Source organism: Symphalangus syndactylus, chromosome 16 (assembly GCF_028878055.3).
Source record: "Symphalangus syndactylus isolate Jambi chromosome 16, NHGRI_mSymSyn1-v2.1_pri, whole genome shotgun sequence".
NCBI lineage: Eukaryota > Metazoa > Chordata > Mammalia > Primates > Hylobatidae > Symphalangus > Symphalangus syndactylus.
This window is the reverse complement of record NC_072438.2, coordinates 30437495-30725852: the sequence shown is the minus strand read 5'-3', so window position 1 is coordinate 30725852 and position 288358 is coordinate 30437495. Positions and strand designations below refer to the sequence as shown.

Below are 288358 nucleotides of genomic sequence, written 5' to 3'. Positions count from 1 at the left end.
GAACATAGAGTTGGTAAAGCCAGACAATGAATCTCTGTGGTTTCAGAAAAGGACACAGTAAAAACCATTTTGTTAGATGGATCTGCTACCAGACTGAGAACTGGGCTTCTGGGGTTCAGACCCTTGCATTGTTACAGTGCTGTGTGTGATTTCAGTTTGGTGTGTGTGTGTGTTTGGAGGTGGGGGGTAATCACTGCTATGTTCTCACTTTAGTTATGTATAAAAGTGTGTTGGTAATATTGGGCTGACTTGCCTCACAGAGGTGTTAAGGTCCAAATAAGATAATGCATGTGAAGGAGTTCCCCAAATGTACACAATGAGCCACTGACATCTATGAGGGTTATATTTCAAGTGAGAGTTTCTTGATCCCAAATTGTGAACACCACTGTAGCATATATTTTCTTCATAAAATGCATTCAATTACAACTATAAATTTTAAGTTTCTTCTTTAAAACCTTAATTAAAATTACTGGGCGTGCAACAATAAAAAGAAAACAACAAAGCTGCCTTGAGCTGTGATTAATGGATAGTCCATCAGGTTCACTCACAAACTGGTCCCCGCCATCTAAAGTGTGCTCTAAGGACCAACATCATCAGCACCCCTAGAGAAAAATGCACAATCTTAGCCCCTGTCCAGACTTAATGAGTCAGCATGTTAATTTCAGTAAGGTCCTTCAGTGGGCTGTGTGCTCAGGAAATGGGAAACACTGCCCTAAATGCCTCCACTACCCTACACATTTGCCCTCAGTTACAGTTGATTCAAATTTAGACCTGAAAAAAAAAACGAGCTATTACTACATGTCAGGGATGTTCACGGTCTCACCCAAAATGTCAAATCTTAAATCCCAGGAATCCCAAAGTCTGCAGCTAATGGACTATATGCCTAAAATATGCGGTTAGTTCCAATAACTGGGGCTATTCAAGTACCCTTTCTACCAAGGGGTGATACATGATAATGGGTGCCATTCTTAGGTTCAAAGATTTTTTTTTAAATTGCACTCTCCTTGGAATAACTCGTCTACCAGCATGAAGAGGCATGTAAGGAAGAAGAAACAATTAGCTAATGAATATGGAACGCTTAGGTGGCCAATTTTCTCTTTGAAAAAAGCTGTTTCTCTAATGAAAAAAGCCGTGGAGTATCTTGGTGAGTTACTATCTACCACGTCCATGGGGGCTCAGCTTGCACACATCAATGACCTTTGGGGATATTGTTCACACCTGTGCAGTTTGAGTGAGTTAACGAAGCAAATACACATCTTCAGTCCACTAAATAACTCACAAATTTTGAGACACAATTATTGTCAACTACCTCCTAATTCCTACGTAATTCTGGAGCAGATAGGCCTATTACCATTTCACCAAAGTAGAAATTCTATTTCTTTCATATAGACCACAGAGAAACATAGCAAGGACCAAAAAATAACTTAAAATATTCTGCTTCATATTCAAATCTCCAAATTTACTTTTTTTTTTTTTTTCAAAAGATTGTTTATATGGGGTCCCAATGGGTGTTTTGGCTGGTCAAGTCCACAGAAGCAATGAAATAGAGTGCAGAGTCAATTATCCACATAATTTGGGATCATTTCATTCCACCCGAATTATAATCGAGACAAAAACAGGAAGGAGAGTTCCATGCAGACATGGATTTTTGTCTGCGTTGTTCATCAATATATTGCAAGGTGCTGAAAACATGGATTTTGTTCAGTTATGTTATGCCCAAAGCTCCCAAAAGCTGGCTCACAGGGGGTGCTTAATGAATGTTGCCTGAATAAATGAATTCCAAAGTTCCTTGAATTTCTAATTTTATGGGACAAATGAGTATCTGGAGATATAGTACCTCACAAGATATTCAAAAGCCAGGAATGCAGGCAATGAATTGATTTTTCTGTGAACTGACCATTTACGATTGTCTTTTTATTTCATTAGATTTTCTGATTATTAGACTGAATCTATTCCATCTATCAAGAGTTTAATACCGTGAGAGACAATATGAAATAGGTGAAAGATTACAGATGCTGAAATTAGTCAGATCTTCACATAAATTCTAACTCTGACACAAACTGCAAAACCTTGGGCAAGTTAACCACTCTCTATTTTTCCAATCTTTAAAAAATAGGGACAATAATATCTTTTTTGAAAGTATGAAGAACTTCAGTGTGATAACAACTGAAAGCACTTAGCCATGCAATTAAACATATCAGTTATTTTTATTGTTAGTGCTAAAAGTTATTTGTATAACAAATAAGTGCAGTGAGAGTGAATTTTGCAGCAAGTATCCCTAGTCAGAATATGATACAAGTTAGAAAGGATTAGAAGTGAGGAAAGGCATTGAAAATTATTCAAGATAGGCAAGAAGAAAGGATCTTGCTTAAAGTGGTAAGATTTGCCTCTTCACCTAAGAATCAATTAACACAGTCTTACAAGGAACTTATAAGGTTATTAGATGTAAAATATTCTAATCATTCTGAAAGTCTTGCTCTGATCCCCTCTCCTTGCCCACCTTGACTAATTTTCACTGCCTTTTATTTCTAATTTCATTTCTGGCATTTTGACACACATACAGATTTGGGGGATGAATCAATCTCAGGAGAAGGGCTTTATAATACTAAACTTTTCTACAGAATTCTACTAAATGAAGGCTATTTGCATGTGAAATAAAAAATCACAGGTATGCCTGGACCTTAACCTTTCTGGCATGTTTAATATTATCACTAACTGGGTGAAACTGAAGACTCTCTATAACCATCAGACATTTAGCAAAATGTGAATTTATTCACCCATTGATTCATTTATTCATCCAACACACACTAAGCATTTACCATGTGCCTAGTTGTCTGATGAGTGCTGGAGAGATTATTACTAAGATTTCCTCCCCTTTTCAAAAAGCTGGCTAGACAACTAACCTATCTCAAACACAGTTGTTTGTTTGTTTGTTTGTTTGTTTGTTTTAATACTAGAGGTAAGCATAGGCACCTGTGAAAACACAAAGGAAAGTCCTTTAAACCAGAATGAATCTGTCCCAACTGCAAATATTGGGAATGTGATAGTAGTTTTTGAATGTGATATTTCTAATTTATGTTTAAGAAGAACAATCTTAACACCTCAAGTGATCAGTAAGGAAGAGTGATTTGAAAAGAAGCTAGTTTCAGAGGATCACAATGCTGAACAGGGACTTGGGGTGCTAACCAAAAGACATGAAGGAGATGACTCCACCAATTAAGTTAACACAGGCCAGGGGTTCCTGTCCCTCTATCCACAACTCTCCTTGTCATGCTTCTATGCATCCCTCATGAAAGGGAACCTCGAGTCCTCAAGCACCAATTCCCCTTCATTTCTAGTGGAAAAAAAAATAAAACTTTAGTAATTAAGGGAGTGGTTAAGGTCACAGAACCATTCAGTGGCAGAAAAGGGGTTAGAAGTCCTTGAGATCAAAAACTCTAGAAGAAACCCTAGGTAATACCATTCAGGACATAGGCATGGACAAAGACTTCATGACTAAAACATCAAAAGCAATGGCAACAAAAGCAAAAATTGACAAATGGGATCTAATTAAACTAAAGAGCTTCTGCACAGCAGAAGAAACTATCATCAGAGTGAACAGGTAACCTCCAGAATGGGAGAAAATCTTTGCAATCTAACCATTTGGCAAAGGGCTAATATCCAGAATCTACAAAGAACTTAAACAAATTTACAAGAAAAAAACAAACAATCCCATCAAAAAGTGGATGAAGGATATGAGCAGACACTTCTCAAAAGAAGACATTTATGCAGCCAACAAACATGAAAAAAAGCTGGTCATCACTGGTCATTAGAATGCAAATCAAAACCTCAATGAGATACCATCTCAGGCCAGTTAGAATGGCGATCATTAAAAAGTCAGGAAATAACAGATACTGGAGAGGATGTAGAGAAATAGGAATGCTTTTACACTGTCGGTGGGAGTGTAAATTAGTTCAACCATTGTGGAAGACAGTGTGGCGATTCCTCAAGGATCTAGAACTATAAATACCATTTGACCCAGCAATCCCATTACTGGGTATATACCCAGAGGATTATAAATCATTCTACTATAAAGACACATGCACATGTATGTTTATTGAGGCACCTGTTCACAATAACAAAGACTTGGAACCAACCCAAATGCCCATGAATGATAGACTGGATAAAGAAAATGTGGCACATATTTACCATGGAATACTATGCAGCCATAAAAAAAGGATGATCTCATGTCCTTTGCAGGGACATGGATGAAGCTGGAAATCATCATTCTCAGCAAACTAACACAAGAACAGAAAACAAAACACCATATGTTCTCACTCGTAAGTGGGAGCTGAACAATAAGAACACATGGACACAGGGAGGGGAACATCACACACTGGGGCCTGTCAGAGGGTGGGGGATTGGAGGAGGGATAGTATTAGGAGAAATACCTAATGTAGATGACGCATTGATGGGTGTAGCAAATCACCATGGCACGTGTATACCTGTGTAACAAACCTGCACGTTCTGCACATGTACCCCAGAACATAAAGTATAATAATAATAATGAAAGAAAGAAAGAAAGAAAGAAAGAAAGAAAGAAAGAAAGAGACAGAGAGAGAGAGAAAGAAGTCCCTGAGATCTCTGAGGTGTCTGCTAAATATCTATTTCTTGGCTTATGGAATTCATGACCCCACTTTTCTGACTTACTTAGAACCCTGCAGAGAGAAGGGTGACTTCTTGTCACTCTAGGACCTACAGCAAACACATGACCTTCTCCCACCAATCTGGATACATTCGTGGTTCTCACATTTTGTCTGCATCCCTATATTATACCAAGAGCAGAGCACTATAGTTAATGTATTACATAGACCCACTTCTACCAAACCATACCCTTTGAGAGGAGTACACATTGTCTCTTATTCTTCTTTTTGCCTCTCCAGTGTTCAGTGTTTGCTGAAAGAATCGAATGTTCCATCTGATTTGATTACCAATTCCTGCAGTTCCCTGAATTCAGCCCACATTGTGCAGCACCCTAAAAAATTCTAGAACAATCCCTTCCCCCAAATTTTACACAACTTGGTTTGAACTCCCTCTGCTGGTGAATCCAGTAAAATCCCCGCGACTACGGATCTAGTTTACAACATTCGCTGAGAGAGAAGGCTATCAAGCAGAAAAAAAGTCTAAAATAGACAGCATTTCCTGAGGGAGCATTAAACTTCATCTTTAAGAGATCATTGCTTTGTGCAAGAAACACTATAAAAAAGAGTGAACCTTATCATCAGTTTCACTGTGTAGTTGAGCCTAGGAGTAAAGTGCAGAGATTGAGAAATCTCCTGGGCCGAGATAGGAGGATAACTAATGAACTAGAAGATATCTGGGGTGTGTGATCCTTAATTGTACATTTCATTGCTTTTACTATTTTCTATTACTACTTTATAGCTGGCTAACCGTATTTTTCAAGAGCCAATGCTTGGCAGTAAGAATTTGTTTAAAAAATAAAAAGAACCTCTTAACTTCTTTAGAAACTTTTTTCTCTTTAATAGATTTTCTCTTTTCTCCCCTGAAGCAGTGATTCTTTCAAAAACAAGAACACTAAATTTATTTCCAAAATGAATAGGGAACTTTTTAATATCTCACACTCATTTTCCCCTTACTTTCCTAAGCATTTTTCTTCCTTATAATTTAATATAAGGCAATATCATGAGTCATAAGATTGATACCTAATTATTACAAGTGAAATAATTGCAAGTAATAGAGATGTATTTCACTTTCGGAGTGTTGAATAAATTCAAGCATTTTATATTATGAATGATTATTGGCTTTGAACAGTGCAGAGTTTGGTGGTTCCTCATTCCACTCAAGAAGTTTTCACATGAGGCCAGTTAAAGCACATAAGCTCTTAAAGATCAAATAAACTCATATAAACTTAAGTGAAAATGGAAATAAAAAGGAAGGGCATTAGCATTTATTTAGTTCTTAATATGTACAAGAGATTCACATAAATGTATTTCATATGTATGTCCACTTATCTTTACAGAAACCCTGTGAAGTAAGTATTATACCTTTGTTTTACAAAAGGGAGGATAAATTTAGAGAGTCTAAGTAATTTGCTTAAAGTCACATGGCCAATGAATAACAGGGTCAGGATGAGAATTCAGGCTTGTTGGACTCGAACACCTCTCGATAGTGATTAAAGAAATATTTAGCGTGAAATATTTGAGATGGAATAAACTCTAGACATCTCCTCTTTTTCAGCCCCTTCAATGATAGAAACACTGAAGTCCAGAATATCTTAAACCTTCTTGATTCATTTCAGATCTGCAGGAGATCTATCCTGATAAATTCTTTGTTGAAAATATAGATGACCCTTTGCTTTACTTATGCAATATTTCAGATGAAGTCTTTGAGGACCTAAACTGTATCAGTGAGTTATTCAATTTTGTGTTGGCTACCACCAGCTGTGTTTGACTCTGGGTAATTGGACTGAACTAAGACTTTACATAGAGTCAAGTTGGTGATCAGAACTACCCAAAAGAGTCCTGAGTTGCACTATCACACCATGCCCCCTCCTACTAAGGATTGTTGCACATGTGGTATTTTCCATTTGGGAAACACTCACCTTCCCTATCTTCTCTTGGACATAAATAAATAAATACCTACTGTTCCTTCAGATCTCAGATCTATGGTGGTTTTTTTCAGAAAAGTCTTTTTATGGTCCTCAAGTTAGGTCAAATCTCACTTCTATAATCTCTCCTGGAACCATAAATGTCTTCTTCTTAGCATTTCTCATGATTATAATTTTACATTTCTATTTGTGTGATTTATAGGTTAATGCCAGCCTCCACTGGATCATAATATGCATAAAGGTAGAGACTATAGTTGGCCCACCCTATTTCTCCAGTGCCTAAAATATAATATCTGGAATCTACAAGATGTCTATAAATACATGTTCAATGAATGCATAGACACATAAGCCCAGAGAGTAGGATGAAGATAAATATGTGTATCCTAGAATCAAATATAGAGATAATTAGGACATTTTAAATTGTCCGATATGTTGAAGCTTGCCTGAATGGATGCAGTGAGATATTTTATTTTATTTGCTGCTGTTTATGTGTGGTTGTTACTGTTATTTTGGTATCATTTCAGTTGTTGTTTGGGCTTGTTTATTCTTGGGAGCCTGAGATGAGATTAAGAAAGAGCTTGAGATAAGAAGAGAAAGAAATAAATAGGGAAATTATTTGATTTAATGCTTCTACTTTCCACCCTAATAAATCAATCGTTGAGTTGTCAATACAATGAAGCATTATTTAACAAATGCATTTCTTACCATTTCCTGAGAACAAAACATCCAAACAAAGCATATTTCCAGTTTACTCTTTGAATCCTTTAAATAGCATAGGATTTTTAACTTTGAATTTCTACAATCCAATTCACTTTCATCATCATGCCCTGTACTCAGTTTTTAAACATTTCATTCATAATGCTGTTGTATTTCAGTTCACAACAGAAATGTTTAATTCCCCCAAACACCCGTTTTTGCTCCAACAAAACAAAAGCCATCAATACAGTTCAAGTTTGGTAAATCCTATCTACAATCCCCATTATTTTCATTGGGAAATAATAACAATTCCTGAACCTGAGAATTGAATACTCCATTTCACTTCTGAAAAGATTTTCATCAGCAAAACCCACAGCACTCAAGTATACCATGATGAGATTAGAGTCTGCTGAAACTACTGTATTGTTTGAGCTATCAGATATTGCTCATTTGACAATCTCTGTGTTCCAAAACCTAATGAAGTTATGACCAGTGTATATGTACATTAAATTCTGTTAAGAAAAAAATCCATTGTTCACATCATTGGAAGCCCTCTTATGGAAATGGATTATTTCTGTGACTTGGGATAGCTAATTATTGCTGAAAACAAGAGGAGTGGTATTGAAAGTAAGTGGAGGGGGAGAAAATGGACACCTGGAAAAAAGCAGAGTCAACAAAGATAAAAGGGGGCACTTGACTGCTGAGATGGAGAGACAGAGAACCCAAAATCGCCCCAGCTTATCTCCAAGCTGTAAAATCAGCCCAAGATCAGATGAAAAACATCATTAATTTCAATGTAATTAAATATCATTAGTAAGATGCTCTGGAGTGTGTGCTGCTTAAAGATAATGGAAATCCCTGGGCATAACCTATGGGGAGGCCGCATCTCAGAAACACACTGCCTCCAGGCTCCCACACAGAGCTGGGAAAGTAAAAGTTGTGCACTTAGTTAACTTTGTTTATTGACTCCACAGTTCTTTCAACGACACCACCACCTCCAATAAAAAAGATCAGAAAAGATGGTGCATGGCAGCCACAAAATTTATCTTCGTTGAATCAATAGAAAAGATTGTATTTCCTAAAGTCAATTCAGGAAACTAGTTCTCCTTAACAAAAACTTTGATGGATAAGTACATAGTAGGAATGCCTTTATAAGTGGAAGAACATCGTGGAGGAATGTCATTGCTATACTTAGCATATACAATCACATGTCATCAAAACAGCTCTAGGTCACACTGGCTTGGTGAGATACTCACACACACCTGAGAAGTATTGATGATTGTGAGGCCCCATGAGTGTGAGACTCAACTATAATCCCCTTGGGCTGGGTAGATGGGCACAGCATAGAAGCATAGCCTAGAAGAGCAGGCAAAATCACCCTTAATGTTGAATTGTGTTCTCTTTATCTCTAATTTTCTAACTCACCCTCTTGCCCTCACACCCCTTCTGTCTCTCTCCACAAATATATGAAGTCAGAAAAATGGAATGTGTATTTAATGCTGTTACATTGTACTCTTCCCTTTGCCTAGAAGATCATTTCTCTTATCTCTATTCTAAAATCTCACTCCCTTCATCTTCCACTTTAAGACTCCACTCAAGTCAATCCCCATGTCTCATTTCACTGCTCCTCTTCTAGGTTGTCTTGGAATTCCGTGTGACCCTCTATGCAATCATTTATCATGCCTAGATTAATAATTGGCTTGCATCACTGCCACTGCACTAGACTGGGAGTTTAGTGGTCTATGTCATGTGTCTTTTTGCATCATTAGCACTGAAAACAAAGCATGGCATCTGGGTGCTATTTATAAATAAAGGAAGAAGGGTATGAGAGAGAAAGAAAGAGTAGGAAGAAAGAACAAGATATCTGTGTGACTTGAGCAAGGTTTTTCTCCCATGGGCCTCAATTTCCTCATTTGGAAAGTGATGGGGTGGCTACTTCCAATTTTGGAGAGTAACATTCTGTTATCCTAGACTTGGAACAACCTCACTGAGACCTAGCATCAGTCCAAAAAGAAGCAATTAAAGGAAATACTTTAAATAAGAGATAGGCTTTAAAAATAATCCAATCAGCAGAATGCATCTCAAAATATGTGCACAGCTCTGAGCCACTATCTTGAACAGTTGGGAAGTAGCATGTTCAGCAGTGAAAGAATCTCTAGGGACTCGGCCAATATGAACTCACAGATGTTTCTGTTGAAGTCAGGTGATAAGTTTCCAACATAACCATGTTTAACCAGAGTCCTCAGTTCACCTCCAGGGCACAGCCCACTGAGCCCCAGCACCCTTGGCTTATACAAGAAAGAGATAGATAGAGAAAGAAGAGATTTCCTAACACTGAGAATATAACCTATATCTAAGTGTTCCAAGAATTGCTGACCTTTCTCTTTCTAGAAGAAAAAAAAAGTCATCATTTGATATAATAGTAATATATTTGCTCATCATTTTATAGTTTCTCTTCACTTATCATTCTTGTCTCCATGCCAGAAAAGCCCTACTGCCATCCCCAGGCAGTGGATGTAGAGATCGGAAAGGGCATGGGTTTTCTTTCAAGATTGTATGTATATATTATATATATAAATACATTATATTTTAGTCTATATTATATGTATATTATATTATACTATATATTATATATGATACATATATGTATAATATAGACTAAAATATATTTATATATAATATATACATGTATAATATATACTAAATTATATATATACTAATTACATATGTATAATATATACTAAAATATAATATATTTATATGTATATGTATATTTTTAATTGCAGTTAGGGAGGTTGGGAGGATGTGAAGAAGAAATAAATAATCTGTTAAGAGTTGATGCTGCAGCGAAAGCTTTGTACATAGTATATCTAATTTTAAGCTTGACAAGATCCCTTGTAGGATCCTGCAGGTAACATTTTACGTAAAGGAGGAAATGGAAGCAAAAGGAATTTGAAATAACTTGCTTTAGTCATCCAATAAGTAAGTGATAGAACAAGAACTTGAGCCTAAGCCTCGAGTTGTGAAAAGCCACCAAACTTCCTCTTGCTCTGTGTTTTAGCTGCTCAACCAAGGCTTTCCTAATTTCTTCAGAACTTCCCAACTGGATTGCTAAGGGGTTTAAATGGGCAGAGTAATGCACTCAGGTCTCAGGGCAGCCTAGGAGGGCTTGGGGAAGCCAAGCCACATCTCAGGTCATTTTCCATACTCAGTTGACCTGCCGTATTGTCACTACCTAACCACCTTCCCTCCCTCCAATCAGCCCCATCTCCATGAGTCCCTGGACCCATGGCTTCCAGTCACAAGTGGCTTTATCTGTGCAACCTAGTGCTCCAAACAAAGAGGATATTTTCATTTTCTGTATGTGCTATGCCATGAAAAGTTTGGGAAACACTGTTTTAGGCTTGTCTTCTATCACCCTATACAAGTTCCAGTTGCACAGAGTTACATAATAAACAACATATGAATTTACGCTATTCTTTTATGCCTGTGTGGATTTAATGATGTACATGCCCTATGCAGAATGCCTTCCCCTTTTCTCTACATGGTAAGTTTCTACCTACTTCAAGAAAAATTAAAATTTAATATCAAAAGAAGAAAGTCCCATGTTCTTGTGTTTTTCTAGCACTTGAATACTACAGTTAGGGTCCTCATCATATTACACTGTGAGTCACAGGTTTGTATATCTGTCTCACCAACTTAAAGCTCATAGCAGGTTTTCAGTAAAGTCGAATGAATAAATGTATCAAACATGAAGGGCAAAAAACTGCACTTTTACCATTTAGCATCACCAGAAGCTAGCTGAGGAGTAAACAAACTACTACTCTAGGCCAAATATGGCCTGTGGCCTGTTTTTTTCTTTTTTCTTTTTTTCCCACCCGAAAGCTCATAATGGTCTTTACATTTTTAAAGAGTTGTTTAAAAAAAAAAAAAAACTAACAAGAACGTGACATAGACCATATGTGGCCAGCAAGGCCTAAAATATTTACTGTGTTTGGCCCCTTACAGAAAATAGCTAAATCAATCAATTAAGATTACTTGATTGAATTCATAAATATATCATATAAAAATGATTTTTCTTCTCAACCCTAATTCTCTTGTTTTTCAACCTATTCCTCTCTCTGGCCTCAATTGTACCATTTTCCCTATTGTTCCTCTCGTCAGTGTTTCTTAACTTTAGTGTTGAAGTATAATACACAAACAGACAAAAATCATAACTCTAGAACTCAGTGATTTATCACTCAGTGAGCACATGCATGTGGCTACCACCCAGATGAAGAAAGAGTAGATTCCAACACGTCAGAAGCCACCATATCCCTTCCCAACCATTAATCTCTTCTTCTTCCTTAAAAGTAACCATATCTATAATTTCTTACCTCATAGATTAGTTTTACATTTATATAGTTTTTTAATCTTTATGCAAATGGAATAATAGAGTATCATGAGCCTAATATTGAGCAAAATTTGTGTCTCAATTTTTTGCTCAATATTTAGGTTTGTGATGCTTTTTTACATGGTTGTTGACAGCAGTAGCCTGTTAATTTTCATTGTTAAACAGCACTTCACTGTCATTCTTTAAATTAACTTTACTGCTGACAGGCATGGCATTTTTAAAAATCCGGACTTATTTTGAATAATGCCCTGCTTAGAACATTCTTACAAACGCATTTTGAAGACATCACTGGACACTTTCCACACTCAGTTGATCTGCCATATTATCACTACCTGACCACCTTCCCACCCTCCCATCAGCCCCATCTCTACACTTATAGATCCTATGGCCATCTCAGGGAGCAGCACAGTGAGAAGCTAAGAGCATAGACTCTGAAACTAGACCCCCTGGGTTTAAGTCTTGGATTCCCCCATTACTATCTAAGTAATCTTTAACAAATTACTTATCCTTTCTTTGTTTTTTGTTTCATATCTGTAAAATTAGGATAATAGAATTTGTTAATTTTTGTAAACCTCTTAGAGCAATATTTGACGCTTACTATGTTGAAACAATTGGTCTGCATTTAGAAAGATATCTTCAGCTTGAACTGTTCACATGACATAGGTTGATTTTTTTTTCTTTTTTTTTTTTTCAGATGGAATCTCGCTCTGTTGCCCAGGCTGGAGTGCAATGGCGTGATCTCGGCTCACCGCAACCTCCGCCTCCTGGGTTCAAGTGATTCTCCTGCCTCAGCCTCCTGAGTAGCTGGGATTACAGGCATCCACCACTGCGCCAGGCTAATTTTTGTATTGTTAGTACAGACAGGGTTTTGCCAGGTTGGCCAGGCTGGTTTTGAACTCCTGACCTCAGATGACCCTCCCATCTCGGCCTCCCAAAGTGCTGGGGTTACAGACGCGAGCCACTGTTCCTGGCCAGTTGATTATTTTCTTCTATTTTGGGGATATTTTAAAAAATCCAACTTCTTAGAAATTTGAAATCAGAATTAAACTTTCAGAAAATTACCATAGCCTCAAGGTTTTGATTAGAGATATATTTTTATTTACTCTATCCTCAATACAAAATTTTAAAACCAGATACCTTTTAGGTGCTCAATACAAATGTATTAAATAAATGAATAAATTAAATAAATATCACGTAAAAAAGAATCAAAAATTCTCATTATTGTGGTGTCAAAATTAAAATCAATTCATCTCTAAGGAAATACTTCTACATATGAAATGGTCAAAGAATGTATGATGAGAGCTACTCAGATACTAAGGCTGGGCTGTTTTTGTTCCCCAACAAAAACAGAATGCCTTTTTGGACCCTCTCTCTCAGAACTGGACAAGCTGAAACACTACCCTAGAACTTCATTTTAATTAGATACATGTTCTACATGGATAAAATTCAATGTTTAAATCAAACAATACTATAGGTTGATTTGGGGGCATGCTTATAAAATAAAACTTTTCATTTTCTTTAGATGTTTTCCCTAAGAGAATGAAAAATTCCTATTACTCTTAAGTGTGATGCAAAGCCAGCCTATTTAATGAGATTCTACAGAAAATACCAGGTGAAAAGAAGGAAATAGAGTATAGGCAGTTCTATGCTGGTAATTGTTTAACAACTAGCTCTTTGAAGAAAAGGTTCTGATTTGTACCATTTGCCTACTTCCGTGGTGTTGATACATCCAGCATGGCCACTTTCAAACCCCTAGGGAGGTGTTACCGAAGACAGAGTTGGAAACAAATGTTTACCATCGGCTCTCATGAGCCACTGTAGCGTGGTTCCAATGCACCCTTGAGTGCAGAGTAGTAAAGCTTCAATCTTCCTTTGAAGAACTGTCCATCTTCCGTTGCGTGGTGGACCTAACAATGAAGTTCTCCCACTTTTGTCTGAAAAGGAGTAATCATAAGAAACGGAGATTGGTCAAATAGATTCTTTCTCCCAAGAATCTGAATCTGGAGTAGGGCACAAATAAAAAACAAATGATTGGAGGAGAAAACCCCTAACAGTTCTTGCTATCCAGACTTAACACCCACCCCATCCCTGAGCTGTAATCTACCTCCTTAATGAAACCTGCATCTTCCATTTTTTCCCCATGGTTATATAAACTTTCTTAAATCCTTCCAGTGAATTATTTTTTCCTTTAACATTCCTAGAATTAGTCTCTGACTTAAGGAGTGAAGCAACAGATTTGCTATTATTTAGTTTTTGACTATGTGTATTTAAATAGTTGCTCCCCAATACTCTTTTCCCAAACTCATTTTGAGTCTTATGGAGCTAGAGAGACTGCAGTAGAAGGAGTCAAATGTAATTTATTTACAAAGGCACAAGGTGACACACCTTCTTTCCCAACTTTTCTCATTATGCCAACTAATTAATATTAACAGAGAGTGTTTGGGGAGGTGGAAAAGTATCATATTCATCATAGTAAGGTAAAAGCTAAGCTTCTGTAACAAAGGAACTTAGAGCATTATGGAGGCTTAAAAGAAAATGGACTTTTTCTGTCACATAACAGTTCCAATGTGTGCCATGTGGGGCCCTGAGCTGCTCTGCTCCACTTGGCCATTCCAACACTCAGGCTCCTTCCATCTTATTGCTCCACCTTTCCTTAGACACGATGTCATCTGTATGGCTGAAGCTGAGTTCATACCGTATCCAGTTGCCAGCCAACAGGAAGCAGATGGAGAACAGAGAAGAGGTGTGCTCACATTCCAAGGGCAAGAACTTTGCCACAAGAAAAAATATAATTCTGTTATCCCAGCACTTTGGGAATCCGAGGTGGGGCAGATAACCTGAGGTCAGGAGTTCGAGACCAGCCTGGGCAACATGGTGAAACTCCATCTCTACTAAAAATACAAAAATTAGCCAGGCATGGCGGCGGGTGCCTGTAGTCCCAGCTACTCAGGAGGCTGAGGCAGGAGAATTGCTTGAACCCAGGAGGCGGCGGTTGCAGTGAGCCAAGATGGCACCACTGCACTCCAGCCTGGGTGACAGAGTGAGACTCCGTCTCAAAAAAAAAAAAAAAAGAAAAGAAAAAGAAAAAAATGAAAAAATATAATTTACTGATCATATCCATACCCAGCTAAAATGGTGTTACAATGAAAAAGACAAAGAAAGTATTATGTAGAAAACTAGCCATCTCCCCAACAAAAGCCTTTTAGAACCATTTGCTATTACTATTTTTTAAAAAAGAGCACAAGCACAGATCATAAAGATGAAACATGTTCCAAAAAATTAAAATAGAAATAGTTCTGCATTCTATATGTTTTCTGTGTAATGAGTTTACATAGGTCAGCAGTTCTAAACCAGAGCAGAATAAAGTGCTGAAACATCCTAAACATTTGTGAAATATATCATAAAAAATTTGCTAGTAATAATCATCAAAGTAAAAGTTGAAAATAATTTTTTTTGAAAACTTAGGGTCAATTCAAGATTTTTCCTACAACAGTGTTTCCTGAACTTCCACCATCAGGTAGCACTGTCAGAATATTTTCCTATCTGTATAATTATTATAGCATATCTGCATTATTATGTACTATGGGACGTATCTTTACTATTATTTCCTTAAATTTTTTTTTTTTTGAGATGGAGTCTCGCTCTGTTGCCCAGGCTGGAGTGCAGTGGCACGATCTCGGCTCACTGCAAGCCCCGCCTCCTAGATTCATGCCATTCTCCTGCCTCAGCCTCCTAAGTAGGTGGACTACAGGCACCCACCACCACACCTGGCTAATTTTTTGTATTTTTGGTAGAGACGGGGTTTCACTGTGTTAGACAGGATGGCTCGATCTCCTGACCTCGTGATCTGCCCACCTCGGCCTCCCAAAGTGCCAGGATTACAGGCATGAACCACTGCGCCTGGCCTATTATTTCCTTAAATATTTTTATTTAAATGAACTCAATTATTGACTTAAATAAATGCATTAAGGAAACTTTATATCATTACTATAAATGGAAATCCAGTATCACTTGCCAAAATAGAAGATAAATTTAAAAATATATAACATTACCAGACAATGTTGTTAAATTGTAGCTAGATACTGTTGCTAGCTGAGAATTCTGAGTCAGAGCTGGCCTTTGCTCTGTTCAAGAGGGAGAGAGATAGTTGAGAGGTTTTAAGGAAATACTAGCAACAAACTGAGTCTTTCTTCTCTATGTAATCTAAAGAATTAAAAGAGAATTTAAATAGGACAAAGTGACTATGTGTGTCAATGTGATTTGATTCCTGTATATGAACTATCTAAAACCACTCTTTATAGAGCCCTAAAGAAAATGCCCTATGGAAAATGTCCTACGCCTTATGGCCTTAAGAAAAATGCCAGCCTTAGCTCATTTGCACATGGATATGCTCTTTTGAGTGAGAGAGAAAGGGGTTAGGTTGCGGTTAACACTAAAGAAATTCTAATAATCTTGTCAATGCCATTGTCTTTGAACATCATAACTCATGTGTTTCCAGGTGGTAGAGGGCAAGGAAATGCTGTCCTAAATCTAGCAATTGCCTCAGAGTCATGAACCGGAAAAAAAGCATCCTAAAAAGTTAGTCATCCATACACATGGGCATTACGTCTGAACCATCTTTCCCTCTCTGGTGCCGTTTATTTGGATGGAGTTGGCTTCCTGGCTTCAGAGAGCTGTTTTTTGGTACCAGATCTCTTTGACATGCTCTCTGGAATGTTTGTATCAGATGCTGCCTCCAATGTTTTAATCAACCAGACACTCCTCCAATGAAAGGAAGATGATTTGAATATCTGGTCTACAAACCTAACCTATAATTATGCTGAGTATCTGACTGCCTTTGATATTCCTAAACTTACATTGCACTCCAAGAAAACATTTCCCTTTCAGAAGCACACAGTCATGATGCATTAAAATAGTTGTGCCAGCCAGTCAGACCCTTTAAGTGGCATCCAGCTATGGCGAAATTCATCATGGCAACAGAGAAGAAAGACATCGATCTCCATAGAAGTATAGCAATGGAACTCTATGGTCAAGGACTCCAAATGCATAGACTAGACTTTTCTTAGTATTAGAGATCCAGGTTTAACCTAAATATCTGATTATCATAGTGAAACATAAATTTAAATATGCATTAACAAGAAGAAGCATTCAGAGATATCTATGGAAATAGAGTTAATGGCTGGGATAAAGGAATAATACCATTTACTGTGTACCCTACTCTGTTCTAGTCATTGTGCTATGTACATTATGAAAGTTAGCTCATTTATTTCTCCTACCTCTGAAAACTTGTAGATGATGAATATGTCTTATTTGACTTTTATTCCCTAGTTATAAGCCAATGGCACACTCAAGGTCACCATATTCTACGGGCTTCAGGGACCATCCTAATTTCAAACCTCTATCATTTCCCACCATGCTCTGTAGGTTTGGGGGACCATCTCAATTTGAAACGTCTATCATTTTCCCCCTAAATCATTCACTCTCAACTTGGAGGTGAGGGAGGTCACATGGGGCTATAACACACTCTCAAGTTTCTGATGTCCTCTAGTGTTTCCCCTCCCCGCTTTTGAGAATCATTGTCTTAGTAAATTGCTGTTATTTAGAGTCGTTTAAAATATCCCTCCTTAAGTTTTGCAGGTATGTTGAGAACTACTTCAATACCCGAATCCGTGAACTGACCCTGAAGCTTTAATACTTCAGAGCCCTGGCTACCTATCTAAGACTGCTCCTCACATTCAGACATGGTAGAGAAAGCTTTCAGACCATTTTTTTGATATACTCTCCACCTTTCCCTCAATAGAGCCCAAGCCTCCAAATTTTATGTGTCTCTCTAGTCCATCTAAAGTAATTTCCTTGGGGTCCCAGGAACATGTACTAGAGGACATCTCAACATGTCTTCCACCTTTAGAATTCTATGATCCCATAATATAATCAGGATAAGAAACTGTCATTAATATGTACCAGGTAACAGAATCCACATATTTTAAAATTTAAAAGAATCCTATCATAGCTTTTCCAGTTCTTCTCAAATGAGAATAAATAACCTTATCTGGAGAATTATTTCAGCTTCAATTTGTAGCCAATATAAACTAGGCTCAAAAACCAGAGCAGTTGTATAAAGATCCTTAATTGACATTTAGAAAAATATATTTAAATCTGCTTACACATGTGTATGTTTTTATTGTGTATAACTAAATTGCCTGATAACAGAAGGCTTGAAGAATGCTAGCAGTGGGGAAGAGTTGTAAGTGGGAAAATGTTGCATTAGTCTGGTTCTTTAATTACAAGCTGTTGGCACTGTGGGTTGCGTATCGATGTATTTTTGCTTGTGTATATACAGGTTGATCCTAGATATTTTCAAATAAACATATGAATAGGAATAATAAGGACAGTTTCATTATTCCTCCTGGAGGGAGTCTTGTGATTTGATTCTTATTCTAAAATCACAGAGACGTAAAATTTCAGGGTTAGAGGAAGGTTATGTAGTCCAATTACTCACTCAATTATTGAATCTTGCCTACAATGTGTTTGACAAATAGCCACTCAACCCCCATCTGAGTGCCTTCAGTCAAAGGGAATTTCTGGAACAGTCTATGCATTTGCAGTAGATGACAAATAGCTCTGCATATTGCATTCCCTCTTCTTCTGAAGGAGGAGCTTTGATTTTCTTTGGGGAATTGTTCTTTCCCATTATATGCTGTCTTAATGGGACCATCAGTTGAGGTGTCTGTCCCCTTCTCCGTTAGCCAAAAAGTGCTCACATGATCCAAGCTATGACAATCCAAATGTAACTCTCAGAGCTTTAAATTCTGAGTATAAGGAGGTAAAAAGGAAAAATGCTGGAACAAATGTATCCCAATGGCAGTACCTTGAAAATTCTGGTTTCCTGAAAGGCCAGATTCTTCAACTTAAATTTCAGATCTGTGAGCACCTGACACTTTTATAAATTTGAGTGTTGCCTAAAATTAAGTTAAGTCAATTAATATTAATTGCAATCAAAAGTTCTAACACCCCACATATCTTGTATTTATGCCTCTGGGGAAATTTAGACAGGCATAATTCCTGCTTAATATTATAGTCTTTTATATGTGTAAAAATGTAGCACATCCTTCTTCAAATCATTCCTCATTTCCTGATATGACTTTTTAAGAGGCCAACGCATCTTTCACAATTTCTGCTGACTGTCAAATGTTTTTTCTCCCGTTATTGCCTTTTTCCTCCCTCACAGTCAGCTATTCCTAAGAATACAGTCCCCTACCACATAACAATGCTTCAGTCAACTACAGATTGCATACTACAGTGGTCCCATAAAATTATAATACCATACTTGTACTGTTCCTTGTCTATGTTTAGATATGTTTAGAGACACAAATACTTCCCACTGTGTTACAATTGCCTGCAGTATTCAGTACAGTAACATGCTGTACAGGTTTTTAGCCCAGAAGCAATAGGCTGTGCCATATAGCCTACATTTGCAATAGGCCATATCATCTGGGTTTATGTACACTCTATGATATTTACACAATGACAAAACTGTCTAATAACGCTTTTTTCAGAATGTATCCCTGTTGTTAAGCAAAGCATGACTGTATCTGAAATACAGTATAGGAAACGCTTGTTCGATTTTTATTCTAGCACTTTTATATAACGGTTTGTAAAGGTTGTGCAGAAGGAACTGTATACAAGAACCAATATGTTGACACATGGCAAGTAGAAGCTGGAATTCCCCATGCCACAAAATTTAACTCTTCTGCACATCCTTTTGCTCCTGTTGACTGAGATATCTCAAGCCTTCTTGACTTGGCTTACACCTTAACTTCTGTTGCTTACGATATGGTGTTTCTGGCGTCCATCATCCTTGGGACCTCAGTAATTGGCATTACTTTCTGAGATCCACAGAAAATGCTTCCATTTCTGGCATAAATCCAGTCATGTGTTTGGCTGCCTGAATTCCTTTGAAAATATATGGACACATTTTGCTAAATAAAGGGGAAGAAGAAAGAAAATTCGTTAAGTCCTTTCTTTGCATGACACAATCGTTTTCTCCCTTTGCATATAACTCTCTTGTTCTTGCTTCTGGGACATGGTAGAGTCACTTCTGCCTTCCTTTAGAGTGTCTCTTTTCAATCACTCTGCAGACCTTTCCTGTGGTTCTTCCTATGGGAGGATGAGCCCCTCCCCATCAGCTGGGAAAACACCTGCTACTACTCAACTCGCTAACTGAAGCATGACCTGATTCCAGATGGGCTTCAATATTTTAGGTTCTTCCACCTTTCTACTTGATCTCAAAACAAGCTCCAGCTAGCCTATTCTACTTAATTCCATAAATATCTACCGAGCACCTACTAGGTGCCAAGCCCTATGGGTACAAAATCTGATTGGACATGGACCCTGCACTCCAGGGCAGATGGTTATGTAAGGAATATGGCAATGCAAAGTGATGAACATACTAGTATAATTGAGCCCAGAAGAGATGGCAATGATTAAATCTGCCTGATGAATACAAGGTCAGGGAAGGTGTTAAGAGGTGAGCTTGAGCTAGCTTTGGAAAAATGACTAGAGATACACCAGGAAGACAAAGGGGTATTCCAGGCACTTAAAAATGAATATGTAACTCCCAGTGTGCAGAGAAAGGGTAATGATCATTTTGTTCTATTCTCAATAATTGGAACCTATGATCATATTAGTCTTTTTGGCAGTCACAACACACATCTGTCTCACAGAGAACTAAAACTACTATCTTTCTTGCATTGTTTTGCCACATTGACCCTCATTGTTCATGCCAGCAATAAATTATTCTTTATCAGGGAAACAAAAGCAAGCTCTCAACTCCTTCATCTGTCCCTCCTTGATCACTGCTCCTTGGTTCTGGACAAGGCAGCACTCAGCCTTATCACTTTCTACACCCAGTGTGGGAACCCATTCATTCCCCGCAACTTTCTCTTCTCTGTCCCTCACACATCTCCTTCTGAGATGGTGTGTTCCAAGCTTTGCAGGAGGCAGAAAACATCTTTTGATAAGTTTCACAGAGGGTTAGACGCAGTTTCCACCCAGCTATTGTCCAGTGTTCTCTGAGATCAATCAAAAGAAAAGAAACCAAAACATGTTTGCAAAAATCAAATTAAAGCTGAGCTCTGATGAAGTTGCAGCTATCTCACCCATACAGGCTGCCCGCCAAGAATGTTTTTAATATTATAATCGCTCATCCATAGACCCATAATTGATGTTTGCAATTCGATAATGCTTTTTCACAATTTTTTGTTTCCCTACTTCCCTCCTCACCTTATCCAACCCAACAACGCCCTGTGTCAGCACATTCAAGGCTCTTAATGACCCTCTCAGCCGCTACAGATCAAAGTCAAATTTTAATTACAATTCTAATTTTAGAAGTTTGCTTCCTTTTAATCTGAACTTTCAGAAAGGAGTCAAGTGTGTGCTTACAACAGCTCACAGGAAACATGTGAAGCTCTAGGATTATTTAATTAGGTGAGTTCAACTAGTTTTGAGCTTTATGCTTCCTACAAGCTCGTACCAGGTGATTACACTTATAGAGGGTAGAAGGTAAAGTATAATATATCACCAAGAGCTGTAGTCTGGCCTGAAAGATGAACAAAGTAAAAATGAGACACAATTGCGTGATAACAAAACTTTGCTCTCAACATTTTATGATGGCTACTTTTTCTTTAATACTCTAGTCTCTCCAGTTTGATCTGAGCCCACTTCAAGTCTTTTTTAAGTACCTTTGCGTTAATTCCATTTTCCCTGCAAGAATATCTTCAGTCTTTGGTAACCCTACCCATTCTTACAAGACCATCTCGAAAATGTTATCTTCCCTACAACCTTTCCTTATATTTTTAGATAAAAAATAACCCACCTCCAAAAAAACTTACACCACTGGTCATCATCATTAATATTAATCATCATTCATCATCACAATAATAACTAGCATTCATTAAATATACACCATGTTGCTGAATAAGAAACATCTTACTTTATTCTCCCCCAAATCCTATTGTATACTCTTATTTTCCCTATTTTATAAATGAGGAAACAGTCTCGTAAAGGTTAAAATATGCTCTGAGTCAATTAGCTATTTAGGGGTAAAGTGAGAATTTGAACCAGTTTATCACAGCAAACCACAAGGTTTATATTCCTCCTACATACACAAACATAATGGCAATTAGAATGTAAGCCTGTTGAAGAAACTATCTTATACATCTTTGAATCTCCTAGTGTTTACAAAGTTGTTATTTAATAAATATTTTTGGATTGAATGACTCCCTCTTAGAATGCATGTAAATATATTTAGAAACTTGCTCATGAGGAGAAATAAGTAACTTTTTGAAAATTATTTCCCAGCCTTTCAACAACTTCTTTAGAAACTTGGCACTTCAAAAGCTCAAGTTTTGATATCTCTGTAGCACCACAAACTTTTAATGGAAACCAAAAAATACAGACTTATACATCAATAAATAGTATTAGCATTATTATACATCAACAGTATTAATAATAATGGTTATTATTAACCAGCATTTATGAAGTTCCTTACATGTGGGAAGTAACACGCTTGGTGCTGCGGAGCACATGAGATGAAAATAATTGCCCTTGCTATCAAAATAGCTAACAATCCAGGTTAGGGGTACAATGAGAAACAAGTATTTGCACTCACTAATCCTGATTGTCTTCTGATAAGGTTAAATAAAGGTAATAGCAGAGCTTTTGTTCTAGAGAGCTTTGGGTGAATAAGTCTGTACACATTTGCAGTAATAGCCAGAGGGAGAATTCAATTGTTTTGTGTAACCTAGGAAGAAGAACTTCAGATAGACTCTAGAATTAGAAGAGAAGAAGGCAAGAAAGATAAACTGTCAGTGACATTTTAGAAGGAAAAATAAAAAACATGTGCTATGAATTTTAAATTGTTTGCTGTGGAGTACAATGTACAAATCCCTCCTCTATAATATCTTCAGTAAAGTCTACATTGCTCACTGATAATTCTATGTAAGTGGACACATTTGGGAAACAAAATCATGCTTAACTTTACATCTGTGTCCATGCAATGAAGGCCAGGGAAAGCAAGAAAATCTTGTAGGGGATCCAATATATTCATCACGGGATCTATACCTAATCCCTACCCACCCCTTAATGTGGAAATGTTTACACTTGCTCTCTTCTCCTTGGCTTTGGTTTCCTGTTTTTCTGTGACAGGTCCAATACCCTGAACCTGGACTCCAATTCCTTTAATGGAATTCTCTTCTAGCTTCTTGGACCCTGTACTGGGTTGAAGAGTATCTTCCAAAAATTCACATCTACCCGGAACATCAGAATATGAACTTTTTTTGAAATATGTTTTTGCAGATGTAATCAAATAAAAATGAGATAATACCAGATTAGGGTAGGCCCTTATCCAATTACAAAAAGAGGGAAACTTGGACATGCACATTCTGGGAGAACCTCCATGTGATGGTGAACACTAAGACTGGAGTGACATGTCTACAAGCCAAGAACTGCCGGGATTTCCAGCAGGCACCAGAAGCTAGTAGAGAGGCATGGAACAGATTGTCCATCCGAACCTTCAGAAGGAACCAAGCCTGCAGATGCCTTAATTTCAGACTTCTGATGTTCAGAACTACAAAAGAATAAATTCCTGTTGCTTTTAGCCTCCCAGTTTCTGGCAATCTATTGCAGCAGTTGTAGGAAGCTAATACAGACCCTTATTTTTCTAACTCAGGTTCTGACATCCCCTGATCTCAGTGAGATAATCTTTCTCTGCTCCAGGCCTCAGGACCCAATTCTAGCCATACCTACAACAGGAAGTAGGAGAATTTGGTGGAGATCCCTATAGAACACACTTAGTTTTTCCTAAGACCCTGAGAAGGAAAATAATAAAGCATCGTTTTCCCATCACAACCCTCTCTATTTCTCTATATAATAGCACACGACTCCAGAGGTTAGGGCTTCTGAGTGATAGAACCCTACAGAAACCCAATAAACCCATGTTGATCCAGCATGTACAACATGACAAACTTTTTTTATACTTGAAAACACATATGGTAGGATTGTCCCTATCCACAAACTCTTAGTTGTGTTTACTCTATATTCTGCAGAGAGAATAAATATACACCTGCCTAAAGTTAGGATGTGCTCTGCGTCATGGACATTTCTTTAAAATGACGTGGTCCAAAAATGGTTACATGAGATGTGCTCAGAATGAGTACTATGCAGCTCTGATAAATGACCCTTCATTCATTCATTCAACAAATATTTATTGAGTTTCTGTAATGGGCTACTATACTTGGGACTTTATTACTTTAAAAAAGACATGGGGCTCAAGATATGATTAAAGAGAAAAAGATACAACCACTCACTGAAGATACAGAGAGATAAATGCTATGGCATGGATCCCCAGGAAGTCCGACTTAACTGAAGTTTCACGTATTCAGAAATGAGCTGAATGCCTTTCTTACACAAATCTGTATTGCTCAGTTCAGTTGCTAGCTAACTGCCCAACATCAGCATCTCAACATGGGTTTGTTGTTCTCTATTCATCTTCTGTACACAGTTACTCTAGTGAGTGACAAAACCTTTGTTTCTTTGAGAGAAACGATCCTCAAGTGAGATATAAAACTTTAGTGTGAGATGAAAAAGCCAGATAACTTGCCTTGTGCTTCTAAACACAAGAAAATACCAACAGGCCTGGAATTTAAGAGAAAACAAGTCATCTTTTCAAATATTGACATTGTAGAAACTATGTATATTTTAGAAGATGCCATCACAGGTCACAGATAAATGGCAAAGGCCTACATTAGTAAAAAATAGATGAAGAGAAACAGAAAACACAGAGAGAGAGAGAGCTCTTTGAGCACAAGAAAGTAATGACGGACTAATTGTTCCTTTGTTTTGGAGTGAAAAGTTTGTAAAAGGATCGAAAGGACCTCCTTCTTCCCATTTTTGTATTTCCATGGAAATAATTGGCCTCTGCTCCCCATTTTTATAGTTCCTCCTGAAGAAGGAGAGGAAAAACAGGAGATTCTAAAACCTTTCTAAAGAAACTAAGCAAGTGTGACTTAGCCCTTTCTGTCCTCTGTTTTCCAGAACCATCTCTCTTCAGAATGCATCTCTGCTTCTCCATAAGAAACCTAATCCCCATAAGGGCAGAACAGAACAGAAGAGCACGACAGAAACAGAGACAGCAACAGCTGCCTTTGCCTTCAACCTAGAGGAGATGTTTAATTCTGTAAACGCAAGTCTTACGGAATTCAGTAGAGGAACAGACACTCATGCTGCACTTTTTTTTTTTTTGAGATGAAGTTTTGCTCTTGTCACCCAGGCTGGAGTGTAACAGCACCATCTTGGCTTACTGCAACCTCCTCCTCCTGGGTTCAAGTCATTCTCCTGACTCAGCCTCCATAGTAGCTAGGATTAAAGATGCCTGCCACCATGCCCCGCTAATTTTTGTATTTTTAGTAGAGACGGGGGTTTCACCATGTTGACCAGGCTGGTCTCGAACTCCTGACCTTAGGTGATCCACCCATGTCAGCCTCCCAAAATGCTGGGATTACAGGCGTGAGCCATTGCGCCCAACCCCACGCTGCACTTTCAATCAGCTTTATTACTAACAAAGCTTATCCTTGTTCCCCATTTACCTAACTCCTGCATCTACTTCTCAGTTGGCTCCAAGCTTAGGAAGGTAAACATCAGGTGTTATTCATTAGCCACACAGTCCTTTTTTGCAGATTCCTTTCTGCAGCATTCATCAAGACTGTTTCACATTGCTTTATATTTGCTTAACTCTGAAATTCTCCCTGCCAAGTTTCCATTATGAAATTACTTTAGGCTGTTCTAAATGCCAGGAAATTGTGTCCAACCACATGGGCTTTCTTCCTTCAGCGGGTGTCCACGACATCTCATAAATGTGACTCTGTATCAGACTTCATTTCTCCTTAAGTTACAGTTACTTGAGTATTTGTTTGATTTGCCATGCTAAACTCCACCCTCACATCACTGAGCCACCTGCTCCAGCTTCTTCCCCTCTTCCACACGACTGAACTTGCAGCTCTGCAGTAACAGGACTTAATCTTGTTTGCAGATCCTGCAATGTCTGGTGGAGTGTCAGGTACACAACCTAACAAAAGGAAGTCACCAGCTTCTCCTGCTTTACTTCAAGGTACAAACACCATCATAATTCCAAACAACTATTGACATATCTCTACGCTTATATTAGCAGTAAATCTGTTGTCTCCTCTACTACTTGGTTCAGTTTAGAAGGATGTATTTATCTAAACGGGTCCAGTTCTCTTTGAGGACTTGGGGAAAAGGGTGGGAAGGTGGTGAGGGTAAAAGACTACAAATTAGGTACAGTGTATACTTCTCAGGTGATGGGTGCACCAAAATCTCACAAATCACCGCTAAAGAACTTACTCATGTAGCCAAACACCACCTGTTCCCTAAAAACCTATGGAAATAAAAATAAAATACAATACAATATGATGCAACAAATGGGTCCAGTTCTGCTTCCAAATGTCAGCAAAAGAGAGAAATGGAGGGTCTGGCCAGTGATCCCACCATGACATCTAGGCTGCAATGATTTCTGTCACTCATGTATTCTCTTTCCTTATGGAAAAGCTACTCTCTTTAGGGACTTCTGGGATTTTCCTACCAATCAGTTGGGACCATCTCAATCCATCAAAGAGATTCTAGTTGCATCCTATTCTTCTAGGTGACACTTTGCCTTCTATGCAAAATTTCCTGTCCCTACAGTTATCTGATCAACTATAAGCCAAGTGGCTTTGGAGGGAGAAGATTTGATCAAGGTTCAAAACGTTCTGCTCCACACTCACGCACATACACTCATTGTGCCATCATGAAATTGAGTAACTCTTCCCTGAAAATAGAATGATGCTCTAAACTTACCAGCCGGGTCCACCTAAAAAAGCAATTGACAGCCTCTACTGCTAAAATGTAAAATAAAATAAATTTCACCTCACTAGGCACCTCACTAAAATAACTTATGCCCAGAAAATATGTGTGTATGTGTCTGTTTGCCAAGACACAGTTTCAAATATTTTTTAAAATATAAATGCTTTTAGGAAGGACATAGACAGTCCAATTCCCCATAGCATCTACCAAAACATGGAAACTTCACATATTCTCTCTCGGCCTGGCCTCTGTAGACATTTGAGTTTGAGCATTCGGCATTACAGGTCCACATGATTAACTGCACTCCTGGGGCTGTGGGGATAAAACACACACACAAGGCCACATGAGCCGAGAGAAAGCATAACCTTGACAATATCTGTGTGTTTCTGTTATTGATCCTGGGGCTCTTTTTAGCATCTTGTCCTCTGAATAACCACAGGTAGAGAGATGGAAATTGGAGGCTCGTCTGCAGAAGGAAAGACAACACCACAATCACCCACAAGACTGAGACTTTTCCCAAGTCATGCATGTTAGTTTGATGGTCAGAATGTCTGTTGAATTGTTAAAACATCTACTCCACGGGATGCATTGAAGTAGGTGGGTCACTGTCCTGTGGGTGGCCACAGGGGCCATCTGCAAGAGATGGGGTGAGTCGAGGGGTGATAAAGAAGTGGAGCCAGATACTCCCTCAACTATGAAAACTCTGCTTTAATCTGTTTTGCATACTGCTGGTTCCACTAGAAGAAAAGAAAGCAGGTGAGAAAACCACTGGGATATGTTACAATAATTTTTAAAAAGTACTCTCTTTATAGAATACCACACTTCATTTCTTTTGCTTAAGAGTATCTGAAAAGTAGTGGTCCTCAACCTTGGATTTGCATTAGAATCATCCGGGGGAGATTTTTTAAAATACTGATGCCAGAGCTCTCAACTCCCACAGATTCTGATTTACAATGTATCTGGGACTTGACCTAAGCATGGAAGTTCTTTAAAGCTCTTGGCTGATTCTGATGTGCAACCAGGGTTGAGAATCTCTGCTGGAGAGGGTAAAGGATAGATTTTAGAGTCAGGGAGATGGGGTAGATTCCTGACTCATCTCTAACTACCCATAATGTAAGCTAATTACATAAACTCTCAGAGTTTACATTTTATGCACTTATATGTGTGAGTGGATTTGTGTGGGTATGTGTGTATGCGTGTTATTTTCCACTTATCACCTTTTTCTTTTCATAATAGTTTCAGGTACCTTGAAGAAATGCATGTAGGGCCAGGCGCGGTGGCTCACACCTGTAATCCCAGAACTTTGGGAGGCCAAGGTGGGCTAATCACCTAAGATTAGGAGCTCGAGACCAGCCTGACCAACGTGGCAAAACCTGTCTCTACTAAAAAGTACAAAAATTAGCAGGGCATGGTGGTACACACCTGTAATACCAGCTACTCGGGAGGCTGAGGCATGAGAATGGCTTGAACCCATGAGGAAGAGGTTGCGGTGAGCCAAGAATGCACGACTGCACTCCAGCCTGGGCAAGAGAACAAGACTCTGTCTCAAAAAAAAACGCATGTAGGATAGCAGGGAAATTTTGGAAAAGAAAAAGTCATAGTAGAATATTCTCCAATGGTTGGCATACACAGACCTCCTCACTTTCTAGGACTTCTTAGCAGTGGGTGTAAGTAAAGACAGATACAAAACTATCTGCACCATCTACAGCTTCAACAAGCTGCTGACTACCCCAAGAATCACTACCAAGAGGGTTTTGTTCTGCACGTCCTCCAAAAGAAGGCACTGTGATATGCTAAATCAAATCTTCAAAAGCCACAGTAAAACCAATATGTAAAACCTCTAGGGGGCTGAGCCTGTTTCCTACATCTGTAAAATGAAGAAGATGACAGAGACTACTGGTACCCACTCGATAACCAGTTTCTTCCTCCTTAATGATAGAACCATGTTTTTGTTAGGAGTGACAACGTGACCAGGCGAGAAAAATGAGGAGGAGGAGGAGGAGAAAAGGGAGGAGGAGGAAAAAGAGAAGCCCTCTATCCTTTCCATTTGCAAATGAGTGTAGCCAACTGGATACGAGTAAAAGTTCTTTAAAAACTGGTTTTCAAGGAAACCTCCTTAAAGGGGACTGCCCCAGGTGGGAAAAGTGCTCTTCTGTTCTTTTTTCTTCCTAATTTATATCAAGAGTGTGCTAGCAGGAACTGCAGCAACCACCTTAGGACCATACTGAAAAACAAAGAATTTCAGAGACCTTGGTTCTGAACAATGAACCACTAAACTATAGCCATTGAAACTTAGACTCCTCATTACATTAGTTTATAAAAATAAGCTTTTTTTGTTTACATTGTTAAAGTCTCAACTCACAGCCAACCTCAGTTCTTAACTAACACAGAGACAACTATGTTTTACATATTGTGAGAGTTAAGTTAATAAACATAGGCAGAATTTCTGGCATTTCCTAGTGCTAATTTTTTTAATCACCCATTCCATTAGTATTTATGAAATGCCTACTGTGTGCCCATTCTCTATTCTAGAGAACACAGTCTTGCCCTCATGAAGATTACATTTTAATAAACACTACCACTCTTTGCTCAAAAGTTTTTTTTTAAATTTTCATCTCTACATATGTCTTGTAAAACATATTGGGTTATTCAAAAACTGGATTCACATATCACTACTTTATGTGACACATTTGAAGCACTAAATCCATACATCTATCTATTGGTTAATAGCATTTGCTTGTTTGTATGTGTGTGTGTTTGCTTTGTAAGTATTAAATATATCTAAAACACAGTCTTTGCTCTCAAGAATCATAAATTTCTACTAGGAGAGATAAGACTAGAATGGACAAAAAACAAGACCAGACAGTCAATAATGTTAATAGCTAACATCTACCAACCCAGCATATTATGTGTCTTGCATTTTCCAAGCGTGTCTCAGGAAGTATCTGATTTATTCCTCACATCAGTCTCTTGAGATACTGAATAATATTATCTTTATTTGTACCCAAAGTAAATTGCCTAAAATCATACAGAGCCTAAGTGGTAATGCCAACATCCAAACCCAGTTAGTCCAATACCAGAACCTGCGTACTCCATTAGTGCTCTAAACAAACTCCAGGTTATCCAAGTATGCCAAGAAGAGAGAATGGCAGCCAGCAATGAGAAGTTTGTTGAAAACCTCTTCATGGAGCTCCTCCTTCTGTATGCCAGGCATTGTTTGGGATACAAATATCTATTTAAGGGAACAAACAAATAAGCAAAAATAGAAAGGTAGCAAGGAAAACTGCCCACCAGAATGGCCAGAAAGTATATTGTCATGGTAGAAGTCATTACTTCGGCTGAAACAAAGGTTTTATGCTGGGGACAAAGGGAGATAGATGTTTTTTAGTATTTTAAACATCTGCAGACAAGGAAATTACAACATGTTCCTCAGTAATCCATACCAGTCCCTGAGACAGCGCACTATCAGTGACTCTATCCCCCTCTCTCTTCCAAATTGCTTGTGGACTAATTAAGCCTGTGTTCTCTTTTCTTCCCTCACTGAGGGCCCAAGGGATGACTGTTATTTTTAATCTAGTATTTTCTTTTCCCTTTTTCCTTCCTCTTTCCTGTAAAAAAAAAAAAAAAAAAAAAGCCAGGCGCGGTGGCTCACACCTGTAATCCCAGCACTTTGGGAGGCCAAGGCAGATGGATCACGAGGTCAGGAGATCGAGACAATCATGGCTAACACAGTGAAACCCCATCTCTAATAAAAATACAAAAAATTAGCCAGGCGAGGTGGCGGGCACCTGTAGTCCCAGCTACTGAGGAGGCTGAGGCAGGAGAATGGCGTGAACCCCGGGGGGCGGAGCCTTCAGTGAGCCGAGATCGCGCCACTGCACTCCAGCCTGGGCGACAGGGAGACTCTGTCTCAAACAAAAAAAAAAAAAAAAAAGAGGAAAGAAAGAAAAATAAAGGTATCAAAGTGAGAGTCTGTAAGAGCCTGACCAAATTTGGTGAGATGTGAAAGGTGGTGACCAGCATTACAAACTGGAAATCGTATTTCAAGGACAGCTCTGCTAGGAGGCAGTTGTCCGCAGGAAGTGTGGTCACTAGTGAGAGAACGGCCACAAAGTCATCCTTGTTAGAAACCCATTGTCTTAAGCTGTGATTATGCTTTTAATCCTGTCCCAAGGGCTCTTTGCATTCTCAGACCACAGTGAGCCAAAGTGAAGTGTGGTCCATTTCTCTGTAAGAGTAAACAGTCTTGGCCAGGCGTGGTGGCTCCACACTCTGGGAAACCGAGTCAGGTGGATTACCTGAGGTCAGGAGTTTGAGAGCAGCCTGGCCATCTTGGTGAAACCCTGTCTCTACTAAAAATACAAAAATTAGCAGGGCGTGGTGGTGTGTGCCTGTAGTCCCAGCTACTTGGGAGGCTGAGGCAGAAAAATTGCTTGAACCCGGGAGGTGGAGGTTGCAGTGAGCCGTGATCACACCATTGCCCTCCTGCCTGGGTGTCAGAGTGAGATTCCGTCTCAAAAAAACAAAAACCAACAACAACCAAAAAAGGTAGACATAACCCAAATTTCCATCAGTGGATGAGCGGATAAACAAAATGTGGTCTATCCTTACAATGGGATATTATTCACCAATAAAAAGGGACGAAGTACTGACATATGCTATAATATGGATGAACTTCAAAAATATTATGCTAAGCTGAAGAAGCTAGATACAAAGCATTGTATATTGTGTGATTACATGTACATGAACTTTCAAAATATGTGAATCCATAAAGATAGAATGTACATTAGTGTTGTCACATTCTGTTTTTATGGATTCACATTTTGAGGTACAAGGTCTCCCTTGAGGGTGATGAAAACGTCTTGGAACTAGATAGAGGTGATGGTTGCACAACATTGTAAGTATATGAAATTCCTCAAAGTATGCATTTTAAAATGATTAATGATTAATTTTGGTATATAAATTTTACCTCAATTTTAAAGATAATTTTAAATTATACATTTCAAATGGCTTAGAATCATGCTGACCATGACGTGCACTGCTTTTATTTTCCTCTAAGAGGATCTGCTACAAGTAGTTGGCTGACAGCTTCCAGCTGCTAAGCTCTCAGGTTCCCCAAATTCTTGTGGATATTTACGCCTCAAACCCATGGTTTCCCTGGTTGCTCCCAGCCAGTGACTGAGCACAGCAGGGGCCCTAGAGCCCACTCCTGCCCAGTGCAGGATTCATCTGAAGGTCATCTTCGCTTAGAGCTGCACCACAATCTGAGGTTCCTTCTACTCAATTCTATTTCCTTCCCTCTCTTCTTTCACAAATGTCAGGCTCACATTTGCTCCCCTGCCTCCTCCTGCTCCTTACCACTTTATTAATCAAAGGCAATTCCCTCAAATAAATCTCTAGCATACATCTAATCTCATCCTGGGGAGCCTAAACTGATATGCAGTCAAATAAATTGCCCAAAAAAACACAGCCAATAGGTGGCAAAGCCAAAACTCAGTATCTATATTACTAACCGTCACCAACTGAACATGGATACAAAACTGCATTTATTTGATAATGAGAACTATCTAAATAGAGTTTCTATGTATTCCCTGGTGGAGTGGTTCTGACCCTCTCACTAAATAGCATGATTTTTTATCTTATTCTACTACCATATTTATGTCAGTCAATACCAGAAGCCCCATCTCCTAGGTCATCTTTTATCACCATAAAATTCTTTACATCTTCTAATCTGACCCCATCTCCCATTCCTCCTCACAAGTCTTGTAGAACTCACAGTCCATCTTCAGCAACTTCCCCCACCTGTTATCTTCATTCTCTTCCATTTCTCTTACACTAACTGAAACCTTACTCTATGCTGAAGACATTGTTTTTCTCATAGCTTTCTTAAGCAGTGGCCCCTTTCTCTCTCACTTCTCTTATACCAATGAACCAAGAAGTAGGGTGTCATCCTTGCACCTCCTAGCCACTTCTAGACCATTACTCTTTCCTCTCACTGAAACTCCCAGTTTCAAATTGAATTCTATTAGTCTATACTACTACTACTACCTTCCATTATAATCTGATCTTTAGTCACCTACTACCTTCCATTATAATCTGATCTTCAGTCACTCTTTCTCACTTTTTGACAATTTTAATACCATGCTTCTTATTAGTCTCTGGTATTACTGAGTTTTGTGACTTCCACGCTTACTACTTGAGACTGTCACTATGACGGTTATTACTGTTACTACTTGAGACCATTACGACAGTTATTACTGTTACGACTTGAGACCATTATTACAGGACTAAATGAATGAGGACAAATGCAGAAATGAGAACTTAAGACAAAACAAACTGTTTTAAAGGAAGGATCCAGGGAAAGAAGAAGAGAGCTTCCCGCTTCTAGTGAGCAAAGGCAGCCCTCGAACTTCCATAGCCCTTTGTATTTTTTGGGTAGAATGAGCAGGAGAGGAGGAGGTAATGATTGGTCAGCTGCTTGATTGATCACAGGTTCACGTTATTGCTAACAGGCTTCAGATTTGCCTAATTACAAGAAACATTGCGCTTGGGGTGTGACTACCCTCAGTATCCCTTCTGAGTGGCAGACGCAGTTTGTCAGTCTGCCAACATTCTGCATTTATGAGAAACAATTTGCTGCTTACTCATATAGCCTCCAGTGATATACTGAGTTGATCATGACCCTCTTTCAGCATCCAACAATTTTTGGTGGCTTTCAATATCCAAATAGTTCTTTTATTGCTTTTATTGCTCTAGCTTATAGGTCAGAGATTTCCTGACCTCTTTTTTTAATGATGTTGTCCACCCAACTTTAGGCACTCAATTCTCAAGATATTTCCCAGACTTTGTCATTGCTATAATCTTCATTTTAAGTATCCTCTCCTCATCCCCCATTCCTCTTTGTATAACTCACTCACTCTTGTGTGAGTCAAGCAAATAATAAACCCCACAGGGGACAGTCAACCACTGATCCTAGCATTCACTCTTCTCTCGTCCTTATTCCCTTTTATATCCAACTTAGATTCCACAGTTCCTTGCAAACAGGTCGAAGTCCCTTCCCCTCTCTTCCTCCTTCATGATCCCCTGGGCAAACCCCAACTCTGAATAAATTTAATTCTCCACTTTCTGTGTACCTGCACCAAGATAATTCAACTGACCTACAGAAACACACACATGCTCATTCATGTCATTCTATAATCATTACCACAGCTCTCAAGAAGGTCTCCAAAGCTGGGCTGGCAATCCTACTACAAGTCCCAATTCTGTTTTCTCTCCCATGATTCTAGGTGACAATTTTATTCCTTCCCTTTAAAACTCCAAAAGCCCCTGCCTCCTCCTTACCCGCTTCCATGCTGTCACTTCCAAGTGCTCTGAGAAAATAGAAGCAATCAGAAGTTCCTTCTGCTCCCTCCACCACATTTACTCCCTCCTTTCTCCCTTCTTCTTATGCTCCTGTTTTTTACTAGCACTTAGTAATCCCACATCACACCTGTTACTTATGCAATCCTTTATTAATTTGCCATCTATTTTCCCCTGTAGAATCAAATTCCCAAGAAAGCAGAGATTTGTCTTCGTCTTCTACTACACTCTCGGCATCAGAACAGTGTCTGGCATGTAGTAACATTCAGTGAATATTTGCTAGTTATGTAGCCATTATGATGGAAAGGAGTAAGAAACTCAGCTGAAATAAGCAAGTGTGATGCTTTCGTCCCTCTATCCTTCTATCACTAGGGTTCTCACCTGCAGTTCCTTTGACAGGATGAATGTGTCTCTATTTCAGCTGATTTTCTTACTCCTTCAGTTTCTAGGAATCCAGTAGTACCTCCACTTTTCTCTACTATGATCTGCTCACCTCTTTTGCACAAGATTTAAGATCCCTCCATGAAAATCTGTCTTCTGTGTAGCCACATGGATTCATAGAACATATTCACCACCCCCTTGCCCTGACAAACTCATAAGTGCCTGTTTTCTAAAGCAGGAAACTTGGCTTAGTTCTACCAGTTCAGCATCCAGGCAGCCAGCCAGCCCACCCATGCTGCATGTTGACAGCAAACCTGAATCTCCAAACAATCATATCATAGTAACAAGCAATTTGATATTTAATATGTGCCAGTGGCATTTGAAGTGCTTTACATATATTAATTTATTTAATCCTTAAACAGCCATTAGACGTAGATACTATAATCATTTCCATCTTACAAATACGGAACTGACGTGTCTCCTTTGTGGTGGGTGTTAGCTCCACACTTTGGGACAGTTTCTATTATCACAAACTAGTAATTTGACAGTAGATGCTTTCTAAGGTTCTTTCCCACATTATAATTCAAAAATCTTAAATAATATCATTGCGCCATCCATTCATGGTAAGGAAAAGGAAAGAGTTTGACTTGTGGTTGTGGTGGTGGTGGCAGTGGTGGCCAAGGAATGGAATGGAGTTTGCCTGGCCTAGATTCACAACCCCCCAAGTGATTCTAGCTGTGACTTTGTAGTTGAGCAGAAGACAAGCACAACGTGGATGGTATGTACACATGGAACTGTGGAGTTATAACACTTCCCTGGTCCTATTAACAGATGTTTAATCGTCCATTCCAATTTGCACCAAACTGCATACAGCAAATGAGAGCATAGTGCCAGAAAGACTGGACATGAGAGCCTGCTTTTTTTCTCTTTAAGTATATACCTAAAAACTAAACACCTGGAGGCTGAGGTGGGTGGATCATGAGATCAGGAGTTCAAGATTAGCCTGGCCAAGATGGTGAAACCCCATCCCTACTAAAAATACAAAAATTAGCCGGGCGCAGTGGCAGGCACCTGTAATCCCAGATACTGGGGAGGCTGAGGCAGGAGAATCACTTGAACCCAGGGGGCAGATGAGTTGCAGTGAGCCAAGATCTTGCCATTGCACTCCAACCTGGGCAACAGAGTGAGACTTCATCTCAAAACAAACAAACAAAAACCACGCAACTGTTTATACATCTGTTTATATATCTCTGTTCCCATACAATTCCAACATTCATCTTATTGAAAAGATCTCAGAAGAGTAGGAGGCAAAATTAACTCCACAGTAACCTGTTGGAGGTTTTCTGTTACAGAAACAAGAGGCAATACACATGAATTTCATAAGAACATTTTGATATTCCATGCTGGGGCATCTCCTGCCTGCAAGAGAAGGAGCTGAGGGAATCATTTATGAATTCAGAAGGATATTTGAAGCAGCTTTCTGATCTATGCTCTGTGATGACCACAAAGTTTGGTACCACTTGTTAATGTCTAGCAGAAGAACATCGCCATGATGCAGGAATAAGAAAAGCCAGGGAATATGAAAAGTTGGAAGGCTCCTGTGCCTTGCATTCTGGATTTTGAAGGCTCTGCAGTTAGTGCACCTGCAGAGCAAGAGTCTCCTATCTGCCAGTCTGCAGCTGTGACTGGAGAGGCATCTGTGAACCCAGAATTAAGAGCTGAGGAGAATCCATAACAGTGAGCACATAATAACGAGGTGTGTCCAAAGAAAATGAGACCAGATCCTTACCTCCCTCTCCCCACTGCCATTGTCCAAGTTCAGTAACCCCTTACTCCATGCCATTGTGGTTATCTCTTAACTCCTTTCTCTGCTTTCAGCCTTCTGTACTCCCATCAAAACTCAACTTCACAGCCACAGTCATATTTCTAAAATGCAAATCTCATCATGTCACTTCTCTGCTCAAAAACTGTTGCTCCCCGCTGCCTACAGGCTTGAGTCCAAGCTCATTAAAATGGAAGTCAATGCCCTTGAAAAGTTGGCAGTGACCCACCTTCTGGCCTTATTTCTCAATGAAATATTTCCAAACTCATCACGCTCCCTCCTATCTCTCTGCAAGCCTTTGTACATGCAGCCCTCCTATAGAACTCTCTGCCATTTGAAGGGGGTCAGTTGTGAGTAACAAAAACTCAGCTCAAGTGGACTTCCACAGTGAAGCATATGTATTGGCTCATGGATTGGAAAGTTGAGGTTCACAGGATTCATATCTGGTTGAACCAGTGGCTTCTTAGCATTATCAAGGGCCCGCTTTCTTGCCATCATCTTTCTCCTTTGCCTTTTGTAATTTCAGTATCTGGGGGGCTCATCTGGAGGTGACAAGATGAATGTCAGTAGCAACCAAGTCTACATGAGATGGAGTATACACACCTGGAGGAAAAGGTGTTTCTCCAGAGAAAAATCTGGATCCTGATAGAAATCTTTCAGTCTAAATAATCCTTAGACATGTTTCAACTCAAGTGTTCCATTGACCGTGAGGAACATTCCCCACTCCTTAGGCAAAGTTAATAATTTCTTCCTTTATTCTCACCTAACACTTTATACATAGCTATTTCATTAACATTCCTATAACTCACATAAGTTTTCAGATTGACCTACTATGTGTAGCCTATTTCATATATATTAAATATTTAAAACTTTGAAATAGATATTGGTATCTGTGTTTTACTTATAAGAAAACTGTGGTTTGGAAAGATCAAATAACTCTTCCAAAGTGACACAATGAATAAAACTGTAACTTCTGAATTCATATCCCTTGCTCTATACTATGTAAGTGAAAGCACATCACAAAATATCTACCATATAGAGGTCACCAGCAAGAGATGTTGAATAGATCATAGCACTTATCACACTGTCTTATGTTTATGGGCCTCTCTTCTATGCCAACTGTAAAACCCTTATAAAAAGGAATTCCAGAAGAGAGCCCCACAATCTTATGAGTAAAATCATGGGCTCTAGAGACAAATTGGCTGAGTTAATACCAGAGTTCTTTCATTTCTTGTGAGATTTTTAGCAAATTTCTCAATCTCTCTGTGCCTCACTTTCCTCATCTGTAATACAGGGATAATAATACTACTTACATCATAGAGTTGCTGAGAGAATTGAATAAGATCCAGAAAACGCAAAGAACTACGCCTGTCACATTGGAAAACCTCAATACATATTACCTAAAAGGTATTACTTATTATATTTTATCCTCTTAGGATAGTGCCTGATACAATGCAAAAAGTCAATAAATATGATCAGAGTCATGAGTAAGATCCTCAGCCTGCAGATAACTTGACATTTCCCCAAATTTTTTCCATAACCTTTTAACACTACAGAAATATTTTAGAAATATTTCCAAATTTTTTTTAATCTGCAAATAAACTAGAACTTGATTAGCACCAATGACCTTTGGGTGCCCTGGATCAGACGTGATGGGGGAGGGGGAAAAATCATGTTATAGTAAAATGAAAATGAAACATGGTCTAAGAATCAGGAGATTTGGTTCCTAGTGCTGCGACTTTTAACTGTGTGAGGCATTGATGTAAAATCAATAGAATTTGATGACTGTCTGAACGCAGGGATTGAGAAAGAAAGAGAAATTAAGGATCATTCCCAGTTACGTGACCTTGGCCAAACCTGTTCATGCAACAGTCCTTGCTTTTCCCATCTATAAAACAGAATAGCATTGTCAGCTTTCTCTCTGGGTTGTTCTTAACATCATTTCAAGAATAGCACCTGCCGGGAAGGACGCAACATCACCATTTAAATTGAAGAAGCAGCAACAGATATTGCAGTGACCAAGAAGTCAGGGCCTTTTATTTCATTTTGAGGACCTGGGACTTTATCCTAATGTGATAGGAAAGCACTCCAGGGCCAAATATAAGACAGTGGCACTCTGTTTGCATATTAGAAATATTTCTTTGATTGTAGTGTGGATAAAGTTTGTGGAAAAGCAAAAGCATTAATAGTAAAATCAGTGAGTGGTTCATTGCAGAGATCTAGGCAAGAAATAACAAGAGATTGGACTGGGGTTTTAGCCTTGGAAAGAATACATGAATATGAAGCATACTTGGGAGGTAAAATCAATAGAACTTGGTGACCGACTTAATGTGGGGATTGATAATAAAGAGGAATTGAGGATAATTATGTTATTCTGATTTATCCAACTGGGTGAAGGTAGTAGCACATTTAAGGTGGAAAAACTAGAAGAAAATTGAAGTTAAAAATAATTGTTCTTTTCAGAAATTGAAACAACACAGAGGAGACTCTAAGATGTTTATATATTATCATGTGGATTCACAGATTTTATTATAAGGCAGACATATGACTTTATAGAAATCATTATGGGATCTAATCTAGAAAATTAATGTGTAAAACTATAATCAATGAAATAAACAGCAAAGGAAGAATTTATCAAGTCCTTGTGGTCATTCATGTAAGACGTACTATTGCAGGCCTCTGTGCTACAACGGTGAAGAAGAGAAAAAGGTCCTTGTCCTTAGGAAGCTAATATTCTCAGGGAAAAAATATAATAAACAAACATAAGACATAAATAAACAAACAAGAAAAATGAAGATAATGATAAGAACTCTTTGGAGCATTCTGATAAATTGATATGTCAGAAAGGAAAAGGGTGAGTCCTTTAGAGGCAGTAGAAAGAGAAGGCCTCTCTGATAGAGATGTGAGCTGAGACCTAAATAACAACAGGAGCTGGTGACCTTTACTGAACAAGAGAGAGAACATTCTAGGTAGAGGAAACAGCCAGTTCAAAGGCCCTGTGGCAGGAACAAGCTTATCTTATTTAGCTAACCAAAGTGACTGACAAAAAGAATGGGGCAAGGAAAAGCAGGAGAGGTAGACAGGGCTAGTTCATACATGGCTTGTAAAATGGGGCTTGGAGCTGAATTTTCTTGTTAAGTGTGAAAGGAGGCTATAGAAGGGCTTACCCCTGTTTGCATGTTTAAAAGTACCCTGGTTGCTATGGATAATGGATTTTAAGGTGCCACAAAGAAAACATGGTTTTAAAACCAGCCCAATTTTCCAGCAATGTAGATGCCCATAAAACTGATGCTTGAGAAACTTACATGAGATGCACCTGCTGCATGTTGACAAATTCCTCCTCTTTACCAATTCCTAATTCCCGTTTTCCTGCACGTGGTTACAATGAGACCCCCCCCTTCATTCAATCACCTGCCATCTGTTGATGAACTCCTCTTCTTTGTGCCTCCTGTTTTTCCTCCCAGCTATGTAAACCCCTGGCCTTAATCTGGAGTGGGGGATGGATTTGAGGTTTGGCTCTTGTCTCTCTGGCTGATGTCACCCGTAAAATAATAAAGGCTTCTTCCCTGACAATGCTCGTTGTTTCAGTGATTGGCTTTCTCTTAGGTGAGCAATGGGACCTAGACTCAACTCCTGCTGTTCCGTAACAGTTCAAGTGAGAAATGTTTGGGGCTTCATGATCAAAAATCTGCATTCTTTTTTTTTCTGCAAAGGGCTAGAAAATATAACCCTTGATATAACAAAGAAAGAGTTTCTTCCAGAAGAAAGTTACAAGAAAAGAAAGAACACACAGTGCAGGGGTGGGAGAGATGAAGCTCCACAGCGAAAGGACATCCACAGGAATTGAAGAAGGGCCCCTGGGGGATAAATGGAGAGAGGGCCAGGTTCTCCACTAAGCAGAAGGCAGTAACAGAAACAGCAATCACAGGAGGAAAGAACAAGAGAGTTTGAAAATCTACAAAAAAGGGAAGGATATATTTATATTTGGTATCATTTTGCAATATAGTTTGATTTGTTAATAAGTCTTGTTAATAAGGCTTTTATTTTAAATTATATGCACCCAGGGCTAGGTATTGGAACACCAAGATCTTAACATTGTCAACCAATTCTTGGAAACTGTGGCTTTAAGCAACATGACATATCATGAAAACAATTTTGCTACAGGTTAATTGACAAAAATAACAGGTTCCTATAGCATGTTTCTGGTCACAAAAAATCACCAAATTCGAAATAAAGATCAAAACACTTCTAATATTAAGCATTAAACAAATGTGACCTATACATACATTTAAGAAACATTAATAAAAACAGGTAAGGTAATTATTTACCCCGTTATTCCAGTTTAGGGTCTCAGATGGCTGAAGTCTGTGCAGACTGATTAGGGCACAAGGCAGGAACCAGCTCGGGACAGGACACTGTCCCATCACAGGACACACACACACCGCCACACTCACCCTGACTGGGACAATGTGGACATGCGAAGTCATCCAATGTGCACATCTTTGGGATGTGGGAAGAAACTCATGCAAACATGGAGAGAAGGTGCAAGCTCCACACAGCGTGGCCTCAGCAAGGAACTGATTTTTTTTTTCTTTTCTCTCATCAACGTTATAATGCAAGGACATTGAACAAAATGACGTTCTTTGAAGACCTGATGTACTGTAAAGTCTCTGAAGGTCTTAATTTATCTCTGAAGAGTGAATGCAGCAAGACTTCGTGCGAGATGAAGAAAGAAAGAAAAAGATGCATTATAGGCTTTGTTGAGAAATGGAGCACAGAGGGGGGATGCTTAGAAGAAAGGGGTGAAAGATGCACAAAGGAGAAATATGCCGGCTTTTTAACAATGAAGTAGACAGAAGACACAGGCCTTGGAAAGCCAATGTTATGCAAAATGCCCAGAAAAGGAAAAGAATATATTTTTTACTCTATTTTATTAAGTTTCAGGATACATGTGCAGGACATGCAGGTTTGTAACATAGGTAAATGTGTACCATGGTGGTTTTCTGCACCTATCAACCCATCACCTAGGTGTTAAACCCAGCATGCATTAGCTATTTATCCTGATGCTCTCCCTCCCCCAACCCCATCCCCACTCTGACAGGCCCCAGTGTGTGTCGTTCCCCTCCCTGTGTCCATGTGTTCTCATTGTTCAGCTCTCTCTTATAAGTGAGGACATGTGGTATTTGGTTTTCTGTTCCTGCATTAGTTTGCTGAGGATAATGGCTAAGCAAAGGAAGCATTAATTAGGAGGGTCATTCTGAGAAAGGGCTAACAATATTTAGTTTCTTTAAAAAAAAAAAAAAAAACCTAAATGCAGAAGAAATGATACACTCAGAGACAAATCGCCAAAGACTCAAGATCATGGGAAAAGAAAGAGTCTGAGGAACTGAAAGCAGAGAAGTGTCACTGGATTCTGGAGTGCAAAGGCAGCTATGAATGCAGATTCTGCTTCTTTTTCACTGTGTGAGGAAAAGCTCCTTTTCCTTTTTTAAGCTTCAATTTCTTTAGCTGTAGTTTGGGATGATGGGAAGAGAAAATGACAATATGTATATGAGAAGATTTTACAAACTCTAAGAAATAACAAGTAGAGGACCAAATTATTCAAAAGAACATTTGAGTAACTGAAAGGTTTGCACACACATATACATACATACATGTACACACACAGAGACACATTTTAAAGATCACTCCAACTGCTGGGTGGAAAATGGTTTGAAGAAGAAATGAGTAGAACTAGGGAGACCAGTGAAAAGGCTGCTAAAACCAGTGGAGCAGATTAGACAGCCTAGACTCAGATCCATTGCATATATGAAAATCTGATAAATGACTGAGTAGATGTTGTATACCAGTGAGAAAAAGAGGAACTATTCAATAAGTGGTGCTGGGACAATTCGTTATTTCTATGGAGAAAAAAGTGTGTACCTCAATGTACAAAAATTGACCTGAGAGGCAACATTTAAAACTTCAAAAGTTATATAGAAAAGAATTCTCATTTTTCAGAAAGGCTTTTTAAATGATTCACAATGTAAGAATCTCTGGAAAAAAGAAATGATAAATTGACTATTCAAAATATAAATGTTAATTCATCAAAAGAACCCTCAAAGAGAGAGAAAGACAAATCACAAACTTGGATAAGATACACACAAGCGCTCTTGATCTACCAGCCCTCCAAAAATGACTTATCTTGTAATCCGTTAATTATTCCTTGCTTTTCCTTATAGTGGAATCACATATTTTTGCATCTTTACATAACGTATTATAGTTTTGCTTGATTTGAAATGTGAACAAATGGAGTCCTAATATGCTCTTTCGGGCTATTAAAATCATAGTATTATGGTTTGGCTGGATTCATGTTTATTTAGGTAACTACTTCATTTTCACAGATGTATTGTATTTCATTGACATACTACAACGTAGTTATATTTCTCCCGTTGATCACCATTTGAGTGGTTTCAAGGTTTATGCTCTTAAAACCAATGTTATTGTGAACATTCTTGTACATGCCTCCAAGTGTTCATGGGCAAGATTTCTTTACAGCAGGGGTTGGCAAACATTTTCTGTAAAGAGACAGATTTGACTATTTCTGGTTTTGCAGGCAATGTGGTGTTTGTTACAGTTATCCAACTCTGCTATTGTAGCATGAAAGCAGCTATAGACAATATGTTACAATAAAACTTTATTTATATAAACAGACTGGATTTGATTTGGCTCATGGGCTGTAGTTTGCTAACCCCTGTTATACATAGGAATTATAAAAAATATTAATACAATCATGCACTGCATAGCAACATTTCGGTCAATGACAGACCACGTATAAAACAGTGGTTCTATAAGATTATAATGGAGCTGAAAAATTCCTATCATCCAGTGATTTGTGTTCTAATTACCTACAGTATTCGATACAGGCACACATTTTACAGGTTTGTAGCCTACGAGCAATAGGCTATACCACCTAGCCTGGGGTGTCGTGAGCTATACCATCCAGGTTTGTGTAAGTACTGTATACTCTATGATGTTCACACGATGAGAAAATAGCCTAATGGCACATTTCTCAGAATGTATCCCCATTATTAAATGACATATGACTGTACTGAGGAAAGAGCAAGCTATGACATTATGCATTACATTAACATTAAACATAATTGTGATTGCATTTTGAAATGTTTATATTTCAAAACCATGTAAAACTATAACATATTATAACATGATGTAGAGATACAAGCATGCATGGTAGAACTGCAGAGAAAGCAAGGGAATAATTAGCAAAATGCAGTATAATGTGGTGATTTTTCAGGGGGAGCGGCAGGGGGCAGATGAAATAAAAGACTCTTCAAATATAATGGTAATGTTCTAAACCTTAAACTTGTTGATGGATAAAGGGATGTAATTTTATTATCCTTCTTTAAACAATACATCTAAGTTCTCTACCTAGATTCTTCTATTATATATAACAGATTATGTATATGAGTGTAATTTTTATTTTATTTCACAATAATTTTGTTTTTTGTTCATCACCTGGTCCAGATGATGGTGGCTTGGTCTAAGCTAATGGATACTAAGACATGGGGTCATATTTGTAATTTATTTTGAGGACAGAAGTGGCAGGTCTTAGTGATTATTTGCATGTGGGTTTTGTGTGGGGGTGGAGGAGGTGTCAAGGATGACTCCCATGTATTTGGTGTCAGTACTGGGTAGACACAGCATTCTCTTTTGTGATAGAAGGATTTGGGTAAGGTGAGGTGAGATGAGAGAGTTTAATCTTGAGTAAAGTTATGGTGCCCAGGAGATACCTGAGAGGAAACGGCTTTAGGTAGCTGAGTTAGGCTGGAGAATTCAGTAGGGAATTGTCAGCATGTAGATGGTATTCTATGCCATGGGAGTGAGATAAGCTGGCACTGAGCATAGGAGGAAGGCAGTACTGTATTAGTCCGTTCCCATGCTACTAATAAAAACAAACCTGAGACTGGGTAATTTATAAAGGAAAGGGTTTTAATGAACTCACAGTTCCACATGGCTGGGGAGGCCTCACAATCATGGCAGAAGATGAAGGAAGAGCAAAGGGACATCTTACATGGCGACAGGCAAGAGAGGGCATGTGCAGGGGAACTTCTCTTTATTAAACCATTAGATCTCGTGAGACTTACTCATTATCACAAGAACAGCATGGGAAAGACCCACCTCCATGATTCAGTTACCTCCCACTGGGTCCCTCCCGTGACATGTGTGTATTATGGGAGCTACAGTTGAAGATGAGATGTGGGTGGGGACACAGAAAAACCATATCAAGTAGACCTAGGGGGAGAGTGCTTAGGCCTCAGAGTCAAATCCATACTCTGCCCTCTACCTGCCAAAATGACTTGGGAAAGTTAACAAATCCTCTCTCACTTAAGTCCTTCATTATATGAAGACAATCCAAGTAAGGTACATTGCATGATTTTAGCACATAGTGGGTGATTGATAAAAGGTAGCTTTTAGCCCAAAGTATTATATCATCAAGGTCTCAGAAAATGGCCCAGTGAAGGAGCTGGGAGACACAAGAAAGGTTTGCTATTTCACACCCTCATTCAATCCTGCCCTTTTCATTCATCCTGAGGAGAAATATCCACCTTCTGCCCAAAACTCTGTCTTTTATTCCCAACCCCAGCCAAGGCGAGGGCAGTGGCAAGAGATCAAGGAGGGAGGAAGAAGGGAGGGAACACTGGCTCACCAGATGATACTGCATTTTAACACAACATAAATCTCACTGAACTCGTTTCCTGCCCATTAGCATCACATCCTGCTCTCTAAGTAGTTTGCCTGAGTCCCTAAATGTATCTGGACCATGCATAAACTTCATTTTCCTTCCTCTTTTCTTTGCTTTTCATTGAGCTCATCCACCCACGGCATTTTCCCCCGAAGAAAGCTACCATACTCATCTAGAAAGACATTAAGCTCTCAGTTCTGTCTGTCACTGGGAAACATTTTCAGATATTTGGTATGAAGATTGATGAAGAAAAACAAATTGTGTTCTCTCCTACCTGCCAGAGAGGCTGCTACTACACCAAATTTAATGAAAGATTGCCATCAGGTGTCTAAATACTTAAGCTACCCAAAGGTCGAGGCTGCCTCATCCACTGTTACACAACCTAACACACATCACAGACTCACAGAGCCAAAGAACATAGTTTAAATAACACATACTGTCTCATGCAGATTTTTATGCATTTTTTAAAGTTGTATATGGTTTAAATTATTTTCTATTAGAAAACGTGAAGTCAAAAACTCACCTTTTTTTGTAATTCACTGCTATGTGTTGTTATGGCCTCCAAAATTTAAATAGTTTTTCTAAAACTTATTGATAGAAATAATATATTTAATTGCAAATATATTAACCAAAAATATTCCTTTGGTATGAAAGTGAAATAATATAAAACATTAAAGCCATTTTGATTTTTAAAAAATTGCAAAAATATACTTGTTTCAAACATACTACTCCATTCATTTATTTAGCCACTATCTGATGAGCATCTGTTACGTACTAGAGACTATCCTAGACTCCAGAAAGAAGCAGTTGAAGGAGGTAGACACAGTCCCCCACTCTTGGAGTTTGCGTTATAGATGGGGGCTCGGAGTTGAAGGAGAACGGCTGACAGCAAACAAAAAAAAATAAAATGACACAGTTACAGAGCATGAGACGTGCTTTGAAGGAAAATCGACAAGGTAGAGATTGAAAGGACCTAGGTGGCAGAGTGTTGGGGAAATGCAGCAACCCCTCTGAAAAAAGTGATATGGGCACTAATGCCAGAAGGATGGAAATAAGCCTTCAAGGGATGATCTGGAAAGAAGCGTCTTCCAGGGAGTAGGGTTTACAAACGCAAAAGGGCTGGCTGGTAAAAGCTTGCCATGTTTATAAATCACAAAGGAAGCCAGTCACTATCTCAAAGAGATATCTGCATCCCCATGTTCATTGCAGCATTACGCACAATAACCGAAATAGAGAAACATGCTCAGTGTCTGTCAGCAGATTAACGGATAAAGAAAATGTGGCACACACACACACAATGGAATAGTATTCAGCCTTTAAAAAGAAGGGAAATCCTGCCATTTGTGACAACATGGATGAATCGTAAGGTTATTATACTAAGTGAAGTAAGTTAGGCAGAGAAAGACAAATGCTGTGTGATCTCACAAACAGACATTTCCCAAAAGAAGACATACATGCAGACAACAATCATATAAAAAAAGCTCAACATCACTAATCATTAGAAAAACACAAATCAAAAGCACAGTGAGATAGCATCTCACCCCAGTCAAAATTGCTATTATTAAAAAGTCAAGAAATAACAGATGTTGGCAAGGTTGGGGAGAAAAGCGAATGCTTATACAGTGTTGGTGGGAGTGTAAATTAGTTCAACCATTGTGAAAGGCAGTGTGGTGATTCTTCAAAGACCTGAAGACAGAACCACCATTTGACCCAGCAATCTCATTACTGGGCATATAACCAAAGGAATACAAATCATTATATTATAAAGACACATGTGGCCAGTCATGGTGGCTCACACCTGTAATCCCAGCACTTTGGGAGGCCAAAGTGGGTGAATCAACTAAGGTCATCAGTTCAAGACCAGCCTGGCCAACATGGTGAAACCCCATCTCTACTAAAATACAAAAGTCAGCCAGACATGGTGGTGCATGCCTGTAATCCCAGCTACTTGGGAGGCTGAGGCAGGAGAATAGCTTGAACCTGGGAGGCAGAGATTGCAGTGAGATGAGATCGCACCACTGCACTCCAGCCTCGGTGACAGAGAGAGACTCCGTCTCAAAAAAAGAAAAAGAAAAAAAAAAGACAGGTGCATGCTATGTTCATGGCAGCACTATTCACAACAGCAAAGACATAGTATCAATGATAGACTGGATAAAGAAAATGTGGTACCTATATATCATGGAATACTATGTAGCCTTAAAAGAACCTGAGATCATGTCCTTTGCAGGGACACGAGAGGAGCTGGAAGCCATTACCCTTAGCAAACTAACATACGAACAGAAAAACAAACACCGCATGTTCTCACCTATAAGTGGGACCTAAATGATGAGAACACACGGACACATAGAGGGGAACAACAAACACTGGGGCATAGTGGAGGGCAGAGGGTGGGAGGAGGGGGAGGATCAGGAAAAATAACTAATGGACACTAGGCTTAATAGCTGGGTGATGAAATAATCTGTACGACAAACTCCGTGACACAGTTTACCTATATAACAAACCTGCGCATGTACCCCTGAAATAAAAATAAAAGTTAAAAAAAAAATGAACTCACAGAGAGAGAGTAAAATGGTGGTTGCCAGAGGCTGTGACTTGGGGGGAATGTGGAGATGTTGGTCAAAATATACAAACTTGTAATTATAAGATGAAGAAGTTCTGGAGACCTCATGTACAGCATGGTGACTGTAGTTAATAATAATGCACTATATACTTAAGATTTGCTAAGAGAGTAAATATTACTGATTCTCAACACACACGCACACACACACACACACACACAGGTATCTATGTGAGGTGATGGATATGTTAATTCTACAGCTGAAAAAATGGCCTAACCCACTTGTGTTTTTGTACAAATGTGATTACAACTAGACATGACATGTGGTGCATTAATTAGTTGGGGGGCATGTTTACCTCCTCCATAAAAGGGTGGTGAGCTATCACATGCTCTGCATGTAACAGACAGTCATTAAATGCTTGCAGACCACACTGCATGGCATTGCTTTCTCTTCTAGTCAGTCGGTTTTCTTTTCAGAAATATTTTTGTTGGAAATCTTCGACAAAGACAAATGGCATTATCAAAATCATGATGAAGACAATGTGATGGATCATGTTGTCAAACTCTGCAGTTTCTTTTATATATGAAGTATTGACCAGCTGTGTGATTGTAGAAAAATAGAAGTATTATCCATTGGACAAGTGCTTGGGCTTGAAAACCTTTATGCTCTCTTCCACCCCTGACACATCATGACACAATTTTTTGTTGAATTTGTATAGTTGCTTAATTGTTAATCCTTTTCATCCCTCACCCTATAAACAATACTTTATTACACAATTCTTAAAAGTCCATTGCAATGAATAATGATCCAAAGAGTTAGCCCATGAATAAAGGTGTCTAACGGTCAAATGAGTTTAACTAAAGCTAAATTCCAAATTTCTCCTTTGAAGATGACAATGATGTCAACATGTTAACAGCTCTGAAATATCTAGTAGCAAAGAAGCCTTTTTAAATGTGTTTTGACATTTCTCCCATTTTATTACAGAAACTTTCTATATATAAATATATATGCACACATAATTGAAGTATAAATTTATAAAATATGTTTGCATATAAATGTACACACATATATTTACACATATCATCAAACACATGTTTTGTAAATACAGATAAATAGATAGATGAGTATTGCAAACAGGCATTTCATCTCAAGAAACTAGTGTTCTGTGGAACCCACTTTAGGAAAGGCTGACTACTGCATTCAGTGAGTCTAATAAAAGGAATATGTTTTATTAGAAGTAACAATTTATATTTCTTTTGTACCACTATATACTTGTATTTTTCCCCCTCCACACACACATGGATTAGAGGGAGCAATATAAAACTAATTTCTCCCCCTAATTCCTCCCTTAAGACATAACAGCAGCAAGAGTATTGAATCTTTGAAGACATGGTAAGACTAGTAATTGTATTTTCGAGGTGAAATTGTTAGCAGTTTAGGTAACAGATTCTCACAATATTTGCTCACCAGATATTGTCTGTAATTTTGAGGGAGCTCTATATTCAATCTCTGATTCATGAGGATTTTGAAAATAATGATTGTGATGGGCAGTTTTTTGGGTCAATTTGGCTAGGCTGTAGCCCCTAGTTATTCAATCAAACACTAATCTGGGTGTTGCTATGAAAATATTTTGTAGATGGGATGAAACTTCATGATAAATTGACTTTAAGTAAGAGAATTGATCCTAGATAATCTAGGTGAGCATGATTCAATCCGCTGAAAGGTCTTCAGAGCAGCTGAGGCTCCCCTGATGAAGAAGAAATCTCATCTGTGAACAGCAGTTTCCACTTGAGTCCATGAACTTCAGCCAGCCCTTCCTGACAACCTGCCCTATAGCTATGAGACTTGCCTCTATATTCCTCACAATCGTGTAGGCCAATTCCTTAATAAATCTCTTTATATGTGTCTCGCAGCGGTTCTGCTTCTGTGGTTGAACCCTGACTGATGCAATGATGATATGTTCACTGTGACAACCACTCTGCACTTCCCCCTAACCCCCTTTGATCAGGAGCCTCTTGAGGGCAGGGAAGAAATCTCATTCATCTCGATGGCCCCAGTACCCACAGGGCTTGGCAGAGTTGAGCTCAGTAAATGTGAACTGAAAGAAGTAATTGATCAATACAGGCTGAACCTATGGCAATGACACATTTAAATTAGCTCTTTTGTGCTTCAGTGTAACAGAAGCACCCACTGAGGTCATACTTTTTGTGGTTTCATTGATAAAAGAGAAGAATTTTATTTTTTCTCTATCATTCTACAGAGTAAAAGTATAAAAGTATTATAAACATAAGATTTGGCTAATTATTAGGGAAATTACGTGAAGCAAACACTGCAAACAAAATCATTTCAAGGGTAATAACACTATGGTGTTTTATATAATCATAGAATTTTATAACAAAAAGGTTTCTTCCCAGTCTTATGATACAGACTCATAAGTTTGCAAATGAGGAGACTGATGTTTTCTTAGGGTAATTTTATCACACTCTAAAACGCAGGTATATCATAAGGCAAAACTTAGAGTTCCAAGGGGGCTGTATTGGTAAGGAAAAAAAATAAGCATAATTTTCATTGAGTGTATATATGATAGATGTTGCACTGAATCGTTAGCATTCCCAACAAAACATGTTCCTCTCTCAAAATAGGTCAAGTGATTACGATGAAGTGAAATAAGCACGATGAATGTGCACAGAATGTGTATGCATGGGAGTGGAAGGGGGAGATAAATAAATGCCACGTGTTCAAGAGAAGAGAAATGAGGAAAATAACTCACAGTTGAGTTCTACTATATGCCAGGCTAGGTGATACAGAGAGATAATGAAGTAAGTTATATATATATCTTATCTCATTTAATCTTTACAACCCTGTGAGATAGGTTTTGTGTGCTGGATATTTTACAGAGGAGGCTCAGGTAGGCTAAGTAATTGGGTCAATAACTAATTAATCAAGAAACTAGGATTTGAATCCAGAGCCAACTTCAGGCTTGATGCTGTTTCTCGCTATATAAATGCTTCCGTTGCATTTTTATCATGCTTTACACTGGATAAGCTCTTTAACATATGTTTGGGTTTAGGATGGTGAACAATCACACCTGTCTTCTACACATATCTCTTGAGAAATCGGCAGAAACATTAGATAGAAGGCAAAGTATCCCCCTTATTATAGGTAAAAGTAAAAGAGAAAAGCTGGCTTCAAGGTGCAGGCATATTACAGCTTTCTAATACTTACTACTCCCAAAGGTACACTCTGGGAAGACCCATTTGAAGGAGATCAGACACCATTACTCAGAACCTTTGAGCCACGTGTTATTTTTTTCTCTATTAGCATAAAAAGCCCAAATTTCTGCCTAATTTTAGAAACCAAGGTTAGATACTGACCCACATGTGCTAACTATATGGAAGACCAAAGCAGAAAATCTATGCTGCAGGCAGCTAGATCCAAAGGAAAAACTGAAATGGATTTAGCCATGCATGTTCAGTATTCTCTTTTCAATCGCATCAATTAGAAAAGCACATTTTTCCAGAGGAAGAGAAGTGAGCGAGTGCTGGAAAATTATCAAAAGTATATCTTCCAAAATTTCTACCCTGGAAGGCGTAGTGGAACCCACCCCTAGCACACCCTCGTGAACCCAGCTAATTACAGAAATTTATAGAGTGAAAAGTGGGGCCTTTTCTAATATTTTTCAGCTAGGTCAACCAGAATGTAGATACCTTGCTGAATAGAGTTAGGGGAGGAGTGAAATATTAGCATTTTATTGGGGCACTCTTACTCCTACTTGCATGTAGTGGTTCTCTCATCCCACTGCCTCTTTGGAAGAGCTGGAGGGCAGCTGAGCTTTTCCCTAAGGAAGCCTCTGAAATGGATCAAGATAGAGCCAAAGCCATGTTCTAGGCAAGGTTGCAAATTCATCTCCTAGTCTATTTCCTATCCAAAATTTTCTCCACTAAAGTATCCTACATGGCTTACCAGAGAAGTACAAATGTATGTATTTCCGAGGGATACCATTACAAATTACCTCAAACTGCTGGCTTAACACAACAGAAATTTATTGTCTAGAGGATAGGAATCTGAAATTAAGGTGTTGTCAGGGCCATGCTCCCTGTGAAACCTATAGAGAAGAATCCTTTCTCGCTTCTCACTTCTGGCGTTTGCCGGCAATCCTTGAGGTTTCTTGCTTATTGAGGCATCACTCCAGTCTGCTCCATAGTCACATGGATGTCTTTTCCCTTCATGTGCCCGTGTCTGTGTCTGCATCTGCGTTTACATCTGTGTCTGTGTCTTCAAATGGTGATGTCTTGTCTATAGTCACTCTTTCTTATTTTCTTGTTCTTTTAAGGACACCAGTCATATTAGGGTAAGGGCCAACCCTACTACATACTGACTTCCTCTTAGCTTAACTAATTACCTCTGCAATAACTATTTCCAAATTAGGTCACATTCTCAGATAAGAACTGAGAGAAAATGTATTCAACATCCGTTTCGGGGGTGGGGGGGACACAATTCAACCCATAACACAAAGTCTGTGTGTTTAACCTATAACACAACCCATAACTACACAAAGGTACTAAAACAATACAACATTAGTATCTAAATTTATGCTCCAGATTTATAAACTTAAACAATTAAACCTTTACATTCCTAGATAAAAATTTAAGTCCAAAGATGAAATCCTCATTTCTTTTTAAGTTAGTGTTCAATGACATTACAGTCTAAACTAATTCTGAAATTAAGGTTCTAAATTTATTCTTTCCAGTGTTTCATTCTTCTGCATCTCAGCCAGATGCATTTATCTCTAATGCTTTCCTCCAGGAACTGAACACTCTGGAATGGAGGTGATTGCTTCAGGAATTAGTTCAGTACAAATTCTCCTTTGTACCCCTTTTTCTCAGATGTCCAAAGAGTCAATAGGATATATAGATTATTATAGCAATACTTCCACAGCCACAAAATATAGACAACAGGCCAGTCCCCTGTCCCAAAAGCAAAATTATACTCCCCTAACCCAGCACTTAGTGCAATCCAGACTCAGTGATATCCAAGGGAATGAGAAATGCTCGTGAGATGGTAAGCTGGTTACTTCTAGTTCTGATGTTTACCAACAAGCCCACCCTAACATTGTAGGGCCTGGGACAACAGTATAAATGGAGCCCCTCATACCATTGTCCAAACATTTAAAGGATCACTTGAGGCCAGGCCTTCAAGATCAGCCTGGGCAACATAGCGAGACCCATCTCTACAAAAAAGTTAAAAAAATTAGCTATGTGTGGTGGTATGCACCCATAGTCCTAGCGGCTCCAAAGGCTGAGGCCACTGGATCTGTTGAGCCCAGAAATTTGGGGTTACAGTGAACTATGATTCTGCTACTGCACTCTAGCCTGAATGGCAGAGTAAGACTCTGTCTCTTAAAAATGTATGTGTATTGCACACGTATGTTTATTGCGGCACTATTCACAATAGCAAAGAGTTGGAACCAACCCAAATGTCCAACAACGATAGACTGGATTAAGAAAATGTGGCACATATACACCATGGAATACTATGCAGCCATAAAAAACGATGAGTTCGTGTCCTTTGTAGGGACATGGATGAAACTGGAAAACATCATTCTCAGTAAACTATCGCAAGGACAAAAAACCAAACACCGCATGTTCTCACTCATAGGTGGGAATTGAACAATGAGAACTCATGGACACAGGAAGGGGAACATCACGCTCCGGGGACTGTTGTGGGGTGGGGGGAGGGGGGAGGGACAGCATTAGGAGATACACCTAATGCTAAATGACGAGTTAATGGGTGCAGGAAATCAACATGGCACATGGATACATATGTAACAAACCTGCACATTGTGCACATGTACCCTAAAACCCTAAAGTATAATAAAAAAAAAAAAAAAGAAAAAAAAAAAATGTATGTGTATGTGCTCTAAACACCATAATTTTAGGAAAAAAATGTCAGGTTTGCTTTTAAAAAGCAAAAATTGACTATATTCTATCTATAATAAACTTGTTATATAGATACATGAGAAGTAAGCTGATGGATAAAGATATACCATATAAACAATATGCACAAGAAAGCTGGAATAGTTATACTAATATCAGACAAAGAAGACTTTTGAAAAGGACTATCACAGGGAATGAACAGGCACATTGCATAATGATTAAGGGTCAATTTGAAAACTTCCTCCTTCCCCTTGTTTTTGCTATTGTTTTCCTATATTTAACTTCCATGTACGTTATAAACTTCACAATACATTTTTTTCATGTATCTAGGTTTTCTTATATGTAAAATATGGCAGAGTAACCAAATAATACATCAGGAGATGCATTTTTTTTTTTTTTTTTTTTTTTGAGACAGAGTCTCGCTGTCGCCCAGGCTGGAGTGCAGTGGCGCGATCTCGGCTCACTGCAGGCTCCGCCCCCCGGGGTTCACGCCATTCTCCTGCCTCAGCCTCCCGAGTAGCTGGGACTACAGGCGCCCGCCACCTCACCCGGCAGGAGATGCATTTTTAACAAAGTATTTTAACTTAATAAGTAAAAAAAAAAAGAATAAAATGTGAAAAAACAAAAAACTTTACAGACTGAGAAATAAAATATGTTCTATTTTCCTACCTAGATAGGAATACAATCTGGAAGTCAAGTTAGAATTCAGAATTCTTGAATTCTTCTGTGTTCTTTTTCTCATGACATTTTTAAGAGCAATTACACCTGTAGTGCCCCTTTTTCTCCCGTAAGCTGTGATCATAGAGCTCTTCTCAACTGTACTCTCTGCTTATTTTTACTTTTTTTTAATTCTACCTCAGCTTTCTGCTGCTGTTCCTAGAACTAAACCCATTTCCTGAGTTCTGGTCTTACGTTCATCTGAAATATCTTGAATTTTGTTTGTCTGCTCTGTCAGGTCTATGCACTAATGCCATGATCACTTGATTTCTGAGAGAAGGCATTCAGGTACAAGCTATACTTGGTAAATTTTTGGCCTGTGAGTTTGTGATAATCTCATGCAACTTCTTCTCCTCCGTTATTCAAAGAGGCTTTTCCAACATATCTAGAACACTATCAGTCTCTGTTTATTAATAAAACCCACAACTCTTTCATGATTAAAGCCAGTGTCCAGGCATTCGAAATATAAAACCATTGCCAGAAACGCTATAATCAAAAAATCAAAAAACAAAGTGAAGCAGGAGGATAAAGGAGGAGAATTTGAATTAATGACTCCAGATTCCTGTTGTTAACCCTCTCTATATGTGGTTCCTCAAAAATGGAAAGGGAGGGGGAAGGAGAGAAAGGGGAGGGAGGAAAGAAAGGACAGACAGAAAGTGGAAGGAGAGGAATAATGATAGTAATAATAATAATTCAGGGGCAGCCAATCTATTGTTCTTTAAAACTAGAAGACAACTTAATGTTTCACATCTAAAATACTAGTTTTTCTGTGTCCCAGTGGAACTTACTCGCCCTCTGAATTTTCAAGTTCTATTCTGAAGTCTTAGGTGAAAACACAATAAAAGCAAACAACAATAAAGATATTATTACACATATTGACAGTTTAGAAACTCCGAAATTTGCAGCTCTGCTTACTTTGAAACAAGGCTTAACTGGAAATAAAAATACTCCTTTTCTTATAATCTAGCTGCTGTCTCAATTAAGCTGATGAGATCAAAGTCAGCTTTTGAAGTCCATTCATTCAATTCCACGTTGATGAGGCTCTGAACAGCCCATGTGAGTTTAAACAACAAAACAACAATTATAAAGCTACACAATGAAAAACCTTTGCTTATTGTTCTCTCTGGTTCCTACTGTCACTGAAAAGGGTGAAATCCTTTCAAAAGATTTAAGATAAGTTGAAGGAAGGGTTAATGTTGTCCACCTACAAGATAGCATTATTATCTTTATTTCACAAGTGAGAAAACCACAGGACTTTACCTCCTATGCTCAACACACATGGATTATACCTAGGATGAGCAAAGCCCTACCATGGTACCTTGGGCTATAAAAAAGGGATTATTTCTGCCCTCAAAGATTACATTATTATCTTTTGGGAGGGAGAACAGTTCTAAATGATGGTCCATTTGGTCCTTCTTTATTCTGTGCATCTATGAGTCTATAAGTTAGCAATTTCTATGAACCAAGACAATCAAAAGTAGGTTACACAGGAAAGTTACATAGAGTAAGAGAAAACATTCAAGTGCAGCAATGGAAAAGGTTTCAGGGAGGAAGTGACATTTGCATTATGGCAGGGATAGGTTGAAGTTTACACACTTTGACTCATGTAACTATTTTTGCATAAAAATACTTGAGTTGAGCAGTTCAACTCAAATTGTTCATGAGCTTTAATTCGTACCTTTCAGGGGTCAACAGACTCAATTATGCCATTTCAAGATTGTTCCACCATTTTTTATTTAAACTTAATCTCTTACAGTTTTTCTATTTTTTTGTCTGAACATATTTCCAGCGTGTTTTGTTTTGTTGTTTGTTGTTTTCTTTGTTTTCAGCATCTCTGCCCACTCTTTTTTTTTTTATTTCTCCCCTTAAACCTGATCTGAAGTCCCAAGGGGATCCTGCCTACCCCCTGGTATTAGCAGGGGGAGCAGTTGTCAGGTCTGTTTTCCCCTCAGGCCTCCCTGGACTCCATTATGGTCTATTTCACCAGGTCATGGGATGTCTTGCACCAGAGTCCTCTTGGCTGTGGCAAGATATGCCTGGATCCCCTGGGTATGGCACCAACATGCACCACTGTGGCCTGTGGCCCCTTCTGTGGCTGATACTCAGAATGCCCACCCTGTGGTGTCCTCATCCCCAGCCCAAGCCCTTCCTAATCAATAGGTCTTCTCAGCATTTCCCAACAACCTAAGGGGGCCTGGGAATTGCATATTGCGTCTCCAGATCTCACTGAAATTTGAGGGGCTGTGTGAGGCTGCCTTAATTCCTACCCCATATACCTTTTCCTAAGCCACAAACATGGTACTAGCCCTAAGCAGGGAGCCAAAACACACATTGGGAACTCATGTATGCAGTCCTCTTTCTTTGTCTCCACCCCCACCAACTTTATTTCTTTCTCTCCCTTTTATCCTCTCTCCACTTCCTCCCCTCCTCTCTGCCCTTCCTCCTCTCCTCTCTCCCCTTCCTCCCCTTCCTTCTCTCTCCTCCTCTCCCCACCATCTTTGTCTCTCCTGTCTTTCCTCAGCCCCTCTTCCTCTCTTGTTCTTCCTCTTTCTCTCTGGTCTGAACAACCTTGAAGCTTAGAGGGCTTTACTGTTCTTCCTAGCTAACAAAAACTTCCCCTGGGTCATCTGTTACAGCCTGCCTTCTGTACAATCTACAGCTTCCCTGACGTTTGACAGACGGCCTTGCCTCATTATATGGTAAAACCTATCTTTGGAAACAGAAGCAAAAGTCATTTTCTCTCTCAGTATAGCCAGGCTTCTGGAAATATTGACCCTCATTGGTGGCAGGAAGGACCAGAAGAACAAATAAAGTTATTATAGTTGTATGGCTGTTTGGGGATGCGCAGAGTTTAGGGAGCCTGGAATTATGTGGGCTTCCATGGACGACTGAACTAACAGGCTCAGCTGAGGCGAGATTAGTTGTACAAAAAATGCATTTTCATTCCAGGTAAGGCTCATCTCAAAGTGGGCAGAGCTTCAGTGTGTTGACTTTTTGAACACTGGTAAATGGATAGTCACCTTTATTGTGCTTCTTGGACACTACTTATGGCCAGGACTTTAAAATGTAAAGGATATAAATCCCATTCAACCCGGCAATCTCATTACTGGGTATATCCCTAAAGGAATATAAATCACTCTATTATAACGACACATGCATGCATACATTCATTGCAGCACTATTCACATTAGTAAAGACATAGAATCAACCTAAATGCCCATCAATGATAGACTGGATAAAGAAAATGTAGTACATATACACCATGGAATACTATGCAGCCATAAAAAAGAATGAGATCATGTCCTTTGCGGGACACGGGTGGAGCTTGAGGCTAATATCCTTAGCAAACTAACACAGGAACAGAAAACCAAATACTGCATGTTCTTACTTATAAGTGGGAGCTAGGTGATGAGAACACATGGACACATAGAGGGAAACAATACACACTGGGATCTTTCAGAGGATGGAGGGTGGGAGGAGAGAGATGATTGGGAAGAACAACTGATGGGTACTAGGATTAATACCCAGGTGATGAAATAATCGGTACAACAAACCCCCATGACACAAGTTTACTTGTGTGAAAAATTTGCACTTGTATCCCGAACTTAAAATAAGTGTTAAAACGAAAGTTCCACCGGGCTATAGACCACAGGCATTTGAGGTTTAAGTCTTTAACTGTTAGTTATAGGCATAAGAAATTGATGTTGCACCCAGACACGATGGCTCACACCTGTAATTCCAGCACTTTGGGAGGCGGAGGTGGGCAGATCACCTGAGCTCAGGAGTTCAAGACCAGCGTGACCAACATGGTGAAACCCCATCTCTACAAAAAATGCAGAATTAGCCAGGCGTGGTGGTGCATCCCTGTAATCTCAGCTACTCTGGATGCTGAGGCAGGAAAATCGCATGAACCTGGGAGGCGGAGGTTGCAGTGAGCCGAGATCACGCCATTGTACTCCAGCCTGGGCAACAAGAAAGAAATTCGGTCTCAACAACAACAACAAAAAAGAAATTGGTGTTGCATTTGCTGCCTAAATCTTTAGAACTCTCCACCTCTTTTGAGCTACCTGTACATAGAGTCAATGAGATGACGATGAAGGGGCTACTTGCTCCTTCCATGAAGCTTCTGTATAGGCTCTGAAAGTCACCAGTCCCCTCCCCTCCTGTTCCCAATCACCACATGCTTCAAGTTGGCTCTGGACTGGTCTTTCAAAATGTCTTCAAGTCAGACCATACCATTAAAGGACTTATTCGAGGCAAAAAGAACAAGAGCAACATCATTAGGTACACAGTATATGGGGTGGAAGAGAAAGGATAGCAAATTCTAGAGTTGGATTTAAGTTTAAGCTTAGACCATACTATGAAAAGCCTTGATTGTAGAGTCTTTTCAACGGACAAGGAGAAACCATTAAGGCATTTAAGTTTGTGAATAAATGTCAGTGAACCAAGGCTAGGAAAAAAAAAGCAACGACCTGAAACTATCCTTTGTAGGAGTTCAGAATAGATGTGACTTTGGGAGAAAAAAAATAATAATTTACAGATGCAATATGTAAACAAAGGGGCACTTCATCCTAGAAAAATGCCTCTTTTGCAAAACCAGAAGCAGTAACTTTTACCCAAAGACCATAGAACTCTCTCTAGTAAAAATGGTTATTTATATCATTAGACCATAGACATAGTCTTGGAAAGTACAAAACACATAAAACAAATTTTTAAAAGGCTATTAGAGACAGGTCACTCAAAAATTCCCCCTAGCTGATTACATAAAAATATATTCAAGTTAGGCTCCAATGAGTTACAGTGTGCCAACCTGGTTTGACTTCTGAATGGTCACAACTAAGATGTGCTTTAAAAATAGATTTTTACAACAGATGCTGGAGAGGATGTGGAGAAATAGGAATGCTTTTACACTGTTGGTGGGAGTGTAAATTAGTTCAACCATTGTGGAAGACAGTGTGGTGATTCCTCAAGGATCTAGAACCAGAAACACCATTTTACCCAGCAATATCATTACTGGGTATGTACTCAAAGAATTATAAATCATTCCAATATAAAGACACACGCACACATATGTTTATTGCAGCACTGTTCACAATAGCGAAGACTTGGAACCAACCCAAATGCCCATCAATGATAGACTGGATAAAGAAAATGTGGCACATATACACCATGGAATTCTATGCAGCCATAAAAAAGGATGAGTTCATGTCCTTTGCAGGGACATAGATGACGCTGGAAACCATCATTCTCAGCAAACTAACACAAGAACAGAAAACCAAACACCGCATGTTCTCACTGATAAGTGGGAGTTGAACAATGAGAACACATGGACATGGGGAGGGAAACATCACACACTGGGGCTCTCGGGGAGTGGAGGGCTAAGGGAGGGATAGCATTAGGAGAAATACCTAATGTAGGTGATGGGTTGATGGGTGCAGCAAACCACCATGGCACATGTATAGCTATGTAACAAACTTGCACGTTCTGCACGTGTGTGTGTGTGTGTGTGTATATATATATATACATAGGTATATATAGGATATATATTTCATATCCTAGAACTTAAAGCATAATAAATTTTTAAAAGATAGGTTTTTAAAAATTGGATGCCAAATCAAATAAAATCTCATTAGATACATAACTATAGTGCTGCTAATCTTAAAATGATATATTTTTAAATAAACTAATAAATGGTGGGTGCTTGCATAGTTCATGCTCTGTATGGCACAGATGGTATCACACTTTTCAGTTGCCACCTGCCCAAATGCAGGTAGATGCTCCTGTTACCATTACTGAAGAAGGAACAACTGGAAGGGCCACATCAGATGCAGGTGTGGATCCTAATAAAACAAACAGATCCCTGGTGATCCTCTTCTGAGAGAGCCGAACACCCTGTAGATATCCCAATGTGGTTTACAACATGAACACATTCTACATCTTTTCTACCAACTCATTAACCAGTAGGAACATACTAAGCAACTCCCCCAACACACACTTATTTTTACTCATTATTCAAGGCCCAACTCAACTGTTAGTCTTTGGCCTGTTTCCCAAAGCTGCAGTGACTAATTAGCTTTCCAGAACAATCATGCCATGGTCCTTTGACCTTTATTATCAAAATTGCTCTAGCTATAGACTCTGTCCTTGTTTTCAAAGTGTGGTACTCAAGCCAGCCATGTGGATATCACCAGGGAGGCTATTAGAAATGCGGAATCTCAGGCCCCACCCAGACCTACTGAGTTAGAATCTGCAGTGTGACAAGATTGAGCTGTTATGCATACATTCAAGTTTGAGATGCAGTGCATATTGTCTTGTTCTTAGGAGAGTACCTGGTGAAGATCAAATGCTCACATATTTGTAAATAAACATACTTGAAAAAAATTGTTTTGTTTTGGTTCAGTTGGATTGTTGTTGTTTCTGAGAAAGGGTCTCACTCTGCCTCCCTGCATGGATTGCAGTGATGTAATCGTAGCTCACCGTAGCCTCAAACTCCTGGGCTCAAGCAATCCTCCTGCGTCAGCTTCCCAAGTAGCTAGGATGGCAGGTGTGCCCCACCATCCCCAGCTAATATTTTATTTTTGTAGAGACAGCATCTTGTGATGTTGCCAAGGCTTGTCTAGAGTTCTTGGACTCAAGCAATGCCCTCATCTCAACTCCCAAAAGTGCTGGGATTACAGGTGTCAGCCACTGAGTCAGGCCTAAACAGTTTTAAAATTTTGAAATATTAGCAATGTAATATAAAAAATTATGCAAATGTTTTTATATGGAGGAACACCTTTGCCTCTGAGTGGTAAAGACAAATGAGATAATTATATACAAAGCATTTATCCTAAGCAATAATATTTAAGCATCTGGAGTGGCTATCATGTAGTCAGTTAATTAATGTTCGTTAATATTGTTATCTAGATCACTATGCCAACATGTTTCTTTACCTGTATAGTTATGATCTCTGTGTTTTGGTCAATGTATTCCAGTTTAATTTGGTAGAATTTAGCTTTCACTGTAGGGCAGAGAAATGAAACAATATCATGGAGACATTATTTTAAAAAACAGTAAGAACATGATGCAGAAAGTGAGCTTTTTCTCCTGCAGCAAAATGACTGTGAGCCTTATTGTGAGGAATACAATTATTACGGCCATTATATAGAATATTTCCTAAGTAGCTACTGGGTATTTGGGAAAATTCAGAGCCCACTGAAAACATATGTTCTATTCATCATAGTGCTATGAGAATAAAATTGTTTTGCTGTTTTGTTTTAAGATCTTCCTTTAGCCAAAGCAAATTTCAATTTTCAGCCATTTCCTTGTAATCTTACTTTTAAAAATCTCTTTAAAAGAAGATATTCCATAAAAGGAAAAAAAAATCCTTTGTGTTGTAAAAAGTATTCACTTCCAATTTTTGAACTGATACTTGAAGTAAGGACCTATGAAAAGATGGAGTACATAGTTTAATTGTCCTTTTATCAGATTGGGGGTGAGGGCATATGATAAGATTCCCTTTAGCAGCCTGTTGACTCTTTCAACCTTGCCTCTTGAAACCTTTCTGAACATAGGAGCTGATACTGCAGGTTTTATATTTATAATGATTAATTAATTCTGCACTAAGCAATGTTCTTGACTGCAAGAACAAAATCCACTTTAGAAAGCCTAAATGACAGCTTGCCTAAAATAATTAACACCCATACTGATAGAATTGAAATGTTCTTACTTGACTTTACACAGGCAGATTTCAGCAATTTAATTACTACTATTTCTAATTGTTCTAGAATTATAATAAAAATAAAGAGAGTTTGATAAAGCAATAGTGTAGATGAAAAAAAGTCAAGCAAGGGATATAAAATAAGGAACTAACCTATACAAGTGTAAACACCTAAGATTGTTACATACAATTCAGGCACAAACATGTATTTTGGTTGCTTGACCTATGAACATAAAAACGGAGCTGGTTACTGTTCAGGTTTTTTGGAAGGTGCTGTTAGGTAACCACTGCTGCTCTCTGGAACTATTAAACATTTGAGCAAAGTATTACATAAGTGTGGCTTCTGAGTGACAGATGTTTAGCATTTTCTTGAAACTCTTTAGTCCTTACTGTCAACTTTAACTATTATCTAGTTCATCATGGGACTTAAAAATCTCCAAATTTAAGAGTTCTCACATCTGATTCTAGTGACCAGTAAATAAAAGAGGAAGAAGCATGTGATATAGTCTTTTGCCTTTTCTCATGAATTTCTGAGTTGAGTTCATAAAAATCACCTTATAAGTGGAAGCTCTCAACCAAAGCAAACTCAACGTAGTGCCTGTCAGATTACGTCTCTATAAATAGTGACAGCTTTGCTGATAAAAGGCTTTGATGACATCCTCACAATTCTCATTCTGCCATCTCCCTATTTTGTATTCCCTAAATATCCGGTAAATGAATTCTAAATATTTACTTCTGTTCCACATGAAATCCTACATTTTTAAAAAAATGTAGTTACAAAAATAAAAAAAGAACCAAAGTCCTGTCCTGAGTGAATAAAACACTTTTTTTTTCTTTAAGGGCAAAATAAGTTAGCAAGTGCAGTTCAAAATTTCATTGACTGGATTAATTCGTGAAATCTTTGATCACATTTTTCCTTTTTGTTATACTATGACAATCTTGCTGTGGCTTCCAACTTCAGTGCCTTCCATAGGCTAGAGAAGCATCGAAATTGACAAAGCAATTGTCTAAAGCTACCCAATCCAACATGGTGCCACTGTCCACGTGTGAACTGTGAGCACTTGAAATGTGGCTAGTCTAGACTGACACACGCTGTAAGTGTAAAACACACACTGAATTTCAAGGACTAAGCACAAGAAAATAAGGAATGTAAAGTATCTCGTGAGTCATTTTTATATTGAACATATATTTAAGTGAAAATACTTTGGCTGTATTGAGTTAAGTAAAATACATTATTAAAAGTAATTTCACTAGTTTCTTTTTACTTTTTCAATATGGCTACTAGAAAATTTTAAATCACATACACAGCTCCTTTTGGGCTGACATTATATTTCCATTAAATAATACTGGTCTGCAGAGGGTTATATACTTAATAGTTTATGTAATACTCATGCCTATGTGGAGAGGACGCACTGAAATCTCAGAATTATGGATAGATCATTGATATGGTTTGAATCTGTATCCCTGCCCAAATCTCATATGGCATTGTAATACCCAATGTAGGAGGTGGGGCCTGGTGGGAGGTGATTGGATCATGGAGGTGGGTTACCCCCTTGGTACAGTGAGAGCTGATTGTTTAAAAGTGTGTAGCACCTCCCTCCACCGTATCTCATGCCTGCTTCCCTTTCACCTTCCATCATGATTGTAAGTTTCCTAGGGCCTCCCCAGAAGCCAACCAGATGCCAGCACCTTCCTTCCTGTACAGTATGTGCAATCGTGAGCCCATGAAACCTCTTTTCTTTATAAATTACCCAGTCTCAGGTATTTCTTTATAGCAATGTGAGAACAGACTAATACAATCATCCTTCTGGGATGTTCTATAGAAGAAAAGCAGAATACTCACCTCACAAGGTTATTATAGACTATAAATAAATAAACTATTAAATATTGATGAGCCAAAGGTGGTACCTGGCAATGTTGCAGGAAAAAGAACATTCACATGTCTAGCTACACAGAATAACATCTTTGAACACATACTTTCCCAGCAGTACGGTTGTGGGTCGGTTAACTTTTACGCCTCAGTTTTTTTCACCATAAAGTGGATGTCATAATCCAACCTTGCCAGGTTGTAGTGCTTAATAAATAGAGGTCATTATTAACACATTATCAATCAATGTTTTTTGCTACCATTTTCTGCTTACCAGGTGCCAGAAATTGCTTAAGAATTTCAGATTCATTTTGCATTTAATCCTCACAACAACAACAGCAATTCTAATAACAGCTAAAGCCTGAAGAGATGTGACCAGGCTCTTAGTGAAGTGCTTATTTGTGTCATCTTATAACATTGCAATGAGGTAAGAAAATAGACACAAGGTATTATTAGACACACTTTATGAACGAGAAAACTCAGGCTCAGAGAAAAAAGAAACTGCCCAAAGTCACACAATTAGGAGTATATCACGACAGAGCTGAGCATCAAATTCATTGATTCAAAAGCCATTCATTCTCTTAGTCACAACAAAGTCCATCTGCACCCTCCTTCCCTTCATGGCTTTGTTCCTTCCCATTCTCTTTCCACCCTATTCTCTCTCCCTTTATGTTTCCTTTTCTTTTACTCTCTCTTCTCTCCAGCCACTTTTAAGATGCCAGTGTATATATGCTAATATGATTTTTTTCTCCCAGCAATGTCTACTTTGATGCGTTAACCGACTGTTTTTTTAACTGTTGTTTGTTTTTCTAAGGATCTCAACCATAATTGTCTCTGCCTGTGATGTTGTATTTGCACTTTCAGCTGTGAATTAAAGTCCAGTGTGTTCCTTTTCTAGTACTGCTCCTCTAGTATATTAATCAGTGGATCAGTACTGCCATGTAGATACTTCTTGTGAGTTACATTTGAGGAATGTCAGATGTCCAGGCAAAACAGTCATAATAGCACTTCTGGTGAATTCCTAACTGACAAATATATATATATCCCACATTATAAATCATAGAATTCAGTACTAAACAGAACCTTGGAGATGGTCTAGTCTAGCTCTCTACATTTTACAAAGAAGGATATTTTATCCCAGAGATACTTTGACTTGATTTTGTTTTTCACACTGCTATCTGTCCATTAAAGTCTAGATCCAATGAAATGTAATTTTTACCATACTATTCTCGACCCCAGACTTACTTATTTTTAGTAAATTGCTCAAACTATGTTAAATACAAAGCCCCATTTAAAAAAAAAAGAAAATCAGGAACAGCAAAGCAATATTAAAATTTGTATGGTAAAATTCTATTATTACTATTTTACAATCTGTTTAAGTCTCTTGGCTGTGTATTATCTGTACTTATGTTCCCATAGTCAAGCTTAATTGGAACAGAACTTCAGTATAGAAAAAAGCAACTTGCCTTCTTCCTCATGCTTGACTGTTCAGCAGCCAATGCAAGAATAAATGCTTAGTATCAGAGTTGCAAACCCAGCCTGCCTAATGTTGTACAACTCAAAACAACAAAGATACTATCTTAGTCTTTTCAGGCTGCTATATAACAGAACACCATAGACTGGGTGACTTACAAACAACAAAAGTTTATTTCTCATAGTTCTGGGGGCTGGAAGTTCAAGATCGAAGGGCCAGCAGAATCAGTGTCTGGTGAAGGCCTGCTGCCTGGTTCACAGACAGCTGTCTTCTCACTGGTCTTCACACAGCAGAAGGCAGGAGGAAGCTTTCTACAGTCCCTTTTATAAGAAGGACACTAATCCCATTTAATTCCTAAGGCCCTATCCCCTAACACCATTACCTTGTGGGTTAAGAGTTAACACGTGAATTTGAGGGGGACACAAACATTTAGTCTATTGCAGATGCCGAGTTGTTTGGCTCACTTCTCAGATGTACTTGTCTACTCGCCCAGATGTAAGTCCTCAGTACATGTTAGGTATTATTTATACTTAAGGCCTCGAGTTTTATTGTTTTAAAAATTGTTATGGGAAATTTTTGCTCTGGGAAGGCTCAATGAAACTACCAGCATTTCTCATCCAACCTTACTAATAATTCCACGTATACCTGTATTAAAGCTTTTCAAACATGGGGGCATCATTTCCAGTTTATCTACCCTCCATAGCAGTGAGCCATTGTATCACACCAGGGACTGATGAATATTTGGAAGCAACTTCACAGGTAAAGTTTTCTCAATCTGATAGAATATTCACAAACCCTCACTGTAGCAGCTAACTCCTATCATGTTTTATACAATCCTGCCGCATCTTTGTCACATTCCAGAACCAATTGTTGTTCTGGAAAGGGGACTGAAAGAAGGGGAGAGAAATTAGTGTTTGCTGCCCTACATCTTTAGTATGCCAATGAAACATTGACTATAAATTTATTAATCTTGACCAGACTAGAATAAATTCGATAGAAATAACATTACTTTGTGGCAACCAAGTACATGTTGACATCCCTCTACCCTCTGAAGCTGGTTACGTGTCCTTCTGATCCATGTCTCTAGCAGAGGAATCTCAGTCTTTCCCATCTCATAGGGTCATTTGTTCTTGGGAGAGTTAGATATATTTTCCAAATGTACTCTCTAGTGAGTGACTGGAAGAAATCACTGGCCTCGTTATCTTCAAAGAATATCAACAGAGCATCCATCTACAACCTGCAGGATTCTGGGCATCATATAAAACCAGATAGGCAGATGCTGACCTGTCCTCACTCTTGGAGGTAACACAGATGCCCATACTGAGGATATGTACAGGTTCCAAGCATATGCCTCTGTTTCTAAATGATGGATACACCAGTCAGTTAAATAACTAAAATATTGATTTTTAATAACATTGATTTTTGTTCTTTATTTATATAGTAAATCCCACAGAACAGCACCAGGAACTCTCCTAAGAGAATATGTTTTCAAAATCTGTGTTTACTACTATTTTGTGTAAAGATTGAGCCATAAATTCAACTTGAATTACAACTTGGTATCTGTCTATAGCTTCCACCTCTCAAATCAATCAAACTTTGGTGCAAGAAGACAGATTTCTGAGGGATATGAGGTGGACGTCCCAGGGAATAAATACTATACAATATATCAGGCATATCCCTTTCATAAAATAGAGAGAATAGCTTAATTGGAAGGAAATAGATCCATATTTCTCCTATTACCCAAGGCCTAATAGCCTGTTTAAATGTGTTCCCTTTGAGGGCAGTCACTCTTGGATGCCTGTTGATCTCACCCACATGTTAACAGTCTCCTGGTTTCCCAATTCTAAATTCTCTATTTCTAGCAGTCCCCAGGGTGGGCCACATGTTCTCATAAAGGGTTTTCTTGTTTCCCTTCAGCATGCTGGTTGAAATCCTATTCCTTTAAACAGCTTCTGCACATTGTTGCCTCCAGAGTTCTCAGTGAGAACAAAGATATCCACCCGGGGGCTCAAGGTGGAACCTAGTTCCATCCTCCCCAAACTGTGAGCTGAGGGGCTTGGGGGTGCCAAGACAGCACTGTGATCCTCTCAGGCCTCACGGAAGTGGAGCAACAATGGTATGTTTTACACAAAAATAGGAAGCCTCAGTTTCCTCGGGCTGGCCATACAAGTGGACTCTGAAATAGTACTGCTCATATCCCAAATATTCCAGAATCCTCTCATAAAGCAAGACAAACCAGTCATGAAGCTGCACCTACCAAGCATTGGTTGGTTTCTCCTCTGCCAGACTTCACCCCCTCCCTACATCCTCTTACACAAAGTGAGATGATGAAAAATAGATGCCTGACTGTTGAACCACCAACTACAGCTAGGCAGCGATTACCCAGGAAATTGCAGAATAATGTCTAATGTGTGCTGAATACCTAAGTTAAACCAGGCACTAAGTAGCTGATGGGCTTGAATCCTGGCTCTGCCACATCTAGCTGTGCGACCTTAGCAAGTTTCTAACTCCTCTATGCCCCCTTTTCTTCAGCTGTAAGATAGAGATAATAATAATAACAGTGATCCCTGTTTCACAGGGTTGATGTGAGGACTAAAGGATTCAGATATAAAGCACTTAAAATAATGTCTGATATGTAATAAGCATGATGTTTTCAGCTGTTATTGCTTCTCTCAATAACCCTCTAAGGACTAATATTATTTTCAATTTAGAGATGAGAAAACTAAGGTATAGAGAAGTAATGTAACTTATCCAAGGTAACCCAACTAGTTGATAATAGAGCTGGGAGTCAAATGCAAAGATTCCAGCACTAGAGTCCAAGCTTTTCACCACCACCCTCTTGCCCTGTTATGTTCTCCCGCCCTCCACCTCCACCGAAAATCAATTCTATCAAAAGTTTTACATAATTCCCAGTTGAATTTTCTACGTGATTCTCTTCAGTTTCCTCTAGTGGGGCAGAGAAAGAACAAGAAATAGTAAATAAGCTGGGCACAGTGGCTCACGCCTGTAATCCCAGCACTTTGGGAGGTCGAGGCGGGTGGATCACGAGGTCAGGAGATTGAGACTATCCTGGCCAACATGGTGAAACCCCATCTCTGCTAAAAATACGAAAATTAGCTGGGCATGGTGGTGGGTGCCTGTAGTCCCAGCTACTGGGGAGGCTGAGGCAGGAGAATCACTTGAACCCGGGAGGTGGAGATTGCAGTGAGGTGAGATTGCGCCACTGCACTCCAGCCTGGCAACAGAGCGAGACTCCATCTCAAAAAAATAAAATAAAATAAACAAACAACAACAAAAAAGAAATAGTAAATAAAGAGTCCCCACTCACCAAAGCTTCTAGCAGTACCCTTTGCAAAGATGTCTTCTCTCAAGGGCGTTTATTATCCATTTTTAAACAACCAATGCTACGTTTCTAACACCTGTAATCACCAGTGACCATTCCTCTAATTTTTTGTCCTGTGTCATTTTATTTATTTAATGTCCAGCACTAACACTGCCTTCCCCTCTGGCTTCCCCACTGTGGCTGGGTGGCTGTCCTTAACTTTGTTCTTTTGGACTTCATTCCATCAGGTAAGCTGTAACCAAAGCTCTGAACCATAAAACTTGGGCAGCCCTCCCCCTAGTGGTGATACAGAGAATATCAAAAAATTTCGTGGTTTACAAAAGATTCACCATCAAAACCTACCTATTCCTTTGAAAGTCATTACAGAAAGAAGCAGCAGACGAGTGGGGAATACCAAGTGACAAGGATGGAATAGGTTTTGATGCCCCCTAAAAGCTTAGGCACTTCAGTCACCTGGAGGATGAATAAAAAACAAGATTGAAGAGGGAGGGGGGAAAAAGCTCAAGTTTACAAGGGAGGTACATGTCATACATACAAAGCTCTTAAGTCAAGAGGGAGCAAGTTGTGTTAGGAAGTCGGATGAGAAATAAAGGAAGGCCACTGAGACTGGAATGCAGACAAGAGAGAATTAGGCCAAGCCAGCACATGCAAGCTCTTCTTGGCAAAGTTTCGGATTGGAGTCTCATGCCTAAAAGCAGTAGGAAGCAAGTAAAGGTCTCTTTAATCAAGGAAGCTACACGACCAGACTAGAATTTTTTGCAGATTCCTAAAATCATATCTAATCATGCTGAGGTAGAAGTAAGAGTCATTTCTAATCCAGTGATTTTGTTTTCCTCATTATCTTCATTTTATATTTCAGGGCACAGGCAAGACTAAACCAACAGCAGTAGAGACCTGCTGTCTTAGCAGAGACAGAAAGAGAAATTCTTTTACTGGGAAGCAAGGGATATTTCTAACTCAGCATTCCCTACTAGGTAGCTGTCAGCTCCGTCTGGAAATGGTGAAAGTTACTGATCAGAGTAACAAGTAATAATTTCTTGGTAATCTTCCCTTCTGTGAAGGGAAGAACGATAAGTGCTTCTCTGTAGTTACAACACATTTATTTATCCATTTACTTATCCAAATGGCTTGGGAGTCTCAGAGGAGCCTGACATTTGACGGTGCCAAAGCTCTCTATCCATCCTTAGCCCCTTCTCCATGAAACCTTCCCAGCTGTGATCTGCCTCTTTTTTCTCTGCTCTCCTATAGTAACTGATATCACTGCTTTGAGTCTAACAGTCAAATCTTATTTAAAATGACCAACAGAGAAACTGTGAGTTCCCCTCCCCACTCAACCTGCTCACATAGGAACAGCACCAGGTAGAGATGAAGGCAGAAATGGGGCGATGCATCTACAAGCCAAGGGTGGGCATGGATTTCCAGCAACCACCAGAACCTAGGAAAGAGGCAGTGTCCTAGTCCACTTGCGCTGCTGTAACAGAATACGAGTCTCAGTAATTTATGAAGAACAGAAATCTATTTCTCACCATTCTGGAGGCTGGGAAGTCCAAGATCAAGGAACCAGCAGGTTCAATCATCTGGTGAGGGCAGCTCCTCCGGAGGGGAGGAGTGCTGTGTGCTCATGTGGCAGAAGTTGCATGGGACTGAATGCTGTGTGAAGCCTCTACCATAAGGGACTTAATTGCATTCACAAGAGAGGAGCCCTCAGGGCCTCATCAGCTCTTAAAAGCCTCACCTCTTAATACTGTCACATTGGTGGCCGGGCGCGGTGGCTCACACCTGTAATCCCAGCACTTTGGGAGGCTGAGGCAGGTGGATCACAAGGTCTGGAGATAGAGACCATCCTGGCTAACACGGTGAAACCTCGTCTTTAATAAAAATCCAAAAAATTAGGCTGAGGCGAGGGAATGACGTGAACTCGGGAGGCAGAGCTTGCAGTGAGCCGATATTGTACCACTGCACTCCAGCCTGGGTGACAAAGCGAGACTCCATCTCAAAAAAAAAAAAAAAAAAAACAAGTAAATAAATAAATACCATCACATTGGCAGCCCCTCAATTTTGGAAAGGATCCATTCAAACCATAGCAGGCATGAAGCAGATTCTCTCTCACAGCCCTCAGAGGGCATCAGTCCTAGCAACAGACAGCTAGATCTCAGACTTCTAACCTCCAGAATTATGAGAATAAATTCTGTTGTTTAAGCCACATAGTTTGTGCTACTTTGTTAATATAGCTCTAGAAAGCTAGTACAGACTTTTGTCCCAGCCTCCCACATCTAAGGAAATGTCACCACTCTGTCCAAAAAAACAAGGTCAGAAAGTTAACAGTCATCCTTGACTTGCCAGTTCCCTTACACACACACACACACACACACACACAGCTCCCCACAACCAAACCATTAATAAGTAGCCCATCAATGAGTAACATTGACGCTTTCCTTCCATTTCCATCCCTACCCCTTAGTTTAAGCCTCTATCACATTTTTCCTGAACTACTACAAAAGATTGTGTTAGTTTCCTGACTTCCTGTTTAAAACCTTCCAGTGGTTTTCATCACATTTAAAATAAAATCCATACTCATCCTAATGGCCTGCTAGGCCACACGTAACATTGTCCTGTTCATTTCTTTGGCTTTATCTCTTATCCTCCGAACTCCCCACCCTTCAGGACACTAACTCTTTTCTTTTTGGCTAAAGACCATCAAGCCTATTTTCACCTCAGGGCCTTCGCACTAGCTGTTCATTTGAGTCTGGGGTGTTATTTATCCAGATATTTGCATGGTTGTCTTCTTCTAGTCCTTCAGACCTTGGTTGAAATGCCAGTCTGTTCAGTGAGGCTCTCCCTGATTACCTAATCCGAAGTAATTCATCAGTCCCCCTGTGTCACATCATCATTTCACTTTCTACTCGGTACTTTCTGTTACTTGCTATTTTATTTTTGGTCAATTGAAAGTATTGATCAAGCTCCTGCTCTGTGCTGAAAGCTCTTTCAGGCACTTGGGCATATAATGCCGAAAAGACGAACACCAACTTTGTTCTCAAGTTTACATTCCAATAAGAGAAAACACATAAATCACTTTTCCCTCTGTTTTTCTGGTTTATTCACTTTTTAATTGTCTGCCCATTCCTCTTCCACTAGAATATAAACCAGAAGACATCAGGGTCCTTTTCTGCCTTGTTCATCTCTGTGTCTCCAAGACCTTAATTAGGTCCTGGAACATGGTTATTCCTCAGTAAATATCTATTGAATAAATTAAAGCAAAAAAAAAGAATGGATGATATGGTACTTGCAACATGGCATTGCAAACTTAGATCTCAACAGTACCATTGAGCAAACCAGTTTGCATACCAGAATCTCAGTTAGCTTATATGCACATTTGGGAATAACACCTAAGGTTAAGGTTACCATGTGAATAAAAGAAGATTCTGTTTGTAATATTTCGCATGGTGTGCCGCACATGGAGAGTGGGGATAGGGCATAGTAAGTAATTAATGAATTACAATTTATGAAAGTAATAAGGAAGACTTTTTTTTGAAACCTAAAAATTATGACTAGTTTCTTAGGTAAATGTTTAGTTTTACCTAGTGTCTTAATTTCCCAGACATCTTTCCTTTCTCTGCACTGCTATACAGGACTTCTTCCAGGACTTGTGATTTTTCTAGTTTAAATCGTAGGTATTCCAAAACATGCCCCATCTGTAATAAGAAACCCCTTGAGGGTAAGATCCACTTTTTTTAATAAAGAATTACATACAGCCTTATATTAACTATTTCTCTTGGTTATTGACTATCTCCTCAACCCCATTGCAATCTCCTTGCAGAGAAAATAACTCTCGGCCATCTTTCAGCAGCCATACAGCCAACTCATCACTGCCACACAAAAATCTCCTTATCAATTCTAGGTACATAATTGGTCCTCAGTCATCAAATACTTGTTAACTGAGTGGGACTGACTTTGGTAGGCAGCTTCTCAGATAGCTCTCAATACTCCCCACTGCTTGATATTCCCGACTTTTGTTATCTTCTCCTATTGAATGTGGGCCTGGACCTAGTAACTTGCTTCTAAAAAATGGAATGGGGAAGAAGTGATGTTATGTCACTTCCAATATTAGTTTACAACAAAACCCTGTGACTCCTATCTTCTGCATTCTCCCTCTCCACCCTTCCTCTAGGGAAGGCAAGCTGCTATGTTGGGCAGCCCTCAGGAGAGGCCCACATGACATGGGACTGAGGTCTCCAATCAATATCCAGCTAGGCCTCAGGCCTTATGTCAAGAGAACATGATCCTCCCTGACTTGAACCTTGAGAAGACTGCAGCTCTGAAGGACACCTTGATGGCAGTCATGTGAGAGGCACTGAGCCATGCATGCCTAGTGAATACATTCCTAGATTCTGAGATAATGAACTTCTCTTAAGCCCCTAAGTTTGGAGATAATTTCTTACATAGCAACAGATAAGTGATGTAGAGCATTGAGTAGTTGCTCAGTAAATATTCTTAGCGTGATCAAATAAATATCTTCCGGTTCGTTACAGATAATTAAGATGTATAAATTTAGAAACTTAGCAAAGTACCTTCTTCGATTTTATTTTGCAATCTAAAACTACAGAAACATAAATATAGAAGTCAGTGATATTTTAGTCAAATAACTTTTTGTGATGACAGTATGTGTCAGGAAATGAATGTGATAGTGTCCAACTCCAAAATGGAGCTTCCAATCTAGAAGACACATACTCAATTTTCTTTTTTCATGGTTGTCTCCATATGACTCATGTTGCCTGTATCAAGTTCAGGGTAAAAGAAAACTTAATATAAACCTGATAATTATTTTTAAAAGAGGATCAAGCCAGAAAAACCTGTATATAAGTCCTGGCTGTCTACTGACAAAGAGACCCAAGGGAGTGGGTAAATCTCTTCAAGTCCTTAATTTCTTCAACAGGAAAATAGGCGTCATGATACTGACTTTGTTAAGGATTTCTATCCCAGCTTGCAAATTACTAATCCAAAGAAACTAAGTAATATTTATGGTCTCATTTACCATGCCTCCAAAAACGGAATCATCAAATAGGAAAACGCAGGTAAGGTCAACTATGAGGATCCCACAGAAAAGTAAGTAACTTGGGGTAGAAGAACGGAAGTCTACGGGCAGGAATTCCTGGCTGAGCATGACTATAACCAAACCTATAAAATGAATTCCAATATGCATAGGTCACAGACTTTTTCTCCGTATCCCCTAAACACATATGGAAATAAGAATCATTTATAGTTTGAGAAACGTAAACTTAAAACACTAATTAATTCATAAAACAGATAATAAACATAAGAAACTCGTAAACCTGAGAAACGGTACGGAATGAAATGAAAATATAGAAATATATAACTGAAGGGGGCTTTAAAAATCCGAAGCTTATCTGAAAACCTTTTTTAAAAAACTCCAGCAAAAGGCAAAATCAGTGTTACAAAGTTTATTCATCAAAACTTGTATGTTTCAGTCTTTTGGTGCCCATGTACCTTCAGTTTACACATGATTCTAACAAAGATGGGAATTTGATTTTCCAGTCCTCTCTTGTTTAGGCTCAAACAGCCACACAGTCAGACAAGCTGAAAGTAAAGAGAAGCAATAATCCAACAGAAAAAACATAATTGGCAAAAGCCTTCAAAAGTAGCAATCGGAGGCCATTAGATAAAGAGAAAAGAAGACCTGTATTTCCCAATAGCATCAATGTATGCATCACCATTTTATAGAAGTGGGTAAGTATTCTTATTAAACTAAATGTTTCCAAAAATGCTAAAATTATGTTTTGCATTTTATTTCCCTAAACTTGGAAATGTTCCATAACTTTTAAAAAATGTTCTTATTTGGCCTTGAGAAATATATATGATGTCACATTTCAGTCATCTATTGAATTCAAATATCAATTCTTCTAACTTGGTGGCAGCAGACAAATAAAATATTAAATAAATGCGTATAAAGGGATTACAGACACCTAATGAGTCACCGTGGGACACCAGGCTGTGTAAAGTAGGCCCTAACCTTTGATGCTGACATCGAGAAAGATGAGCATGGCTGTCCTCAGCAGGCCCCTTGGGACTCTCAGGCAGAAGGTTCTGCAGTTGGACACATAACCACCTGAGAAAGTAGTTTCAAGCTGCCAGCATCCAGATTTTTCTTTCTAGGTGTGTTGAGAGGAAAGAGAGGGATACATCATGGATTATTTTTCTGCAATATCACACTGTACTTTCCTAGTATAGACGGAGTTCTCAATCAATTTGACCTATGTTGTCAATTGTCCTATTTGCAAGTCTGTTAACCAAGAGATACTTTCCTACCTAATCATTTTCTCCCAGTGGTTTGTTAAGGGACTCACACTGCACGGAAACAATCTGAAGGACATTCTCCACTGGCTTCTAGAGATCTACTCTCTACTCTGCTCTGGGCTCTGAAAGGCTGATCTTAAAAGCCTGCCTTAAAACACATCTGGCTTCCAGGTGGGATAGCCATGAGAGATAGAAGCAACAGAATAGAGGGCAGGAGGGAAGGACACTGGCATCTTGTACCTCTGGTTTTTATTTTCTGAACTACTTGTTGGAGGTGGCTTCTTAATTGTTATTAACTAATCTATTTGCATGCAGTAAAATCCATTTTACTCGTACCATTTGATGACTTTTGACAAAAATGTACCCCTGTGTAACCACTGCCACAATCAAGAAAGAAAGCTTTCTATTACCATAAAATGTTTTCTACTTCTTTCTTGCCACAAGTCCCTATCTCCCCAGCCCCAGGCAACAACTGATCTGATTTCTGTCATTATGGATTAGTTTTACCTTCATTAGAATTTAATATAAATGGAATCATAGAGTATGAACTCTTTGGTTCAACATAATTATTTTGATATGTATCTGTGTTGTTGAGTCTATCAATAGTTCATTACATTTTATTGCTTTGCAGTATTCCATTTGGCCTATCACATCAAAGACTGTGACTACTGTCATTAGGTCTTCTCCTACAACTAGCATTCTCCCCACTTCCACCATCCTTGTTGATTGCCCTTCAGTCTGACACCACCTTTGTAAATAGGACCTATACTGAACTCTTCTCTATGATATGTTCTGTCTGTCTTCTGCTGGGTCTTTAACTGACCCACAATCACTTAGGAAATACAGTATTAGAAGAGTATATAAACTTTATTCTCTAAGGAAATAAAAGCTTTTATAGGCATTGTCTTAGTCTATTTGGTGCTGCTATAATGAAATACCACAGACTGGGGAATTTGTAGAGAGCAAAAATGTTTCCTTATAGTTCAGGAGGCTGGGAAGTCCAAAATCAAAGTACTGGCATTTTGTGAGGACCTTCTTGTTGTGTCCTCACATGATGGAATGCAGAAGGGCAAGAGATAGCTGATTGCTACAGGAAGCCTCTTTTATAAGGACCTTAATCCCATTAACAAGAGAAGAGCCCTCATGGACTAATCACCTCTTAAAGGCCCTACCTCTTAAGAGCATCACAATGGCAACACCTGACTCTCAGAGACAACACATTCAAACCACAGCAGGCATGATCCTGACATCTTTTGTTATGTCCCACTCTGGCAAAGAAGTAGGTATCAGCCTTTTTTTTAACCACAAAAAGAAGAGAAATGTGGCGATATCCTGCTCCTTGCCTGTGATAGTTGGAGGTAAAATGGTCTAAAACCTTAAATGTCTAATCCTTTAATGTTCTTCTAATCATTTAAAAATAGTTTACTTCTTCAGACTATAAAAGATATGTGTGTTAAATGAATATTTTTGATACTTGGAAAATGTAGAAAAGTATAAAGAAAAAATAAAAATCATCCATAAACTCATGATCCTGTAATAAACATAGAATATTTGTTTTAAATCTATTTTTATTTAATGATGATCCATATGCACCTATTTTAAATAAAATTAGATTCCCAGGGTAGTTTTGTATCCTGCCCTTTTCCAACTAAATATATATTGCCAGCATTTTCATTATCATTAAATATTATTTCAGAGCATTATTTTTAATGGCCATATAAATCTTACATTGTCTAACATATGTGCTCGATTACTTTCCTATTGTTTGTAATTTACTGCTTCTAACAGGGATCTAAATTTTGTAGAAAGCAAACCAAGATTCAGTTCACTCTTTGGCCATTATGATGGTGTTCTTTGACATTTGGGGCCAGCCTAGTTCCTAAATAGAATTTAAAATCAAGGGATTTAACAATTGAGAGAAAGGTGCTTGACAGCTAATCGAGGTGAACAGTCATTTGGGGAATATTCACTGGGCCTAACAAGGAAAATCATGGGGTTCTCAGTCTCCACCTCCAGATAACTTCTAAAGCCTGCCCTGATAAGGTTCAATTAAGATGAGAAAGATCAGGTAACTTTGCAGGAAGACCATAATTCCTGCAATACCAAATGTCAAATGTTGCCATTTTAGCTGTTCTGAGTGACTGCCTTGTTATTTCTGAGGGTTTTAAGGGTGGTATTTGTCAATGGCAGCATCACTGACTTTTCAAAGTAATTAACTTTGTACCCAAAAATAAACTTAATTGTTTAACCACTGGTGTATTAAGCACCACGGGAAGGATGTACCATTTTCTTTGGAAATAAATCTGATTTCTTCAGTCTCCCGAGTTATTTCTCCAGGAACCATGTTATTGTCCTGTAAAATGGTCCACTCATTTTCTCCTAAGTAGCAGTTAGCTGGGGAGAAAACAGTTATATTGATATACGAAGTTGGAGGCAGATGCCAAGCTAATTGATCTGAGTAGGTTAAATGGGAGGAAATACTTCCAAGAATCAATAGAGGTGCTAATTCGACTAATTGTTGGATAGTGTTTCTTTTTTAAGTGAGCGATTTTCCCAATTACTGTTTATCATGTTGATTTTTTTTTTTTGCCCTGAATTTATCAGTTTTAACTTCACTAAACCTTCTATAATATTGGCTTCCAATGTGTCTTTACCCCTAAAGTTTTAATTGGCCACTTGGTGACAGATTGTTTTCCTGGATGTGCTGATCTACGGTACAAAAACTAGGCCTGGCCTGTTACCAAGATGACTCCAGCAGAGAAAATTTTCTACCAATGGAATTGAAAACAAAAATGAGAGTTCTCATTTTATTAGAGTTGAAGGACCAAGGAATAGAAGCTTAAGCATACTATTTAAAGTTACAAGGACAACCGATAGACAAATTAAAGATGAACCCCTTATTGATTTACAAACTAGGAAGAGGAATGTAGAAGGGGTGGATAGTAAACTATTTCCATAACTTTCCAGAGGTGTGTGTATGGGTGGCATCAATAGATATTGCTTATGACTGATGATTCAGAACACGGTCAACAATGGATGCAAGGAGTGGAAGTGAGAAGGAAAGAGGGAGAAAAGGAGAGAGATTTTTATTTTTATTTTTTTAACTCCACTATGTAATTGTATTAGTCTATTTCCATGCTGCTGATAAAAACATACTCAAGACTGGGTAATTTATAAAGAAAAAAATGGTTTAATGGACTCACAGTTCCACCTGACTGGGGAGGCCTCATAATCATGATGGAAGGCAAAAGGCACGTCTTACATGGTGGCAGACCAGAGAGAATGAGAATCTAGCAAGAGAGGAAACCTCCTATAAAACCATCAGATCTCATGAGAATTATTCACTATCATAAGAATAGTATGGGGGAAACTGCCCCCATGATTCAACTACCTCCCACCAGGTCCCTCCCACAACATGTGGGAATTATGGAAGCTACAAATTAAGATGAGATTTGGGTGGGGACACAGCCAAACCATATCAGTAATAATTTTAAAATAATAATAACATAAACAAAGGTGTTGGGGGTTTAGAAAGAACGGTGAGGAAATAAGAGCAAATGGGGAATCCTAGAGTCTTATAACATAAGGGCTGAAAGAGGCCTACAAGAACAAAGTTCCATTCTCTCCCTTTACAGATAACGGACTAAGAGACAGATAGTTGAATAATAGAGAATATTAGAAACATCAAAACTCAAAAAAGACGAAAGAGAGTATATTCTACTCATATGCATGATATTTTCTTGGAATAATACTTGGAAAGTTCTTCTTGCTAACCCCCACCTCCCAAGAGTCTAAAGCCTGCTCACTAATGCCTGAAATTCTCTTAAGAAGGGACTAAGCTTTTCATTCCAAAATGAAGGACACCCTAGGGAAAAATTTACACATTAACTCAGGGTTCTGCTTGAGTGATTTTGACCTAAATTGGAACAACAGTTTAAATGTCTTACATTAGAAGAGTACAAAGCTCTGGACACTGAGATAGAGGAAACTCTGTCAATATGAGCTTTAAAAGGGATGGCCAAAAGCACCAGATACAAATATTTTGCATCCTAACTGTTTCCTGCTGTGTTTCCTGCTGTCCACTCTCTTTCTTCGGCCTTCTTGTTTCTATCTGTGAATTGGTCCCTGATGTAGTTGTTTCATGGTTAAAATCAGCATTGGAATTGGATTTTCAAATAGCTACTGTTCAATTTTGACTGGAATCATTGGCAGATCTTCCTACTGGAGTTTTTACTGTCATATCAGGGTGGTAACTTGAATCAACACACTGGCTGGTGGCTAACTGGAAAGAGAGATGTTTTCAAAGCCTTCCCCCAGGAAATTCATTGGTTAAAAGAATCCACAAAAACATCAGGGCATGAATAAATGTATCCCTGCCAGTAATGTGTCAATATTGTCATCATCATCATCATTGTCACTACATTTGGGTTGTCATGGAATCTAGAACAACTTCTTTCACTTCTCTGAAGATCAGCCAGATCCTCTATAAAATGGGGAGACTGAATATTTCTCTGCCCACCTAGTAGAGTTAGGAGGCACAAATATGGGAAAAAAAGTGAGGCAAAGATGCACAGAAAAGCCATTAGAAAGCAACAAGCAAATATGAACATAATCAGAAATGACTCCACGGTCATGAGCTCTTTGAGGTCAGCTGTCCCACAGAGTATAGCATAAAGTGCTGCTCATCATGGACATTCAAATGTGCTTTATGTATGTGTAGCAGAGAAAACAGGGCAAAAATAAACAAAAATGGAAATTGACAATGTAACAGATTCCATAAGGCAGCATACGACTAGCCAGGGGTATGTATAGACAGTGCTATAATTTCAGAGGACACTGAGACCTCCAGAGGGACTCTGGAGTAATGTTGTGAAGGAGAAACTTCTGCTGGGTCTTGAAGGACAGAGTGGGTTTAACTAGATACTAAAAAAGAGAGAAGTCAATAGAAGATAAGAGCCCAATATAATTGGCAAATTTATCAAGTGTTTACAATGCATCCAGATATGATTGTCTGGTAGCCCTTTACGTGTAATTTTTAGTCTTCCCAAGAACTTTCTGAGGCATAGGTATAAATCATGTAGATGAGGCCTGCCAGAGAAACTCTCAACATGGTTTTTAAAGCTAAGCAATAGCTTTCAGGATGTGTCACTGACAGGCTTAAGGCCTCGAATGGGAGAAAAGAGAAAAAAGAGGCTGATAGACAATGGTGGTGAAAGAAACAAAATGGAAGAAAGTGAAAAATAAAATTAGCAACTGGATGGAATAGAAAAAGCAAAATGGGTAGATGGAAGATGGGATAGAAAGGAGGTGAAGTGATGTATGAGCCTGAGCATGGTAAAGGGGAACAATGATGCCAAAGGCATCATGCCAAAGGCTCCATGAGGTTACCATTCCCACATGGGCTGGGCCAAGCTCAAGGTTAATTATTAGAAAACAAGAGCTCTGACTCTGGGTTCACTACTAATTAGTCAAGAAGCCTTGAGCAATCTGACCAACCTGCAATTGACCTCCTCACTTTATCTGTTTCTTATTCTGGTATGTCACCTCTCCTAAGCACTGCATTAAATGATTGGGAGAGGAAAATGAGCATATATTATGTGAAAACATTTGGAATTAAAAATGCATCAAGCAGAATATTTCATTGTACTTCAAGAAAGCATTGAACATCAACCAAGATCCATATTAGGTTTTAAAGATTAGAGATACGCAATACCTAGCCTCTACCTTCAAAGACCTCACAGACCACCGATGGAGACAAGATGTATTAACAAATGTATTGCAAAAACAGTATGAAGAGTGTAATAAGAAAAACACATTCCAGGAGTACAGAATGGTTAACTCTATCAGGGGAGGTCAGGGAAAGCTCAGGGAAAGTGTCATAGGAAGAAAATGTGGATGTCAGTATTTGTTTTATGGGAAAAAAATAAAAGGAAGGTAACGAAGGGAAAGATAAGAAGTAAATAAAATGTCCTATTTTAAACCTACCTAATTCAGTATCAAATGAACAATGTATTTGTTAATGCCCAACTTTCTTTCTCTGCGATTTTAATCAAGTCCAAAACGATACTTGGGAGATTAAATTACCACCCACAAGACCTTGATTTATCCAGGGAAAAATGGACTGTTTGAGCCTCTATCCCCTGAACAGAACAGACAAGCCAATTTTGCCTTGAAAAAATCAACAGGTAGAGGCATAACAAAGGTCATATATTATGAGGCTGCAGATGGAAATTCTGCAGCAGTTACATTGACACAGTTATTACTGTTATTACAGCTAAACATCCTCATTCCGCTGACATTATTAACCAAGACAAACGTGGCCCTGCAGTTTTATTTCATGGGGCAGATCACCTGTTAAACCAAGAACAATATCATTGTCTTTTGCAGCACTTCCAAAATTGTTCCCTGCCTCTAAGAGGTTTCCTGGGCTTTTTTCCCTTACCATCAAAATAGACACCATCCATCTCCTATATGCTGTTATATGGCCAAGTTCTGTTTTGCATTTCCCAGTTTATTCCCACAATAGTCACTCAGGTAAGAGGCGTGCAACAGTTGTAAAATGAAATCATTATGAAATCATCAACATGCTCTCTAGCAATCTCATTTAGATACGTACAGAGTCAATCAGTCCCTTAAGAAGCCCAAAATTTATCAGGCTATTTTTTCCCTCTGCCCAAAAATGCAGGCGTCAGGATCCATTAGTGAAATTTATCACAGAACTTGAGAGTGCTCCCTTAATCTGGAGAAAGAGACAAACTCTCAGAGAGGATGAGTGATCTAACAAAGATTATGTGAATATATGTGACTGGACAAAGACTAAAACTGAGGTATCTAAACATATTTTCACCTGTTTATCTAGAGGAAATGGCTACTCTTTTTGAAACAAGAATGCAGATCATTATTTGCTATGTGGATGATGAACCAAAATTCAAACACCTTTATTGAGCTTATGAGTTGGGCTGATTTTTGCATGACAATTTTCCTCATTTAATTATACCTTTCTTACCTCAACTAATTTACTGAGTAAATGTAAATATCATTTCCACACTCCATGTGCCTTGGATTTATTTCAATCTGATAATTTTCCCTTCTTGTCAAAAGGGGAACAAATCCCCGGTGAGCATTGATGCCCCTAGAACTGACATTAGTGACGATTTTTTTATGGAGTCTTAGAAGCATTGTGTAATTATAAACTCAGACAGAAATAATTATGGTAATCATTCAACAGCATCCTCTGTTCTCTTGTGAATGGTAACCTCAAGAGTCAGGGTCCAACAAGAAGTTCGGGACAATGTAATCCTTAAGAAAAAAGAAATAGCTTTTAGGTTTTGTAAAACTCCAAATAATCAAGTCTGTCCAAGGAGATTTGCCATATGGTTTGGGCTTTTGCATGCCTTTTCTTGAAATTTCTTATCTAATAAAATACACTGACGTGTTGCTGTTGAACAACAACAAAATAGCAGGACTCAATGATCCAATGGCATCAAGGTCAAGAGCCTGACCTGCGAGGGCCTCTGTGGTCTGTCTCTCCCGTGGCCTCCACTCTCGCGGCCAACCTGGCCGATGGCAAAAGAGATGAGTGGAGGCAGAACCCTGTTGTTTCGGTGGTTTCTCTGGTCTGTGGGCAGTCGGACTGATCCAGGGCCAGACCCGGCTCCCCAGCTCTTTGCCTTTTGGCGACCAGCCACCTGGAGTCTGTTCAAATGAACAAGCTGCCTTTTCTTCCTACATATTGGTTTCTCCTCCATTTGAAAACAAAACTCTTCCCCATCTGCTTGCTTCTGGGATCACCATAATTGCATGGAGGATAATTGGCGGCAACTCAATCTGAGGAAAACCCTGTTGATTCGAAGCACAGTCTCAATAAACGTTTGTGTTTCATCGTTTAGCTAAATGGAGCCTGCGTCCCAGCCAGCTCTGCTAATGCAAAAGTGGAAATTAATAGGAGGCATATGAGAAGGAGGGGAAGCATTGAACAATGCTCTGCCATGACCCCTTTGTTTCTAAGGAGCCTCTATTATCAGGGGATCCATTGATTTGTCTGGATCATGTCCCCAAAACCCATAAAACACCAAAGTAAATGATGCACCCCTAAAACCAATGGGACTGCCAAGAGTAGGGCCATTTTCCTGACTCTGTGTACTAAGCTATGGCTCTGGATCTGAGAACTGAGCCAGTCAACCCCCACAAAAAGGAAAAGAGCATTGCTTCGATACCTAACATTTGCCTTGAAGAATGGTCATTGCCTGCCATGAAAGAAGCCACTAGCGTTTGTGCACAATCTATGAGCAGAGAGCATTGAAGCAAGAGAACAAACTTGTCATTCACATACCTGGGTTCGAGTCCTGCCTCTGATACTTATTAGTTATGTAACCTTGGGCGTATCCTTCAATCAATCTCAGCTTTAGTGTCTCATCTCTGACACGAGGATAAAGAATCATTTCTAACTCATAGGGTTGCTGCAAATAAGATTATTCATGTAAGGATTAGATCAGTACCTGATGCACAGTCAGCTCTGGAAAACTCGGCTATCACTTATAAAGTTGGTGTTTATTCACCCAGCCTTTACTGAGCATTTACTATCTAGCAGACACTTAATTATATGCTGGAAAATCACAAAGAAAAATATGGACAAGGTTTTTGCCCTCACAATCTTAGAGAGTTATAAAGGAGACAGGCAATAAACAAACAAACAAAAAAACCAAATTGTAAGCAACATAATTTGAAATAGTAACAGTTTCTATGATGAAAATAAAACCAAGTAGATTGGGTAGAGAGAGGCTGTGGTGATGCTACTACTTCAGATAGGTTATTCATGGAAGGCTTTTCTAAGGAAGAACTTTCTAAGCTGCCACCCGAATGCTTAAGCGTAGAAAAAACTAGTACAAAGGCCCAGTGATGGACGTGGTCTTGCCATATTCAAGGGAAAAAAAAAAAAAAGAAAACCAGGGAGGTTGTAACATAGTGGACAAAGGGTAAATGAGACATGAGATGAAGTCAGAGGGATTGCAGGACTTTGTGGTTCAAGGTACACATTTTTTTGTGTGCAATTGAAGGCTCTGAAAGGAACTGTTGTCATGTGATTTACATGTTTAAATGTTCAGTCAGGCTGCTTTGCCAACCAACTGGCAAGGGTAAGAGCAGAAGCACCCACAGGAGTTGGCGCAGTGGGTTCAGTGAAAGATGATGGTGACTTTGACTAGGGTGGTAGCAGCGGAGATGAAGAGAGGTGGGCAGCATTCAAGCCATACACCATTTTGGCTATGTAAGTCAGCTCGGCACATGTTTACTTTCACTGATGTGATTAAGTTTTTGTGTCAAACCCAGAGTTCACCTGTACAGCAACACACAGGGTTAAAATGAGTTATCTTCCAAGGACTTCTTTTCACTCTGCCAGGCTGGCAGGGTGGGGTAGTGGAAAGTTCCCTGAACTTTTAGTCAAAAGAACTGAGAATGAGCTGGGCTCTGCCATCCACCAGCTGTGTCATTTTGATCAGGTCACTCAACACGCAGCCTCAGTTACCTCATCTGTAAAATACAGGGGTTCTTACTAAACTCATAGAATCGTGAAGATAATATACATGAAAACCGTTCTGTGAACTTCAACATTATATTGGAATGTAAGGAAGTATTTCTAAACAGAGAGCTAGAACAGATGCTTCTGTTCTTAATGTCCCCAGCCCAACCATAAGGGCCAACCGGGCTGCATCCTGTTTGAGTTTCTATATCAGTTTCCTATAGCCATGGTAACAAATTTCACAATTCTCTCACAGTTCTGGAAGCTATAATCCCAATATTGAGATGTGAACAAACCAAGCTCCTTCCAAAGCCTCTAGGGAAGAATCCTGCCTTGCCTCTTGGAGTTTCCATTAGTCCCAGGTGTTCCCTGGCTTTCAGTAGCATGACTCCAGCATTGCCTCCATCTTCCCATGGCCACCTTCCTCTGTGTCTGTGTGTCTCTGTAGTTTCACCTGACATTCCTCTTTCTGTTTCTCTGGTTTCTTTTCTTATAAAGACATCAGTTATATTGGATTAGGGCCCACCCTAATTGTGGATGATCTCTTCTTCACTTGATTACATCTGCAAAGATCCTATTTCTAAATAAGGGTACCAAATACCAAAAGTAAGGATTTTGGCCAGGCACATTGGCTCATGCCTGTAATCTCAGCCCTTTGGGAGGCCAAGGCAGGCAGATCACTTGAGTCCAGGAGTTCGAGACCAGACTGGGCAACATGGCAAAACCCATCTCTACAAAAAATTCAAAATTTAGCCAGGCATGGTGGCATGCACCTGTAGTCCTAGCTACCTGGGAAGCTGAGGTTGCAGTGAGCAAACAGCGTGCCACTACACTCCAGCTAGGGCGACAGAGTGAGACCCTGTCTCAAAAAAAAAAGAACTTTAACATTTCTCTTTGGGCAGGACACACACCAAAAGAAATATTCAGATCTAGACTGCCCTGGTGTCTTGCTAAACAGAAGAGCAATAACCAGTTTTAAGTTTCAGGAGGTGTCTTGGCAAGAGGGCAAAATCAAGAATCCAAAGGATAGAATCATAAGGAGATGGGATGAGATGAGCTAAGCATTATGTTAAAACCAAAAATTAAGCTGGAGCCATCTGGTGGCCCCAGGCAGGGAGGTTCAAGGTGGAAGAAATGTGGAAAAGAGAGAATAAGTCGGCATTGTTATCAGGAAAGAAAGCATTAAACTGGTACAACTGGAAATTAAGCTGGTACAACTGGGAGCAGTGAGGGCAGTTGTAGAGTTGTTGGCACACACAATGGATACTGCCTGGGCATTTCATTTGCCCGGCAAAGAGTAGGTTGCCCAACAAGAAACAAAGAAAATGATTCAAAAAAAGCAGGTTTCATGTTCTGCAGGTCCTTAATTGAGCACAGGTGGAAGCCCTAAAGAAATTAGGCTGTAAGTCACTGCAAATCGTATATGTGTTTGACAGTGGCTCAGGCTGGCAGGTAGCCATGTTCCTAGGCAGACAAATTGAAGAATTAAAAATATCTTCTTTTGTTGGGTTCCTTTTTTGTTTGTTTTAATAAAACTTCAATTTAAAACTTTCATTAATATATACTCAATTTTACAAAACAGAGATAGTAAGTAATAATTCCAACATCTTAACACTTTTCTTCCTTAGCTAGGGGAGGGACTCTAATCCTGGGATTAATCAGGTACATTAAAAAAAAATACTCAAATGGAGCTTTGTGGGATGTCATCTGAAAGAAATTAATTCAAAGAATGTTGAATTTTATGTAGAAAGGAAATAATCAGAATATTCTCTTTCCACAAGAAATCATAGTGGCTTCCAGGGATCAAAGCAGTGGGCAAATCATTATCCTAGACTTGGTGAAGTAAAATGTGGACTTTGAATCCATAAAGTGGAACTGACAGTGCTTCTTCCGTGGCATCAAGTACTGCCATGTGAATTTTACTATATACTATTTCACTGACGTATGTCATATAAAACCACATTAGCACACATTTATTAGCGTCAACACTGTGCTACACTCTTAGAGATATATGAATATGTTAATGTAGTTGTGTGTCTCTGAGTTTATATATTTACTCATCTAGCACTCACACTAGACTGAAAGCCCCCCCCAAAATCAGGAGCTGTCTTTCATCTCCATATCTGTGGACCATCGTGTAATCATAGCCCCCAAAAATACATGTATCTAAGATACAAATAGCTCACTTTTCCTTAAATCTATGAAGAAAAACTCTCCTGGTGAGTGACATTTGAACCGAGGCTTGACAGAAGAATAGAAGGACATTCTAAGCAGAGAAAATGAAAGCATGAAAGTAGGGAGTCATTCAGAAAAAAATTAGAAAATGGCAATTTTGATGTTAAGTTCAAAAAGTTAGCTGGTGCCATATGGTGACCCCAAGAGAGTGATCCAAACCCTGCTTTCCAGAACTCAGTGTCAGTTAGGGTTTAATCTAGAAAGAGAAATAACACCAGGTATTTCCGTCGGGAAGATATTTAATATAGGTAATTGGGAGCTTAGAGAATTTCAAGAGCTGCTGGAAGAGATGGTTCCAGGCTGATCCTCCAGGAACAGCTGGATCAGCATAGAATTGAGCCACCAGGAGAGCTACTGCATTGGAGAGCACTGGGGCTGTGCCAGGATCAAGAATCCACTTGTATCTATTATCCCACAATAACGGCCTCCAGATGCCCAGGAAGCTGAGAGTGGACAGTGAATGCAGCTGCAGAAACATCTACCTATCCACGCCCTTGGTCCAAGAGGAAGGGCAGAAAGATGCCCTCCACTTCACTGGCACCTCCCAGATATTGCACAGAACCACTCATTGGTGGAAGCTAATTCAAATCCAGAGCCCTATCTAGAAAGAATTCGAAGAAACGCAGTTTAAGATAGTTTTCACCTTTTTAATGTCTCCAACAAGAAAGAAGGTGGAGATTTAAATTATTCAAACCAAAATATCCACAAAACTATATTACAGTATTAAAGCGAAGATGATAAATGTGATGGTTTGGGAATTTTTGCCTGACTGCCATATGCACGAGGAACTAACCAGAGTCTGAAACAGGGAAACCAATGTAAACAAATAAAAAAGTTTTTAATTTATATTGTCAATAAATATTAATCAGATATTTTATTAGTTACCAAAAATGTTGTTTTAATATTTTTCCTGCTTTGGAGAGTGTGTGTGTGTGTGTGTGTGTGTGTGTGTGTGTGTGTTTTAAGAAAACTGCTTTATGACTGATAAGGGCATTTATCAGTAGGGAACAATGAAATACTGATAAGGAAAAAGCACCTCTGGGCTCAGAAGGGCTGCCCACAGTTGTCATCTTACACTGTGCCTTGCTGAATCCTGGAGCCATCCACGGGATTTCTTGAATTAGTTTGGCCTTTTAAATATTAGCTGCAGTTTTAGGTCAAGGAATGGTTTACATTTCTATGGGGTTTGTTCAATATGGTGCCTTAGGTTTGGGTATTTGTGAACTGTCATTGTAATTGTGCATCTAATTTGATGTGACTTCAGTATGGACCTTACACTAAAACCACCCAAGCAGCTTTCAGAATCCCTTATTATTTTAGGGAAAAAAAATTCTCCATTTAAAGAAATAAAAATGGCCACATTAGCAGTAAGGCTTTCAAGATTTGTGACTGTGAGAAAACAAAGTCTCAATCACTTTATGGCTACTAACTAAGCTTCTCTCTAATGCACCATTAAAGCAGCAAGGATGTATGTATTCAAACGGAGCCGGATCCCAGTTCTGTTCCTTATGAGCTGTGTGACCTTGGGCTAGTTACAACAGCTCTAAATCTCAGTCTCCTTGTCTGTGAAATGGACACTTGATAAAGTGGTTGAAGAACTTCATAAGATATATAATTTCTGGGTCCAGGCACAGTAGCTTATGCCTGTAATCCCAGAACCTTGGAAGGCTGAGGCAGGGGGATTACTTGAGCCCAAGACCAGCCTGTGCAACATAGCAAGACCCTGTCTCTAAAAAAAATTAAAATTAAAAAAGATATAATTTCAGGCATATGGTACGGTTCTAATAGATGTTAATAGATGTTACTTCTCTCTCTATCTCTCTCTCCCTCTCTCCTCTCTCTCTTTCACATTTTCTACTCAAGGGTATGTTTAAGGAGCATACCTTGTGTCTCCTTGTTCCTTGTACCTATGTGTTTACCTGGCACATAGTAGGTTCTCAATAATATTTTGAATAACTAATTAATGCCAGGATGGGTCGATGAATTGATGGATGCGTGGATTGTTCATAACAGCCACTCTTACTGTGATCTATTGCTGGATGATCACCTGGGCTGTGCTTACATCTCTGTAATGCCGTGGTGAGGTTACACTGCACACACTAGCCGATGCTGTGCAATAGAAGCCACAGTCATTTTCATTCCTGACTAAAACCGAACAGGACCCTCCCTCTCACTGCCAAGGGAGACTTGACTTGCATTTGAGGACCCAGGAGTAATTGTCCTTTCCAAGGGGCTTATTTCACAGTCGATTATGCAGTGGCAGCCCTAGACATACCATTTTAAACATGGATAGCATGTCCTTGAATTGCCCAATTGCTCTGACAAGATGCAGTCACTCAAAATATTAAATATCACTCAATCTTCAAAACAACTTATCATTTCAGCTCGTCCCTCCTGTGGCAGGATTTGCCATTGTCACAACAGAAAATAAAATAAAAATAGCCTGACTTAAAATTTAGGCTTGGAGATGCAATCAGTCAATTACTGAGCCACAGTATCCACAGTGCCAGATACTACCAAGGAAACACCACTTGGTGAAAGGCTCAGACACAGCTGTTTGGCTGGCAACAGCCAAGTAAGTACTCTAAACCAAGTGAATGTAGGGCTCCAGTTTTCTGCAATCTTGAAGGACTTCAGTGTGCCACCCCATCCCTCTAGTGGAAGTCCTATGGCTCACTCTCATCTCTCAGTGCCTCCAAGTAGTATTTTTACCTTGGCTGCCTAAGCCACCGCTGGTATCACTACTGACTGCAGAAAGAAACACCAGGTCCTCTTCCTTGCTTCCAACTCACTATGGACAATAGAGGCAGGGTGGTTTGAATAACTCCTGGAAAGCAGGCTGCTAGCAGAGGCTTTCTCTCCCCTTGAAAAGTGAAATTATATGAGCCTTTGATCTCACTTTTATGTTCCTTCTCTGAAGTGAATTTTATGCCTGTGGAAAGTGCCAGAATAGGGGGCCAGGAAAATGAAAGATTGTACTTGCCAATCAGAGAGGTCAGAGAGCAAAAAGAATCCCGCCCTTAACGGTCAATTTTGTCCTCCCATGTTTAGAGGGTTTAGGAGAAAGCAGTCTAGTTTGAAAGCTTAGTCAACTTCCTTGTTCTGCCTTGGTCTTCCCTTCTGTTGAGTGGGCACCGCCATGAGTGTCCTTTTCCTTCCTCAGATAGAGATTTGAGAGTAAAGGTGTCTGCAGGTCTGTAACGCTTCTGAGCTTACCAGAGCCCAAGCATGATTCAATCAACTCAATCAACTGAGAACCAAAGCAACTTCTGGGCAATGATGAATATGCAAGTGCTCACAAAGTTTCCACTGTGCCCTCCAGACTGTGCCCACCTCTGTGTGAAGCAGACAGAGAAGCAGAATGGGATCCTGCCCTCACCCAAGCATTACCTATGCAGTTTCTTGATTTCTCTAGGAATGAAAACACAGAACTATTCAGGAAAACAAAAACAAGCCAACATACAATTGAGTTTTTTTAAAAAAAGTGTAAAACTGACCATGGCCACTTATGCCTTCTAAAGGAGTTGAGAGTGTGGAGAAGTTTAGTATAACTCAATGACTGTAAAGTATTATGGAACTAGCAATTGCATCAAGGGGCTACCGCCGCTAGGACTGGGAAAACTAAGGGGGAAAGTTGGCATCAAAACAGTGAAAGATCCAGGGAAGCTGAAACTCAGACTTTTGAGGAGGGGGCGCTACTTGGCTGGAACTGGTGTCCCTGAAGGTACATAATGAGGGTGTTCTTGCAAGTTTTGGAAAAACTTCAACATGCATTCAGCTGCTAGGGTGAGGAAGCATCCCCTGAGTGATACTGACATGAACTGAAAGTTGAATAAGCAAAGAGGAAAGAAACAGGAAGAAGCGAATCCCTTCTCCCCTCCAGCATGGCTCATTATCTCTCTCTAGCACCTCCTCTTGGCAGAACTTAGGGAGCAGCGGGCAAAGCCAAAGGTGGTGGCTGAGTCCAGCTTTAGCCCTGCATCACAGAAAGGAATAGAGAAGGGTCAATTTGGAGTGGAGAGACAATTACTTAATAACTGGCACAGGGGGTAGGGAGGATAATCAAGGAGAGATAAAGGTGTGTACCACGTTGGAGCTAGTGCTATAAAGATACAGGGTAGAGAATAAAACTCAAGGGAAGCAGAAAACTGGAATGAGAAGTAAGTAGTTAAAAAAAAAAATGTAAGCCCTTGGAATTTACAAGCAAAATTTGAAATGAGATTAAACATAACACAGACCACAAAATCAGGGTGAGGCAGTTGGGGTGCTGGGGGCAGGTGCTAGTGAGCCAGCCAGCCAGCCTGGTGGCAGAGCAAGACTCCATCTAAAAAAAAAAAAAAAAGGAGGATAGACTTTGACTTAAATACAAGTTTCACTAATTACTCAATGTATGACCTTGGGCAACTAGCTTAAACTCTTTTTTTTTTCTTTTTTTTTTTTTTTTTTTGAGATGGAGTTTCGCTCTTTTTGCCCAGGCTAGAGTGCAATGGCACGATCTCAGCTCACTGCAACCTCCACCTTCCGGGTGCAAGCAATTCTCCTGCCTCAGCCTCCCGAGTACCTGGGGTAACAGGCATGCATCACCATGCCCAGCTAATTTTTTGTATTTTTGGTAGTGATGGGGTTTCACCATGTTGGCTAGGCTGGTCTCGAATTCCTGACTTCAGGTGATCCACCCGCCTTGGCCTCTGAAAGTGCTGGGATTACAGGCGTGAGCCACCGTGCCTGGCCAACTTGCTTGAACTCTAGGCTTCATTCCACATCTGCAAAGTGGGAATTATAATGCTGTCTCTGTCATAAGGTTATTGTGATGACTGATTGAGAAAATTTTGTAAAAGAGCACAGTGAAACACCTGCATAAAACAAGTACTAAATTTTTAAAATCTTTTCAAGTCTATTTATATGTATTATTCATACTTATTAATGATGCTATGGCAGAAACTTATTTGCTCCCCAATATCTGCTTTTTCTTTCAAGCACAATAGTGGAACTTTTAGCTGGGCATATGGCTGCAGAGTAAAGACTTTATTTCCCAGCTATCTTTGTTCTTATAGCCAGGTGACTAAGTTGTGACCAATAAGATATTAAGCCAAGTGATGCATTCAACTTCTGGGTGGTACCTTTAAAAGGAAGGTGCCTCCTTTGCTTCTCCCTCCTCTTTTCTGCTGTCTGGGATGCAGACACTGTGGGGAGCCATCTTGTACTTTATAGATGAGGACAGCACCCCATGGATGGCAGAGCAACGTGATAAAAGGAATCTATTCACATGACAAGAGCACAGAGCCATTATAGCAGCCCAGACTGTGTGTAAAAATGAAAAAAAATTTTCATCATGTTGAAGTCACTGTAATTTGGAGTGACATAGACTTGATCTCTGCCCTCATGGAGCTTATATTCTAAAAAAAGTGTAACTTTTAAAAAGGTGTATCTGATAGAATGTTTTTGGTTTCAAGAAACATCTTAACAAAAAATGAAGAGGCTTTGAGATAAAGGTTTGCTTGCTCACATAAAAAGGAGTCTGGGTGGCTACAGGGTTCATTCAACAGTTCAGTAATACCAAGGCTCTACATCAGCTTCTCTGTGATGCTCTTGGATCCTCATCCTCATGGTCTAATGATTGCTGCCATAACTCTAAGCATCACATCCTCTGATATGGTTTGGCTCTGCATCCCCACCTCAATCTCATGTTGAGTTGTAATCCCCAATACTGGGGCAAGGACCTGGTGGGAGGTGATTAGATCATGGGAGCATGTTAATTAGTCGGGATTTTCTAGAGGGACAAAAATAATAGGATATATGTATATATGAAAGGGAGTTTATTAAGGAGGATTGACTCATATGATCACAAGGTGAAGTCCCACAGTAAGCCATGTGCAAGTTGAGGAGCAAGAAAATCAGTGGTGGATCAGTCTGAGTCCCAAAACCTCAAAAGTCGAGAAGCCAACAGTGCAGCCTTCACTCTGTGGCCAAAGGCCCGAGAGCCTCTGACAAACCACTGGTGTAAGTCCAAGCTGAAGAACTTGGGGAGTCTGATTTTCAAGGGCAGGAAGCATCCAGCACAGGAGAAAGATGGAGGCCAGAAGACTCAGCAAGTCTAGTCCTTCCATGTTCTCCCGCCTGCTTTATTCTAGCCATGCCGGCAGCTGATTAGAGGGTGCCCACCCATATTGAGGGTGGATCTGCCTCTCCCAGTCCACTGACTCAAATGTGAATCTCCTCTGACAACACCCTCACAGACACATCCAGGAACAATACTTTGCATCCTTCAATCTAATCAAGTTGACACTCAACATTAACTATCACAGGGCGGATGTCCCTTATGCTGTTCTTGTGATAGTGAGTGAGTTCTCACGAGAACTGATGGTTTAAAAGTGTGTGGCAGTGCCCCTTCACTCTCTCTCCTGCTACCATGAGAGACGTGTTTTGCTTACCACCATGCCATGCCTCGCCTTCTGCCATAATTGTAGATTTCTTGAGGCCTCCCCAGCCATGCTTCTTGTACAGCCTGCAGAACCATCAGCCAATTAAAATTCTTCATAAATTATCCAGTCTTGGGTAGTTCTTTATCACAATGTGAGAACAGCCTAATACACCCTCAGACACATATAAAAAGCAGGGAAAATGGGGAAAGGTGTGTTACCTGTTTGTCTTTCTCTTATATTAGGGCGGAAAGTCTTTGACAACATCCTCAGCTGGTTTGGTCTTAGGTCCTATTGGTCAGGATTGGAACCCAAGCCAATGCCCTGGCAGCAAGGGAGGCCAGGCAAGCAAGGAACCGGCTTTTTAGCCTCTGTAGGCCTTGGAAGGGTGGCTCCACAACATAGGAAGGAGGCTGGTGATGCTGTTGGGTAGGCATCAGTCTTTCCAGTAATTTTTTTTTTTTTTTTTTTTTTTAGATGGAGTCTTGCTCTGTCACCCAGGCTGGAGTGCAGTGGTACGATCTTGGCTCACTGCAGGCTCTGCCCCCTGGGGTTTATGCCATTCTCCTGCCTCAGCCTCCCAAGTAGCTGGGACTACAGGCGCCCGCCACCTCACCCAGCTAATTTTTTGTATTTTTAGTAGAGATGGGGTTTCACTGTGTTAGCCAGGATGGTCTCGATCTCCTGACCTCATGATCCGCCCGCCTCGGCCTCCCAAAGTGCTGGGATTACAGGCATAAGCCACCATGCCTGGCCACTTTCTGTAATTTTTATGTGGTCAGGTTAGTGCTGAAGTTTTTCTCGAAGTATACATATTTAACTCCTGACTTCCCATTGAATTGTCACTTTGTATTACAGAGGAAATAGGGTAAGATTAATTAATTTTTAGAAAACATATTTGTAACTATTTAATTCAATTCTACCAAGTGTCAGGTTCTGTGTTGAGTACTTGATACACATTATACTATTTAATAAAGCATGGTTTCTGAAAACTGCAGGTCATCTTCTTGTTACCTTCCAAAGCACTGCATTTTAGTATGAATAAAAATAAAAGCTGGATGATAGAAAGCACTGTGAATCAATTTTCAATATGCTCAAGAATCAACATTACAGAAAGCAGACATCTTATTATCTTGGCCAAACTACATAAAGTGTTGGCTTAGCTTTTAGCTATGGCTTCAAATCGATGCTGATAATGGTGACAGAAAACACAATGGAAAACTGAAACATAACTGGCATTTTCCTGTCAAATGAAGCAAACACTCCTTGGGAAATGAAACATTGGTCAAGAATTTAGATAAATTCACCAGGACTACTCCAGGACTTATCAAAATCTCTGCAACTCCTTCTAATTTACTTAAATATTTGCTGCAGAAGTAGCGCACTCTGCCAGTTATTTGTAATGCATAAATTGCTGTACATTCTACTTTGGAACATAGGCTTGCCTGTAAATCTGCTGAGCTTAAAGAATTAATGTTTGGAAACTATATTAAAACTGTCACAATCACATTCCATCACTCTCAAGCAAATGGCCAGACTACAGATATAATAGAAGCTACTACGGATGTAGTAAAGAAAGTTATTGAAGGAATTGTCCAATGAAACTAGACAGATGCCACATCACACACATGGCCAAAGATGGAGTCAGGTCTGTTCTTTAACCAATTGTGCAGGACTTCTCAATACTTGGCTATATCTATACTTCTCGATGTATAGGCTCAATAGATTTCAGCATCCTTTGTTATCAAACTTGGGTGGCCAATGAATAACATAAGGAACATGTGAAAAACAGATTCTTGTAACTTTTTTCAAAATGTCTATTCAAATGTCTATTCAGTATTCAGTAGATCTGTGTTAAAGTAAATTAATCTGACTTTTTTTTTTTTTTTTGAGACAGAGTCTCGCTCTGTCGCCCAGGCTGGAGTGCAGTGGCACAATCTCGGCTCACTGCAAGCTCTGCCTCCCGGGTTCAAGCCATTCTCCTGCCTCAGCCTCCCGAGTAGCTGGGACTACAGGCACGTGCCACCATGCCCGGCCAATTTTTTTTTTTTTTTTTTTTGTATTTTTAGTAGAGATGGGGTTTCACTGTGTTAGCCATGATGGTCTCGATCTCCTGACCTCGTGATCCACCCGCCTCGCCTCCCAAAGTGCTGGGATTACAGGTGTGAGCCACCATGCCTGGCCATGAATCTGCATTTTTAACACATGCTCCACGTAGTTTTGATGTAGATAGACCACAAACCACAATTTAAGGAACACTGGTCTAGCTGCTGCTTGCTTGACATTTGCTTTGCAATTTTAAGTTATAAAATGTCTTTGCAAGTAACTACGAATTTGGCCTAAAAGAGGACTCCTTTAAAACTGAGAGTACAGAGGCTAAGCTATACAATAGTTAGATATCAGATAAACGAAGGTGACATTACCATGTTGACCAGCATGAGGTTTGTACATGCAAGCAAATATACACATACACACACACCAGCCAAGTGACTTAACAGAGGCAGAGGCTTTGTATCTATCCATATTCACGCTGCTAATAAAGACATACTTTAGACTGGGAAGAAAAAGAGGTTTAATTGGACTTACAGTTCCTCATGGCTGGAGAGGCCTCAGAATCAGAGTGGGAGGCAAAAGCCCCTTCTTACATGTTGGCAGCAAGAGAAAATGAAGAAGCAAAAGCAGAAACCACTGATAAACCTATCAGATCTCGTGAGACTTACTTGCTATCACGAGACTAGCATGGGAAAGACTGGCCTCCATGATTCAATTACCTCTTCCTGGATCCCTCCCACAACACGTGGGAATTCTGGGAGATACAATTCAAGTTGAGATTTGGGTGGGGACACAGCCAAACCATAACAGGCTTTAAGAAAAATCTCATCTTCATCACTTAGCAAATGAATTATCCAGTGTAACAGAGACATAATTTAAAGAAAATTATAACTATCTTAATACCATCCCAAATTTCTGTAATCAAGCCACCTAATAGTTCTTTACCATGGTATAGCAAAGATAAACCAAAGGCACCCTCTTCCAGAACATTTTATATTAATGTTAGGGTAAATGTTGAATAGCCAAGGACTTAAGAATGCTTATACATTGCCCTGAAAAATATCCCTATTTCCCAATACAGTTTCCAAGAAAGATAAGTGCAAAATATAGGAGCAGGTGTTTAGAATAAAAGAACCACTAAGTGAATGGCACCATGAGATCCTCATTCCATTTCGCTCTGTTTCATGACAGAATTGGAACAAGTAAGCTTTTGTCTGGAGAGCTAAACTGGACCTGAAACTTTCTTCCTATAAATTGAAATGTTGAGACAATTATACTTGTTAAATACATAGGAGGAGGGAGGGAGGAAGAGATGCAAGACAGAGAGGAGGGTACAGAGAAGACAGAAAATGAATGAGTGGTAAAAATGGAGAGCAGGCCCTGATCTGAAATACTTGCCATATTCTAAGGGAAATTGAAAAATAAGGAACCTAATTATTTAGGATAACAGGCTCCTCCTATAATAAATCTACTTATTATATAAAGAGAAATCACAGGGGAGAGGGGCAGATGCTATTTCCACCTTTAAGGACTTTAGCCATGCCATAACAACAGTGTGGCCCAAGCAGCACTTTAGAATCTGAGCAGTCTTACTAGCACCTGCTTATTGGCAGCAAGTACGAAAGAGATGGAAAGTAGAAGAGAAGTGCAAGTTTGTTCCTGTTATGGTTTCCTTGATCATTGGTTTTGACACTGAGATGGAATATCCCATCTCTTTCTTCACCTCTATCCACCTTTCTAAAGCTTACCCATCATTAAGGGTTCAGCTCAAACCCCCTCTCCTGCCTGACATCTGTTCACACACTTTTTTCCAGTCTGATCTATGCCATTCATTTGCCAGCTCACCACTGGACAGATTTTGAGTATTACACTTCAGTGAAAGTAATCTAACCCTTGTATAAATTCACAGAATAATCAGAAGGGGATCTTAGAAGTGTGATTATGTCTTGTCTTTTAACTGAATTCTCTATTTCTTAAACACAGCAACTGTGCTTTGAATATTTTTGTCATCTTTGTATCTCCCATAATGTATAATTCAGACGTTTCCTTTCTTATGAACACTCAATTTACAAACTTTCATAGTCAGAAAGGTTCTCATGAAAAGTGAAGCAATTTGCCAACCAACCATAGCTCTCTGGGTGTGGTCTCCTGAGATGTGACCATCAAGTCCCTTATTAAATAATAGCATATCTAAAGTATGATCACACTGCAACTTACTAGTGATTTCTAAAAATCAAAAAGAAGGAATATTTAGAAAATGTTTTAGAAGGCTAAAAAAATCAGAAATTTCAAATAGTCACAGTTCTTCTACAAAACTTACTTTTATATAAATCGGCTCATAAAGATTGCTTGTAAAGTATTCCAAAACTTTTTATTTTTATTTTATTTTTTAAAATTTTTATTTACTTTTTGAGACAGTCTCTGTCTGTCGCCCAGGCTGGAGTGCAGTGGCACAATCTATGTTCCCTGCAACCTCTGCCTCTCGGATTCAAGCGATTCTCATGCCACAGTCCTCCAAGTAGCTGGGGCTGCAGGCACGTGCCACCATGCTCGGGTAATTTTTGTCTTTTTAGTAGAGATAGGGTTTTGCCATGTTGGCCAGACTGATCTTGAACTCCTGGCCTCAAGAGATCCACCTGCCTCAGCCTCCCAAAGTGTTGGGATCACAGGCGTGAGCCACCACCCCCAACCTCAGTAATCCAGGACTTTTAAATAAATAAACTAATAACCAGCCTTTTGGATCCTGATTTGATAAAAAGTTAATGAATATTTGGTACCCTGTACTCCATACAATAATTACTCAGTACATTTGATGTGATTTTAACTGCTTTGACTCTACAACTACATTTTAATATTTTCAAAGCTGAGCACCACATTCCCTGTTTCTTTTACAAATCCCTCAAAAGACCAACCCCTGTGCTAAACAGCATTGTCAGCCATGGACAGAGAACCAGTTAACAAATCAGCATCAAAACAAGTCCACAGCACATACATGTGTGTATGACTCTACATGCGAATGCAGACATTCAGATTGGTACTTAATGCATTTCAACAGACCAGAAAATTCAGATTGGTACTTAACACAATTCAAAAGTCCAAGTGCTGCAAACAGCCACCACCTTTTGGGGCCATTTGGAGACCCTGAGTATCAAGCAGATGGCAAGCGGCAGAGTCCCTTATAGATTTGTGTTTCTGGCAACACTTTGTAATAAGGAACAGGAAAGGAATGTTGAATCGCCAATACTTCCTAGAAAGCATTCTGGGACAAGAAAGGAAGGAAAGAACCTTGTGAAGATCCTCAGGCACTCGAATACAGCAAAGTGTGCAAGTTCAGGTCCAACAACCCGTTTTATTCAGCTAGAGTCACCCAGGAAGTGTATCACCTTGGGTATGTACCCTAGACTTTCTGTGTCTCAGTTTACTCTACTATGAAATGGGGCTGACAAGAATAGCAATACCTATCTCATACAGACACTCTGAGGCTTAAAATTGTTTGTGCGTGCAAAATGTTTAGAGCTTCTGCCTGTCACCTAGCAAATGCTCAGCTACTGTTTTCGTGGTGTTAGGTCTAGACTTTAGTCCTGGTTCTGCTGCTATGTTGCCTTGTGACGTATTTTACCTCACCTGAGAAATTAAAATATTTAAACGAGATGAGCTCTAGTGCTAATTCTAACTTGGGTTATTAAAAAAAGAGAATGCATATGGTATTTGGGAGAAGAATACAGATAAGAAAAAAAACAGAGCAGAATAAATTAATTGACAGAAATGATTCTGCCCCCCTTTCCATAGCCAAAATACACAGCAACTAAGAGAGGAAGTAGGATATAGGAAGAGTTAGTGACAATATAAAAAGAAAGAAGAGGCCATATTTCATTTAGGGCTCTATTACTTTTATTAACTGGGATATAAATTCACTCACAACTTTTAATTCTTCAAATAACAAGAGCATCATAAACACCATTATCTGTTTGCTTGTGCCTGTAGCATTTACTGTAATTCCTTAGATTAAAACCACAGCCCCTAATGTTACAGGACAAAGATGGAGTGAGAAAGGCTTAATGCAATTCAAGATATTCAAAGGTAAAAAGCTGCAAATGAAAATTATCACAATGAGCAAGAATAAAATTATTATAAAACTGTCACATTTCTAATATTTCATATCACTTCTGACCACAAGCTCTGCAGCTATAAAAGCAATATCTTTTACTCCCCAGTGTGCAGTAGTGATGGTTTGCATTCTTCAAGGCTTATGATGTTAAAATGCCTTTAATTATGTTCTGGATAGCTATTTGTAAGGCATTCTTAAACCTCTCCAAGGTCAGTGTCTTTCTTCTCACTGATTCTCAGATCATCACTCTATGATTCTAGCTTCACTGACACAATATTCATTTTATCCCTGGGAAAGACACAATTGCTGGATTGGTCACACTGGCATTCGGGACAGGAGCAACTATTGTCCCGAAAGGTTGCTTTGCTGAGCACTTGATGTCTGCATTGGTCTCCTCTGTCATTCTTTAGAGGTCAGCCAAATAGAAAATTCAGATTGGTACTTAATGTAATTCAAAAGTCCGAGCGCTGCAGACAGCCACCACCTTTTGGGGCCATTTGGAGACCCTGAGTATCAAGCAGATGGTAAGCAGCAGAGTCCCTTAAAGATTTGTGTTTCTGGCGACACCTTGTAATAGGGAACAGGAAAGCAATGTTGAGTTGCCAATCACAGTACTAGGTAGGCACCTTGAAAACTGAAAATGTAAGTCTATCCATAGTTTATTCTGAATTTAAACAATTGCTGGCTATGCTGCATACAGTAATAGACTTTACTCTCAAACCATTAATTTAAATGTTCCGGCACCAAAACCCAAAAAAGAATCAACTTCATGGATCACTGGCCTTGTTAGCAAGTAGAAAATGGGATAAGTTATATTTCAGAAGCACTGGCTCATGAAGTTCTGTGTTAAGGGCACAGCAACATTGGAAATGTCCCTGTTTTCAGGGATTTTCTTTTTATTCACACACACACACACACACACACACACACAAACCAGACATCTGTTTTCCCTGTGTGAAATTTCTGAAAGGCTGTGAAAAGCTCAAAGCCACACAGAAAGAAGACCAAGTACAGAGTGGGGTATAGATACATTTCCAGGGGGCTACCCAGGTAGTGATGAATGACTTTTCTTTTAATAATTTTTAATAATAATTGTATTGTGATTTTTCTGATTATTAAGAAAAGTTTATGCTGACTATAGGAAATTTAGAAAATATATAAATATTATGAAATAAGTTCTACTGGTCAGAAACTACCACTGATAACATTCTGTTGTATCTTTAATGAGTCGTTTTTCTAAGTGTTGCTGCATTGTTAATTTGTTTTGCACCTGTTCACTTCTAGCCTAGCTCTAATCATAACCTTTAATTACTTTGCATATTTACTTGTTTATTGTCTGTTACCCAGCCCTGTCCCAAAACCCTCTTCCTGCACTAGAATGTATGCTCCCAAGAGGAAAAGAGTTTTGTCCTATTCTTTGATTTCACAGAACCAGGGACATATCTGTCACTCAATAGATTACTGAATGTATGAATCAATTGAGATACTATTGAGCACATAACTTTAGCTCCTAATTTTCTCTCACAACATTATAACAATACAATGAGTGCATCTTGGAGTTAATGGAGAATCTATACCAATCCACTATCCCCTCAATCTCACCACTAACTCCAAGCACTGCAAGAGTGGCAAGTTCCATGCAGGCTTTGATGGGCTTCAGGCAGGCACAGTTGGAGGGGGTCTCATGCAGACTTTTGCTTCTAGCCTGAAGGTTTCTCTGATTCTACAAACAGGGGCACTCGTGGGGACCCTATGTACAAACCGGAGTTTTGTGCATGAGGCCGCTCTTGACCAAAGAGAGGCAGGATCTCCCCATTTTGTTACTAAGGAAGATAGTTCTGACCTCTGTTTGACAAGACACCTCTGAAGGTCCTGGTGGGTTTGAACTCCAGTCAGCCATGAACAACACAAAAATACATCCTTATTTTGGCTCTTTCTATGCCACTCTCTTGTGTTCTGCATACTTGCACCATGGAATCTCATCCCAAAGACAAAAAAAAAAGACCTGCACACAAGCCTTCACCTCAGATTCTCCTTCCTAAAGGACCAGCCTAAGAAAAACAGAATTTTATACATTATTATAAGCTATTCTAAACATAATTTAAATGGATGTATAGTACTATACTAATATGAATTACTATAGCCTATGTAATCATATTTTAATATTTCTGGACATTTAGGTGGTGGATGGCTTCTTAAAAATAAAGCTGTGATGAGAATTTTCACATGTAAAGCCTTTTCCCTCATTTAGGAAATTAAGTCGACAGTAAGAATGCTTTTTGAGCTTTTGATCACATTGACAAATTATTTTTGAACAAAGGTTGTACCACTTTATGGTCTCAGTAGCAAAAATGAGCCTGTTCCTTTTATTGCACTCTTGCCAGTACCGAGTATTATCTTAGTTTTATTTTTGATAATTTGAGAGGGAGAAATAATTTTTATTTTCATTTTTATTGCTTTTATTTATATTATTTTCTCTCTTGGTAATTCTGTTCTCTTCTCAAAGAACAATACTTTTGGAATTTTGTGAGACTCTGAGTTACACATACTCAATGACTTGAGCCAAGTCACCTGGGAGATGACCATCAGAGTAAATGAGGGTTGGAGAGGAAATCTAAGGGAAGTTGTAAGTTGCAACAAAAAGGAGAAAAGAACTCTTCAATTTAATAAATATGGATGCCTACTACATGCTGGGCATATTGGGAGATATTAGAGATCCACAGATGAAAAATGCACAGAACTGTCATTTTGAAGCTAATAGTCTAATGATCATGCTGAAGAGAGAACTGAATGTCTGAACTGAAATCATTTTAGAGGAAAATTACAGAGAAACTTTCATTATGTTTGGTTTGACTGGATAGGGGAAAAACTAGTCCCAAATCCGCCTCCACACCCCCACCATAGTAGATTAGAAAAAGTGGATTGTTCAGTTTCCATTTAGTTTAGCATTGAAAGAAATTAGATAATGCTGGTGGTTTAGAGCTGGATACAGCTGAGGCTCAAGTGATACCAAAAAGGGTAGAAGGCAATGTGATATTATGATAAGAAAGCCTGAGCATAGGAGATCAGGATTCAGGCAATTCTGGTTTCAAGACTAAATTTAACCACTTCTAGCTTAGGGCCTTGGGCAAGTTAACTTCTCTAGTCTTCTATTTTCTTATCTGTAAAGTGAAACTTATAATACCTTCCTGCTAAGGTTGTTATGAGGCTTTAAATAAGATAGTATGTGGAAGAGATTGGCAAATTTATAATGGCACAAAATAACCAATAGAAGTCATTAAGAAAACAGTTAATTTTCAAAATCAAAGACAAAAAATTCCTCCTAAGGATAAGAACTGCCTTTGTTATACAAAATAGATCAATATCACAATATCAATGTTATACAAAATATATCAATATTTATTTGGGTATTAAAAAATAGACCTAAATCCAGAGGCTAAAAACTGGGGGAAAGACTGCAGAAGACAGAAACAATGAAGAAGGTAAGAAGCAGGAACAAAGAATTAAAAAGGATTGACTAAAGAGAAATCACCCCACAACTTTTCAAGAATGAAGGACGTAAAACAGCCACTTAAAAGTTGTTTGCTGGGCAATGCTGAGATATAACCCTACCTTCTTATCCCAAACTACAACAAAATTAACACCTCCAAGAAATATTCTATACACATAGTCTACTACAAGTTAACTAAAATGTACATATAGAGCGAAGGTTATTAGAAGATCTCTTTCTTGTAATTATAAAAGTGATGCATACATACCTAAGATATTAGTAGCTACAAATCTTTGGATGTGAATCCAATGTCTTCTCTTCAAATTAAGTTTCTCAAGTTGACTTCCTTGTCATCTTTCTTACATAAACGATACCAGTAATGCAGCATTAATTTCCATTTTGGTTTCCTTAAAGTGCTTATAGAAAGTTAAAACCCAAGCATTGTTTTAAATCTTAGAAGCATATTTTTTTTAATCCAGGTTCGTATTTTCTTTGCCAATAAAGCTTTCCTATAAATTTAATAAACTTCTGATTTATTTGCTTCCAGTCATTTACATGTGCCAATAATGATATCATAAGTGCTCTTAGAAACTTTGTTTTTAGATATAATTTACTTCTTTGTTTTCTTGTCCCCCACATTTCTCTCTCTCTCTCTCTCTCTCTCTCCCTCCCTCCCTCTCTTTCAGTTTAATGGTAGATATTTTAATATTATCTGGAACAATGAATGTGGTAGCCACACCATTAATGTGATTTTATCCTCAGTCATTTTATCCATTGACAGGCTTTGCTAGTTGCTGCTTTCAGATCTTTTGGCTTTCCCAATTCTGCAAGATTATGAGTTTCTAGAGCCTCTATATTCCCTTTTAGTGTGCTTTGAAAGTAATCCTATCTCTCTTGAACAAATCGTATCTTTTAAAATATTGTTGTAGGCCTCTGCATACCTAGAGAAGACCTGGGCCCTACGAAGAAGAATGAGCTCTGGCAGTTAACTGCCCCACTCGAGCCCTTCTTATTTTCTTTAAAACTCTCAACATGCCCTCCTCCCTGACATCACCTTATTAAAATATAATAATAAGTGCTTTTTGTATGGCATTGGTAAAACATTAAGTTTCAAGAAAGAGGGATAGGAGATTAAGATGGTGGATAGGAGATTAAGATGGTGGATAGGAGATTAAGATGGCAGATAGGAGATTAAGATGGTGGATAGGAGGCAGGACTTGCAGCTCCTGCTCTGACAGACATAGTAAACTTCTGCTTTAAGTGAACACACATAGTGAACTTCTGTTTTAAGAATCACCTCAGGAAATACCAGGAAAGCTGAGAGAACCCACAAACCCTTTGAAGGAACTGAATTAGTGCTGCAGGCTTGCTGAGGTGTTGAAAAACTAAGTTGGCTTGCTTTGTCAATGGGGAGGCTCATAGTCTGGAGCAAGTTCTCAATCCCAGTCAACAGCTCCCTGGAAACAGACTTGGTGCTGTTGGCGAGCCACAGTGGGAGTGAGACCAGCCTTTGGGACTGCGGGCTGCATGGAAGTGGGGTGAGGTCTGAGACTGCAAGCTTTCCCCAACTTCCCTGGCAACCTCTATGGCTCAGCAGAAGCAGACATAGTACCCCTGGGAATATAATGCCATTGGACTGGGAACCGCATCCCTATTCTCCACAGCAGCCACAGCAAGCCCTGCTCAAGGAGTGGCTGAGCTCAGACACGCCTATCCCTGCCCCCACCTGGTGGTCTTTCTCTACCTGCCCTGATAGCAGAAGACAAAGGTCACAATCTCTTGGGAGCTCTATGGCCCTGCCCACCACCTGAGAAACCTGAACACTTACCCAGATGTCCCTAGGGTAAGTTTGCATCCTCCCTATAGGATCACAGCTGATGAACTCCTGAAAGCACCACCCCCTGACTAGAGGCCAACCCACACAAAACAGGTGCACTAAACAAAAACACAACCAAAGACCATTACAGAGTCCACTTCACTTCCCTATTACCTCCACTGGAGCAGGTGCTGATATCCATGGCTGCAAGACCTGAAGATGGATCACATCACAGGACTCTTTGCAGACACTCCCCAGTACCAGCCCAGAGCCTCGTAGCTCCTCTGGGTTGCTAGACCCAGAAGAGCAAAAACAACCACTACAGTTCGGCTCCTAGGAATCCCTATTCCTAGAGGAAGGGGGAGAACACCACATCAAGGGAGCACCCCATAGGACAAAAGAATCTGAAGAGCAGCCCTTGAACTCAGATCTTCCCTCTATCAAATGAGAAGGAACCAGAAAAATAATTCTGGTAATATGACAAAACAAGTTTCTTTAATACCCCCAAAAGATTATACCAGTGCACCAGCAATGAATCCAAACCAAGATGAAATCACTGAATTGCTAGAAGAAGAATTCAGATGGTCAATTATTAAGCTAATCAAGGAGGCATCACAGAAAGGTGAAGTGCAACTTAAAGAAATCAAAAACATGATACCAGATATAAAAGGAAAATTCTTCAGTGAAATAGATAGCATAAATAAAAAACAATCACAACTTCTGAAAATCAAGGACACACTTAGAGAAATGCACAATGTACTAGAAAGTCTCAGCAATAAATTCAAATAAGCCGAAGAAAAAACTTCAGATCTTGAAGACAAGGTGACCCAATCTATCAAAGACAAAGAAAAAAACAATTTTTAATGAACAAAGCCTCCAAGAAATTTGGGGCTATGTTCAACATCCAAACCTAAGAATAATTGGTGTTCCTAAGGAAGAAGAGAAATCTAAAAGTTTGGAAAACATATCTGAGGGAATAAACAAGGAAAACTTCCCTGGCCTTGCTAGAGATCTAGACATCTAAATACAAGTGGCTCAAAGAACACCTGAGAAATTTATCACAAAAAGGTCATCACCTAAGCACATACTCATCAGGTTATCTAAAGTCAAGAAGAAGGAAAGAATCTTTAAGAGTTGTAAGGCAAAAGAATCAGGTAACCTGTAAAGGAAAACCTACCAGATTAACAGCAGATTTCTCAGCAGAAACCCTACAGCTAGAAGGGACTGGGGTCCCTTTTTAGCCTCCTTAAGCAAACAATTATCAGCCAATAATTTTGTATCCAATGAAACTAAGATTCACAAATGAAGGAAAGATACAGTCTTTTCCAGACAAGTGCTGAGAGAATTCACCACTACCAAGCCAGCACTACAAAAACTGCTAAAAGGAGCTCTAAATCTTGAAACAAATCCTGGAAACACGTCAAAACAGAGCCTCCTTAAAGCATAAATCTCATAGGACCTATATAACAATAACACAACGAAAAAAAAAACCAAGGTATTCAGACAACAAATAGCATGATAAATAGAATAGTACCTCACATCTCAATACTAACATTGAATGTAAATGGCCTAAATGCTCCACTTAAAAGATACAGAATGACAGAATGAATAAGAATTCACCAACCAACTTTCTTCTGTCTTCAGGAGACTAACCTAAAACACAAGGACTCACATAAACTTAAGGTAGAGGGGTGGAAAAAGGTATTCCATGCAAATGGACACCCAAAGCAAGCAAGAATAGCTATTCTCATATCAGACAAAACAGACTTTAAAGCAACAGCAGTTAAAAAAGACAAAGAGGGACATTATATAATGACAAAAGAACTAGTCCAACAGGAAAATATCACAATTCTAAATATATATGCACCTAACACTGGAGCTCCCAAATTTATAAAACAATTACTACTAGACCTAAGAAATGAGATAGATGGCAACACAGTAATAGTCAGAGACTTTAATACTCCACTGACAGCACTAGATAGGTCATTAAGACAAAGTGAACAAAGAAATGGACCTAAACTATATCCTACAACAAATGGACTTAAGAAATATTTACAGAACATTCTACCCAACAACTGCAGAATATACATTCTTTTCATCAGCACATGGAACATTCTCCAAGACAGACCATATGATAGGCCACAAAACAAGTCCCAGTAAATTTAAGAAAATCAAAACCATCATTCTCAGCAAACTGTCGCAAGGACAAAAAACCAAACACCGCATGTTCTCACTAATAGGTGGGAATTGAACAATGAGAACACATGGACACAGGAAGGGGAACATCACACACCGGGGCCTGTTGTGGGGTAGGGGGAGGGGGGAGGGATAGCATTAGGAGATACACCTAATGTTAAATGATGAGTTAATGGGTACAGCACACCAACATGGCACATGTATACATATGTAACTAACCTGCACGTTGTGCACACGTACCCTAGAACTTAAAGTATAATAAAAAAAAGAAAAAAAATCGAAATTACATCAAGTACTCTCTCAGACCACAGTGGAATTAATTGGAAATAAAAACCTCTCCAAAGGAGACAATCAGATATGCATTTATCTCAGAGAGCAGAGGGATGACTTTGAATAGAATGGGAGGCAGGTTGGCCATAAACAGTTCCTAGCTTGACTTTTCCCTTTAGCTTTGTGGGGAGCCCCAAGATTTATTTTCCTTTCACGGTATATACATCTATTTGGATGTGTTCTCTCTGAGGCAGAGAGGAGAGGAGAGAAGACCTAGTAGAATTGAGTGCTCCTGGTTTGATTTATTGTAGGCTGCTCTGGATCTTGGATACGGATTTGTCTGACAGCAATGCCTGCATTGTTAAGACAGTGTGTTAACTCCCTTAGTACTTGTGAGCATAAAAAATTTCATTCTTTATGGGCTATATCTCTTCCCATACAGCACTTTTCCACCATGAAAAGCAAAGCAACAGGTTACTGTTTAATAAAAAGATGACAGTTAATAAGGCTTGTATTTATTTTAAAGTTGCCTGAATAGTGTCTGCTCAGCCCCTGAAGAAAGTAGGATAAAATAATGGTATACAGTTTAATAAAATATGCAAGGAGTTTGAGCATTAAAATTGTTATTATCAGTATTACCATTATCAGTAGGGAAGTTGTATACCTAATTCTCCATACATTATGTAAAAAAAAAAAGCATTATGTATAATACAATGCCAAAGACAATGTTAATACAAAAATTAACTACAGGAAATTGTTAAAGGGAAAGAATGGAATTTTACAAGGACAGATCTGAAAGATGGTAGCAAGAAGATATTGTCAGCTTCTAGAATTAATACAGAGAGTTCTCTACTATAGAGATGTGAAAAATTTCATTCATGGAAATTCTATCTATAGTCATTTGCATTTTCATAAGTGATGTGTACAAAGACTAGTTGTTAAAATGGAATATTGACTTTAGGTTGACGACAAATCAACAACTAAGAGATGCCCAAGAACATATTCATGCAAACTATCATAACTTGCCAGACATTTTACTTTGCCAAAGAGAAATACAAGAACAACATGATCAGGATTCCTGCCCAGCTGGATGAGTGAAGAAAACAAGTAAAGAGGTTCCATGTTTGCATAGTGAGTCCCTGTCTGTCAGTTCTGTCTCGTATTACTTGCATAATGAAATTTTAGTTGAATGATGACTATGAGGTTGGTTGGGTCAAAGTATTTTTTTAAATACCAAGGAGTAAGTAATATTTGAGCTAAATCTTGAAGGAAAAATGAGGGCATTTCCAAGTGAAGAAATATTTATCTAGCAGGGATGAATGAAGAGAAAGATTGTTTTCTCCACTCAAAGTTTAAGGTAATACACAAGTGATGAATATGTAAATCCTGAGAAGTTTTGAGTGCTTTCATTGAGGGTAGAGATGAGACTTGGAGGTAGATTGAAACATATTATGAAAGATATCTATTCCAAAATGAAGAGCTTGCACTTTCTCCTACAGAAGATCCTGAGCCTTCAGGGGGTTTTTTGCAGGGAAGTGTTGGATGCAGGTTTGGTTCTATCAGGAGGAGAGCTCATGGAACAGCATGGAGGATGGATTGGGAGAAGGGTACCACATCCTAGGCCCTGTGTTTGTAGCCACACCAAGAAGAAGACACTGTCACTACCTTCTAGGTACTTACAGCCTAGTGGAAGAAGAAGGTAAAATCAGAGGACAAAATTTGGTTATACAAAGTCTAGTAAGTGTTATGATAAAGGTAAGCACAGTAGTGCTTTGGAACTACAGATAAGAAACACCTACCTTCTAATGGAGACGTTGTAGAGGGTTTCCAGGAGAAAATGTCAACTAAACTGCCTCTTGGAACTTAAATAAAGGCATATATACTGAACTTTAATTTACTACTCTGGCCATATCACAGGGTTAAGAGATCATAACTGAATTGTATTCAACTGCATGTATTTCTTTTGGAACATAGCAGGGTAAAACTACAAGGATAATTAATTTAATACATCATTAAAGTCACAAGAACAGTATTTAATCTTGTTAAACACAGGAATGTTTAATTGTTAATCATGCACAGAAAGTGCTTATCAAGGTCCAGACACCAAAGAAACTTCAAGAGAATTAGCAGAAGTGCCTGAACTGTGGCCGGTGGAATTCCCACATTGGGAAAATTGTTAGAATGGGTGATATACATCTCTAAGCCCCTTTGAGTGCTGATACCTTCCAACTCAAGAAGCTTATAGCCTAATTGGTGAAGCAGATTTCATGCCAGAAAAAATAAAGGGCTATAGCAAGGCTCAAAAACAGCAGGAATAGCTGGGTTGGTACAAACTGAAACTTACATGAAGGTTCTGAGAAACAAACCTAGAAATATAAGCCAAAGGGTTTTGGGCAAAGAGAACAGTCTGCACTGAAGATGTTGAAACAAACAAAAGTATGGTTTCTCCTTTTCTCCCTCCTTTTATTCCTTCCTTCCTTCCAACTGATATTCACTGAGCTTAGAATTTTTTTTTAAAAATTGAAATCATATTTCTTCTCTGGAAGTGCTTGCAGTTGAGTGAAAGAACACCAGAAGGAAAACCCTCCCCCTCCTAAGCTTCATTCTACCTTCTGGAGACAGGAACAGGGGTCGATCAGGGAGTACATCCCAAAAGAGGTAATGCCCAAGCTAAATCCTGAAGGAGCTTAGAAAGTATTCCAAACAGAAAAATAGCTCATGCCCAAGCAGGATACAGAGTGTGGTGTCTTCAAGGAACTGCAAGGATTTGCCTATAGAAGAAACTTGGAGTGTGTTGGAGAGGGATGAGGGGTAACATCAGAGGGGCAGTTTAATGATAACTTCCAAGACAGGAGAGTGACCTGGCTTGTAGTAGGGAACAGTAGGAAATCAGATTGAGTAGGTCATTTAAGGTCCTGCCAGCTAGAGGACAGCAGATGGACTTTACATAAAAATGGTTCCTGATAGTCCTTCAGAACTGTGTTTGCTAGGCAGTTTTGCACACTTGAAAGCAATCTGGGTACATTTAAGCCTTCCAACTATAGTTTGTGTTACCTGTAATTATTATTAATTAAGGCAGAGGCTTGTGTATATGAAAGGAGTCTGAAAATCTACAGGGTTCATTTTCGTATTTGTCAACTTTTATTTGAAAACAGCAGGTGAAATTCTGATTTGAGCAACGTTTAGCCTCAAACTATCATGCAGATTGTTTTGGTAACTATGTAATTGCAAAAGACTGCTTTGGTCGAAGCTCCTGAACACTTTTTATTGCTAATTTTGGCAATAAACCTGTTAATTAGTTAATTGTAAAACATTAGTGAATCAAGCAAAAAGAATCCATCTGTTTATAAAATTTCAAAGATCTCTTCTGGGCATAACATTTAAAAACAAGAGCTGGCTTGCCCTGTATTCCCTGCTAACTACAAACCATCGCTTTTGAATATTTGCACAGTCTCCTCCTAGGGATAAAAGGTGATATTTTAATGCAATCATTTGCTGTACTTTAAGGTAATTTTGTAGGCTCATGGTTCTGCATACAATTTGTTTGGGGACTGTTGGAAACTGAAAAATTGGTAAGAGATATACAACTTCATCTATTTCCCAAGCTGAAACTAGAAATAATTAGCCAAGCAGAAAGGAAGCAGGAGGGGATTCAACATAGAGAAGAACAATTTTAAAAGGAAGGAGAAAAAATGGTCAAAGAACTGTACAAATTCCTAAGCAAACAGTATGTACACCTAGGAGAAGGGCAAGAGAGAAGACAAGTGAACCTGGCAGGAACCAGACTGCGAAAAAGTGGAATTTCCATACTTAGGGACCTTTCTGCAATTGTGCCATCAAAGTTACGGGAATCCATTGAAAAATCTTCCATCTAGAAAGCATGATTAAGAAAAAATTTGGGGGGCTGGGCACCGTGGCTCACACCTGTAATCCCAGCACTTTGGGAGGCCAAGGCGGGCGGATCACCTGAGGTCAGGAGTTTGAGACCAGCCTGGCCAACAAGGTGAAACCCCGTATCTACTAAAAATACAAAAAATTAGCCAGGCATGGTGGTGCATGCCTGTAATCCCAGCTACTTGGGAGGCTGAGGCAGGAGAATCGCTTGAACCTGGGAGGTGGAGGGAGGCAGAGGTTGAGCTGAGATGGCGCCACTGCACTCCAGCCTGGGCGAGAAGAGCGAAACTCCGTCTCAAAAAAAAAAAAAAAAAAAAAATTTAAGGAAACCCTGGTGTCAGGCCAATCACCCATTTGGAAAACTGGGAAAAGTTCTAAGGTCTCTTCTTAGTGCCCAAAGGAAAGTATAGTAAAGCTATCCAGGAAAAATCCAAGAATGAAGGAAGGTAAAAAGCCACCTAAATAGAAGCTGGAGATTTGGGTTCTAGTCTTAGCCCTACTGCTAACTAGCTGATGAACAAAGCCACATAACTTATCTGCCCTGGGTCTCTGCTTTTCTTTATAAATTGAAAAGTCTTTGGGGGGCACAATTAGTCTGAGGTTAGAGGGATAGATTTAGTATCTCTATTCACAGTCACTTCTATTGATAGTTAAGTTACTGATAGCTGTCTAGATATATAAATGGCTTTAAGGAACTCCCGCCACCTAAAGCACCGACTAATCTGACTTTATGACATAAAAGGTACAGGTCCAAGGGTCACATGGCAACATGAGCTGAGACACCCATAACTGAAAGTGTGTAGGCATTAGAAAATAAACAGGGTTTGAAATGTCAGAAACCAGAAGCTAGTCTGTTAAGAATTCTTCCAGTCATCAAACATACAAAATCATAAACAGCAGATTTAATTTTCATGGATGCCTAATCATAATGGAAGTTATTGCATGTGTTATAATCTGAATTTTTTGTGACATTTGCTTCTCAATATCAGAATATTTCTATTGATTCCTTTTATTGCTGATTTTCATGGCTTTTGTTTTGCATTCCATGATCTGCTTTTTTTCTCAGATCTTTAAAAATGAATTTTAAAATAACAGACAGTACCCTTTAGATGCATCTAAATACAAAAACTTGTTTTTGCTTATTTAAACATTCCAAAACATCTAAATATCTTTGTAAAGGCAATTAAAATAAATATAGATTAGACTTCTGAACAGGAGCATCCAAGGATTGAAAACCTTTAAACATCCCACCTCTTATTCCTGCTTTCCCTTTCTGTGGACCTTTTCTGTCTTAACGCCACCACTCATGTCAACACCATGGAGGACTTAGTCACCACTATCTTGCACGCTCATATCTCTGACTTTACTATAGCAGACCTACCTACAAGTTGTGGGTCAAAATTACATTTATTTCATTACTTTAAGGTCTTCTTTGCTTTAATATTCCTACCGGGGTTCCTAATGGGCATCTGTTACTAAGAACTGTGATCTGTTCACAAAGTTCTCACTTAACTATTCAGGAAAACTTAAACAAGAAGAGGCACCACAATGTGATGAGTTGGAAAGAGCACTGAGCTGGGAGTCAGGAAATCTAGACTCTAGCAAGTATTGAGAGCCATGTAGCTTTTAATTTTATTTGATCTCTTTAAGTCCTAGTATGTTCAACTCTAAAAACAGACAGCTGGGCCAGATATCATTTTAGGTTCCTTCCAGTTAAAATATTCTGGATTTTATTTCCCAGGTTGCTTTGCGGGGCATCATTTGCTTCCAACCCAGGCAAGCAGGGGCCAATGCTATTATGACTTGACAGCTGGAGCAATAGACAAAGAATTAAAGCTTCCCTAAGTGCTCTTGATCCTCCTTTTTTTCGTAAATAGATGAAAAGACTTCATTTTCCAAAGCAAATCCTAAGTTGCAGATATCATTTTTTTCTTCATGGGGAGGTTAAAAAAATAGCATTTAAAAATATGTCAGCATGTAACATTTCATTTGTTTCCATACTGTCTGATTTAAGGATAAAGATCTTATTTCAACACTGAAAGCAAAACCTCCTAAATTCATCTAGCTCACAGGATCATTTACATATACAATGAAACATTTACTTTATCTGACCAGAAATGAAGATGATACAACATTCTTGGCGGAGATTAAAAATATATAAGGATGGAATATTGATGGCAATACACAATATAGAGAAGAACAGCCCAGATGATGCACTGTGGATGCTGATAAGAATGAAATGCTTCCTAGCTAAAGTGAAATGATAACCTCAAAAGATATAGATTAATGACAGTAGTCTCCAAGATTGAAAAAGGAGAGGCGAGGATAAAAGAGGAATAAATTTAAGCATTTCAACAAAGGATGGAGAAATTTAAAGGATAATGTTAATTGAATTATGTGTTGTAACCAGATAATACTCTATTATACAAAGATGAAAGCCACAGTCATATCAAACCATCTAGTGGAAAGACGTCAACTTGAATCTGCAAGGGTTATTTTTAAAGTGGCAGACTCTAATATAAATCTGAATTTCAGAAGCACAATTCTAGTTTAATCTTCTTCATTTATAATGGTGATAAACTTAGTTTGATTGCTCAGGAACATATATCTAGATTTATGGCCACATTGGGAAAACTGATTGCATTGTTACTTTTCATCCAGAATTCATTGATTCACTCTGTCTCTCTCTTCATATATATTTGGGATTATAAACACAGAGGGGAATTTTCTCTCCCCACGAGACAGAGAGAGAGAGAGAGAGAGAGAGAGAGACAGAGACAGAATTCTTCTCTGTGTCTATAATCCCAAATGGTTCAAAGGGTTCAAACAGCTCCATTTTATTTGTTCTTCATTCATTCAATAGACCTATCCTGAATACCTTCTGTGTGAGAAGCACTGTGCTAAAGTTCAGAACCTAGAAGAAATTAATATGCTTTTTGAGGACATAAGCTATATCATCTTTACCTTTCCATGCCTATCAAGAGGGCCTAGCCTAATGCATATACTTGGCAAATGTTTGTTAAAATGAACTAAACATTGTAGGGAGATAGATATACAGGAAAATATTAACTGTTGGTTAATGAAACCAAATACCATCTTACATGTCTAGAATCATTAACTCTAAAAGTCAGAAGAGATCTTACATATCAGTTAATCTGTTGTTTCCTAACATTGTGCAATGGAACAAAAGTAAGGGGTGTTACTACAACCAAAGGGAATGGGAGATTCCTTGGTCAAAAAGTTTAGAGAAAACAAAATCAAACAAATTTTCTTACTTCTTAGAGACTTTGATATGACAATAGTTTGTGTTTCTCTCAAAATGAAATATAGTAAATACATTTCCAACTTTATTTATCCAGAAGGTACTTTTATTGAGACATATCTTTTGAAATTCATTTTCTGGGAAGAGTTCAACTGGTCCATTTCTTCTTGCTTTATCTCTCAATTCCAACTATCCTTCATCCAGTGTGAGAGAACTAGATAATTCTGCTTAAATAATCCTATGGATAAGGCAATCACCTTATTTTGGGGGTAAACTGGTTCTATCATTGGATAGCCTTAATTGTTAGAGCTCTTTTGAATTCTGAGCTAAAATCTGCCTCACAGTCCACTAGAACAGGTACTGCCAAACTATAGTGTCTGTATAAAATCTGGCCTGTTGCCTATTTTTGTATGGCTTTCAAGCTAAGAATGATTTTTATATTTTTTTACAAGCTGTTAAAGAAAATATTCAACAGAGACCACATGTGGCCCATCAAGCTTAAAATATTTATAATGTGGACCATTACAGAAAAGAGATGGCCCATTTATGCTCTAGGGAAGGGGTCTCCAGACTTTTTGATTATGTGCTGTGTGGTGAGCAGCCTGAAAGATACTCATCAATACAAAGATGAGGCTGGGTGCGGTGGCTCACGCCTGTAACCCCAGCACTTTGGGAAGCTGAGGCGGGAGGATCACTTGAGGTCAGGAGTTCGAGACCAGCCTGGCCAACATGGCAAAACCCTGTCTTTACTAAAAATACACAAATTCGCCAGGTGTGGTGGTGTGTGCCTGTGATTCCAGATACTCAGGAGGCTGAGGCATGAGAATCACTTGCATCCAGGACTTGGAAGTTGCAGTGAGCTGAGATCACACCACTGCATGCCAACCTGGGTGACAGAGTGAGATCCTGTCTCAAAACAAAAAACAAAAGCAAAAAACAAAGATGAATGCATCCTTTTATTCACACCCTTGTATAATCCACTCCCTTTGAGCATGGGCTGGATTTAGTGGCACACCTATTCTATCCCATCCCATGCCATCCCATGCCATCCCATACCATCCTGTCCTATCCCATCCCATCCTATCCTATCCTAACCTATCCTATCCTATTTCTATTCAAATTGCTTCTATTTTATTCTGTTGAATAGAATATGGCAAAAGTGATGTATGCCTCTGCTAAGATTAGTTATTAAAAGATTTTGGCTTCTGAGTTGGATGTTCTCTCTCATTCATTCTCTCTCTCTCCTCTGTTACCCACTCTGAGGGAAGACAGCTGCCATATTGTGAGCAGCCCTATAAAAAGACAAGGAATGGAGGAAGACCTCTAGACAATAGCCAGTGAAGAACTGAGGTTCTCAGCCTATCATCAACAACCAGGTGGGTGAGCTTGAAACAGATTTTTCCCCAACTGAGCCTTCAGTGTGACCACAGCCCTGGCCAGGATTATATGAGAAACCTTGAGCTGGAGGCAGCCAACTAAACTGCACTCGGAGTCCAGACCTACAGAAACTGTGAGATAATAACTGCTGTTGTAAGCTGTTATTTGGAGTCGGGGGGTGGTGGGGCAGTAATTGCTATACAGCAATAGATAACTAATACATATTCCCAATAGTAAAAATTTTTGGAGCATGCATTCTCCTTCCTTCTTCCTGTCTCTCTTTATATACTCTCTCTCTCTCTCTATATATATATATATATCTATCTTTATGAGTTAAATATGTGCTAAATATTCAAACTAAATATTAGTAAAGATTGCATCTTTTCTTAATATTATTTTGTTCAGCTCTATAAAGGTACAATTGGAAAATAAAATTGCATAAATCTAAAGTGTACAATGTGATGATTCGATATATGTATATATTATGAAATGATTACCACAATAAAATTAGCACATCTATTACTTAATTTAATTACCATTGTGTGTGTGTGTGCATTAAGAACATTTTGTATGTACTCTTTTAGCAAATTTCAAGCATACAGTACAGTATTGTGACTATAGTCATCGATTCTGTACATTAGATCCCCAAGACTTTTTCAGTCTTGTAACTAAATTTGTACCCATTTCCCACAAACCCCATCCCTTGAAAACCACGATTCTACTCTGTTTCTGTGAGTTTCACTTTCTTATATTCCACATATATACTCGCTTATTGTGAAGTATTTGACTTTCTGTCTAAGTCACTTCACTTAGCATAATGTCCTCAAGATTCATCCACGTCGCAATGTCTTGTTTCCTTTGGATATATACCCAGAATTGGGATTAATGAATCATATGGCAGTCATATTTTTAATATTTTGAGGAACTGCCATACATTTTTGCATAATGGCTTTACCAATTTGCATTCTTGCCAGCAGTGCAAAGGGTTTCCTTTTCTCCATATCCTCACCAACACTTGTTGTCTCGTCTTTTTGATAATAGCCATTCTAACAGGTATAAGGTGTTATCTCATTGTGGTTTTAATTTGCATTTCACTAATGATTAGTGATGTTGAGCACTTTTTCATACACCTGTTGGTCATTCGTGTATCTTCATTTAAAAAAGTCTGTTTAAGTCATTTCCCCATATTTTAATTAGATTTTTTCTGCTATTGAGTTATATAAGTTACTTATAGTTTTTCTTAATTATTAAATAAAAATGAATATAGAGAAAAGTTTTAATAACTTGTTCTCATACCCACTAAATTGCGTTGTCCATCTCCAGATGTGACCACATTTACTTTGGAGAACACTGCAATAGAGAGACACACAAAATTATAACAATATCAATACTCCCAAAATTTGTACACATAGGATAATTTTATTTATCTGATTACTATATCCTTCCAATAGAGTCAGATCTCTTTGTCTGAAATATTTTATTTGTTCAGAAATGTTAGTGCTTCATTTATATTAATCAACAGACGACTCATCACAGATGTCACCTTGGAAGCCTATACTTAGGTCTGCAGAAAATTTTCAGATGTCTTAGAGAGTTTCTTTCTGTCTTAAGTGTTGCTTGGCTACTGAAGAGAAATGTTAACAGCTGTGGGAGAAGCAATTAGTGTCCATTCTGTCCTGATTGACAATTCTGCAAAATGCCCAGTAGCATTTTCTCTGGTTTTACAAAATGGCGACCTTCTGTTTCAGAGTGCTGGGTAGCTATTGAGTTCTGGTACAGTTATCATCATGCGGATGCCCCATGTGGCTCCCAATTAGGGAATCAAGCTTAATTTCACTCCCTGACCAGACTGAAATATAAAAGAGAAATATAAGACCTTCATAGTGAGGTACGAACAGAGATTTCTGGCAAGCAGAATACATGAATATAAACTTTTAGGAGTATTCAATTAAAAATGCAAAGGCAGAGCTCTCTGAGAAACTGGGAGGCACTGGATGAAAGGAGAGAGATTAGTGAGAACCCGGCAATGAATGCACTGTTTTCATACAATGCCCTAATCAGGAGGACAAGTGGTAGTTGTTATGAAGCAATAAGATTCAGAACAATGCCTTTCCCAGGGAAGCAGTCACCACAAAACAAGACAATACTGACTTATACACATGAAAGAGAATAATTGCTTAAAGACCTTATGCCTGACATCTGGTGAGCCTCCTCAGTCCAGAAACAAAAATACTAAGAACTGGAAAATAGTGGGTTATTTTTCCTTTGGCTTCCAGACTTCCTATTTTTCTATGTATTTTATATTATCCCAATTATCTTAGTTAGTGCATTAATATAGAAATACTATGGTTTTCCATTTTCCCTAATTAAGACTATTAGGAAGACATTTCATGCTCTTATTTTTTAATGAAATACAATTTAAAGTCACTGTATCAGATCTTATTAACTACTACATTATAATACATAATATTTCATTGGGGGCGAAGTGCCTAAATCAAAAATTAGATCCAAACCTCAAGAATATAAACTCTGATTGTGACATAGCCATGGTCCTTTGCATGTATTTCATCCTGTATAAAATAAAAACTTTGCTTATGTCAAGTTTTAATCAAGTATGTCCCCAGGAAAGACTAAGACATGGAAGATCTGTAAAGAAATTTTGCCATTTTATTTTTTAAATAATAGGGTGTCCAAATTAAAGGTTGCACATATTTTAGGGGAGGATGAGATGAAAATAAAGGAGTTGACCCACACTGTACCATTTTATTTTAAAGAAGCTAAATAGAAGTGTTTATTTAATTAATTAATCAAGTATATGTAAGTGCTGACTGCATGCTGACCGTTGAGCTACTCATACTGGGATGGAGTAGGCAGCTGGAGGCAGATAGCCCCAGTCTCCAGCACATTGTAGCTTCTCCAAACAATATGTATTAATAAATGGACAGAGACCTTGTTCTCTTTGGGTTTTTTTTTGTTTTGTTTTTTGAGACAAAGTTTCGCTCTTGTTGCCCAGGTTGGAGTGCAATGGCATGATCTCGGTCACCGCAACCTCCGCCTCCTAGGTTCAAGCGATTCTCCTGCCTCAGCCTCCCAAGTAGCTGGGATTACAGGCATGCACCACCATGCCTAGTTAATTTTGTATTTTTAGTAGAGACAGGGTTACTCCATGTTGGTCAGGCTGGTCTCAAACTCCCGACCTCAGGTGATCCACCTGCCTCGGCCTTCCACAGTGCTGGGATTACAGGCATGAGCCACTGTGCCTGGCCTGTTCTCTTCTTTAAAGGAACAAATAATCTAGTTGAAACTAACAGATATTATTCCATTAATCTTCACCATACATATGTGAGGAAGGAAATATTTTAAGCTAATTTTGTGAAGGAGGAAACTGAGGCTCTGGAAGGTTATTTACTCAAGGTCAGAGAACTAGAGAGAGATGGAACAAAGAATTCAGCCCCATCTGTCTGACTCTAGAGTCCCAGCTATTGATTTAGACTTGAATCTTACAGCTGCTGATGGGCCACTCTTCTAAGATCTAGGGACTGTTCTCAAGGATCTCCTGTTAATCCTTCAGTCCTTTACTCTTTTAAATATGTTTTCTTCCCTTATCTGTCATTCACCCCTGGAAATGCTATTGAACAATTCAGACTCCTATGGGAAATCTTCCAGCTATAATTATGAAAACACAAGAAAGCATGTACCCCCAAAGCTTAAGGGAAAACCATATTTCAAGTCAAACCTTGAGGGCTACCTGGCCAGTCATTCGGCATTCACCCAGGGCTCAGAACAACCATGACCGGGACAACCAATATGCAGGGATGTTTTCTTTGTCATTGCTGAACAGAAGGAATCTTTCTCAATGATTTTTCGTCGCCACTTGAAATGATAAGTTTTATGAACAGTTTAACGGCCAAATAAAGGATTTCAGGATACCTCATGGAAAGGATTCTCAATTTTGCAGTTCTCCCAGGACATTTCACACATTTGCTTCGAGGACACATTGATGTTCCAATTTTCACCAGCGTTCAGAGTTGCCCATTTCTCCTGGAACAGCTCAGGTCAGTGGGGGGCCAGCTGAGACTAGAGATAAAGCACATTAGATAGTTGACAGTCAATAAAATATGGAACCTTGATTTTAGCTGATAATAATAGAAAGGTTTTTGGTTTACAGTTTAATTTTTTTTCAAAATCCTAATACATTTGGATAAAAGTAACTGTACAATAGGTAAATATGCCAGAGAATAAGAATGGCAGCTGGGATTTTTAAAGCTCATCAATAAAACTGAGTTGCTTCACAAAGCCAGAACAGCTTGTTTCTGTTTTTGTTCTTGTTTTGGTTTTTACGTCATTTAATACTTAAACAATACCATTCTTTCTTGATACCCTATCACTCTTGAGGGATGTTCAATTATACTTGGCCAGGAGGCTTCATCCATTCACCCAAAATTGGATCAGAGAGCTCTGATTTCTAAAATAACTGACATATTTCCAAAGGCAACAATGACAGGAGCTTCCAGAAGCACCACACAATTGGTCACAAGTAAATTTTTCAGGAATGTCTAATTTGTAGCGTATCAACAGTCACTGTATTCTTCCTCCCACCATACCTGTTGGAGGTCAGAGATTTGCTCTTGCAGCCCTCTAGGACACCCCCAATTTTTGAAAATTGTTCATCAGAGACACTATCCAAACATATATGATTATGATGAGAGCTAAGAAAAAGTTTTAAATCTCAGGTTTTTTTTCAGTTTACAAAATACTTTTGCATATATTGTATAATATATACACTCTCTAGCTCTATGACAATGTTATTGTAAAACGTGCATCCTACGGTTGAAGGAAGACATTTAATGATAAGATTAAAATTAAGATTGTCAAGACATTTATACGGTGGAGCTTAAAGCTCTACTCAGGTCTTCTGATTTTTAGGGCAATCCTCTTTAACCTCCCATCATTAAAGTTAGTTGACTCACTGGCATGCTCAAATGGGCAGAAGCAGCAGCAGCACCTGGGAACTTATTAGAAATGCAAATCCTCTGGCCCCACACCAGACCCTATGAATCAAAAACTCCAGGGTGGGGCCCAGTGACCCATAGTTTAACAAGCTCTCCAGGTGACACTGATGCCCACTGAAACTGAAGACCACTGCATATGCTAAATGTAGTAGCTTATCATACTGTGATTGACATACAATTTTATATCAAACTTTCTAGAGACAATCTAATATCTTCCTGCTTTGGTACCATGAAGCTATCATAGAAATAGTTTCGATAATCAAGGCTCCAAAAACCTGACAGTCATGAGGTGTAAAATGTTTCAAGCTCATCCATACAATGTGAAGTGGCCATTGCTGGCAGCTTCTCTTCCCTATATTCCTACCAATGGAAGGTAAAGGAAATAATTTTCCCTTCTAAAAATCAGGATTGTCCAACTATTCAATTTTGTTAGAGTAACATATCTTGACCCTATCCAACTCCTGTTTCAAGGCTTTCAATTTTTTGTTCAGTTCATGGGCAGCCAGATGGGGTGATTCCCACCCCCAACCCCTCGTGCATATCAGGCTTCTGAACACCAACTCTTTCAAGAGCTTTCTTGCACTACATTTGAAAATGTATATGTCTTGGACTTCATATGGAAAAGAAAAGGAATGTTAGGGTCCTCTTGTCATTTGTTCCTTCGCACTCTGTGTTTCTCCTTTACAGTACTCATCACACTTCTAATTAGTCGTTCGATGTCACTGTCTAATTACTTCTTCCCCGCATGTTCTTTATTAAGACTTCAGAGGCCCTAAGCTCTGACAAGATAATGGTGTGTCTCTTCCAACACCAGATGAATTTTGAAATTTTTTTAAAATCAAAACTTTAAAATAAGTTCAAGAAATCCAATAAGGTTTCCATTTTACCCATCGTGAGTGCTTCTCTGCTTTACTCCAAATATCGTATACTAAACTTTATTTTAATGTTTTAAATAAATTTTAGTGTGTATAATTAAGATACATCACATTATGTTATGGGCTACATACAGATAGTAAAAAGGTTACTATAGTGAAGCAAATTAACATATCCATCATCTCACATAGTTACTCATTTTAAAAATTTTATGACAAAGAGCAGCTAAAACCTACTCATTTAGGGTGAATCCCATATGTGATACAATTTTATTATCTGTGGTCCCCGTGCTGCATATTAGATTTCTAGACTTGTTCATACTACATGTCTGCTACTTTATATCCTCTGATCTACATCTCTCCATTTCTTCCCTTCTCCTCATGCCCCCACTCCTAGTAACTAATTTTTTTTTAATTTCACATATAAATTTGAGATCATGCAAATTTGCATGATCTCAAATTTATATGTGAAATTAAAAAAAAATTAGTCTGGGTTATTTAAAAAAAAAATTTCTGGGTCTGGGTTATTTCACGCAGCAAAATGCCCTCCAGGCTTATCCATGTTGTGGCAAATGGTAAGATTTTATTTTTAAGGCTTGAATAATATTCCATTATGCATATATGTACTACAGTTTCTTTATCCATTTGTCTATTGGCAGACACTTAGGTTTCTTCCTGCATCTTTGCTATTATGAATGATGCTACAATAAACATGAGATTGTAGATATTTTTATGAAGGGGTGATTTCATTTGCTTTGGGTATATTCCCAGAAGAGGGATTACTGGATCATATGGTAGTTCTATTTTTAATTTCTTTAGTCCATACTATTTTCCATAATGTCTGTAACAGTCTACATTCCCACAGAGAGAATGTAAGAGTTCCCCTTTCTCTACACTCTCACCAACATTTATTATCTTTTGACCTTTTGCTAGTAGCCATTCTAAAGAGTGTGAGGTTGTATTTCCCTGATGATACGATGCACAGCATCTTTTTGTATATGTTGGTCATTTGCAAGTCTTCTTGGTAGAAAAGTCTATTCAGGTCTTTTATCTATTTCATATCCAAGTTATTTGTTTCTTGACTATTGGGTTGGGTTGTATGAGTTCTTGATAAATTTTGGATGTTAACCCTTATCAGATACAGGGGTTGCAAATATATTTTTTCAATTCATAGGCTAATGTTTTATTTCATTGTTTCTTTTTCTGTGAAGAAGCTTTTTGGTTTAATATAGTCCCAATTATTTATTTTTGCTTTTGTGGCCTGAGCTTTTTGTAATGACATCCAAAATATCATTGCCAAGGCCAATGTCCAGGAGCAGGAGTTTTATAGTTTTTGTTCTTATATTTAGGTCTTTTATTCATTTTGTAGTTAATTTTTGTGTATGGTATAAGGTAAAGGTCCAATTTCATTCTTTTCCTTGTGAAAATCCAGTTTTCCCAACACCATCCATTGAAGAGACTATCCTTTCCCCATTGTGTCCATTTGGTACCTTTGTCAAAAATGAATTAACACATTTATTTTTGGGTTCTCCATTCTGTTCCACCAGTCTATGTGTCTGTTTTTATGCCACTACCATTCTGTTTTAATTACTATAGCTTTGCAATGTAATTTTAAATCAAGAACTGTGATGACTCCTACTTTGTTTTTCTTTCTCAAAATTATTTTGGCTATTTATGGTGTTTTATGCTGCCACATAAATTTAGAATTGTTTTTATATTTTTGTGAAGAATGCTATTTGGATTTTGATAGGGATTGTATTGAATCTGTATATTGCTTTGGGTGTATAAACATTTTAAAAATAACAATTCTTCTGATCCATAAGCCATGAATATTTTTCCATTTATCTGTTTCTTCTTTAATTTTTTTTCCATCCATTTATTGTGCTCAATGCACAGATCTTTCACCTCTTTGGTTAAATTTATTCCCAGGTGTTTTTTTTTGATACTATCATAATGAGATTACTTTTTTGATTTCTTTTTCAGTTAGGTATTTTTGTATTAAAATGCTACTGATTATTGTATGTCCTACTATTTACAGAATTTATTTATTAATTCTAAAATTTTTTGTGGAATATTTAGAGTTTTTGCATGTAGAATCATGTCATCTGCAAATAGAGGTAATTTCACTTCTCCTTTCCAATTGGGATGCCTTTTATTTCTTTTTCTTGTCTGATTGCTTTAGTGAGTATAGTTGACACCCAAACAACACAGGTTTGAACTGCACAGGTCCACTTACATGTGGGTTTCCTGCTTCTGCCACCCCTGAGATAACAAGATCAACCTCTCCTCTTTTTCCTCCTCCTCAGCTTACTCTATGGAAGTTGACAAGAATAAAGACTTTTCTGGTGATATATTTCAATTAATATGTAGTAAGTATACTTTCTCTTCCTTATGATTTTCTCAATAACATATTCTTTTCTCTAGCTTATGGATATAATACATATAACATACAAAATATATGTTAATCAACTATTCATATTATCTGTGAAGCTTCTGGTCAACAGTGAGCTATTATTAGTTAAGTATGGGGGAAGTCATTTTCGACTGTATGGGAATTAGTGTCCATAACCTCCACACTGTTCAAAAGTCAACTGTCTACTTCCAGTACTATGTTGAGTAGAAATAGTGAGAGTGGGTATACTTTACTTCCCTTGTACCAGATCTTAGTGGAAAAGTTTTCAACTTCTCTCCATTTATTTTAACACTTGCTGTGGATTTTTTCATAAATGACCTTTCTTATGTTGAGGAACTTTTCTTCTATAACTAAACTGTTGAGAATTTTTATCAAGAATGGGTGATGGGCTTTGTCTAATGCTTTTTCTGCATCGATTGGAATGATAAGTGATTTTTAAAATTCTATTAATGTGATGCATCACATTGATTTATTCATGTATATTAAACCAGCTTTGAATGCCAGGGATGAATCTCATTTGGTCATGATGTATAATCTTTTTAATGTGTTGTTAGATTCAGTTTGCTAATACTTTATTGAGAATTTTCACATCAATGTTCATTAAAGAAATTGGCAGATAGTTTTCTTTTCTTAGGATATCTTTGTCTGTCTTAAGCATTTTTATAGTTTGGATATTTGTCCCCACCCAAATCTCATGTTGAATTGTAATCCCCAGTGCTGGAGGTGGGCCCTATTGGGAGGTGTTTGGATCATGGGAATGGATCCCTTAGGGCTTGGTGTTGTCTTCATGATAGTGAGTTCTCACAAGATCTGGTCATTTAAAAGTGTGTGGCACCTCCCCTCCACTCTCTGTGTCTTGTTCCTGCTTTTGCCATGTGATATGCCTGTTTCCTCTTTGCCTTCTGCCAGGATTGAAAGTTCCCTAAGGCTTAACCAGAAGTTGAGCAGATGCCAGCACCATGCTTCCTGTACAGCCTACTAAACCATGAACCAATTTCACCTATTTTATTTATAAATTACCCAGTCTCAGGTATTTCTTTATAGACAAGCAAGAATGGACTAATACAGGCATCAAGGTGATACTGGCCTTGTAAATGTGTTTAGAAGTCTTTTCTCTAGTTCTATTTTTCGGAAAACTTTGAGTATTGATGTTAATTATTTGAATATTTGATGGAATTCAGCTGAGAAGCCAACTGATCCTGAGCTTTTCATTTTGGGGAGATATTTTACTACTTCTTTACTCTCTTTTATTTGTTACTGGTCTCTTCAGGCTTTCTATTTATTCCTGACTCAATCTTGGTAGATTGTATTTTTCTAGGAATTTATCCATTCTCTCTTGGTTAGCCAATTCGTTGGCATATACTTCTTTATAATAGTTCCTTATAATCTCCTTATTTCTCAAATGTCTGTTGTAACATTTTCTTTTTCGCTTTATTTGGGTCTTCACTCTTTTTTTCTTAGGATAGCTGAAGGTTTGTCAATTTTGTTTATTTATTTTAAAGAAACAACTCAATTTTATTAATTCTGTCTATGGTTTTTCCATTATTTGATTTGTTTCTGTTCTAATGTTTATTATTTCCTCCCTTCTGCCAATTTTTGGTTTAGTTTTTTTTTATATTTTCTTGAGGCATAATGTTAGTCTATTTATTAGGATTTTCATTATTTTCTAATGTAGGCATTCATTGCAATAAACTGTCCTCTTAGAACTCCTTTTGTTGCATTCTGTAAGTTTTTATTCATTGCCATTTGTCTCAAGTTATTTTTTAATTTCCCTTTTGATCTTTTACCCCATTGATTGTTTAGACGCATGTTGTATAATTTTCACATATTTTAAACTTTTCAAGATTCCTCCTGTTATTGATTTCCATAACATTGTGGTCTGAAGCAATAGTAGGTATGGTTTCAATTTTCTTAAATTTGTTAAGACTTGTTTTGTGGACTAGCATGTAGTCTATTCTGAAGGATGTTCCATGTACACTGGAGAAAAATGTTCATTCTACTGCTATTGAATGAAAATATTTTTTATATATCTGTTAGGTCCATTTGTTCAAAAGTGAAATTTAAGTTCTGTGTTTTCTTATTAATGTCCTCTCTAGTTGATCTATTCATTGTTGAAAGTGGAGTATTGAAGTCTTCTGTTATTATTGTATTGCTATCTGTTTCTCCCTTCATTCTGTTAGTATTTCTTGATGTATTTTGGTACCCTAATGTTGAGTGCATACATATTTACAATGGTTATTCTCCCTTGATGACTGACCCTTTTATCATCAAATAATAACCTGCTTTGTCTCTTGTGAAAGTTTTTGACTTAAAGTCTATCTTATCAGATATAATCATAGTCATTCCTACTCTTTTTTGGTTACCATTTGCACAGAATATCTTCGTCCATCCCTTCACTTTAAGTCTTTGTGTGCCCTTACAGCTTAACTGGATCTCTTATAGGCAGCATATAATTAGATCTTGTGTTTTGTTCATTTAGCCACTCTATGTCTTTTGATTAAATAATTTAATGCATTTACATTCAAGGTTATTATTGATAAATAAGGACTTACTATGCCATTTTGTTGTTATGAAATTGCTTTTTACTTTATTTCACCTTGATTTCTGAAGTACAGCTTTACTGGATATAATATTCTTTGTTAACAGTTTTCTTCTTTCAGCATTTTGAATATATTATCGCATTCTCTAGTGGCCTGCAAGGTTTCTACTGAAAAATCTGCTGATAGTGTAATGGAGATCCCCTTACATGTAACTTGATACTTCACTTTTTAAAAAATTCTCTTTGCCTTTGCCTTTGGACAGTTTGATTAAAATGTACCTCAGAGAGGATCTCTTTGGGTTGAATCTATCTGGAGACTTACGAACTTCATGTGTCTAGGTCTTCATATCTGTCCCTAAACCTAAGAAGTTTTCAATAGTTATTTTACTAAATAAGCTATCTGTGACTTTCCCTGTCTCTTCTCCTCATAAAATTATTATAATGCAAAATTTGTTCAATCAATGGTGTTTCAAAGTACTGTAGGGTGTCTTCATTATTTTTCATTCCTTTTTTCTTTTTTATCTTCTAACTGAATCATTTTAAAAGATCTGTCTTCTGGCCAGGCGTGGTGGCTCACGCTTGTAATCCCAGCACTTCGGGAGGCCGACACAAGAGGGCTCTCTCAGATGGGCTCCAAGTCTCTGAGGACTGTAGGATTCTCCAGTAGCAAACACTGCAGGTGTCCACAGTGGCAATGGGGGCTGCTGGGGTCCTCTTTTTACCTTTCCTCCACAGGGAGAAGTTCCTCCTGGTTCTGAGCTTACCTTAATTAGGGGAATGAAGTGGGAGAGGCATGGTGCTTCCTCCTCTTCTCCGTGCAGCCATCCTGGGTTTCTGCAGTCTACAGGACTTCTGCTGCCTCCTTGCTGTTCTCCGATGCTCTCCTTTAGTTATTTTGGTCAAAATGTAGTTTTTTGTTTGTGTTTGTTTTTCTGGCAGTGAGGGAAGGGGAGCAGGGAGAGCACTACTAGGAGCTTCTAGTGGACCCTCTTGCTAACATCTTCAAACTTAATTTTTAACAGATGACAGAAGGGTGTCTCCTTTTCTGCTATTACCGTAAGCATAGGCTTGGTCTTCCTAATGGACAATCTAGCAATGTTTTCACATAAATTGTAAGTTTCATGAGGACCAAAACTATTTCAGTCTTAGCCACAATGTATTCTCAGTGCCAGCACAATGCCTGAATCAAGATGGGTTATTAAATAAATGTCTAATTAAAGAATAAGTGAGTGGGTGAGTGGATGGAGAGAAATAGAATGAGGAAAAAAGATAAAGTAATGGAGAAGAAAGGGTGAGAGAAGAAAAAGAGAGGAGAGATAAAGGGAAAGAAGGAGGGAGCCAGGAAAGGCAGAAGAAAATAAACCAGTTGGTTACTATCTTAATTTTGCTATAGGTTAGGAGAGAGACGTGTTGGTCTTAAACTCCCTGGTTCATTGCTAGACCTCAAAGAATCATCCGTTTCATTATTGCTTAATTCTGGAACAAATGTTGCCATCATCCTTTCGTCAAATTATGAATTCTGTCTTTATTTACTTACATGGCATAATTTTCAAATACACGACAACCCATTGCTCATGTTGCCTTTTTCATGGAATTAGGAAAATGTAGCCTAAGTCTTAAACTTGCAGCTGCCATCCAATGAATGAGTAAGGCCTGCTTTGAGGATAGGGCTGCGATATGCAGCATTAGCTCTCCAACAGTTAGAGTCCTTGGGACTTCTGAATTCTGTCACCCTAGAAAATGAACATCAGTTGTGCTGACAGCTTTTTTCCCTATTCAGCCCTTTCTAATGAATCTATTCTAAACTGAGATATGTATTTAAATACTTTTTACATGCTATATCAAAACAGCTATATTAACTTGTGCCTACAAAATCCCACACAAATTACAAGGAACTTACACATTTGATACATTTAGCCAAAATGGAGCTTTTAGATGATATCAATCTTATAAGGTACCAATAAATGACAATGATGCAGACCTTATTTTCTACTTTTTTGATAAGAAACAATACAATGCTTTGACATAGCATCCAAATTCATAAAATAAGCAGCCAAGAATAAATGTATTCCACAGGCTGAAGTGGAGAAAAGAAGGCTCATATGCTGTGAAAACAACAACAACAACAATGAAAAAAACCTTCTTATATCTTTAGGTCCCCAGATCCTAATGTGACAAGGATATTATAATCCACTGGAGTCATAAAGCCTTTTATAGAGATATTTTCCCCCTTAGCCCTGTTATTTTAATTTGTGCACAGATTTTAACACAGGCAATTTCCTTCTGCAAGGGCTTTTCACTAATAGAATTATACTGCCTAAGCTCAAAATGGCCTTTGGTTCTTAGTCCACTGGGCTCAAAAGATTATTTTCTTGTGGCAGAGAGCTCTCCACACTACCTGGGAGCTCACTATTATCTGCACTGAGCACCCCAATCCTCTACATCCTTCAAGAGGCTACACAGCTGGACCCAGCATGAAAATGACAAGCATTAGCTCCAAGAGTTTATTTTCCTCTGGCTGGGCATCACAGCTTCTGGATTCCTGTCAATGCCATCACAACGCATGCCTTTCAATAAGAAGTGATCCTAACAAGATTAAATGTAATTTAGAGTCAATAAGGAGAAGTTTGCCATCAGGCAGAATTATAATAGAGAGTATGATCAGAAGGTAGAGAATCTGGCATGTTTTCAGGGATGCATTCTATTGTAAAAAAAAAAAATGAAACACAGAGGGGAAAAAATGTTCATTCTCAGCCAAACTTTTCACTAGTTCCCTTTTGCACACAAATCCATTCACAGTCTCTATTAGTCCGTTCTCCACGCTGCTATGAAGAAATACCCAAGACTGGGTCATTTATAAAGGAAAGAGGTTTAATTGACTCACAGTTCAGCATGGCTAGGAGGCCTCAGGAAACTTACAATCATAGTGGAAGGGGAAGCAAACACATCCTTCTTCACGTGGCAGCAGGAGAGAGAAGTGCAAAGAGAAGGGGGATAAACCCCTTATAAAACCATCAGATCTCATGAAGAACTCACTCACTATCAAGAGGACAGTATGGGGTACTGCCCCAATGATCTAATCACCTCCCACAGGGTCCCTCCCCCAACACATGGGTATTAGAATTAAGATTACAATTAAAGATTAGATTTGGGTGGGGACATAGAGCCAGACCACATCTCAGTTTATTTAAGTAACAAGAACTGTGTATTGCAGTTACAGGGAGGTAAAAAGAGAGAAAGACATTTGCAGGAAAAGGAAAACACAGTGTGATTTCTCCAGAGTCATCTTCATTGCTATACAAATGCTAAATAAAATGTTTTCACTTTTGCACGAAATGAAACTCAAACCCACAAAAGGCACATGGAGCCCACTACAGAATTGTACTTCATTCAGGACACCTCTTAAATCATCACTTGAATGGCAGTAGCTTTGGGAGGTGGCCACTCTTCTGGAAGGCAGCCCTCCATCTTCTGGGCATAATAGGTCTGGAAAAGTAGCAGTGGAATTGAGAAACTCTAGTCTAAGGTAGAATAAGCCCACACCGTAAGAAGAATAAGATGCTTTCATGGAGCTACCAGTGAATGCCCTTCATTGGAATCAACTGCCCTGGTATAGATGCAATGAATAAGAAAGTAAGGAGGGCATGTAGCAAGAGTTGATTGTCGGTAATTATTTCTATAATATTAGAGTCTTTACAATAAAATTAATGGGAAATAATAATAATAGCTACCACTCAATAAGCATTATAATAAGCACTTAGTGGACAATGTTCTAAGTTATTTTACATATATCATCTCATTTAATTCTCTCTGAAGTTTTATGAAGTATTTTTCCTTAACTTTCACTTTACAAATGGTGAAAATAAAAAGCAAAGATATGAGTAAGTAGCTTAATGTCACACATTCCATAAAATGTGGAGCTATAATCACACACTGAGTTATGTGACACTATCCTCATGCTTAACCATCACATCTGTTCAACTGGTGACTGGAAATGCAAAACTTTAATCATGGGAATAATTCTAGTTTGGTCAATGTCACTGCTGGGAAGAGTAATAAGCTTATTAGAAGCCAGGATTCAAAAACAAAATGGCCTGGGTGAATGTAGAAACGAATTAAATAATTTTTGACATGGACAATCATAATCTGAGATAAAAAGAAACTATACCTCCACTATGTGAAATGACTAGCTGTGAGGTATGGAAAATTGGCTGCAGTTTTAGAGACATAGACCATCTTATGATGAAAGGTTGTGGTGTGGCTGTGTCAGGGCAGCCCATTGAAAATAACCAGGAGTCAAGCCCTGGTGCCAGGCCTCGTTCTGCTACAACCTTGTGGGGAAAGAATACAAGGCAGCATATTAATGTCTACAGTCAGAGTGTATGGGTCTCAATATTGGCTTCACCACTTCCCAAATCCATGGTTTACACAAGTTACTGATCTCTGCTCTGCCTCAATTTACTCACCTACAAAATCAGGAAAATAATCGTAGAATTTGTTATAAAGTTTTTGTGAGGATTAAGTGAGTCAATCCACATCTTAAGTTTTCATTGCAAATAAGAACTTGACTACTTAATATCTATTCCATCAGTGACTTAATATGCATTTATAAATTACTTAGATATGCTAAGTATTGTGATAGATACTGGAAATATAAATGCAAATACGACTTGAAGTTGTTCACCATTTGGAAGGACAAAGTATCTCAAAACCACCAAAACATTGAAATCATTATGTGTGTATCATATTACATCTGTGAGAATGGTTATTATCAAAAAGACAAAACAAGTGCTGGTGAGGATGTGAAGGAAAGGAAATCGTTGCACACCATTGTTGGGAAGGTAAGTTAGTCTAGCTATTCTGGAAAATGGCTTAGGGGTTTCTCAAAAATAACAAACATATGAAAAAAAGCTCATCATCACTGGTCATCAGAGAAATGCAAATCAAAACCACAAGGAGATACCATATCATGCCAGTTAGGATGGCGATCATTACAAAGTCAGGAAGCAACAGATGCTGGAGAAGATGTGGAGAAATAGGAATGTTTTCACACTGTTGGTGAAAGTGTAAATTAGTTCAACCATTGTGGAAGACAGTGTGGTGATTCCTCAGGGATCTGGAACTAGAAATACCATTTGATCCAGCAATCTCATTACTGGGTATATACCCAAAGGATTATAAATCATTCTACTATAAAGACATATGCACATGTATGTTTACTGTGGCGCTGTTCACAATAGCAAAGACTTGGAACCAACCCAAATGCACATCAATGATAGACTGGATGAAGAAAGTGTGGCACATATACACCATGGAATACTATGCAGCCATAAAAAAGGATGAGTTCATGTCCTTTGCAGGAACATGGATGATACTGGAAATCACCATTCTCAGCAAACTAACACAAGAACAGAAAACCAAACACTACATGTTCTCACTCATAAGTGGGAGTTGAACAATGAGAACACATGGACATAGGGAGGGGACCATCACACACCAGGGCCTGTCAGTGGGTGGGGGGCTAGGGGAGGGATAGCATTAGGAGAAATACCTAATGCAGATGATGGATTGATGGGTGCAGCAAACCACCATGGCATGTGTATACCTATGTAACAAACTTGCACGTTCTGCACATGTACCCCAGAACTTAAAGTACACTAAAAAAATTAAAAATAGAACTGCTATATGATCCAGCAATCCCACTACTGGACATAAATCCAAAGGAAATGAAATCAGAAGCTTAAAGGAAAATATGAACTCCCATGTTCTTTATAGCATTATTCACAATAGTCAAGATATGGAATCAACCTAAGTGTCTATCAACAGATGAACAGATAAAGAAAATGTGAGAGACACAGACACATATGTATGTATGGATATAGATATATATATATATGGACTATATATAAACTAATATATGTATATACATACAAATCTACACAATAGAATACTATTCAGCCTTTAAAAAAAAACAAAATTATGTCACTGAGACAACATGAATGAGCCTGGAAAACATTATGTTAAGTGAAATATGTCAGGCACAGAAACACAAATACTGAGTTATCTCGCTTATATGTTGAATCTAGACAAGTGGGTCTCATAGAAGTAGAGAGTAAAATGGTGGTTACCAGGGACTAGGGGTGGGAGTAGAAAGGGGTTGGGTAGATGTTGGTTAAAAAAAATTATGTGTGACAGAGATATAAATTAGTGATTACAGACTACAGGAAGCAGTTAGTTTTTAAGTATCTCGAAACTTTAACAAGTACTTTAAAAATATGTTACAAAGAAAAGATAAATGTTTGAGGTAATGGATACCCCAGTGGCCTGAATTTGGTCACTGCACATTATATATGGGTATCAAAATATCACATGTACTAAAAAATTACAATTATTACATATCATATTAATTATCATATTAATAATTAAAAATTATTAAAATGGAAAAAATATCTGTTGTCTTAATGCACACCTAGATGGAGTATTGTATATATTGGCCAATGTCTATCAATTGGACCATTGTTCATATTCAGAGCCATTGCTGACCTACCCATTTCCATTATCCAAATATCCAATGAATTATCTTGACTGCTGAAATTTGTCTTTATCTTTAAATGTATTTTTCTAATAATAAAAGAAAACAGAAGCTAAGTATGGAAAACATGGGAATAAATTATAAAGAAGAGAGAAAAATTAGCTATAACACCACAACCTAAAAAAAATTTAGATATTCATAGTGGTTATTTCTTTCCATCTGTTCTCTTTTTGTGTGTGTGTATATATATATATAAAGAGAGAGGTTATAGTATATATCCTATATCTAATGTATTGCATAAATATATTATTAACTCTTCCATATACATTTTTAATTTTTCATTTTGAAATAATTTTGTACTTAAAGAAGAGTTTCAAGAGAGTACACAGACTTCTATATATTCTGCACCAAGCATTCCCTAATGGTAACTGTCGTATATTTATCAAAACTAATGAGTTAACACTGATAAAGCAGCATTAATCAAACTGCAGGCTTTATTTGGATTTCCCAGTTTTTCCACTAATGTTCTTTCTTCTGTTCCAAGATCTAATCTAAACAATCATCTTGCATTTCAGTTCCCATGTACTTTAGACACATTAATTACAAATATAAATTAACTTTCCATGTATGTACTTCCCCCTCCACATAGGACTCCTAACACATCAACTATACTCTACTATAAACTTTCAATCTGGTTCCTATATCCCACTTCCTTTACTGTTCCTCAAAGTGCTACCTATAAATCATCACCATCCTGCTCAGAAACCTTCAACCTTACTCTGAGAGAAAAACCGAAGGCTCATTGGAGAACATTAGAGACTCTCCACATTCAAGTCCCAGCCTGCCTGCTCTCTTCCCTGAGGTGAACTGGCCTAAGCACTGCCCCCAACAGCCCACAGGCTTTACGCTTTCTACTTCCATATTTTTACCTATATTATTTGTATTATCACTCAGGTTATTTTTTAATTGTATTATATTCCCTTGCCCATGAAAGCCATCCCCACCCACCTCACTCTCTCCTCTGCTTATACACAGTCATGCATCCCTTAATGACAGGGATACGTTCTGAGAAATGCATGGTTAGGCAATGTCATCACTGTGCAAACATCGTAGAGTGCACTTACGCAGATTTAGATGGTGTAGCCTACTATACACCTAGGCTATGTGGGGAAGCCAATTGCTCCTAGACTACAAACCTGTACAGCATGTGACTGTACTAACATTGTAGGCAATTGTAGCATAAGACCATGTTTTGTGTAGCTAAACATATCTAAGCACTGAAAAGATATGGGAAAACTACAGTATAAAAGGTTGTTTAAAACCTAAAAAATGATAGGGCACTTACCATGAATAGAACTTTCGAGACCGGAAGTTGCTCTGGGTGAGCCAGTGAGTGAATAGTGAGTGAATGTGAAGGCCTAGGACATTACCGTACACGAAGACTTTACAAACACTGTATACTTAGGTTATACTAAATTTATAAAAAGAAATTTTCTTTCTTCAATAATAAATTAATCTTAGCTTAAAATAGCCTTTTTACTTTATAAACTTTTGATTTCCTTAATTTTTGACTCTTTTGTCATAACACAGCTTAAAACACAAACACATTTTATAGATGTGCAAAAATATTTTTATATCCTTTTTCTTTAAGCTTTTTTCTATTTTTATTTTACTTTTTAAACTTTTTTGTTAAAAACTATGACATAAACACACTCATTGTCCTAGGTCTACACAGGGTCAGGATCATCAGTATCAGTCTTCCACCTCCACACCTTGTCCCACTGGAAGGTTTTCAGGGGCCATAACAGGCATGCAGCTGTCTTCTCCTATGATAACAATGCCTTCTTCTGGAAGACCTCCTGCAGAATCCACCTGAGGCTATTGTACAGTTAACTTTTTTTCATTAGTGGAATGAGAACACTTTAAAAGAATGATTAAAAGTATAGTAAACACATAAAACAGTATCAATCTGTTATGATCATTATCAAATACTATGTATCACACACACTCATATATCCTAGACTTTCATGCAACTGGTACCACAGTAGGTTTGTTTACACCAGCATCACCACAAACACATCTTAGAACAACGCATTGTGCTAAGATTTCATGACGACTATGATGTCACAAGGTGATAGAGATTTTTCAGCTCTATTATAATTTTATGGGATCATCATCGTGTATGTGGTTTGTCATTGACCTAAACGTTGTTACGTGACACACAGCTGTACAACTCTGATTCTCTGAAAATTCACCCAGCATTGTTTGCTATCATTTTAGTCTCTATCCTAGTTCCCCAACCAGTTCATGAACTTCTTTGGAGAACTGTCTTGTCTGCAGTATTGGATCTCTATAAAGTATTGCACAGCTTAGTTTAATCAATATGTACTGATTCAGCAGCTGGACACCTTCAACTCTAATGATATAAATAATGCCATCTCTGGGTGTCCAGTCCAGCACTTAAGGAGCTTGGAAGTTGTCACTCCCATCATTTAAGGAGCTCAGAACTTGTCACTCCCATCCTAACACAAGCAAAACAGCCGAAGAGAAAATTAACATCTCTTTTTAGAGTCATCAGAGAATTAAGGTCATAGGAAAAACCACTGACACCAAAATTAGAGACACGGACTGGCAAAACATGAATCCCAGCTTACCAGGACAGAAACTCATGAACAGATACTTCTGTGGGAAGCAGAGATAGTCCCAGAACAGGAAAAGCCAAACTATAATTGATGAATTGCTGGGGGCTCAGTGTGGACAAGTTTGAGTTTAAAATAATAGCTTGACACTAACTGTGCCTTTACCTTGCTTCAGGATATAAACATGTTATATCTATCAGCTTAACTAACTTAATGTCACTTGGATAATAAACATCAGAGCCAGGATTTGAATCCAGGTGAGTTGGCTCAGGAGCCCACACTCTTAATGATGCATTACATTTGCCTGATATGATACCAACAGCCACTTGGCAAGGCCATCTAGGTCGGTCATTGCTCAGGTATCACATTCAGACATTGGGAAAGCCTGGGATCACAGGCCTTGTCTACTACGCTCTTCAAGACACACTCAGCAACTCACATAGTTGGGGGTTGTTCTTTCCTATGGCCGGCCCTACCTTGGCACTTCAACCCCCACCTCCCCATCTTACCTACTGCCGCAGTTAATAAGGTTTATTCTCCCTTCACATCACCATAACCCACATTATGAAAGACCATCATCAAATGTCTCTATGTCACATTTTCCTAATTTCATTCTTTAGGGCTCATGATGCTTTCTACTCTCTACCATGTCCCTCCTCAGACAAGAGCCTAAAATATTCTGATTAGTGATGAATATGTATTCTCCGGGTGAGGCGTATTGCTAATAATTAAACAGTATTAATTCTACCAGCTTTGATTATACTCTGCTCTCTCAGTAATAAGGCTCAGTATTCTATTTTCATTCTGCCTAGCATTGAGTAATAGAACTGGTGTTTAAGAATTATCATATAAATCTACTTTTTGGTCAGCCAGTGTTGGAGGTTTTTTTTCAATATATTACAAATGTATTCATTATTCCCTAGTTCATAAAAATAATTAAAAGCTACAGGCCAAACACAAATTCTCAGAACATGAAAACATGACTGGCATCCCACTGCCAAATACCAAGGTTGCCAGCTTCTGAGTTTATGGGTTTCTTAATGAGAACTTCTATCTTCTCATTCGATAAAGGGCTTAGGTAGACAATTCCTCCTGGTGTTCCTAGTATAATTCCTGATATAACCAGGAGTTGCAAAACTAAAACCCTACACATCTAAAATGAAACTGGGCTACTGTTAATTTATATGTTTTTAGAAATTCAGAAATGACTTGCCCTAAAATAAAAACTGTCAAAAAAATTTCTTAAAAGTGATTCCTAGAATGTAAATAACGTGTTCATACTCTTCTAAAAAAGAAAGGAGGAGAATAATAGAGAAGGAAATACAAATAGATCCAATTCATCATTGTGATATCTAGGTTTCTCCTTAGATAAAACAGACATAAAACATGTGCTTTACAAGTCTCAGATGACCTTCAAGACATCTAAGTACAGTATCTATGGATTTTTAAGTATAATTAACAACTCTTGTTTTTCTACTTAAAGAATTTTCATTCTGTTTCCTTAACAGGCAAAAGCCAATCAGTCTTGTTCTCAAATGCTAATACAAGTAATTAAAAATAACATTAATTGAAATATTGCAGGGGCTGTTAGATTTTTAGATGGTGAGTTATTTTTTTTCCTTCATCTTAACCTTGTGGCAATACTAATTTACAGGACCAATTAGGGAAGCACCCTTTGTATGATCCATCTCTAGGATAAAGAGCTGGCCTTTACCCAAATGTCCAACAACGATAGACTGGATTAAGAAAATGTGGCACATATACACCATGGAATACTATGCAGCCATAAAAAATGATGAGTTCGTGTCCTTTGTAGGGACATGGATGAAACTGGAAAACATCATTCTCAGTAAACTATCGCAAGGACAAAAAACCAAACACCGCATGTTCTCACTCATAGGTGAGAATTGAACAATGAGAACTCATGGACACAGGAAGGGGAACATCACACTCCAGGGACTGTTGTGGGGTGGGGGGAGGGGGGAGGGACAGCATTAGGAGATACACCTAATGCTAAATGACGAGTTAATGGGTGCAGGAAATCAACATGGCACATGGATACATATGTAACAAACCTGCACATTGTGCACATGTACCCTAAAACCCTGAAGTATAATAAAAAATAAATAAATAAATAAATAAAAACCATAAAAAAAAAAAAAAAAAACCAAACCAGCAAAGAACTGCAGAAGGCCACAGCACTGTGAGTAAGCTTGGGTGCCCGCAGCTAGAATCTTTATTTCACCTGGTAGACCAAACATGACAGATCGTCTTATTTACAGTGTGAATATTAATTTTTTGGTTTTGGTAACGAAAATACAGTGCTCATTTGTATTGTTGTAAAACTTGTAAATATGCCCTGTAGGATAAGTAATATTCAAAGCAACATCCTAATTAAAAGGAAAACTCAGTTGTCTTGCAAGATAATACAAAAGGGCACATAAATTGTAAATAAGATACATGGTAAAAATGAAAAAGACAGGCTGGATAGGAGAGGAATGAAATAAGATTTGGAAATGTGCTTCTTAAATGAACACAAATTGTGAGATAATGTCTCACTGAAAAATAAAAATAACAAACCAGTGGCAAAGATGTAATAGAATTTCCTCTGTATACCATTTTAACCTTAACATAATTTTCCCCAGTGCATCCACGTTTATTGAACTACTACAACCATTTCTTTCTCACTCTGTCCAAAGTTACTGAGAGTGTTTCTTTGCTGTAAATAATTCCCTGATTATGAACATGAAAACGATCCAGAAATTGACCACAGTTTATAAAAGAAAAAAAATGACAGAGCATCTGCTCAGGGCCAAAAGCCTTACGAGAATGCCAAAAGCATGTGCAGTTTCCTCAGGGAAGCAGGGGCTGCATGCAAAAAACCATTTTCCCTTCCTCCTGCATAAGGCAACTCCACACCTCTATTTCTTTGTCCCTGTCTTCAGAAAATGCAGAGAAGACTTCCATGGTACCTCAAACTACAGTTTGCCACAATATAAGAATAGGGCTGATGCCAAGGAAGTGTCAAGTCCAGTTAATCAGAACCCAAATGGCTTGAGAAAGATGCACAACAGTATGGCCTCAGTTTCTCAGTCTGCAAACTGGGGATGATCATAGTTAAACCTCTTAGCTTCAAGTCTAATAGGTAACTAGGTGCTTAGTAAAGTCTACTGAAGTATGGATGTGAAAGGCCAAACTCCACATACGTGAAGCATTTGCTGGAGGGGAGACATGGAGGCCAGTAGGAGCCCTGCCTCTACTCCTGACCCCTACCTTAGGAAGTTCAGTAAAATGTCCAATTCCAGTCAACCCCATACCAATCTCAGACATTTCAACTACCAGGGTAATAAATCTCCACCCCACCTTTGCTTACACTGAGGTTGGCCATTCACTTCATTTATTTTTTTCACGAGGTTCTTAAGGGTCTGAACTTTAAAGAAACATACAAAAGTGGAAATTATGCCCTGCTTATCACTTGGCTTTTAATTTGGCACCACTCTGCCAAATTAGGAATCTGTTTTTTACTGAACATCAACACTCAAATACTTTTTCTGCCATTCAAAGTCTAGTTTATTCTATTATTTTATTATTTTTCAAAAGTTTGTTAGGCAAAAGGGAGATGTACTTGTCCAAACATACAAAATACGGGCCAAATATGTTAACAAATAGATTATCAATTCACTATTTTGTTGAAATGAATGTATAACTGTATAATGTGACTTTTAACTTTGATTTTTTATGTAGAAAAATTATGGATCACATGACAGTGGATCTCCTAAGCAAAAACGGCTTATGGAATTGGAATAATTAAGTTCACAAACAGGTACTCTTATAATAAATGGTCTCCTGTTACAGTTGCAAATTGTGGTTATATTATCTTAATAAACTTTGCTTTTTTTTTCCAGAAAAGTGTCTAAGGATTTAAATTCATGTTTCCAGGTCTATCTAATTTTGCAATATAAAAATCAAGGTTAGTGGTTTTCTCTTCCATTTTTTTTAAAAACCTCATTGATCCAAATACAAATAAAGGCCATTATTAAATACTTCATGAGGCATTACATATTCAGACTTTATAATCACAGCTCCACTGATATTAAATGTTGATTACAGAAGTAAGTTGAGATTGCCTGAAAGATCATCACCAAAGCAGATTTCTTTTCCAAAAGCAGACGCCTCTCTTGTATTTCTCATCCATCTTGCCTATAGATGTGCTTCAAGGCCATTGTTTCGGATGATCTTGGCATATTCCTTGGCCGATGTGTAAGGGACTCGGGGTCTAGCTGGGTCTTCAAAATCAACGTGGAAGAGACCAAACCGGCTGCTGTATCCCTGGTTCCACTCAAAGTTATCCAGAAGAGACCATGCGCAATATACTTGAAGATTGACTTTATCAACTTGGATAGCTGAAATTTAAAAAAAAAAAAAAGAAAAGAAAATTATCATTTGTGGGAAGGCCTTATGAGAACACAGACAAAATCACTGACGAATAGTCTGGGTCTCTTTCTCCTTCTCTGCAGGAGATCACAGTGGGAGAAGACAAAACCTCTTCTCTATCCCCCTTTTCCACAAAAAAGAGATAAGTATGTAAGGCAATCCATGCTAATTAGCTTGATTTAGCCATTCTACAATGCTGTACATATATCAAAGCATCATGTTGTACACCTTAAATATATCCAATTTTTATTTCTCTATTTTAAAAATCCTCTTTTCCAGTTTTCTGCTTGAATCGAGCAGGGGCTTAATTCAATAAGTTGTTATATATTATTCTAATTACTCGGCAATTCATTCATTTCAAATTTACTTTATTCATTCATTTACTCAATGAACAATTTTTCAGTACCTATCACTTTTCAGGCACAAAGACACACACACAAGCTCCTCTCTGGTACCTAGAAGGGTATTCAGTAAAGACACTGTTCCATTTGTAAGTACAGCCTCCAGATATTCCAGAAAGTCCACCAGAAAATTGGAAGAGATAACAGAAGCATGCCTGAGGAAGCCTCAGAGATTACCTGCTGTCCCCATGGTCAAACTGAGACATGTCTTATAATTCTGGAGAGAGAGCCTCCAAAATGAAGAGAGTCAAGAGTCAAGCACACAGCTTTAGCCATGACTATATCCTAGACCAAGGGAGTACAAAAATGCTATGGCATCCTTTCTTAGTCTGATAGGGTGGCTATAACAGCACACCATACACTGGGTGGCTTATAAAGAGAAAAAAATTATTTCTCACAGTTCTGAAGGCTAGAAGTCCAAGATCAAGGTGGCAATAGATTTGTTGTCTTGTGTGGGACTGTATCCTGTTCCTAGATGTGTCCTCATGTGGCAGAAGGGGCCAGGGAGCTCTCTCATATCTCTTCTTATAAGGGCACTTATCCTATTTATGAGGGCTCCATCCACACGACTTAATCACCACCCAAAGGCCCCACCTTTGGGATACTGGGAGCTAAGATGTCAGTATGAATTTGTGGGGGTTGGGAGGGACAAAACTTTCCATCTATAGCACATCCCCTTTGCCCCACATCTAAACTCAAAATGGTGCTTAAGCCCTTTAAGAGCCAAAGCAATGGAGCATCTCTCCACTAAGTGTATACATACATAAATATTTGGTATGATTTTATTTGTGGATGCCCAGAAGCCCATCCACAGACTCCATGTTAAGACATCAAAATGTAGATTCAACACATATAACTATTCTCCACATAGTTTCACACTGATTTCCATCACTTTATTCTGGGAATTCAGCTTACATTTTCTTAGCATTTTAGGCTTGGGAAAACTCTGAGGTCTTCTGAGTCCTTGCATTGTGCATTTTCTTTTTTAAAACCAGAATAAACCCAACCTATGGGATACACTTCCTAAAACACCAAATATCCATTTCTCAGTAGAGAAATTAAATGAAAAGTCCAGTTGCTTTATAAGGTGGATATATGTCTAAATAGGCTGGGTGAGAATAAACATTCATATACTAAATCATATTTTAATTGTTTCAGAGAGTGCTTTCAACCAAAATGACTCCTCTAGCTAAATATTCAGCAAAACAATACCTTTTAATTTTTTCATTGGTGTCCATTTTGTATTTCAGATCTCTTAAAAGCACCATATCTATATTCCATTATGCATGTGTTGCTCTCCAAACATTCTTGGAATTTTTTTCTATGGCTATTCCGTAGACAAAAGGCCCCCAACAGTTAGACGTATAACCCCATCAACATTTGTGCATGGAGGTGTGAGATCTGCTTTGCTTAGACAGTTTTTTATAAATAGCCTTGAGGCAGGAATTAAGCCAAGCTGGATTGAATCCTTTAATTTTTTTTAATTTTCTTATTTATTTATTTATTTTTTTATTATTATACTTTAAGTTTTAGGGTACATGTGCACAATGTGCATGTTACATATGTATACATGTGCCATGTTGGTGTGCTGCACCCATTATCTCGTCATTTAGCATAAGGTATATCTCCTAATGCTATCCCTCCCCCCTCCCCCAACCCCACAACAGTCCCTGGAGTGTGATATTCCCCTTCCTGTGTCCATGTGTTCTCATTGTTCAATTCCCATCTATGAATGAGAACATACGGTGTTTGGTTTTTTGTCCTTGCGATAGTTTACTGAGAATGATGATTTCCAGTTTCATCCATGTCCCTACAAAGGACATGAACTCATCATTTTTTATGGCTGCATAGTATTCCGTGGTGTATATGTGCCACATTTTCTTAATCCAGTCTATCGTTGTCAGACATTTGGGTTGGTTCCAAGTCTTTGCTATTGTGAATAGTGCCGCAATAAACATACATGTGCATGTGTCTTTATAGCAGCATGATTTATAGTCTTTTGGGTATATACCCAGTAATGGGATGGCTGGGTCAAATGGTATTTCTAGTTCTAGATCCCTGAGGAATCGCCACACTGACTTCCACAATGGTTGAACTAGTTTACTGTCCCACCAACAGTGTAAAAGTGTTCCTATTTCTCCACATCCTCTCCAGCACCTGTTGTTTCCTGACTTTTTAATGATCGCCATTCTAACTGGTGTGAGATGGTATCTCATTGTGGTTTTGATTTGCATTTCTCTGATGGCCAGTCATGATGAGCATTTTTTCAGGTGTTTTTTGGCTGCATAAATGTCTTCTTTTGAGAAGTGTCTGTTCCTATCCTTTGCCCACTTTTTGATGGGGTTGTTTGTTTTTTTCTTGTAAATTTGTTTGAGTTCATTGTAGATTCTGGATATTAGCCCTTTGTCAGATGAGTAGGTTGTGAAAATTTTCTCCCATTCTGTAGGTTGCCTGTTCACTCTGATGGTAGTTTCTTTTGCTGTGCAGAAGCTCTTTAGTTTAATTAGATCCCATTTGTCAATTTTGGCTTTTGTTGCCATTGCTTTTGGTGTTTTAGACATGAAGTCCTTGCCCATGCCTATGTCCTGAATGGTAATGCCTAGGTTTTCTTCTAGGGTTTTTATGGTTTTAGGTCCAACATGTAAGTCTTTAATCCATCTTGAATTAATTTTTGTATAAGGTGTAAGGAAGGGATCCAGTTTCAGCTTTCTACATATGGCTAGCCAGTTTTCCCAGCACCATTTATTAAATAGGGAATCCTTTCCCCATTGCTTGTTTTTGTCAGGTTTGTCAAAGATCAGATAGTTGTAGATATGTGGCGTTATTTCTGAGGGCTCTGTTCTGTTCCATTGATCTATATCTCTGTTTTGGTACCAGTACCATGCTGTTTTGGTTACTGTAGCCTTGTAGTATAGTTTGAAGACACGTAGCATGATGCCTCCAGCTTTGTTCTTTTGGCTAAGGATTGACTTGGCGATGCAGGCTCTTTTTTGGTTCCATATGAACTTTAAAGTAGTTTTTTCCAATTCTGTGAAGAAAGTCATTGGTAGCTTGATGGGGATGGCACTGAATCTATAAATTACCTTGGGCAGTATGGCCATTTTCATGATATTGATTCTTCCAACCCATGAGCATGGAATGTTCTTCCATTTGTTTGTATCCTCTTTTATTTCATTGAGCAGTGGTTTGTAGTTCTCCTTGAAGAGGTCCTTCATGTCCCTTATAAGTTGAATTCCTAGGTATTTTATTCTCTTTGAAGCAATTGTGAATGGGAGTTCACTCACGATTTGGCTCTCTGTCTGTTATTGGTGTATAAGAATGCCTGTGATTTTTGTACATTGATTTTGTATCCTGAGACTTTGCTGAAGTTGCTTATCAGCTTAAGGAGATTTTGGGCTGAGACAATGGGCTTTTCTAGATATACAATCACGTCATCTGCAAACAGGGACAATTTGACTTCCTCTTTTCCTAATTGAATACCCTTTATTTCCTTCCCCTGCCCAATTGCCCTGGCCAGAACTTCCAACACTATGTTGAACAGGAGTGGTGAGAGAGGGCATCCCTGTCTTGTGCCAGTTTTCAAAGGGAATGCTTCCAGTTTTTGCCCATTCAGTATGATACTGGCTGTGGGTTTGTCATAGATAGCTCTTATTATTTTGAGATACATCCCATCAATACCTAATTTATTGAGAGTTTTTAGCATGAAGGGTTGTTGAATTTTGTCAAAGGCCTTTTCTGCATCTATTGAGATAATCACGTGGTTTTTGTCATTGGTTCTGTTTATATGCTGGATTACATTTATTGATTTGTGTATGTTGAACCAGCCTTGCATCCCAGGGATGAAGCCCACTTGATCATGGTGGATAAGCTTTTTGATGTGCTGCTGGATTCGGCTTGCCAGTATTTTACTGAAGATTTTTGCATCAATGTTCATCAAGGATATTGGTCTAAAATTCTCCCTGACCCCTTGTGCTTCCCGAGTGAGGCAATGCCTCACCCTGCTTCAGCTCACGCACGGTGTGCTGCACCCACTGTCCCGCACCCACTGTCTGGCACTCCCTAGTGAGATGAACCCGGTACCTCAGATGGAAATGCAGAAATCACCCGTCTTCTGCGTCGCTCATGCTGGGAGCTGTAGATCGGAACTGTTCCTATTCGGCCATCTTGGCTCCCTCTCCTCTTTAATTTTCAATTTTTGTGAGTGCATAGTAGGTGTATATATTTATGGGGTACCTGAGATATTTTGATATAGCCATGCAATGTGTAATAACTACATCATGGTAAATGGCACAGGGTACAGTGTCAACCATAAGGCTGTCCTCACTGTGACACCAACCACGACCACACGGTAACTGATGTGATTTATCATGATGTTATCATCACACATTGCATGTCTATATCGAAGTGTCTCATGTATCCATCCCCTTAAGCATTATCCTTTGTGTTATAAACAATCCAGTTATACTTTTAATTATTTTTAAATGTACAATTATATTATTATTGACTGTAGTCACCCTGTTGTGCTATCAAATAGTAGGTTTTATTCATTCTTTCTATTTTTTATACCCATTAACCATTCCCACTTTGCCCCCTCCTGCAAACCCTCCACTACCCTTCCCAGCTTCTGGTAAGTATCATTTTACGCTCTATCTCCATGAGTTCAATTGTTCTAAATTTTAGCTCCCACAAATAAGTGAGAACATGTGAAGTTTGTCTTTCTATGCCTGGCTTATTTCACTTAACATAATGTCCTCCAGTTCCATCCATGTTGTTGCAAATAACAGGATCTCACTCTTTTTTATGGCCAAATAGTACTCCATTGTGTAATGTACCACATTTTCTTTATCCATTCATTGATTGATGAACACTTAAGCTGCTTCCAAATCTTGGCTATTGTGAACAGTGCTGTAACAAACATGGCCGTGCAGATATTCCTTCAATACACTGATTTCCTTTCTTTGGGGTACATACCCAGCAGTGGGATGGCTGGATGGTAGCTCTATTCTTGGCTTTTTGAGGAACCTCTACAGTGTACTCCACAGTGGTTGTACAGATTTACATATTAGCTCTTTTTAAATAAATATTGTTGAGAAATAAGAAATACAGCAATAAGCACATCAAGCTGTGCAGGAATAAAAGCATCACTAGATATCCCTTTTTCTCCTACCTGTCCACATTTGCTATGTGTGTCTCTTCCTCCCTCTGTCAGTTATAATCTGGAAAATATCAACGTTTTATATAATTTATCTTTTAAGAACCCAGTTTAAGTACTGGATGGCATATCTCTAAGAATCAAAATGATCTGGCCAGGTGCAGTGACTCATGCCTTTAATCCCAGCACTTTGGGAGGCCGAGGTGGCTGGATCACCTGAGGTCAGGAGTTTGAGACCAGCCTGGCCAACATGGTGAAACCCTGTCTCTACCAAAATTACAAAAATTAGCTGGGTGTGGTAGCGGGCACCTGTGGTCCCAGCTACTTGAGAGGTTGAGGCAGGAGAATCACTTTTACCTGGGAGGCAGAGGTTGCAGTGAGCCAACATCACGCCACTGCATTTCAGTCTGGGCAACAGAGTGAGACTCCACCTCAAAAATAAAATTAAAATTAAATAAAATTAATAAAATAAAATAAATAAAATAAAATAATAAAATAAATAAATAAAATAAAATAAAAATAAAATAAAATAAAATATATATATCAAGGCCAAATACCAGGCCAGAAAGCAATAGTCTCTTTTGCCTTGTAATTCAGTCTGGGGACATGTGAGAATCTGCGTATTTTCTTTCTCATTTGCAGAACTACTGCCCAACAAGAAACCCTGCCAGGTATAAAGCCAGACAGTTTCTGAAAACACACATGGTCCCACTGATCACATATAAAAGGATTGATTCATGTGCTAAACCACTGGACAAAAACAATGCCTTGCCTTCTTGGAAGGGAACAAAAAGGAAATCTTGACAATTTCATTGTTAACTGCCAGGAGTTCCGCAGCAGGCACTAAACTGCCCGAGTGACACTGGTGGAATGTCTGTGCATTTTCACTGCAGGAACATTCAAGTAGAGAATTACTTAGTTAGGACTGAGGAACTAGCCTGCTGGAATCTTCCTCACTTGCCACCACTGGGAAAAACTACAAAACCACATTGGAACCTGCACGCCTCTCCTCTTCCAATCTCCTCGAGAACCAAAAGACACCATCATTACATTTCTTGCCACCATGATTTATAAGGTACTAAATCTTGCCAAGGAAAAAAAAAAACACTTCTATGAGTTCACTTTCTGTTTCTATAGTTGGAGTCAAAATAAACACAGGAGCTTTGGGTGAGTATGGAGCACACTAGGATAAAAATGACATGCGTCACAAAGTCAGGGTATGAGTTTGGACTACAAGATCAGTGGAAAACGACTCACAGTAAGCAGGTCGGAAATAAAAATGTAAGAGAAGTAGCTAAGCCTTGCTAATATGTTATAGCTTGTTTCAGGCTGTTTGAATTATAAATACCCTATGTGGGCTAGGCGCGGTGGCTCACGCCTGTAATCCTAGCACTTTGGGAGGCCAAAACGGGCAGATCACCTGAGGTCAGGAGTTCGAGACCAGCCTGGCCAACATGGCAAAACCCCGTCTCTACTAAAAATACAAAAATTAGCCAGGCATGGCGGCATGTGCCTGTAATCCCATCTACATGGGAGGCTGGGGCAGGAGACCTGCTTGAACCCAGAAGGCAGAGGTTGCAGTGAGACAAGATCCAGCCACTGCACTCTAGCCTGGGTGACAGAGTGACACTCTGTGTAAAAAAAAAAAAAAAACCCTATGCTAGTGTTGTACTCTACACATGCACACACACACACTCTCTCTCTCTCACACACACATGAACACATAAGCACACTGCCCAGTTAGCCAGACTGAAAAGGTTGAAGGAATAATATCAACCATAAGACTGTCCTCACTGTGACACCAACCACAAGATCAAGGGTTTGCCAAAACCTCCCTCAGTTTTGGTAATTTGCTAAAAATACTCACAAAATTCACAGAAAACTGTTATAGTCACAGTTCTGATTTATTACAGGAAGAGACAGAGATTGGCTAAAGAAAGAAATGCATAGCACTCCAAACATGAAGTTTCCATACGCTCTCCCCTGGGAGTCAGATGCATTGTCTTCCTGGTATTAACATGCACGATACACATAGAGAACTGCCAACCAGGAAAGCACACCTGAACTTCAGTGTGGAGAGTTTTTATTGGGGGCTGTATTAGTCAGGGCTCTCTTAAAGGGACAGAACTAATAGGATATATATGTATATAAACTATGCTTTATATATAAAGTATTAACTTACATGATCACAAGGTCCCACAATAGGCTGTCTGCAAGCTGAGGAGCAAGGAGAGCCAGTCTGAGTCCCAAAACTGAAGAACTTGGAGTCCAATGTTTGAGGGCAGGAAGCATCCAACATGGGAGAGAGACGTAGGCTGGGAGACTAGGCCTGTCTTGTCTCTTCACGTTTTCCTGCTTGCTTTATATTTACTGGCAGCTGATTAGATGGTGCCCACCCAACTAAAGGTGGGTCTGCCTTCCCCAGCCCACTGGCTCAAATGTTAATCTCCTTTGGCAACACCCTCACAGACACACCCAGGATCAATATTGTATTTTTCAATTCAATCAAGTTGACACGCAGTATTAACCATCACAAGGGCTTTATTACAGAGGCATGATTGATCAATTGATTGCCCAAGTGAATTAACTCAGTTTCCTGGTTAACTGATGCCAGGAACCTAAAGCCTCCACATTAAATGTGATTGGTCTTCCTGGTGTGATGAGCTCCCAACCTAAACAAAGACATTTTTTCAATTATGACATAGATTGCCTCTTAGAAGCTGAGTGCAAAAACCAAACCGCTCTTTGGACAAAATTTAATTCTTCACTACACATGTGTGTATACTCACATACATAGAGACAATATTTTAGAAACTCATTATTTTATTATAAGGGGCAGAATCTTTTTAAGTTACTGGTTTATGAAACATCCTAATTATGCCTTGTTTGTCACATTACAAAACTCTAGGAATTGGAAGCTCAGCATCAATGGAATTTATTTTTCCGCAATTTATAAACAGAGGTAGTCTTTGTTTTCAGGATGGTCTAGGACTTATATAAGATACTCGTGGATGTGACAAAACTATCAAGCTATCAAGAAAAACCACTCATCCACAGACCCAAGCTGCCATGTCAAGAATCAATGGAAAAATTCAAGACAGTGCAAAAAGCAGCTGCCTCAGAAAGGAAAAAAAGGAGAGGAGTAAAGTGCCAGGAATGAGCAGGGAGAAAAAATATACAGGCCTCTAGATTTTTGTGTTTAGCTAATGGCAAGCCATAATATTCAAGGAAACCTTCCTAAGGAAAATAAGTAAAATGCTGAATACAATTTTTAAAAATAAATCTTTTTCAAAACAATGGAAAGCTGACAAGTTAGTAGAGAATTAACAAGTCAAATTTGAAAGTGGAATTTGAGGTTGGTAGATATGGGAGCTACTTTTGCCTGACGGAATTTTCCAATCTTAGAAAATCTAAATCTTTTTCTGTTTCCTGGGGTAAAGCTAGATGTCAAAACTCAGAGTCACAGCAGGTGGGAAGTCTAGTATGAGACCCCACCCAGAGAAGACTACACACTCAAAAGACAAAACACTCAGTGTAATGGTGAGAGAGTGCCAGAAACAAACTAGTCATTGGAAAGTCTTGAGTTTAATCCCTGGTGGTTCAACAAATGTAAAGTCTGGATCTTAGTTTGAGGTGATGGCATACTGGTAGTACCCCCAAGTACCTGGCAGATGGACATTCAAATTATTTTTGAAAAGAGGGATCTGTATGTTCTAAAACTCCAATAGTTATTACAATATTTTAAGCATAATCATCAGCATATAATCAAATATAACCAGAAAGACATGGGAAATTATGACATAAAGAAAAAGAAATAACCACAATCAACAGACAACAGAAGAAACAAATCCACAAAGCACTCAGTTATTAGAACTGTCATACAGACTGTACAATAACCACATTTACCATGCTTAAGGAAAACAGACAAACTTGAAATGTCTTCAAGGTTAGGAACCCAGAAAAGCTGAGGTGACATGTTTGGAAAGGGAACCTCTATAGGCTTACATTTTAATCCCAGCTGCACCAGCTGGAAGAAGCCTCTCATTCCTCATGAATACAATGGAAACACTATTATCTACTCCCAGTGATGTTAAAAAGAATAACAATAAAATGTTAAATAAAGTTATATTTTATTTAAATAAATAAATAAAGTGATGTTAAAAAGAAAAACAATAAAATGAAATAATAAGGAAGGCAGAACCCAAGGTAAAATAAATAGGAAGGCACATAAACAGAGGAAAGACCATGTGAGGATACAGCGAGAAGTTAGCCTCTGCTGACAGATGCCATATCTCCTTTCAGAAATGTATGGCGATCACTGAGAAACTAAGAAGATGCTTTGGCTCAGCAGGGCCAAATGCCTTTTTAGCCCACTGCTTAGTTGAAATCCAGCTTCATCCCCAGTGGATCAGGAAAAGTTCTCTCAATTCACCATGTGTGTGGGTTAATGGTGGCCCCTGCAAAGGATAAGTCTGTCTATCCAAAACTTGTGAATGTGGCCTTATTTGGGAAAAGGGTCTTTGAGAATGTAATTCAATTAAGGATCTCAAGATGAGATCATCCTGGAAGACAGTGTGCCCTAAATCCAATGGCAAGTGTCCTTAGAAGATAAGAGAAAGGGCAAAGACACGCAGGAAAGAAGACAACGTGGAGACAGAGGCAGAAATTGGAGTGATACATCTCCAAGCCAAGGAACACCAAGGGTTGCCAGCAGCCTCCAGAAGCCAGTATAGAAGCATGGAATAAATTCTCCCTTAGAGCCTCCAAAAGGAACTGGTCCTGCTGACACCTTAATTTTAGACTTCTGGCCTCCACAACTGTGAGAGAATAAATTTCTGTTGTTTTAAGCCACCAGGTTTGTGGTAATTTCTTACAGCAGCCACGGGAAACTAATGCACCATGCTCTTTTAGAGTGGTTGCCAACTGGGCTCTGAGTCCCAAACCACCCACCTGATCTTCCTGGGGGCTTATGAGAACCTCTCTCAAGGCCTGTCAAAGCTGGAGAAAGAAAGCCTTCCAGGGACCCAGCTTGAAGCCAATTTTCTGGCAATTGCACCCACACTCACTTTGAAAATGGGTTTCTTTGAGTTTGGTTGAAATGCACAAGAGCATTACAATTGGAGGGCATCTCTAGCTGGATAACAGTTTTTGCAAGAAAACTGGCATGTTGGCTATTTTCTCTTCTCATTGGAAAAAAAAAATAAAACAACATCAGGAAGATCTAAACATAGAAAATGCATCATAAGCCCCCCGCTCCAACTCCAGCTGAATATCAGTGGCTGGACAACATCTGTGAAAATGCCCAAATAATCCCAGTGCAGGAAGCCCCACCTGCAGATGGGAACTCTTAATACAAAAACTATGACTTTCTGAAAAGAGAGTCTTTGAAAACCAAAAGCTAATTTTTAAATATTTTATAGGAAAATGCCAATTAACCAGAAAAAAACTGCACAGATTTCTTAATTATCAGTATTATTCCTACTGCTTACATTAGACTTTGGAGAGAAAAGTCTGCAAATAGCAAGTAGTTGAAAGGAATTATATTTTAAAAATCTAAATATTAAAGCTGATCTGAGGCTAGGTTCATGTTCTGGGTCATCTTCTATAACTTCTCTATCAATATTATTTTTATAGTATCTTATCCTCCAGTAGAGAAGTTTCTTTTATGGGAATGAAATTTCTTCTCAGCAAGGGAATTTCTCTTCTATTGGAAAAGCTGCCTTCCTTACCCCGTTCCCTCCCTTTCTCTCTACTTTCCTTTCTTTCTTTTGTTTTTCTCCTCTGGGACTTACTTTCCTCTTCTGCAAAATGGGGTTATAGTATCTTTTTCACAGGATTGTGGTGAGTATTAAATAATGAATAATGCCTAGTAAACACCCAATATAAACTATCTTGTTGTTGCTATTGTTTTTATTTCCCTCAGAGTCTGGGAAGGCAATGAATGAAATCTGTTTTATCTCTTTCTCCCATCTGGCTTCAAACAGCTTTCAGAGGGTATAGAGTCAGCACAAAATGATCGGTGCTGAGAAGCAGAGAAATCAGGGCATAGAGGGAAAGTTCAGCATCTGGGACAGGGTTTGTGCTCTGTGAGAATGGGTCAGTTGTAGGTCACGAGAAATAATCAGCAAAAACAAGGAGCTCGGGGTGATTCTGCCAGGAACACTGGATACTGCTGAAGCTCCCCTGCTTTAGAGTGCTGGGAGATGGGGATGGCATCATTCAAGGTTTTTGGGATCCTGCAACATCCATCCTACATCCATTAAGTAAATATACGTTGTGCTAGGAACTGGGAATACAGTGATGAACAAAATAAGCAGCTCTTCATTTACAGCTTATGTGGAAGGTATATCTAAATCAAATTATCACTTTGTGAGTATTGAATTACTGTCTGTGAAAAGTAGTATGAAAAGAAAGAAGTGGGTAATGTGAGAACATTTTTGTTAACAATTATTGAACATTTAGTTACCACTTTAAGGATTTCATGTATGCATTCATCCATTTAGTCTTTACAATCAACCTATGAGTTAGATAGTCATTATCCGTGTCCCTATTTTATAGGTAAAGGAATGGATACACAGAGTGGTTAGGTAACCTTTGCAAAATTCACACATCAAGCAAGTAGGAGAGTTGACATAGAAACCCAGGCAGAATAACAACAGCAGCAGCAGGTGAAGCCACCATGCCATACTGAGTCTTGACAGCACACGAGACTGGAAGATCTGCCCTAATCAGGAAAAGTGGCAGAACAAGGCTAATGGAGCAGTTTCCTGGAGTAAACTAGAGCTGAGTGCCCACAAATGAGTTGGATTACCTAGCACTAACCAGCAGGGCTCTTTCTCAGTTGTAAGCAACAGAAGCTGAAGTTGGCTATTGAGGCATAGAAAGTGTTGGGCTGAAAAAATAGGCTCAAATAAAGCTCTCAGGAACAGTGCTCAGAAGCACACCACAGAACTAGTTGGTTAAAGAAACAGCCTTGGGCCAGGTGCGGTGGCTCACTCCTGTAATCCCAGCACTTTGGGAGGCCAAGGCAGGCGGATCATGAGGTCAGGAGATCGGGAACATCCTGGCTAACAGGGTGAAACCCCATCTCTACTAAAAACACAAAAAATTAGCCGGGAGTGGTGGCAGGCACCTACAGTCCCAGCTACTTGGGAGGTTGAGGCAGGAGAATCACTTGAACCCGGGAGGCAGAGCTTGCAGTGAGCCAAGATCACGTCACTGCACTCCAGCCTGGGCGACAGAGCGAGACTCCGTCTCAAAAAAAAAAAAAGAAAGAACCTGCCTCAACTGCTAATGACCCAAGGAGCATGAGCTTCTGCAGTTCATGTGGTTCCCCAAATCCAACTTTCTTGCACTCCTAGCAGACACCAACATCTTGGCAACTTCTGTACCAGAAACTAGACCTTACAAGGACTATCATTCTCAAAAGCTGGATGTCTCTTCTGCCATCCTTACCAGCACAATAGGTTCTGCCTTCGTCAAGCTGTTCCCTTTGAATTAAATTCACACACAGATGAGTCTGACTGGTGGGACACATGTCTGTTCCCTTGCTCCAGAGAAACCTGGGGTATCTCACTCTCTACCTTGGCTAGACAAAACTCATAATGCTGGATATCTTTCAAATGTAACCAATGTGTTCAACAAACGCTAGACAGCCAGAAACATGACAGATGTCTATAGCACTAGATGAAGAATGACAAGAGTAATCCAAGAAAACAGAATAGCACACCTGAAAGCTCAGCTATGGGAAGGGCTCACAACACATTTAAGGAACTTAAAAAAGACAGTTCAGCAGGATAAACTATAAAAAATTTATGGGGAGAAAGTCGCAAAGTAGTGCCTGAGACATTCAGCTCCCTTTAAAGATTTAAAAATTTTGATCTTTATCCCAACAGCAACAACAACAAAAAATAAATCGAAGGGTTTTAAGCAGGGAAGTTACTTTAGCTAATTTGTATTTTTAAAAGATTACTGTGACCTCTGTGGAAAACAGATTTGAGTGTAGCAAGAACGGAATCAAAGAGAGCATTTAGGAGTGATTGCAGTAAATCACGAGGGAGATGATGAGAGGTTGGTCTTGGATGGCTTAAGTGAAGATGGAGCAAACCAGATGGATTCAACAGAGGAGATATTCAGATAAAAATCAACAAGATTTAGCAATTCACTGACTATCAGTGCAGAAAGAGATAAGAAAGCAAAGTTAGCACAATTTAATGAACGTTGTCAATGTCTGAATTAGAAAATATTGGACATAGGTAAGTTTTAGGGGAGTGGCAGGGAAGATAATGAATCAAACTTTGGTTATGATGACTTTATGTTGCCTTTTTTGACCTCCAAAGAAAGAGCTGAAAAGGTAATTGCATAAACAGATAAGGAGCTCAAAGTAGAGTCCAAGATGGAGACGGAAACTTTGGATAACGATGGGGAGATGGTAATTGAAATCATGGATGTTGAATAGAATTTAGAGAATAAGAAAACAAGACTTTGGTACAAGCCTTACAGCATTCCAGCTTTTAAAGACAGGCTGGAAAAGGGAGACAGAGAAAGCGGGCCTGAAATACCCCCAGACCCTTAAGCTGATAAAATCAAAAGAGATGCTTTCTGTGGATGTGATTTTACAGAAGTCACACTGCCAATACAAGGAGAATCTGAGGATAGAATCAAAGGCTGTCTGACTCCAAAGCCCATGATCTTTCCATATGGATAACATTGAAAGATTGCAAATCTAGAACACAAGGACTAGAAGTGACGAGCAAGAGTCAAAGCCACTATGGGAAGAACAATGCTAGACCATGTGGAGAGCAGGAAGTGGGTGGAAGTGGGAGAGGCACCTGGAACACCAGACCCCTAATAACAAAAATCCTTCTATGACCTTCAAGGTCCTGCATGATGAGGTCCTACTCTCTACTTGCCATTTGCCAGGGACACTGAGATCCTTTTTCTTCTTGGAATGTGCCAGCTCTTGACCATCTCATGGCCTTTACACTAGCTTTTCCATCTGCCTGGATTATTCTGGATCAATCACTTTATGATTCTTTGTTGCCATTAAGGTCTCAGTTCCAATTCAACCTTAGTTAGTCTTTCCTAACTCTCCAGTTTAAAATTCTATTGCCAACTAACCCATTCTCTCTCATGTCATCATGTATTGTTTTCTTTGTGGCCCTTACCATTAAAATAAAGTGTTTTCTTCATGTATTTACTCATTTTGTATTATTTTCCCCCAGAAGATTGAAAGGCTCATGAGAAAAAGAGACCGTATTCATCTGTTCTTTTCAATATACCCCACCCTGAGAACAGTAAGTAGCACATAGTAGAGGCTAAGTAAACACTTGCTGAAGGAACAAGTGGGAGAGGGAGGGAAAGAGATATGAGGAAAAGGAATGAAAGAAAGGAGGGAGGGAGGGAGAGAGGGAGGAAGAAAGAGAAGGAGCAAAGAGGGATCATCTTAACATGACTTTAATAGGACTCTGGTCTCACTATTCCCATCTGGGTGGTGGAATCACAGCATCTCCAGGCTGAACAACAAAGTCTTCAGTGGCCATTGATTTCAAGTCCTTATCCAGCATCTTAATCTCTGGATTAAGATGGACTACCACTGCCGGTAGTCCCTGTCTCCCATCACAACCAGCCTCTGCTTCCAGTCCCAACCTGATGATTTCAACTCTCCATCCATTCAGACCAGATATTCCCCATCACTTCCCACTGTCCTGCTACTTTGTGACACTGCCTAAAAGCTCCTCCACTGTCTCGGTGGCTACTACCACACTTCCAACTCTGATTCCCAATGCTTCTCAAGAACTCTCTATTTGGCCCTTGGCTGCAGTCCTCTTGAGTGTTTTCCTCTTGATCTGTTAACTCTGAAAGCTTCAGATATTCTGGGCTAATAGCACCGCACTCTCCTGGGCACAGCATGAAACTTGAATGGTGTCTCCCTGGTCCTGGGAGTCCCTTAGGTTACCATAGTACAGATGGAAGAAAACATTTTCCATCATGTGATTTTATCCCTAGGCCTAAGATACACACTTTGAAATAGCTACCACTTTTTAGTCCATAAGAATATTGATCTACTTGTATATAGAAATACTTCATTTCAGCTGGGCACAGTGGCTCATGCCTATAATCCCAGCACTTTCAGAGGCCAAGGCGGGTGGATCACCTGAGGTCGGAAGTTCGAGACCAGCCTTGCTAACATGGTGAAACCCCATCTCTACTAAAAAGTTAAAAATTAGCCGGGTGTGGTGGTATGCACCTGTAGTCCCAGCTACCAGTGAGGCTGAGGCAGGAGAATTGCTTGAACCCGGGAGGCGGAGGTTGCAGTGAGCCAAGATCAAGCCACTGCATTCCAGCCTGGGCCACAGAGTGAGACTACATCTCAAAAAAAAGAAAGAAAAAGAAAAAAAGAAATAGCTCATTTCTACCAACCAAAGACACCTAAGAATATTCCCCAAAGAAAGTAGCTGATACCCTGGAGAGAAAGATCAGAGTCTCATATTTCTGTACTCAAGTAAAAGGTTAAGTTCTAGGTTCTATGACTCCAGAAATGGAAAAATAGTTACCATGGGTAAATTTTAAAACAGCAACACTGAATGTGGCAGCAAAAGAAAAATATGTAGTTTTACTGTAAAACTAATTTAGGGCTTTCAAATTATAATTTATTAAACTGTAGCCTGAATTAATGAAATAATCTTAACACTTTCTTCTTCTTACTTTCATTCCTCCGTACATCCACAAATTTTTATTAAGTAATGCTATGGTTTTCACATGTTCCCCAAAAAGCATTTGTTGGAAACTTGATCCCAAATGCTTCAGTATTGGGAGATGGGGCCTAATGGAAGGTATTTATATCATATTCTCTCTCTCTCTCAGGTCTCTCTCTCTCTCTCTCTCTCCCCCCACCCCCACCACCCTCACTACATGATGGCTTCTGCCATGTTATGACATAGCAAGAAGGTCCTCTATCTTGGACTTCCCATCCACCAGGACTGTAAGAAATAAGTCTTTATTCTTTATAAATTAACCAGTCTGAAATAATCTGTTATATCAGCAGAAAATGGACCAATATAAGCATCTAGTACTATAGACAAGGTATTGTTTCAGGCAGAGTGATTCCTATATAGGAGGAAAGAAATCTGACATAGACTGTTCCTTTAAGGCAAGTAGAATCCAAAGACCACACATAAGTTTTCTTGCTATGTACATTCATTCAATATCTTTCACTTTCTTTTTGTGACATATGTAAGACATAATTAACTATATTTTCAATGTCTGTCTTCTACTTCAGATTCTAAGTTCCAGGAGGGCAAGAATCCTGGGGCTCTTGCATTCTCAAGTCTTAGCACAGTGCCTAGTAAAGGACAGGTGCTTGACGAATATAGTCCAAATGAACAAATGGCTACAAATATATATGATATTGAATATAATGTCAGCAATGTAAGAGTAGAGAAAAGACACTTCCTAAAATGGCAAGATTTTCCCCTTGACCAAGATGACAAAATTCAACTTCAACTTTTTCAAATAACCATAAAGAGATATGAGATTTAATCTTCTTTCATTCTGATCAACTCACTGCCAATTTTCTATGTTAGGAAACAGAACATCTTCTTGTGATCACTGGACTTCAAAACCAAGTCTCTTGTCAATAACTGCTATTTGTGTATATATACATATATATGTGCAATAAATACTGAATAAATTATATTAAATGCCTCTTAAAAAGACATTCTCAGAGGAGTCAATGCCACCCTCTGTTACAAAAGGAGAGCCCATGTTAGCATTGTTCTCACCACTACACCACAAAAACACCTCAAGTGTTTATGGACAGCTGTCACAGTAATTACCTAGAGTTGAGAGAGATAGGAAAATGAGTACAGCTGAGAAGAAAGAGCAATGACACCTCTTTAAAATGCTACCGTGTAAGTTTTCATATTGCTGGCACCAAGTTCAAGCCCACGTGGGCAAACCTCACCCAGACTGTCCATCCTGACCTAATGTACAAGTCTCGCTAGTCTGCTTTTTAAGGACAAGGAAGGACACTGCTTGGTGATATGGCCACAAGCTGTTCAGGGAAGAGACTTTGCTCAGCACATTTCAGCTACTGAGCAGGGCTGGGCTCATTTCAGAGAGCCACATAAAATAAATAATCATGCAAAAGCATATTCGTTCTGATAGGGCTCTGACAGCTACTCCGAGAGGTAGGTCCTTGCAAGCCCATCTTTCAACAATGAACTGACCCAAAGATCCAGGAAAGCTCCAGACAGGACCATATGGCCTGGAATAAAAACATATTTCAAACTCTGTTTATTATGCATATCTTTCAAAGGTTCACTACTCTGTGATGAAACATTGCACCTGCAAGGCTTTAATAAGCTTCCCAACCAAGTACAATTATAACATCTCAGGCACCTGAAGAATTTGTCTTCTCTTATACTTAGCCATGCACTGCCCACAAATGACTGGTCTCATTATTTTTAATTATATGGGTTTGCAGTATTTTGTAAGCTGTGATCAATACTTATTCAGAAAATAAAACTCCTTATAGGCCTCAGAATAAGAGCTATGATATATATCTCTCCTCCTAAACTTTGGAGACTCCAACATCGCATACAAAACCCTCCAGTCTTCCTGAAAAGAAAAAGAAATGCAACTGTGCAGCCCTGGAAAGACAGGAGAGCATTTGACGTACATTTAGGCTGGACATCATTCATCAGGAATGTCGCGGCGGAGGGGATATGAACAGCTTTCCTTCACAAGCGAGCCCTGTGACTCCACATCTGGTCCAAATATGTGAGAAGCAGAGTTTGTTCATTATCACTCCACAAATATCTATTGAGCAGTTATTATGTGCCAGACTCCAGGCTAAGGGTGATGATTTAGAGATAAATGGCATGTAGTTTCTGCCCTCAGCTATAAATGGTCTCATTGGAAAAGTAGACCCAAAAGAACTGGTCTGGAAACACAGAGAAACAAGAGCTATAAAAGAACTTGAAGTACGGGCCTGGCGCGGTGGCTCATGCCTGTAATCCCAGCACTTTGGGAGGCTCAGACAGGCAGATTGTGAGGTCAGGAGTTCGAGACCAGCCTGGCCAATATGGTGAATCCCTGTTTCTACTAAAAATACAAAAATTAGTTGGGTGTGGTGGCACGCACCTGTAGTCCCAACTACTCAGGAGGCTGAGGCAGGAAAATCGCTTGAACTCAAGAGGTAGAGGTTGCAGGGAGCTGAGATTGTGCCACTGACTCCAGCCTGGGTGACAGAGTGAGACTCCCTCTCAAAAAAAGAAGAAAAAAAAGAACTTGAGGTACAAAGGAAGGGATCACTTAGCCCTTCTAGGAAGTTCATGGACAACTTTCCAAAGGAAAGGGGATTTGAATAGAAACTTGAAAAGTAAATGAGGGTCTGCCAGCTAGTTATTAAAGAGAAGGTATGAGTTACATTGGGGTTGAAACTATGTTCACATGTCATTTTCACTGACCTCTCCCAAGGCCCTGGGCAGTGTGATCCACTTTGAAGCCCCAAGTGCTGTTTCCACCTCTGTCTTTAATTAGCTTATCCACGAACAAGACATGTGTATCTGTGAGTGTTCACATGATTAAATGACTGGTTTGGAATGGATGATTATTACAGATCCACTGCACTCAAATCTCTTCCCAAACTAAGATTCTACATAAAATTTGAAACCCCTTTATTTATTTACTCTAAAACAGTGTATAGTGGTACCTGTTAGGATTTTAAGTATGGATTTTATATAAGATGGCTTAGCCTAATCATTATGCACAACGATAAAGTGGCTGAGTCTTGCCTGCTAAGATTCTTTTTCCCCCGAACCGCTTGTTCAACATCAAAAGAGCCTTTGACTTGTGTCATAGAAGGATATCATACTTGTACTATAAAATGAAGAATGTAGAACCAATAGCGATAGATGAAATAAAGATTTTGATTACAAAATTACATGGTAGACCTGGAGATACATAAAAGAAGTAAGTGTTGCTTCCTAGAGGTATTGATGATGGCATCAATAACATGCAAAAAGATGAGCTTCTTTGAATAAGGGTTGTTATTTGGGAAACATATGGAGGGGAGGGGAGGGGAGGGGAGGGGAGGGAAGAGGAGGGAAGGGAAGGGAAGGGAAGGGAAGGGAAGGGAAGGGAAGGGAAGGAAGAAGGGAGCAAGAAGGGAAAGGTTGGAGGCAGGGAGAAACATTTACTTACACAATCAACAGTATTTCTAAACTCTTTTTATCTCTAAGCTCTCAACAAGTATGTAGCCATGATATTATCTTTCAATGCTTTTCAGATTCAAGGAGAACATCAGAAGATTGACAAAGATGGCACCTGATACTTCCCTTGCACATGATACTTCCCTTGCACATAGAAGAAAGAACAGCTCTTATTTATTGCTAAAACCCATGCCATTCACAACAACCCTTAAAGAGTGATGCTGTTAAGTCCATTATATGGACACAGAAAATGAAGTTCAAAGAAAGTAAATATGTTCAAAGTAATTAGGAAAAACAGGGCCGGGCACAGTGGCTCACGCCTGTAATCCCAGCACTTTGGGAGGCCGAGCAGGATGGATCACAAGGTCAGGAGTTCAAGACCAGCCTGGCCAATAGGATGAAACCCCCCCCTCCCCACTAAAAATACAAAAATTAGCCAGGCATGGTGGTGCATGCCTGTAGTCTCAGCTGCTCGGGAGGCTGAGGCAGAAGAATCGCTTGAACCCGGGAGGTGGAGGTTGCAGTGAGCTGAGGTCGCGCCACTGCACTCCAGCCTGGGCAATGGAGTGAGACTCCATCTCAAAAAAAAAAAAAAAGAAAGAAAAAGAAAAACGGTAGAGAAAGGATTGAAATCCAGCTGTCTGCCACCAAAATCCATGCTCTTTCTAAGACCCTGTCTTGCCCTTTTGCTGATTCATCTTCATCAGCGTTCATGCCCCAGTTTAAGATGTAAAGGACTGCTGGTATTTTATTTATTGTACTTATGCTTTAAAAGACTGTTATCACAGCACTGCAGGTGGCCATGGCAAATGAGGTGACACAGGAACTCTAGACAGGTGCCTTGCACTGAGCATGTGACTGACAGTGACATGCCAACTAGCATCTCTCCTTATTTGACCTCCCTGTCTTTTATATATCAGTTATTCTTTTCTGGTTTTGAATATTAAAAAGACAAAAATATTCCTAAAAGGCATCAGCAGAAAGGGAGAAAGATTAGAGAATGTGCATGGGAATTAAAAACCTTGTATTTCACTGTGAACTGCAGGGCAGAGAAAACCATCAGACAAAAGGAGAGGAGATCAACATTTTTTTTTCCTCTAGGTCATGCCAGGACTCTTTAAGTGTGTGAGTTCCATTGTTTTACCTTATATTTACTTTGTTGGATTTTAGTAAATGCATTCTATTATGAGCTACTTCAGTGGGGTCAAGGGAATCCATAGACCAGCTCTCCCACCAATTTCATTGACCACCTCTAATAGCAACTATCTTGAATGAAGGAGTAAGTTTACTCTGATTTTGGAACTAATAAGACAGTAGAAATTCACGCTCACTGGGTGTTTACAGGATACCAAGCACCAAAGCATTGCTTTAAAAGTTTAATATGCATATTTCATTTAGGTTTTCCAAAAATAAGGAAGGCAGATACTGTCCTATAAGGCAGATACTATTTGTCCCATTTTACAAGTTGAGGAAACTTATGCAGACAGAGGTTGTGTCATTTGCTCAAAGTCATTTATTTAGTAATAAATCCCAAGTAGGGTCTCTTCTTGTTGAGTAGAGCAAATTGGCAATTTGGACACAGTTCTTGAAAGGCAACTACATAATCTTATTTTTTATTAATTATAATGTTTATTTTTTCATTCAATCAATGTTTATTGTTTTTTTCCCAACCCACTAGGAATCCAGAAATAAGTAGAATCCTGAAGGTTTCCTCCATAAAGGAACAGAAGCATAAAGGAGCAGCTACAGTAGCATGTGATCAGATCAGAGCAAATACTGGATGCAATGGGAGCAAAGAGGAGGGACATTTAACTCAGCCAGGGTGTTGAAAGCGACTGCCAGAGAAGGTTTCTTTGGAGTAGGTGCTAGATGTAAGATGCTAGAGTAATCTTGAAGGGTACATAGAAGAGGATGGGAAGGAAAAGACCAGAAAGCACAAGAAAGAGACAAGGACACTGTATCAGCAGGGTTCTCCAGAGAAATGAAACCAATAGGAAATATATATGAGGGAGAGAGAGATTTTTAATAAGGAATTCGCTCATGTGATTATAGAGGCTGAGAAATCACAAGATCTGCAGTCAGCAAGCTGCAGACCCGAGGGAGCCGATGGGAAAGGTCTAGCCTGAATGCAAAGGCAGGAGAAGATGGATGTCACCAACTCAGAGACAGTAAGGCGGAAAGAGCAATTTCTCCCTTACTCAGCTTTTTATTCTATTGGTGCCTTGGACAAATTAGATGAGGTCCAGCCACACTGGGGAGGCAATCTGCTAGACTCAGTCCACAATTCAAATGTGAATCTTGTCTAGAAACACACTCACAGACACACCCAGAATAACGTTTAGCAAAATATCTGGGCATCTCATATCCTAGTCAAGTGGACACATGAAGTGAACCATAACAGATGCATATTCTGGGAGCTACATTTAATTTGGTGCGACAAAGGTAAAAGGTAACAGCAACCCTAAGGAAGTTAATGGAAGCCATGGCATGGAAGGCCTTGCTTGCCGTGCTAAGAAATCAGAACTTTATACTGAAGGCAATGAGGAACCACTAGGGAGTTTTAAGAAAGGGAATGGCAAGACTGAATTTGTACTTTTGAACAATCATCCTGCTGGCAGACTAGAGCCTGGAGGCAGGAAGCCAATTAGGAGGCTGCTAAAGCCCTATCTTAAGGAAGTTGCAACGGAATAGGAAGAAGTGGCCAGATGCTAGAGATATCAACAAATCTTAAGGGCCAACTAATTGGAAAAAAGAGCTCAAGATGACTCCTAGTTTAATAGTTGTGCCATTGGGTTAATACAAAAGAGAATTCAACAGAAGAACCAGGTTTAGGGAATTAATGATGATAATGAACATGAAGCTTTACAGTTTGCAAATGAAATTGATAGATGTTAATTATTTTGTGACTATTCCTTTAAACAGCTCTATGAAGTTGGTGTTTTTCTCACTTCGGATGAGAACACTAAGCTGAAGGAGTAAGTGACTTGCCCAAGCTCCCAATCATAGTAAATGGAATTATCAGAACCTGAACTCTTTTCAAAGCCCATTTTTTTTCCACTGCACAATCTGATACAAAGAATAACAGTAGCAAAATAATAATGAGATAGCTAATACGCGTTGAATGCCTACTGTGGCCTGGCCATTCTTCTAAGTACCTTATTTTTATCAACTCTTAACACTCGCAACAACCCCATAGGGTAGGTATTATTGGGCATTATTGTTAGCCCCATTTTATAGAAGAAACACATGGGGTACAAAGAGATGGCAGCAATAAACTGTGTCACTTGGGACAAATGATCTACATGTTACAGTTTCCCCTTTGGGCAGGATCTAGGATAATGGTGAGTAGTACAACAGAGTGGTAAAGCTGAGTGACTTGGCCCCTTTCACAGGAGGCCATGCTTCTTTCAGGGCACGTGAACTGAGGGAAAACCCAGACACAAGCCCCCATTGTTTTCACCCATTAATGAAAGGTGAGAACTATTTCCCCCACCCCACCCCCAGCTTAAAAGCTTACACCCTAGTACACCCAGGACCACCTTGCTGGGCTCCGAGTCCTGAGTTGAAAAACTACCTATTGGCCACTATGCTCACTACCTGGATGACGGGATCGTTCGTACCCTAAACCTCATGACACACAATCTACCGATGTGACAAACGTGCACATGAACCCCGTGAACCTAAAAGCTGGAAAAAAAAAAAAAAAAAAAGAAAGAAAGAAAGCTAGAGCCAGGCTCTGTTCACACAATTTGAGTTTTAAATAGACAATCATTTTCCAGCAGCATTAATGTGCTTGGCTATGTGATCCTGGAGTGGGATAAACAACAGCAGGCTTGACTGCCCGATATGTCAGCCTGAGGAAATAGCCCTCTGGAGGACACCACTCACCCCAAGCCCATTAGCCAATTACTCAGAGCCCGTTTAGTAAATGAGCTCTTTCAGTGTACTAATTGGAGCCCTGTGAAAGTAAACTTGCAGCAAGAAAGAAGCTGGCTCTCTGTGGTCAGATTTCCTTCTCTGATACACCACAGGATCAGGTATGCTGGATGGGCAGGATGGAGTGGTGGCAAAGACCACTGGCGCTAAGCCTGGACTGCTTAGATTCAAATCTCAGTCTCGGTGCTTGCCAGATGTGCAGCCTTCAACAAGATATTCTGTTCTCAGTTTCCTCATCTGTGAAATGGGGATAATTGCATGAGATTTAGCGGTCTCAAATGAGGTAATAAACCTGTGCCCCACATATAGGAACCATTCAATAAATATGAACTGATACTGTTTACTGTTCTTGCTTATTTATATGCAACTACCCACCTTAACCCAAGAAATGGGATTAAAAAAAAAGTCAGGGGAGAGAATAAATTTACTCAGGTTTGAAAAAAAGAAATTTACTCAGGACATCTGTTGTATCCCCTATATCCCTCAAATGGCAATTAAGTTATATTTTATTATTAGTTTGTATTACTATGTAGCTAAGTAACTTTTCATATGCTTTAGCATTAGGTAAGTATTAGATATAATTTTCTCATCAATTTAATTTTATGCTCCTTGAAGACAGGTTTCGTGTTTACTTTCATACCCACCAGGATCATCTACTCAACAGATATTTTTTTGTTGACTGACATTCTTGATTGAATTTTTGTCATTCCTGTTGAGAATCAGCTGGACTGAATATTGGTGAGTTAGCTCTACTATCCATGAGTACTAACTCTTTGAGATTGAATAATTCCAACCATTTAAGCTCTAGTCATGTTTTGGTATCCAATTAGACAAACGTGCAGTCATATCTTATCTTAGTCCATTCATGCACCTATAACAAAATACCTAAGACTAGGTAAGTTATAGAAAACAGAACTTTATTTCCTATAGTTCTAGATCTGGGAAGTCTAAGATCTAGGTGCCAGTAGTTGTTGTCTAGTGAAGGCTTTCTTGCTGTTTCCTCACATAGTGGAAGAAAGGACTGGCAAATAAAAAAGATCTAGGTAGTTCCCTTCAGCCCTTTTGAAAGGTTGTTAACCCCATTCATGAGGGTGCAGCCCTCTTACCTTAATCACCTCCTAAAGGCCCACTTCTTAATACCATCATATTGGATCTTAGATTCCAATGTATGAATGTTGGGGAGACACATACATTTAAACTTTAACAGATCCATAGAACAAAATAGTAATAAAATAAGCCAGGAAAAAAGCCTACCTTCCTCCTGAGCCAAAGGTGGCTTATTTTATGAGGACTTCAAAACAAAATCAAAGTATATGTATACTAAAGCCTCATAGTCTTAACTCCACTGGAGCTGGGCAACAGTTAGCCTAAGAAGTAGAATAGACTCTGAAAAGTAAATTAAAATCCTGCCTGAATGAACTGGAATTGTCACTGAAGCTATGCAACTTGATCAAATAATCTTACAGTCTACAAAAATTTAAGTCTACTTTAGTATATAAGAATACTGCACATTTAGTATTATTGAAACAGCATTACTCCTGTAACCATTTCGCAAGTTTGAGTAATTGAAGATCAGTGATTGAAAATTATAATTGTCAGGGTAAATATTGAAGATAACAGTTTTATAATGTAATGAAAGACAATTTTTAATTTATATTTAATCTCCTAAAAGAATAAAAATAGGTTTGTTTAAAGAAAATATAGAAAACATATTACGTCTTCTGTTTAGCAATATGTAGCAATTAAATAGAAAAGTCAGAAGTGGATACCTTCAGACTTGTTATTCAAACACATTTCTGGAAAGAGTTAAATTGCTTCTCATTAGGAAGTTCCTACAGAAAATATTTTTGTACTTTAAAAAAAGATAAGAAAACCTTGAAATAGCTCCTCTTCCTTAGTTCGGTCATTTTCCTGATTGAACAAGCAGAAGCAAATACAATGTGACTAGTTAATTCCCAGCTGTGTAAAGATTTAAATGCATGTCTGAAAACTGAACAATCAAATTATATAGTAGCACAGTAGCCAGAAATAAACCCAATACATAAATGCTGTTTATTCAACATTAACAACACAAATAAAATTTACACCTACAGTCCTGTGCATTAAAAATAACTTCTCCCACATCAAATGGCAACGTTTTCTTCTGCCAATCAAATTAAACCACTAGAAACATATGGAAAGAAATCAATTCTATAACAAACCTTTGAAAAGTATGGCATTTATCATGTTCAAGACAGGTTAATTCTATTTCTAAATAAACTTTCTCCTTCCAAATTAGGGCTTTTATTTTGTTTTCTTTCCTTTTCTTTGCTGGAAATGTGCTCAACCCAAACATTCTGTCATCCCAGCCATAAAAATCTTCTTTCTCCCACGCTATGTAAATTAAAAGGGAAAAAACAACACATGCACGCACACACACACACACACACAAACACAAACCAAACACACATATAATTCTATTAGACCCAGACAAATCTAAGTGTATTGATTTTAGGCAAAAATGTAACAAAAATCTTATGCCAGGAATGAGAGGCTAAAAATTCTGGTGAGAAATGTTTACAGAAAGAGCCCTGTCCCCTTGTTTTCTGTCAACAACCTCAGACACTAACTGAAAAATCACCTCTGCGAATCTCTTTGACTAAACGGAAAGAAGCCATTTTGAATGGCCTTCCAAGCCCTAAACTCCACACGGCTCTACAGATGAAAACTGATAGCCTCAAGTAGAACCTTAGTCTGAACAATAGGTGCATCATCCACACTATCTGAATCATATTCCTAAATTAGCAGCCTCTACAGCCACCATTAACTCACATTTGAAAGACATAGTCAAGATCAGTCTTCCAAATCATATCCCACAATAGCTTCATCTGCAAGTTATGAGCAGGCGAACAATACAGATGAGGCGAAAAGGAACAATGTCTGCACTAAATGCACACAGAGTGGAATGGAAGGAAAAGAAATGCACAGGGTATACATTTTAGAGCAAAAGGAGATCTTACCAGTTACCTAGTCTGGTCTTGTAGCTTCCATCACATGAGCGTATGGGAGCAAAAATGTGGAATGCAGTAACAGCCCTACCGGCAAAGAAGAAATGATGTATGGTACCAAATGCCCACAGGGCTTCTCACCATTTGTGCAGCTCCCTAGTTATTCCTTACGAAAATGGAAACAGTCAAAACTATTGTGTCAAAATTAAGAGAGGAGCTGGCTTTTCTGTCCAGGATTTGAAATTTGCATTTGGTTAAAACCAGTCAACTGACAACTATCTAATCTTTGACAAACCTGACAAAAACAAGCAATGGGGAAAGGATTCCCTATTTAATAAATGGTGCTGGAAAAACTGGCTAGCCATATGTAGAAAGCTGAAACTGGATCCCTTCCTTATACCTTATACAAAAAATTAATTCAAGATGGATTAAAGACTTACATGTTAGACCTAAAACCATAAAAACCCTAGAAGAAAGCCTAGGCAATATCATTCAGGACATAGGCGTGGGCAAAGACTTCATGTCTAAAACACCAAAAGCAATGGCAACAAAAGCCAAAATTGACAAATGGGATCTAATTAAACTAAAGAGCTTCTGCACAGCAAAAGAAACTACCATCAGAATGAACAGGCAACCTACAGAATGGGAGAAAATTTTTGCAACCTACTCATCTGACAAAGGGCTAATATCCAGAATCTACAATGAACTCAAACAAATTTACAAGAAAAAAACAAACAACCCCATCAAAAAGGGGGCGAAGGACATGAACAGACACTTCTCAAAAGAAGACGTTTATGCAACCAAAAAACACATGAAAAAATGCTCATCATCACCAGCCATCAGAGAAATGCAAATCAAAACCATAATGAGATACCATCTCACACCAGTTAGAATGGCGATCATTAAAAAGTCAGGAAACAACAAGTGCTGGAGAGGATGTGGAGAAATAGGAACACTTTTACACTGCTGGTGGGACTGTAAACTAGTTCAACCATTGTGGAAGTCAGTGTGGCGATTCCTCAGGGATCTAGAACTAGAAATACCATTTGACCCAGCCATCCCATTACTGGGTATATACCCAAAGGACTATAAATCATGCTGCTATAAAGACACATGCACACGTATGTTTATTGCAGCACTATTCACAATAGCAAAGACTTGGAACCAACCCAAATGTCCAACAACGATAGACTGGATTAAGAAAATGTGGCACATATACACCATGGAATACTATGCAGCCATAAAAAATGATGAGTTCATGTCCTTTGTAGGGACATGGATGAAACTGGAAAACATCATTCTCAGTAAACTATCACAAGGACAAAAAACCAAACACTGCATGTTCTCACTCATAGGTGGGAATTGAACAATCAGAACTCATGGACACAGGAAGGGGAACATCACACTCTGGGGACTATTGTGGGTTGGGGAGAGGGGAGAGGGACAGCATTAGGAGATATACCTAATGCTAAATGACGAGTTAATGGGTGCAGCAAACCAACACGGCACATGGATACATATGTAACAAACCTGCATATTGTGCACATGTACCCTAAAACCTAAAGTATAATAATAAAATTTAAAAAAAAGAAAGAGAAAAAAAAAAAAAAAAACAGTCAACTGGAACTTTGAAATAAGTTTCTTTATTTCGTCTCAATTTTACTGTATCCACCCTTAATTTATTCATCTGTCATTCACTTATTAAGTCAACAAGTATTTACTAAGACCTACCAATTGTCAGGTGTTGCCCTGACTGCAGGAGTATAGCAATTAAACAAACAGGAAAAGTCCCTGGGAGAAAACTGTCAATAAACAAGTACAGATATGTATATATCAGGTGGCAATAGATGATATAAAGAAAAAGAAATTGGGGTAAGAACTAAGATTGTCAGAAGATGTTACTTTACATGAAATGTTCAAGAAAGACCTTGCTGATAAAATGACATTTGAGATAAAAGTTATAAAAAATAAATAAAAGGAACAAATCCTGAGAATATGTGGTAAGAGCATTCCAGGCAGAGGAAACAGAAAATGCAAAGACCCTCAGGTAAGAAGCATTTTTGACATGTACAAGAACAACAAGAATCCCAGGTTAGATTTAAATGAGCAGAGGAAGAATGAAACAGCAGGTGGGAGAGAGGTAGTGAGGACTAGATCAGTTAAGGGTCTTGTAGGCCACAGCAATGATTTTGGATCTGATTCTGAGAGTGCAATGAAAAGCCATTAGAAGTGTTGTGAGAAGAGAAATAACATGATCTAACTTGGCTGCCATGCAAAGACTGGATGACTAGGAAGCAAATATAGAACAGGTAGATTAGTTAGGATGCTATTTCAATAGTCCAAACAAAAGATGATGGTGAAGTGGAAGTGTAGTACTAATGGAGATAGTCAGGATTCCAGACAGATTTAGGAGAAACTGATGTGTATGATATAAAGTGAAGAGTCAGTAATAGCTCCACAGTTCTTAGCCTGAGCAACTAGAAGTATCATTTATTTGGGCAGAAAAGACTATGAGACAATTCTTCAAATTCCTTGAGAACATGTTACAATTTGAGATGTTTATTAGGACTCCAAGTATAAACGTTGGGTAGGAAGTTGAATGTACAAGTCTGGAGTTCAGGGAAGAGTTTTTGATGGAATTATAGAAATGAGAATCATCAGCTTATAGAGTTACCTAAGGCCATGAGACTGGCTGAGATTATCTTGGGAGTGAACATGGATAAAGAAAATTTCTGGAGACTGAATCCTGATGTAGTTCAGTGTTTGGAGGTCAAGAAGAAGAGAGAGATACGCTAAAGAAGCTGAGAAGGAGCTGCCTGTGAAGCAGGAGGAGAATTAAGATAGAATAAATTGTGCCTTGGAGGCCAAAGGAAGAAAGTATATCAAGGAAAAGGGGAACAACTAAGTCAGTTGCTTCCTACAGATAAAGTAAGATGAGGACTCAGGAATCACCATTTTATTGGGCAATTAGAGAGGTCATTGGTTTTCTTGTAAGAGATGCTTTATTGAAGTAGCGGGTGCAAAGGCCCTACAGAATGCGTTCAAAAACAGAATGGGGCATAATTATGAATATCTAAGTGTTTTAAAGAAGCTTCCTACATCACAATTAACCTGGAAATGATACATTCTTGAACACACATTGCATTGCTAGCTTCAAAGGAGATCCGAAGAACACACCCACACTCTCTCATATACACAAAGGAGAACTGAGCAGAAAGAAGCGGCTGTAGGAACTGTGACGGCCGTTGTGGGAGTTCTCAGGACACAGGCTGGAATGCCCAGAACCTAGTCCAAAATGCCAATAGTAGGGCCATACAAATACAGTCAGAATTAGAGCAACAGGAAGAATAAAAAAAGTAGCAATCCAGGCTTGACCTACCACTAAGATTAGCCTGAGATTAAAATACTAAAGTTTCATGATGACCCTTGAAATAGTAACAAGAAAAGGAAGATGAGTCTGAGACTGCATCTTGAGACAAAACTCTTGGGAAAGAGCTGCTATTTCAGGAACAAAGGGACCCCTTGACTGCCAGCAGAGGCAAAGACTTCTCCTTCCTGATGTCTGAGTAACCAGCCAAACCCTTTATCACTGCACATGAGCCTGCATATACTTTACTTCAGGCCACTTCTCTTTCCACATCAAGCAGATGACCAGGTAGACCACCCAAAGCTCTGCCAGTTGGATGGATTTCCCTGTCTTCACATGGCTTTTTCTAGGGCCACTCCTAAGTGGGGCTGTAGTGAAGCAGCCGTCCATTTCGGCTTGCATCTACACATCAAGCCTATCTATCACATGCACTCAATTCTGTTCTCAGATTCATCATCTAGGAATCCAAAGATCGAATAAACACTTCTATTTGAGACCCCCTCTGGGAAATTACCCTTGACAACTGAGCTGGACTCTCTTAGCCTTTCATTTCCTTTGTTAACCACTTCAAGGACTACAGTATCACACTCAGGCTTCTGTTATTGTTGGTTGGGTACTCACTAATAAATTCACTAGATGGTGAGCGCCTTGAAGGCAAGAGCTATGTCTTTATTCCTATTTCTTAAGAAATATTATAGTAAATATAGTGGAAATAGGCTCTGACTTCCAAATTGTTGGATATAAAACCTTCAGAAAGTTATGAAACCTCTCTATGCTTCCATTGCCACATCATAAAAACACAAAAAATACTCATCTTGCGGTTCAGATTTAAGAATTAGCAATAATATTCATATAACACGAGTACAAGGCCTGAGAGAAAGCCCAATAGATGGACCCTTATGTTGTTTTGTGTTATTTGAATCTCTAGAACCTAGCCCAGCACTTGGCTCATAGGTTATAGACACAAATTTATATTTACTGCATTAAATCAGAAGGAAAAACATCACTTAAAATACCACATTCGTGGACAGACTGACAAATGGGTACAATTCTGAAGGGAAAACTTGGCAGGCAGAGAGTAAAGTCAGTTTATTTGATAGAAGTTTATTTGATAAAATTATCATCACTTTAAGAGGTTTTAGACCTGCTCGCTTCATCTACACAGGACTTGTATGGTAGGATGGGGTTAGGGGCAAGGTAGAATCTTATTTTTGCAGCAATCATAGTTAAGACCAAAAAGGCACTGACTCCTCCACTTCCTAAGTTTAGAGAACTGTCAGGAGTCAAAGGCAGGCACTTCCCTACAGAACTTGCTTCATTTGGGAGCTTTGTTCAACACTCACCACCATGATCACCACCTCAACCTCCATCCAGCTCGGTAGATCTGACTAGAATAAGAAGCATAGGGAGGTCACTTTATAACAGTTTTTTGGAGCAGCTGACACCCTTTCTTCTTGGACTTCTCCACCACTGCCTTCTATAATATTGAGGGGACCCAAATGTTCTCCCCACCTCCACTAAGTCAGGGACTGGTGATCATTTCTTGCCTGAAGGGCTGAGTAATGGGATCTTCAGAGTGCTTAATGCTGGAAATATGTAGGATAAAATGCAGGAGTTGGGCAGCAGAGGTAAGGCAGGCAGTGGTACGGGGCAGACTGCACCCTCACAATTAACCATGGCAAGCATATGGAGATTTTCCTATATGTCGATCAGATGTCAGTGTACAGATGGATTTAAGCACTCCCAAAAGGGCCACTCAATGAGCGAGGGGACCCTGTAGCAAGGGGAGACAGGGTGGGTGGCTTGCCAACTGTGGGTTGAAGCTGACAGGCAGAGGTCAAAACTGAGCCATGATTCTGGGCCAGCAGACTGTGTAGGGCAAGTGTGAAGAGGGCTGTACTATGAGCACCCAAAAGAAGCAGCCCATTGGGAACCTGCCACACAGAAGAGTGACAGCCAGTCAGTGAAGGAAAGCAAATTACAGGGCTCTGGAATAGCCTGCAAGAAGTCCCTTACCCTAAAACAAATGCCTTTTATGTAATAATAATGTAATTCAGGTTGTAGATCATCAAAGAATTTGCAAATGTAGCTTTCCACACATGCAACCTAAATTGTCAAAACAACTCTGAAAATTTTCTGCATTAAAAATGTCATCATGGGGTGGAGGCCTCTTCATGTCCTCCCTAACTCATTCTATGAAGCCAGCATCACTTTGCTACCAAAACCTGGCAAAGGTACAACAAAAAAAGACAACTACAAGCCAATATCCCAGATGAATATAGAGGCAAAACTCCTCAATAAAATACTAGCAATCCAAATCCAGCAGCACGTCAAAAAGTTACTTCACCATGATCAAGTGGCTTTATTTCTGGGATGCAAGGTTGCTTCAACATATGCAAATCAATAAATGTGATTCACCACATAAACAGAATTAAAAACAAAACCTATATGATCATCTCAGTAGACATAGAGAAAGCATTTGATAAAATCCAATATCCCTTCATGATAAAAACCCTCAACAGACTAGGCATTGAAGAAACAGACCTCAAAATCATAAAAAGTATCTACGACAACCCCACAGCCAACATCATACTGAATGGGCATAAGCTGAAACCATTCCCCTTAAGGACTGGAACAAGACAAGGATGCCAACTCTCAACACGTCTGTGTAACATAATTCTGTAAGTCTTAGCCAGAGCAATCAGGCAACAAGAAGAAATAAAAGACATCCAAATGGGATGAGAAGAAGTCAAATTATCTCTCTTTGCTGATGATATGATTCTATACCTAGAAAACCCTAAAGACTCTGCCAAAAGGCTCCTAGAACTGATAAACAACTTCAATGAAGTTCCAGGATAAAAAAAATCAACATACAAAAATCAGTAGCATTTTTATACACCAATAATGTTCAAGCTCAGAGCCAAATCAAGGACATAATCTCATTTAAAATAGCACAAAAAGAATAAAATACCTAGGAATACATCTAACCAATTAAGGGGAAGATCTCTACAAGGAAACTACAAAACACTGCTGAAAGAAGTTAGAGATTACATGAAAAAATGGAAAAACATTCCATGCTCATGAATTGTGAGAATTAATATTATAAAAATGGCCATATTTTCCAAAGCAATCTACAGATTCAATGCTATTCCTCTCAAACTACCAACATCATTTTCCACAGAATTAGAAAAAACTATTCCAAAATTCCTATGGAACCAAAAAAGAATCCAAACAGCCAAAGGAATCCTAAGAAAAAGGAACAAAGCTGGAGGCATCACATTATCCAACTTCAAACTGTAATCTACAGTAACAAAAACAGCATGGCACTAGTATAAAAACAGATACATAGACCAATGGAACAAATTAGAGAACTCAGAAATAAAGCTGCACACCTACAATCAGCTGATCTTTGACAAAGTAAACAAAAATAAGAAAGTGGAAAGGGTTCTCTAGTCAGTAAATGGTGCTGGGATAACTGGCCAGTCATATGCAGAAGAATGAAACTTAACCCTTACCCTTTCAAAATACACAAAAATTAACTCAAGATGAATTAGAGGTTTAAATGTAAGACTTCAAACTATAAATATCCTAGAAGAAATACCATTCTGGGAAATACTATCCTGGACATCAGCTTTGATGAAGAATTTATGACTAAATCCTCATGAACAATTACAACTAAAACAAAAATTGACAAATTGGCTCTAATTAAGCTAAAGGGCTTTTGTACAACAATGTGCAAAACTCTGCTTACTCGATAGCATAATCAGACAACTTACAGAATGAGAAAAATATTCAAAAACTATGCATCAGACAAAGGTCGAACATCCAGAATCTGTAAGAAACCTAAACAACTCAACAAGCAAAAAAACAAATGACCCTATTACAAAGTGGGCAAAGGGGTGGGCACGGTGGCTCATGCCTGTAATCCCAGTACTTCGGGAGGCTGACACAGACAGATCACGTGATCAGGAGATCAAGACCATCCTGGCTAACACGGTGAAACCCCATCTCTACTAAAAATACAAAAAAATTAGCCGGGCGTTGTGGCACACGCCTGTAATCCCAGCTACTCAGGAGGCTGAGGCAGGAGAATCAGTTGAACCTAGGAGGCTGAGGTTGCAGTGAGCTGAGGTCGCATCACTACACTCCAGCCTGGGTGACAGAGCAAGACTGTGTCTCAAAAGAAAAAAAAAAAAGAAAAAAAAAAGTGGGCAAAGGACATGAACAGACACTCCACAAAAGAATACATACAAGAGGCCAACAAACATACAAAAAATGCTCAATATCACCAATTGTATTAGACTGTTCTCACACTACTAATAAAGACATACCCAAGACTGGGTGATTTATAAAGGAAAGAGGTTTAATTGACTCACAGTTCAGCATGGCTGGGGAGGTCTCAGGAAATTTACAATCACAGCATAAGGGGAAGCAAACACATCTTTCTCCACATGAATGCAGCAAGGAGAAGTACAGAGGGAAGTGGGGGAGAAAAACCATTTATAAAACCATCAGATCTCGTGAGAACTCACTCACTATCACGAGAACAGCATGCAGGTAACCACTCCCATGATTCAATTACCTCCCACTGAGTCACACCCACAACACATGGAGGTTATGGGAACTACAATTCAAGCTGAGATTTGGGTAGGGACACAGCCAAACCAAATCACTAATCATCAGAGAAATGCAAATCAAAACCACAATGAAATACCCTCTCACACCAGTCATAAGGGCTACTAGTAAAAAGTCATAAAATAACAGAAGTTGGTAAGGCTGTGGGGAAAAGGGAACGCTCGTACACTGTTGGTGGAAATGTAATGTAAATTAGTCCAGCAATTGTGGAAAGCAGTTTGGAGGTTTCACAAAGAACTAAAAACAGAACTACCATTCAACTCAGCATTCCCATTACTGGGCATGTACTCTAAGGAAAATAAATCATTCTACCAAAAAGACACATGAACTCATATGTTCATCACAGTACTTCTCACAACAGTAAAGGGACAGAATCAACCCAAGTGCTCATCAACAGTGTATTGAATAAAGAAAATGTGGTACATATGAACCATGAATGCTACATAGCCATAAAAAACAATGAAATTATGTCCTTTGCTACAAGTTGGATGTAGCTGGAGGCCATCATCCTAAGCAAATTAACACAGAAACAGAAAACCAAATACCACATGCTCTCACTTATAATTGCAAGCTAAACACAGAGTACTTATGGACATAAAGATAGGAACAATAGACGTTGGTGACTACTAGAAGAGGGAAGGGAGAGAGGAGCAAGGGCTTAAAAACTACCTATCAGGTACTATGCTATCGGGACCAGGGTGATAGGATCATTTATATCTCAAACCTTAGCGTCACACAATACACCCATGTAACAAATATGCACATGTGCCCTCTGAATCTAAAATAAAAGTTGAAAGTATTTTAAAAAAGAAAAAAAATGACATTATCAGAGACTCTGATTAAATAGGAATAGCATAAGTTTTCCTTTTATAGAACTAAATCAAAATAATTCAACACAATTTTTATGACAGTTCTCATTATACAGAGAGAGAGAGAGAGAGAATAAGAGTATTTGCTTACTTTATTTTTGTGTTTTTTTGATTATCCAAATTTTTGAAATTAGGCAAAACTATCACTTTCAAAAATTTACAATTTATTTTTAATCATATATGTGAATAACCTAAGAAATGTCTTTGTCTGTTGGAGGATAATCAGAATGGTGTTAACCTACCTCTACTTTTTTAACTGTGATTCCATCGGCATGCCACTTAGTTTTTCTGAGGTTACATCTTCATGAAAAAGTTGAAATATAAACAGGGGTGCTAATCCATAGACTTACAGTCTTTTGGGGGAGGATTCTTCCTTACATCTTCTCCTTCGCATTCTGTTATTACCAGAAGACATCCTGGAATCCACTTGTGACTGTCTCACAGGCATACAATGGTTTTGCCTACCTTACACCTATCTTCCAGCAGCCACTCCACATTCTCTGGAAAAACCATTCTGTTCACACTCAGTACACATGATTTCAATGGGCTCCGAGTTCAAGTACAGACGCAAACCCTTTTTCAGGTCTATCACTCTTTTCTAAAACTAAAGTCACAGTGATTGCTCTAAAGATGGACTCCTGACTCAAATTGTCTAATCAGAGCTAAGCCAAGGATTCGCTGGAGAAGTGACAGGAAGTTTTTCCCTTTTCTCTGGCCTTGAACCTAAAGGATATAAGCCTGGATCAGGTAACAGCCACAAAGACAGAGCCTAGGAGTTGAAAATCCACAGAAAAGCTGAGCCATGAGATGGAAAAGAAACATCCTTTGGAGCCTCTGGGTCCTGCTAATTTGAAGAATTGTTCTTGGACTTTTCAGTCACTTGAGGAAATAAATTTCCCTGTTTCTTAAACCAGATTCTAAGTTTTTGTAACTGAAAGAGCTGTATCTGATATGTACAGTCTATAGGTTGACTGTTCAGTCTAGTACAAAGATGTTTAAATATTTATAATATATGTAGATAATGTGTTAAATAAAATATGAATTGATATAAATTTTTAAATGTTTCTATTAGGATTTCCTCAACAATATATAGTACAGGAATAACTAGAAAATTTTAGCAGTCCCTTCAAATTCTAAAACTCTATGATGTTTAAGAGCTTTTGCATTACATAAATCAAGGTATAAACCTGCATACAAAATGGTACAGAGGACATTTGTCCTCGATGATTAATCAATAAGCAGCTATGTTCCTTTGCATGATATTGTGAAATGCAATAACTTTGAGACAATGATGTTACATTTTGGGATTTGCAGATTAGAGACATGGAAATAAGATTGTGAATTCTGAATAAGACCAAAAATAATTTAAAAGTCCAAAAGATGCCTTTTTTAAAATCCTTCTTTTGATACTAATGGAGATTTCACACTGGGTAACATAAATCACCAACACGCTAATTAAGCTGTGTTTTTCACTTTAAGGTCTTTTTGTGCTTCCCTTAAAGTGATAACAAATGGAACATCATCATTTTCTTGGGATCTGAGATCAAAATGTCCACAAGCAATATACAGTTGTAGTGATACAACAGCAAGCAAAACAAAACAAAACAAAAAACAAAAAATTAAAAAAATGCTTTAAATATCACCTACCACAGACTTGGAATATACAATGTGAAATTTGCAGAGGCATGACTAATGGACTGATTTCTATTTTTTCAGCAACTGAATACCCAGTCCACGAACCAAGCACATATAATACTTAGAAAACAGTCTTAGAGAAAACTGACAGATATATAGGGTATTTTATCTTGTATTATGTGATTTGTAGAAGTAATCTCAACTGGAAGTACTTCAAAGAAAGGCATTAAACAAGTTTAAAATAACTAATCTACATGTATTTATTAAGCATTTGCTATGTAGCCAGCCAAATCCAAGGTGATTGAGGAGGAAATAAGAAAGGGAAATCTAAGGACCCTGTTGAGAGTAACCTGCTAACTGTGTCCCTCTCTTTCAGCCTCTTCCACTTCAAACCACTAGACCCATGGCTGCCAGGCTAATTGGCTGAAAGCACAGCTTGATTCCCTTTGATCTTCTATGCAAGTATCTTCAGTGGTCCCTTGCTGTACTACGTACATTCTCTCCCTCTCTCAGGTAGGCATAACATAGTCCCAGCCTTATTTCCAGCCTTATATCCCAGTATTGCCCTTTGAGTGACAATAGATACAGGTTAGCACTTTTATTTAAAAAGAAGTTGGTTCCAGAATGGCTATGACAATGACAACAGTGGCAATGAAGAAGAGGAGCAGAAAGAGGAGACAACATTCTTCGATTGGTTACCATTTGCTGAGTATTAGGCATATGCTAAGTATTTAATATCCATAAGTCTCATAACCCTATAAACTGAGTACTATTATCATCTACATTTTTTTTTTAGTGAGGTAAAATTCACCTGACATAAGATTCACCATTTTAAAGTGAATTAGTGTAATTACAATGCTGTGCAACCACCACCTCTCTCTAGTTCTCAAATGTTTTCATTGTCCCAAAAGGAAATGTCATACCCATTAAGCAGTTAATTCTTAACTGCTCACTCTTCCCTTCATCCAGCCCATGGCAACAACAAATTTGCATTCTGCCTCTATGTCATCCCCATTTTACAAACGAAGAAATTCAGTGTAAGAGGTTATGCTACCTGTCCAAAGTCTCACTACCAAAAATAATAGATCTTGGGTTCTGTCTCCTTCCTCAAAATAACTAAGGTATGTGTATTAGGGCTCTCTAGTGAAACAGAACTAATAAGATATATGTACATATGAAAGGGAGTGTGTTAAGGAGAACTGACTCACACGATCACAAGGTGAAGTCCCACGATAGGCCATCTGCAAGTTGAGGAGAAAGGAAACTAGTGGTGGATCAGTCGGAGTCTCAAAACCTCAAAATTAGGGAAGCCAACAGTGCAGCCTTCAGCCTGTGGCCAAAGGCCTGAGAAGCCCTGGCAAACCACTGGTGCAAGTCCAAGAGTCCAAAAGCTGAAGAACTTGAAGTTTGAAGTTCAAGGGCAGGAAGCATCCAGCATGGGAGGAAGATAAATGCCAGAAGACTCAGCAAGTCTGCTTTCCCATATTCTCCTGCCTGCTTTATTCTAGCGGAGCTGGCAGCTGATTAGATGGTGCCCACCCAGATTGAGGCTGGCTCTGTCTCTCCCAGTCCACGGACTCAAATGTTAATCTCCTTTGGCAACACCCTCACAGACATACCCAGGAACAATACTTTGCATCCTTCAATCCAATCAGGTTGACACTCAATATTAACCATCACAGTATGAAGCTTTTGAAACACGATTTCCTGAAGAATAAACTTACCATGAATACAGGCATTAGAGAGAGGATGAGTGATGCACCTTGAGGACCTAAAACTATAAAAGAGGCAAATTCTCCACTGCCCCAAGGAGAGAGCATGCAATGGGCTAAAGAGGCTTCACTGGCAACTTTCATTATACTGAGGGCCCCTAAAGCTTCCTTTCTAACCAGCCATGGCCCTCACACTTATGTTATTTATGAAATATGCATTGAGAAGCTACTATGAGCCCAGTGTATGGTTCTCGGTCAGCTACAATCACAGTCTGCTGAATATTATGTGCCTTTAAAACCTTGCAGAAGGGACCAAGTTCACAACAAAACATAAGCCTATACATGCCATGCTTATAAAAACTGCCCATTTTGTTTCTGTCATGTGGGATTCCAGTCCTTTTGTAGAATATAAAATGCCTTCTATGACAGATGTAAATAACCCAATCTATAATATAATATGCACACTGTGATATTATAATTAATATGGAATTACATGTTATGGTCATTTAACAAAAATCTAGATATAATATTAGAGATTTATTTTAAGAAATCAGTTCACATGATTATGTTCAAAATTTGCAGGGAAATGTTGATGTTGCAGCCCAAATCCAAAGCCAGCCTGGAGGCAGAATGCCTTCAGAGACCTTAGTCTTTTTCTCTTAAGGCCTTCAACTGACTGGGCAATTCCCATCTGCATTATGGAGGGTCACCTACTTTACTCAAAGTCTACTGATTTAAATGTTAGTCACATCTAAAGTACACCTTTACAGCAACATCTACACTAGTATTTGACCAGACATCTGGGCGCCATAGCCAAGCCAAGCTGACACATAAAATTAACCATCATACTACCTGTTGTAGATTAAACTGGATCTCCTAGAAATGTATATGGTTGAAACCTTAACCCCCAATGTAATTATATTGGGAAATAGGCCCTTTAAGGAGTTAATTAAGGTGAAATAAGGTCATAAGAGTGAGGTTCTGGGCCAGGCGCTGTGGCTCGCGCCTGTAATCCCAGCACTTTGGGAGGCTGAGGCAGGCGGATCATGAGGTCAGGAGATCAAGACCACCCTGGCTAACACAGAGAAACGCTGTCTCTACTACAAATACAAAAAATTAGCCAGGCGTGGTGGCAGGCACCTGTAGTTCCAGCTACTTGAGAGGCTGAGGCAGGAGAATGGCGTGAACCTGGGAGGCGGGGCTTGCTGTGAGCCGAGATCATGCCACCACACTCCAGCCTGGGCGACAGAGCGAGACTCCGTCTTAAAAAAAAAGAAAAAAAAAAAGGAGTGAGGCTCTAACCTAATAAATCTGCTGTCCTTACAAAAAGAAGAAGGGATACCAGGATGCACATGAACAGCGGAAATGCCACGGGAAGACACAGCGAGAAGGCAGCCACATACAGCCTTTCCTGTGCAAGGCAAGGAGAGAGCCTTCACCAGACACCAATCCTGCCAGCACCTTGATCTTGAACTTCCAACCTCCAGCACTGTGAGAAAATTAATTTCTGTGGTTTAAGCCACCCAGTCTTTCGTACTTTGTAATGGCAGCCCTAGCAAACTAACACACTCCCCAAATCTCTTCCCAGGGGAGCAGCCAGAGATCCACTTAGAACGCACATCAGATTCTGTCCCTCCTCTGCACAAAACCCTCCAAAAGCTCCTGTTTCAAAGTAGAGGCCATTGTTGTTAAAGGTCTACCTGGTCCTCTGGAATCTCATCATCCAGGTTCCCTCTCTCTCATTGGTGACGTCTCACCGCTCACTCATACTCTTCCCCCTTACCCATGCCACTCAAGCCACAGGGGCTCCCTTGCTGTCCCTAGGCCATGTCAAGCCAGATCCCAACTCAGAGACTTTCTTCTGGTGCTTCCCTCTTTCTGGAAGCTTTTCCTCAGATGTCTGTACCCTCAGCTTCTTGAAGTCTATCTTCAAAAGGCCCCTACTAGGTGAGAGATGTATAACCAGCCCCTCGCCTCCAATCCTCCACTCTACTCTTAGCCATCTCCTGCCTCTTGTCCTTGCTCTTCCTCATTAATCCCCGGAGTAAATGCTATTATTGCCTCTATTTTACAGATGAAGAAACTGAGGGACAGAAGTATCATTAATAATTACCTTGCCCTTGCTTACTAGCCCCAAAGTGGGGAGACCAGGAGTTGAACCCAAGCAGTCTTACTCTAAGTTCATGTTCTTAACTACTCCACTAGGCTATGTCTCTGGCTGTTTTCAGGGAGAGAAGGAAATGCCACTTTCTGAGTAAACAATGCATCAGGCAGAACCCATGCAGTGTAGTTTTGTAAAATATTTATCTTTTTTTAAAGTGATGAATAAAAACTGTATCTATTTATGGTATACAACACATTTTGATATATGTATACATTGTGGAATGGCTAAATCAAGCTGATTAACATACGCATTCCATCACACTTTTCATTTTTCATGATGAGAACACTTAAAATCTACTCTCAGCAATTTCCAAGAACACAATTTATTAACTAAGTCATCTTGTTATACAATAGATTTAACTTATTTCTCCCAATTAATTTTGTGTCCTTTCACCAACATCTCCAACCTCCACTCCATCTCCTTGCCCCTGGTAGCTACTCTTCTACTCTTCAAGATATTGGTATGTTCACTGATTGCAGATTGTGGCATCTGAGAAGAAGAGTGTACAGAGAATGTTAGTCTTGGTGAGTGTTGTGGGGTAAGCATATTGCACCTCCTGAAGTGGGTAATCTGTAGAGCAGGAAAATGCAAAGATCAAGTGCCTTAGGTCACCCATGAGCATCAGAAGTTATGAGGCACAGCAAGAGAAGCAAGGCAGAAAAGTGCAGGAAAGAAAAAGAGGTTTTGCTTACTGGACAATTTTCCCTTCTCTGTGAAGCATGAGCGACAGGATGGGAAGGCTAGAAAATGAAAAGAGAGAGACTCTGCAAAAACAAGCCTACATTATAGCAATCCTCAGATGGGATGATCCTCCTGAGAATTTTGCTATATTCTAGCTAATTAGCTAAATAGATAACTCATTTTACTCTTGAGAATCAAGTTTTCCCTGAGGGGGTAAAAATTCAAGGTCTGCAAAAAGACCAAGACTACTGCAAGTGTTAACAAATACCAAACATCCATCCTTCAAGGTTTGAGCCCAGCAAGGACAAAGCAAAGACAAATTATCTGTCTTTGGGAGTAGCCACTCCCCTCAGACTTCCCATCATCCCCTTTCATCTAATTTCCCATCCCCTCCCTCAGCATTTAGGCTGGGAGATAACTCATGCTTTGGGAATGCAGATCCTGAAGAGAATTCCTTTTGTTATTGCCAAAATATACATACATACAGCAGAGAGAATCGTGCAGTACGATGTGGATGGAACACAGGCAAGGGGAACAAAAGGCATGCTCAGAACCCAGTGAATTAGAAAAGCATCACCCGTATAAAAATGAGTGAGAGCAGACAACTGCAGAAATCCTCTCAAACAGCACTTTTTTCTAGTACAGGACAGAGCTGACCAGAGCCAAAACGAAGGTACGACTACACCTAAAGGCAGGATGTAGCAAGAGAAAGGAAATGTTCTGCCACCCAGACAAGAAATTGGGAGATTTGTCAATATGTATCCAGCACATCAAAGGACTGGATGCCCTGGGCAACTGGTGCAATATTCTGTGCCCCAAGTAGAAATAACCACAAAACAGAGATGGGTGCATCTGACTACAAGATTACAATGCTCTTAGTCTTTGTCCTGCCGTGATCACCTGGCCATTTTTTAAGTTTGACTTCTGCTCACGTATAGATGTCTTCCAGAAAGATATGCCTAATTGACATAAATGTCCTATGTCCTTGACAGTTGTATTTTAAATCATAAATTTATAAATTGACATTTTGGTTTCTATATCATTGTCTTGAGAGTTGCTAGATATGAGTCTATTTCAGGAGAAACGGATATTCTCTAAGAATGTTGACAAAACTTTAGTTTCTGAGCAAACAAAGCTGAGGATCACGGCTGTGGCCAGTCACAATAACGTCCTCCAAAGGACATTGTCCAACTGTCTGGGTGGACCCTCTAGGTATCATCCCTTTTGCTCATATCCTTCAAACTACCAGAGCCATGCAGGTCATCAGGTTAATTTCATTGCAAAGGATCAACTTCCACTATAACCAGAAGCATAGAAGAGTCCTTTGTAGGTTGAAATACTGTGATTTCTTCATCCAAAGTAGCCAAAAGTCAAAACACTGTATAGAATTTAAGAGCTGTAATGAGCCCCTATTTTACAAATCATGACAAAATGGTCTCAAACGATTTGTTTATGGTCACATCTTTTTGGTCTCGGATTCTTGGGTTAAATCTAACTTTCTTTTCATTGCATCACAGTGGTCCCCTAAGACCATAAAAATTATCACCACTCCACAAAAAGTCATGTTTCTAACAGTTTTTGCACACACAGTTATTCTTAAGTGAATTAAATTTCAAAACAGTCCATCTCAGTCTATATCCTCCCTCCATCAAATAGTGTAAAAATTTTAGTGCATTTTCAAAGATAAATATACCCTTGTTCTCACTTAGAAGTGGGAGCTAAACAATGGGTACACATGTACATAATCACAGGAATAATAGACACATGGCACTCCAAAAGTGGGGAGGGGAAGAGAGGGTGGACAACTTACCGATCAGGTATAATGTTCACTATTTGGGTAATGGAACTAGAAGCTCAGTTCCTACTGAGAGGTGACAACGTGCTAGCAGCCCTGGCTAGCTCTTGGTGCCTCCTCAGCCTCTGCGTCCACTCTGGCCGCACTTGAGGAGCCCTTCAGCCCGCCCCTGCACTGTGTGAGCCCTTCTCTGGACTGGCTGAGGCTGGAGCCGGCTCCCTCTGCTTGCGGGGAGGTGTGGAGGGAGAGGCACGGGCGCACGGCACTTGCGGGCCAGTGCGAGTTCCGGGTGGGCGTGGGCTCGACAGGCCCCACACTCGGAACAGCCGGCCGGTGCGGCCAGCCCTGGGCAGTGAGGGGCTTAGCACCCGGGCCAGCAGCTGTGGAGGGTGCGCCGGGTGCCCCAGCACTGCCGGTCCAGCCCCACCGCGCTGGAATTCTCGCCAGGCCTCAGCCGCCTCCCGCCTGGCAGGACTCGGGACCTGCAGGTTGACATGCCGAAGCCCCGCCCCCACTGTGGACTCTCGCTGGGCCTGAGCTTCCCTAACGGGCACCGCCCCCTGCTCCGCGAGGCCCAGTCCCATCAGACCGCCCAAGGGCTGAGGAGAGCAGGCACAAGGCGCAGTATTGGCAGGCAGCTCCGCCCACCGCCCCAGCACAGCATCCACAAGGGGAAGCCAGCTGGGTTCCTGAGTTAAGTGGGGACCTGGAGAACTTTTATGTCTAGCTGGAGGATTGTATATGCACCAATCAGCATTCTGTGTCTAGCTCCAGGTTTGTCGATGCACCAATCAGCACTCTGTATCTAGCAATTCTGGTGGGGACTTGGAGAACTTTTGTCTAGCTAAAGGATTGTAAATGCACCAATCAGCACTCTGTGTCTAGCTCAGGGATTGTAAACGTACCAATCAGCACCTTGTCAAAACAGACCAATCAGCTCTCTGTAAAATGGACCAATCAGCAGGATGTGGGTGGGGCCAGATAAGGGAATAAAAGCAGGCTGCTCCAGCCAGCAGCAGCAACCAGGTACCCTTCCACAGTGTGGGAGCTTTGTTCTTTCACTTTTTGCAATAAATCTTGCTGCTGTTCACTCTTTTGGTCTGTACTGCATTTATGAGCTGTAACACCGCAAAGGTCTGCAGCTTCACTCCTGAGGCCAGAGAGACCATGAACCTGCTGGGAGGAATGAACAACTCCAGATGCGCTGTCTTAAGAGCCGTAGTACTCACCGTGAAGGTCTGCAGCTTCACTCCTGAAGCCAGCGAGACCATGAACCCACCAGTAGGAAGAAACTCCAAACACGTCCAAACATCAGAAGGAACAAACTCTGGACACACCATCTTTAAGAACTGTAATGCTCACCACGAGGGTCCGTGGCTTCATTCTAAAAGTCAGACCAAGAACCCACCAATTTCTGATACACTACCTTGCATGGTAGGATGTCCTAGACCACCTTCAATTACTAAAGAATCACCTTCCTTTAGTTTTGCACTTTTGTTTCTAATCTGTTGAATTTCACGTTAGTTTTAAGTGTTCTCTACTCCCATAAGAAAGCAAGTAGACAGACTACAAAACATCCGTTTAAATTGCAGGAGCTAGCTTGTGGTGTACTTGTAGTGCATAAACCATCTTTTTTTATTTATTTATTTATTTTTTTTTTGAGATGGAGTCTTGCTCTGTCGCCAGGCTGGAGTGTAGTGGTGTGATCTCAGCTTACTGCAACCTCCACCTCCCAAGTTCAAGCGATTCTCCTGCCTCAACCTCCCGAGTAGCTGGGATTTCAGGCGTGTGCCATAATTCTCTGCTAATTTTTGTATTTTTAGTAGAGACAGGGGTTTTGCCATGTTGACCAGGCTGGTCTTGAACTCTTGACCTCACATGATCCATCCACTTCAGCCTCTGTAAGTGCTGGGATTACAGGCATGAACCACGGCACCTGTCCCACCTTTCTTTTTTTTAATTTCAACCTTTATTTTAGATAGAGGGTATATATGTGCAGGTTTGTTACATGGATATATTGCATGATGCTGAGGTTTGGGGTACAGATCCCATCACCCAAGTTGTGAGCATACTACCAGATAGGTATTTTTCAACCCATCCACCCACCCTTCTCATAGTCTGCAGTGTCTATTGTTCCCATGTATGATGGTTAATACTGTCAACTTGATTGGATCGAAGGATACAAAGTATTGTTCTTGGGTGTGTCTGTGAGGGTGTTGCTAAAGGAGATTAACATTTGAGTCAGTGGACTAGGGAGAGGCAGACCCACCCTCAATCTGAGTGCGCACCATATAATTAGCGACCAGCGTGGCTGGAATATAAACAGGCAGAAAACTGGAAAAGAGAGACTGGCCTAGACTCCCAGCCTACCTACATCTTTGTCCCATGCTGGATGCTTCCTGCTCTCAAACGTCGGACTCCAAGTTCTTCAGTTTTTGACCTCAGACTGGCTCTCCTTGCTTCTCAGCCTGCAGAGGGCCTATTGTGGGACCTTGTGATTGTGGGAGCTAATACTTAATAAACTCATATATATACACACACCCATATATATATGTGTGTGTATATATACACACACATACACATACATTCCATTAGTTCTGTCCCTCTAGAAAACCCTGACTAATATAACATGTTTGTGTCCATGTGTGCTCAGTGTTTAGCTCCCACTTATAACTGAGCACATGCAGTATTTTTTTTTTCTGTTCCTGCCACAAACTATCTTTCTTTAAAAATCTGACTCTACTCCTCACTCAGGGCAGTTGTATGGGTGGAGTGTTGAGAAAGAACTGCAGGAAGAACAGCAGAAAGGCAAGTATGACTGGTGTGGAGTGTGAGAGAGAGCAACTGAAGATGAGGTCAAAGAGATTTAATACGAAGGGGACGGTGCTGGACTGTTCAGTTAAGGGTTTGCTATTACTGTACGTGAGATGGATAGCCTTTGAAGAGGTCTAAGCAAAACATTTATAAGATATGACTTATGCTTTAAGAGGATAACTCTGGCTGCTGCAAAATGGATAAATGGGAGACCAATTAAGAGCAAATTCCATGAATCCAGAAAAAGACAATGGTGGCTTGAACCTAGGAGTTTGCAGATTAATTTTCTGAGAGTATACAAAAAGAAAAAGAGAGAGAGAGAAAAATGACTCCGAAATTTTGGACTCAAGTAACTGGAAGCTTGGAGCTGTCACTGAATGAGATGCCATGTGAAGGCATTGGGCCATACAGAGATTGCCAAGACTTGGTGGCTCTGAGAAATCTCAGTCTAGGAAGAGAAGTGGACAAGTAAAAGAATCTAAGTAGGCCAGGTGAGGTGGCTCATGCCTGTAATCTCAGCACTTTGTGAGGCCAAGTCAGGCAGATCATGAGGTCAAGAGATTGAGACCATCCTGGCCAACATGGTGAAACCCTCTCTCTACTAAAAATATTTTTAAAAAATTAGCTGGGCGTGGTGGCACATGCCTGTAGCCCTAGCTACTCGGGAGGCTGAGGCAGGAGAATCACTTGAACCCAAGAAGCAGAGGTTGCAGTGAGCCGAGATTGTGTCACTATCCTCCAACCTGGCAACAGAGTGAGATTCTGTCTCAAAACAACAACAACAACAAAAAAACAACAACAAAGAATCTCAGTAAAAGAAATTGCTATTTCTTGGACACTTATTTGGTAACACGTATTTAGTATCAAGCACTGAACTAAATATTTTGCAAACATAACATAATTCAATTCTCATAAAGACTTAATTTCGTAGATATACTTAGCCCTGTTTTACAGATAAGAAACTGAAGCTTGGCAGAGCGAAGTGGCTTATTCAAGCTCTAAGAGCTGAAAGAGGACCAGTCTGCATCTACACCTGTTTAACCTAAAACTTGTACTCTTAACTATTATACTTTAGTCTAACTCTGGCTAAACTTATTCTGAGGAAATAAGGTAGGCAGGATATATGAAGCAAGCCCCAGAGTACACGGAACAGCCTTTACCTATGACAGAATGATTGCACGCTCACTTTTAATCCACAAAACAAGAAGGATGGACTCTATGATTTCCATGGCTCCTTCCAGCTATAAAAGCCTATTAATTTTAAAACATGGTGCTGCTTCTTTTCACTAAAGTAAAAATCATTTTTATCCCTTAAGATTGAATAGCATATAACACAATTCTCTTATTTATACAAAACTATTCCAAGTCAGGCTGAATGGTGCATTACAGATAAAAGAATAACAGTGAACAAAGAAGGGTCAATGAGGAAGAAGAAAGGTCATATCAAAGAAAGGAAGGCGCCATCACAAAATCAGCAAGAAAAATTAAAATGAGGCTCAAAAAATCATTTTCCCGAGAAATGAAGAATTTTTATATCTATCTTTTATACTGAGATATATTGAGTGCTGACTACAAAGTTCAGCGACATCTGAAAACATATCTTTTCCATTAACAGAAACTTTAATTTTCAGTCTGTTTTACTCCAGATTCCAATGTATAATATCACACCTTCAATTTGTCACCATTGCAATAGCATATGAACATATTTGTATGCAGAGAGAACATAAATCATGCACCTCTAGAAAAAAATCATACAATAAATTTACGTTTGCCTTCTCTTTGGGATATATTTGTGAAATTAAAGTGTGGCCTAGATTTAAGGAATCATAAAAAACAACTTTGGTTTTAATTAGGATTCAACAAGCAGCCTGTTTCTTTTCATTATCATTGCTAAATTCATAACGCATATCCAGAATATATATATATATATATATATATATATATATATATATATATCTCCATGTAAGTATGTATGTAGGCAGTAAGCAGCTATGGGGATATTCCATTTGATTTGCTGAAGCTGAAGATAAATAAAGTTACAGGAAAATAATACCAAAGTGTTTCATTAGCATGAACAGAAAAGAAAGCTCTAAACTCTGGCTTTGAAACTGAATTCTGTCTCATGAAACTATAAGAGTATTATAGTTGAGAAGGCAGAACTCTGAGCCCCTCTCCTTCACTTCATTCTCATTTAGCTGTCTTCATATGGTGTCACTCATATAATGGCATCTTTTTTTTTTTTTTTTTTGTAACGGAGGGCTTTACTGAAAAGGTTGACAAATGAAAAGAGATCTAAAACTCAACAAATCTTTTAGTTAAAAGGCTACTTGGAAACAGAATATAGTACCACCAAGTTATAAAAATGCAAAAAACAGCTTGTATGAACTTTCTTTCAACAATGTCATTGTTTAAGAATGTAACTAAATTACTTTTGAGGTATTTCATAATACATGTTGGGTATTTTAAATAGTAAAACAAAAAATACATATGTGAATTCAGTAATGACTCAAATATTTTCTATTTAGTCTGATAAATTAATTGGCACTTAAAATAACTATACTTTACTCATAAAATATCCAAGATAAAGAATACGCTATATAAAATAACCGACCATTTAATAGTAACATGCTTACAGTGGCTCAAAGCTGAATGTGACAAATGTACTTCAGGAAAATGTATTTAACATTGGACCTAGCTATATTCTAATTCTAAACTTACTTTTTTGGGGTGTGGAGGGGTGGAGTCTTGCTATATTGCCCACGCTGGTCTTGAACTCCTGTGCTCAAGCGATCCTCCCACCTCAGCCTCCCAAGTAGCTGGGATTAAAGGTGAACACCACCACACTCGGATTAAACTTACTTCTATATGAAAAATAACCAGACTAACTTTTAGGGATTAGTGGTTCCACCAATTCAATTTTAAGACTACTAACAGAATTTTATAATATAAACACCTACGATATGACAGCATACAAAGGAAAAATATTTTTTAAAGTTTTAATAATTCAAACCAAAACATGCTGTAAGTTAAAAAAAAATTCACTTAAAAATTAGTTGAAAAAAATACACTTAACACTAGAGTACCGTTCTGAAGAAAAAACTTTTTATGACTTCAATGACATGTTATTTTTAAGCAGCAGCAGAGGTCTTAAACACCTTTATATACTTCGAAATACTGTTGATGATCTGATTTTCAATACTGTATTAGGTGCCATTAAAGAGACCATTGTTCTTTGAATCAGTCTCTGTGTTGCTGTGGGAAGTACGGTAAGGCAGAAGCACTGGAATCATGGAGGCAAGTTACTGAAACACTGTGATACTGAAATACTGCTGGCTTCTGGAAGAATCTCCTGACATGTGGAATTAGACATCTGAAGTGTCGCTCCAATCAGTCACAGTTACTAAGCTGCTTTTTAATGTGCTTGATTCATTTTCTTGAAGTCCTTCTCCCTTTGGCCCCTTAGGATTAAATGCGCCCCAGGCATTTAGCACATGAGCAAAATGCGGTTCATTTTTCACAGGTGGAGATTCCTTCTGTTCTTTCCCAGATCTTTTTCCCAAAGATATCTCTTCCTCTAGGGATGGTATGTCCCAGTCTTCATCCTCCACATCCGCACACTTTAGTTCTTGTAATTCTTCTTTTTTGATAAACATCTCAGGAACATTAGTTCCACCGACTGGTTTATTCACATTTTTGCGATGTGGAAACATCTTTTCAACTTTTTCAGTAGGTGTTTTAATGGCGGCTCCTGCGGGCTTGGGAGAATCATCAGTGTCCTCGATTTCGCTTCCCTCGGTCTCGTCCGCGTCACTTTTCACTGTGTTCTTCCCGAAGCTGCCCTTGCTTTGCGATGGCAGCACAGGAAGTGGGCCTGGGGATGCGTATGCCCGGATGAGGTCATCGTCCTCGTGCTCCTCCTCTGAACTAAAAGGAGGGGTCGTAATAGTTGAAGACTTTCTGGGAAAAGGATCTTCCATGATATTTTTCTTAATTTTTGGAACAGATGTCCTATCAGTAGAAACAGCTTTTTGTCTAATCAATTGTCTGTTTTTGGAAGGAAGTTGTATCATTTTGGGTACTTCTCCAGTTGAAAGGGTATCCATTTGAGAAACACTGCACTTATCTGAAGAGAGTAGTGCTTTCTCCTCAATTTTACAGCTGACTTGATGTTCAAGGAATTCTCGAATTTGATGAAAGTTAGGTATTTCTCTTTCTTGCTTATGTCTTTCTGATTCCACACTTTTTAGTACTCTATGCAATTGATCACTTGAAATGCCATGTATATCTGCATTAATCCCCAAGGTTTCCAGTTTCTCCATCAAGTTCTGCTCCACCATTGTTCTTAGTCCCTTAGTGAGGGAGGAGTTACTCTTCAAAGCTTTCCTTAAATGCATTTTGTTATTTAATTTCTGTTCATTTTCCCTTCCTTTTTCTTCTTCTGAAAGTTCTTCTATTGGTTCTAGTATGTGCGACGAGAATGCCTGTTCATGCGCCATTGGCAGACTTGATTTAGTTTCCAAAGTGTGCATGGCTGGGGCATTCATAGGCACAGCTGGAGCAGCTGGCTGAGATTCAAAAGCCTGCCAGGCTAAAGGATTTCCTTTGGGTTCACTGACACTGTTTAATAGATTACAGGTAAAGTCTTTAATCTGCTGTCTCTGAGTTATAATCAGCTCGTTCTGCTCCTGGAGTCTCTGCCCTAGCTCTTCTATCCTTTTCTTGTAGAAAACATTGCTTGCATTTAGTTCATCTATCATTGAGGTTGGAAGTTTCTCTGTATGTGACAGGAGCCGATCCTTCTCTTTCTTGTGTTCTTGATGAATAGCTTGAACTCGAGCTGTCCATTTGCTTTCCTGACTATCAAGAAGCTGCATGACATTATGGAAATCCTGGGGATATGGAGAACGGTCTTTTTTAAACTCGTGGGCATCTTTTAATGTGCCTATGTTGGACTTGATCTGCATATTGGACTTCTGGATTTCTGACAGTTGATATTCTAATGCTGAATTCTTCGAAGTTAATTCTTTAAATTCCTTCATAAACATCTCCTTGACTTTTTCCATTTCATCAACTAGTTTCTCCTTTTCTTCTTCTTTCCACCTACCAAATAACTTCAAAAAGTCTTCCTCTTTCGCTTTCTGCATTTCATATTCCTTGGAGAATCTGACCGCACTGGCATGGTGTGCAGCCTCTAGCTCAGACCTGGTGAGCTGCAGCTCTTCCTTCAATACGACGATCTCACTCCGGAGCTTCTCAATCTGTGCATTTTTCTGATACTCGAAACGAGAATTTTCTTCAGCGTGGCGGCGCTGAATGTGACTTTGTAGAAAAGCTTGGTTCATAAAGGCCTTGTCACAAAAATGGCACTGGTTGGCTTTGGCCTCAATCATCAGCTGCTGGGTGGAGATCATCTTCTTCCTGCGTTTGCACTCTTCCTTGAGCGTCCTCATCTCCCCCGCCTGCTTGGTGAGCAGCTTCTTGCTCTGCTCGCCGTCGCAGTGGCTCAGGCGCAGCCGCTCCTCCAGGGTGTGCAGCTGCGAGGTGAGGAACTCTTGTGAGTGCAGCAAGTACTCGATGGTGAACTGCGCCAGACGGATGAGCTTCAGCAGCACCGGGTCCACCCCCGACTGGCAGTGTGGGCACTTCTCGTCTCCCAGCTTGCAGAAGGTGATGTTCATGATGTTCTCCTGCAGCGTCAGCACGTCCACGGCCCCCGCCACCTTGTCCACGTCGATGGCGCTCAGCCGCCGCCAGTCCACACTCTCCAGCCGCGGTCTGAACTGGAAGAAGGGCAGGGGCCCCGAAGCCGCGCTGGGGGGCGCACAGGCCATGGAGGCTGCGCCCGCGGCGGCGGCGGCGGCCACAGCGACGTCGGGCCCCTCTGGGCCGCTGGCGAGCGGGTAGTAGACATGCTTCTGGAAGGGCATGCTTGAAAGCCAATCCGCTGCCTCAGCTTGCATAGGAGGAGCCGGGCGGTCTCTACCCAGCCTGGGCCGCCTCCCGGGCCGCCGCCGCCACAGCCCTCAGGAGCGGGAGAAGGCCGGGTTCCTTGCTTCCGCGGCGGCGGCGGCCTAACGTCTGGGCGTCCAGGACGTTGCTACGGCAGCGCCCAGATCCGGACCTGGAGCAAACGGCGCGTCCGTCCGCGCGCGGTCAGCGTGCACCAAGAACCCTTACAAACTTGGGTCGGGGCTGCATTCTGGGTTTTGGAGAGGCTAAAATATTTCTAGCAGCAACTTGTAGACCTCAGGCCTCTCATTACTATGGGTCTTCTGGGGGCCTCCAGTGGTTACCACAGAGATCAATAAGCTGAGGAAAAGCCGGTCATTCCCCAATCCACTGGGGAATTCCTGCTTGGACCAGACATCAGGAATTTTTTTTCTTTCCTGGCAGATCTGTAGACTCTGGACTCCATCCACTGGGCTGCAGGATCAGCGGGAACAAGAGCTGTGGTCTCTCTTGCTCAAGTATATATCCCTAGCACCCCAGCTGCGCGCTCCTGGGCGGGTGCCGGGCGTTGCAGGCGGGCGGGGGCGACACAGGGGACCCAGACCCCAGGGTCGCTGCTGACGCGGGCCGGGCCCGCGGAGGCCGAGGAGCAGCAAAGCGCAGAGAGGCAGGCTGGCTCCTTCTTGCAGGGTGCAGGATGAAACGTGTCTGGTCTGGGCAAGTTGTGGCGAGGCCAGTCGACTGGTGCCGCTCCAGGGCCTTCCAGACTCCGGACCACCAATGGCATCTTAAAATATTATTTTAAGCTTTAAAAAAGTATGTAAAACTGCAGCCAAGATTATAATGAATGGATTCAATATTTTAAAAAATTTAAAAATTGAAGACTTTGTTTCATATGTTGGAATCATCATTGTCTCTAAATAACTTCCTGGGGATTGCTGGGTGAAATGGCATTCATTTATTATAATGGCTATTGTTTTTTAAAAAATACACACTAAACACAAAAACCAGGATAGAATGGTCAAATAACATGGACAGAAACCCGACAGAAGAAATTCCAATAAACTAATAAAATATTTTGCCTTCTCTGTAATTTAATGTAAATGAAAATAAAAATATACTTTTAATGTATGTATCATGTCAAATTAGCAAAGTGGGTGTTGTGTGCATGTGTGTTTTAAAAAGAACATTCGGTATTGGTGATAATATGTGATATGGTTTAGCTGTGTCCCCACCCAAATCTCATCTTGAATTGTAGCTTCTTTAATTCCCACGTGTCATGGGAGGGACCTGATGGGAGGTAATTGAATCATGGGGGTAGGTCTTTCCCGCGCTGTTCTCATGATAGTGAATAAGTCTCATGAGATCTGATGGTTTTATAAAGGGGAGTTCACCTACATATGCTCTCTTTGCCTACCACCATGTAAGACTAAGATGTGCTTTGACTCTTCATTCACCTTCTACCATGATTGTGAGGCCTCCGCAGCCATGTGAAACTGTGAGTCAATTAAACATATTTTCTTTATAAATTATGCAGACTTGGATATGTCTTTAACAGCAGCGTGGCCGGGCGTGGTGGCTCACACTTGTAATCCCAGCACTTTGGGAGGCCGAGGCGGGCGGATCACGAGGTCAGGAGATAGAGACCACAGTGAAACCCCGTCTCTACTAAAAAAATACAAAAAGCCTGGCGTGGTGGCGGGCACCTGTAGTCCCAGCTACTCGGAGAGGCTGAGGCAGGAGAATGGCGTGAACCCGGGAGGCAGAGCTTGCAGTGAGCCAAGATTGCGCCACTGCACTCCAGCCTGGGTGACAGAGCAAGACTCCATCTCAGAAAAAAAAAAAAAAAAAAAAAAAAAAACAGCAGTGTGAGAACAGACTAACACAATGTGGCAAAATGAATATCCTAACAAGTGTTAAGAGAAAATTTTCTAGAAATCAACTTGATAATATATATCTAAGTGCTTTTAAAAGTGCATACACTTTGAAACAGTCAATCCACAGAATGGCACCAAATATTGTAAACCGTGCATCTGACAAAGGACTAGTATCTAAAATCTACAAGGAACTCCAACAAATCAGCAAGAAACAAATAATCCCATCAAAAAGTGGACAAATTAGATGAACAGAGATTTCTCAAAAGAAAATACACAAATAGTCAACAAACTTGTTGACTATGAGAAATTGCTCAACATCACTAATCATCAGGGCAATGCAAATTAAAACCTCTATGGGACACCACCTTACTCCTGCAAGAATGGTCATTATTAAAAAGTCAAAAAACAATACATGCTGGTGTGGATGTGGTGAAAGGGAATGCCTGTATACCACTGGTAGGAATGTAAATTAGTATAACCCCTGTAAAAAACAGTATGGAGATCCCTTGAAAAACTAAAAATAGACCTACCATTTGATTCAGCAATTCTACTACTGGGTATCAACCCAAAGGAAAAGAAGTCTTTATATGAAAAAGACACATGCATACATATATTTATTGCAGCACAATTCACAAATTGAAAAGATATGGAATCAACGTTAAGTGCCCATCAACCAATAAGTGGATAAATTAAATGTGGCATATATACACCATGGCATACTACTCAGCAGTAAAAATGATGAAATAATGTATTTTGTAGCAACTTCAATGGAGGTGTAAGCCATTATTCTAAGTAAAGTAACTCAGGAATGGAAAATTAAATACCATATGTTCTCACTTATAAGTGGGAGCTAAGCTATGATTATGCAAAGGCATACAGAGGGATATAATGGACATTAGAGACTCAGAAGGGAGACAGAGGGAGGGAGGCTAGAAATAAAAAAACTACACATTAGGTACAATGTACACTACTCGGGCGATGGGTGCACTAAAATCTCAGACTTCACCAGTATATAACCCATCCATGTAACCAAAAACCACCTGTACCCCAAAAGCTATTGGAAATTTTTAAAAATTAAAAAATAAAAATAAAATATAAAAAATAAAAGGTCATATTCTTTGACTTAGTAATTTTCCATATAGAACTATATCCTGAGGATGTAAATGTAAGCTGGGTGGAAAAATTACTCTCCAAAGATTTATCATGATGTTAGATAATCTGTTAGTGTGAGCACAAGTAGCTAATTTTCCCAATTTCCATATTCCTGTGGAATATTTCAAAATATATAGTAAGTAAAACCTGTAATACCTCTGAAAACCATAAAAGATGTGTTCCATTTGCCGAAAAATGTAGTTTCTCGTTTGTTCTGCTTGAGAGAGGGTAGATGGCACCAGGGTGAAGGAAGAATGGAGGACAGATCAGCGTGTACAGGAAGTAGAGAAAACTCATGTGAAAGGTAGACATCATCAGCAGGAAAATCACAGCCTGGATCCCTCCCAAATGAAGAGAAAAACAATTAGACCCTTGAAAAGCTACTGCCCCTCATAAGAAAAAAAACTACTCCAAAAACTTACAGAAAATAATTGACTCTTGTATTAATTCGTTTTCACACTACTGATAAAGACAAAACCATTACTGGGAAATTTACAAAAGAAAGAGGTTTATTGGACTCACAGTTCTATGTGGCTGGGGAGGCCTCAAAATCATGGCAGAAGGTGAAAGGCATGTCTCACATGGCGGCAGACAAGAGAAGAGAACTTGTTCAGGGAAACTCCCATTTTCAAAACCATCAGATCTCATGAGACTTATTCACTATCATGAGAATGTCGCAGGAAAGACTCACCCTCATAATTCAGTCACCTCCCCATGACATGTGGGAATTCTGGGAATCACAGTTCAAGATGAGATTTGGGTGGGGTCACAGCCAAACCATATCAACTCTGAAAGGGATTTACTGCTAGAAAAGTATACATGTTTAGAAAAATTTTGCCTTTTTATCTCAACAGTATGTGAACTCTTATTGTATTTATGAAACTAGAGTAAACAGTCATAAGATCAGGAAAGAACACATGGAGAAAATAAGTTGCTAGATTAAAAAATCACTGTGGTGGTTGTAGAGATCAGAAAATTGGCCATAGCTGAAAATCAAATCAGTAAAGTGGAAGACAGGGTTGGAAATCTGTCCAAATCTCAGAGAAAAGTAAAAAGATTCAAATATAAGAGAAAAAATAGACATGGAGACTAGATGAGAAAAATCCAATAATCTATACATAAAAATTAGTTCTCAGTTGTAGATCATGGTACAGATGAGGCTGACCTAATTATTATACACATGATGGCATAATTTTTTCCTGAGCTTACAAAAAACCTGAAACTATTGTTGCAAATGGCTTACTGACGGATTAGGTAAATGAAAAGACAGAGATCATCTGTATGTATTTCAAGGATAAATATTCTTATAAGCATTCATGAAGACAATCACTTACAAAGAAATAAAAATCAGTCTATCTACAGACTTCTCTTCCACAACAATAATGTTCAGAAGAAAATGGAGCAAAACTTTAATTAGAAGGAAACAAAAGAAGGAGGAAGAAGAGAAGTATATTTTTACATAGAGTTTGGATTTTCTGAATCTGTTCCTCATGTCTTTTATTTTTTCTCTTGTTTTTAAATCTTTGTGACCTCCTGTGAGGAGGAGAAAGAAGAGGAGGAGGTGAAGAATAAAAAGAATTTCAGACACATATAAATTGCTATTTATGTGCAAAGGCAGCAGAATTACTTTCTCAAACAATGCAGTTTGGAAATGCTCTGAAAACAATGCACCTGTAACAAACTCTTCCTGAAGTCTTTTTCAGAAAAATTATCTACCATCTCACAATGGCCCAACATAAGTGAGAATACCAAGTGAAGTATCTCAAAAATTGAGACTTTTTCAACTCTTACATTCACAGGCAGTCTAGGTTCCATGCAAACGATACTCCACAAATAATAACGGAGAAATTTTTAGATTTCTTTTTAATATTAGAAGATCAAAGCCCTCAAATCAATCATTCTTTGCATTATCTGTATATTAGAATCTCCTGTAGAACTTGTAAAATCCCCAATGCCCATGCAGCACTCCAGACATTAAGATATTTACATGTCCAGTGGGGGATGAAACCCAAATGACAGTATATTTAAATCTTTCTGGGTGATTACAATGTGCAGCCAAGATTAAGAAGCAGTGCTTCACAATGAGATACCATCTCGTGCTGGTTAGAATGGCGATCATTAAAAAGTCAGGAAACAATAGATGCTGGAGAGGATGTTGAGAAATAGGAACGCTTTTACACTGTTGGTGGGAGTGTAAATTAGTTCAACCATTGTGGAAACAGTGTGGTGATTTCTCAAGGATCTAGAACCAGAAATACCGTTTGACCCAGCCATCCCATTACTGGGTATATACCCAAAGGATTATAAATCATTCTACTATAAAGAGATTCTACTATAAAGACACATGCACACGTACATTTATGGCAGCACTATTTACAAAAGCAAAGACCTTGAACCAACCAAAATGCCCATCACTGATAGACTGGATAAAGACAATGTGGCACATACACATCATGGAATATTATGCAGCCATAACAAAGAATGAGTTCATGTCCTTTGCAGGGACACAGATGAAGCTGGAAACCATCATCCTCAGCAAAGTAACACAGGAACAGAAAACCAAACACCACATGTTCTCACTCATAAGTGGGAGCTGAACAATGAGAACACATGGGCACAGGGAGGGGAACATCAGACACCAGGGCCTGTCGGAGGGTGGGGACAAAGGGAGGGAGAGCATTAGGACAAACACCTAATGCATATAGGGCTTAAAACCTAGATGACGGGTTGATGGGTACAGCAAACCACCATGGCACATGTATACCCTATGTAAGAAACCTGCACATTCTGCCCATGTATCCCAGAACTTAAAGTAAAATAAAATGTTTTTAAAAGAAGCAGTGCCACAAATCTTTACTGTGCACAGAGCAGAAAAAACACAACAAAAAAAAGGAACAATGTAAGGGTACTGTTTTCTCCCTAGTCAGAAGGTGCAAACTTTCATTTTAATATTTTTAATTTGCTAACTATATTGCTTTTCCAGCTAAGATCCTTTTAAAATACTTGCATGTCATACTAAATGAACACTTTGGGCTTTGCTGGCTGATCACCCTTAGCAACTCCAGAGCAATGGCTTGGGAAAGTTGTTTTCATGAAAGACTCCCTCTGTACTACGTTTCTTCCTCAAAACAGAATTATCTGAACTACATTTGAAGAGCATAATTTTAAACTGGATTAATTTCAGAGTCCATAAATGAAAAGCTGACACACACAAAGAAACTTCAGCCAATAGAATAAATAGCTAGGGCCCCAGACTATACAACAAAGGAATAGTTTAAAAGACCACTCAAGGATTTTGTATATTTATGAATATATTAATGAAAGCAAATATTGAATATATGGGGTCTTAGTCTACTCTGGGTCAAAGTGGCTTCAATGTGAAGTAGCCTAAGGAGTGGGCACTTTAACTCTTCAGGTCACTGTGACAGCATGTGCATCAGTGAGCTGCAGAAGCCATTATGTGCATTAATGGGACTCTAACACACTTGTTTCTAAAGTGTGTGAAAGACAGAGAGGCCATATCCATGAGGCAGCCAAGGTCGTGTCTTCAGCATAGGCCAGAGAATTCAGACCAAAACGTTAGCTTCATAATGTAATATCCAGATCTAATCTCAAAACTGTTTCATAACATTTATTTATTTATTTATATTCTCTACTGGACTAAAGGAGGTTTCCAAGTCAAACACTTTGTGATTGAGGCAGACTTGACTTTAAAGAATTAAGTGTATTTAGTTATAATTCTATAAAGTCTCCACTTTGTAATTCATGCTTTTGTCATGAATGGAAATTACAGAGATTCAATTCCAATGCAAAAATATTTATCTTGACAAGTTTGACCAAATAAAGCTGACACACATCATCTGGAGCTCAGAAGTTATATTAATTTTCAAGACCAGAAGGAAGTGAACCAGAGAAAAGAAACTAACTTTAATATACTGAGATCTTTCACGTCACAAAAGCCAAGCCAAAGCTGAAATCCAGGGACAAAAGCAGGTCTTAGCTAAGAAGTGGTGTTCTGCGCCATATCCTTCCTGCTGGGAGTAAGGTTAAGCATTACCACTAGGCTAGCCACATTGTGAGACCTCATTACTTCAGACCGCTCTAATGTGGAATTTGTGAAAATTTCATCAGGGCCCTGGCTAAAACTCCCTGGGATTCACAGAATTTAGGATTGGAAGATGATCACATCCAGACAGCAGCTGTGCCTACAACATTCCCTATCCCCGATGAAAGCAAGCGCATGGTAGGTACTTAATAAATAGCAGGTGATTGTACGCACTTGTGGAATGACCCTCCCACATGGAGCAGTCATCCTCCCAACAGCATCTTTGGCAGATGGGAATCTGGCATCTGCTTTTCTGCCATCTATTGACAGGCCTCTAATGATCTCCTGAGGACACTCATTCTCTTACTCAGCCACTCTAATTGTTGGAAAGTTCTGTCTTAATGTTGAACTAAAACCTGTCTTCATGTAATGGTCCCCCACTGGCATGAGTTCTGCCCTCTACAACAACATAAAATGAATTTTTTTAGTCTTCTACCTGATAGTTCTTAAAAGAATTAACGGAAGTTAATAGGCTTCTCCATACACACAATCATCATAGATCCTGTCTTCTGGGTATAATTTAGACTGTGAATATTAATGTTAATGCCCAATGATTCCCAGGATGGAAAATAGTATTACAGATATAAACAGAGAGTGATGTTACCACATCTTAATTTAGGCAAATCTTTAGTGACCACAACATATGTAATTGCTTCCATGAAGAATATCCAACAATTTCCACGAGGCTTCTACTCTTGAGTACTTCCAAATTTAATTTCTAAAGTAAGTTTCCAAAGCAGGAAAGAATTTTTCCTCTACTAACTTTCATAAAGACTAGAGAAGACATTGCATTGCCTGCTGTGGAGTTGTTTCCCTCCCCAGGCAAAACCATCTAGTGAGGACCAATGGAACTTGGACGAACATGAACTTATTTCAGTGTATTGGGACTTACAGCAACAGTCTTTCTGGGAGGCTCACTACCTCCTCTGGATACAATTCAAACTTTCCTTCCCAGAGCAAGGGCTTATTTGTCTTCCCTAGGCAACTTCTCTTCATTGTTAGCACACTGTTGTGTTAGCAGATGGAGCCTGGTAGCAGCCTGCACTGTATACATGTCTGCATAGACAGTCTTGAGGGCTGTATTCCGGAAAGGGGAAAACTGATGGATAAGGTCTCCCTTATAACATCACTTGGGCCTGCCATTGGCCTTGTAACCTGGGAACAATCAAAAGCCTTACACACTTTCCTTGTGTTCTTTACTTGCAACATACCGTTTCTGAAGAAAACAATTTCCCCAGCCCCTGCATTTAGCTAGAAAAACCTCTTATATAGGCTAACCACAGTCTTTTATTCAGATTAGCTTCTAACCTGTTAAACACATTAGTTCGCCCAACCTCTTTATACCCTACAGGTTTCTATGGTAGCATCCCCTACATATAGAACTATTGCTTTTTTTTAATGTCAAAACTTTAAAGAACACTGTTGATATAAAGTCATTGTAAATTTGTATAGTCTTTGCAACCATTTTCTTAAAAATGTAACATTTTTGAGGAAGGGAATCTTCATTCTAATGGTACAAAGATATCATGTGGGCTAGCAGCAGGGCTGCCTCATAAACTCCCATGTAAGAAATGCATTTTCAGCCTATGAGCCACTCAAGGATATTCAGTGCAGCATTGTTTATAAAAATGAAAAAAAGGAAAGACCCTCATACATCCATCTGCAGAAGAAGGGATAAATAAATGTGGTCTCTTCACACATCAGAATACTATAGATCCACTAAAAAGAATGATTTAGAGCTAAAAGGATCAACATGGATAAATCTCAAAGAACATAATGTTGAAAATATATATGTGGATAGTGTGACTCCATTTATGTAAATAGTAAAATGCATAAAGTAATATACAGATAGGCCATGGATGTACAAATTTGTAGCAAAATGTGTAGTGCACACACTTCAAGATCAGAGTTAGCCCAAGTGAAGGAAGACGGAAAGGAGATACAGGAAAGATATAAAGGGACTTTCTCTGGGCCAATAATATTTAATTTCCTTTTTCATGTATAATGTGTATGACAAAATATTAGCATGTGTTAAATCTGGGCCATAGTTATATGGGTACCTGTATTTTTCTGTATGTTTGAAATAACTCATTTTTTTAAGTGAAAGAGAATGAAAGTTGCGCTTTATTTCCCCAAAGGAGCTACTATGTTTCTTCCCCTCTGATAATGAGATCCCTATTATTCAGTGGTTTTCCAATTTTTTTTTTTTTTTTAGCACCAGAGTCTTCCTTTCAAATGAAAATTTTTATGGATTCCTAATACACACAACCAATAAAAGCAGAGGTGCCCTGGAGCTCTGCTTTTCCTCCCACCCTCTGTGCATCTAACTGAGTCCCCAAAGATATCTCCATAGATCAGAAAGCTCCAGAGAGCACAGTTTGAAAACCAATGGTGAATTCCTTTTGACCTGAATGCCAGGAAGCTACAAGTCAGTGTTCAAGCTTTATGTCAACAACTACGGTTAGGATATTTACATCCTCCCACCTCCCTCCCTACCACTGATTTATGAGCTGGTATTTCTTTTTATCAAGAACCTCAATGTAATAAAATGGTCCATCTTCAATAATTGACAAAAATTAATACCTCTCAACAATTTAACTGACATTTCTTAATTGTCATCCCTACAATTATTACGAATCACAAAGGTTTTCCAGTACAGTAGTTCCCCTTAGCCACAGGGGATACGTTCCAAGACCCCCAGTGAATGCCTAAAACCATGGGTGGTACCAAAACATATATACACTATAAATGAATTTCTTTTTCCTTCTTCACAATTTCACAGATAGAAGATTCATTCTTACCACAGATCTGAGAAATGTCAGCATACAATTTTTTTCTTTCCTTACTAATTTGAAAACTTTCACTTTTTCCCTTAAAGGAAGGACTTTATGCTTTTCTTTGAAATATCCAAATTGCCAGAATCACTACGCTTCCACTTTGGGGCCATTATTAAGTAAAAAAAAGGGTATCAACACAACACGAGCGCTGTGATACTGCAACAGCAGATCTGATAACCCAGGTGACTCCTAAGTGATTCATGGGCAGGTAGTGTTGACAACATGGATATGCTGGACAGAAGGAGGATTCATGTCCCGGGAGGAGGTAGGGGGACTTTGTGAGATTTCATCAAGCTACTCAAAATGGTGAACAATTTAAAACTTATGAATTGCTTATTTCTGGAATTTTCCACTGATTATTTTTGCCTGGCAGTTGACTTCAGGTAGCTGAAACCACAGAAAGTGAAACCACAGTTAAGGGGAAACTACTATGTTTGTGTTAACCAAAAAATATTTTTAAAACAGAAATACAAAAAGAACATTTTCTTAATAAAATAAAATATCCCTTAAAATAAAAGAAAGCACTAAATTATTTAGAGTGAATGTCATTACCCAAATTCATGAGAATCCAGCATTCGAAATGTCAAAATTTAAAGAATATGATATATAAATGGCCTTCAACTACCATCCAACACACATTTTTTTTCCATACTCCATGAGCTAGTTTATTTGGAATCCCATGGAAATGATTTTCTTTTTCTTTTAACTTTTATTTTAGGTTTGGGGGTACATCTGAAGGTTTGTTACATAGATAAACACATGTCACGGAGGTTTGCTGTACACATTATTACATCACCCAGGTATTAAGCACAGTACCCAATAGTTATCTTTTCTGCTCCTCTCCCTCCTTCCCTCACTCTCTTCTCAAGTAGACCCCAGTGACTGTTGTCTCCTTCTTTGCAACACATGTATTAATATGGCAATTTTTTCCTTTTTTTTTTTTTTTTTGAGACAGAGTTTCACTCTGTTGTCTGGGCTGGAGTGGAGTGGTGTGATCTTGGCTCACTGCAACCTCTGTCTCCCAGGTTTAAGCAATTCTCATGCCTCAATCTTCAAATCAGCTGGGATTACCAGTGCATACCACTATACCTGGGAAATTTTTTGTATTTTTAGTAGAGACAGGGTTTCACCATGTTGGCTAGGCTGGTCTCAAACTCCTGCCCTCAAGCGATACCCCCGCCCCCCCCCGCCCCTGCCGCCTCAGCCTCCCAAAGTGCTGGGATTAAAGGCATGAGACACCACACCCAGCCTAATATGTCATTCCTGTGACCAACAATGTATCTATACCTAAAGATAGTGTAGATACTTTAACTTCAATTCTGTGAATGTTCTGAAATTTTCATACTTTCTATTAACATAAATTCATTTGTTTACCAGGTGATCTTATGCTACATTTATGAAAATGTCACATTTTTTAAAGAAGTCTATTCAACAAAGCATTGCAATTGATCATTCAAACACAGCACAGCTCAAAATCACAGTTCCCAGAAAATTCAAAATAGCCCAATAATATACATATAGTTTGCCAAATATTAAACGTATTTACAGTAGCTAAATAGAGGTGTGCCACAGCTAGAGGAACAGTGACTGCTTTACCACTGAGTTGCTGACTTTTAATATTTGTCTATATAACGAAAAATATCACTTTGGGGAGAAATTACACATAGTAGCAGTAACAGGCAACCTACCTGACCAACTGAACTGCAGCTACCCAGTGAGCTCCATATCAGAGAAATCACAGAATTAGAGTAAAATGCTAATTGTTGCTTCCTGGCTAGGCACCCAGGCTTCCGATTCTCACCGGACACCCACCCACACATGACCAAAGAAGGCTTCTACAGTTTGACAAGAGAATCCTAATCAATCCTCCCCTTAGACCAGGCCCAAGAGTTGCCTGGGCTTACAGTGCAAAATTATTTATCAGCTGTTTTTCCCCTTGGCCTCACTCTCCCTTTAAGGGAAACAAGCAGTCTCTGCCTTACTTCATTCACTGAGTAAGTATTGGGGATGTCAGCTGGGATGTGAAGGACACTATGAAAAAGGAGAGTGTCAGGTTGCAAAGAGAGGCTTTGGGATAGGGCAGATATTTAAAGGAAGGCAGAATTAGGGAGACGAAAAGGAACTGATGAATCCTATGTCCTATGTTGATAGATCAAATGACAAAAATCAATCTGCTTGCCTGAAAACGTACCATAATCAAGATCACAAAAGAACGATAATATGAATGAATTTTTGAAGTGATGCCTTTTAACACAAATCAGGTGTTAAGGCACTTTTTACAGCAACGTATGACATTGGTGTGTTGGGGGGAAAAAGACAAATGGAAAAAAATTGGAAAGTTCAAAGAACCACAAAAATGATAAAATGCATAGTGAAGTTTTCATCAGGAAGGTTATATAGCCTAAAAAGCCTAATGAGAACAAGTCCAAAACATGATTGGGTAAGAGTAGAGGTTGATGAAACACCAAAACAGATTACTAAAGTCAGCTGAGATGTTCATCTCTAGAAATCCATAGGAAAAGAGCAGACAACCTCAGAGATAGAAGACTTAGATCCTCATCTGCACCAAATCAGAAGTGATGACCAGGACTAGGACCCTGCATCAAAATAATACACAAAAAGGGCCTGGTATAGGTTCTAAGACTGTTTTTCAAGGATGCATAAAGATTAAATCTAAGATATCCAACAGTCAACACACTGGCTCTGGGAAAGGATAGAAGACTGGTGTGAAGAGATTCCATCCAGCAAATGCCCAGTTTATGCACAGAGAATAGTTTGAGTTCCAACAACCTGCAATAAACTCTTTATTAGCTTGATAGTCAGGGAATGTGGTGCCCAAGCTAATCAAATGTTTTTTGTTAATTGTTGCCACATGCAGAAGGATTACAAATTTTTAAAGAATGAGAATAAATTAAAATACACTTAACACTGAAACTAAACTGATTATAATTTAATCTTTCTCTAATTATTCAGAATGCATTCCAGGGTCATCAGTAGAAGCATAAATTATCAATGCTTGATGACTGTGCAGGAAGTCGCAGTTTTTCCAAAATCCTGGTTACTAGATGCTGGTAACAAATAATTCACTGCAATAGTTATCATTTGGAGGATTTATGTGGTAGGCATTGCTCTAGGATATGAAGTATGCCATTAATCTGCACCAAAAATAAATTTTCAGAGATGATGAACTGATACTCGTAGAATAACTTGCCCAAGGTTCACAACATGAAAGAGTATCAGAGCCAGATTTTGAACATGGATCTGTCTTTAAAGAATACACTCTTTCTGAAATCATGTCTTTTGCAGCAACATAGATGAAGCTGGAGGCCATTATCCTAACAGAAATCACTCAGAAACAGAAAATTAAATGCTGTATGCTTTTACTTATGAGTGGAAGCTAAACAATGGTACACATGGACATACAGAAGGAAATTAAATAGACACTAGACATTCTAAAAGTGAGGAGAGTTGGAGGATGGATGAGGGTTGAAAATTACCTATTGGGTATAATGTTCACTATTTGGGTGACATACAAGAAGCCCAAACCTCGCCATTATACAATATATCTATGTACATCCTGCACATGTACCCCCCTGAATCTAAGTCAATCAATCAATCAATCAATCAAAGAATATGCTCTTTCAGTATGTCAAACAAGCAAATCCTTGCGGCATAAAAGTATTCATAAAGTTATCTGCCTGTCTGTACAAAACTTTTACACAATCAGTGGGTCAGGCTATTTGTTTTTCTAGGACTGCTAAAGGATTTTTCTGAACTATTCTTGACATTGTTACCATCTATTCATGAGGGCAGCAAACTTTGGCCATGAAATATTTTTGAAGCTTCCTTTAAGGCCAACTGCTCATTCAAAGTATCAAGAACATATCCTGAACATCTTTGGGAAAAAAAAAATGTTTTAAGGAACTAAACCCACAGAGCCTCAACCACATAAAAATGATCTACTAATAAATGTATACCTTACAATAGACTCATTTACTCATATTTTATGTGCTGATCTAATTTTTTATTATTCTCCTCATTTTCAACTATGAAACATATTTGACTTGACTCTGACTCATAAAAGAATATGGTCATTTAAAATTATTTAAGACTTTGAGATGTGTCTAAATATTAAAGAAATGAATTCCACTTGTTGCCAGGAGAGTAAAAAAGGTTATTTCATCAGCAAATGTTAAACATTCCTCCTCCTATTATCTATTGTTTAGTCCCCACTCATTAATGTTTTCACCTGAATCATCGATGGCTTCTTGTTCACCTTCACTCACCAGCACCAATTAAAATTCTTCAGGGTTCAAATGCCTTTTCTTCCTCCATCCACAATAGTTTCACTTATTTTTAAAGCAGACAGTGATTCCTGTAACAGACTTTCACAAACAAGGGGGGAAATGTGGCCGAGCTTTAGGATAGCACAAACTAATCCCAGGCCATGATACTGTTTCATTAGCTAATCTCAACACACAGGAGACTTTGCTGTTGATGAGATGACCCTATTGAATGAGACGGGCCTCCCTCCCCCATCTCTGCACATAGCCTTTTCAGATAAACCTTAAGAATTACTTTCTAAAAGAAACTATTTTCATCTCTAGCACCAGAGTGGTATTTTCATTGTATTGAAGAAAATCCTACCTAAACAGTAACTTGAGGTAAAAGCAGTACTGATTGGAATAAACTCTACGCTCAAAAGTCAGAATAGAAAAACAGACTTGCCTATGTGAAGTCTCTGCACAGACTTACGATGAGACTGTAATTCTGAAAACGCTGCAACATAATCCCTCCTTCTAATTCAGGATCTTACTCAGAAACAAAAGTTTAGAGTTCAAGTTAAATATATGTAAAGTTAAAATTAGTACGCTATCTAACTGAATTAAATTATGCATTTATGGCAAAGTTCAAAAACGCATACCTAACTATCTTAAAATTTAATAGATTAGGTGCCTCTTGCCATAATCGTGTTTTGAAAGGTGATTTTACTGCTGGTGATTGTAACTGCCGTGAAGTTGTTCAGCTGGGGATTTTATACTAATGCTTTGAAATGAGTTGGCTCATCCAGTTTCCTTTCTGAGATTTTATGCTCTCTACAGTAACTTTGTTAAACTTAAGTCTGAAGTGCCCTTCTGACTCTATGAACTCCAAGGGAAAACTTTCTCAAGCAAAGAAAGGTGAGGTTCATTTTCAATGTGAATGAATAGAAGAGGAAACACTCAGATTGAAGGTCAAGAAAATGTTACCTGGAACCTGAATCAATATCAATAGAAACAGCACATTGAAGAGCAAGGTCTAATTTTATGTCCATATAAGAAAGGTGTTAAATTTCAAATTAGGTAGCTGGGTAAGAAGAATGAAGAGAGGCTTTTTTTTTTTTTTGTATAAAAAAGACCATTAATTATAATTCCTTGGACTAAATTTTATAGCCTAAGAAATTATCAAGAGTTCTAATAAAACGTGATCCGTGACATACTTCTGCAGAACGACTATCTGGAAGGTCACAAAATTCTTAGGCTGGCAGTATCCCAAAAGATCAGCTAGTTTAGCCCTTTTATTTTCAATTAAAGAAACTGAAGCACGGAGAGCTTACGAGAATTTATACATGAGAGCTTTAAAACTCTAGCATATATTTAAATTATTGTTGTCCCAAACAAAGTTTAATACCAAAAGGACATAATTAGCTTTCATGCATATTCCAATACATACAAATTGTTTATAATAGAATAAATAATCTGCCACTTCTTTAGAAGTCAAAAAAGCACAATGGTGGCATAAGTCTAATATTTCATTGAAATTCCCAGAAGTAAGTAATTCAGTTTTTCTGCTAATCTAGGCTCAATCTCCTTTCAGTTATTAAACATTTACTGAGCACTTACTGAATGCTGAGTATATAGCTCAAAACTCCAAAACTTTATTCTGGTGAGAATTTTGTCTTTAAAAATGGTGAATAAAATCTTTAGGTACCCTTCTTCTGCCTATGAGTTCTTTTACCTTTTAATAACTTTCATTTTCTCCTGAAAATGCTCTTCTTTTTTTTTTCAAAGATTATCATGGATATCATCTTCAAGAATCAAAGTATCTCTCAAGTTCCATATATTCAATTGTCTTATTCAACAATTATTTGTTACAATACTGCAGTTAGAAGCCTATGCAGTGGTCATGGCATCAATTTTTAATGTTTTTAATCATAATATTGCTGATTTTTGTCTACATAGTATCAGGCTCACTATTGAAAAAAATAAGATAGGAGGTAGTGAACCAGTAATTCACACAATTAGGAGTCTGTGAAAGTTGGCAGAAACAATATTTATATCACTGTAGAGCAACTGACCAATATAAGCAACATTGAAGCTATAAAAAGGTAAGATGAGAAGACTACAGAGAGGAAGGTTATAGAACTGGTGAGATCAGCTCCGCCTAAGGTCTGATAATCAGCACTGCAAATCCATCATTTCATTTTTTTTTCACTGCACCAAGAGCTAATCCCTACTAATGAACAAGATTTTTATTTGCAAAACCTAATGTCAATGTATTAATCTACAATGAGGAATATCTCTTTCCAAGCATGGGAAAACTCATGTTAAGTTTCATGAGCAGAAATAGGTATCATTTGACCATCTACTTCTTTTGATTCTTTCCATGAGCCCATAGCTATCCAACAGAATCCTTAACACAGTTATCCAGGCAACGCCTGTGAATCACACTAAAGTTGAACTCTACTGGCTTCATTCGAAGGCAGTGCTTTTTCACTCCCGAGATGACTAAGAGGCAGATAGTAACCAGATTATTCTGGAGATCAGGGAATAAGAGCTAATGTAGACAGATGCTTGAGGACCATTTCATCTACACTCTGGGGGAAACCTGAGAAATTCACCTTGCTTCAATTCCAGTAGCCCTCTAATCACTAAAATATTCCAACATGGCTCTCTCTTGGAACCAGTTTTTAAAAATCATTATTGAATCCTCCCTGAAGCTATCTAGGGAATAGAAAAAAAAAGATAAATCAATAAATAATAAAAATCATTATTGAATTCTTTCTCTTCTCCCCCTTCCCCTTTTTCTAGTTTCCATTCAGCCAACTCTTCATATTGGAAAGGCTAATTTTTTTCAGATAAATAACAATTGTTTTCCTTATTGGTCTTTTTCACAGTTGTGAAAACAAAAACTGAGCTTCTGCTTCCTGTTACACTATACATTTTCATGAAAAAAAGAAAGGTTACGGCCGGGCACAGTGGCTCACGCCTGTAATCCCAGCACTTTGGGAGGACAAGGCGGGCAGATCACGAGGTCAGGAGATTGAGACCATCCTGGCTAACACGGTGAAATTCTGTCTCTACTAAAAAAATACAAAAAAAAAAATTAGCTGGGCGTGGTGGCGGGCGCCTGTAGTCCCAGCTACTCAGGAGGCTGAGGCAGGAGAATGGCATGAACCTGGGAGGCGGAGCTTGCAGTGAGCCGAGATCGCGCCACTGCACTCCAGCCTGGGCAACAAAGTGAGACTCCGTCTCAAAAAAAAAAAAAAAAGAAAAAAAGAAAGGTTAGTTTGAAATCATCTGATTTTTTTTTAAGGCTTTATTGTATTCTTAAAATTCACTGGACCTGAGATGGTGGGAGACTTTAGGTATCACTTCAGAGTAGTCGAAACTGAGTTAAAAAGCCCAAAGCGATGTCCATCAGTTGGGGCACAGCATAGATATTGGAATACTACAGACAGAGAAGATAATTGTTTCTAGTTAAAAAGCACAAGGAAAGATTCTCTGATGTGTGATCAAGCTGCTTCTCACATGGGCAACTCCATGAAACCTGTTCTTGTGAAGCAGGTATGCCAGGTTCTATGTTTCTAAGAGAACGTTCCTGATAAATGGTTTAAGTTTCTGACCACATCAATATATGCCTCACCAGACAAGTGTGGTGAAGTAGCTCATCAAAAAACTTACATAAACTTACACAGATAGGTAGCTAGAGACACACAAATTATATGTGTGTATATATATATATATATATATATATATATATATATATATATTTCTGTGTATGTGTGAATGTGTGTGTGTATGTGTGTGTTATTCTGGCTTTATTAAGCACTATATTAATCACTTGGTCGTAGTACATGTTCTCTAAAAACCCTTAAATTGGTCACAATGTTATAGCAGTATAGAAATGTGCAGGAAAATAAATTCATAAAATCTGAGAATCTAGACTTTGAAAAGACCCAAATAATGAGCACCAACCCCTTTCCTTGGCAGTGGAGAATGTTGAGGTCCAGATAATGTATTTTGACCAGAGTGATGAATGTCCTTAAACAGAAGCATAAAGTACGTATATCAAATATGAGAATAACATCTAACAGTCTAAGGTGTTCAGAGCATATGTAGATATAAATGATCTCATTTTATTTTCACAACTGTCTTTAGATTAGGCAGAACAGCAGTTAGCATTAGTCCCATTTTACAGATGAGGAAATTCACATTTAGAGAAATTCATCATTTTCCAATGGTGACTTACCCAAAGACACACCACTAGAGCAGAGAACTCTGTTCATCTTTCCTCTCCAAAGCCTTCAGACTTTCTACTTCGATGCATTCTACTCTTCCATGCTTACCAATGGGAAGGAAGGGCAAACGACAAGTATGCCATGGGTGGAAGTAGTAGGGGGAAATAAATGAGAAGGGCATCTGGCATATCCCTTTTTAAGGATAACTCTCTAAACCCTGGCTGAGTCTAAGTGTGGCCTACATATGTAGACTAGTGGGACACAAACATAAGAAATTATTTTCTTCATGACTTTTCAAATTCCACAAATAAAACTACCATGTATCCAAAGGAAATGAAATCAGTATGTCAAAGAGATATCTGCATTCCCATGTTCACTGCACCATTATTCACAATAGCCAGGATGTGGGATCAACCTAAGTGTCCACAATGGATGAATGGATAAAGAAAATGGGGAATACAGTGTCATTTTTCACAGATTTAGAAAAATATTATTCTAAAACTCATATGTAATCAAAAAAGAGCCCGAGTAGCCAAAGCAATCTTAAGCAAAAAGAGTGAAGCTGGAGAAATCACATTACCCAACTTTAAACTATGCTACAAGGCTACAGTAACCAAAACAGCATGGTTCTACAATTGGACCTTAAAAAGAATAAAATCCTGTCATTTGCAACAACACAGATGAACCTATAGGACATTATGTTAAGTGAAAGAAACCAGGCACAGAAGGATAAATACCACATGATCTCACTTATATGTGGAATCTAAAAAAGTGAACCTCATAGAAGCAGAGAGTAGATGGTGAGAATAACATCTAACATTTTAAGGCATTCAGAGCATATGTAGACATAAATGATTTCGTTTATGGGGCTGGGGAACTCAGGAGATGCTGTTTCAAAAGAGACAACATTTCAGTTGGATAGGGGGCACAAATTCAAGAGATTTATTGTACAACATAAATAATATGATTATAATTAATAACAATCTGTTATATTCTTTTAAATTACTAAAAGAGTAGATGGTAAGCATTCCCACCATGAAAAAAATGATAATAGGTGAGGTAATGCATGTGTTTAAGGCATTTTAGATTGTATACATGTTTCAAAACATGTTGTACACAATAAATAGATACAATTTTTGTCAATTAAAAAAATTAAAAAACAAAAATTGCATACTCTGTATAGTAGCACCCACTAGCCATTCTCATGCCCAGCCTTCAACCTCGTTCTTCCTCTGTGTTCTGACCTGGCCCCTTGTGGCTAGCAGCCATCCAATGCAGCCAGGAGCAGCCTTGTTAGCAGTGCTGAGTCAATCCAAATCCCACCCCATGTGGCCCCAAAGCCATACAGTTATGTTTAACAGGAGTTACGACATGAACTGCTTCCTAGGGGCCAAGGTGACAATGATGTCCTCTGAGAAGCAATAAAACAATAGATACAGAGTGAGAATCTATATTCAGGTATTTGGGACACTATTCTGAGCTTGCAATAGATTTTTAATTGGCTGGTGTTTCTAAAAGGTCACCGTATTAACCTTTGAGATCTTTCCCTAATGCTTAGGATTTTTTTCTAATGCACATTTAGAAAAACACAGGTGCTTAACACATTTTGTCCAGTTAAATGGGCCTCTGTGATCTGAAATTGGCATAGGCAGGTGGCTGCCAGGTCTGCACTACTTTGGGAAATAGATGTATTTCTCCTTTACCTGCTCTCCGTGGGAAGGGAAAGACGTAGGGGGAGGGAGAATGCTGACAGACAACAGCAGGGTGATTCTGTGCTCAGCATCTTGTCTTGGTGGTATATCCAAGCTGCAAGATTTATAACCTTCTTGTTACAATGTATCAGCTTCAACACTTTCAGTGAAGTCTTCAATAACTTCGATGACATCTTGCTGAGGGGTTTTGTCATTAAAAGCCGAAAGCTGGTCATTAACAAACCTTCTCTGCAATCATCTACCGCTGTGCTAACTCAGGCATGGATCTGCCTGGAAAGTTGGACTGGCTCAGAAACTTTTCAGAAGGCTGCATTTTTTTTTAATGTGTGGGGTATATTTTTTCAGGGAAAGAAAATATGCCTCCCAACCATTTAGTCATTTATTTCTCATTATTCATTATCTAGCCTTTCCATGATAGAACCAAATTCAACAAATATGTGTATAACACTGCTATATAACAGTCATGGTGCTTAGAGTTGAAGATTTAATTATAAAAAAAAGACAAAGCTCCAGCCCTCAGAGAATTCACAGCACCCCCACCCCATCAAAAAATTAATCATTTCCAGAATCCTTAGGAAATGTGCCATACTTTTTTTAGGCATCATAAGCATTATCTTGCTCATTTTTCACCACTCTTTAGAAGATCAATGTTCTTATTATCCCCATTTTAGAGATTAGATGACTGAAGTGGTTGCCTGTTTCAGAATTTTCCCAAAAGTTTTGGGCTCATAATGGGCAGAATCAGGTCTCAAACCTATGTTTTCTCTGACTTCAAGCACGCTCATCTACTTCAAACAAAAGTGGGCCAGGAAGAAAGCAAAGAGCATGGCATTCCAGATGGAGGAAGGATCATAAGCCAGGCTAAAAGCACACATGTGCTGGGTAGGTATGAGAAACAGGTTGAGCACCGCTTGGATCCCCTTTCAAGATAATTTAGGTGATGGGGGCAGTACCGGCCGTTGGAGCATTGGCCCCTGGCTCCCCATCCTTCCTCATCTCCATGAAAGCATTTAGACTGGAGAGGTATCCATTTGTATGCATCTACATGTGAAGCCAAAATTGCCCATTGGCTCTGAAGTATCGAACAGTGGCATAAATGTTATGAATATAATAAAAATTCCTATGATACAAGAAAATTTTAACTATTTGAATGTCATTGAATCTTAAACATATACAAAGATTCAAGTAGCAGAACAATTCCCAGTTGCTTGACAGCAGTTTCCGCTGTCAATGATTTGACTTTTCACCTAATCTGGTCACCTCCCACAGGGAAATAATGAATGGAGGCGCTGCTTTCTCCTCAGTGCAATTCACACTAGAAAAAGCCAGAGGACCAATGTTATAACACACATCCAGAAGTTCCTCAACAAGGAAGAGAAACACATAAATATGGGGAAATAGTCTGCTATAATTTGTGGGGGGGATAGAAAAATAACAAGTCTTGGAATGGCATTTTTTTAATAACGAGAATAACTTGGAGGTAATATATATGCTTTTAAGAGTGCACATTTTGTTAATAATAATAACTGTTACCATTGGTTAAGGAGCTACTGTGGATAAGGCAGTTGCTAAGGGAATTTTACACATTAGCTCATGAAATGGAATCTCAATATAACCCCGCCAGAAAAAAAAAAAACATTATCCCCATTTTTATAGATAAACAAACTGAGGATTAGACAGGTTGAGCAATTTGCTAAAGGTCCCTTATTGAATAATTTGCAGATCTGGAATGCAAATCTAGTTATATGTTATTTCAAGTTTTTGGTATCCTTTACTCTCACCTGCCTCTACATTACTTAAAATATAACCTATTAAAAGGTGTTTAATACAATTAAGCAATGCAAAATTTAAAAGGCACTAGCTGATTTCTCTCTTTTTATTCTAAAATGACTTTTTTTCTCTTTTTTTCTCATATTCCAAAAGGAAACAGAAACATTAGCATACCTTTTAATCCTCGATTCACTGCTGCGGGAATCTACCTGAAGAGATCAGTAAGACCTCCAAGTGGACCCATTGATCCATCTATAGTGTAATTATGTGCCTGTCCATATGTGTGATGTCAGAGGAAAGGCTTTGTTCCTGGGAATCACAGAGCCATCATCCATCTGACTCCCTGGGTTTTGGTGACTTCTCACCTGCAGCGCTTCCCAGGAATATCTTCCTTGGCCTGTTATTATTTTTAATTGCTCACAGGGTGCTTCTTAATATTAAAGTTCTTGCCAACCAAGATCATCAGCATTACCTCGGAGGAGTCTCAGAAAATTGATTAGCAAGTTCAGCTCTGCTCTTTTGATGAGAACTAGGATATGGGGCGTTTGAGCTTTGCTCAAGGTCACAGAACCTGTCCGCTCTTTCACAGAGAGCATGAAGCACTTTGAAAGAATACCTGCAAGCCCAAAGTAACCAAGCATAAGGAAAAGCTTCTGTGTGGTGGGACAAATAAACACTCTAACTCAGAGAGCCCTGAACTCACAGATCATATCTCACACCAAATAGTTAATAATAATAATAATAATAATTACATGCATTCAGCCTTGTTCCAGGAAATACTACTTAGTGCCTTTATAATCTTTAGCAAATAATGTAGCCTCTTTGAAACTCAGTTTCCTCATCTATAAAGTAGGAGTAATGACTTCATATCATTGTTTTGAGAAGGAAACGAGATGATGGTATCAATTACAACTCTTTTTATTCAAGAGATAGAAGTCCAATTAGAATAAGATTAAGCACAAAGAGCACTTTATTATGATGAAAGTAATGTCTCTCGAGAACTTGCATGCAGACAGATCTCAGGAAAAATGAAAAGCAGAGGCTCCAGTGCTGTCTGGAAGTTCTCCATGTTTACTTTCCCTTCCTTTAATGCATGGATATCTTCCCTTCTCACTGTGCCTAAGCTTACAGGGTAGACCCGAGTCACCGGTGGCTCACAAAGCTACATCCACCCAACCCAGTCCAAGAGATTAAGAAACTAATTGGTCCACGTTCTAAGTCCCAGGGAAGAACTGAAATTGTCCCAGCTCACGTCCTGTGCCTACGTTTGGACCAGTCAATTATCTGCTCAAGGAGGAGGATTGTATTCCACTTGCATGGATGTCCCTGTGGTAAGCATGTAGATGGGGAGGTGAGTATTTTATAGAAGAAAGGGGAAAGAGAGTTGCACCGCAGCAGAAATAATTGGTGTCCACTACGAGAATACATAAAAAAGTTACCACACCACAGTGGGGCGCAGTGGCTCACGCCTGTAATCCCAGCACTTCGGGAGGCCGAGGCGGGCAGATCATGAGGTCAGGAGATCGAGACCATCCTGGCTATGGTCTCTACTAAAAATACAAAAAATTAGCCAGGCGTAGTAGCAGGCGCCTATAATCCCAGCTGCTTGGGAGACTGAGGCAGAAGAATGGTGTGAACCCGGGAGGCAGAGCTTTCAGTGAGCCAAGATCGCGCCACTGCACTCCAGCCTGGGTGACAGAGCGAGACTCCATCTCAAAAAAAAAAAAAAGTTACCACACCACTATACCCAGTCCAGAATAAATACATTTATGTATATGTTTTTCTTCTCAATATATACATTTCTACACATTTTAAAAGTCAATTTTTTTAAAAGGCAAAACAAAAATAGTATGTGTTTATTACAGTGAATATAGCTAGCCTACTGTTAAGATTCAGAAGAGAACATAGATGCTGTAGACAATAAATGTTTTATATGCCTAATAAACCTCTCACCAAGTAATTTGAAGACAAAAAAGAAGTTCCACAAATTGAGAAACATATTTTTCGCCCTAACCCTATTCTCTCCTGTCTCTTAGAAACCCAAATCTTTTCTCGTTTTCCACTCTTACCTTCTGTTACTTTTCTATCCTTGAATCACCTTGGTTTGGGGTTGATCATTAAGCGTTTAGCATTAAAGATGTAAAGGATGGTATAAAGTACTTGAAGCTATTTGAAAAAACAACGAAATGCCTCTATATGATTAGGGCTGAACAGAGTACCAGGCTGGGAATGGAAACAAAAAAAAAAAGCAATTTCTCTTTATCTCTTTATCTCTCTTTTCCCAAAAATACACAGAGCAATTTTAGGCAAGTCATTTGTGTTCCCTGTAGCCATCCATAAATCTGCCAGGTAGTAACTAGCCTATTTGTTCTTCAGGATAAAGCCTGGAAATATCAATAGATTAACTATGAATAGGACCCATCTACAGGGAGAAGTGGAGAGGAATCTCAGAAAGCTAGAGATTTCCCTCTCTTATCAGAAGATGAACTCCTACCCGGAAGAATCTATTTTGTGTGTAATACAAAATAATTTCTTCACTTGGGTCAAATTGCAAGAATCCAATTGCTCTCTGCCAATAAACTCCAGGCCTGAGTGAAGGATCCAGTCAATAAATTTCAGGTTTTGGAAAAAGACCACTTTGTGTCACTTTCCAGAATTCCTTCTGGTTATTACCAGTGTAATACTGAATAATTTTAGAAAGAATAATGTCAGAACCTCTCAGAACGATAAGAAATAAGTGTGGCTATCATGGTTTAAAAAAAAAGGAAATTTAAAGTCTCATTTTACATTGGATTTTGTTGCTATGACATGATTCCTTTTTAAGAAGGAGAAATTGGTCAGGTGCAGTGGCTCATGTCTGTAATCCCAGCACTTTGGGAGGCCAAGGTGGGCAGATCACGAGGTCAGGAGATCAAGACCATCCCAGCTAACACGGTGAAACCCCATCTCTACTGAAAATACAAAAATTTAGCCGGGCATGGTGGCGGGAGCCTGTAGCCCCAGCTACTAGGAGGCTGAGGCAGGAGAATGGTGTGAACCTGGGAGGCGGAGCTTGCAGTGAGCCCAGATAGCGCCACTACACTCCAGCCTGGGCGACAGAGCAAGATTCCGTCTCAAAAAAAAAAAAAAAAGAGGAATTAAATTTGGGAAGCAACAAATAATAGGAGAGGAGGTGCTAACTTGCCTAGAAATGTGTGTTACCAGTTAAAGATTATTCCTTCATGATATGGATCATATTCTTTTCAAATATGATAAGAATTCATATGAAAAGAATTCCATGGAGGGAAAAGAGGTACTAAAATAACATTATCTTATAACACAACTCACGTTTTCCATATGACAATAAAAATGTTTCTAACTGGGCTGCTTGGTTACAGCTTAAATGCAACATACATTGATGGAGGACTTATGCCATTTTTAAGTTTATTGCACAGATGCTTAATTTGGGTTCTTTAAAAATCCTGTCATTTCATTTTCTTTGGTAGTTAGGATATTAAAATATGCAAATAAGCATGTTATAGTTGATCAGTGCTAATCTTTTTTGTAATAACTGATGTTCTCTCCCAACAGCCACCACTCCTTCTGTTTTTGTCACCTTCACCCAGGAGTCACAAAATGCTGAAGACAGTCGCTTTTTACGTGATTCCATTTCAGGAGGTGGTAGCTAGGCCAAAATCCTCCACTTCCTCTTTCCTAAATACTTTTTTCCCCCCTCTCCTAATTATATAGCTTTGCATTGATTTACATGGATTTCAGCTTTCAAACATTATTGGTCTTTGCTGAATGCAAATAAGCAAATGGGAAAATTATATTAAGTTTGCACAATTGATCTTTCATCATTTCAAACGGTACCTCTGAACAGTTCCTGAAATGTTTGTCTGAAATACTCCCAGCGTTGAGTGTCATCAAGAGGCGCTGGGTCACTCTGGGGAAACCCATTCTCAGTGATATAAATTACAGGGTTATTATATGTATCCTAGAAAAAAAGAGCAGAAGTTTTATTCCAAACAGATGTTTTAAAAAAAGAAAGCTCATAAAATCAGGTACATTACCCTCTATCTTCTGTAAGCTACAATCCCAAAACTAGTTTTCATCAAATTGCACTGACCCTATTAACTTAATTTTCCATGCACTGACCTTTTATAACTAACAATGGAAACGCAAAACTGTCCATGAAGACAGTCAAATGACTCTTACTATAATGAGAAGACAGAAATATCTTTCTTCCATCAGCATCTGTTGATTGTCACTGCTCCTTAACCCCTCAGTCCTGCCAGCAGCTACATTCTACATCTCCCACAGGAGGGGTCCTGAAAACCTGTACTTGAAATTTTAATTTTAGCTAACTGGATGTCATCCAGTATAGCTAAGACTCAAAAAAAGGATCCAGTTATCTCAATCCTTAAAACGTCTTTTATAATCATAGTTGTGACACCAGATTGAAAAATACGTCCAAATTACTTCTATGGCCACAAGTAACTTTAACAACAAATCCTAGACTTTGACCACTGCTTTTGAAGCCTTTACCAGCTAGTTACCCCTCATCAACTCAAATCCTAATCTGCTCTTCCCAGGCCAGCAAATGTATATGCTATTACCTAAAGTAATTCTTTTTTCAGGTCCATATATATATATACATATGCCTGTCTTGCCCATCTTCACATAATTGGGTGTACATGGACACACAAAAAATCATACATTTACCTTAATATATTTCAGTAGTTTACGTACTCCCCATGGTACCACATAGATCCAATCCACATTTTTCCAAGATGGATCTGGAAAAAATTCAATTTCCGCATCCTGGAGAATACCTAGTTCTCCTTTCTTGTTCTCTTGGTACTTGATTAAGCGAGTTGTATAATACTGCACAGCAAAAAAATCAGCAGTGCCTTTGATCATTTTCTTCTCTTCTTCAGTGAATTCTGGAAGCCTCGATGATGGATAGCCTTGCTTTTGACTCATGGAGGCAATCTGAGACTTGACAACTTCAGGATAATCACCATCAATGAATATGGGTTTAGCAAATAAATCCAGATGGAAAGTGATGGCTCTTTTAGCAGCTTCCTGGTCAGACACTGAGTTGGGATCTGCTGGTTCCAACCAGACTGCAAAAAGTGATAGGGACACCATACCTTTCTGCTCTTTTCGAAATAAGGAATCATAGCTGTGCCAGGATCTGGCATGAGCCTTAATCAAATTATGAGCTGCCTGATAACCTCCAGTTCCAAAGTGAGGGATACCCGGAGGAAACATACCTAAGTCATATGACATCACAGAAAGAACATTAGCTTCATTTATGGTGATCCACTGCTTGACACGATCCCCAAAGGTACTGAAGCAAAACTGAGCATATTTGTCAAAGGATTCAATGATTGCCTCTGACAACCAGCCTCCTTGGTCTTCTAAAGCCTGAGGCAAATCAAAGTGGTAGAGTGTCACAATGGGAGTAACCCCATTTTTTAACAAATCATCGATGATCTTGTTGTAATAATCAATTCCTAGGAGGAAAAAAAAAAAAGTGCCCTAAGAAGAAAAGTTATTTGTAGTATGTTGGCAATAAATTTTAAAAAGGGAGAAGATCAAAAACAATTTTCTGAATGACTTTTATTCAAAACAAGTTTTATTACTTCCTTGATATAATCAATGAAAGACTGAGAGGAAACATTGAGAATTCCAAAGAGTAGTTGATCAAGAAGTAGGAGTTTAATAGGGTGACATGATTGAAAGATAAACGTATTGAAATGGATACATTTAGGCAGATCACTGTTATCTAACTTTGTGTTATTTTCACACTTATTGAAATGATTTCATGCATTTGCATGTATGCTCATTTCTGTCTCTTAGCCCCACTAGAATACAAACCCCATGATAGCAGGGGGCTTGTTTAATTCACCTCTGGATCTCCAAATCCTAGGACAGTACCAGAAATTTAGAGGTTAATAAATATTTGTTTAATAAATGCATAGATCCAATGGTATTAAATATAAAGTAAAGGAATTGATCCAGATGACTGCCTTAATGCTTTTCCAGGTCTATTAGTCTCACAAGTCTAGGAAAAGAGACCTAATGAGAATGAACGAGAGCTCAGCATCTGCCCCAGAATCTGGGTTACAAGGACAGGCAGCCAGAGGCTTAGGACATTAAAAGTACCCAGTTGGAGGTTTGCTCTAAAACTCCAACATAGTTCATGGGGATACATAGCCACCTCTGGCTCTCATCTGATTTTTCCAGGACTGCAAGTGTGTAAGAGAGAGTTTTTAGGCTTGCTGCAGAGTTCAGAAGAAAGTTTCTAAATTGAACATGCCCTGGCTCAGAATTTATGTCAAGAATTCACTGAGTCTAGCTTAATGATGACGATTAGCTTGGAAGAGACTTTCTGGGAAGAGGCTGATGTTAGTATTTCATGTGGTTTTATATTTAAAAATATGGAGGCAACCTAAGCTTAGACAAGAGAAGCTGCCCTGTTTTAAGAAGTTGTTTCCTGGATAAAGATTATGAAGTCATATGCAGAAGTGTGTTGCACTGAAAGTTTGCCTAAGGAAAAGGTCACTTTCTTTTTTCTTAAGAGCCTTCAATTTTTAAAAATAACAATTCACACTTTTGTATGTATTTCATTCATTAGATCATTTGTTTGTTAATTCCTTAAATACACATTGATAGAGAAACTACTATATGCTTGACATACAAACATAAGCAAAACAAACACCACCCTTGTCCTCAGGGAGCTTAGTAGCAGAGACTACAGAGAAATTCATAAACAATTATAATAGAGTAGTAGATAAATTACAGAGTCCTATTTAAACATATGAGAAGGGATATCCATCCTAAACTCAGGGTATTTGAAAATATTCTGAAAGCAATGTAGCATAATTGTTTCAAGAGTGAATTATGGTGCCAGACCACCTAAATTCTGTCCTAAGTCTTTCACCTACTAGCTCTGCAACCTTAGGCAAGATCCTTAATCTCTCTGAATTATCTTTTCCTGTATGAGAAATGTGGATAATGAGAAAACTTCTTCAATTAATCGTTGTGAGAGTTTAATGAGTTGATAAATTAAACATGTTTAGAACAGTTCTTGGCATATGGTAAGGGCTCAGTACAGGTTAGCTATCACCGAAATAGTAATTATTATTGTTATTAGTGACATCTAAGCTGATATTTAAAATATGAATACAAGTTAATCACTTAAGGTAAGGAGAAAAATGTGATCAAGGAAGAGAAAAAGAGGAAACAAAAAAATACACAAAGGAAATGTTAAAATAAAGACCACTCAAATGAGAAAAACAGACTATTTACTCAGAGTTTGCTATAGCAAGAGAGTCAGCCACCAATACTTGCATTTGGCAGGTATTCAAATACAGTCAGGACAGAGGAAAAGCTTTAGAGTGCAAAAAAGAGAACCCTTGGGTGTGCCCTGATTAAAGGGTGTTGGCCTTGGGAAGCTATTGGAGAGCTAACTAGAAGCAGGGCATCCTTTCTGATTAGTTTGGGGAGCACATTTGGTTTTCTCAGGTTGCTCCTGAGTTGGAAGCAGGGAGCAGGGGTTAGAAAATAGAGAAGGTATCAGTTGACCACATTGTGACTATTCTGGGCTGACTGCTGCAGAGGCTAAGGTTTGGCTTCCTGGGTTTCCTTTGTCAGTCTGAGTTTTATTATCATATATGACCTGGCCAGTGTTTGTATATTCACTCACTTTCTGGGAATAAAAAGTTCAGTATAAGAAGAATGTGTCAAAAGAGGAATAGAATGGTGAGAGATGAGCAAGGTAAGCAGAAGCCAAATTATGCACAATCATGTGTTTTCTCTCTGTCTGGGTAAGTGGGTATTTCTGACACCAGCTCATTTATTTTGCAAACTGGAATGTACTGTGAATCATGCATAACAACTCCATATTTGGAAGACACACTTCTGTGCTATTTCTCACTTGGTAGCAGAATAACTCATCCTCCCCCCAGAGATGTCCATTCTCTAACCCATGAAATGGGTGAACATGTTACCTTCCATGGCAAAAGGGACTTGGCAGATGCAATTAAGGTATGGACCTTGAATTGGGGAGAGTTCCCTAGAGCGTCCAGGTGGATCCAATATAACCACATGAGTTTTTAGAAGTGGAAGAGTAAGACAGAAGAGTGGGTCAGAGAGATGCAACAATGGAAGAGGAGGAGAAGTGGCAGCTTGAGAGAAACTCAACCCACTATTGCTGGCTTTAAAAATGGAGGAAGGGGGCAGGGCACGGTGGCTCATGCTTGTAATCCCAGCACTTTGGGAGGCAAAGTTGTGCGGATCACAAGGTCAGGAGTTTGAGACAAACCTGGTCAACATGGTGAAACCCCATCTCTAAAAAAATACAAAAATTAGCTGGGTGTAGTGGTGCGTGCCTATAGTCCCAGCTGCTCAGGAGGCTGAGGCAGAAGAATGGCGTGAACCCAGGAAGCGGAGCTTGCAGTGAGCCGAGATCGCGCCACTGCACTCCAGCCTGGGCAACAGAGTGAGACTCTGTCTCAAAACAAAAAAAAAAAAAGAAAGAAAGCAAATAGAGGAAGGAAACCTACCATGAGCCAAGGAATGCAGACGGCTTCTCAAAGCTAAGAACAGTCCTTAGCTGATAGCCAGCAAGATAATAAAGACCTCAGTTCTACAATCATAAGGAACTGAATTCTGCCAACAACCTGAATGCACCAAGAGACAGACTCTTCCAAAGATCCCTCAGAAAGAGACACAGCCCTGCAGGTATCTTGATTTCAGCCTCACAGACACCCATGTCAGACTTCTGACCTACAGAACTCTAAGGTAACAAATTGTTGTTTTAAGCAGCTCATATGTGATAATTTGTTACAGTAGCAGTAAAACTAATATACTCATGAAATTTTATAAACTTTCCTTTTTTCTCTCAATGAAAGAGTATTTCACCATCCCACCCCTGGACCCCTGTAAATCCACATTTCTACCTTTGTAAATGAGATATCTAAAGATAATATGATAAAATAATCTGGGTATTGGTATGTGTGAGGGTTTTCATAGCCAACTCTTTCCATTGACTTTGAACATGAAAATAATATTAGCTTTCATTTACTGAACTTGTACTATATGTACCAGATGTCATGCATTTTGCCAAATCCAAGCACTGAGCTCTAGAGATGGGTGTTTTTATTCCCATTTAAAAATGAGAAAACTGACATTCAGAGAGTCTCAGTGTTGACAAATGTCATGGCCCACATTTAATCCCAGTCTGTCTCACTACAAAGACTGAGCTGTTCTCACTATGACATCCCACTTCTCATGTTTACTAATGTTCCTGAACCAGAAACATGTGACTCTATTTCACCAGCCTTCATGGTCACCTACTTCAGACCTGATCACAATAACAAATTCCTTTTTCCCCCCTTTGTGGAGAAGTCATTAATGATGGCCAATCAATGTAATTCAAACCACATGATAGCCGTCCGTTGAAATGAAGATAAGTAAATTTTAAGAAAATTTTTTCTCACTCATCAGCACAGCAGAGCAACAGGGCATTGCATAATTAATATTCACTATCCCAGAATTAAGCACTTCACTTCTCGATCGTACAGTTTATACAATATTGTAATGAAACTTTTCCATGAAGTGGCGTGGGAATTTTTTGGTTTTGTTTTGTTGTTTTTTGAGATGAAGTCTCACTCTGTCACCCAGGCTGGAGTGCAGTGGCGCAATCTCGGCTCACTGAGAGCTCTTCCTCCTGGGTTCACGCCATTCTCCTGACTCAGCCTCCCGAATAGCTGGGATTATAGGCACCCGCCACCACACCTGGCCAATTTTTTGTAGTTTTATTAGAGACAGGGTTTCACTGTGTTAGCCAGGATGGTCTCGATCTCCTGACCTCGTGATCCACCCGCCTCAGCCTCCCAAAGTGCTAGGATTACAGGCTTGAGCCACTGCGCCCGGCCAGAGTGGGATTTTTAAGAGGGGAGCCCCAGACTCAGAAAACTCAGTCAAAGGATCTTGGACAAATCACTTGGTCTCTCTACACCTCAGTATCCTCATCTGTAAAATGGGAATGTTAATACTGCCGCCTTAGGAGCATGTGAGTATTGAATGAGAATAAATCTGTCAAAGGGTTATTTAACTTTGTTTTTCAGAACAGTGTAAGTCACTGATAAACAAATTCTCTGAATAAATGTGTATTTTTTAAATGATCACCTGTTACCAATCCAGGGATTTTGAAACTTTGAGAGGTCATTTGGATCCCATTCTGCTTCTGGGTATTTAGGAAAGAATTGATTATTTTAAGGATTAAAACTTCTATAGCTTTCTTTCATAGTCAATATTATCTTCTCTAATTAAGCTCATTTCTGCTTATTTGATCTTAGAAAATATGAAACATATTTGAGGTAGAGGTCTTTTGGATACAAGAAAAACCAACCAACCCAGATGAACTCAAATACAAAGGTGGCATTGGGGGCAGTTGGGTAGTAGATACAGATGCAGTGGACATTATTTTAAATGACAGAAATAGATCAGGGACTCAATGACAGAAAATAACGGCAAGTGGAAGTCAAAAGAATTGAAGTTGGGAGCTGAGAAAATCTTTGCTTCTCAGGGAAAACTGATCTCTTCCATCCCAGTTTCTCTCAACACATCTGCTCCATTTCTTCTTTCAGAAACAGCTTTCCCTTCTGATTCAAGCAGCAGAGACAAAACCGAAAAATATATACTTAAGAAAGAACCAGTTTTCTTTACACATTCAATCTGCCATGGTCTCAAAATGGCCGTCCCATCTGCCAAAGCTACTTCTGAGCCCCAGTGCCAACCACCAACCAACTCAGCCTCTCAGTACCTCAATTCCAAACATCCTTGAGGGAGGAAAACAATGGAGCAAGCTCGTATTTTTCCATTAGGTCACAGCTCATTATAAATCCAGGGAAAAATGTCTTTCCTTTGTCCTGTCAGCTGTGACCTGGAGTCAAGCAGGATTGTATAAAACAAAGATATAGGGGAATTCCCCTAGAAGAGGGCATGGCTGGAACTTGCCAAGATGATGTCTCAAATTAAAAAAAAAAAATTGATCTAGAATCCTCCTTCAACAAAAAAAGTAACATAGAATTCATTTTGATCTCATGCCTACCATGCATCAAGTTTACACCTTTCTTTGGTTCATACCTTTCTAGATTCACACCATTCACACCATCAGTTTCTTTTCTTTTCTTTTCTTTCTTTCTTTTTTTTTTTTTTTTTTTTTTGACAGAATCTCGCTATGTCACCCAGGCTGGAGTGCGATCTTAGCTCACTGCAACTTCTGACTCCCTGGTTCAAGTGATTCTCCTGCCTCAGCCTCCCGAGTAGCTGGGATTACATGCACTTGCCACCACACCCAGCTAATTTTTGCATTTTTAGTAGAGACGGGGTTTCACCATGTTGGCCAGGAGGGTCTTGATCTCCTGATCTCGTGATTCTCCACCTCCCATCAATTAATTTAATTGCTCCTGTGTTCTCTTGCCACACTGCCTGTATTAGTTTCCTATTGCTGCTAAAACAAATTACCAGAAACTTAGTGGCAGGACCAAGACAAATGCATTATGTTACAGTTCTAAGGGCCAGAGGTCCAAAACAGTGCTTACTGGGCTGAAGTCAAGATGTCAGCAAGGTTACATTCCTTCTGGAGGCTCTCAGGTGGAACCCATCTTTTTACTTTTCCAGGCAGTAGAGGCCACGTGCATTCCTTCCCTCATGGCTTCTTCTCCCATCTTCATCCTCACCTCTTCTCTTTGACCTCTGCTTTAATCATTATCTCTTTTACCTCTTCTCTCTGACTCTGATCTTTCTACCTTTCTCTTTTAAGGACCCATGTAATTATACTGGGACTACACAGATAGTCCAGGACAATCTCCTCCTCTCAAAATCCTTCCCTTAATCACATCTGTAAAGTTTGTTTTACCATGCAAGCTAATATACTCACAATTCCTAAGAATCAGAACATGAACACCTTTAGAGGGCCATTTTCAGTCTATTATAGTGCCCAACATAGAATACAATATTAATGCTTGTTTAGTTAATTTATTTAAACCATTCCTGCTAAGAGAACTCATATTTTAAATCTTAAAGTGTGCACTAAATTCTGCATAAATATTCCCCTTTTTTTTTATTTCCATACTTGGGCTTCCCACTAATCACCTGAAATTTACATTTGTGTCAGATATAACATGTACTTGAATAGTTGAGAAATACAGGAATATGTGATTTCAGTTGCCAACCCAATCTTTTCTTGTTAAACCTTGAAAAACTGACATTTGAAAGAGACAGTCTGTAACAATTCCACTTCATAAAAACATTCTTCTAGTTTGGGGACACAGAATTTTACAAGTTTCCAAATGTCCTATAATCAAGTATTGAAATGGATAGTCAAACACAAAAAGGGGGTTCCTTGGGAAGAACAGTGACAGGGGTTTTCTAATTCTTTGCATGCTTTTTGGGAAAATATTTAAATGGGAAAAAAGAGATGGCCTTTCCAAGTTAAAACCATTCCAACTGCTTCAACAGATCACTGCACAAGAATGAACAACTGCTTATTGAAATTCCACCTCCTGGATGCACCTCCAGTGCCCTCTTGTTCAAAGCAAAGTCTGTAATATTAATCAGCCATGGTTTTACCAAAGCTAGGGCCAAACACAAAAATCTCAGTGCTACGGGCATGTGATCCCCACGTGAGATCTGCACGAGCAATTTCTCCACAATATTCAGGTGGTTTCCATGACTTCAGTACCACCACCCCCACTCTCCAGTGGTTTCGGTTTCCTTGCTCTTGGATTGCTGATCTACAGTGTGTCTCTATGAACTTCTGAGTATCTCAAGTTGGTTTTCAAAGCTTAATATGTCGACATATTGGTACAGGTACATAATCTTGTGTCTGAATATCTTAGGGGCATATGAGTTCAGAATGTTTTAGAAAGGAAACACAGAGCATATACCATATATTAACGCTCTCAGTGAATCTGAGTCAGTATCTCCTAATATGTCTGTAGTAAAATAAATAAATATTCTCACCAAACAGAATAAATATTCACAACAATTCAAGTTAGCTTTTGCTGCCAATTTAATTTTAGAAAGATTTAGTAATAAGAGCCTTTTGATTTTAGAACTTCAGATATGGCATTGTGGACCAATACTACAAGTTGGTGGGTTTTTGGTTTTTGTTGTTGGTGGTGGTGTTTACCATCCAAATGGAAGCTCAGTAAAAACTCCAAACTCCTAGAATGAGTGCAAGGAGTTTTCGTACCATGAGGCCTCCACTTCGTTTAACCAACAGGGAAACTGTAGCACAGAGAATTCAAGTGGTTTGGCCAGACTGACTGAGCTCTAGACTAGATGCAAGATTTTTTATGTCAGACAAGCCTAGGTTGAACCTAACTAAATTTGTCATCTTGGCAAATTTATGCCTAACCTTATTTCCCATATTAGCATTATTCCTTCTGTTTAGAGATGCCCCTCATTCATATGACTGTTACGAACATTAAATTAACAAAAATATGTGCAATGTTTGCATGGTGAGCTCTGTATATTATATGCTCAATGAAAGGCAAGCATTACTACCCTTAGAGTTATTTTTATGATTGTTATTGACTAATTCAATTGAATTAAATAATTTTTACTGAATCCCTTCCATGGATGGTGCTGGACTAGATTACAAGGGTAACAAGACAGAATTATCTACCCATTACACTGTAAACAATTCCAGGGATTCTCTAATGTGAATGTCATGAGGACTTAGCACAGTCCCTGACACGATAGACATTCAGCACACTTTGGTTGAATTGAATTAAACTTAAGGCACCCATAGTCTAACATGGGATATAGTAACAGTTAACAATGAAGAATGTGAGAAATATCATAAGAGCTTTGCAAAGTGTCATGAGAATTAAAAAAAAAGAGAGATTTTTTTTCTGGCTTAGAATAGAGAAATACTATAAAGAAGAGGGCAATTGTGCTAGCCCTGAACAGCAGGACAGGCCTTCAGCAGGTGGAGTTGGGGTTAATGAAAGCCCATTCTAGGCAGAATAAAAAGCTTAAACAAATTCCTACAAGGTGGAAAACTGCATGGTATGTTTAATAAGTAGTGGGTTACTTATACTTACAGATAAAAGATTATAGACCTGTGCCAATGTGTGTTTGGGATATTGCATGATCATACACATGGGGTAATCACCTCCAAAACTGCAAAGTTTTTGGAGTTTATATTGTTTTGGACTGTATATTGAGGCTTTGGGTGACTAAATTATTATTATTATTATCTGAGACCAAATTTCACTCTTGTTGCCCAGGCTGGAGTGCAATGGTACGATCTTGGCTCACGGCAACCTCCATCTTCTGGGTTCAAGAGATTCTCCTGCCTCAGCCACCCAAGTTGCTGGGATTACAGGCATGCACCACCACACTCAGCTAATTTTGTATTTTTAATAGAGATGGGGTTTCTCCATGTTGGTCAGGCTGGTCTCGAACTCCCAACCTCAGGTGATCCGCCTGCTTCAGCCTTCCAAAATGCTGGGATTACAGGCATGAGCCACCACGCATCTTGCTTCATTTTCAGCAGGAGATGATCCAAACCAATATGATTTGGGTCAAGCTTTAGGAAAATTGTTATGATGGCATCTTATAGAAAGTAAAGGACAGACACAAGGTGAAAACAGATAGATTCATCAAGGATATATCAAAAAGTCCTTGTAAGAATGATAAATACCTAAACTAGGGCAGAGGCAAAAAGAGGGATTAGAAGATAAATTAAAAAGTCATAATTAGAATGGACCATATCCAGCAACCCATTAGATGGAGGAAGAAAAGACAAGAAAGGATTCAAAGGTTACTTTTGTTTTTTAGACTTTGGAGTATGGTGGTGCCAGAAAGAAGGGAGAATACGATGTTGGATTAGGAAGATTGAAGATAATAAGTTCACTTTTAAACTGAACAACAAATTACCTTCCATTCAACATAAAAAATAAAACTAGTCAGAGATGGCAAGAAAGTAGACATCTAATCAGCAGCAACTGGTCATGGGCCAATGTCTTTAGAATCAGGGAATGAGCCTGCTGATCCTAAACTGTCCCTATTTTGGGGACGCTGCTCTAAGGCTGATACTACATGTGAGTTCATGAGTTGTAATTCTATTTCACGATGTGAAGATTATCCCACCTTAAATAAAATGAGCTTTTCTTTTCAAGCGCACAAGCCCATCTAGGAATTGTCATCAAGGGTTGTTCTATATAGGGAATCATATAAGTTACTCATGAATAATGCCTTTGTATTAGTGAAGGTTCTTGGGGTGGGAAGTATGGCGAGGCAAGCAGGTGTTCTCTTAGGTCATGCAAGTGAGGCTTCTCCTTTAATTAAAGAGGCTCTCCTTAAATTTTATGCCCTAGGCACCCCATTGCTTCACCTAGTCCCAGCCCTATGGACAGTGTAAAATCTTTTCTAAGACAAAGTACTAATAAAGTGTCTTCATTAAGAAACCATATGTTGTATTGCAAGGGTTGGCAAACTTTTCCTGTAAAGGACCAGATAGCAAATATTTGAGGCTTTGCAGGCCATATGGTCTCTGCTCTAACTACTCAATTCTGCCATTAAAGTGGAAAAGTAAACGTAGATGATGCATAATGAACAGGCGTGGCTATGTTTCAATCAAACTTTATTTACAAAAATAGGTGACAGGCCACACTTGACCTTCAGGTCACAGTTTTCCAACCATGTTTTGTAGAAAGAGCTAGCTAGACCTTAGGTTTAAATAACAGATTGGCCATTTGCCAAATATGTGGATTTGGACATACACCTCTGTAAAATATGATCACTATGCCTTCCCTACTGTTGGTAAGAATTAAAGAAAATGGGTGAAAATACCTCATAAATAACAGGCATTCAATAGAGCAATGGCTGGTCCTTTTACTTACAAGGCATAAGAAGAAGAATAGCTAACACTTACTAAATGCTTTTGAAATGTTAGCTACTGTGTTAAGCACTTTACAAAGATTATTTCATTTAACCTTCCAACAACTCTGAATTAGTCACTATTACAGCATTCTTTTATGTTCATGGGGAAACTGAGGCACTGAGAGATGCCCAAGAGATGTTTATATAGATAGTAAGTGATGTAGCTTGACTTAATCTTCAGTAAGTGAACTCCAGGGGCTTTGGTGTTAACCCCATGCTAGTTAATTAGCTCCACTAATTCAGCCCTAATTGAAGTGCTTAGAATCATCTCAAGTTCTTCAGAACTTTTCATAACTCATCACAGGGTTACACAACTGAAAATAGTTTAAGACAAATTTTTTAAATTTACCTTCAGATTAACACTCATGTTACATAATAAAACACTTATTCTAACCTCCCTCCCACTCACCATCCCCAGAAAAGATCTCAAGAGTCAAAGAAAACCAAAATATTACTGTGAAAACTAATGCAAACCCATTTCAAAAAATTTATCCCATAATCACTCTAAAAACTTGCAATTTGAAAGCTACATTGCAGAATAGCATACTGGATTAATTATGCCAGACTGCAGCAATAACCTTGAATTAAAGCTGCAACCTTCTATTTTTAAGAAACACTTGCCTTTCTGGTTGATGAAACCTGTCGTCCCATCAGGTAACAGACGTGACCAGGAAAGAGAGAAGCGGTAATGAGTCAATCCAAGCTGTTTGATACATTTCAAATCTTCCTCCCACAGAGTGTAGCTGCCACAAGCTACATCGCCAGTCTGGTTCTTGAAAACTCTCTCTCCTCCCTGATGAGTAAATGTGTCCCAGACACAAGGGCCTTTTCCATCTGCATCCCAGCCTCCTGAGAAAAAGAAGAAAATGAAACAGTTACACTCTTGACATCAAGAGGCATATGTGGAATGTAAATATTTGTCACCAAAAGAACATACCTCATTAACTCAATGTACCATATTTATAACTTTAAAATATGCCTTTAAAATAACATGCATGAGCGGGTTATGTGTTTAGCTGTCCTTGATCCCTGAAGCTGACTGGTGGCAAACGAAAAATTATTGCATAGCGCCGCTGCATAGCAGGCTTTCATGGTTCATTATCTGAAGATCTCCCAGCTGGTAAACAGAGGCAGGCCCTGGCTTATGAATATCTGAGTTGAAAACATCTCCTCCTTGCAAACATTCCCCCCCTGGTCATGACTGACACACCTTGTCCTTATGCATGACAGGATCTTGGGACTTTATGTGTGGCCCTTGACATTTAAACCCTATTCTCCTTTTCTCTGACAATGGAGGCTGTGCTGGTCCAGTCCATCTCTGGAGGGGAGGGAGCCCTGGTTTCCACCATTGTTTATATGATATTGCTATCTGAAATTCATTCATTCATACTGCCCTTGATTCAACAAATGTTATGTGTCAAACAGGATACCAAGTCCAGGGGATACCAGAGTGAACTATGCTGTGTCTTAGGTTTTGGGGAATTTACATAACAGCCAATGTAAATGCCTTTTCTTTTTCAGAAACCAGGGAAGGGCATTTATCCAAATGTGGGCTGGAGTCAGAGGAGGTCTCTTTCTGCTCAATTTTCCTGTAAGCCTACAACTGATCTAAAATATAAAGTCCATTAATTTAATAAAAGAACATATCCAGTATGTTTATCATATTTTATATATTTAAAAATATGTATAACAATCCACGTATGTTCTGAGCATATACATGTGAGGTAGAAATATCACATGCCTGGGAATGATCAGTTCAGGTGAGTGATTACCTTTGAGGAAAACAGAAGGAAATGGAACCAGGGAGGGGTCTACAGGGCCTTCAAATGCATCTCTTATGTTTCACTCATTAAACAAGGTAGAAGGTATATGAGGGGCTGTTTATTACATTTTTCGCAATCCCTTTTTATAAGCCTAATATATAATATCTTATAATTATTATGTAAGAAAAGAGGTCACAGCTAGAGTAAAATAGATGAAAACAATCACCTCATTGAGCATCTACATACTCATATTTTGTGCACAGATCTAAAAGGATTAGGTATATTCTCCAGTTCCAACCTCAGGACAGCAGGAGTGATAAGAAGTCATGGACAGCACCATGAGGATACGGAAGAGGCTGCTAAAAGAAGGAGCTCTGACAAAAGCAAAAGTGGTCATTGATATCGAGGTAGAATACTAAATATCTATACAAAAAAAAGCTATGAATATTCAAAAGTATTTTACTTTGGAGCCATGTAATTATAGAAGCAAACAGTGTTACACATTCCAATGACTCTCAAGTTATGTCTACATATGGGGCTTAGAGGAATGGGGATAAAAGAAGAGTGGTATTCATAGAATGAAATAGGAACAAACACAAAACTAAAATTTTTGAAGTATGATGCTCATAGGTTTGAATGATTGATTTAATAAATGAAAAAGCTTAATCTCAGCCTAAGCAATGGTGTATTGGTATATATTTAACTGGCTACATGTTAAAAAATAAGTATAGACGTATATGTATATATGTTTATCATCAATTTTGCTGATATAAAGTATGTATAATACACAATTTACAAATAATAAACTATGCAATGCCCTTTTCTGTGAACTCCATATAACCAACTGATTCTCATAGGATGCTCTTTTAGATTTTTGCCAAAGTCATATTGGTAGCTGTATTAGTCTGTTCTCACACTGCTATAAAGATACTACCTGAGACTGGGTAATTTATAAACAAAGGAGGTTTAATTGACTCACAGTTCTGCATGGCTGGGGAGGCCTCAGGAAATTTACAATCATCGGGGAAGAGGAAGCAGGTACTGTCTTCACAAGGTGGCAAAAAAGAGAGAAGTAGTGAAGGAGGAGCGCTTCCTTTCAAACACTTATAAACCCATCAGATTTCATGAGAACTCATTCACTATCATGAGAACAATGGGAGAAACCACCCCCATGATCCAATCACCTCCTTCCCTTGATGTGTGGGGATTACAGGACCTTCCCTCAACACATGGGGATTACAATTCAAGATGTGATTTGGGGAAGGGTGGGGGACACCATAGAGCCAAACCATATCAGTAGCCAACCTACAGTTGTAATTTGACAAATGCATGTAGTTATCATATGACTTTTGGTTAATGTTTTTCCTTATATTCACAGGTAGAAGGAAAAGAAGACAAAAGATGTACCAGAACTTCACTTTTTACCACTGACATGAGCTACTTCTTTGTTGAATCAGGTAACAGTTTTCAAACACTGGTAACTGTCTCCTCAATTTTTGGTGCTACTCACAACACCACAGCCACAGACATGACACACTTTTAAGTTGAATCCGTATTATTAACATGTTTCCTATCACTTTCTAAGGTCTAGACAACTAGCAAACAATAAATCAAATAATGATTTCTAGCATCAGCCAATTTATGCAACCGTGATATTAGTGAAGGCAGAGCTGGGAAAAGACCAGCGGTAGCAGCACACCATATTACAGTGTTTCTCCTATTCAGATACAAGAGATCTAAATTACCTCAAGGCCATAGAAAACAGTGAAATTTGGTAATTAGTTAAGTAATGACTTTAAGGATTTACTTTGTTTTTGATATACATTATTTACCTATAAGCTTATGTAAGTAATTTTTAATAAAGTCTGTGTTAAAGAATCAGCTCACACAAACTCAATAGGCTCTTGTGAGCCAACACAAGCTGGCTTCACCACATCATTTACAAGTAACTTGAATAAGATCACACCGTTAGTAAGTAACAGTGCTAAGATTTGTATTCAGATCTTAGAAGTCTAAGATTCTGCCATTGGACCATGCTGCTCTTAGTAATACACAGAATGATGAAGAAAAAGTCAACTGATGACCAAACTACTTCATTTATCAAGACTAAGAAGTGCAAAACATAATTTATACAATTGGAAAGCAGTGCAACTAACGTACTAAAACAAGTTTTGACAATTTTAACAGGTCAATGTCACTTAGCAGGAACACGTAATGAGGTGGAGTTGCTCATTCTCCACAAGTACTAGCTAGACCAAGCAGAACTAAACAACATTGTTTCTACAAAAAACTAATATTCAAATTGATAACTAACAATTATAACTGAAATTGGATAAAAATCATTTAAAGGCCAATATTTGTTAGTACTTTTCATGTAAATCTTACTATATGAATGATATTAATAACTCATTTGTCCATTAGAAATTTTCTCCCATTGCAATTATGCCCACATTCTAAAAGCATGATGTCCTTTATGATGAATAAGACGACTGTTTCCAGGTGGACTGCATACTCAGAGCCACCCTCCAAACAATTATGATTGTTGTATTACATATAGGAAATACACTTTTTAATGCATTGTTACTCTAGCAGGAGGTTAGGTGACCCAAAAACAAAAGGGGAGGGGTAATTCAGAGGCATAAGTGAGTAGCGATGCAGGCTTTTGTACTGGGAGTGTCTGCTAAGTTCAGACCATCCGAGCTTTCATTTTAACGGCTTGTGGAACAAGGGAGAAAGGAGACAAAGTCTAAGATGCATCAAAGATGAAAAGTATAAATAGAGATGGTCACAAAAAGCTGGTATGCAAGGACTTCATATCCTGTGCAAAAAAAAAACTGGAGACAAACCCAACCTGCAGAAAGAGAGAACAAAAAAATTAGCTTGATTCAAACTTGGTCCTGGAGAGGGGAAATTACTCCTCAATATTTGTAACCACAATTCAGCCATGAAACCATTAAGTGTGAGAATGGGAAAAAGATATTTTCAGATATAGGAGCTCTCAAAAATTTCCTCTCTTTGGATATTACTGGAGGATAAATTTTACTAAAACAATGACATAATCAAGAAAGATAAAGATCTAGGATCCAGGAAAAAAGAAATTCAGGAGAAGAAATTGACAAAGAAAATCACAGTGATATTGTATTACTCTGTTCTCATGTTGCTAATAAAGATATACCTGAGACTGGGTAATTTATAAAGGAAAGAGGTTTAATTGACTCACAATCCCTCAGGGCTGGGGAGGCTTCAGTAAATTCACAATCATGGCAGAAGGGGAAGCAAACATGCCCGTCTTCACATGACAGCATCAAGGAGAAGTGCAGAGTGAAGGTAGATGAACTCACTCATTATCATGAGAACAGCATGGAGGTAACCGTCCCTGTGTTTCAATTACCTCCCACCAGGTCCCTCCCATGACACGTGGGGATTATGGGAACTAGAGTTCAAGATGAGATTTGGGTGGGGACACAGTCAAACCCTATTAGATATCGACTAAATTGTGGCCCCTCAAAATTTATATATTAAAGCTCTAACCCCCAAAGTGACTGGATTTGGAGATAGGGTCTTGAAGGAGGTAATGATGGTTAAATGAGGTTATAAGGGTGAGGGTCTAATCCAAAATGTCTAGTGTCCTTATAAAAAGAGAGAGAGAGATCAGGAATGTGTGAACACAGACAAAAGGTATTATGTTTTGGCAGTCCTGGCAAACTCATGCAGGAGTATAAAGGCAAACGGAAACTTCCAGGATGATAGCTATGCAGCAGACACAGGGAGTACCCAGTCTGTTTGAGCAGGCGACAGGCTGTGAGAGCTATTTCCTCAAGAAGATGATACAAATAGAATATCTAGTATGTTGTATTAGTCCGGAGTCTCCAGAAAAGCAAAACCAATAAGGTATAGATATATTTTTATTATAGTAATTGGCTCACTCAATTTTGGAAACCAAGAAGTCCCACAGTCTTCTATCTGCATTCTGGAAAACCAGGAAAGCTGTTAAGCTGGTGGTATAACTGAATCTAAGTCTGAAAGTCTGAGAATCAGGAGTGCCAATGTATGAGGGCAAGAAATAAGTGTCCAGCTCAGAGCAAATTTTCCCTTCCTTGCCTTTTGTTCTATTCAAGCCAGCTGATTAGATGATGCCCACCCACATTGATGAGAGTAATCTTCTCTACTCAGTCTACCAATTCCAATGCTAATCCATTTCAGAAACATACTCACAGACACACTTAGAAATAATATTTTACCTGGTATGTGGGCATCTCATAGCTCAGTAAAGTTGACACATAAAATTAACTATTACATAAGTTCTATTTAAAAAAAATAAATTATCATGGAACTTTCAACAGTCATAAAAGTAGAAGAGCATGAAATCCATGTACTTGTCACTCATCTGCAGCAGTTTTCAACATTTTGCCAATCTTTTTTGTCTGAATCCACCCAAGCTTCCTCATTCAATCTGTAATATTTTAATGTGCATCTTGAACTAACAAAAATATTGTTCTAATTATGGTAAAATACACAACATCAAATTTACCATCTTAACCATTTTTAAGTGTATAGTTCTGTGACATGAAATATATTCATATTGTTTAGCAACCGTCAACACTATCATTTCTCCAGAGTTTCTTAAATATTCAAAACTAAAACATTGAAAAAATTAAACAATTACTCAACATTCCTTCCTCCTCCAAGCCCCTAATAACCACCATTCTACTTTCTGGTTTTGACTACTCTAGGTACCTCAAATAAGTGAAATTACACAGTATTTGTCTTTTGTAATTGATTCATTTTGCACAGCATAATGTCCTCAAGCTTCATTCATGCTGTAGCGTGAGTCAGAATTTTCTTTCTTTTTAAAGCTTGGTGAAACTTCATCATACGTATGTACCACATTTTGTTGATCCACCATTTCTCAAGAGACACTGGGTTATTTCCAGTTTATTCTGAATAATGCTACTATGTACATAATATGCAAGTATCTCTTCAAGACTCTACTTTCAGATCTTTTGGGCATATACCCAGAAGTGGAATGGCTAAATCATACGGTAATTCTCTTTTTAATTTTTTTTTTTTTTTTTTTTTTTTTCTTGAGACGGAGTCTCGCTCTGTCGCCCAGGCTGGAGTGCAGTGGCGCAATCTCGGCTCACTGCAAGCTCCGCCTCCCGGGTTCACGCCATTCTCCTGCCTCAGCCTCTCCGAGTAGCTGGGACTACAGGCGCCCGCCACCACACCCGGCTAATTTTTTTGTATTTTTAGTAGAGACGGGGTTTCACCGTGGTCTCTATCTCCTGACCTCGTGATTCGCCCGCCTCGGCCTCCCAAAGTGCTGGGATTACAAGCATGAGCCACCGCGCCCGGCCCTCTTTTTAATTTTTTGAAGACCCACCATACTGTTTTCCATAGCACCTGCACCATTTTACATTCCCACCAACAGAGCACAAGGTGTCCTATTTTTTCACGATCTAGCTGACAGTTGAAATTTTCTGTTTTCTCTTTTATTAATAGTAGCCATCATATTATGTGTGAAGCAATGTCTCATTGTGGTTTTGATTTGCATTTCTCTAATGATTAGTAGTTATAAGTACATGAAAGATTCCTTACCTCACTAATCACTAGGGCTATCTAGTGTGTTAGAATGAGAGAAAATGTATAGAAATAAAAAATATTAGATTTAGCAATAAACACACAGAAAACAAAATGAACAAATAGAAAACAAGTGTTAACTTTGTGTGAAAATGTTGTTCTGGAAAATAAAAATAATGATAGTATACTATGTGGTTCAGGTGTAAATAAGTTTCAGTGGTTACAATGAGGTAAACTCTGACCACCGATCTAAATACAATTAAAATCTGATTATTTGGGGAGGATTATGGTGTTGGAATCTTTCACGGAGTAGTGAAGGTAGGAAGATAGAAGGAAAGAAAACTAACAAAGAGATAAATCCTCATCTTTCACAATGAGAAGTTAACTGATTATGCCTACAGTGGAAAACATCAAGAACTAGTAATATTAGCATGTTAATTTAAAATTCAGAAGTCAATGGTAAAAAGATGAATTGAAACAGTTAAAAGAGTTGCCTTCTAGAGAAGGGGACATGAAAGTGGCAAGATATTGATGGTTTCAGAAACAATCTTGTTTTGATTCTTTAAGTCATTTTATTATATTAAATTTAGCATGAAAATAAATTAAGAAAATGTATTATATTAAACATTAGAAAAGACAGAATAGTCAAAAAAAAGTAAATTTGTAGATAATCTAAACAAACTATTAACATATAAACCAATAATAAATTTTCTATTTTGTGAGAATTAAAAAGAGTAACAAGTAGATAAAACTAAAATACTATAGCAAAAAAGAAAATACCCTAGAAATCAAATGGTAAAATATCAGAGTTAAAGTGTTCTCAGGCATTTATATTGTTAAGAAGAGGAAAAAAGATATTGATTAACATTTCACTTTGTTACATTTTGTATTTAGGTCAAAATTTATACTAAAGCACTCCTAGAAATGAAACTTGTAGTTTTTAAAGAAAAGCCAAATAGCAAGTTCTGTGCCAGGCTCCATTCTAGCATGTTATATATATTAACTCCTCACAACAACATTATAAAGTAACTGCCACCCTTTTTTAGAAAAAGAAACAGAAATAGAGAGGTTAAGTAACTTGCCCAGATTAGTAAGCGCTAAAGCTAAGATTCTAACTGAGACAGTTGGATCTCAGAGCTCATACTCCTAACCATCATGACAGTTGGGGAAAACTAAACACATCAAAAAAAGAGCAAGAAAATAAAAAAATGAAAAATACATAGCTAGCAAAATAAAAAGCATAAAGTAAGATGGTAGGACAGAATAAAACTGATCCATTCTAACAATATAAGTCAATGAAGTAAACTTGGTGAAAAAACATTGTCAGACTAAATTTTTTTTTCAGCTGTTAGTGGTTTATTTGCCTCAGTAGCATATTTAACTTTTTTATTTTTGTTTTTCTTTATTTCTTCTTAAGAAAAAGGGATACACGTGCAAGAACATGCAGGTTTGTTACATGGGTATACCTGTGCCATGGTGGTTTGCTGCACCTATTGACCTGTACTCTAAGTTCCCTCCCCTCACCCCCCACCGCGCAACAGGCCCTGGTGTGTGCTGTTCCCCTCTCTGTGTCCATGTGTTCTCATTGTTCAGCTCTCACTTATGAGTGAGAACATGCGGTGTTTGTTAAATTTTAAAAATCCAATGATATGCTGTTTACTATACTCGCACTTTGAAAACATGGAGATATAGGAAAATTGAAAGTCAAAATATGATACTCTGCCCCTCCACGAAATAAAACAACATTAAAAAAGACTTAAAAAGCATTACTAGAGAGAACATGGGTCACTACATAATGATAAAACTATTTTAAATGTGTATGCACCTGAGAATGTGGCTTCAAAATATGTGAAGCAAAAATTGACACAACTGAAAAAAAGTTGTCAAATCCACCTCCAAAATGGGAGGATTTAACTAATCCTTTCTCAGCCACTGAAAAGAGTCAGACATTAACAGATTTGATCTAATTGATATACATAACGTTGCAAAATAACAAACACTACAATTGAAGAATAAATACTTTTCAAGCAGACAAAAAACACTACAAAAGTTGTGCACAAATTGTTCCATAAACTCTTCATAAATTTCAAGTTTGAGGAAATACAGATAACTTCTGACCAATTAAGTTAGAATTCAATAAATAAAGATAATTAGGAAACCCCAAAAGTTCAGAAATATGAAAATGCACACACGAAGAACTTAAGGGAAAAAGAAGGAATAAATAATAGTAGTTACCAAAAATATAATAAAAACTAAATAACACAAAATATTAAAACATTGTGTCATCTGGTTTAAGCAGTACTTAAATAGAAAGCCTTGACAAAACAGAAAGCCTTAATGTATGTATTAGAAAAGAAGCAAACCTCAAAGTTATTGAGCAATCACATAAAAGAGGAAGAGGAAGAGGAAAAATAAAAGAAGGAAGAGAAAGATGGTAAAGAAAACAGAAGGAGAAACTAAGAAACAGGAAGAGAAAAACTAAGGTAAGATTAGAAATAATAAGGTAGAAAAAAACCCAGGATAGAGATTAACAGAAGCAAAAGCTGGTTTTTAAAAAATGTCTAAGAAAATAGTAAGTCCTCTGAGGTGTGTATGTTTTTAAATGAGGAGGTAAAAATAAATGTTAGAAATGCAAAGGGGAACATAGCTAAAGAAGCTGCAGAGATTAAACTGACAGCATCTATATGTTATTTTAAAAACTTTATAAAATACATTTGAAAAGTTAGATGGAAATGACTAATCTAGAAAATTATAACTTATCAAGATTGGCTCAAATAGAAATGAAAAACTTGAAATTTTTGACAATTTAAGAAATTAAATCAGTAGTTACTAATTATTGATAGTAAAATCTTCCACAAAGAAAATGCCAGACCAGTTGGTTTTACAACTGAGTTCCAACGATTATTTAACAAATGAAACAAACAAAAGATTCTACTCTTGTGCAAATTCTCCCAGAAAATAAAAAATATATATATTCTCTTCATTTTATGTGACTAGTATAATCTTGATACCAAACCAGAAAATGGTACTACAGTAAAGGAAAAAGTATAAGCCAATCTCACTCATGAACACAGTTGCAAATGTGTTAAATAAAATAATGGGTTGCCAAATTGAACAGGTATAAAAAAGAATATTTTACAAATCTGAGTTATAGTCCAGGTATACAAGACTAGTTTATCATTAGAAAATTCATTAATGTAATTGAACACTGATTAATCGATAGAAACCCATGTGGTCATCTCAATACATACAAATGTTAATTAACATCATATATGTATACGTGAATAAAAGTGTTAGTAAATTGGAAATAAAAGACAATCTCCCTATTGTAGTAATTAATAGTTACAAAAAACCTACATGCTAAAAAACATTCTTTTTAAGATCAAGAAAAAGTCAAGGATATCTGCTATAATCAATTCTATTCAACATTACATAAGGTTTGTTAATTAGAGGTACACTGAAATAAAACTAACTAAATAATATAAGCCCTAGAGAGGAAAAAACAAAACAAAACAAAACAATCATTCGTTAACTGTAAGATTACCTATGTAAAACCTCCAAAAAAATGTAAGGATGAATTATAAGAATAAGGGTTTACATCAATGACAGACTGGATAAAGAAAATATGGTACATATACAACATGGAATACTATGCAGCCATAAAATGGAAAGAGATCACGTCCTTTACAGAGACATGGATGGAGCTGGAAGCCGTTATCCTCAGCAAACTAACATAGGAACAGAAGACCAATGCCACATGTTCTCCCTCATAAGTGGGAGCAGAACAATGTGAACATACAGACACAGGGAGGGAAACAACACACACAGGGACCTGACTGGGGCAGGGGATATGCGGGGAGGGAGAGCATCAGGAAAAATAGCTAATGCATGTGGGGCTTAATACCTAGATGATGGATTGGTAGGTGCAGCAAAACACTATGGCACATGTTTACCTATGTAACAAACCTGCACATCCTGCACATGTACCCCAGAACTTAAAGTAAAAATAAATTAAAATAGAATAAAATTTATAGAGTTTAGCTCAATAAACTTGCTTGATACAAAATTAATAAAGGACAATGCATTCTATACACAGTAACAGTTATCAAATATAACATTTATATAAATAGCAGCAAAAATACCTAAATGTATATATAATAAATGAAGTATAAGCATGTTGTCTAGAAAATTATAAAATTTTATTGAAAGATAAGAAAGGAAGTAAAATTTTCTTTCAAGAATATCTAAGTAGATGAAGGAATACCATGTTTATGAATACAAAGTTCAATGTCATCCAGATTCTGAATCTCCAAATAGTGATGTATAAATGCTATGCAATTCCAACCCATCGTAACAGTTTTTTTAAGGAACTTGGTAAGTTGATTTTAAAATTTGTATGAAATATAAATGGGCCAAGAGTATTTAAAATCTCTGAAAAAATATTGTATGAAACTTATCTTAAAATATACTAAGATTTAGAATAAATGTATAATAAGTAGCTTAGTGTGGCACTGGCATAGTCCTTTATAGATCAATGGACTTAATAGAGACCCCAGAATAATACCATGCATATTCAATACACAAAATTCAATATACAAAAGAAGTGGCATTCTAGTCAGTAAAGAGGCACTTTTCAGTAAATAATGCTGGGAAAACTGATTTATATATTTTTTAGTGAAAATGGATGCCCACCTCACTACACATATACACAATAAACAGATGGATTAAATAGGAAAACTCTAAAATGTTTAGAAGACAACATAGAATATTTTTGTAGCCTCAGGTTAGAGAATAAGATCTTCAAAAGACTCAAAGAGCTTAGACCTAAAGGGGGAGAACTCAGAAATTCAACTACATTAAGAAATAGTATTTACAAAAAGAAATCATTAAGGAAATTAAAATGCAAGGCACAAAGTAAGAGGATATATTGCTACATACATGACTAATAACAAACTTTTATCTAGAACACATAAAGAACTCCTAAAAATCAGTACAAAAGATCTGAATGTCTTCTCTCTGCCAAGATGTAGTAACAGGGTCTAGATTTACTCTCTCACCTAAAACAACTGAAAACCAAACAAAATATAGGACACAGTGAAATTGAAGACATTTGGCCTCAGACAACAAAGAACAGTGATCATCCACAGCCAGGGAACAAATGAGCCCTACGACTGCTCCATTGTGTTACCTTGGGAAGTTTCCAGGACACAGCACAGAGAGGAGGAACCCAGAGTCTGGCAGACTTCTTAAGCTGAGGAGACAAAGCTGAGGACCCAGGGAGACCTAGATGTCTAGAATTCTTAGGGCAGAGCACCAAAAGGAAAGAGTTCCAAAGAGAGGGAACAAAAACCGTAGAAGGTTGCACTTGAGCATGCAAAATACTTATCCAGGCACATGTGCAAAGAAACCATCTGAGTTTGATGGAAAAATCACCCAAAGGATTAGAGGTGACAGTACTCAGAACTCACATAGGAGTAGTGCCCTAACAATCTTAAATGTTTATCCACGAAATAACAGAGTTTCAACATACACGCAGCAGAAACTTACAGAAATGCAAGAAATCTGCAATTATATTTGAATATTTCCGTTAAAAAGGCCAATGAGACTACAGAAAAATGGATAAAAGACGTGAAGAGTTTCTTCACAGAAGGGAAAACACATGGCTAGTAAACATTTCTTTAAAAAGGTAAGAGAGTGTTAAAAATTTGGAAAATGCAAATGAAAGCCACAATGAGATACCATTCTACACCTACACAGTTGGCACACATTTAAAAGTTGGGCAGTATCCAGCGTAGGAGAGGTTGTTGCTGAGCAGGAATGTGTATACGGTGCTGGTGGGAGAACAGTATGGAATCATCTACTAAAATTGAAGAAGCACATACACCAAAACCCAGTAATTCACATACCATTGTATACCCTGTTTCTACAACGGACCAGGAGACATATATATCCATGAATGCAACAGTCAGGGAAAAAAAAGAAGAAGAAAAAAAGAAAACCATTGCAAACAACTCAAATTTCCTTTGTTGGGACAATAAATCAATAAACTATAGCATATTTCTATAATGAAAGACTGTACAGGAGTAAGACTGAACTACTTCTCAGATCAATGTGCATAAATCTCCCAAATATAATGAGAGAGAAAAAGCAAGTTGCAAAAAATACACATAATACATTGCCATTTATATAGTGTCCCAAAGCATGTAAAATTAAATAATAAATTATCGAGCTATACATTCTCATGTAGCAAGACCATATAAGCAAAAAATTGATAAATGCAAAATTTACTTTCCTGGATACCACTGGGCAGAGGGCTAGAGAGGCAATATTGGAGGAGGTTCTGGAAATGTGGTGAGTAGGTGAATATCATTTTTAATACTATATACAGACATTATAAATATTACCTTATCTATTGTGCATCTAATGAAATCAATTTTATAATTTCATTGTTCATAGTAGAGGCCATTTATTGAGCACTAGTTTTCTGTCAACACTACACCAACAGCTTTACTTCAACCAGCCTATTGTTTGCCTCACTCTAACCCTTCAAAAATGCACTATGATTATTCCAAGTAAGTAGAAAGGGAAACCAAGGCATGTAAATATTGAGTTGATTTCCCATGATCACATAGCTGATAACCGAACAGCAAAATGTGATACCCTTAGAGTCTTCCCTTATCAACACCAATAGATTAACCTCCTTGAAGACTATTACTAATACTTACAACTTAGGTGAGGTCTCATTAAGGGTCTCACAATCTAGTTGATATTATACAAAGAAATTCTTAGACTACATTAAGAGTTATATTAAAACCTGTTTAAAAAAAAAACACTGTGGGAAAATTAATGAACAGGCACTCAATAATTAATTCTGTTGTTGGGAGTCAGGTATACTTGCCCAAGAGAAAACATTTTAAGCCAGGGTGTTCAAAGATGAGTAAGAGTTCTCATCGAGGGAAAGCAAGTGCATAATTCAAAGGCTGTGCTGGGGTGATTGGAGAAAGAATGCAAAGAGACCCAAACCAGACCAGTTAGCTATATTGCAATACGTTTGGCAAGAAATGGTAAGATCCTGTGTTTTATTTTTAGTAATTTGGAAGAAAATAAAATTGTGTATGAAATTATCCTATTAGAACATAGAAGGGATTTCCACAAAAAAGTAAAATACTGATATTTTATCAAATATCAAAGACTTCCCAGGTTGCAAAGGATTATGAAAAGAGCATAGGCTCTGGAGGCAGGCATAAATGAATTTATGTCTTGTCTCTACCCCTTACTATTTACATGACCTCTCTGTGTATAAAATAGGAAGATATTATCTACTTCATAGGGTTCTAGTAGCCAAAGCAAAAATGCTTAGTAGTGTACATGGCAGATATTTAATAATATGTGCTCAACGAGTATTAGTTCTTTTCTCCTCCCTTAGGCTCAATGCAAATGACCAGTTGTTGTTTGTTTTTTTCTTCTCTCTGTAGCCTCCCTATTGATGCCGGAATGCACATGTAGAAAACACTCTAACTGTTAATATTTGCATACTTGCCTGTGGTTAAGAATCAATGTCTTGGCTTGTATAACTTGGTTTGTAGGGTCCTCAGCTTCCTGATACAGAAAACATCATTACAAATGGTATCATATCACTTTAACAATTGCCATGACAATGCCTTTGCGAGGTCACAGACCTAATAGACCCCTGCACAAAGGAAATCATGTCAAGTAAGAAATAAATGACTAAGGGGGATGGGGTACATGTACATGTGTATCTGTCTGTTTATTCTTCCTTCCAAACCCAAAAATGACATCACCACATTGCCTCCTTTTGGCAGCATTTCTGACTCCCCACCATTATCAATCACATCCTCCTCTGAACACCCACCCTGCAAATAACACAGTGCTAGAGTCTTTTTTTTTTTTTTTGAGATGAAGTCTGGCTCTGTCACCCAGGCTGGAGTGCAGTGGCGCGTTCTCGGCTCACTGCAACATCTGCCTCCAGGGTTCAAGCGATGCTGCTGCCTCAGCCTCCTGAGTAGCGGGGATTATAGGCGCCCACCACCACACCCAGGTAATTTTTGTATTGTTAGTAGAGACAGGGTTTCACCATGTTGGTCAGGCTGGTCTCAAACTCCTGACCTCGTGGTCCACCTGCCTCGGCCTCCCAAAGTGCTGAGATTACAGGCGTGAGCCACCGTGCCTGGCTGAGTCATTTTAAAAACATTTTTCTTTGGCCTCCTTTAGTTTGAGCTCCGTCAAAGCAGGGTCCATGTTTTACTGACCTGTCTGTGTCCCTCCGGTAGTAAGAAGCATGTATCAAAATAGTGCATGCTCAGTAAAATGCTTTTTGTGGGGTGTGCTTCACATAAAATAGGAATATTGGTGTTTACTGTCTCACTGCTTCACAGACACGTGCAGAAGTTATCTTTGTCGTGCTCGTAAGTAATTGAAAGTTCTTTATTTGAAAAGTAAAATGTGACTAAAAGTTAACGTCAATGCCCGTCTAAGTTGTGATTTGGTGTTCTTTCAGAAGAAAATTTTGTTTATTGTTACAACTAACATTCATTAAGTGTATTACGCATAAGTACGGTATGGAAAGCTTTGAGGCTGTGGTAAGCAAAGATGCCTTGATCTAGAAGCAGCACTCTGTGCCCTAAACTAATCCTGACAGGACAAGAGCCTCCAAAGTCACAAGGGAAACCACCACACCACATGGAAGCACATTTTATTATTATGTCACAGGAGGATGGAAGTTTCCAGAAGGATCCCTCCAAGAAAAGAAAAAGAAACAGAAAGTTTCTGATGTGTTTGAGTCAATCAAGATGCAATTTACATTTCTGGCAGACAGTGGGCAAAAAATTAAGAAAAGGATCAAATAAAAGAAAGACAACAACAAAAACAAAGACAATTATTAACTCAGACCAAACAAGAACTCTACTGAAAAAAATTAGTCTTAGGACATTAGTGGCTTGGTTGTGCACAATATTTACATTAAAAATGATGTAAGAACTGAGTCACAATTTAAACAAAATTTGTTAAATAACCAAATTAGAAAAATGGAGAACAGAAAGTTTACTTTGTATAATGTTGTATTCAGACTAGAAAAAGAAAAAATTTATCGTATATAATAAGAAGTCAATATGTCATGTTTTCAACTAGAAAAATCAAATAACTATGCATGTATTTACATAGAAGTAAATACAATTAAAAGTGTTGGCATTCAAGAACATAAGAAGTAGAGTGATAAAAAAGATGATTCTTTGCTATTGGGTGGTATGACTCTCAATGTTCTATTTCAATTTTTAAACCATGCACCTATATTACAGAGACAAAACTAAACATTCAGTTAGAAAAATAAAGATAACCACAAGAGAAGAGAACTCACTACTTTTAGATCCCAAAGTAGTGAGCACCTATTTGTAGTTCAGAGTGGTATGACATACCTTGGAGTCATGTGGAAAGGAACAAGTGTTGTTTGGTTGTCCCAGTGACTGGGATGCTACTGATATTTAGTGGCACAGCCAATAATAAAGTGGAGAGCAGCCAACACAAACAAGAAATGGCCATGTTGAACGTCAATAGCACCTCTCCTAGGAAACACTGCACTAGATGGGAAACAGAGTAAAGCAAAACATAATGACAGGGGAAAAAGCTAGAAGAGGAGAAAGAAAATACAAAAGGAAACCATAGCATTAGAAAATATACCATAATAATATGGCCAAAAGAAGTTGAAACATATTGGTAAGCACAAAAATTACCAATTCGTTAAATATTCCTGTTTGAACAAAGGTAAGGGTTAAGAGAAAAAAATATTTACCATGCAAGTATTTTTTTAAAAGTACATTTAGCAATATTAATAATATTTTAAATTAATACAATTAGAAAGCATTAAATTGAATGAATAGTAATATTTTCATATTAAGTTACAGTGTACTAAAACTATACAGTAATAACTTTTATGCATCTAACAATTGAGTTTTGAAATCTACAGGTAAAAACCTCCCTAGATGCAGGAATATGTTGAAAACTCCACTAACACAATGAGAGACTCTCAGAAATTGACAAAGAAAAAGGGAATTTGATTAAAATAGTTTGTAAAGTTATTCTCTATGGTACACACATAAGCGTATATATGTCTATGTATATTTATATGTGTATGTATGTGTATACTTACACATACAAATGATATACCCACACGTATGAAAGAATGAGAGAGACAGGAATTCACACTCAACAATAAAATTATTTTCAAACACCCATATATAATCGATACAGGCTACACACATATGTGTATATATGTCTATGTATATGTGTATGTATGCATATACACATATACAAATGACACACACACATATGAAAGAATGAGAGAGACAGAAATCCATACTCAACAATAATAAAATGATTGTAAAATTGTATGGTTCACACATATGTGTATACATGTCTATGTATATCTATACGTGTATATATGTGTATACACACATACAAATGATACACACATACATATGAAAGAATGAGAGGGACAGAAATTCATACTCAACAATAACAATAAAATTACTTTCAAACACTCACATATAATTCATACAGGCTACATTATCTGACAACCAACCAGAAAAGAGGGAACAAAAGAAGAGAAGGAAGGAGAAACAAAAGAAAAGTAGGAAGAAGGAGAGAAGGGAAAGAGGGAGGGAAGGAGAAAGGAGGAAGAAAGATTAACAACAAAAAAAATAAGTCCACGTAATCCCAGCACTTTTGGAGGCCGAGGCGGGCAGATCACAAGGTCAGGAGATCGAGACTATCCTGGCTAACACGGTGAAACCCTGTCTCTACTAAACACACATACAAAATATTAGCCGGGCGTGGTGGCGGGCGCCTGTAGTCCCAGCTACTCGGAGAGGCTGAGGCAGGAGAATGGTGTGAACCCGGGAGGCGGAGCTTGCAGTGAGCCGAGACTGCGCCACTGAACTCCAGCCTGGGCGATAGAGCGAGACTCCGTCTCAGAAAAAAAAAAAAAAGTCTACATACCACCTTCTCCAATCTATGTGCTTGGAGTTTTTAAAAATTCTAACTAAATCTTAGATTAAGCAGGAAATAAAAGCAGAATAAATTTTTAAGGAAAATTGTGTTACTAACGTTATCGTAAGAAAATAAACATCTTTAATGCAGCTAAATGCTTTAAAATGGACTTTCCCAAATTGGAGAGTTTACTGTCCAGATTTTCAGAAATTTCTACTTTAGAAAATAGATAAGAGTATGATTAGGCATATTGTGCCTGTTCAGTCATCTCATTCACAAAGACACAGTGAAACCCTAAAATCAACTCAGCATTTCAAGAATCTTTACACCAGGAATGGTCCTAGACAAATGACATGACTCAAGATTTCTCTGCTAAGAAATAAAGCTCCCCAGTCCTCCTAAGACCAGTATCTCTAGGACTTGAGGAGTAAATTACATTCCCAGGATAAAAGACTCAAGCTTAGTCATACTTGCTTTTATCTCACTGTGGAACTTAGCATATGGAAGGAGTTGGAATTCAGTTTTGTCACTAAGTTTAATTATTTCTTCAAAGTATGGGTGACTGAGTGACTGTCTGTGAAATTAGACAACTTACATAGTTACTTCATGAGATATAAGTGTCCAAACTCGTCTTAAATATTTTGAGAGTATTGACTTGATGGACACTATTTGTTTAAGATTGGCCTTTCCCTGTTCTGCCTACCAGGACATTCCCTCCCACCACCCTCCCTAACACACACACACACACACACACACACACACACACACACACACATTCCCTCTGTAGACATAGCTATAACCTGTTTGTTTTAAAAAGGATCACTAAAACTGACCAAACTGAAATAAATATTTATTAATTTAATGCATTATCTAAATAACTGGTTTCCTGACATTAAGAGAAATATAGACTAGATGGCTGAATGACTTTACTCTCTCTCTCTCTCTTCCTCTCTCTCTTCCTCTTTCTCTCTTCCTCTCTCTCTTCCTTTCTCTATCTTTCTTTCCTCCATTTATTCACTTAAGTACTTAATAGTATTTAAGTGAGACTCTGAAATGAGATTTTGAAAACTGAGTTGAGATAAATCAAAACAACTCTAAGATGAATAATACTAAGGAATACTAAATACATAAACTAGAAACATAGATATAACTAGTACAACATACATGTAACAGATGACAAAATAGAATGTCAACTACAGCACCAAGGTAACAATTAGTGTTTTGGGTGCTGATCTAAGCTGCAAACACAAATGCATTTTCCCCAAACAGGGGTCACAACACCTGACACTCTCACCCACATCAGGGGTGGAGATTAATGAGGATTTTCAAGAGGTATTTTCCTTGAACAGAACTGTCCGTGTAATGTGAGTTTCATGCCTCAAAGAAAATGGGAGGATGATTACTTTCCTTTCACTTCAACCTAAAAGAGGACACTAGCTATGGACTGAATAGTGTTCTTTCAAAATTCATATGTTGAATTTCTAACCCACAATACCTTAGAATATGACTATATTTGGAGATAGGGCTTTTGGAGAGGGAACTAAGTTAAAAGGAGGCCACTAGGATGGGGCCCTAATCAAATATGAGTGGTGTACTATAAGAAGAGGAAGAGACAGCAGGGATGCAGGCATAGGACAAAGGCCATGTGAGGACAGCGAGAAGGTAGACGTCTGCCAGCCACGGAAACAGGCCTCCTGAGAAAACAAGCCTGCTAGCACCTTGATCTTGGACTTCCAGCCTCCAGAATTGTCACAAAATAAATTTCGGTTGCTTAAGCTTCCCAATCTGTGGTATCTCGCTAGAGCAGCCCTAGAAGACTAATTCGGCACTCAAATGAACTACTCAGAGGTCATGGTATGAGTCCCTTCAGTTAAAGGAATATGATGAATTGGAGTCTTAACTTCTACTAAATGAATCACGAACCCAAGAAGAGAACAAGAGGAAAGAAACAAAGAAGATGAAAGAAAGAAGCAAAGGAAAACTGAAGCTGGATTGGGATCTTCCTGCAGCCCTAGAGACTGAGAAAAGGATGTGCTTATGTTTCCCCTGGACAAGACACGGCACAGGTGAAGGAGTAATCACAGTGATGCCTTAGCATCTCCCCAAGGAGGCCTACAAAGGCAAACAGAGTTTGTATTCATGTCTTAATGCTGCTGTAACAAATCACCACACACTTGGTGACTACAGACAATTCAAATGTATTCTTTCATAGTTGTAGAGCCCAGAAGTCTGAAATCAGGATGTTGGTGGGGTTGGATCCTTCTGCAGTCACTGAAGTAAGAATTTATCCCATGCCTCTTTTCCATCTGCTGCTGCAATTCTTGGCATTTCTTGGCTGCTTGATGCATCACTCCAGTCTCTGCTGTTGTCTTCTGATGTCCTTCCCACTTGTGTCTCTGTGTCTTCTTTTTTTCTATCTCTCATAAGGGACACTTATTGAATTTAGGGCTCCTTCTAAATCCAGGGTAATTTCGTCTCGAGATCTTTGTCTTAATTATATCTGCAAAAATCCTATTTCCAATGAAGGTCACTTTCATGGAGATCAAGGGTTAAGACTCAGACATATCTTGTGGGGGTCGCTGTTCAAACCACTGCAGACCTCAACAAATGGAAGCTAGGGTAAATGGCTAGATGCCCACAGGACAGAGAAAGTGATGAACTAAAGAACACAGCATCACCTGCATCTAAGATACTAGAGTACTTCTCAGCAGTGAGCCACACAAATGTCTGTAAGAAAAAGAATCAACTCTAAATATCTACCGAAATCAGAGCATGTGATGCCACCTTAAGAACTTTCCATTTTATTACCTCTCCGGCAACTAGGTCAGAAACCATGGTAAACAGGCAGAAATAAGAGGCGGCAGAGAAAGAACCATGGCCACGCTCCTTCTTCCAATAGAGCTAAGAAAGACTTAATTCTAAATTCAATTTGGAATTTTAACTACTTCATAGTCAGATTATTCTAAGCATTGAAATTAGATGGTATTTTGCAACTTAAAGTGTCTATATGCATCAGCCAGGGTCCTAGCAGGAAACAGACAGCACTCAAGACTGGGTTATTGAGGAAAGCTTAAAAAAAAGACTGTTCACGATGGTGTGAGCAGGGTTCAAGGAAAGCAACAAGGGATAGTGTAGTACCTCAGGACTTGCAACAGCAGGAAGTCATTGCTGCCCACGAAGGGGCTGGGGTAGAATTGGTTTACAAAACCTGCAGAGAGTAGCAGTTTGCCAAAGGCTGCCTAGCACAAGAGGAGGCGTTAGTCGAGAGACACAGCCAACCCACTGCAGTCCAGCAGGAAGGAAACCAGCAGGATAAAGACTTTGGTTTCTCTCTCCACCCACTTACCTTCCTATCTCTTGCTAATGCTTCCCATTGATCAAGTCCAAATGGAAGATAAACAACAATGGAATCCATTGATGCCAACCCACATGGGTTGGCCCAGAGCAAGGAAAAGTAGAGACTGGATATGGATAGGCAAATAGAAAATATCCAGTACACAATAAAATTTAAGGTGACCAGAGAAATAGAACCTACCTACATTTTCTTCTAAATGGAAGGGAAGAGTTATCTCCACCAAGCAAGTGTAAAGGGATATTGGGAAACAGAAACAAAGTTCCTTTTATAAGTATTTCCTAAAAGTCTCATTTGTTGACTGAACCAGTATAATACATAACAGAATGTGATTATAATTTAACTACTGACCTGGTAATTTAGAGAAGTGATAAATTCTGACAGGAATATATCAGTCTTGGTTCTGGGACTTGGTCTTCTGGACTCCAGCCTTGCACTGGTGTTTATTTTCTTATGATCTTTTGCTACAAAGACTTCTCAAACTCCCTCTTCATTTATTTTCACTCTGTTTAAGACAGGCGGCTTTTTGTCATAGCTGCTTTTGCCTCTGCTATTCTACAGCAATTATTCTTTTATCTTTCAATTAAGCCTCTTTGCATTCAGTCATTTATGCATTGAATCACGCCTTCTAGTGAAAGACACTTTGCTCCGTCTTTGCAACAAAACCTCGACTCTTCTTTCCATCCATCAGAGCATTGCTAAGGAATACTAAATACGTAAACTAGAAACATAGATATAACTAGTACAACATACATGTAACAGATGACAAAATAGGATGTCAACTACAGCACCAAGATACCAATTAGTGTTTTGGGTGCTGGTCTAAACTGCAACATAGAGACTGGATATGGATAGGCAAATCCATCCATCTATGTTGGTTTCAGCTACTGATCGCTCTATGTTGGTTTCAGCTTCTGACTGTCACTATGCTAATCTGAGCTCCATTTGGAAGGATGGAATGGTATAGTGGAAAAAAACATCATGATAGTAATAGTAGCTATCATTTATTGAGCCCTTATAATGGGGTAAGCACTGTGCTAAGCACTTTACATGCTTCATAACTACTCATGTTCCCTCCCTTCCATTTAAATGTGAGGAATCTGAAGTTTCCTTGAGTTCAAGGATTTAGAGAAGGTCATAGATCTAGCAGTTGGCAGAACTAAAATTGTAAGTCAGATGTGACTGAACAAAGTCTGTGCTCTCCAGCCTTTCAATCAATATTTTCTATACATTAATTCACCTCTGTAGCTTACTATCTCTGTGACCTTAGGAAATTCACTCAATCTCTCTGTGCCTCAGTTTCCTCATATGTAAAATGAGAGTGAGAATAACACCTGGTCTTCCTGTTTGCCAAAATTACTGAGAAAATTTGTTGAATTTAAAACTGACTTGCTGGGGGGCAGTACATAAATGTTATTGTTAATTAACAGTTTTTATACCTACTATACTAGGCTATATTTGCTCATGGGCTGCCTCCCCTTAGAACAGATCTCACAGTAACTAGTCCTTGAGGGAACTGACCCTTATCTAGCTAGTCTACCGACGACTGCAGTCCTGGTTTCTTTTTCTAGACTAGCTGGTGGCCTGGCTACAATGCCTCGCCAGCTCAGTGATCTCTCAGACCTGTGGGTGTGCCCACTGAATCTTGCCCATACATCTCTGTGTTTCTTCTGATGCGTGTAGTCAGTCATGACTCTGGGCTCTAAGAACCTTGAGAAGGACATTCATCCTGTTCCAGAGCTTTTGGACAGGAGAGAATGACTCCTGTACAAAAATGTACTGCAAAATCTGTCCCCAAGGGCAGCAAGTATTTTTCTCAGTAGACGTTTTTTTCTGTTTCTCTTTTAAAGAAAAATAAAGTTGTCTTATTACATAACTGTAGGACAAGAGTTCAAACATTAATGCTTAAAATGCAAAAGGTGCCCTACATTCAAACCTCTGTTACCCAGAAGAAGCACCCTTTGCAACACTTAAATCCTTTAACACTTTCATCCCTCTACTACATGAACATTACAAAGTTCTATTGATCCGTAACTTCTTGGTGACGTCATGTGAAACATAAAATACCCCAAGAAACCTCAACTCCTAGAAATCTGCCTGGCTTGATTGCAAAAGCAAAAGAATTCAAGAATTTTATAAGCATTAACTCAATTTTCACTATTTTCTTATCATTCATAAGTCAAAGATTTTCTTTGTACAAACAATTAAGCACAAAACTTGACTCCCCGAATCTATTCTATGAACTAGGCATGGTAGATTGATTCTGTTTGTTAGTTAAATATGAACATCTTACTTAAAATAATTCCACTTTAATATATGTTTTCTAGAATACACATATAAATTTTACATTCATGGAAATGGGCTAATTCCATCCTCTTTTGACTAATGAGTATCACAGGCATTAGGGGCAATTGTATCTTTCTTTTATCATTTCAACTAATATTTATGAGGCACTACAGTGCTGTAGATACTGAGGCATAATTCTGAGGTTTAAATCCTAGTTTCTATTTCTCAAGAGAAGAAAGAAGGGCTGCGAACAGGTAGATTTGAAGAGCTGTACATGAAGAGATATGGGTTATACCCTGATATTAGCACCTGAAAAAATTATTCTAAACCCATCAACTAAAGAGGCAAGAATTCCTGACTTGCCTAAGCAGGAATGTGGGTTTGTGGAGTTTTTTTCTGTAATTCCAAAAAAATTTTTACGTCTTCCACATATTAATTCACCCTGGACAACTTTACTTCTTTGAGTCTGTGTCCTCCTCTATAAAAAGAGAATAATTATCTCCACCTCACAAAGTTTTTGTAAGGACATGTGTACAATGTCCGGCATAGTGACTGGCAAGTAATAGTTGCTTTTTTTAAACGGCAGCTATTGTTGTTATTATTCTCATCATTATCATGATGGTGAGCTTTTTCTATGTGTGATTTTTATATTTTCAAATATCTTATTAAACTTGTAGTATATTTCGATCCATGCAATATATCCAAATGCATTTAATGACAGGCTATGTCAAAAGGCAACTCTGGTATAGTTTTTGTCTTTTAGAAAAATGCTGTTCAGAATCAATGTATCATAGAAATTAAAAGCCCAACTTGAGATATTATTGTGTCATAGTCCATTGCTTGAGAACAGAACCATCCATCCTCCACGGACAGGTCTGCGCTTGGTACAGATGGGTTGCACTAGATTTGTATGTGCTATAAGTTTTGTTATACTTGAAATGGTTAATTAGAAGAGGTAGGGGAATCTGAAATGTCACAGCAAGTTCCTCTTGGCCCACTGTCACGTTTCATGAATTCTTTTGCTGAACCCATTTGGATTAAGCAGTGACCCAATCCAAACAAATTGCTTTTGTGCCTCTTATCTCCTATACCTATTTATGTTCCAATACATCTGCATAGTGTGGCTCAGTAAGATCCATTAAGTCCTTGGGCAGTGCTTATGGCTAATTTTTTTCTTCTTTGAGGCTCTGATCTCCCACAATAATGTGATAGAAAACTACTGTGCAAGAGTAAGTAAAATACTTTTTTAGAAGAAAGGGAAAGAAGTATAACATATGCAATTTCAATCTGGGAATTCTCTCAGCAACCTTTTGGATGAGAGACAATCATTTCTTGTAGATTTTAGGTAAAGATATAATTTACCTTTATTTGCAGACCCAAAACTCTAAGAAAACATTACTTGTCATCAATGCCTCTAGCTTTAAAAATATTTATGAGGTTGAAATAGTTACCTGGAGGCAGACATTTCATTTCAATGTCATAGGTCAGGCACATTGGCTAACACCCCAGATAATACTGACGTACCTTCAAATTTTAAAATAATATTTATACCATTTATTTATTTATTCATATATAGAGCACCCATCCTGAAGTATCTGGGACACTGAACAAGGTTTACATAAATCTGACTGTTTTTTCCTCTGGGCCATTTGGCTCAGTCTGGTAGACCATAAATATTCAATAATACTTTACAATGACAAAGCATCTTTTATGCAAACATCTCTAAGCACATTATTCACTAATATTACAATCTCCTTTTTAACCTACTGGTAAAGTCATGGAAACTAATTGACTTTCTTCAAGGTCCCAGCACAAATTGTTTATTTTGTAGATTAGAGTCCAGGTGTTCTGATTCTAGTTATAACTAAAGGGAGAAACAAACAAACAAACATATTTTTTAGGTGCTTAAGCTGATGACCTATACTAAATATTTCTAATTGACTCTATTAGGCAAGACGTCTTCCTTAAAGATGTTAAATGTTGTGATGCATCCAACTGAGTTTTATAACTTTTGTTCTCATTTGCCTAAGGCCAGTTACCATTTTCAGAGCCCCAAGAATGACCTAGTTTAATTGAATCCTGTTTCAAACACTTAAACTTTCACACTCTAATCAAATCAGGTTTCTAAACAGAAATTAAAGTTGGAACAAGAAAATAAAACTTTTCGTGGAAAGGTGCTGTTGACGTAATAGCAGAGCTGTACCAGAATATTCATGCAAATTAAAAAGCTGAACAGTTACTGTGAGATTTGGGCAAGTCTCAAAAAGTTAACGCTACCCAAGCAAAAGGAAATATTTTTAAGTATTTTACTTCTTCCCTCAAATATTAAATAATGCAGGTTAAATATAGATAATTAATAAAATACCAAAAAAGGAGATATTTTTTAATCACCCACAATTTTGTCTGTGACACTTATAGAAACACACTACACAAACCTACCTCCAAGCTCAGGGAGCATAACTGACTGAGCCCTCAGCCACTGAGCATTGAAACATGTCATAGCATTTCTACTGACACCACAGTTCCCCAGGCTGATCACAGTCAATGATGAGTGTGGCAAAGCTAAGAAAGTAGGCCTGTTCCTGGAGGATGTGCAACTCTTCTGACAGGTGACTTTGGACCAAGGACTCTCCAAAGATCTTGATGAACTTCTCTTTGAATTGCACTGTAGTCTAAATGGTTCACCTCAACTCCCTTTCTTCCTTTACTCTCTCCTTCACTTGTCAGACATGCATGATAGCCTTTCCTGGCTCCCTCCCCGTTTTCCCTGATATTCATTTCCCTGAATAAATTTCTTGCACATTCAATATCATCTTGGTATCTGTTTCTCAGAGGATCCAAACTAACATACCACCTGATGGCAATATTGATGAAGATGATGAGAAGGATGATGATGATGATGATGATGATGATGATGATGATGATAATGATGGTGGTAATAGTGGTGATAAAAATTATGATGATAAAGGTTAGCATTTATTGAAGTCCTGTTTTAAAAGCCAAGCCCTGTGTTAAGAGACTGCCTAAATTATTTTATGCTGCCAATAAACTCCAATAAACTGCCAATAGGTGTTATTTACCTGAGAAAAGTAAGCCTTAAAGATACTAAACAAGAACAAGACCATATTACTTTTGAATATAAGAAGTCAAATTTGGAATTTTGGTTTTCTTATTTGAAATTTTGGTTTTCAGTAGAGTGTAGAATCACTGGTACTAAAAACCACCAGTTTATACTACCTCTCTGCATTAGTATTTTGCAGTATAATCGTCCAGTTGTTTTTCTGGGTAGTTATTCTATAATTATAGTTAACTCAAAACACAGAAGTAATAAGTAAAACCTATTTTGCAAGAAATTGAACTGTGATCTTATTTTGGGTTTTGTCGATTTTTTTTCCTTAGATCTGGGGAAAATCTTTGCTTCTTTGTTACATGGGTATTACATACATAATGGTGGGAGTTGAGCTTCTAGCGTACCCATCACCCAAATATTGAAGATTGCACCCAGTAGGTAATTTTTTAACGCTTATCCCACCCCACCTCCGAGAAACTGAATTTTTACTTGAAGCTTTTGGTTCTTCTAAAATTTGCAGTTATCAACTTCACTTTGATTGCATAGACCTAATCTAATCATTCGAATATTATTAGTAAACTTATTCTAATAAAGTATTTTCAGATTTGTATCACATATATCAAGAGCCACTATATCAACTCTGTATAGTTTGGAGGAATTTTTCCAGATCATTAAAACAGACAAAGGTCAAGCAAATAAGCCAAGGCCAAGCAACTTAGACAATTGAGATCATTAAAGCATCTAAAATAACAATGCCTAGTCTCCAGTTTTAGAATTTATTGACACTATTAAATAGACCACTTAATAATAAACCAATGGGCTTTTTCAAAATGAAACAATTGGTACAATGAAATGCACTTAAAAAGATTTACATCCCATAGCATATTTCTAAGAAGGAACACTGGCTTGGAACTTGTAGCAGCTTATTAAATTAAGAACAGAACTCTCTGGTGGCAGCAATGCCATTTAGGATAATTTGAGGTTCCTTTGACTCAAAAATAAATTGACTTTCCAAAAATAAATTATTGGGTCGGTCTTTAGTCCTGGCAGATTTCTTCTGGTGTATCAACATGGCTACCTGAATGCAGTTTTCTGAAATTTTCATGCTAAACACTGATAAAGGTAGCTACATATGGTTGCTGCTATATATCTATTGTCAGCATAAAGAAGGGTTCCATCGGCAATGATCGAGAAGACCTAGTTAGATTTGCTTGAAAACTTGGTTTTGCTACGTCAAAACACATTTAAAAACCACCAGACTAGAAATGTTCTAAAGTTATTTCTCAGTCATTCTAAGGTTCTGTAAGAATGTCAGTTCTGTATGGGTTTCCCCTGAGACTTTTCAATTCTTCTACAGAACTTAATCCAGACATTGCAACCTTGCTCATCTTTGCTTCTCTTCTTGTTTCCCTCTATCACCCTCTTTCAAGCATTCTCTTTCATTATGACTTTCACCATCAGCTGTGGCTGTCTACCAGAAAATCCAAACTGAAATGGAGACAGACATTTTCAGTTGCCTCCCAGACAATTTTCTATAAGTACCCTAAGGAATCTCAAATCCAAATTGAAGCTGTTAAATTTCTACCACACAACCTCCAAGTCTGCTCCTTCTCTAGTGTTTTACTTCTCTTCATGGCATCCTCAGCCAGTCAGTTACCTAAACCATAATGAGAGAAGTCACCTTAGTCTTCCACCTATTTCCTTTATGCCCTAAATTGCATTCATGAACATATCCTTTTGGTTTTCCCTCAATGTTTCTTTACTCTTTTTTTCTCCATTCTGTTCCTGACACCCAAATTCAGGTCTTCATCATCATCTGCCTCATCTATGACAATAACCCGACAACTTTTCCCAAGCTCCGTATCTCCTTCTTTCGGTTTATTCTCCACACCGCTGTCAAAACTCTTTCAAATATACAGACCTGACTGTATTACACCCTTTGACTAAGTATATTTTATGGCTGGCAAATAGCTAATGCACATGATGCTAACACTAATTCCTTAGCCTAGCACTTTATGTGCATCACAACATAAGGCTTCAGGTTCTGCCATTAACCCTGTCATCAGAAAACACAGCCTATAGCAGGCTTTATCAAAGCATGAGCAATCTACAAAACAATCATATAGGCACTTAAAAAAATATAAATTCCTGGCCCTCATCTGTGAATACTATTATAGTTTCATATGAGGCCCCCAATCTACATTTTAACTAGAACTCCAAGTGATTCGAATACATCCTAAAGTATTAGAATTCTAACTCATGTGCCTACTTAACTGTACATGACTACACCATTCCAAAAATACAACAGAAGTATTTATACTTTAATGTCTCATGTCAAAATATTTTTTCTGCTGATATGCCTTTTCTTGTGTCTTTTCCTGAAAACAAAACAAAATAAAACAGAAAACATGTCTTCATAAAACCCAATTTAGATACCCCAAGTAATCTCACACACTTTATTATTATTATTATTAGTTTGAGATAGAGTCTCTCTCTGTTGACCAGGCTGGAAGCTGGAGTGCAATGGCATGATCTTGGCTCGCTGTGACCTCCACCTCTCGGGTTCACTAGATTCTCCTGTCTCAGCCTCCCAAGTAGCTGGGATTACAGGTGCACATCACCATACCTGGCTAATTTTTTTCTGTATTTTTAATAGAGATGGGGTTGCACTATGTTCAACAGACTGGTCTTGAACTCCTGACCTCGTGATCTGCCTGCCTCAGCCTCCCAAAGTGCTGGGATTATAGGCGTGAGCCACCGCATCCGGCCTCACACACTTTATTCTTATTTCCCCATCCTGCCCACCTTTGCTGCAAAACACTCTTTTGTCTGTTCTATTGTTGGGGCTGTCACATCCTACTGTAGTCATGTACCTGCCTCTCTCCCCACGCAGAATGTCAGATTCAAGTGATCATTTTGTTCACCTTTATACCGCCAGGCTCTAGTACTCGCAGTAGATAAATTTCTAATTGGGATTAACTACTAGCTACATAAAAAATAAAATGTAATTTAATTATTCATTTCATGCTAGGGAAGCCAGGTCTCCAAATACAACATGAGACAGAACTTTAAATTCTAGAGAACTTAATCCAGACATTGCAATCTTGCTCGTCTTTGCAGATGCGGATCTTTGGGATAGAACTTTTCTGAATCTTCTTACGTAATTTTCTCCAAGCATGAGAAAAGTCATTATCCAGCAACAAGTCAGCCACGTCATAGCTTTAGTATGGTTGTATCTGGTCTTTATTTCAGCCATGGAAAGTGTACTAGGATGACCCTAGGGGGATATTTGGTCTCAGCTGTATAATATCTATGCTGAGAACCTCTCAGTTCTCCCTTCATCAAACCACTTGGGAACAAGAATTTATGTGTGCCTACATTTGCCAAGTTCTCAGCACTATAAGGAACCAAAAGATACACTAGAGTCCCCATTACCTCCATTACTGTATCCTGCTCTTCACACAAACGCAATAGGGAATGAGCAAAGCCCCTTTGTAATATCTCACCCTGTGAAAGAACCTTAGTCTCCCACACTGTTACAGAGTGGCTGACGTGCAGCCCTAACCTGTGTCTGCAATCTAGTCCTGGATAATAACTTAGAAGATAAATGAAGTAATGGACCATCAAGAGAAAATGTTGCTTTCCAAAGATCCCCAAGTATGCATCTGCATGATGGACTACAATGACTCCAAGGAAGATTATTGTCTTTAGAGTAAATAATATGCTTTTTTCCCCAAGTCTCAAAGCCTGTATTTAAATGATTATTCATAGGTGTTATGGGAGACGTTAAGGCTGAGCTTGGCAATTCCCAACGTAAAAATGGGTAATGTTTCAAAAACCTTGTTTATGAGTCACCTGCCCAGAAACTCACCATTGCCTCTTACATTATGTTTCAAATTCCCAGGCCAACCCCCAAATCTATTTATCCTCTTTATAGACATGAAGAGTATTTAGTGACACCTACCCCCGTTTACAGCATTGTTCCATTGGGAAAATGTCCTCTCAGTTCCCAGTCAAATGGCATGCAAATACATTTCTACCTGCATTTGGAGGGGCATGGGGCATGGGGAAAGATGAAATAATGAGAGGTGAATTTGATCATATATTCCCAGAAATCAGAATTCTGTTCATCTTATACATACATTTTTAAATGCCTGTCACTAAATGATTATTGTTCACTAGGAGCAAAGAATTGCAGCCTCCACTATCAAGAGAGAGATTTTCAGAGTTTGAAAGTGGTTCCTACCCTCTCTGTTACCTTGATAAAATATAAACATGATTATAAGAAGATTTCACATTGAATCCGAAACTTCTAACCTCATCTGTATGTTCCATTATTCCTTTAACTCCATTAAGCGCATATTGTAATTAGTATACATTTTAAATAGGTTTTAATGGGTGCATCATAGGAAATATTTTCCTATTTTGAAGTAATTTAAAGCCAAATAAATTTACAGTTTTGAAATACAAAATAAGCTCTTTCAGATTTAAAAAAAACTTTTTTCTATTATTAAAATGTAAAGGATTTTTAAAATCTCATTTATTTTTGTCAATTGGTTCTGCTTAACATTCTTCAGCCCAGTCCACTCTCAATTATCCATGCTAAGGAAGGGGGATCAGTGGCCTGGATAATCTAAAACAGCAGACGATTTTAAAAGCCCTTGTATTTGGCCTGGGCATACTTTACAATCAAATTCTGATTATCCATGCTAATGAAAGGAAGAGCAGGCACCTTGAGAAAGATCCAAAGCCAATATAGATCTGCTCATCTGGTTGAGGGTGCCCCAAGGAAGAGGGCCACATAGTAGAACAGAAGGAAAACAGCAGGGCCCCAGCTGCTGCTGATGGCACCACCTACGACATGCAAAATACAAACACACAGCTGCAATAGTCATATCAACACTTCTCATGATGTTAGTCCTCTTTAGATACACGGAGTTATGTTCAAACGCCTCCAGGTAAAAAGGCGTATTATCCATGCTGTTCCAAATTGTTAACGTAATGTTTGTTTATATATACTAAATACCTCTTTTAGGGGTTCCCCTTGCCCCATCAGTCATCAAGCCCTTTACTACCACTGCCAAGTTCACAGTAACACACTTGGGAGAGTAGCATAAAAGATGAAAGAGGCAGTGTGCTGGAGTAGCTCAAGCTCCAGCCTGGAAGTGAGAAAGGCTGGATCTTTGTCACCTTTTAATCCCTGTTGATGCCAATAGTCATGTATATTCAAACAAAGGGAACAGCATGTGCAAAGGTACAGAGGCATGAAGGTCATGGCACATTTAGCGAATTCTATATGCTTTATTTTGGTCAAAGAGTAGGACACAAATAGAGAAGCAGCAAGAGGTGAAACTGGAGTTGTAGTCAGAGAGAAAATTGCAGGGTTTTTTTCTGCTATTCAAGAAGTTCAGAAATTATCCTGTAGAAGGTCAGAAGACATGTCAAGTTTTTAAATAATTGTTGAAATTCACTGAACGGTTAAGATTTGCACAGCATTGTTCTATGCGTTTGTTACTTATGAACACATTTATATTTACAATGATCCCAAGATAAGCACTATCACCATTCTCATTTTACAAATAAGGAAACGGAGGCCTGCAAAGCTTAGATATCTTCCAAGATCATACAATTGGTAAGTGGAGTCAGGGTTTAAATCCAGTCTGTTTGATTTCAGAGCTCATCCTCTCTCTCAGAAAATGGAATAATGTGGTCAGATTTGTAAAAGACCATGCTAGAAGTAATATGCAGGAGAAATTGGAGAGTGGGGAAGAGAGAAGGAGACTTTAAGAAGATAAGAAATGCTAAGTTCCAGAAGTAAAGGAAAGGTAGTAGGAATGAAGAAGATGGGTATAATCAAGAGGTTTAGAGGAGATAGAATAAGAAGGAATTGGTAAAATAAAGGAAGGAGTAAGAGGAACAGTCTAGCATATTTCTGGTTTGGGCACTTGTGTGACGGTCTAATAATTTTTAAAGATTCATTTAACCTTGTGTACCAGTGAACTTAGCTAGGAAGCAACCCCCACCAGATGGGCAAGCCGAGGAAGGAACAGCACAACCAATACCTTTTTTTCCTCCAGTACAAGGCTGGCACATATTTATTCAAGTAAACAAATGTCCTCTCTTAACTGACTAATTTAGTAATGACAAAAAAATTCATGTATGACTGTGTGGTCCAACAGATAGAACCCCTACACCAAACAAATAATTAGGACACAGTTATTTTTATCTGGTTTCTCAAAGTTAAATATATTGGCTCGCATTTAGCTTTCTGTGTAACATCCTTGTGCACTGTAGAAACACAGATAAGGGAGAGAGGGAACAGGAAGAGGAGAAACGATGCAGAGAAATGTTATAGCTTATCAAGATATTTCTAAGTGTGTTAAGAAAACCACAACCATTTACAGAATGCTCTTATCACAGAAATAAGCGTATATGTACATGTAAGTCTATGGATACATAGAAAAATACTGAAAATACATATTCTAAAATTTTAAATATCTACTGGCTGATTATTTTATTTTTGGCTTGCTTGTATCTTTTAAATGTTCTAAAATTATCTTGTATTCCTTTCGTAATACAAAAAAAATTTCTAAACATATGTGATTAGCACCCACTCTACTCAGAACCTTGCTGATACAAAAGAATACACAGCCAGACACGGTGGCTCATGCCTGTAATCCCAGCACTTTAGGAGGCCAAGGCAGGCAGATCATTTGAGGTCAGGAGTTCAAGACCAGCCTGGCCAACATGGTGAAACCCCGTCTCTACTAAAATTACAAAAATTAGCCAGACCTGGTGGCAGGTGCCTTAATCCCAGCTACTCAGGAGACTGAGGCAGGAGAATCACTTGAACCTGGGAGGCAGAGGTTGCGGTGAGCCCAGATCATGCCACTTCACTCCAGCCTGGGCGACAGAGTGAGATTCCATCTCAAAATAAATAAATAAATAAACCTTTCCAAAAAAAAAAAAAAAAGAAGAATATACAAACAGGTGGACCAACTCTTATCAATAAATAACTTACATATACACATAGGGAGGGCAGCAGATATCTTTCAGCACTGCCCATGACGCCAGCTGAGGTACTGGAAAACTTGGTAGATGCAGAATCTGTGTTCAGGAATTGAAGGAGGTAATAAATTATGAAAAATGCAAATGGATTGGATCAGCTGACCTCAAAAGCAGATGACGAGACGTGTTCTTTCTTGGTCATAGTCACCTCCCCCTACTATGACTTTTCTCACAGTATCTGAATATTTTGCTTTCTCTTGTTATACTGTCTGAAATTCCATTAATTCCACTTTAGCTCATTTTCTTAGTCCATTCTGGCTGGTATAACAGAACACCATAGGCTGACTGGCTTATAAAGAACAGAAATGGTTCAACTTGGTTCAACTCGAACTTATGAGTGAGAACATGTGGTGTTTGGTTTTCTGTTCCTCTGTTAGTTTGCTGAAGATGATGGTTTCCAGCTTCATCCATGTCCCTGAAAAGGACATGAACTCATCATTTTTTATGGCTGCATAGTATTCCATGGTGTGTATGTGCCACATTTTCTTTATCTAGTCTATCATTCATGGGCATTTGGGTTGGTTCCAAGTCTTTGCTTTTGTAAATAGTGCTGCAATAAACATACATGTGCATGTGTCTTTACAGTAGAATGATTTATAATCCTTTGGGTATATACCCAGTAATGAGATTGCTGGGTTAAATGGTATTTCTGGTTCTAGATCCTTGAGGAATCACCATGCTGTCTTCATCACACACTGGGGCCAGTCACAAGGTGTGGGGGAAGGGGAAGGAGAGCATTAGGACAAATACCTAATGCATGCAGGGCTTAAAACCTAGATGACAGATTGATAGGTGCAGCAAACCACCATGGCACATGTATACCTATGTAACAAACCTGCACGTTAATCACATGTATCCCAGAACTTAAAGTAAAATTTAAAAAAAAGAAAAAAAGAAAAGAAATTTATTCCTCACAGTTCTAGAGGCTGGAAGTCTAAGATCAAGGTGCCACTACAGTCAAGTTCTGGTGAAGATGCCTTCTTGGTTGATAGATGGCTGACTTCTTTCTGCATTCCCACATGGCTGGGATCTCTTTTATTTAATATGAGGCAGAATTCCCATTCATGAGGGCTCTGCCTTCCTGACTATAATAGTCTGCTTTCACACTGCTGATAAAGACATACCCAAAACTGGGTAATTTATGAAGAAAAGGAAGTTTACTGGACTCAGTTTTACATGGCTGGGGAGGCCTCACAATCATGGCAAAAGGTGAAAGGCACGTCTTACATGGTGGCAGGCAAGAGAGAATGAGAACCAAGTGAAAAGGGAAACCCCTTATCAAACCACCAGATCTTGTGAGACTTACTCATTACCACGAGAACAGTATGGGGGAAACTGCCCCCACCACGATTCAATTATTTCCTATCAGGTCCCTCACACAACATGTGGGAATTATGGGATCTCCAATTCAAGGTAAGATTTGGGTGGGGACACAACCAAACCATCTCACTGATTAATCACCTCCCAAAGGCCCCACCTCCAAATACCATCACATATGGGGATTAGTGTTTCAACCTATGAATTTGAGGGGAACACACACATTTAGTCTATAGCACTCATCTTCTTTATTAAAAAGCACAGGACTAGAAAACTTCTAGAAGTTGGATATATTAGTGATGACAAGGAGGATGACAATGGTAAAAGGGGGCAATTCATTCATTAACTTTGAATAGAACCTCATGGTTTATGAGGCACTTTCAAATATTAATGCATGTTAATAAAGATTTCCACATAAGTTAATATTATATTAAAGTCTTTAAAGATTTCAAATTCAAGGTGGGGAATACAGTGAACATATTTAATTCCTTTTCTTCTCACAACCCCATTGAAATAACAGTAAATAAGAGAAGGAATCCACAACTGAGCTGAAAACAAACAAATAAAAAAGGTCTCAATAGAACAAAACATTTACTAAAGTACTTTTCTGGGCCAACCAATTCGGAGAGAAGACCAGACCTCAGAGCAATCATTATGGTAATTAAAGGATTATCTATCTTATAGCTGGCTTGATGGATTTTTCTTCTCCATAAACAGGGTCATTGGTTCTGCCTTTACCCCATGTTGAAGTCCTAAGAAATACTTCATAAAAGTGAGAGGTGTGACTGGGAAAGACTCCTATCATGGGTACTGAGGCAATAGAAAAAAAGCAGAACAAACTCTAGAGCTAAAAACATGAACTTGAAAGGACATGCAGAAAGGAAACACAGAAGTTAAAATCAAGCACACTCTTCCTTGAAGTCCTTGCTATATGGCAGTTATCAAGGTCTAAATTTTGGCTGTTTCCACTCATGCCCATAATCTTTTGTGAGACGACTGACTATCAATAGATCCCACCAACTTATACAGAACTCTGTTTTCTTACAGAGCCATCCCTGACTCAGTTCATAGAACTATCTAACTTCAAAGGAAGCCTAAATCAGTTACTGATATTAATCAAGATAATCATTCATTCATAAACATCATATGGCATTTGACAAAAAACAAGTAACCCAAAAGATAAGGACCAAAATTCTTTGATACACACAAAAAAGAAAAAGAAATTAATTTTAAAAGTTTTTATTGTGAATTGGTCATTTATAATTATGTATATTTACACAGTATGAAGTGATGTTATTATTTATGAATACAAATTTTAAAAATTAAATCAAGCTAGCTAACATATTCATCACCTCAAATACTTAACATTTTTATGGTGGGATCATTTGAAATTTGCATTCTTAACAAATTTGAAACATACTATATTATTAACTATATAGTTAATAATTTTTTGAGATGCAATAGATCTCAAAGAAAAAATTTTTTCTCCTATCTGACTGAGGTTTTTTACCCTCTGATCATTATCTCCCAAGATTCCCCCTACCCGCTAGCTATGTAACCACTATTCTGTTCTCTGCTTCTATGAGTTTGATTATTTTAGATTCTACATTTAAGTGAGAACATGCAGTATTTGTCTTTCTGTGCCTGTCTTATTTCACTTAGCATAATGTCCTCCAGGCTCATCCACATTGTCTCAAAGGACAGAATTTCCTTTTTTTTAAGGCTGAATAGTTTTTCTTTGTGTATATATTCCACATACTATTTATCCATTCATCTGTTTATGGACACTTAGATTGATTCCAATATAGATATTGTGAATAGTGCTGAAATGAATATGGAAATACAGATATCTCTTTTACAAACTGATTTCAAATCTTTGGGATAAATACCCAGATGTGAGATTGCTGGATCAGGAACTTAATTTTTTAAATTAGCATTATTAAAGAGATTTGAGAGGTGACAACATCCAGAAAATAAAATATGGCTCCTGAAACAGAAGCAATTAAATAATTCATTCCTAAAAATTCGAAATATGAGTGCCAAAAATAAATATTCAATAGAGGAGTTGAAAAATAGAATGAATTCAGCTAAAGTCCAAACACAGTTAAAGTATCGTCATTTGGAATAAAAAGTTGAAGAAATTAACCAAGATCCAAAGAAGCACAAAATGTAAGAAAAAGGTCTTCAATATTCATCCAATGAAATTTTTTCAAAAGACAGAGAGATCAGCATTAGGAATTTGCAAGTGAGAAATTGGAGACTTAGAGAAGTTAAATAATTAAACTATCTAGTAGTCTATAAACAGAGTCCGATATATTTTAGATGTGTCCCCCTCCTAAGCCCAAGGTTGAAATTCAATCAATACATCTAAATGTGGCCTCAGTAGTTGTGTATGGCTGACGTCCACTCTGACCGGTCAATCCAAATGTCAGTCTAGTCTATGCCTACTATTTACAGTTGGCATCTGATTGGTGAGCATGGGGAGTATATTTGTTGATTAATATTTGAATATCATCCCTCTCTAAGCCTATACTCTTCCAATGATGCCTACATCATTAATTTCATGGTACAATGAAAAAGGAGGGCAATATTTGATATTTTTGTGAATTTCAAATTTGAAACTGGGGGAAAGAAATAAGAATGGTTTCTGTCATGTCAACTTTTAAGCTATGATAAATGTCATGGGTAAATGCCCACTTCTCTGCTCCCTGTTTCCTTACATACCGAGAAATAAATGACCATGCTTTAAATCTGCTTCCCTTCCTTCTTTCTTAGGTGGTCCAGACAAGGAGCATATCTGCCTGGATATTCCTCTTCTTGAAGAGTACCAAGAGCAGCCAAGAGATCAAGTCTCAGACTGCGATGTTTAATCCATGGGATTTGGCAGAAAATACAGACCAAGACACACAGTTAAAATCCACTGGGTGAAGAAAGCAATCAGGAAGTGGTCTTAGAGAAATATGGGGCTTGTGCTGACATTTACAACGAGTAGATGAAGTGTGTCTCCAGCTCAGGTTCGTGTGAATCAGTTGAGTTTTTTTATAAAAAAGGACCAAAGAAAAAACAGCCTATATAGAAACACCAAAAACTCAACTTAAAACCAAAAAATACAGCTGCCATGTTCTTTTTCCAATTTTTTAAGGGAACACACACATACACACACACACAAATGTCTTAACTACAAGAATCCACCTTTAACGTATGGCAAATAGAGATGGCCAAAGTCTGAGGCAATACCCAATTTCTGCTGACATAAAACCAAAGTCAAACTTGAAATCAACTGTTATATTAGATTAATATCAAGGACTCACAATGGCATTCATAAAACTGAGGACTTTGGCTCCTTAAAAACCACAAACTCAGATCCCACTAGGAAGCATTAACACAGTAGTTTAGACTTTGCTTAGGATTTGTGGGATTTTGCAAAGCATGTTCGCTCCTTAAGAGCCTTCCCTGAAATCACTGGGAGTTAGAAGCTCTTAAGAACTGTAAATTGGGTCCTCAACGTCATTTTCCTATCTCCTCCGTGGCCTACCATCAAAGTAAACAAAATGCCACAGAGCTACGTGATGTTTTTGCGCCTCACGTTCCCTCCAGCCAAACACAGAGGACAGAGTCAGCTTCGCAAGGGGTTAAAAACCATGGGAATTTTTCTCTACTTAAAAATATTGCGGGAGACTCACTTCTGTATGTATGATGATTTTTTGCACTTTCTTCCCTGCCTCTTAGTCTAACAAATACATTTTATAGGTTTTACACAGTTCTTTACAACTCACCTAAAACACATAATTTTCCTCCTGCTTATACCATTTATTTATTATTTATTTATTAGATTTATATTGCGCTTTCTTCCAAAAGGCTCAAGGCACCATGCAGTCAACTCTTATGTAATAAACATTAAACTCTTCTCTAAGACCATAAACAGTGAAATAGCCAAAGGAGAGGAAGAAAGGATCTGAACAAGGACAAGACAAAGGAAAGGCCGTGATTCCGGCAAAATACGCAACCAAGTAGTCAATGTGTTAGGAGACATGGTGATAAGGCCCAGTCCCTGCCCCTCTCAGTGGGCCCCACCTGCAAAGACCCTGACAGTATTTTCTATATGGAGACAAAATATCTCCATTTTTGCAGTGAGGGTAAGGGAGAGTATGCTAGTTATTCTTCAGGGATTCCAAGAGAGTATCTGAAAACAAATATACCTATACAGACAACTGTATTTTGAAATACAGTGGAAAGAGAGACAGTAGAAAGAGATACATGGTACTGTTTTACAACAAATCTTTAAAAGTGTTAGATTTTTTTTTACAAATACAATTCAGGCTCAGTCTTCAGTTCTGCTGAATGTCTCCTGACTTCCAATGTATCTACAGACCTTCCAAGGCCAGGGCAGCACAAAACTGCAAAGATTAGCAAAATCAAAAAGAGACAGGCTGTTCTCACCTTTTAAATCCAAGCCATGCTGATTTGATGAAGCCACGAGTGAACTTCCTGCACGGTAATCCAGTCGGTGGTGGGAGAAATGGTTAAACAGTAACTCTCCTGGCAACTGCTGGTGAAGTAGTCAAGCATAAGCAAGGAGGGAATAGATTCTAACTTGCAGTCCAAACAAGAAATGACCATTCCCAATAAATGGAGTAGACAGTGTAACTCTCCTTCTCTCAGAGTGCAAGAGAATACAGCCAGGAGAAAGAAAAATAATAATAGTATTGGCATTAATATTAGTATTTGGTGAGCACTACATGGGGGCACTCTTATACCACAGCTACATATGCTTACCTCTTCAGTCCCTAGAACAAATCTACAGAGAGAATATGACTATGTTTCAAATTTCACAAATAAGAAAACTGAGGCTTAAATAGATTATTTGCCCAAAGTCACTCTGCTAGTAAGTGCTTGAGCTAAAATTCACACACAGCACAAAAGGATCAGGAAGAGCTCCTAGGGTGGAAGGCAAGCAAGCATGCAAAAGTTATTCTGTGAGTTGACAAAAATAGCAGGCTGATGGCTCTTGGCAGAGCACGCTGGATCAAGTACCCTACCTAGTAAACTATAGATAGAAAGTTAATAGCAGGTTAGAGGCCGCAAATAAAGACCTCAAAATATGGCAGAAGCAGGCCTAAGTCTGAAGAGCATAGGACAAACTAGCTCCAAGCAGACAGAAGAGATGCAACAGTATTGAGATCGTGTGAAGAGAGGAGCTCAGAATGGGCCAGTTAAGGTTACCTCCAGGTCCTAAGTGGGCAGGAACTGAAAGTTGGTGGTTGAAACCCACTCTATTGTCTTGTATAACTAACTGCATATTTATGCCAAGTTAACTGTAGAGTTCCACAGTGAATCATTCTTTGTAATCCTTTTGTGATCCTCCCAGATATGAATATGATGCATCGAGCACTTACTAAATGCCAAGCACTTAACACACATTATCTTATTTAAACCTCATAGCTGTGCTACACAGGAGACACCATAATAATCTCCATCTTACAGGTGAGGAGGCACAAAGAAGATGAGTCATTTGGCCAAAGTCACAAATCTAGTAAAAGGAGAGATCAAATCCAAGTCTAAAGAGTCTTCCCCCAAAACTCATCTTAATAATCACCAATGCTTTGTTGCTTCTAGAATCTGATTCTATTTACACCATTCTGATGCTCTACCATGATTTCTCGGATTTTTCCAACCTCTCTTTTGAGAACGAAACTAACCAAGATCATTGCTTTTGTTTTTATTCCTAGAGGGTCAGCCTATTCAGTCACCCTCTATGACAAAGTGGAAATTATCTGGAAGAAGATGAAAGAAGATCCCATGTAGTGAGAAAGGTGGCATGGAATTTCAGCCAACCAGGACATTGTCAGACGTTCTTTTAAAACAGCCTTGTATCACAGATCATATATGTGCAATAATATACATAATCCCCCAGTGGGAAATGTCTTCTACATGGCAGTTATCACAACTGTGTAGTAGAGATTCCTCCTTCCCATTCTAGAGGATGGGGAAATAGCAATTGAAGCTGGGAATCACAGGCAGCATGGGTTGTACCAGGATCAACTTGTCCTGTTTCTTTGTCTAGAAAGATCTCCCCATATTCAGATGGCACTCTCCTGCTCATACCTTAAGTTTAGACGGAATGATGCTAGTTCACAAAGATCCTCCTTGATGACCCATCCTGAAGAACTGGTTTTCACGTGACCCTTTCCACAACATCCTATTATCACCATAGCACTTACCATAGCAGTCATTATTTCATTGATTGATTGACTTGTTTTTCTTGGTGTATAAGTTTTCTAAGGGTGCTGTAACAAAGTGCCACAAAATGAAAGGCTTAAACAACAGAAATGCATTCTCTCACAGTTCTAGAGGCTGGAGTTCCAAAATCAAGGTGTCAGCAGGCTCATGCCCCACCGAGTCTCTAGGTAAAATCCCTCTTGCCTCTTTCTAATTTCTGGTGGCGACTATTGCTGCTTAGCTTACTGTAACATTCCAATCTCTCTCTCACGCACGTGGTGTTCTCCTTGTCTCTTTGTCCAGATTTTCTTCTTTCAAATTTCCAAATTTCTCAGTGTCCAAATTTCCTTCTTAGGACACCAGTCATATTGGATTGCATATCTGCCCTGCTCCAATATGATCTCATCTTAACTTGGCTAATTACATCCTCCAGTGGCCAATTCTGGCTTCTAGAACTGTAAAAGGATAAATTTATGTTGTTTAAGCCCCACAGTTTATGATATTTTATTATGGTAATCCTAGGAAGCTACTACAATAACTCACTTTGCTTTGTTTAATCCAGGGTTTCACATACTTATTTGACCAAATAAATATTTTCTCCATGGTAACTATTAACAATCTCTAATTCCCTGCGGGAGGGAAGTGGGGACAAACGTGTTTTAGAAAAGTAAAGCTAATCTTCCTATTTCACAGATGAAGAAACTGAGACTCAAGGAGGACAAAGAATTCACACACTCGTGTGTGGTAGGATGAGGACCAGAACTCAGGCTCCACAGCCACTCTGGGTGCTTCGATTTACTTCTCCACTATTTGCTTCGATTTACTTCTCAGCTGCCCCAGGAAATATGGTGGCCTACAAGCTTAGGCTTGGCTTGGTGCTCACTAAGAATAGAACAGGGAACTTTTCCCAATTAATGAGGGGCTCTTTGAAAAAATCGACCCAATATTTTTCCAGCCAACAGAAAAAAATGATTCTCCTTTGCAGAGGAGTTGGGACAAATGGATTCTAGAAATCAATTATAAATGCAGCTGGCCCAATGTAAACTGATGTCTCAGCTGAGTTTGGACTGACTGAAAATCCAGCCACAGCTTGGTTTTCACCTCTTCATCCCTCCACCCTTCCTTGTGCCTAAAGAAAGAGACAAGAGAATGTGAGCCCCCACCCCTGACATGTTTGAAAAGGGAAACAAATTCATTGATAACATTGTGGAGTGTTCAATTCTTTGCTTCTTTTCTTTTTGCCTCCTTACCCCACCATCTTCCTCAGGTACACAGAACACACCAGAAATAAAGCATTCCCACCCCAGTGAAGGGGAGAGTGTCCCCTACCTTCTACTTGATAAGCTGCAGTAGCTGCCGCCCATCCAAATCCCACAGGGAAAGCCATGGTTTAAGAAGCTGTCTACTGGGATCCTCAGCTGCCAGAAGCAGAGCACCCTTTGGCCAGAGGAGCCAGGCAATTGTGCAAACAGAAAATGAGCTCTCACCCCAGAATGGAGCCTCAGAATGCAAATATTTATGCAAACAAGAAGGAAGCAGGGGCAAAGGACACTTGACTGCCACAGCCTTGATAAGAATCCAAGACACTTTGTACTTGGATTATACTTTCTACCCCTAGCACTCCCTGATTCTTAACAGAGTTGATAACCCTGGGTGCTAAGTCCCTGATTTGGCAGGGCACCCATTTACCTGATGTTTTGCCTTTTAAAGTAACATGAACATTGTTTTAAAAAGTCATATAATCCTACTAGAATTTTCACTTAGTTCATTCATCCCAATTCCTGATCCGTACTCTGTAGAGGTAACCACTTTTAACCATTTCTTCTGATATTTAATCCCATATTGTTTAAATAATAGGGTGTTGCTTCTTATTTTTTTCAATTTTAGATAATTATTGACTTCTGGGTATAGCGCAGAGGATCTAGCGCGCTCTCTCTCTCTCTGTTCCTCCTCCCTCCCTCTTCCTCTTCCACCTTCTCCCATCTAGCCAACATAATAAAATTACCTTTTCATTTAAACGAATTCAATATTTATATTACTATGAGTCTGTATGGCTCAAAGCTGAGCCATATAGTATACATACCATGCTTCCCTGCAACTTTTAATTTTCTCTAGGGTTAATCCACTGCCTGATCTTTATGTTTATTTCATTTTCTTTATACCTATTACTAATTCATCCCCAAACACTCTGACAGAAGAATACATCTCTGAGTTGTTCAAACAACTCTGTCTGCCTGCTCCATTCTGCACTGTTTATCTTTTAGGACACCACGGAGCTTTGACCCACAATCTCCTTCACATCATTCAGAGAGGCTCCTTCGCTTCTCCCCTGGTCTTTCTCTCTCTTTGTTTCTTTTCCCACTTTAGGGAAGCACATCCTCAAATAACTGTCTGATAAAGAGGGCATGGGACATAAATATTTCAAAACTCTGTAGTTGCTCTGGAATTGTCTTTGGTCTAACATTGCTCTTAATATGCAGTTTTGTACAGGATTTTATGATGAAAATAATTTTCACTCAGAATTTTGAAGGCATTGGTTCCTGGTTTTCTAGCTTCTGGTGTGGCTACTGAGAAGTTTGATGACAATACAAGTCCTGTTCTTTTATATGTAAACTTTTTTGTTTCCCCAGCCCACCCTTGCTGACCCCCAAGTTTCTATTTCTGAAATTTCAGTCATGTTAATTGGTGTGGAACTTCCGTCCATTGTGCCAGGCACCCAGTGGATATGGGTTTCCACAGAAATGTACATGTTGACAGTAGGGGAAACTGGATGGGGGCCATGGGAACTCCTTGTACTATCTTTGAAGCTTCTGTGTAAATCTAAAATTGATCCAAAATAAAAAGTTTATTTAAAAAAAAATGACTATGGATTGGGAGGCCAAGGCGGGCGGATCACTTGAGGCCAGGAGCTTGAGACCAGCCTGGCCAATGTGGTGAAACCCTGTATCTACTAAAAATACAAAAACTAGCCAGGCATGGTGGCAGGCGCCTGTAATCCCAGCTACTCGGGAGGCTGAGGCAGGAGAATCGCTTGAACCCGGGAGGCAGAGGTTTCGGTGAGCCGAGATTGTGCCATTGCATTCCACCCTGGGCAACAGAATGAGACTCCATCTCAAAAAAAAAAAAAAAAAAAAAAAAAAAAGACTACGGAAAGAGAGGAGGTATATATAACCAAAGTGAGGAAAGTTACTTATTCAGTTTCTCTACATTTCCATTAAATCATTCTACATTGTGTAATGTCAGGAACATAAAGTTTGAAACAAGGTATAAGTAGGTTGAAATCCTACCTTCTCCAGTTATCCTAACTCTAAGAAGAAAGAAGAGATTATATACAGAAAGAAATGGGAAAAGACATTGAAGATACTTAAAGTACATGTTTGGTGAAATAGCCTAAAAAATGCATGGCAAACTATTAAATTTGGCTTATGTTGTCATTCAGTTCTGAAGCAATTGTAAATTGAGAAAAAAAATAAATATTGAAATGTTTTCACTATAGAACGCTAGATGGCAGTATTGCAATTTTTTTAGGTTTGCAAGTTGCAGTATAAAGTGGTATTAAAATTCAGTTATTTCACTAATGGCTGTCTACACCAGTCGCCCCTGGCTAATTACTACTGCTCTTCTGAAGATACTTCTCCAGAAGAAACAATCTATCTTCTCAGTGCTTCACATACTCTGAAGTTATTAGTCCACAAGTGGCAGAATTAATTTCTCTCAACATTGATTGGGTTGTTGTTCTAATCCAACATTCTCAAGCTTTTTGGTGTCAGAATCTCTTTCCACTCTTAAAAACAATTGTGGTTCCTAAAGAACTTTGTTTCTTTCATGTGGGTTATACCTATTAATATTTGCTGTATTCGAAATTAAAACAGATTTTTAAAAAATATTTATTGTTGGCCGGGCGCGGTGGCTCACGCTTGTAATCCCAGCACTTTGGGAGGCCGAGGTGGACGGATCACGAGGTCAGGAGATCGAGACCACGATGAAACCCCGTCTCTACTAAAAACACACAAAAAAATTAGCCGGGCGTGGTGGCGGGCGCCTGTAGTCCCAGCTACTCGGAGAGGCTGAGGCAGGAGAATGGCGTGAACCCGGGAGGCGGAGCTTGCAGTGAGCCGAGATTGCGCCACTGCACTCCAGCCTGGGCGACAGAGCGAGACTCTGTCTCAAAAAAAAAAAAAAAAAATATTTATTGTTGACTTCATTTTAAACAGCAATGAAGAGCATGTTAACAGAAGTTACTTATTTTATGAAAAATAACCATATAACCCTAAACAAACAAAAAAATATATATAGTGAGAAGAGTGTCATTGTTTTACATTTTTACAAATCTCTTGCATGCCTGGTTCAATAGAAGACAGCTAATGCTCCTATCTGCTTCTTATTCAATTTGTTATCTCTGGAAAACTCCACTGTACACTCATAGAAGAATAACAGACAAGAGTGGAAAAGGCAAATCATATCTTAGCATCATTATAAGAAGAGTTTTGACCTGGTAGACACCCAAATGGGTCTTGAGGACCTCAAGGAGTCCACAGAACACATTTTCATAACCATAGCCCTCCTTGAACTCACTTTCCACCCCTCTCCTAAGACCTTCTATTGCAACCCAGCACCTCTCTGTATCTTTCTCACGTTTCTGAGAGCTCATTTCACTCATCTGCCCTGCACTAGGGCCCAAATGGCTCTAAGGCATGAATCTTCAGCCATCATCTCAGGTAAGAAAGAATTATTGTATTTTAGATTTTTCTGTATACAAAAAGTAGTCTGACTTCATGGTCCCATCCAGGAAGATTGGCTGGTAATTTAATTTGTCATTACTGTATTTGGGTCCCCTCCACTTCATTTTAGGGCCACACAAGAAAATTTGGGTCTCATGAAGACCAAAATTCTTTGTAATACCTGGTGTTTCTATTCCCCTACCTCCCAGTGTTGGTCTGTACCAGTTAATGCCAAGATGCCCACTCTCCAGTCTACTATGGTCTCTCCAAGTCCACTGATTCTCGGGGCTCAAGCCTTCTCCAGGGGTGAATCTCTGAAGTTCTATGTTCAACTGCCGCTCATTACAGCCACACAGTAGTTCCTCTGACGTCCTGCTACCTTCTGAAGGTACTGCCTCAGAACAGCACTACAAACCTTTTTATTCACCAGTGTCACCAACCTCTGCCTACTCCCCAAGCTGAAAGCAAACGTAAGTTACTTCCATTATAGTTTTGTCTACAGTTGTGTTCTTTCTAGAAGTCCTGGGACTGCTAAGTATATTAATCCATCCTCATACTGCTCTAAAGAACTACCTGAGACTAGGTAAGGTTTATGAAGGAAAGAGGTTAAATTGACTCAGTTCCACAGGCTATACAGGAAGCAGGGCTGGGAGGCCTCAGTCATGGCAGAAGGATGAAGAGGAAGTAGGCATGTCTTCATGTGACAGCAGGAGAGAGCAAGTGAAGGGGGACTACACATTTTTTTTTTTCTTGAGACGAGTCTCGCTCTGTCACCCAGGCTGGAGTGCAATGGCGCAATCCCAGCTCACTGCAACCTCCGCCTCCCAGGTTCAAGCGATTCTCCTGCCTCAACCTCCTGAGTAGCTGGGATTGCAGGCATGCATCACCAAACCCAACTAATTTTTTGTATTTTTAGTAGAGACAGGGGTTTCACCATGTTGGTCAGGCTGGTCTGGAATTCTTGACCTCATGATCCGCCCGCCTCAGCCTCTCAAAGTGCTAGGATTACAGGCGTGAGACTACACACTTTTAAACAACCAGATCTCATGAGAACTCACTCACTATCATGAGAACAGCAAGGCAGAAATCCACCCCCATGAGTTAATCAACTTCCACCAGGCCCCTCCTCCAACACTGAAGATCATAATTCAACATGAGATTTGGGTAGGAACACAGAGCCAAACCATATCACGAAGAGACTGTAAATTCAGGGACCTCTAGGTAAAAAGGAAAAAAAAGTCTTGCAGAAAACTTTATTTGTTAACTGTAAAACAAGCTGTTCTTTAATAAGAATTCAGCCCTATTAGTCATGATCTTGACCCTCCCAATTTGAATTGCTGAGATTCAAAAAAACTGGCATTCAAAATGTTCCTGCATACCTGTGTGGGAGAAAAAGTAAGATTCTAAATGAACGTTTGTCTATCTGTAGCAAAGATGCCTGTGTGTTCTAGCCGCCCTTGTTTCCCCTTCCATCTTGCCACACTTTTTGACTACATTTTTCAGCAACTTTGCAAATGGTTGTGGCCACATGACTATGTGTCCTGGCCAGTGGAATGTAGGTAGAAGTAATGTGTACCACTGCCAGGCTGGGACACTACAATCTGCCTGCATAATCGTTCATGTTTCAGCCACATATCATCATTCTTCTTTCATCCACTGGCTGGATATACAGGCTCCACTGGAAGACTCCAAGACCCTAGGAATTCTCAAACGGAAGGACCCTGGTTCTCTGTATCACAGCATGCAGCAGAGCCACATAACAGCCTGTGAACAAACCACTTTAAACTATGGTGTAAATAAGAAATAAACTTTTATGTTTCTAAACTACTGAGAGTGGAGAGTTGCTGATAAATACAATCTCTGAAAACAAACTGCTTCCTTGAGCTTTTTTTTTTTTAACATAGTTAAATGACTTCAAAGTATTTTCTTCCAGAGGACAGCCTCTTCAGTGATACCATGTCATTGGAGAAGAAAGGAAGTGGAAGGGAATGTGAAGGAGGGGCAGGTGCAAAGGGCACATCTACTTGCAATGGTTTGTGCAAAGTGCAAAGGATTATTCATCATGATTTCCTGCATTTACCAAGAAAGGTCTAGCCAAATTTTGACCTAAGAAGGCACATTTTACAAAATTGCTTCTCAAAAAGGCCCCCGACTTCTGCAAGTAATCTGCTATTTTTAAGATTTCAATAATTCTAATTATAACTGTACATTTACTTCCTATAAGGTCTCCCAGGCTACCTAAAACATCAATTGTATTGCTTTAACATTGGCTGGAATTACATAAACACATTGTGGTAATACCAGCTTCTCAGGCATGAAAATGCAAAAATGAATTAGTTATCATATTGCTCTCAGTTTCTTAGTAGACAGAATATGTCAAAACATGAGGTGTAGAAAGTAATTCGGTAACAAAAGGAATCTTTGGCTGTGGAAATTCTGACAGTGTGTTGTGTGTGTGTACATGTGCAGGAGCCAGGGGTAGGAACATTTATTAACATGAGCCACCCAAGATTCGGACAACCTACCTCTTGGTAACAGAATTTGATTTTCCGTTGGGTATCTGCCTTTTACCCCATGCAGCCTAAATGTTTCTGGAAAATCTGACCCTGGGCTCCACGTAATAACTCGTCAGCTCCAGGGATTCATTTAAGGCCATCTTCATATTTCATCACATTGGTTACAGGGATTAAATTAGTGATGGGCTTGAAACCCAATTCCAACAATAAAAAATGAGAGGTCTGTTAAGATTTCTGAGAAAAAAGCTTCCTCACTTTTCCAAAGAAGCTATCCAGAAAGACATACTCTTCCTGCTACACCTCAATGCGGACGTTTTTAGCAGCCATTTCACAAACATAAAGAGGATCAACCTTGGGACATAGAGGAAAGAGGTAATGAAATAACCTTTGTGAAATTATGGATTCCTTTTACGGTTTAGGTGTATTTGAGTTTGTTTCCTGTTACTTGAAACCAAAAATTTCAAATACAGTAAACATGTGAGTGTGCATATATGTGTAAAGATGTGTGTGACACATTTATATGTGCATGTGTTACATCTATCCATGCATGTGGTATTATGCAGATGTAGATGTGTGTAGATGTGAAAGCAGATGTGTGCATACATGCATGTATGTGTGTATGGTTCACACATGTCTATGTATCATAAATCCCTCCACATAAAGGAACTTCAAAACCTTTACTGGATATTTTTTCTAGCTGTGTTGAATGCTGGCCCATATCACAAGCCTGGAAATGAAGATATATGTGAGATAATTAATGGCAGGCTCAAGTGGGATTCGATTGCATTATTTGCATTTAGTTATTGAAGGCTATACACCCCATAAGATTTAGCATGAAAGAAATCTAAAACAACAGCAGTACATCACTCAACCTTTCAAAAAGCCATACTGCTGTATAATTAAGGATTTGCTATTGAGTAATTTTCAAAACAAACAAAAAATGTTCTGCCCTTCAAGGTGCTGACAGGCTGACACTAACAATGGCAAACAAGTAATCACAAAACCCACTCAATACCACATGAAGCTCAACTGTTGAGCCTAGTGCTTTAAGAATAAACGGCAGTCAGTAGAGGCAGGGCCCTTGGAATCCCTTTTGGGTGCCTTCCAACAAACACCCATAGCTGTGGAATCGAGTTCCAGCAGCAGCATCTTTCAGGACGTTATTCACAGTGCAGCTGCTAGAAACTCTATTTCATCGATCTGATTCGGATTCCTCAGATATGTTGTTTCCACAAACTTGGACTTAGCCAATTAGGTCATCTTCCCAATTAAAAAACTCTCCCTTGAAACAAGCTAACTCCGTTGTCTTCCTACGGAGTATCCGGAGAAGTGTTCAAATGAACTGAGATTATGGTGAGACAAGTAAGGCGCCTCGGGGACAAAATTTAGGGAACTGCACACTCTCACTGCAGCTCCAGCATTGAATACCAGAAAGAGAATACTCAAGTTCAAAGGTCTTGTTGTAGACATGAACTGGTGTTATTTCTGAACTATTTGTGGCAACGCACAGGTGTGCCACATGCCTCGGGACTAGGCTGTAGCTAATCCACCTAAGTCCCATGAGGATTTGCACACTGGAGAGGATCTTTGATTATTAATCTTGCTTCAGGGATTGGATTTGGAACTTCAAAAGCACTTTCCTCCCACAGTAAATCAAGCAATGCACTGGAAGCCCATGATCTGGCAAGGAAGCATAAAAGAATGAAACCAAGCCAAATAAAGTATAAAAACAGAGTGAAACAGAACAATTTCAGTGACAGTAAAATTGTTTTAGATCAACTAGATTGGAAAGCCAGCACAGCTTTAGAACTGGGAGAACCTGCCCAGACCTTCCTCTCTTGGGTCCATAATTAAAGACTGCTGCAGAGCCTGGATGCCATCTGAACCCTTCATTTATCCTCCTCCTGCTTCCTGCCACCTGCAACTCCCTTACAAACACTGTGGACTCTGATTCCTTGACATGTCTGGTGTATGTCAATTTACCTTCATTTCTGTGGCCTCTTCTCTAATCAAAGTCAAAAGAAATCCCTTCAGGGCTGGAAAGGTTTAAATAGGCTCCCAACTTCCAGTTTTGTTCACATCCAACATTCTCTACTGCAGCCTGAGTCCTTTCCAAAACACAAATTGTTCAGTGGTTGCCTCTGTCCCTGAAGTTCAAACTTCTTGATATCAGCAAGGTCTGCATGATCAGTTTCCTGTCTCCTTCTATTTACACACAGACCAGTGTTCCTCCCATAAGCGTATTTAACTTTTTTCAGCTTTTCAAATCTACTGTGATCCATGCTCTTTCTTGGGGCTGATTCTTCACAAATGATGTTTCCTGGTCTGGAACTTTTCTCTCCCTTATCTTGGCTAATCCTTACTTATCTCCCATTGACCAGTTCAAGGTTACTTTTTTAAGAACAGATTCCCCAGGACAAGCCAGGTGCCCCAGCACTGTGTTCCCATTGTCCCTTTTATGCCTTTTTGCATAACACTCATATAACATTTTGTTTTAAAACTTGCTTAGTTGCCTGTCTTCCTCATTAATTCATAACTTCTCTGAGAGTAGGGATTGCCTTAATCAGGCAAGCTAAGAATTAAAGGCTCATTTGGGTCTTTTTTTTCTCATCAATTCATTCACCAAAAATATATGGAGCATTTACTATGAGCCAGGAACCCTACTAAACTCTAGAAAGATGATGGTGAACCAAGCCAACCCAGTTAGTCCCTGAACATATGGTCCACATTTAAGTCCACTTATAGTCTAATTGAAGTTCCCCAGCTTTGTTTTAATAGCATCCCATTTTTACTCCTTGTTACTTGGGGAAGAATTTAAGAGTAAGTAGACGGTTACCTCTAGTTTTCCTAGAGGTAATGCCTCCTCCCAATACCTTATAGATTCGGAGTAGAGAAACGAAATGGAGAGGCAGAGGAAAGAATATACCAAAAACTATGGGATGTTGCCTTGCTCTGTTGTGTCCATGAGGTCGATAATGGGGAAAGGAAACCTCTGAGAGCACTGACTGAAGTGAAATCAGGATTTAGGCTCAGGGAGCAGATAAGGATGCTCCTCAGAGGACTTCATCAGAAAAATGGAAGGTTCCTGATCTTAGCGTAGCTGATGTAAAGCTCCATCCACCCAGTGTGGTGTTCTGATGGTGAGGGGCATCTCCCTGGCTCTGCACCCAACAGAAAGTCTCTCCTCTCCATCTTCTGTAAGGCAACATTGTACTGTACTCACATTCCCTTTTTTGGGGGGGGCTCTGAATTGCCCAATGGCACATGGCACAATAACAGCCCTGAACTTAACGTTTCATTTCCATAACATTTGGAGCTACCATATAATCTGTTTATTTTAGTGATTATAAAAGATTATTATATTCTCATCTCATGTGTGTTGTATGTGTTTGCATTCTGACTAATGATTTTTTGCATTGTAATGTTCACATACAATAATCAAATTTCACATGGCATAAGCCATATATTTGTATTCTTCTTGAAATCAAGGTGAGGTCATAAAATATGCAGTGGCAGTCAAAGTCAGTGGGAGGGAGCTTGTGACAAATGCGGATTACCTTGAAAGCTTTGTTTTATGGCACACCTCTCATGTGATTAGTGGTTCATTGAAAAGACAGACATTGCACACAACAACAAAAAGAGAAAACACAAAGACATTAAAACTAGGATAAAAACAAAAGTTCTAGTTTCTTACAATGGCAGAGTAGCTTGATGATGGCAGATTTACCCTGTTGCCAACTTCAATTACAAACTCAAAACGTAACACCAAGAACAGCTTTTCGAAGGACCTGAAGACTGTGCAAAAGTGGGTAGAAACTGCAGAAGTTTCAAACCATGAAAGAAGGATTGATCATTTTTTAATTGGGAAAATGATTTGAATATTGAGTTAGTATTTTCAAATTACAGGTGACATTTCTTTTCTAGAATAATGAGGGGTAGGGGCATAGGCTTGGGTATCAACTGACAAGCCAGACATGAGGCACAGTTTGGTTGTTTTCTAGATATGACTGAAGCTTGGGTGCATTCCTTGACCACTCTAAACCAAAGCGTTTATGTCTGTAAAACAATGATCATCACTCCTAATTCACAGGACTGTTGCTGGGATTAAATGAGATGATACATTCGAACCCCTGAGAATAATGCCAGGCCCACAGTTGGTACCTTGTCAAAAATAGTCATGGGTAGAGCCTTGCTATTTACTCAAAGTAGTAGCTTGGCTTTCAGATGATTCTGAAGAGAGTATAACCTGGGTTAGACAAGGATTCTTTTCCTAGGAATACAACAGCTAAAATAAGCCAGCTGACAACAGGGCACGATAGGATGGTAACAAACTAGGGGAAGATTAGCAAGTTCTGTTTGTTCATACTTTTCGCTGTGTTCCTGATTCTTCTGAGACAAGGATTTTTTTTTCTCTTGATATTAGAGGGGTGCCCCTCACATGAGGGCCTTATGACCTACTTCAGGAAAGAAGTGCAGGAAAAGGTCAGAGAGCGGCCTTCCCAGATTTTATGAACTGCTTCAGGGGAGAAGGTTGAGGGGAAGGTGAGAGTGACTTTCCTGTGTCTCCTGCTTTCTCAAATGTCAAGGGTTCATATTTTGAAATAGTATTGTCCTGAAATTCCATCATAACCTAAAACAAACAAGCAAACAAAAAACATTTGTTGCCATCACTCATTTTCATATTCCAAACAATATTTGCCCTGAAGGGTGACAGAATGTACCACCTCATAGTATGCCACTTTGGCATAAGGATTATTTTGATCTAAAGGCACTTAAAAAATAGCAGAAGCAAAAGGACAATCGGCCCTCTCTGTACCAAGAAAAAGGAAATATTCTTGTCACTGGAGACAGGAGAGAACACCCATGTGAAAGATGCCTACCTTCTACCAGGAAAGAAGAAACATTTTTGTCACAAGAGACAGGCAGTCAAGGCTGAGAAAAATCTGTACAAACAGATCTTGCTATAACTCGTACCTTCCTTTAGACTCCCTGTACATTTTAGCTACTTTTACACAATTGCTATTCTTTGTTCAACCTAGTATATCAGCACTCAGGTTTTGCCACATCTCTGGGTCTTTGTTTCCTAACAAGGGCTCCCATGGACATGTAAAAATCTGCATGTTTTCCTCCTGTGAATCTATCTTATGTCAATTTAATTCTCAGGCCCAGCTGGAACCCTAAGAGAGTAGAGGTAAACTTTCATCTCTCTGCACTACCCTTGCTGCAATTAAATTTCAGCCCTACAGTACAGTTTGAGAAATTCTTTATATGGTTTTGTCATGGAGTTTTCCTAGTATCCTTCAGTGAGGCAATCTGAGCTATAAAAACGAGGGACGAGATAGGGGATATTCAGGAGGAGGTCAACCCCTTCTATTCTAATGCGTTCAGATATTATTTTTGGAAAGACAAAAGACCAGTCTGTGTTGTCACACTTATTTCTGGATCACTTTCCCCAGCTTGAAGACAGCTTTTGTTTTATTTTTTATTTATTTATTTATTTTTTGAGACAGAGTCTCATTCTGGCACCCAGGCTGGAGTGCAGTGGCACGATCTCGGCTCACTGCAACCTCTGCCTCCTGGGTTCAAGCAATTCTCCTGCCTCAGCCTCCTGAGTAGCTGGGATTACAGGCGCGTGTCACCAAGTCCAGCCAATTTTTGTATTTTTAGTAGAGATGGGGTTTCACCATGTTGGTCAGGCTGGTCTGGAACTCCTGACCTTGTGATCCACCTGCCTCAGCCTCCCAAAGTGCTGGGATTACAGGCATGAGTCACCGTGCCCAGCCAGCTTTTTTTTTTATTTCTGCCTCTGCTGCTCAGAAACGTCCAAGCTTCAACTAAAAATGAAAACTTTGTTTTATGGCATAAATGCTAATGCATAAAGTTAATATTTAGTTTGAAGAGTTTTTTTCCCCCTCAAACCAATTGACCCTTAAATCAATTTTTTAAAAAATAATTTGATTGTCAATCATTAAATGACAAACATTGTTGGCCAAGTGCAGTGGCTCACGCCTGTAATCCCAGCACTTTGGGAGGCTGAGGCTGGTGGATCCCTTGAGGTCAGGAGACCGAGATAAACCTGGCCAACATGGCGAAAACCCGACTCTACTAAAAATACAAAAATTAGCCAAGCATGGTGACATGCAACTGTAATCCCAACTACTTGGGAGGCTGAGACAGGAGAATCATTGTTTTATTTTTTATTTATTTATTTTTTTGAGACAGAGTCTCAAATTTGAACCCAGGAGGCAGAGGTTGCAGTGAGCCAAAATCACACCACTGCACTCCAGCCTGGTTGACAGTGTGAGACTCCATCTCAAAAAAAAAGAAAAAAATATATATTTTTTTAATAAATAAATGACCAACATTATTAAACTTCCCTAAATTGTCCTTTTTTCCCCCACAGTGTTAATTTATTTCATTTCACCTTTGGTCAATTGAGCTATGTCAATACTATTTTTCTTTCTAGCTCTCTCTCGTTGTATTCTTTTCTCTTCTCATGCACACAGATCTAGACTTCCAAAAACTCTAGTGACTGGAATTTTGTGGCAGCAGAAAGCAGGACACTCACCAGAGATCTTTCTCCTTCATGGCAACCACCCATATACATCTCCGCTAAAAATAAAAAGCCTCACACATTTAAGAGAACTGTGATTATTTTACCTAATTTTTTGATGCCTTAAACAGAACTGTCTGTTTTGTCAGGCTGAGGAAAAAAAGATATTTTTATTTGCAATATCGTCCACAAATATGCTATGTATGGTTTTTATAGCTAAAAACTCATCTTCTCCTCCAGGTGTAAATATTTTCTTGGGATGAGAAATCCAATAAAACCACAGATCCCTAGCCTTTGTGGTTAGTATAAACAAGCCCTGCTTTTTGAACTTTCAGTCTCCAAATGTGACAGCCACCGATTTTATTTTAAAGGTTACTCTTTGCATTTTTAAAAAATGTGTTTGCGAGATTTATTCATCTGTGGTTAAATGTTTCCGTGTCTCTGAAGTCACCTGCTAGTATCGGCCCCACTTTACATATGGGAAATCATTTACGGGAAGTGAACAATATTTCCTTTGTAGCTTTAACCACAAGCTGGCTCAGCCTCACCTTCACAATTAGCTGAGTTTCCAAAATTATTTTCCTGGTGTGCACTGTGATTCTTTTCTTCTCTAAGAAATAGAGAACAGAATTGCCTTATCCCAAGCCCATGCTGTAGCTTTTAAATGTCAACAACAATTTCACCCTTCTGAAATGCTTAGCTGAGCCCCTGAGGAAGTGCGCTGTAGTATAAACAACCCGTAGATGCAGCAAAGGTTACTTCTCCAGGTCTCAATTTTCATATGTATTCATTTCCTACCACCCTTTCCCCTTTGGCTTTTTACAAGATATATTTCCAAAATGTGGTTATGTCTTGGTGTTGAGGTTATGACAATATTTATTTTCATTTACATTTGTGTTTTTACAAATGTTGTACAATAAGTAGGCATTGTATGTCAGTAAGGGGAAAACATTTTTCTTCAAATAAGACCACATGAAGAGTAGATAAATTCTACAGAACCATCAACAGACCCTGATTCTAATCACTAATATTTTTCAAAGCAGGTTTAATGTGCATTTCTCTTCACCCAACTAGAAGAGAGAAGAAAAACAGCTACACAGGCTTACTGTTCTCTCTCGAGCACTTGCAACAACTGTTTGGAATGGCAACATAGATGCTTTGAGTAATAAAGTCACAACTGGCTGCCAATCATTTTGGGCTAAATAAAGCTAACATTCCAGAAGCTCTTGCCCTTCTACTACTCTTTTTTTGTGCACTTCAGCACATCATTTTATTTATTTATTTGTAAGGGGAAATGTTTGTAGTGCAGCTGTTCTTTGTGTCATATGACATAGCAGTTAACTACCCACAGTGTCTTGCCAGGACTCTCTGCCCCTTTTATACAGTGGTCAAAGGAAAGGAACACCTTCATTCAGAATCATAAAACATAGCACTAAAAAGGCTCTGTTCATGGAATTTGGAGAGGAATCCTCAGTTAGAGTCATGGAGTCTTTTGAGATGGAAATGATATTAAGGGTCATTTAGTAAGGCACAACATTTATAAAGGAAGGAGAGAACCAGAGAACTGCCTGAAGGAGCTCTGTAATAAGTCAGCAAAGCCAGCACTCAAGTCCAACTTTTTTCATTCCAAGTCCTATCTTTCTTTCCAGCATTTTAATTCCCCATTCAAAGACAGAGTCTATTATTATTCTTGCAGGCAAAGTATATTTCTACCTTAGAGTTCATACACCAGAAGAGCTTTGCCCAAATTTACTTTGATGTTTTAGCATGCTGGGACATCAGAGAATTCTATATTCCTTTTTATAGGCACATTCACTTGGTGGTTCACTTTCCAATAGGTGTATTTCCAACAATAACCAAAGGAGCACAAAAATTACACTCCTGGCCAAAGTTATTCACTCCATTCCTATTTTTTTTTAACTCCTGGCCAAAGTCTATTCACTCCATTCTTACTTTGTTTTTTGTTTTCTTTTGTTTTGTTTGTTTGTTTTTGAGACCAAGTCTCACTCTGTCACCCAGGCTAGAGTGCAGTGGCATGATCTCAGCTCACTGCAACATCTGCCTCCCGGGTTAAAGAAACTCTCCTGCCTCAGCCTCCAGAGTAGCTTGGACTATAGGCATGCACCACCACACCCAGCTAATTTTTTTGTATTTTTAGTAGAGATGGGGTTTCACCATGTTGGCCAGGCTGGTCTCCAACTCCCTCCTCTGCCCACCTTTGCCTCCCAAAGTGCTGAGATTACAGATGTGAGCCACTGTGCCAGCCCACTCCATTCCAAGAAGAAAAAGGAGGAGAGGAAGAGGTAGAAGAAGAAGAAGAAGGAGGAGGAGGAGGAGGAGGAGAAAGAGGAGGAGGAGGAGGAGGAGAAAAAAAGGAGAAATTACTGCCTCTACTTTTTCCCTTTCTCTGGTATAAAAGTAAAAGTAGCAAAGAGAGAAATAACTCTGGAAATATGTGTTGATATATGCTTGGCACTGGATTTAATAACCACAGTGAAGAAAACCTGTGATATTTTGGTTCACTCAAAAATAATTGGTAGCACATTGACTAGAAAACAGTAGACCAGGTTTCCAAACCAAGAGGGAGATTTCAAGTGAACAGCATATTTTAGGCAAATATCTCTTGCCAGGGTCAACATACTACCAGAATTCTGGCACTCCATTTTGTTGGATCAGCACTATACTTAAAGAAGAGAACACTACCAAAATGCTTTTTTTAAAAAAAGTTCCCATTATTTAAATGATGTTATAAAAAGAAGACAAAGAATCTACTTGGGTTAATTTACATAGCT

General features: G+C 38.7%; 2 protein-coding genes and 1 long non-coding RNA gene across 4 annotated transcripts; 1 reads left to right on the top strand and 2 right to left on the bottom strand.

The window, feature by feature from the left end:
• Positions 1–139018: 139018 nt before the first annotated feature.
• LOC129464718 (cytosolic beta-glucosidase) lies at positions 139019–273242 on the bottom strand. 2 transcript variants are annotated; one of them, XM_055246083.1, is made up of 5 exons: positions 273106–273242; positions 230742–230969; positions 218871–219667; positions 218019–218142; positions 139019–139869 (listed from the first exon to the last, which is right to left on the bottom strand). In XM_055246083.1, exons 1-5 carry the CDS (start codon positions 273161–273163, stop codon positions 139667–139669), a joined length of 1410 nt encoding a protein of 469 aa, XP_055102058.1. In that variant the 5' UTR covers positions 273164–273242; the 3' UTR covers positions 139019–139666. The 2 variants fall into 2 exon arrangements, with proteins under 2 accessions (XP_055102058.1, XP_055102059.1); XM_055246084.1 differs by lacking the exons at positions 218019–218142; positions 218871–219667.
• On the bottom strand, positions 189345–192835 carry LOC129464717 (cilium assembly protein DZIP1-like). Its single transcript, XM_055246082.2, has one exon. It carries the CDS (start codon positions 192222–192224, stop codon positions 189627–189629), a length of 2598 nt encoding a protein of 865 aa, XP_055102057.1. The 5' UTR covers positions 192225–192835; the 3' UTR covers positions 189345–189626.
• Positions 273243–276835: 3593 nt separating the features above from the next.
• Positions 276836–278321, top strand: LOC129464720 (uncharacterized). Its single transcript, XR_008651681.1, has 2 exons — positions 276836–276967; positions 278170–278321. It is a non-coding gene; the product is annotated as an uncharacterized lncRNA (long non-coding RNA).
• Positions 278322–288358: the final 10037 nt, after the last annotated feature.

What these genes read in the sequence shown, in the direction of transcription:
- LOC129464717 (XM_055246082.2), bottom strand. Translation starts at nt 192,224, where the DNA reads ATGCAAGCTGAGGCAGCGGATTGGCTTTCAAGCATGCCCTTCCAGAAG.
- LOC129464718 (XM_055246083.1), bottom strand. Translation starts at nt 273,163, where the DNA reads ATGGCTTTCCCTGTGGGATTTGGATGGGCGGCAGCTACTGCAGCTTAT. An exon ending in AGGTTTCATCAACCAGAAAG is followed by an intron (nt 219,668 to 230,741) that starts GCAAGTGTTTCT and finishes TTTTCCTCCTAG; the next exon opens with GAATTGATTATTACAACAAG. An exon ending in ATTTCAGGAACTGTTCAGAG is followed by an intron (nt 139,870 to 218,018) that starts GTACCGTTTGAA and finishes TTTAAATTTCAG; the next exon opens with CTATCCAAGTTGATAAAGTC.